Source organism: Ochotona curzoniae, unplaced genomic scaffold (assembly GCF_017591425.1).
Source record: "Ochotona curzoniae isolate NIBS_2020 unplaced genomic scaffold, NIBS_Ocur_1.0 contig_2688, whole genome shotgun sequence".
NCBI classification, from domain to species: Eukaryota; Metazoa; Chordata; class Mammalia; order Lagomorpha; family Ochotonidae; genus Ochotona; species Ochotona curzoniae.
Genome location: NW_024465553.1, coordinates 20,336,829 through 20,591,717, shown reverse-complemented (window position 1 = coordinate 20,591,717; position 254,889 = coordinate 20,336,829). Strand labels below are relative to the sequence as shown.

At 46.4% G+C, this 254,889-nt stretch overlaps 3 protein-coding genes across 8 annotated transcripts in view; 1 reads left to right on the top strand and 2 right to left on the bottom strand.

Annotated features, from left to right (window-relative positions):
- Window positions 1-3,223: 3,223 nt before the first annotated feature.
- SLC10A1 (solute carrier family 10 member 1) lies at window positions 3,224-15,300 on the bottom strand. The gene is made up of 5 exons (XM_040975373.1): window positions 14,897-15,300; window positions 8,460-8,670; window positions 6,906-7,084; window positions 5,354-5,550; window positions 3,224-3,698 (listed from the first exon to the last, which is right to left on the bottom strand). The coding sequence occupies exons 1-5, from the start codon at window positions 15,250-15,252 to the stop codon at window positions 3,595-3,597; spliced, it is 1,047 nt and encodes a 348-aa protein (XP_040831307.1). The 5' UTR covers window positions 15,253-15,300; the 3' UTR covers window positions 3,224-3,594.
- Window positions 15,301-78,244: 62,944 nt separating this feature from the next.
- On the top strand, window positions 78,245-215,065 carry SMOC1 (SPARC related modular calcium binding 1). The gene is made up of 12 exons (XM_040975623.1): window positions 78,245-78,634; window positions 139,567-139,732; window positions 140,861-140,973; window positions 160,605-160,704; window positions 162,782-162,829; window positions 177,872-177,928; window positions 180,372-180,452; window positions 197,150-197,342; window positions 197,862-197,944; window positions 201,089-201,194; window positions 209,327-209,571; window positions 214,848-215,065. The coding sequence occupies exons 1-12, from the start codon at window positions 78,536-78,538 to the stop codon at window positions 214,859-214,861; spliced, it is 1,305 nt and encodes a 434-aa protein (XP_040831557.1). The 5' UTR covers window positions 78,245-78,535; the 3' UTR covers window positions 214,862-215,065.
- Window positions 215,066-230,867: 15,802 nt separating this feature from the next.
- The window catches only part of SLC8A3 (solute carrier family 8 member A3), a 140,566-nt gene continuing 116,544 nt past the window's right edge, over window positions 230,868-254,889 (bottom strand). Inside the window, exons 2-7 of one of the 6 annotated variants that reach the window (XM_040975617.1) lie at window positions 248,016-248,122; window positions 240,288-240,305; window positions 236,339-236,463; window positions 235,750-235,849; window positions 233,510-233,785; window positions 230,868-231,288 (exon numbers count right to left, since the gene is read on the bottom strand). In XM_040975617.1, coding sequence (XP_040831551.1) covers window positions 230,912-231,288; window positions 233,510-233,785; window positions 235,750-235,849; window positions 236,339-236,463; window positions 240,288-240,305; window positions 248,016-248,122 — 1,003 coding nt within the window. In that variant the 3' untranslated portion in view covers window positions 230,868-230,911. Of the gene's footprint in view, window positions 231,289-233,509; window positions 233,786-235,749; window positions 235,850-236,338; window positions 236,464-238,998; window positions 239,023-240,287; window positions 240,306-245,288; window positions 245,395-248,010; window positions 248,123-254,889 lie in introns of all 6 variants that reach the window. The other 5 variants (XM_040975618.1, XM_040975621.1, XM_040975620.1 and 2 more) reach the window with 5 other exon arrangements.

Genomic DNA, 254,889 nt, shown 5'->3' with positions numbered 1-254,889 from the left:
CTGCCCAAGTGACTGCATTGGCTGGAATCGAGCCACTCAGAAACCAGAAGCCAGCAGCTGCTTCCGGGTATCCTACATGGGTGTAGATCCAAAGGCTTTGGGCCATGTTGTACTGCTTTCCCAGGCCAAAGCGGGGAGCTGGATGGGAAGTGGGGTTTCAGGGATATGAAACCCATATGGGATCCCAGTGCATTCAAGGTGAGGACTTTGGCTATTACTCTATCGCATTGGACCCAATACAGTTTTTTTTAAGAAGATTTATTTGTTGCAAAGTCAGAAATAGGGGGAGAGACAGGAGGATCATTGGATGTTCATTCGCCAGCCACCGTCATGTCCGGTGCTGCACCTTTCTGAAGCTAGGAGCAACCAGGAACTTCGTCCAGGTCTTCCAAATGGGTGCAGAATCTCAAAGCTTTGGGCTGTCCTTGATTGCTGTTGCAGGCCACAAGCAGGGAGATGGATGGGAAGCAGGGCTGCCAAGAGTGGAACCAGCACCCGTATGGGATCCCAGCACATTCAAGGCGAGGACTTGAGCCACTATACTACTGCGCTGGGCCCAGATTTGTTTTTTGTAAAGTCAGGTGTACAGAGAGGAGGAGACCCAGATCTTCATCTGATGATTCACTCCCCAGGTGACTACCAACGGGTGGAGTTGTGCTGATGCGAAGCCAGGAGCCAGGAACTTCTTTGAGGTGTCCCATGCAGGTGCAGGGTCTCAAGGCTTTGGGCTGTCTTTGATTGCTGTTGCAGGCTACAAGCAGGGAGGTGGGATATGAACCAGCACCTTTATGGGATTTTGGTGCATCAAGGTGAGATTTTTCTAGCCTCTAGCTTATCACTAGGCTCTCTTTCAAAAGATTGAGGCCAAGAGTTGGTGTACATATCAACCTGAGGGGAATTGGAGTTTTCTACAGCAAAGTTAGCATTTTGTTGTGAACCAGTAAGGTTCACGAGAATCTTGACAGAAGAGCCAACTTGCACAAGTGTGATACTCAATAGTATATACTTGGATTTTATAGCGGTGACTGTCTTGGAAATCATTCCCCGTTCCACACACTTGTCCCCTAGTACCAGAGGTTTTAAGAGAACAGTTCAGGGCCTACTGCTGTAGCCTTGTGGCAAGAATCCTCTCCTTTCCCCTGCCTGGTTTATATCCCAGCAGTCCCACTTCCATCCAACTCCTTGCGGCCTGGGAAAGAAGTTGAGGGCAGCTCAAGGCCTTGGGACCCTGCACCTTGGGAGACCCAGAAGAGGCTCTGGGCTCCTGGCTTTGGATTGGCTTAGTTCCAGCTGTTGCAACCACTTGGGGAGTAAATCAAAAGATGAAAGATCTTCCTCTTGTCTCTCCTCCTCTCTGTATTTCTGGCTTTCTAATTATAATAAATCTGAAAAAAAGCACTGAATTTAAAAAGATGTCTATGAGGTAACAAATTGGCCTGAATTTTTAGATTCAAGATTTGAGAAGTCTTAAAAGAATTGTATTCTAAAGTTTTAGGACCAAACCATGTTGCGTAACCTTTGTTTTCTGTGTATTTTGTCCTCAGCTTTGTTGGTAAGATTTCTTACTGGGAAGTCAGATTTTCAGAGACAGATCTTCCATCTGCTGGTTCATTCCTCAAATGGGTGTAACAGTGGGAGCTTAGCCCATCTGAAGCCAGGCGCTTGTACCCTTCAGTACAGGGTCCCAAGGACTTGGGCCATCCTCTACTGCTTTCCTAAGGTATAAGCAGGGAGCTGGATGGGAAGTGGAGCAGCTGGGGTAAGAACTGGTACCCATATAGTATGCTGGCACCTGTAGGTGGAGAAGTGGCCTGGTGAGCCACCACACTGGCTTACATCAGCTTTTTTGTATAAAGGCCACCAAACAGGTATAGTTCTACCTTTTTAAGTTTGCTTTTTTTGTTGTGGGTAACCAAGTCATTGGCCAGGTGATTGAGAAAATTCCAACAGATAAATGTGAAGGTGATGGATGAACTGTTTATAGCAGAATGTGACCCAAAGTGCTGATTTCAGTGCTGGCTGCTTATTAGACCTTGCATGGATCAACCCAATGTGCTAAAGTTAATGTTGGATTCATTTGTACTTGATAACGGAGAAAAAATCAAGTAGTTAGGGTTAACTCTTTGTAAGAGTTAATAATCATTGGTGTAGTATCCTAGTTGCTAAAGTCCTTGACCTATTTGCTAAAGTCCTCACCTTGCATGCACCGGGATCCCATATGGGTGCTGGTTCATATCCAAGAAGCTCTACTTCCCATCCAGCTCCCTGCCTGTGGCCTGGGGAAGCAGTTGAGGGTGGCCCAAAGCCTTGGGACCCTGCATGCATGTGGGAGACCCTGAAGAAACTCCTGGGTTTGGATCAGCTCAGCTCTGGTCATTGTGGCCACCTGGGGTGTGAACCAGCAGATGAAGATCTCTATTTCTCTAAGTTTGACTTTCAACAAAAATAATCTTTTGAAAATCATTAGTCACTTCTTGTTTCCTGCAAGCAATAAGTAAAGTGTTGAAATGCCCTTAGTTTGAAATGTGAGACTTGTAGCTGAGTGTTTTTAACTGGGAAAATAATCCTTTTGGCAATAGTTAACAGGGCCTCCTGTTTTTTTTTTTTTTTTTTTTTTTTTTATTGGATGTGGTTTGTTGGGAAACTACCACCGAGTATTGACCTGTTAGTGAAGTAAAACTGCTCCCTTGTTAAAGTTTTCTCCTCCTAGGATTATGGTCTCCACAATTGTTCTGTAACATGGCTGTTAGTAGCTATTTGGAGTTTTGCCTTTGTGAGATTGCTTTTGTATTGTGCCTTCTGTTGTATTCTAAGGTCTTTTTTTTTTTTAAGATTTATTTTATTTTTATTGGATAATCAGATACACAAAGAGGAGAGACAGAATGATCTTCCGTCTGATGATTCATTCCCCAAGTGAGGGCCCGGAGGGTTGGCCTAGCGGCTAAAGTCCTAGCCTTGAATGCGCTGGGATCCCATACGGGCGCAGATTCTGGTCCAGGCGGCTGCTCTTCCCATCCAGTTCCCTACTTGTGGCCTGGGGAGGCAGTTGAGGATGGCCCAGATCCTTGGGACTCTGCACCCGTGTGGGGGACCTGAAAGAGGTTCCTGGATCCTGGCTTCGGATCGGCATAGCACCGGCTGTTGCGCTCACTTAGCTAAGGTCTTAGAAGCTTAATGGCAATGTTAAAAGGGAAGGAGTGGATTCTAGGTGGAAGAACTGTGGTACTTTTGAACATTTATTTCAGTTTTAGTTCACAATTCTTGGAATGAGATTTGAGTATCTGATTAATGGGTGTTTCATTCAGACACCAAATGCCTGTGTGGGTCTAGCGATGGAGGGGAAAGAGGCAGTTTGCCCTTCGTAGAGCTGGCAGTCACAGGGCAAGACCTTAGAGTAACAAGTAAATTTTAACAGGGGGCTAGTGCGTCTACCTGGGAGATTTCTCTGTCCTCCAGGCGACGACTTGATGGTGCAGAAGGCCCAAGGGCCGGGGCAAGGCTGGCACGATGGCTGTGGCTTTGATCCTTGCCCTACAGTTCCTGCCCTGGCTTTGAGTTGCTAGCTGACCAGAGTCCAGGCCCCCAAAGAGGGTACTAGTCTGTGCAGGGGGAGCTCTCCTCGCCCTTGACGGTGCCGTTCTCCAGATTTCCTGGAAGTTCTTCAGTTGCAGCAGCTGTGTAGGTCATTTTTGTTTCATCTGTAAAGTTAGAATGGATGAAAGGTGGGGGAGAACAACATTTAATTGAAAGTTTATTCCATGTTGAAAATAAAATCCCAGCTTACTACTACTGTGTGTAATATGGACGGTTCTACCTCTCCATCCTTCCATGCTGTATTCAAACTGTTAGAACTAGCAATACAAGAATTAATGAATTAGGATATTGAGTCATTTCCACAACCAATTTTCTGATGAGACAGAAGGGAGATGGATGATGGATTTAGATGGATGACTTGCGTTCTGGGTGTAAGGAGGGCAGAAAGGAGTATCTTTAGGCAAGTCGCTATTCCCAGAGAGTTGCCAGCTACCCCCAGCATCCATTATCTACAGTGCTGTGTATGTGGAAGTGGTGAGAAGCTTTACAGGAAGGAGTCTGTCTTCCCTGTTCCGTGTCTAGGTTGCAGGATTCAAAAGCACAGGAATTTGGGACCAGTGGTTTTGTGATGATGAGCGAGCTGAGATCCTAAGCTGTAAAGACAAGTTGTTTTGGCTTAGTTTTGCTCCTAGGGACTCCTGAAGTCTATTTAAGGAGATTTTTCTTTTTAGGTGTGACAGCTAAAGATCTGTGGAGTATTGCCCCTTGAGGACATTGCTGGCCTCATTGAGAACTAAGGAACTCAACCTGTGTAATTCCTCCCTTTCCTTACCTGAATGAGAACTTTATCGGACATTGCATCTTGAGGATTTTGGGAAGTAGTGGGTTTAGATTGTTTGCCACAATGTTGTAGTTTTGAATCAAAGCTTGTAAAATGGATTTCTTTTTGTCTTCTGGCTAAGATTATATTTTAATTACTATGAAGTAGGAAAGACAGAGTAGTACATTGTACAAGCAAAAGTTATATATTTTGCCCTGGGTAAACATGTAGTATCTGGAAAAGGTCTTGAGGAGGCCCTCAAGTTCTTGAGAAGGGGCAGTTGAAAGACAGGAAGGTAACTGTTCAGAGTTCAAAATTATGGCAAAGCATTGTAGAGTTGAGTTTCCTGGTTTAAGAATTAGTGATTAGGATTGGGATTAAAGGGTACTTCGAGGGTAGAATTCTGGATTTAGTGGAGGTTTGATAATCTATTTTAAAAGATTTACTTAATTGTTTGAAAGGCAGAGTTACAGAAAGAGACATGGGGAAGAACTATTTGTTGACTCCTGAGATGACTGTAGTCACAGAGCTGTGCCAGGTTGAAGCTAAGAGCTGGGAGATTGTTCCTAGTGTCCCATGAGAGTGCGGGGGCCCAAGCATTTCAGCCTTCTTCTGCTGTTTTCCCAGGTGAATTAGCAGGAAGCTGGATCTGAAATGGAGCACCTGGGACTCTAATATCTATATGGAAGCCAGCTTTGCAGCTGGTGGCTTAATCCAACTAATGTCACTAGTACCTAAGGTGGTTCTGTTCTGCTTCCTCCCCTTGCACAGAGCAGCCCAGATCATCTGAGGTCTTATGAGGCAGACCCCATCCACTAGTTGGAAGGTTGGCTAGAAGGCAGGAATGGGGTGTACCTAATGGAGCTGGTGCTGTTTAGAATCTCTTGTGTATTGTCTTATCACTAGTGACTTCGGAATGAAAAGCCTTATCTAAAAAGTCCCTTCTAGAAGCTGGCTCTTGGCTAGTAAATATGAATTTGGAAAGGGATGGATACTTACCTTTGGGAGGCTTGAATCTTAAATAGCACCGAAAAACAGCAATGATGATAATGCCTTCTGCAAATTGGAAAATCATGTAGAGGAGAGGAAAGAAGAAAAGTGGTCCGATAACTTCAGGGGGAAAGGTCACATTGAGGATGGTGGAACAAAGCTGCAGGTTTTGGAATCCTGTCTCCATGCTGATGGTACGTCTGCACCTGTGTAAGTGAAAAGAAATGCATTTGCATGGGAACTTGGAAGAGACATAAGGAAGCATCTTTGCTGGTGTATCCTCTTCCTCACAGCTACTCCAGGCTCCAACTGAACAGTCCATCCCAAGAAAGTTAGGAGTGGAGTAGACGAGAGTTCAAGAAAAGTTGAGCTTGTCTGTTTTAACATTCGCTTGACTATGTAGGGTGGGAATCCCTGAATCTCAGATGAGGGAATTTTTGCCAGATTTTTTTCTGAGCTGTGTAGAGTTGCCGTATAGAAGTTTGTAGAAATGAATAGTTTCTGAGGAATCAAAGGATGTTGGCATCCTTGGCTCATTTTGGATAGGACAATCATGAGTTCAACATAAAAGAGAAGATGGTTTGAGGGGTTCACGGCCTTATCTTGTTCCAAGATTTTTGGCTTAGATGTCTAGCTCTGAAATGGGCCTCGTGCTCTTTACAAGCAACACATTGTCCTGGTTTTTCCATTGAAGAGTGGGTTGGTTGTACATAATACACGCAAAATCCCTAAGGTAGCGAGTATAATTATCTTTCAAATATAGAAGCAGACATAGCATGTTGGATGGGAGATTATTGTGATCATACTTGGTACTGATGGGGTTTATTGTGGTGTGTACTGTCGTGCCTTGGTATTTGGCGGCCTTTGAAGTCTATTATTTATGTATGGTAATTATCAGAGAATGGCTTTAAGAATGGATATTTAAATTTATCTTGAAGATAACTTAGGGTTTTTTTTTTTTTTTTTGTGGGGAGGCATGCTGCTAGTTAGTCTCTGGTGTAAATTTTTACTTACTGTGGCTGTAAGAGGAAAGTCATTCATCTGCCTGTTAAGGTGTAATGCCTGTTGTTCCTACACTGTGCCCTCCAACTGTTGTAAAGTGGAAATCGTGTTTATGAATTAGGTTAGTCTGTGGTATAGACCCACAGCTTAGCTCAGTGTCACCTAGAGCTCCCACCCCATTCTGTCCTTGGGACTAAAGCCGAGGCAGAAAAGGAAACAAATGAGAAACGAGGAGTATTACCAGCACCTGTCACTGTTAGTCCAGTGCCATCCCGCCAAGGGTTTGGCCAATAGGTAGAATCTAGCCTTTGCAGGGGTTGTTTAGCCATTACCTAGCTGTGTGGCTGGTCTGAGGCCTTTGTTGTCTGGATTTCACAGGATTGTAATGCATTTGGTGCCTTCCCTTCTCAGTGTTTGTGAGTCAAAAGTTCATTGCTTGTGGAGACATTGCTAAGAACCTGCTTTGCCCAGATTTCAGGTTCTGCACACCCCATCCTGTTTCTGAGCGTCTATTACTAGGATGAGGCTATGGGATGATGGGACCTAAAGAAATACTTACTGTCCATTGAGGCGGAAGAGAGCAGAGAGGAAATAGCCCAGCAGGAAGCCGATGAAAGGCATGAGGGCCGAGATGGTCAGAAAGTACGGGGTCATGACATACATGATGCTGCTGCCCACGTTGATGGCAGAAAGGACGGCGATGGCAATGCTGAATGAGAGAGTGAGGAACATCCCCACCTGGACAAGATGAGACAAGGTCATCAGGAGGGTGGGGGTGGGACACAGGAAGCAGATTCCCACACCACTGGGACGTGAAGTGGAAGGGGACGCACACGACTTGGAAGATGTAGATGCATTCCTGCACTGCTTTCAAATTCATTGAAACTTTTCACATCTAGAAGAGCCTTTATTTTAGAATGGTTTGACTTCTGGAAATTCTGACTCGTTTGAAATGAGGCTGGTAAACAGTGAATGATCCAACCAGATAATGTAATTTTAGATCCAAAATGATGGGCAAGCCTTGAAAGCCCTGGTAATTGGATAGGAAAGAAGTTCCCTAGGGGAGTTTGAGAATAACAGTGATGATAACAGCATCATAAGGTCTGGACAGGCATTTGGCACAACAGTTGAGATGTCATGTGGGGACACCAGTCATCCACAAAGGGACTGGCTTGGATCCTGGTTCTGCTACTGGTTCCATCTGCCCGCTGATGGGCACCCTGGGAGGCAGCAGGTGATGGCTCAGGTCACTTGAGATGTGGCTTAAATTCCTGGCTTGTGGCTTTGACCGGACCCAGCCCTAACTCCCGTGGGCATTTGGGGAATGAACCAAGGGATGAGAGATCTGTATTCTCTGCTGTTGAATCCCTGCCTTTCAAATGAATAAAAATATTAGTGACTAGTGTGTAGTGAAGTGTGTTTTGGAGAATGACATGTTCCAAACTGATAAACTTGTATGCTTGTTAAGGCTACCTGTGCTCGTGAGTAAAGTAATACTGGAAATGTCATATCTTACTTTTTTTAATGCTTTGATTTATTTGAAAGGAAGATAATACAATTTTCCATCACTGGTTTATTCTCCAAATTGCTACAACAGCCAGAGCTGGGCCAGGCCGGAATTAGAACCCCTGGAACTCCATTTAGGTCACCAGTGTGGGTGTCAGGGTCCGAACCAATTGGGCCATCATCTACTGCCTTGTCTCCCCTTGTCCTTGCTAATCTTGCATTCTGCCACGCTGTGCTTGTACAGTTGTTGGATCTCATTCTTTCATGGGCTGTTTGTGCAGATATCAAACTCAAGGAAGGTGCACGCTATCAATATTATGACATGAAATTTAACAGCGTAATAAGCTGGTTTTATTCTGAAAATAGTGCTTTAGCTAAACTTTATATGGTGTTTTTTAAAGTGTTTCATGTGTACATTGTAACTCCATAAAGTAACAGATGAACCGATACTTTCTTTTTTAACTTTTTTAAACTTTTTTAAACTTTCTTTTTTAAGACCTGCAAACAAAGAGATAGACACAGAGGAAGCACCTGTAACCCAACCCCACAGGGATAATGTCCTTGCTCCCTGCCCTGTTTGCTCACTAAGACGGACTCAGGTTCTTACCTTGATGACATAGGGTACATATTGTGGTCGTTTGGACTTGAGGATGATCCCTATGGTGCACGGAATGAGAACCATGACCAGGGATATCATAATGCCACGATAGGGCACCTTGTCCTTGAAGTCCCCCTCGTAGATGCCCCTGCTGTAGATATACAAGAGGAGTGGCATCATCCCCAGAGCGAGGAAGGTGGAACAGGTGGTCATCACAATGCTGGGGAAAGGGGACATGGGAGAAGGGAGAGAGAGAGCGCGAGTTACTACAGACTGTTAGGTGCTTGTTAGATGCTAGGTACTCTATATTCATTGCTTTGTTTGCATTTTCCCCCCCGTAGGTTTAGGTATTTGTTGTGATGCTTATTTGCTTTTTTTTTCCCCCCTGGCTATGAAGCTGAACACTAGAATTGTTGTTCATTGGCCCAGATCACACTAATAGTAGTTGATTGAGGCAGATTTGAACCCAGAACTCTGCAACTGCTTTAGTTCATGTGTGCCTTCTTGTGGGAAGAGCCATTCAGAGTTATTTTTGCTTGAGCCATGCTGTAGTCACAGCTTGTTTTGGAGAAAGCTGAGATTCCCAGTACCCCGACTATCTTGTTTAGAGCCTATGGAATAACTGGATGTAGCAGCTTTGTCTAACTGAGATACAAGGATTTGCTACGTGAAGCGCATTTCATGTGCCAAGGCATTTGGTGTGAGGCAGTGACACTGGTCTTTGGGAATGGATGAGTTGCCTGGCAGAGAAAAATGAGAAAAATGCAAAGGGGAATCAGCCAAGGTTAGAAGGACCCTAAACAGAAACAGCAGCATGAAGAAAGGAAGGACAGTAGCACTTAGGGAATCCGTGAAGAGCTGTGATGCTGGAACGAGGAAGGAGGCAGCAATGGTTACATCAAAGGAAGAATTCACATTAGTGTGGAAAGAAGTCACCAAGCTGCAGTGTGTTCAGATGTGGGGAAGAGCAGGCATGCCAGAGGCAGATCGGAAATTATGAAATCTGAAAAGGATACGTATAAAAATGTGGCAGCAAACTTTAAATTTCAACGGTGACTTGGGGTCTGTTTAATGACCTTTACAATACATGGACCTTGGGCCCGGCGCAGTGGCGCAAGTGGTTAAGTCCTCGCCTTGCACGCCCGGGATCCCATATGGGCGCCGGTTCTAATCCCGGCAGCCCCGCTTCCCTTCCAGCTCCCTGCCTGTGGCCTGGGAAAGCAGTCGAGGACGGCCCAAAGCTTTGGGAACCTGCACCCGCGTGGGAGACCCGGAAGAGGCTCCTGGCTTCGGATCGGCATAGTATCGGCCCGTTGCGCTCACTTGGGGAGTGAATCATCGGATGGAAGATCTTCCTCTCTGTCTCCCCTCTCTGTATATCCGCCTTTCCAATGAAAAAATAATAAAAATAAATCTTTAAAAAAAAAATACATGGACCTTCAGCGGAACAGCAAAATAGAACATAGAAAAAGAATAGGGATGGGAAGACAGGAAGCTGAACTTCTTGTTTTTTGTTTTTTTCACCAATGATAGGGTGGAGCACACACTTGGTCCTGGTGACTTTTTCATTATAACTAGAAAGAGAACCTATGAGATTCTAAAAATATTTTTAAAAATTGGGACTTGACATTCTTGGAACAAATGGTTAGCCACGTAAATTTGTTTTTGAATATACAACTTAGAAAAGTTGCAAGATATTAGAAAACATATCTAACAATTATGGAGAACTTAATAAAAAAGTAGAACACCTAAGGAAAAATATATTGTATTTATGAATGGGAATCATCTCCAAATCTATAGATAGGTGTTCATGTTGAAGGGTTCTTTTTGAGGGGGTGGTGTACTTGAAAGCTGGCCTAACAATTTCCAAGAACACAGGAGGAGGATCTACCTTTCAGATACCAAATTTCATTAGAAAGTCTTTATCATTAAGAAAACTTGATGCTGGAGTGAGGATAGATACAAAGACTAGTGGAAGAAAGCGCACAGTGACAGACTCGTGTTTACTTGATTTTTAAGTGAAATGGTTCTGCAAATTAGGCAAAATTTCAGCTGGGCATTATTACATAGGAAATAGATCACAACATACATAAAAATAAACTAGGTTGAAGCTCTCTACATGAAAACTAAACATTTAAAATGTTTAGAAGAAAATATAGGGGAATAACTGTCACTTTGTCAATGGTAAAGGATTTCTTAAAACATAATCCACGCTGCAGAAACACTGGCTGATTTGACTAACTGTGACATTCTTATCAAGGTGTCAAGGTAAGCCGCAAACCCTAAATAGACTGTTGCAACATAGGTAAACAACTTTGCAAATAATAATCCAGCGCAACAATCCCATAGACAAATAAGCAGAAAATGAAGCTGTTCCAAGAATGGATGCTCAGATGGCTAGTAAATATAGCAGAGTTTCTAGACTGGCCATGAAATAAAATTTTTAAATTATTGTTCATTCTCCAAATGGTTGCAGCCTCCTGAACTGGGCCAGGCAGGGCAAGGCTAAGTGTCCAGAACCCCATCCTGGCCTCCCACATGGCTAGCAGAGGTCCATGCAACATAGGCCATCTTCAGCTGGTTTAGGCACTGGATGGTTGGGATTCTGATATGGGATGCTTGCATTGGAAGTAGTGACTTAACCTAGCGTGCAAGTAGTGGTACCTAGTGAAGGTACCAGCCTCTTGTTTTAACCATATATGCTTTCACATGTGACCCTGGGGGATCATGAACCAAACTACAGCACTTCAGATGCATGCCATATGTTAGTCCCATTCTTATCTCACGTTGTCAAAATTTAAACAGGCAAACATGGTATCTTGTTTCTGGACATGTGGGAAATGACCAACGTGAAATTCCAAGGGTCCTCCTTTTGGGATGTAGAGGGGAATGAAATTGGGACACAGGGCTATAGTGCTAGCTATCGATCTCCTCACAGGAGAACCAGCCTGTGTATTTGCTTTGGTGTGCTAGAGCAGTCATGTCATGCTTACTTTGGCTTTTGGAGTTTGCTCTGGGACTCTATGTCGCAAAACACCCAAATGCTGCGAGCTGGTTAAGGAGCACCACTGCTAACCTGCCAGTGTCTGCAGCCATTGCACTCCATAATTGACACTGAGGGACAGGGGTGGGAGATACCTGGCATTTGGAAGCATGGTTACCCATGGGCCTGATACCTTTTGGAGCAAGTGGCACTTTGAGTTAATTTTTTCTTCCTCCTTGAGTTCTCTGAGCATTGCTCAGACTGGGCTTTTGGACATCTGGACACCTTTTTTGAGAGTCTGGTTTTGAGTCTCTGTCCATGGAGGCCTTGGAAGCAGAAGTTGAGAGGACTATGGGGAAGTCCTCAGGGTGCCTGGAGAAGTGGGCAACTTTGGAGAGTCCCAGTGGCTCCATCTCCTGGTTTGGCTTCCTGCATCATGATGGAGAGACTGGTGGGACTCCTTTGGTGGCTGTTGTCCCTGTAACTGTTGGCTCTGACTTTGCTGTGGTTTGGTAGGGTGTTGGGGGATGTGAATCTAGGGTACTTGGGAAGTCATCACAGGAGACCAAGTGCCTGTTAGCATGTCCTCAACAAGCCATGCTCACTGTGGCTTGATGGGCCACCGTGACTTGATGGGCAAGACTCATGCAGTTTTTGGAACTTGTCTAGTGAAGGAACTGCTATGCGTACTCTGGTGGCTTGGCTGTCCCAGCCTCACTACAGCTGGGAAACAAATGAATGGACAGAGGGAGCCCAGGGTTGCCTCTGGACATAACTTCCCCAGACTTAAAGTATAAAAGGAAATTGGGGGCTGCGCAATATTTCAGCTGGCAGTTACTCCACCTTCAGGTGCCAGGATCCCGTATGGGTACCAGTTTGTGTTCTGACTGCTCCACTCAGAGCAAGGCCCAAGTCCTTGGGACCCTACACCTACGTGGGAGACCTGGAACAAACTCCTGACTCCTGGCTTTGGATTAATGACAGGTCTTTCTGCCTTTCCCCTCTGTTAAGTCTGCCTTTCCATTAAAAAGAAATCTCTTAAAAAATACATAAAATTGAATCGGTGTCTCCAGACTTCCTCCTAACTTTAAAAGGGATGCTGGAGAGTGTTATGCATTAAGAAACTACACACAGAAGGACCTCTGAACTCCATCTGGCATTTTGAGAAGTGGAGTTTGGTTCTCACCATCTTTTCAAGCAAAAATATGAATAAGTTGCCAAAGTGTAGAAATTCAAGAAATTTTAGATGCAAATGAAATTTCTGCATTTGGAAAAGCAGGAAGCTGGGATAGCCATGGGCCCAGCTTCCCCAGGAATGCCTTCTGCTCAGGTGTGGGGCCTCTGCCTCTAGTCTCCGATCACTCTATTGGACATGCTGGCCTGAAGACATCCAAGAGCACAACTAGGGAGCCACTCACACATTCAGCAGAGCGTCTCAGAGCTGGTTTCCTCATCTTGTGAAAGAGCTTCTTCCAACACACCTTGATCTGGGTGTTGAGGGCAATTGCTGGCTGCTGCTCATGATCAAGGCCAAACTCATGATTATAATCCAGGTAACAAGTACTCCTCACTGAGCTCCCTTTGGGATTTAGGTTCAGCAGCAAAGGATGATAGAGGATGAGGTTCCCACCTTGCTCTTGGGGTCTCAGGTGCCAGGAGAGGGATAGTCCTTAGGTACCTGGACAAGAGGTTTCTTGAGCAGAAGGGTACGAATGCCATGTTTTTGAACTTGAAGAGGCTCAGGTTCATGGGGACCTTGGACCACGCAGATGGAGACATTGCCGGAGAGGCCTCATTAGAGCCCACTGGGACACCTGGTTACCCATCCTCAAAAAACTCCCCCTTGTCCCTGCTGATTCCCTCTGCTTTGCTGCCTTTGCAGCTACACAAAGCCCTTTGCATACCCTTTCCCCTGCTGCCTCCTATACCACAGTTAAGATAGTCTGCGTTTCTTGGGATGGAGGGATCTGTGACAAGCCTTGCCCACAGGCCTCATTTTGCAGCAAGAGGTTAGCTGAGGCATGGGAAGAACTTATGTTCCCATGGCAGACGGCATAAGCCAAGCACCCTCTTCCCACCTTTTTGTCCATCAGTGGCCTCAGGGACAGGAGTCACATGGACTGAGGGCATGACAGATCCCAGCAAGCTTCTGCTCTTTCTTGAGTTTCTCATTTAAAAGCCTGTGCTATTATTGGGGCTGGTGCTGTAGTGTAGTGGGTAAAGCCTCAACCTGTGATATCAGCATCCTATAGGGGCACTGGTCTGTGTCCTGGTTGCTCCACTTCTAGGTCCCTGCTAATGGTTTGGGAGAAGCGGCAGAAGATGGCCCAAGTGCTTAGGCTTCTGTTACACATGTGGGAGACTTGGATGTCTTAACTTTGGCCTGGCCCAGCCCTGGCTGTTGCAGCCATCTGGGGAGTAAACCAGCGAATTGAAGGGTCTCTCTCTGTCTCTCCTTTTCTATATGTAGTCTTACCTTTCAAATAAATTAAGCAAAACAAAAGCCTAAGCCAGCATCACTTTGTATTGCAAAGGCCTTCACACATGGTTAGTATTCTTAGTGGAGTTTAGCTAGGGACAGAGATAGAGAAATCCTCTGAATCCCACCATCATCCCAGGATTAGAATGACATCTCCACTGATGATTGACCCAGAGGAAACTGGCTGGAGAGGCAAACTTCAATAAAGCAAGAGCTTTTGCTGGTGAGCTTGCTTCAGCCTGCACACAGATGGTTGGAGCAGCTCTGAACTGTCCCTTGGGATTCATTCATAGCCTGAGCCCCACCTGCTTGGAAGAATTCGGGCTCCTGGGAGCAATCCATCCCTGCTCATTATGCTTGCTGCTTGCCTTCTTCCTACCTGTTTGAGCTGAGGCCCAGGGTAACCTGCACAGGTGCTTGGACACTCTAGGGTTTACCTGGCTGTACCTTTGCATGAGTACAGGGCAAGTACAAGGCAAGGCTGTTAGAGACAAGATATTCTAGATGGCTTAGCTCCCTGGAGTCACTGTGGCAACGTCTTGCCTGTGCTGCAGGAATTTGAAGTGCACAGAGGGTTCTTGACACACTGATCTTCCTGATGATGTTTGGAACTGACTGAATTCCTGTCTGGCCTCAAAGCTCACAACTTGTGCCTGCTCCCCTCACCCTCAAATCATAGGAGAGTACACTCAATGCTCCCTTAAGGCAACCCTGTGTCCCCCTGTTGAGATGCCTCTCAGATTTGGGCAGGATGCCTCTGGGTGCACCTTTGGGTTGTTTGTTAAGCAGAGATAGCTTTCCAGCCCTTGCTCAGCATAAACGCTTGCCAATGAACTTCAGCTGCTACCTCCCTTTGTGTCTACCCAACCCCTCATCCCCCTTGCCACCTGCGCCCCAGCGCATTCTCTCCTGGTGTTAGCCCAGCTCCTCCCCTCGAATGGGACACCCTGCTACAACATGTACCCTTTTAATCCCCAGTCCTACCTGAGATTCATGTCCCCCTTCAAGGCCAAACTGAAGAGATTAGACATGTTCCCTCCGGGTGAACAGCCGCAGATCAGGATGGCCAGTGCTTCAATTTTTCTCATTTGGAAAGCCTTGCCCAGCACAAAGGCGGTGAGGGGCATGATGCCATACTGGGCCACTAGGGCGATAGCCAGCCCCTTGGGCTTCAGAAAGTGAGCCTTGATCTTGCTGAACTCCATGGTGCAGCCCAACGAGAGCATGACGAGGAGCAGCGTGACTACCAAGATGATGCTAAGGGCCAGGTCGGTGGGGCGCTTGCCGAAGTTGAGTGGCAGGCTGAAGTTGAGGGCTGCAGACTGGTTGTAGGCCTCCATGCTTCCAAGGGGCACCGCAAAACTGCCGTGATTCTTCTGTCAGCTCCCTTCCTCGGCCTGTCCTTGCTGGAGGCCTTCTTGAATGGCCTCTCGGGACAGAGAGGTTTCTGGACAAAATGTAGCTCTGGACAAATAGGAGGATTATGCAATGAATGGAGCTGTCTCTCTGGTGGTGGCCTCAGAGGAGAGAGAGAGCTCAGAGGCTTATCTGCCCGGCCTTCCTTGCCTCACCCTGACTACCTGACCTCTGACTCCCTCCTGGATGCCACATATCTGGCCCTTCTCCAGGGGTAGAGGGCTTATCTCTCCCTTTAGTCCTCCGTAGAACCTGCTGTGCAGGTGACCTGGGCCTGGGAACCCAGGCAGGACTTGCGCCAGGTGGTGTCCAGCCCTGCCCCTTCCTTCCAGCTCCTACTCCTGGTTCAGCTTCTCATGCCTTAGTTTCTCCCTTGGGAGACAGTATCCTGCTCCTGTCCCATGGGCTACCATTTATTTGAAGCATTTGTTTATTTGAAAACTGGAGTGATATACACCACCCCCCCCAGCCAGATCTTCCATTTGTTGATTTAATCTCCAAATGTCTATAACAAGATGCTGATGGACCAAGCTGAAGACTCCATCTGGTTCTCCTGCATGGGTGGCAGAGGCCTAAGCACCGGGACCATCTTTTACTGCTTTCCCAGGTGAATTAACAGGGAGCTGAGTCAGAAGCAGAGCAGCCAGGACTGGAACTGGCACTCTGTCCAATATGGGATCCTCCATGATTTGCCATTTGTCCTCCAAGCCCCTGGGGACTGACAGAATCAGAGTGTTATCATTGTTTCTTGCATGTAGATGGCTAGTCTGTGGAGCTGCGGGCCAGGGTAGTGGCAGGTGACCTGCAGGGAGGATGTGTCTAGGGTCTCCTCTGGGGACATGAGGGGATGCCAGTGTCCTTCATGCTGGGGAAGCCCTGGTCTTATCCCCACACCTGTTGGGATGGCAAATGGGCTCTTATGAGTTTGGAGTCTCAGAGGGCAGCTCAAAGGGGACCTGGATGGGAATGTAAATGTATGCCCAGGGGAGCCACATTTCTGGGGACATGTGCTGGAGCAGAAAGCAAGAATGCATAGCCCTGTCTTGCTAAGCTCCTGACTCCACTTTCACATTGGGTCTGTAGATCTCGGGTCCTGGGTGTGCAGTAGCAGCAGCAAGAAGAGGCAGGCCAGACTGCCCTGGGTTTTGTTCCTTCCACCCCAGCTGCAGGGGCAGGGCAAGGGACTGGAGTTCTCCACAGACCCAGGGGCCTCTTGGCTGGCTTGGAACTCACAAGGCCTTGGGAGAGGAGAGGGATGGGGCAAAGGTTCCCTGTAGTTTCCCATTTGCAGAAAGTGATTAGATGTTATGCTGGGAGCTGCCCAGAAAAGAACAGGGAGCAGGGTGTGAACCACAATGGGCTGGAGGTGGGGCAGAATTTTGGCTTGGTGTACCTGAGAATGAGATCTCTCCATCAGTGGCTTTGGGGATATCTGCAATCCTGCAGTGATGAAAGTCAGCCTGCAGCTTGGGATTGTGCAGTACAGAGCATGTGCACCTGGCTCTGTCCCTCTCAAAGTCTCTGGTAGTGATGATTTCTTGCTGTTTGAGGGAAGCAAGAGTGCTGGGCACTAGATGTTGGTGAGGGGATGGGGTGCTGGATTGAGCATTCCCCAGGAGCTCCGGGGAAGGCTGAAGGAAGCTGCCTTCTCCTTGCAGCTAGTCAGAGGAGCCCTGCTTCTTCCAGAGTCACTAGAGACAGAGAAATCATTCATTAGCAAGGAGCCAGATTGGAAGTAGAGCAGTCAAGACTAGAATCAGTGCTCTGACCAGGCCTGCTGCATTGCAAGTGGTGCCTTAAGCTGATCTTTCACATGCTGGCCCCTGAAGGATTCTCTCTCTCTCTCTTGTTTTCTTCTTAAGATTTATTTTTTATTGGGGCCTGGCGCAATAGCGTAGTGGTTAAGGTCCTCACCTTGCACGCCTGGGATCCCATATGGGTGCCGGTTCTAATCCCGGCGGCCCCGCTTCCCATCCAGCTCCCTCCTTGTGGCCTGGGAAAGTAGTCAAGGATGGCCCAAAGCCTTGGGACCCTGCATCCGCGTGGGAGACCCGGAAGAGCTCCTGGCTCTTGGCTTTATTTTTATTGGAAAGGCAGATATACAGAGAGGAGAGACAGAGAAAAAGATCTTCCATCTGATGGTTCACTCTCCAAGCGGCTACAATGGCTGGAGCTGTGCCAATCCAAAGCCAGGAGCTTCTTCTGGGTCTCCCATGCAGGTGCAGAGTCCAAGGCTTTGGTCCATCCTCCCCTGCTTTCCCAGGCCACATGGAGGGAGTTGGATGGGAAGTGGAGCAGCTGGGACACAAACTGGTGCCCATCTGGGATCCTGGCACGTGTAAGGCGAGGACTTTATCCACTAGACTGCCACGCAGGGACCCTGAAGTATTTAACAACAAATTTTTGGAAACAATCTGTGTCTTGGATCCTGGATGAACAAACCTTGATGCATATTCCAAAAGACTTTCTATCATCCAATGGGAGTGCAAAGATCTGTTTCAGATGAATCAGAGTGATGCTACCTTTGATTAGTAAATAAGAATAAAGACTACATTTCTTAGTCCTCAGAAAAGGAGATGGATGCTTTTTACGCTTCTAGAAAGTAGCCAAACTGGGATCCAGTTATTTAGCCACCTGCTGTGTACAGCTAGTGCATGCCTGGGGTGCCAACCTGGCTTCCTGCCCCTCACTGCCATGGGGTGCTGTGTTGCCCTCTCTGTGTACTTTGCCTCACCCTATGACTTCGTTTCTCTGCTATCTGAGACCTAGTAAAATTCTTGTGACTGTGTGTTTGTCCCAAACTGGCCTTGCCTGGTTCTTTCACAGGCTCGATTCAACAGACAAAAGTCACATGAGAACGATTTGGTGGTGGTAGTTGGTGGCTGCGTAGATTTGCTTCCAGAGCGTTTGAGCATCTGCTCTGGCTAAACGGAGCTGTCTCTTGATAGGCTCTGAGTGCCATATAAACAAAACAAAGCAAAGCAAAGCAAAGCAAAGCAAAGCAAAGCAAAGCAAAGCAAAGCAAAGCAAAGCAAAGCAAAACAAAACAAAACAAAAACATTAGTCAGCCATTGCCCATGGCCCCAAAATTTTACTCGCAGAAAATGATGGCATAGAGATATTGCTTGAACACAAAAAACAGATATGTGAAGGTATTTTTACTGCAGTGTGGCTCTGAATTGAGTGCGATCTCAGTGGCTGTTAGTAGAAGATTGTTGCAAGTAAAAATATGGTAATTGGGCCCAGTGCGGTGGCGCAGTGGTTAAGGTCCTCGCCTTGCACGCCTGGGATCCCATATGGGCGCTGGTTCTAATCCCGGCAGCCCCGCTTCCCTTCCAGTTCCCTGCCTGTGGCCTGGGAAAGCAGTCGAGGACGGCCCAAGGATTTGGGACCCTGCACCCGCGTGGGAGACCCGGAAGAGGCTCCTGGCTTCGGATCGGCATAGCGTCGGCCGTTGCGCTCACTTGGGGAGTGAATCATCGGACAGAGGATCTTCCTCTCTGTCTCTCCTCTCTGTATATCTGCCTTTCCAATAAAAAAAATAATAAAAATAAATCTTTAAAAAAATATGGTAATGACCTGTGGTCCGAAAGTGATGATAGAAGCCAGCACTTCTCTTATTTTTTCTTATTTTTCCTTTTTATTTTAGTAATTAAAAAAAATTTAAGCAGAACAGATTTTCTGCAATTCATCTTCTCTATTTTTCTTTTCACTCAACGCAATTGGAAAGACAAAGGGGGAAAACCTCATACATAATAGTTCTGAAGCCAGGGGAAATGTGATTTGCAGAAGATGTAAGAAGGCTCCACAAGTGCTCACTAGCAGGCAGCAGTCACGAAGGAGCAAGTGAGAGGATGGGGAGTTGAGTGAGCCGGGCAGCTCAGAGGGCAGAGAGTTCAGGAACACGAACATCTCCTGGTGTTAAGGGATATGACCTGAGAACGGTTGTGATTGGTCCTTGTGGTGAGCCAGACTTCTCGGAAGCCACCTTACACCTCAGTTACTGGCCAGCTATAGAGACAGCTTCAGCAGGTATTCAGTTACCCACGGCTGCCCAACCAACCTTCCCCAAGCCTGGTGACTTAAAGCATCCTGTATTGTTCATTTCTGGGACGGGCTGGCTTCTGCTCATGGTCCTCGCTGGAGGAGCCTCACATGACTGCTGCCACACTGTGGCTAAGTCATCCCAAGGTTTTTCTGTGTGTGTATGTCTGAGACCTGACTTTGTCAAGCATCGCTCTGTGTGCTTCTGCACATGGCCAGCATGCATTTTCTCAGAGCCAGCAGTCTCAGCTTAGTCAGACTTCTTATGTGGTAGCTTGGGCCCAAGCTGCAAGGGATTTATTTATTTTTATTGGAAATTCAGATATACAGAGTGGAGAGAGAGAGAGAGAAAGATCTTCCATTCTCTCATTCACTCCCCAAGCAGCTGCAACGGCCAGAGGTGTGCCAATTTGAAGCCAGGAGACTTTTCTGGGTCTCCCATGCAGGTGCAGAGTCCCAACACATTGGGCTGTCCTTGACTATTTTCCCAGGCCACAAGCAGGGAGCTGGATGAGAAGCAGGGGATCTTAGGATCCTGTCGGGGAGCCCCAGGGTGTCACATTCAACAGATTATTTGCTAGGCAAGTGATTGTGAGCATCCCAGATCGAGTACGGGGAGGAGTGCACCTCACCTGGTTGGGAAGAGAGGGCAGAGTGTTTGTATTAACAATACATGAGCTACCCAAGGACTCGTGTGGGGGAGCAGTGGCTGAATGAAGTAGCGTCTTCCCAAACAATGGTGGGGAAATCCAGCTACCCTGGTCGGCTGTCCTGGTCTCTACACAGTCTCATGTGAACAACCTGTCCATTTACTGATGGCTGGTGACAACATCAAATTAGATCCACGCAAAACAGAAAAAAAATGACAGATATGAAATAAAGGCAATGAGGAACAGACATGGCAGCGTATCAGACTAATCCTCCACCTGCAGCACTGGCATCCCGTATGGGTGCAGGTTCAAGTCTCGGTTGCTCCACTTCTGATCCAGCTCTCTGCTTATGCACTGGGAGAGCAGTGGAGGATGACTTAAGTGCTTAGAATCCTGTACTCATTCAAGTGGGAGACTGGGAAGAAGCTCCTGGCTTTGGATTGGCTCAGCTTCAGCCTTTGTGGCCATTTGGGGAGTGAGAGCAGATGGAAGATCTCTATTTTTTCTTCTCTGTGTAAAATTGCCTTCCCAATAAAAACAAAATTTTCTTTAGGAATAAACAAAAATCAACACATGCATAATTGGAGTCCCATGGGGGGGAAAAAGCCCAAACAGTAGAATAGATAGAATAAAAATCTATTTTTTATGCTATGTACTGGGGACAATTAAGGTAATGAATACCTGAAAGATTTACAAGACAAAACAAGATGTTATCTACATTATCCTTCACTATAACAAAGACCACAGTAAGTCTTGGACATGGAAGAATTAATGGAGTACAAATTCTGTGAATCTCTTTTGAGGAAACTGCCAGAATTCAAGAGTTGGTTAACTAAGAAATAACTGAAGAAATTATGCAAAAAGGCTAATAACAAACTTTGAATAGATGTAATTCTAACTAAGGTAAAATAATTTTTTGGGGTGGGCTATATTGCTCCGTTGACTCACTCCCTAAATGTTTGCAACAGCAGGGGCTGGGCCAGGTCAATTAGCCCAGAGCCCAGAACTCAATCCAAATCTGCCATGTGGGTGGTAGGGACTCGGCTCCTGGAGCCATCAGCTGCTGCCTTTCAGGGGACCACAGTAACAAGAAACGGAATCACAGGTGAAATTAGGACTTGAATTCTAATGCCATCTCAAGTGGCATTTCCCCCTGCTATTCCTAATGTCTGCTCTTCGTGAATATTTGAAGTGTTGTGGTGCAGCATCTAAGCTGCTGCTTCTGCCACTGGTGCTCCATGTGAACTCTGGTTTAGGTCCTGTTACGGTGCCTAGGAAAGCAGTGGAAGACAACCCAGGTACTTGGGTGGTCCCTGCTATCCACACGGGACCCCAATGGAGTTCCAGGTTCCTGACTTCTGCTTGGCCAGTGGATAGAAGATTTCTCTGTCTCTCCCTTTCTCTTTGTAATCCCGCCATTCAAATGAAGAAACAAAACAAAACCTTTCCAACAAGTTTTAAAAAATTATTTTAAAAAGTTTTAAAAAATAGGTCTCCGCGGTGGGTGGCAGAAATCTAACACCTAGAGCTACGGTCATTCTCTCCGAACACCGGAGTCAGGAGCTGAACCTGAGTGTTGAAATGGTATAGAATTAAAATGGTGGGAGGTACAGGGCAAAAAACCAGACCAGCAAAAATTAGTAGCAGACTTTAATTCATCCTTCCCATCCCAGTGCTTAATAAATTAGAGAAAATAAATTGGGGTACAGAAGACTTAGGTCAGGCTTAGAGGAGTAAACACAGATTCACATTTTTCCCCCAAAGCCCTCCATTACCGTTCAAAAGTTGGGAAAGCTGATGCAGTGCTGATGCTGCCCCTTAGGTAACATCCCTCAGTTAGCTCCATCACCAGACACTTCAACTCATTTTCCACGAACCATCCCAGGGACCAAATTCCCCCAGGAGTAACCTCCCATCGGTTCAGAGGAGAACACGCTGGATTTCAGCATTGTGGTTTAGAAAGGTGACATTTGTGTTTGGTCCCATGTGACAGAAAACTTACAACCTGTAGCTGAAAAAGGAACCGTGGACCTTGCAAGTGGCTAGCGCTGGCACTGGGATGGGTGGGAGAGATGTCAGCTTTTCAGGGGGCTCTGTTGTCTGTGAGGAGCTGGTGGGACTCTGGGGGGGGAGGTGTGGGTTAGCAAAGGGGGTGCACAGAATATTAATATGTTGAAATGACAGTAAAAAACCCAGTGTTCTGAGATGTGGTTGGGAAATGTGTGTGTTACCAAATCACCAGATAGCAGGCAGAGGAGTTTTTATAAACTAGGGGACAGATCTGTTTTAAAGTAAGTGTAACTTGTGCCCTGTGCTGCTGGGTGGGGTTTCAAAGAACTGCCTGTTTACTCTGGAGGCCATGGAACCACATCCAGAGAGAGAGATGTTCCATCCAGTGGGGGAAGCCAAGCACTTGCAATGGCCCAGCCTTGCAAGGCAAGGCTGAAGTTGAGATGTTTGCCTTTGGGACCACAGAGTCGGGGACCGCTGTGGGTTCTGGGGATGAGAATGATCCTAGCAGTGGACAACTGGACTTTTCTCAAGCTGGGTGGGTGGGCCAGGTGGATGTTGGTGGGGGGAAGTGGTCGTGGGGAGGGCACTGGACCTCGGTGTGAGCTGGAACTAGGGTGTGTGGAAGAGGACCTCTTGGTGAGTGTGGGAGAATGCCACCCACGCGTGTCAAGGGTATTCTCCTTGGGCCTGGGTCTTCCAACCCTTGTTGGGCTGCTTTGTTCCCATTTATAGCTTCCCAGGGGTGCTCAGCCTGCTTCCTTGGAAATAGCTACTAACATTTTGTTACCTTCACTGGGCAAGTTCTCCTAGCCATCCTGCTAGAATCACCTACACTGTTGACTATTGCCACATTCTCTGTGGTTCCTACATCACTTAGCCTGTGAACTGGTGCGGTCAGCTCCGCCTCCCACTTCAACCCCCTCAGCACACGTTACTCTCTTGCAAACTTAAGCAAACATTTAGTGGCCCAGGGAGAGCAAAGTGCCCCGGGTGGGAGGGGGCAGAGGGCAGCGAGAGATCTATCAGATCAGATGTCCTTGCCAGCATTGATTTCTTTTCTGTTAAAACAACACAAGTGACACAGGTTTCGTGTTTTGGAGAGGGGAGAAAACAAACACCCCAACGAAAACACAAATCCCACCTCCTGGAATAGCACTGTCAGTGTCGGAGTTGAGAGGTCTCAGCTGGCTTCCTAGAAGCCTTGGGACTCTGTGGAGGGCCTGGGAGACTTTGTCAGCGCTCTTTTGGACCTCATTGAAGAGGCAGAAGAGATTTTGCCCATATGATGCAAATATAGGCAAGCTTTCCGTGAGCAGTAATGTGACAAAGACCATGGGCCAGTGACCATGGGCCTGTTTCTCTTGGCCAGCCTCAAACCCAGCCCCTCCTGCTGGCCTTGGATGTTTATTTGCACCCGCCAGTGTGCCTGGGTCATGCGTTTGCAGGCTGGCAGAACTGTGGGCCTCCCAGAGGCTTGAGTTCTGCCCATCTGCACACGTGTGTTGGCCTCCTAGCGAAGTCTCAGGCTGTCCAGCAACGAGTGTGTCTGTCACATGCCTCAAGGCGAGTCAGCCCTCTGAGGGGACTTCCAAAAGTTTGTGGGAAAGCAGAATTAAGAGATAAATTCATTTTGGTTCCCTGAATATTTAGGAGATTTAGAATACACACTTCCTGTTGAAATTCTGGAGAACCTTTTATATCCATGGAATTTAAAAAAATTATTATTATTATTTTTCACCGAAGTAGACTTATTTTTTCATTCCAGTTTCCCTGGTGTTTTGGAAGGAGTACCATGCGTTACTTTGGCGGCTGGCCTTTATTTCTGCTACGGAGGCATGCTAACCACTTCACTAGATACCTTTCACTAAGAGGCAGGATAACAATGTTTAGTGCTCATGTTGCCACCTCCCCAAGCCCACAGGGTCCTGCATGCTGTGGCCCCTGTGTGCTTGGCTGCTATGTTCTCTCAGGCTTGTAGAGGAGGATTCCAGAGTGGCAGGGAGACGGGGACCTGGGGACACTCAGCTCTTCAATGCAAACTCCAAAGACAGAGGCTTGCTACCTTCCAAGATGGCGGTATAAACCAGATTTTCAAAAGGTAAGAGAATTCAAGGGAAAGTCAGGGAGAAGCAAAGTTCCTCTACCTGTTCACATCATCCCAAACCCCGGCGGGGACAATTCCCTGCATGACTCGGGAGACTCCAAGGGCCGAGGGGGGCTGTGCTGGAGCCAGACACCAGGAGCCTGGAACTTCATCTGGGTGATCCCACAGATGGTGGCAGCCCAAGGACTTGAGTCATCACCTGTGGCCTTGCAGGTGCCCTCATTGGCTGCTGGACCAGAAGCAGGACAGGTGGGACTCAAACTGGCTCTCTGAAATGGGATGCAGGTATCCCAAGCATCAGCTAAATCTGCCGTGCTACAATACCCACAATACCTGCCCCCTAAGAAATTTTTTTTTCAGACAACATTAATCTATACTTTTCTAACACAAAAACTGAAATGTGATTTGAAGTTTCAATTTAGTTATACATGTATTTTAAAGATTTATTTACTTTTTATTTGAAAGACAGATTTACAGAGAGAAGGAGAGGCAGAGAGGACTTCCATCTGCTGGTTCATTTCCCAAATGGACTCAATGGCCAGAGCTGAGCTGACCCAAAGCAGGGAGCTTCCTCTGGATCTCCCACTTGGGTGCAGGGTCCCAAGGACTTAGGCCATCCTCCGCAGCTCTCCCAGGCTGTAAGCAGGGAGTTGGATTGAAAGTGGAGCAGTCAGGACTCGGACTGGTGCCCAGATGGAATGTCGGTGCTCGAAGGTGGAGGATCAGCTTGTTGAGCTAAGGTGCCAACTCCTGAAGTTTAGATTTCAACAAGGTCTCCTAGAAAACTAACCTAAACAAATTTTATCACAGAGAGCAGGTCTGGAATATGTCAAGAACTGACGAATCATTGGCCAAGATAGGACATCTTGAATATCAGTACATTTTTTTAGTTAAAAAAAAATTCTTGTTTGCTTTGGTGATTGAAAACAAACCAGTGCCCTGTCTGAAGGTTTAAGCTCCTGAGATCAGGCCTTTTGAAATCATTCCACCCTTGAATTGCTTCAGTGGGATTTGGGCTACGGGCAACTGGACCCTGACACCAATGGGTTCAGAGCTCGAAGTTCAGAAAGCAGAGAGGTGTCAAGGGCTCTTTGCTCGAGGCTGTGGGCCCCTGGCTTTCCCTGCTCTTATCCTTCATTCTCCTCTCCTCCCTCTCCCCCTAAACTCCAGTTGTTGCACCTGTGACTTGAATGGATGAGCTGACATTCATAGCTCCATACTCAGATGAGAAGGGGTCTTGGTGTCTGATTTCCTGCCTCTGCTGTGATGGGGGTGCATACCACCCAGCCTGAAAGACGTGAACTTCCAGCTCTTGCCTCATGTCACCTCTGCGGCGTCAGGACAGCTGTGAACCCCTCCTCTGCTCCCCAGTCAGACGTGACGCGGCCGGGGTTACCCTTGTCAGCCTTTGCGCCGCCATCCTCGGGGAGGCAGGGACGCTGCCTGAGCTCGGGATGCCAGCTGCCTTGGCAGGGACCAGCTCAGCCTCCTCTGAGCATTCCCATTTCAGGCGTGGGAGGCGGAGAGGAGGGGACACAAGCTCTTCATCACACTTTGGCCCTGTCATCCACGCTGGCGCCACACCTCGGACAATGTCTTATTCTGGCTCTTCTTTCCTCTTTGGTTGCTCTCTTCCCCCTTAGCTTCTGAGTCAGGATTCCCTTTGTGTGCGCCCCCTTTTACCAGTCCTAGGCACTGTTTCCTCTGACTGTACAGTCTCAGCTCTGAGGTCAGGGCCGTCCAGATACTTCTCCATGTTTTCCTCTTTTATTTATTTATTTTTATTTGAAAGGGAAAGAGAGAGAAGGAGATATTTCCCATCAACTGGTTCACCCCCCCCCCCAAATGCCACAATATCTGAATCTGGGCTAGGATAAAACAAGGAGCCTGGAGCTCCATCCAGTTTCCATGTGGGTGGCAGGAACCCGAGTAGTTGGGGGCATTCTCTGTTGCTTTTCCAGATTTATTAGCAGGGAGCTGGATTGGAAGTGGTGCAGTTGGGACTTGATGTCGTATTCAGATAGGATGCTGGTGCCTCAGGTGGTGGCTTAACCCTCTGTGCCACAACATTAGTCAGTCCTTAAACTTATCCTTTCGTTCTGCTTCCATGGACTTTTTGAGGTTCCCTTACAAGCTCTCCCCATTCTGACCTCCCCCTCCTGCAGAGGTGCAGCTTTTGTTGAAGGGTGGATTGTTGCTCTACTCTGTGCACCTGTCACATTCATGTCACGAGCTTTGGCTTGGCCCACCCTGGTCATTGCAGTCATCTGAGGAGTGGATCAGAGGTACCTGGAGACCTCTCAGGGCACTCCGCACACACCCTTTAGTTCTCTAGTTTCTCACCAGGGCTTCTCCCTCTAGAAATACACACCTGAAAGTCAAGAGCACAGTCAGGCATGGGAAGACAGGCTGGGCACCACTGCCCGTCTGCATGACCCCTGCAGTGTGGGGATTCCTGAGGGTCAGCCTGCTGCCAGGGGAGGGCCCAGGACCTGGGTGTTGCGCGTGGGTGACTCCTGGAGAAGGATGCATGGCCAAGGTGAGATGGGCTCCCGTCCTTGGGGGCAAGTGTCTGAACTTACAATGCCCGCTGATGGCAGGGCAGGTGCTCCTGCCTCTGTTAACTCTTTGCAATCATCTGAGTTGGTTTCTGGGATCCTCATCTGGGCATATGACCCATACAAGGTGCACAGATGCTTCTAGGACTGGATGATGGCGGGAGGGTGGGAGGGATACACTGAGCTTGAAAGTCGCTTTTTATCTTCTCTGAATCCGGACTGCGTAGACATTTTGCTCTCTTCAACCTCCTATCTACAAGCAATATTTCTATGTAGAAACTATTTCATAGTATGAAAAAAAAAAAAAACCCTAAAAGGTGAGACTGTGAGGGCACTCGAGTCTTCACCTTATGTGCTATAATTTTTTGGCATGTTTTAAAAATCTTGGTTAACATGCAATACTTGGACATTTTTTTACGGGCACAGGTATGTCCACATATACACATATGGCACAAACCAGTAACGTCAGGCTGTGTTCCTATGAGGCTACTTAGTGCCTCAGGAGCTCATCTAACCTACTGCCTAAGGCCCCAGCTCCAAACGCCCTTAGTGGGTGAATTTTAGGGTGTTTCCAACACCCGAGCTTTTGCGAGACACCTTCAATAGTTAGGGGACACAGGCAATTCCTTTCATTGATTGATTTTTCTGGATCAGGAATTTGAAAGTCCTTGGTACACCCGACTGGACTGATCCTTCTGTGAGTTGGAAAAGCAAGTCCTTTGGGGGAAATGCTAGGTTACTGCCCCCAAGCCCTGTTTGAAGTCAACAGAAAAAATTTTAAAAAGATTTATTTATTTTTATTAGAAAGGTGGATATACAGAGAAGAGGAGAGACAGAGAGGAAGACCTTCCATCTGATGATTCACTCCTCAAGTGACCGCAGTGGCCGGAGCTGTGCCAATCCGAAGCCAGGAGCCAGGAGCCTCTTCCAGGTCTCCCACATGGGTGCAGGGTCCCAAAGCTTTGGGTCATCCTTGACTGCTTTTCCAGGCCATAAGCAGGGAGCTGGATGGGAAGTGGAGCTACTGGGATTAGAACTGGCACCCATATGGGATCCCGAGCGAGCAAGGCGAGGACCTTAACCACTACGCTGTCGTGCTGGGCTCCCAGTAAAGATTCTGAAGCCAACTATTTGTGTATAACCTTATCAGTAAGGGATGACTAAATACCTGCATTGTAAGTCCTTGCATTTGCTCATCAAAAGATATCCAATTATAAATGAGAAAGGAAACATAAGATAGGAGAAAATTTACAGGAAAATGAAAGCTTTTGCATATTAAGTCAGAAAAAAAGACATTTCGAACCATTTTGAAAGTTGCTTTATATTCACATGTTTTTCAATGGTCTCCTTCTTGGGTAAAGCATGAATTGTTAAATATTTGTATCACCACCTGTTGGAAATTCCTTATATGAGCCTGAGGGAGTATTTAATTTTTTTTTCCTATTAAGTAGAGAATCCCTATTCCAACTAAACACGTTAAACAGATTTGAAAGGGCTCCAAGTTCACAGCTTCCCGGAAGCCCCAATATCTCCACCTCATTCTGGAATGGAGAATGAATTGTCAGCTGGCATTCCTGGAAGCTTCTAGAATGCTGTGAAATAAATGGCAGAACTGCGTATAGGGTCACGTTCCCTTCAGCCTAACAGCCAAACCATCACAAAACCTTAACTGCTCTTCTTAATTCTGCCAGCAGATGGCAGTACATCACCGTCGATGGCATTGCTCTGCACACTGGGATTGCTGTTGGAGACAGGGATGGGGGGATGTGTTGGCAAGGACACTCCTTTGTGAGAGAGTAAAGTAGCTTCACACCATCCACAACTCCTTAAAGCACTGTGTCTAAATACAACGTGGCTATTTTTTTAATGTATCTGTGTTACACTGCATCCTTATTTCCTCTTGATTTTTGAAACCTAGTAATTCTGAAATAATGTAAGCTTCTTTTGTTTACATGCCCCATATCTTTTTTTTCCCCCAAATGCGAAGGCTTCTAAAAGAGGTATCCAAGGTACTAAGTCTGCTTTCTGCCCCTTTAGGGAACATCTGCAACATTTATTGAAGATTTACTGCGTGCCAGGCATTTTTTAATTGTTATTTTATTTTGACAATCTTTAAATAGTTGATTAGGGCACAAAGAGCCAAGAACTACAGGAAAACAAGTAAGACTACTGTTTCCACATTATTATTATTATTTTTTTCTGTATCAGGAGTAAGGGGGAGATAAAAGAAGAAGTCTCAACCAGCCTCCCATCCATCCCAGGGTCCCCGATGTGGGGCATGCTCCGAGGGCATTGCTCAAGTGGTTTTGACAGTTTAACAGTTCTGAATTGCTGCCAATCTCGCCATTCCAAGCACGATGAAATCTCTCCAGAATTCACTGGCTGAAGTAGTCTACCTTAGAGTCTCCATTTGCCCAGATTTGCACTGCTAACACATGGCTGGGGTAAATGATTGATTTGTTCTGTCCTCTGTCCTCTGTTGTGGTACCAGGTGTCCTCTGCAGGTTCCAGTGGTTTACCATATCTTCTATGCTGTCCACTGTTCCATCTGAGCATCTGAGGAGGCTGAGCTTTGACACATGCACTCCACGGTCATGCACTTGGAACCTGCACTTCTCTTCAGGGCTGGCATTCTGAGATCAGTTCAGTTGGAGGGATCCCCAAAGAAACTTTAAGGTGATCCCAGACCTGAATCTTGTATGTGCTTGCCAGTACAGGGTCCAGCACAGTCTGTCGCCTCAATCAGCTTATGCACATGCTGGTGGTTGCAGTTGCTGGGCCAGTTTTGTTTCCAGCCCTGTGTTCTACATGAACCAACGGGTGTTGCAGCCCATCCCAATCCTGCCCATCATGCACTCAGCCCTCATGCAAACCAGTGGAAGCTGTAGCTTTGTCAGAGTGACCAGCAATAACCCCCACCAGGCCTGCCCCCTGCTCTGGTTCACATGCTTGGAGGTATGTACAGCAGACTGGTCCAGTCTGTCCCACTTCCCATTTAGCTCTCATACATATCAATGGACATTAAAACCTAGTTCAATCCAACCAGCCCCACTACCCAGCCCACACACATGCTGGTGGGTGCCGTTCCGTCTAGCCATATCTGCCCTGGTTTTCATGCTCTCCAGTGGGAATGGCAACCCAAGAGGGAGGTGCCCACTATTTTCCTACTGGGCCACTCCTGCTCCTGGATCATGCACTTTGCAGGTGGTTCTGTAGTTTAACTTGACCAAATTAGCACCCAGTGCCACCATCTACTGGCTGACGCTATGGCAAAGCCCAACCAACCCTCAACCACTCTGATTTATGCTTGCACAGTAGGAACAGTCAGCCCAGTCTGCCTTTTCCCTGGTCTAACTCACATGAGGCCCATAGGTGTTGTATCCCTGCCTGGTCTGGTCTGCCCCCATCTCAACTCACGCTCTCCAGTGGGAGTGGTTGTCCAGCAGGGAAGCCCTGCACATTCCCCCTACCAGCTTTGCCCCCTCCATCCCTGGTTCTCACTTGTGCTGGTTGAGTGCTGCCCAGTCTGGCATGGCCCACCTTGCCTAGGCATTTACCAGTGGGTGCTGTAGCTTGGCCCATCCTGGCCCATCCCCAAATCCAGCTCATGCTGATGGGGGTTACACCCTAGCCCAGCCCAGCCAACACTTAGTCCCAGCAGTGATGTTTACTGATTTGTATTGAAACTGAACCTGACCACACTCTATTTTGGTGCTCGGATTCACCACCGATTCAGCCTGGTACACCCCCAACCTATGCCAAATGTATGCTGGTGGGTACTTTTCCTTTGCCTGGTCTGGGCTGCTCCCTATCATGGTTCTTGTACTCACCTCCAGGGTTTGTGTCCTGACAGAGGAATTTCCCAGGCTCTTCTATCAGAATCTTGTTGATTGTCAGGTCTCACATACACTGGTGGGTCCATGGGTCAGCCCTACTTAGTCTACCTCCTGTCCTGGCATGAACAGTGGCCTTTCTTGACTGGCCTTCAACCCATTCTGGTTCTTACTGTTGGATGCTTCAGCCCAGCCAAGGATTGTCCACACCCAGACACAGTTCACACATGGCTCATTAGGGGCAAAGACCTAGCCTAGCCAGTCCTACACCTACTCTGGTGTTGCAGAGCACCAGATGGTGTTGGAATCTAGCCCAGCTCGGTGTGCCCAACCCCAGTCCACACTTGTGCCAAGGGAGATTGCAGCCATAGCCAGAACAAAATGCAGCTCTACTCTGTCCCTGCCCCACTCACCAGTGGGAACCCCAACCCAGCCAGGGTGTCCCCTTAGCTCCTCAACCAGGCCTGTTCCCAGCCATAGATTGCATGCATGCTAGTGGTTGCTCTGACCCAGTTTGACATAGCCTCTCACATATCTTGGTCTTTGCCTTAGATGCTGTAGCCTGGCATCCCTGGGTCATGCAAACCAGTCAGTGTAAGAGACTAGCTCGGCATGACCTGTGCCCCAGCCTGATTTCTGTTCTTGCTGCTAAGTTAAGGTTTGTTCGACCCTGCCTGGTTCTTCCATAACCAACCCACACATTAACCAACTGCCGGAGTCCAGCTCCAGCTGAATTCGGAACTCACGAAGGGTGCGTGGAGTAGGCATAGAGAGAAAAGAAATGGACCACTACAATTTCAGGATCATAATGGACAATGCAAGAAAGCTGTCCCCTTGATTTATACAGAAGCAATCACAAGCCTTGGCATGGACTTTTTACGTCATGGTCAAGTGGGTGTTTCCAAGGATAATTCTCCCTTTTGTTTCACCTTAAAGCTCTCAATAGAAGTTCTCAGTAGATGGTGCATATCAATCAGTAACACATTCCTACTACACTCCTCATTCTACAACTTAATCTTGAATCAGTTAAGGGAAGAAATGCATCACACACACAAAAAGATCAAGGAAAAGAATGAAAGAAACCCTGAACATAGATCCCTTGATTGGCATAAGGTCAATGGGGGCAGCAGAGACAGAGAGAACAGAAACTGTAAAAGACCCTTTTATCAGCAACATCAACTTCCAAGCTCACATTCATAGTAAAAACCAACTCTGCAGTGGCAAACAATGTCTGAATAGATTACGGAATTCTCAGCGGGATGGTCCGGGTGTCCATGCAAAGGGAGGTGGAACTGCTTTCAGGTGGCTGCAGAGACATCCGCTGGGCCCTGCCATGCAGTGGGAAACTCCTTGCGGCCCTGTCTGCAATGAAACAGTTCTCTCCACCATTGTGTCCCCCATATCCACTGCACAGACCCGAGCAACCAACAGCTGGAGCTTCTTTGCCTGACCCCCAGGCCTGGACCATGTGATTGTCAATGAGAGTTATGATCTGCTAGGGGAGTTTCCCAAGTTCCTTCACTTGACCCACTCCCAGACCCAGACCTCAGAGATGCCAGCAGGTGTAAGCTAGTGCCCAGCATATCCTGCTCTTCCATCATGACCCTGTATGAGCTGGTGAATGTTACAGTCCCGCCTGCCCTACGCCCTGTTTTAGGATGCACATGTGAGTACTGCAGTCTGTCCCTTATCGGACATTTTGTCAGGATCTAACCCTGCTAGACAGACCCCCAACCTTAGCTCTCACATGGACAGGCATGTGATGGTTAGTATTATTCAGTGGTAACAAGTCCTACACAGGACTCACATGCACACTGGTGTATCAATCTGGCCCATGCAGATCGTCCGGTCTCTCCCCTCCAAACTACCAGGTCTCAGTACTCTCACTTACCTTCAAGGAAAAGTTGCTCTGTCATTGGGAGTCCCTCAGTATTCTTCACCAACGCACAGTGGCTTCTTCCATGCATGCACCTAGGCAGCAATTCCACACCCGTAAGACTACAGAGCTCACTGCCGGGTGACCAGCAGGCCGAGCTTGGCACCAGTTGGCACACTGGCCACCTAAAAGCCCAGGACTCACTCACTTCATGGCAGTGGTGGTTGTGGCCAGGGACCCAAGCATTGAGTCCGACCTGGCTCAGGCGTTCCCAGGAGCCATCAGGCTTCTGGAAGTTCTCTCCACCCACCCCACAGTCGCACTCCCCTGGGTCCCTTGCCAGGCATTTTGTATGTGATTGTTATTTCTCACAACCACCCTACAAGATGGTTATCATTAACCTCATCTTACAGTGAGAAACCAGAGGCACAGAGCTATGACGTAGTCCCAGAACAAGCTGGTACAGGTCAGTGTTGGAATCCCAACCTGTGGGTGTCAGATAATGTGTTGACCTGTTTCTTAGCCTTGGCACTGTTGGCATGTTGGGTTGGACCATCCTTTGTTGGGGGGCATCATGGACATCCACCTTCTAGATCCTAGGAGCTCCCTCTTTCCCGTGGGGGACAAAAGGAGTTTCTCCAGGCACGGGCAGATGTTCCTTGGGTTGTGATACCATCCTTAGTGGAGAGCCACTTAAGGTGCAGAAGCTTGCAACGACTGACTTCAGACTCACTTTGTCTTGAGTGCGGCGGTCGGAGGAGGCATCAGGACCCTATGGAGGCCTCTGTGGCCCTGCTCTGGCTTTCCTCTCTCTTGCCGCTGCACCTTTGCAGATGGGGCAGTCTGTGGAGCCCAGGGCTGTACCCCTACCTTGCTGTACTGCTGCCCCACTCCCAGGGCCTGCCTGGGCTGGTTACCAGTTCTGCTGGCTGTTGGAGGGTGCCCTTCTCCCCTGAGAGGCCACCAAGGGAGTCCAGTTTATGCACAGGGAGGGACAGTGGCACTTGGCTCCACAGACAAGACGTGCACACAAGGCTCCTCCAGTGGAGGTGGGAGGAGCAGGGCATGGGGGTGGGGTCTGTGCCAGTGGCCTCCACTTGCTTCTTGACTCAAGGGGATTTCAGAATTTCATGCAATGAAGGGCATAAAGAGAGAAGTACCTTTCATTGCATATAGATGCAGGCTTACTAGCGTGATGGTGTGAGTGAGGTGAGCATCCTTGAGCACTTATTGTGTGTCAGAGGTATCAATGTATCAATGTGCAGTTTCCCTGTATGCTCTGAAGTGCATGCACCTGCTGCTTGGGTAGCTGCCAGGAGATGTGGTTGCAGCTCAGCATCCAAGTCACAGGATTGCCAGATTGGTCAACACAGAAGCGTCTTGGGAGCTCCAGGCTTTCTCTTAAGCACATTAAAAAAAAATTTATTTCCATTGGAAAGGCAGATTAACAGAAAGGATGAGAGCCAGAAAGATTTTTTGTTTTTAGTTTTAATTTTGTCACATACTTCTTCATAGTTTGGGACCCCCCCCCTCCATTCCCACCCCCAACTGATTTTTCCCATATTGTCACAACAATACATTTCTTCATAAGGAGTTTCAGTTCCATCAGTCTGCTATTTAAGTGTGTCCTGACATTGCTGGTACAGACAATGTCAGACAGTCCATCATCCTGTTGTCTAGATATGTCCAATTCTTTTGTTGGGAGTCCATCTTTTGTTTGAAAGTAGGGATGCATCTTGTATTGTGTCTTCACATCTGGATATGGTATTCTCCATTACTCCGTCACTATATATTCCAGTTTGCATGACAGATTTCTTGTATTAGAGAGAAAATACAGCATTTGTCTTTTTGTGATTGACTTATTTCAAGGAGCATAATGGTCTCTAGTTGGGACCATCTAGTTGCAAATTGTATAATTTCATTCTTTTTAATAACTGAACAACACTCCATGGGTTCATTCCCCAAATAGCTGCCATGGCTGGAATCGAGTCAATCCAAAGCTGGGAGCCAGGAGCCTCCCCAGGACCTCCCTCGTGGGTGCAGGGTTCCAATGCTCTGGGTCGCCTCTGCTGCCTTTCAAGGCACAAGCAGGGAGCTCGATCAGAAGTGGAGCCACTGGGACATGAATCAGCACCCGGATTGGTTGCTGGCATTTGCAAGGGGAGGATCAAGTGACTGAGCCATGGCATCATGCCCTGAAGCACATGCTTAAAAGGTTTCACTATATTTGCTTCTCACTTGTTAATCATTTTCTACAAGGAAACAATCTTTTTTTTCCCTCTTGTTTAGAAAGGAGCCAAATAATGAAAACACACGAGGTGGGGCTGAGCCAGGCTCACTTGTCAGCCAAGGGGCCTCAACTGTGATCACCTTGCCGAGGAAGAGTCAAAACGAAGGCTTGTAGCCATTTTTACAATGTCATTGGAATGACCTCCATGCAGACCAGCTCGCCAGTGACACTCGGATAGGCGTGGAGATGTGTGGACTTATTTGGAATCTCTCCAAGTACAGAGCCTGCCCATAATCCACAATTACCATCATTTATAATACTGCTCTCAGTTTCCTGAACATTATAAATCATAGAAAGGTACCTGACAAAGGTGACAGAAAATGGAATTAAAAGCTAAGTTCATGTTGGTGGAAGAATGTTGAAATCTATCTACACTTTGTCTTCCAAAAGTCCATGGAAAATACATGTGATGAAAAAACTGTATGAATGAATTTCAATTGTTTTGGTGCTCACCTAACATTATCTCTTATTTCCGTTGTCCATGCATCTTGTGAAGCCCTCACGTGTGAGAGTCAGAGAAAGAGTGCTTCCACATGCTGTACTCCTCCCCACCATCCACAGGCTTGGACACTCAGCCGGGATTCCTATCTCCGCAGATTATTCACAGATATTCTTTTCTTAAAAAGACCTACTCATTTATTTGGAAGAGTGATTGAGAGAAGAAGAATTAACTGCAGAGATTTTTCAACTGCTGATTCATTTCCTCAGCTGCAATAGCTGGTGTGGGGCCAGGCTGAAGCCAGGAGCCAGGTCTCCCATGCGAATGGTAGATGCCTGAGAACTTGGGCCATCTTCCGTTGCTTTCCCAGGTTCATTCACAGAGAACTAGGTTGGAAACAGAACAACTGGGACTCAAACCAGCACCAGGATATGGGATGCTGTTGTCACAAGTGGTGGCTTGTCCAACCTGCAGTCCTGGTATTATATTCTGAGCACACAGCATGTGTTGATGCCAGATTCAGCACTGGATAATGAAAATAAATGCTTTGATTTGCAGAGAACATTACTTTTAAAAATTAATTCGTGGGGCACGGTGTGATGGCCTGGTGGCTAAATCCTCACCTTGCATGAGCTGGGATCCCATGTGGGTGCCGGTTTGTATCCTGACTGCTCTACTTCCCACCCAACACCCTGCTTGTGACCTGGGAAAGCAGTCGAGGACAGGCTAAAGCCTTAGGACCCTGCACCTGCATGGGAGACCTAGAAAAAGCTCCCGGCTCCTGGCTCGGATTGGCTCAGCTTTGGTCATTGTGGTCACTAGGGGAGTGAACCAGCAGATGGAAGATCTGTCTCTCTTTCCTTCTGTATTCCTGCCATTCCAATAAAAATAAATAAATTTTAAAAAACAGCTCATGAAAATACAATCACACATGAAAGCTAGCCTAGGTACTCACACAGGCTCATTGAATTCAATCCTCATACATATGAAATAGATGTTAATATTCTTCCCATTTTACAGAAGAGATAGCTGAGGCTTATGGGGTTAAGTAAGGTGGCCAGCACCATATACACATGACCTCCAGCTGCAAAATTAGGGTCAACTCTGATTACACAGCCTTAGGTCTCCCTGCACCTTCCCAAAAATGCATGCATGGGGCTTAAAAAGCTTGTGAGCATGGGCTTCAAAGAGCAGTCCCTTTTAGGGCAAATGTTTTGAAATAATAAGTTTTTGCAGCGCCACAATGTCTGTGAGTCCCAGAAGGAGACTAGAGAAAGTGGTTGCGAGTGCTGTGGGGGATTACGGGCAAGCTACAGAGATGACACTTGGCATTTTCTAAATTGTTTCTTAATGAATTCTCTCAGGAAATCTGTCAAGTTCCAGAAGAAGTTGGAACTCTTGATAAAGGTCACATTTGATTGGTCGAGCACTGTGGGCAGAATCACCAGCTGCCGAATAGCCAGTGTTCTTCTCTACGAACATGCCTAACTAGTCGTGTTCCTTTTGCCTTCTTAATCATACAGTTGTCTAAAATAGCTGTAAGCCATGCATCTATGCATCTATTTTATGCATCTATTTTATGTTTAGTTCTAGGTATTTCATTGTTTTTGTGCTATTTTAAAATACATTCTGTTCCCATCATTTCCCTTTGCTCATTAAATATTTTTATTCAATGTCAGGGCAATTGATTCTTGAATATTAATTTTCTGCTCTAGCCTTGTGTTGAACATCATTTGTTTTATTAAGGTGAAATTCATGTAACATAAAATTAATCATTCTGCAGGGAATAATTTAGTGTGAATTCACAGTTCATAATGCGCAACCAGCACCACTTTCTGGTTCCAAACCACTTAGTCATCTTCCAGTAAAATGTGGGCTGCTAGGCTGTCGCTCTCCAAGAGCCATCTCCTTTTTTGAATGGATTTTGTCAGAACTGGGGCTAGGAAACCTACCATGGATACCACTGAGTTCCATGATGCTGCCGCAGGGTGGAGGTGGCTGTGATGGGTCAGTCTCGGGGTCACCTTGTCATCTCCCAAGTGCAGGATTTTTCCACCTGAGAGCCTGGCTCAGTCTCCAGGCTCCCTTCCTTGCAGCCAGCCCTTTCTACGTCTGGGACAAGCTAGTTGCTTCTCCTTTTAGGATTCATACCCCAGAACTTGCATGGAAGACCTTGGACAGGAGTTTTGCTACCAGTCAGGTGGGGAAAAGCAAACAGCTGTTGGATTTCTCAAGTTTCGAGCACACCTGTACTCCTATGCTTGCCTACTTGGAAAGAAATAATTTGACAAATTCACGCTGAAATGACTCACAGTCGTCCTTTGACCAGTCACAAGCCTGGGTCTTTTCGCCAAGGGTAACTGGGGCTTCCGCACGGCTGGAGCCGAGCTACGTGCTGCCAGGGCTGGCCAAGAAGCCCTGGGGGACTTGGGGGCAGGCACACGGGGGTGGAGGGAGGGTGAACGAGCCTGGGGGTGGGGCTCGCTAAGACCTGCATATATGCATTAACTGCTGTGGAGTCTCAAATCCTAAATTCTTTACAAAAATGTTTTTTAAAGACTTATTTATTTTTATTGCAGTCAGATATGCAAAGAGGAGGAGAGACAGAGAGGAAGATCTTCTGCCTAATGATTCACTCCCCAAGCGGCCGCAATGGCTGGAGCTGAGCCAATCTGAAGCCAAGAGCCTGGAGCCTCTTTCCACAGCCTGGAGCTGTGGGTTCCTAAGACTTTGGGCCATCCTTGACTGCTTTCCCAGGCCACAAGCAGGGAGTTGGATTGGAAGTAGGGCGACCAGGATTAATAACAGTGCACATATGGGATCCTGGCATGTTCAAGGCGAGAACTTTAGCTGCCAGGTCATGGCACAGGGCCCTATTTGTTTTATTTATTTATTTTTTATTGACAAGTCAAATATACAGAGAGAAGGAGAGACAGAAGAAGATCTTCCATCTGCTGATTTACTCCCCAAGTGGCTACAATGGCTGGAGCTGAGCTGATGCTGCTTCGGGGTCTCTTACATGGGTGCAGAGTCCCAAGGCCCTGGGCTGTCCTCTCCTGCTTTTCCAGAACAGAAGCAGGTAGCTGGAAGTGAAGTGGATCAGCTGGGATATGAAGCAGCACCTGTGTGGGAGTCTGGCATGTGCAAGGTGAGGACTTTAAAACCACTAGGCTACTGTGCCGGGCTTGATCCATATATCTGAAAAGAAACTAAAGTGAGGCTGCTTCATTTAAATGCCATGCCTTGCTCTCTTGGATGTTCCTCTTGGCACACAGTCATCATGCAGAAAGGAAAATGTATCAAGTCTGTGTGATTGGATTCTGTTGGGGCAGAGCCATCGCCACGCTGGGAGCAGGCACGGGCAAAATTTGGTTTCATCAAATATATTGATAAACCAGTATTGATACATTGCTGTTAACTAAAGTCTATACTTTGTTCAGCTTGCTTTGATTTTCACCTGATGCCATTTTTGAATTCCAAGATCCTTGGCTTTCAAGTTTCTTAGTCTTCCCTTGTGTTTGATGACCTTGACAGTGTCAAGGACTCCTGTCCAGGCATCTGGTAGAATTCCCTTCAGTTGGTAAATGTCTGAAGCTTTCTCATGATGAGATGGAAGTCTTGGATTTTGAGAGGAAAACCCTAAAGATGAGAAAGCGCCATTCTCATCACAAGAAACTAGGACCTATTCTGTCAACATTACTTCACTGTGGACTTGAACACTTGGACAAAAGTAATACCTGTTAGGGTTCTTCACGATAAATTCCCGTTGCACCTTCTTTTGCCCTTACTGTCACCTACTTCAGAAGGACGTCATTATGCACAGCTCACGTTTAAGCAGAAGGAAGGTGTATTCACCTTGCTGAGTCACACGTTACACAAACATTCCATATTCTTGTGCTTGGGAGATCTGTCTCTTCTCTAATGTATGTGTTATTTATTCTGTTACTTACATCAGTAAAGAGTACCTAGCACTTATTTGATACTTGGGACTAATCTGGAATCTGTTGTCACTGTTACGGGCTGGCCATTTATAGATCTATTAATTGGCTCCCATGTCCCTTTGAGAGATCCACAACATGGTGTGTGTGTGTGTGTGTGTGTGTGTGAGAGAGAGAGAGAGAGAGAGAGAGAGAGAGAGAGAGAGAGAGAGAGAGAGCATGTGCACACTGCCTTATTTTGTAGCACTATAAAGATGCTCTGGGCTCATTATTTGTATTTCGAGCCTGAGTCTTAGAATTTTTAGAAGTTTTCAAAGAATTCTGATGCTTTTACTGAAGAAGAGCATTAAGAAACCAGAGTTCAGGGCTACACGTGCACTCCTGCCCTGATGACAGTTACTTGTGGGCCTCCACGTTTTCTCAGGGTACCACTTCTTTTCTGCTTCGCTCGCTGCCTGGATCCCATGAGCCAAGCATTTCTGTTATACCTTCTTCAGTCTCTTAAACCCCACCATTCCCTGGCCATGCAATGTGCTGGACCACCAAGTCCAAACCTCGGACCACTTCATGCCCACCTTCTTTCCACTTCCCTGCCAGTCTCCATCTTCTCTCATGCCAGAGATGCCCTTCCCTGATACCAATGTCTTTGCTAGCTTAACCCTCTGGAAGGAGGTTTCTTTTCCCCTCTAATCTTCTCTAGACTCTTGCTCCATCAATTATGTAATGTGGTGCTCAAAGGTGCTCTTCCAATAAATGAATAAGCAAGTAAGTAAAGAATCAAATCCCAAACAAATGCAGCTTCCTGAGATAACCTCAGATCCATGAACTCTGAATCAGGAATCCTGCATTTTCATGTCTGCTTCCCAGCAGGTCTTGAGGCACAGTGATGCTGAACTCTGTGACCTCAGGATGAAAGCCAAGGTCTGGACCTGGCACAGAAAATTATTCTACTTCTAGATTCCATCTCTGGATGGCTTGGCCTCCATGGATCTCCACGGCCACCACATTAGTAAACCCATGTCCTATCTACTGAGGATTAAGGTCCCGTACTCCTGCTCCATTTCTTTTCTCCTGAAAATGCCTTACCCTGGGCTACCTCTGTTCTCTGGCTGATTCAAATTCTTCTTTCCAACTCAGAGAAACCAACACTCAGGGTGGTTAAAGCTGAGCAAGAGCCCAATTAAGCACAGGTTTGTCCTACCTCCTAAGCATGCTGCCAACCATGCTGCTTCTGGGGACTGATGAGTGAGTAAAAGCCCCATACAACCATCCTCCTTCTCATTCCAGCACTGGCTCTTCCCTCCAGAGCCCCTCTCATCAAGAGGTCATGCACCCCCCCTTTTATCCTCACTTTAAATGGAAAATATCTACTCTTCCTCCCTGTTCAGAGGTCAGCCCATTTCCCCCTTGCCCACCTCCTCCCATCAAGTTGCAAAGAGGCCCTGTGATGAATGGGAAGGGAAAGCGGAAGGAGAGGGAGGGGAGAGGAGGGGGAAGGAGAGAGGAGGGGGAAGGAGAGGGGAGAGGGAAGGAGAGGGGAGGCAGAAGCAAGACAGGGTGAGATGGAGTGCGAGCAGAGTGCCAGAGCCACAGACCTTAATTTAATCACAGGGCCCCTTGCTCAATTGAACAGACTCAAGCGCTCAGAATGGGGTCCCTGTGTGGCGGTGGGGCCATCAGCCCGCTGTGGTTCCTGGGAAAGCATTAATTGCAGATGACAATGTGTAAACAGCGGGGAAGAATGGCGAGTGCAGGTGTGAGCGGCTGGGGCTGGTGCGGCTGTTTTTGCACAACGCTGGGGCTGCGGCTTCTCCACTGCTGACGTGCTCCCAGATCCAGCTGAGTGGTTACAGTTGGGAAACTGTGGATGGGAGTGGAGCTCAGTGTACAGCAAGTGCCGGGGATGGTGTGGAAGAAGGCAGGTGCCAAAAGGGCAGAGACCTGGAAGATGACCTGGGGATTGTGTGTGTGTGTATCTGTGTGAATGTGATGTAGTGATTGTGCCTAGACCCCAATCTGATCACCTGCTATTTGTAAAGCAAGGCTGATATTCTGAAACAACGAAGGGTGTCAGACTTTCCATCTACCTAGGCAAAGAGAGCCAGCTGGTAGGGAAGCTGCCACGTTCTCAGCTGCCTTGCCTGCCTCCGTGTCCCAACTGAGCCCTAGTATGAGGCTGGGAAAGGCTATGGAAGACTGTGGCCCCACTCCCTGAAGCAGCACAGGCACCCCTGGCCTGATGTGAGTGGAAGCACTGTTGGGGCCGGGTGTTGCCTGAAGTGGGACAGTTGGTAAAAGACAAGCCCAGAGAAGCACGGCTGTATAAATATCTTTTATCCATGGAGTTCAAGGCTCCTTTTCAAAGTGTCCCGTGTAACAGTTGCTGAAATCCAGAGACAGAGTGAAGGAAGTGGCAGTTTTGGAAAGGGTTGCTTGGAGCAAGAACCATCAGATTCCATATAGTGATGAGTTCATATAATAGCATAATGATGACAATTATTGTTACTATGAAGAATACTTACTGAATTGTGACTAAGCACCAGGCTCAGCATGCTATTTATACCAGGGTACTTTCTACCAGTTTGCACACACACAAAAGAAATGAAATGCTAAGTTGATTTTGTTGCAAAATCTTTTGGAATCCATGCAGTTTTTCATTATATGCCCTTTTCATAAGCACACAGACTCCTGTTTGTCCTCTTAGCTTCATTACAACTCTCTAGGGACAAAAACAATGCCCCTTCCCCCTATTTATCTTTCCTTTCCCATGATCCCTAGAACGAGGGGTCCTTAGGAATTTTGTGAGTTCAGGCTTCATTCAGGAGTACCAAGGTCCAAGGACTATTTTAGGTAGGTGAGTGTCACACGGTCTTAGAAAGATAATGCTGCCCCCCATGTGACAATAATGCAGGGATGCAAGGATGACCTGCAAATAGGATTTGAAGGAGCTGTGACAGGAAAGTGAGGAGAGAGAGAAGGAATTAACTTGTGGATGGACATGGATTTGGGAAGGAGGATACATACTGGAAGGCCCAAGAGGAAACGAATTCTCAAGACCTGAGAACTGGGAAACCATGGGGAGTGAAGGAGCAGGGTTCTGGTTGGCATGGCTGGCTGACAAGGGGAGGTAGCATCTGTGATCCTGGTAGGGGTTCAGGTGGAGGAGTAGGCTCTTGGGTGGCCATGATGAGTTGGCTTTGGAGTGACTTTATGATGCTGACTGTCCAGGCAAATGGTAGGCGTGAAGGATTGAGACCCTAGGTGGGCTCATGGGGACTGCTTGGGAGAGGTTCAGAATGCCAGGTCCCCATGTCTGTTTCTCAGCCAATGAACCCTGTGCCAGGAAGAGATCTACAGGGTGAGGAGTTTTCCTGTGTGGTGATGTCCTTATTCTGAACACCTGCTAGGGCCTAACCCTGATGTGGGGGAGAAGACAGGGTAAACTGGTCATGCAACATTTTCCTCAGAAGAGGAAAAACAATTCAAGTTGGCTTGAAAATAGTCCATGAACAAGTCAAGAAAAAAATACCAATGGAACTCACTCCTGAGAATCTGCATTCTCTTTGAGTTGCCTGTTCAGTCCCTTCTCCCTGTTCCCCTGCCCCCGGCTTATTTTTATTTTCTGTTGCAAAGAGAAAGATTAATGACTTTCTAAATTAAATTGCAGAACCACCTGTAGAGTGCAAGGTCCAGGAGTGGGAGTGGGCCCATTAGGGAAACAGTGGCCACCTCCCTCTTGGGTTGCCACTTCAACTGGTGAGCATGAGAACAAGAACTGGGGCAGGCATGATTAGATAGGGAGTGGCACCTGCCAGCAGGTGTGTGGGCTGGAGAGTGGGGAGAGCTGGATGGATTGAACTAGACTTCAATGCCTATTGACATGTGTGAGAGCTGAATGGGATGTGTGACAGACTGGACCAGTCTGCTATACATACTGCCAAGCATGGGAACCAGGGCACGGGGTGGGCTTGGTGGGGGCTCGAAAAAGCTGCAGTGCCCACTGGTTTGCATGAGGCGGGACAAGTGTGCAGTGGGCAGGATCGGGCTAGACTCCAACACTCACTAATTTGCATAGAAGACAGGACTGGAGACAGAACTGACCCAGCAATGGCAATTACCAGTGTGTGCGATGGACTGTGCCAGACCCTGTATTGGCAAGCACACACAAGAATCAGGTATGAGATCACCTCAGATGAAGTTTTTGTGGGGATCCCCTCAACTGAATCACTGGACTCAGAACCCCAACCATGGAGAAAATTGCAGATTCCATGGTCTGACTGTGCAGTGCATGTGTCAGAGCTGGGCCTCTTCAGTGGTTTAGACAGAGCAGTGGACAGCATATCCAGGTGCACATGGAGGATATGGCAGTACATTGGTGCCTGCAGAGGACACCTGGTACAATAATAGGATGAAGGACAGAACAAATTGATCAACACCGCAGCCAAGTGTTGACAGTGAATATAGAGGGAAATGGAGATGCGAAGGTGAACTATGACAACCAATGGATTCTGGAGAGATTTCATCGTGCTTGGAGTGGTGAGATTGGCAGTAACTCAGAACTGTTGAACTATCAAAACCTCTTGAGCAAGATGCTTGTAGCATGCCCTACATCAGGGACCCTGCGATGCCATCAGGTGACTGTCCTCCATCCCAGGATATGGAGACAGTTGGGAGGCTGGGTGTGGCTTCTCCCCTTATCTCCCCCCTTGCCCCACTTGCAGGAAGGGAAAAAAGAGAGAGAAAGAATGTGGAAATCATGGTTCCACCCTTTTCCTGTGGCCCTTGACCTTTTGCACCCTAATCAATTATGTAAAAATCATCAAAAGTAAAAATAATTAAATATTAAAAAAAGATGAATGACTTTCTCCTGAAGTCTCAGTACTTGAGGTTTAAAACTTCAGTGACTTTCCAATCAAAGGAAGTTTAATGGTGAATCAGGAGTGAAAAACAGGCAAGAAGCCAGATAGTGGTACTGTTTGTGTTGGAGGTGCTTTGCCTATTTTAGATTCTTCTTAATTGTTGATTTATGTATGTGACAGACAGAAATACAGACTGAGAGACATACAGGTCTGGGTGGGGCTGGGGTAGAGAGAGAGACTGGTTCTCATCCACTGGTACATTCCCCAAGTACCTATAACAGCTGGGGTTGGGATGGGTCAAAACTGTCATGGGCACTGGAAGTTTTGAATTCAAGCCAGGTCTCCCTTGTGAATGGCAGAGACCCAATTAATTGAGCCATCCCTGAAACCTTCCAGGTTCTGCACTAGCAGGAAGCTGGAGTCAGGAGTTGAAGGTGGGACTGAATCCAAGCGCTCTGATATGGAACATGGGAATCCTAACTGGAGTCTTGACCTCTAGGGTAAAGTCCACTTCATAGTGTTCAATAGTGATTTCTAGTACAGTGATTCTGGAACCCAAGATTGAGACCATGTCCCAGCTGTGTCACTTGCTAGCTCCTTGATCTTTGGGAAAATCTACTCAAGCCCTCTATGCTTCTATTTCTTACCTATGAGATGGATATGATAAGACCCACAACAGGTTATGCTGGTTGGGATCAGATGAACTCACGCAAATACTTGCTTGGCAATCAGTACAAGTATATGTCAGCATGAGCACTCAGCAATTCCTGACCCTCTTTGAGTGTTAGGGTTCTTCTTGGGGGTCACTCCTGGTTTCTCACTCCTTGTGTCTCTGTCCAGGCAGTCAAGATGAGATTCTAGACAGACGTCTGGATGGTCTGCAATTCATTGTCCCTGCTCCCCACCAAGGATGCTTTAGCTCTAAGTCCAAACTTGGCAGGGCTAGTTATCAAAATTGATGAATAGATTGTAGAGTAGTAACCGTTTTGGCAAGTATGGGTATTATTATCATAAATATTTACTTGTTTACTTAGAAGGCATATAGATAGAGATAGGGACACACACACACAGAGGTGGTAGTGGGGGAGTGCAGAGAGAGACTGCCACTCCATCTGGATTTCCCATGTGGGTGAGCCAGGAGACTGGTACTCCATCTGGTAGGGGGCCAAGCACTTGGGCCATCTGCTGTTGCTTTTCCAGGTACATTAGCAGAGAGATGGACTGAAAGTGTAGCAGCTAAGATTCATACTGGTGTCCATAAGAGAAGCTGGTATTGCAGGTAACAGATTAACCCATCACAGGACAAGGCTGGTCCCAAGTAGGGACATTAAAGAAAAAAATTATCATCACCATTTTATAGAAATACTTTTTTATACCCAACACGCTGACAGGGATGAAGAACAGTGATGATTTTTGCGCACCCTTCACTGCTTCAGGTAATAGTCTCCGATTTTTCCACTGCATCCATCTGTGTCCCTCAATGAGCCCCTGATTCAGAGACCAAGCAGGTGGCATGTGGAAGTCGACGAGGGCTTCTTGGGCCAGAGGTTCCAGGAACTCAGCATATGTCACAACCACAAAGTGTGAGGCCTGGGGGACTCTCTGGGTGTGTGGGGAGAAGCCCTGTTCCTTCTGCTGAGCCCTAGCCAGAGAGGACACAGTGGTGGAGGCCTTGCTATCCTATCGCTTCCATGTGAAACCGAGACAGAGTAAAAAATGATGGCGTTATTGGAGCGCTCAGTGCCACCATCTGGAAGCCCCCGGCTTTAGATTTACAGAAAAATGGCAAAAATAAACTTCTTACCTGTCTTTCCTCTTTTTAAAAGCTTATATTAGTAGGAGGTGTTTATTATAGTGACTGCACTATTAGTACGCTATTATGAAATAAAATCCACATATAACTCGAGTTTCCTTAGTTTTCCTTAATTTTCTTTTGCTGATTCAGGGTTCCATCTAGGACCTGGCAGCACATTGAGTCATCACACTTCTTTAGGCTCCTCTTGGTTGTAACAGCTTCTCAGATTTTCCTACTTCTTCTTTTTTTTTTTTTTTCCTGGTGATTTTGACAGTTTTGAGTCCTGGTTAAGTATTTTCACCAAATGCCTACCAATAGGAATTTGCATGACATTTTCCTCAAATTGGGTAACTATGTGGGTTGCAGTGATCCCAAGTGCTTGAGTCATCACCATTTGCCTCTGAGGAAAGTTGGAATTAGGAGGGGAGCTGGGACTGGAACCCAGAGGCTCCAAAATGGGATGTGGGAGTTCCAAGGAGCCTCTTAACTAGTACACCAAATGCCCATTCCCTGTCTCCCAACCACATTTCTGTAATAGTTGAAGTGCAGACTCCTGAGTGCTTATTTTATATTTATCATCTGATACCACTTACTTTGCTGCTGGCATGGCTCCATATTTGAGCACTGGGTTGAGGGGGGTATCTTCCACTTGGCTACTGTTGTTTTGCCCTGATCCCTCCTTACGGCCATCTAGACCGTTTCAATTAACATGAGCTATTAATTCGCCTCTACTCTAGTCAGTTTGGGTTTCGGAGTTTTGTCGCTTGTAACCCAAAAATCCTGACTAAGTCTTAAAAGGAGAGTCTTTTGAATTCTGAAATTTTTACCTTGTCTACATTTTTTTTTAAAATGTCAGTGCTGCTGCTGAATAATTTCATGCCAGGAAACACAGATCTTCCCTTGGGCTGTGGTAACCACTGTTGGGCACTGAAACAATATGAGTTTGTGCATGGGGATGGAGGCTGCACGCAGTTCAAGCTCTGGCCTTGCCACCTGAGGCTCTTCACCCAATCCCTGAGCCAGAAAAGGGGTCCTGAGGTGGGAAAGGAGGAGGTGACATCATGCATTGTGATATGAGCCAGAGGCCTCTTAGTTGTTGAACTGGCTGCCAGGAAGTATAATAGAGACTCTAAATTAGGGTTGCCAGATACATACAGGATCCCCAATTTCCTTTGAATTTCAGACAAATGACAAGCACTTTTTAGTGCTTCTTCAAATATTGCATGGGGGTGGGGTATTCTACAAATGTTGTTTGTCCGAAATTCAAAATCTGAAGTTAGCTGAGTGTCTTATTTTGCTTTATCTAGCAACCCTATCTCAAATGCCCTCCCATTTTTAGGTTTCCCAGGACTTATTTCCTGGGGTTTGGGTGGGGGAGACTGCCACTCTGCAGCTTCAGACTCACTGAGAAATGTGCTGCCCAGGAAGGGCGGGTCTTCACAGTCAGCATCTCACGAGGTTATATCTCTGTTCCATTGCTTTGGCAAATTGCTTTACTAATCTTCTTTCAAGAAATGCATTTATTTCAGAGGTAAGGGTGATGCAGAGGGAGAGAAAGAGAGAAAGAGGAGGGGAAGAGGAGAAAGGAAGGGAAGAGAGAGGGGAGTGGAGGGAAGAAGCAGCAGGCAGGGGAGAAGAATGGAGAGGAGAGTCGTGGGGAGGGGTGGAACCTACATTTTTTTTTTCCCTTGAAATGTCTACAACAGATAGGGGTGGGACAATGCTGAATCTGAGAGCTGGGAACTCCATCCAGTCTTCCATGTGAATGTCAGGAACAACCAGAGCCATCGCTGCCGCCTCCCAGGGTGCACTGACAGGCAGCCGGCATTAGTAGCTGGAGCTGGGTAGTGAGCGCAGGCATTCTGATATAGACTGTGACATCTTGGCCTGTCTTAACAGCTAGGCCAAACACTTACCCCTGCTTAAGCATGTTGAGCTCCATTTTTTTTTGTGCTTTATTGTGTCATGGGTTAATAATTCCCAGATGCCATTGTTAACACTTTGCAGGGCTGGGCTTCTGGTGGGGACTCAGTCAATGGTGACTGCTATTGATGTTACTCTTATCTGGACAAAGTCCTGAGAAAGCAAAGGATGGAAGTGAAGGCCAGAGCAAGGCAGCCCCCCAATTCCTTTCCAAACCACAGAGACAGGTGGGGGTGCTCAAAAGCCTGGTTTCTTGGCTTGAAAGTATGGCATCCCATCTGGGCTCTTGTTTTCTGAGTTTATGGAATCCTTCTGGTGGAGCCCAGATGAAGGTGAAGGGAGGAACCTGCATTGACGCTGGCTTAGAAGAGGCCAGTCTTGTTAGGCTGCAAAAAACCCAAAAAAAACCCCCCAAAAAACATAAACCAAGTTCCTGGTGGAGGCTGCCCTCAGGCATGGCATGCAGAGCAGGTGGGCATTGGATAACAATAGCCAAGGGGACTGAGCAGCAAGTGGACACTCAGCTGTTTTTGTGTATGATCTCATCTAAGCGTCACAGCTTCCTGCTCTACAGGCAGGGCAACTGAGGCCCAGAAGGACTAGGAAACTTGCCCCACTGTGGCAGGGTTAGTAAATGGAACAGCCAAGACAGCTGGGTCCTAGTTACAGCTCTGCATACGACAGGGCCATCTGAGGTCGGAGTGGCCATGTATCTTCACTGTGTAGCAGAGGATGCTGAGGTTTCTATAATTTTTCCAAAGTCATAATTTACACAGGCCAGGATTCCAATGTGGATTTGCAACTTGCAGGTGCTTGGAGGTGTCAGGCAGGGGAGGAGGTGGCCCGTGATGACCTTTCCCCTTGTGCCAGCCCTAGGCAGAGGTGGGAGTGCCTGCCTTGTGCCTTTGATTTACAACGGGGCAGGGGTTTAGACCCTGCTGTCAACTTGGGAAGCCACTTGAGGATTCTATTTAAAAAGTTGCCTTGCGGTTTACCCTGGTGTAGGGGTGGGGGCAAGCTCACCACTACCACCCAAGCAAACAGGAAAACAATCTCAATGCCCGACAGTGATGGACAGTTAAATCAGTCATGGTTCAATCCTGGGATGGTAGATTTTGCAGCTGTTTAAAACTATCACATGGTCAAAGATTTTTAAGTCCCCAGAAAGAAATAAAAACAGGAGATTAAGATGAATACACCATGTGATCCCAATTGAACAACGATAATTTTGTAGATGGCTTTGTAAACATGGAAAAAGACTGGGAGAAAAGACAAAAGGCAATTTACATTTCCCATTTGCTCCATTCTGCACTTGCCACATGTTGTATCCATCAGGGTGTCCCTGACTCACAGGACACTGTGGATGAAATGCATCCATCGAGGCATTTTAAAGATGGAGAAATTAAGACCCAGGCCTGGAGTCATGGTTCAGGATGACCCAAGAGCCGGGCCCTGAGTGCCCAGTAGGCTTGGGACAGCCAGTGGGCAAAGCGCACTCCGCCAGCACGTGCAGAACGCTGGCCAGGGAGGAGCAGGGATGCGCTGCTCAAGGGGTGCCGCCCCTGAGCCAAGGGGGAAGAAGGGAGGGCCCCGGGGTGGGGTGAGGAGGTGGGGGCTGGGTGGAAGTTTGGGGAACCTTTCAAAAATGGAAACCAGATGAGCTGTTCAAAGGGGAGCAAATTCTCCACGGCGCGCTCCTTTGTGGCAAGCGTGTGAGGTGGCGGCAGCTGCGCGCCTCTGCCCCAGCCCACGGCGCGATGGGGCGGACACGGATAACTGCATTAGATGCACTCAGCTCTTTTCAATAAAATGCCCTTGTTGGAGGCACAATAGGGGGAACGGGGCAGCCACCCCAGGTCGGCCCCGGGGGCGTGCTGCCCTCCCAGGAGAGCAGCACAGAGCACACTCATTTTTCAGGGCTCCGCTAATTGACGTTTGGTCTGCGCCCCTGCAGTTCAAAAGAAAAGGCCGAGCTCCCCAAGTCCACTTCCACAGGAAATGAGGCTGCGCTGGGTGGGTCTCTGGGGGCGCAGCCAGGGACCACAAAACAGCTGGCCACAGGTTGTGAGGGCTTCCCTGGGGGTGTATTGACGCCAATGGGAGGCGTCGTGGAACCCTCTCCCAAACAGATCGGGCGCCCAACCTTCTAGTGGCTGTGCGCAAAGTCCAACCAGGGAAGGAGGCAGGTGAAAGCAGCACGCGGGATCAGTGGCCTCAGGGCTGGACGACTACTTCAGTGATGATCCAAATGCCACCTTCTTCTTGCGATTCCAATAAAGATATCCCGGAACATTCTTTTAAGTTAAAAAAAAAAAAAAAGAAGAAGAAGAAGAAGAAAGGAAAGAATGTCTACTCCTTGGACTACTCCAGGGAGGTAGCTTTCACTGCGAGTGAGGTCTTTATCTTTACTATTTTGTGGAGGCAGAATTCCCCGGCTTAGAGAGATGACTGGCTGGCTGAAATTGCACAGCGCTGGGGAGGTGGGAGGGGAGGGCTGGAGTTTGAACCCAGTTGTGTTTGTCTTTGGAAGCAGGCTTTCTCAACTTCTTCAGTCCTGTTGACATTGCAGCCCCCGGGGTTGTGGGGGATGGCCTGAGCAGTGTCGGATGTTTGACCAAATCCCTGGCCTCTACCCTCCAGATGCAGTGGCCCCCAAATGTGCCCAGACATCACCAGAAGTCCTCTGATGACAACCACTGTGCTAGGAAATCCTGGCATGCTGTGTGTGCTGGCAAGTTCCAAGTTGTAGGGCTCAGCTCGTCATCTCGCCTTTGGGGGAAGCGGATTGACTAACCACGTGGGGTGTTCTGAAATTCCAGCCCTGTGGTTTTCTGGGAGTGGGGGCAGTGTCAGGAGAAGAGTTGGCTGAATCAAGCAAAGCCAAACAGCCCGTGTCCCAGATACCAAAGGTTTGTTGAGCGCAAGAAACGTTTTAAGCTGGGTTCCTGTCCACAGTTCTCACAGTGTGTGGGGCTGGGCAAATGTTGTGCCTTCGCCTGTCCTCCTCATCCACTTTTGCATGCCCATCCCCAAGACAGTCCCAGAGAGAGGGGCCAGCTTTGCTCTGCATGGCAGCAGCAGTCCTGGCTGGTGGAGGAGTACAGACGATGCAGTCAATGTGAGGTCCTGGGAAGTCCCTGGGCAGAAGTGCAGCCTGGGCCTGATGTTGGAATAAGTTGGGTGAGGACTCTCTGCTGTGGACAGCCAGTCCTCCATTGTGATGAGAGGGAGGTTTAATCTGATTTTCATTAAAGATTTATGTATTTTCCTTGAAAAAGTTAGAGAGAGAGAGAGGGAACTTCCATCCATTGGTTTACTCTCCAGTGCAATGATTGGAGCTGGACACATTAGAAGCCAGGAGCCAGGAGCTCCTTCCAGGTCTCCCACGTGGGTGCAGGATCCCAAAACTTTGTGCCGTCCTTGACTGTTTTGCTAGGTCACAAGCAGGAGCTGGATGGGAAGTGGAGCAGCCAGGACACAAACTGGCACCCCATACAAGATACCAGTGCTACAGACAGAGGATTAGTTTGCAATGCCCCCACCGTACCAGTCCCCTCATTTTCATTTTTGGCAACAACCTGTGTATGACTCTGTAGCCACCTTCTCATAAGGCTGTGGCCTTCTGTGGCTTTAGTCTACTGGATGATTCATTCTTTGGTCCCCAAAACTATTTGTACCCCGCTCCCTCCCCAAACCAGCCACAGGATCTGGGATTGCACTGAATTGGGCTTTGTTTTTCAATTTAACTACTCCCTTCTCATCTAGACAGAGTTGATTTATAACTGGGCTCTGTCCCAAGAGGATAGTTCAAGAAGTTCATGGAAAAAGGCAGTTCTCTGCTGAGGTCATAGAAAGTGTTACTGTGAAAAAGCCATGCAGGAGTTTCCATCTTTTTCAGTGAAAAGATAAATGAATTTATCTCTGCTCAGTATTCCTTTTTTTGTTTTTGAAATCCTGGTGTGATTGTGATTGGCAATGCCGTTGACCAAGGTTGGCTCGGGAACATCTGGAAAGTCAGAGGCTTCAGGCTTTGTCACCGACACCCTCCCTCCTAGGCTGCTCTTTCTGCACATGTTCATAGGTTGGAGGCTTAGAGCCGTGGGAGTGGGGCTCCCCAGTTTTTGTGTTGGAGGCTTCTCAAGGAAGCATGGAGGATGAGGGTTCCTGGAGTTCAAAGAGAGACATAGCCATCTGGAGAGAGAGGAAATGGGAAATTGGGCTCATGTGGCCTAATCAGCCTTTCTGAGAACGGAGGGCTAAGGACTCTTAATCCTCAACTCCACAAGCAGTAAAGCATCAAAAATGCACGTGCGGGGACTTGAAAATGTTCATGGAGAGTGGAATGAAAAGATAAGGCCATTCTGGTAAAAAGTTTGAAATTCCTAAATAGTTTTTTTTTTTAGAAGACCCTTTCTATGTGCATATCGCACACAGTTATGACTTCCAAAGGGCCCGTTAGAAAAGGAAGACATGTAAACAAGTGTGTGTGTGTGTGTGTGTGTGTGTGTGTGTGTGTGTGTGTGTGTGTGTCCTCCACAGGCCTCCTTCCATTTCCTTTGAATATGCCCCCTCCCTGGGCTACGTACATGTACCCTCTTTTTGCCGCGCTCCTTTGCCCTCTGCAACTTCATTAGCTGCCGCTCCCTCTTGCCCTGGGACAAAAAGTAGGGCCCCAACTGTTCAAAGGAACACATGGAGACTCCATTAACGATGGCCCTAATTGTGCAATTCAACTCCCTCAATAACTCTAATTAAAACCTGTCTTGCACAGGGGCATGATGGCAACACAGCTGCCACTCGGAACAATCACAGAGCAGGGCTTCGAGGGCCGGGGTCTCTCTGTGCGGCCTGCCTGGTGGTGGTTATGAGAAGGGTCACCGGACGAGGATTAAGACAGGGGTACAGTCCAAGTGGGGGCATCTTGAAAGAGGCTGGGATGTCAGGTCACATTTGAAATGGGAAGACCTTTAGCTTTTTCCTTCCAGCCCTTCCCTCATTTTTCTCCCCTACAGGCAGGAACACCTGCAGACTGATTGGAAGGGGCCGTGACCACCAGACACATGGATACCACAAGTGGACTGAAACAGCTGAAAGGAAAGGAGGAAAAAAAAAAAAGCCAAAACCCACATATCGCTCCCCCTATCCCACCCTTGCAACCTTCCAAAAAACCAACTAGCAAAACCACACACTCGAAAACTGGGAAAGATTATTTTTTTCTCCTGCTTTCAACCTCGTCTTTTAGGCTCCAGCTGCACTTTGCTGGGCACCATAAATAACTCTGCAATTACATTAATTGGTTGCATATTTGTTGACACTGAGGCGAGGCCCTGAAGGGTGGGGGAAGTAGCTTTCAGCTGCAGTTTTGCATGGCTTCTCCTTGCCATTCCTCCATGTCCATTTCCAACCAGCCCATTTTCTGGAATGTGGAAAGTTGCAGGATAAAGAGACTCCTGTCACACATGTGTCTCTCTGGGCTGCCCTAGACCCCGTCGTTCCATTCTCTTAGAAATTAAGTTCCACTGTGGAAGGACTTGAGTGGTAGGTTCCAGGGAACACTTGAGGGGGTTCAGTTTTCCTCTGAAGAAAGGGGTGTGTGCGGTGGGTGTCCTGACAGGTATGTTGTTTGGAGCAAATGGTAAATGACCAAGACTTTGCCTGGATTCCTAAGTTCATCTTGGATTCTTTTAACAGTTTGACCCACCCTATGGGGTCTCTTGAATTCCATTCCCTGTAAAGTAATGGTGTCTTTGTGGCTTCCTTCGTTCTGTTTCCCTCAGTGGGCAAGGATTGGAGAGTTGAGCTTGAAAACCAACCTGTCAGCAAAGACTTTGCAGAACAGGATGTGTGTGCGGGCAGGTGTCAGAGATGGAGCCCCAGTCAGTTGCTCAAGGTTGGCCAAAGAACCAGAGAGTCAGGTGTCATTTTCCTTCTGGCACAGCTGAGATGCAAGGGATTCCTCTGGGCCCTGGCCCTGGGTGATGTGTGTTCCTGGTTTGTTTTGCTCATCGCTGAGTCCTTATGGCATTGGGCTGGCATACAGGGAAAATGTTCCCTTGGAGCAAGATCACCCCAATTTCTCCGTGCTCATATCGAATGGATGGTTAAACGCCTAAAGTTCTGCTTTCCAGGTGCTCTGAGCTCTTAAGAAGGAAGGAATTACATCAATCTGAAGTCATATGGTTTATTTTTACATGGTACAGTGGAAAGAGCTGAGGCTTTGGAGCTAGCCGACTGTAACTTTTAACACATCTACTTTTCAGAGCTGTTGCAAGGATGAATAAGCTCGTGTAAGTCAACACAACGATTTCTTTTTGCTTTACTTCTCTGTGAAACCAGCATAGAGAACTTTCTGAATCTAGTCCTGTGTGTGTGTGTGTGTGTGTGTGTGTGTGTGTGCAGAGTAGGAATGATATAGTTGTGTTGGTTAGCAAAGGTCAGCAGGCTTGAGAAATCACAAGCACGACGCTATGGTCTCTAGGCCTGCTCTCTCCCTCAGTGATGTGTATGAGGGGATCTTCAAAAATTTTGTGGGAAATGCGTAATAAGGGAGCAGGATGGTGGTGCAGTAAATTAAGCCAATTCCTGCGAGGCTGACACCCCAAATCAAGATGCTAATTCAAGTTCTGGCAGCTCAGCTTTCAAACCAGTTCCCAGCTAGTGCATTTGGGAAGGCAGGGACTCAAGTGCTTGGGTCTCTGCCGCACAAGCAGTAGACCCAGAATGAGCTCTGCTGGCCAATGTGCTCATCTGGGGAGTGAGCCAACAGAGAGAAAAATCTCCCTGTACCCTTATTCCTTGCAGCCACTGTCATCACTCTGCCTTTCAAATAGATAAAAAAATCTTTAAAGAGAATGGGAAAACTATACATCATCTACAGAATTGTTTGCACCAAAGTAAACATTTTTAAAAAATTATTTATTTGAGGGGTGGAGCTCTGATTGGCTAAAGCCAAAAGCTGGGAATTCAGTCCTGGTCTCTCGTGTGTGGAAAACCAAATTAAAGGGTGAGTTTAGGGGTGGTTATTAGTCCTGGAAATTAGCTTGTGACTTAGGATACCTGTGTCCAAGGTCAGAGTGTCAAGGTTCCAGACCCAGCTTTGCTCCTAGTTGACCCTCCAGTGTGCTTGGGGTGGTGACTGAGTGCAATGAACCTCAGTGTCCTCATCCAAGATTAAGAATAATGTTCCTTCAAGGGACTGAGGGGGCAGTGAATTAACATAACGATTGTAAAGTTCTTGGCACAGAAAACGTGTAATGAAAGGTGCATGCCATTGATATTGTTAGTTCACTGTCATTCTTATTACTCCGACATTTTGAATCTCCTTCTCACTGGGAGTGAGGCTCATCTCATGGTTTCCATGATGTTCCTGGCAACACCATCTGCTGAAGCGGTGGAGGGAAGTGTGGGCTTTGATTGTGAAATGCTGTCTTCTGACTAATCCCTCTTAAGGAGGTTGAGTCAAGTTTGCTTGGATGCTTCTATTCCTCTGCTCTGTTCTTTGAAGCTTGCACTTGGTTGCCAATCACATAGATACTGAAGGGCCACACATTCCTCGCTGAGTTTATGTCTGGGAGCTTAGACAGCCAGTGCAGAAGCTGCCCAAATAATTTTTGGGTCATTTTTTTTTAATCTTGACAACAACTCTAATTCTTCTTTACCCCAGAGCAGATGACATTCCTTCAAAAAGACCTGAGAGGTTCAGCAGGGAGGACATTCTGAGTCTCGTTTTTCAGTTTTGTTAGAGTGTGGTAAATGGTTATACTCTTTGTCAGATACCTAGGATCAATTTTTTGGGGGGGTTGGGGGGAGTGGAGGTCACCTGCCCCAAGGGCTCTCTCAATGTGACAGTCCTCGTGTGGACGTATGTCTTTGTAGAATGTGTCAACCTCACCTTATTGCAGTTGTCTATCTACTTGAGAGCTTCAGGTTCAACAATCTTGCATGATTATTTGTTGTTGGAACTGAACCCCCCTTGGTGTGTTTTCATAAGAGCTTAGCCCTAAAACAGCCATGATGCCAGATCTGATGGGCAGCAGCAAAGGAAGCTAAGTTAAGGGAGTGCCTAAGTAGAAAAATACAAAGATGTGCTGATGAACTTGTACCCTTGTCTCGACTATGGAAACACAGGGTAGTCCTTTATAAGTTCTCTGGCATGTAGTTTTTGGAATTTCTCAGAAAAGAATAAAAGGGATTTTGCTACAAACACATTGTAACCTCTCCTACCTCTCCCTTGCCCTACCTGTTTAGTGTTATCCTACCCACCTCACTGTCTCTCTCCTCTTGCCCTTCGTGTCACATTTAGGAAGCACCTTCCCAGTTACTCAACCAGTGGGGACTTCTACTTCCCATTATGGCTCTGCCATTTAGTAGTTTTGTGAGCTGGAAGTATAATTAGTAAAAAGATGGAAAGTTCAAAGTAGCTTCACCTGTGTAAACACCCTCACACACATCAAAACCATCTTCTCCTGTTTCCAAAGGGAAGTGGGCACCTTTGCAGAAGGGACGGGACTATGCAGATGAGGCTGCAGTGGAAAATGATCCCTTGGGGCAAGATCACCCCAAACTGAGCCAAACTGTGAAGGTGGGCTCTGGGGCCCAGCAATGGCCAAGGACACCAGGTGCTGTTCATCTTAGTCACTCCCCCCTCACAGCTGGTAAAGCCCTCAGTGTAAGGTATAATTTTGGCTGTGGTTCTGTCCACAGGCAGGGAGTGGAAGAAAGAGCCAGGAAGGATCTGTTTATGGATATCTTGGAGACTCAAAGAGCTTGCGGGTTCTAGACCAGTGATAACTGAACAATGGCTTTGGGACAACCCTCCGGATAACAGGGGAGGAATAGCAGCATGCTTTGTATTTCTTTTTTTTCCTTTCTTTCTTTTTAAAGATTTTTATTTTTTTTTGAAAAGTCAGATTTATGGAGAGAATGAGACAGAGAGAAAGAGCTTTGTCAGCTGGCTCACTCTTCAAGAGGCTGCAACAGCTGGAGCTGAGCTGATCCGAAGCCAGGAGCCTCTTCTGGGTCTCCCGTGTGGGTACAATGCCTTGTGTTTCTAACTGAGGTCTACCTAAAGCAAAGCAACAAACTCATGACTGAGTGCAGAATGACTCCTCTTTCCTGCTGAGCCCTTACCTTAGACAGGTGCACACCATGCAGGACTCATGGGTGGAAGCTCCTGTCCCCTAATCAGGAGTGGCTGCCATCTTCGCTCCCTGTGCATTCAGCCTGTTGTGATATGTTGCAATGCATTTGCGCCTGATGGGATGTTTAGATTTGACTAATTTCTATCCGCATATAGTATATAGGCAGCCTGAAGAGTTATTGCAGCAATTTTTTTTTTAAAAAAGATAACACTAAACTGAGGAATTAAAACAACAGCACTGCATCTCAAATTTCTCTTCTGAATTGTCCCCTTGCCACAGCGTGAGTTAAAAGCAATGATTTGGCAAGAAAGCAGTAGCTAAAACAAATTGAGAAGATCCTGCAGTCTATTTAGATTGAATGTGGATTTATAGCAGCTCTTAATAGGATAAGTCTTGCTCTAGGTAGGGGTTTTACCTTGAAATATCAGTGAGTGATGAATTGGAGACATCATGACGAACAAAGCACAAAAACACTGCATTTAGTGTGCCTTGGCTTTTTTTCTTATGCATTCTGTACACGGTGCAGCTGAAGATCTAACAGCATGGGATTTTGTTGTTTTTAAGGCTGTCATGGTCGCTAGCCTTGAAGCATTTAGTATGGATTATGGAAACAGCTTCGTGTGTTTCTTCTTCCCTCTATGTTTTTGTGTTTTATCTGAATCCGTAAAAGCTAAACACACACACACACACACACACACACACACACACACACACACAGGAAGAAAGAAAAGGAAAGAAGAAGAGGTGGCAGTCTCTGGGCCAGATTCTGTCCAGGAAATGCTGATCACTTCAAGAATGAGATTCTTTACTGGGAGTGCTTACTCACTAACAATTCATATCTGAGTTGCATTTAATTTGTTTCTATTACAGATTTTCTGTGTCTTTAACATCATGCCTTCAGAGAGGTTATCCTGCTCCTGTCTTAGTCGCTAGTGTATACTCCAGAATCTAATAAAATGGAATTTCTTTTAAAAAATTTCAGCTATTAGGCATTTGGTCATCCAATTGCTCTTCCCTCAATTAGGAAGGAAAAACAAGAAGTTTACTCAGTGCTCAGAAGGGGCTGGGAACAGACAGGAGGCTGCTAGGAGAGAGCTGGAGGGAAGGGCACGAGAGGAGAAGAGGGTGGGAACTGAGCGGCAAGAGGGAGGGCAGAGGGGAGGCCCAGCCACAGAGTCTGGCAAGAGGCAGCAAAAGGCGCAGGGAAGGCCAGGGGCGGTGGAGGTGGTGGGGAGGGGCGTCCCGCGAGGAATGACTGCTTGCTCACTCCCTGCTTCTATTAATCCAATTAAAGTGTTGAAAATCAGATCCCATGTGAGGCTTTGAACATGAATTTTTCATTATAGCATTGGGGTGGAGAGGAGGCTGGGGTGAAGGAGGGAGGGAGAGCGGGCAGGAGGCCCCAGTAGTCCCTGGGTAGGGACAGAGAAGCCTGCTTGCCTTCCTGGGAGATTGCCTGGGCCTAGGTCCCGCTCTCTGGGGGCTCATCAGGAGCTTTGGGTTCCTTCCTCATGCAATGGCTGCTCTGTTTTGATTTTTGTGAATTTCTGCCAACTTCATGCTGTTGACTGGGTGCTTGGCTGGTAGGGTCAGAAAGAGCCATTGAGGGCTCCCTGCTGGGACCTCAGGGAGGGCATCTATCCATGTCCCCAAGGCTCCCTCTAGCCTGAGGACAGTGAGTTCTCCGAGAAGAGAAGCGGGTGAGAGTCCAATGCCCACTACCATGCACATAGTATCAGTTGCATCAAAACCTGGTGTAGGGACAGCAGGAAGAACCCACTTGGGCTGCCCACATCTCCATCAGAGCACCATGGTTTGAGTTCTGGCTCCACTCCTGATTCCAGCTTCCTGCCAGTGTACATCCTGGGAGGCAGCAGGTGATAGTTCAAGGAACTGAGTCCTTGCCACTCACATGGGTAACCTGGCTGGGAAGCTGCAGACATTTGGGGAGAGAACCTACTGATGTGAGATCTCTTTGTCTCTTTGCCTTATGTAAGGCGGAACAAAACATTTAATAGAGAAAAATAACTGAGGAGCCCCAAATGCTCAAAAAAAAAAAAAAAGATCCAGGTCACCAGGAGCAGGAATTGTGTACCCAGCTGGGAGCAGCATCTCTCACTCCCTACACACCTGTCCTTTCACAGTGCACCTGCTATCCCCTGTTCCTTCTCTTGGAAACTGTTCCTAGAGAACCAAGTTGGCACCTGCCACCGAGCCAGCTCTTGGCTCCCTGGTGCTGGGTCACACAGCAGAGTCTGACCCTGTGGTGAGGTCAAGACACAGCAGGAGTAAGTAAAGAAACCAACACACTCCCTGTGGATGGTCCTCACTAGGCCACGAGGATTAACCCATGCACACGCTTTATCTGCCTTCTCTATCCTGAGTTGTGGCCTCCCAGATGGAAAAAGGAGTCAGATGACAACCAAGGCCGCGCACCACCATCCCTGCCAGCACAGCTGGCTGGAAGGGGTAGGGTGGAACCCAGATGGTGCCTCTTTGTGGACATCCTATTCCTCAGGCGCCCTCCAGATTGCATTTGCCGTGTGGTCAATACATTTGTTTAGATTACAAAAAGTCAAGGCAAAGGCATGTTTTCCCACATTCCATACCATGTGCCTCCCTTTCCGCGTGGCCTCGAGTTTGTGTTTGACCTTTTCCCGGGTCTGGGGCTGATTGCACATGGACCTGAGGCTTGGCTCTGGGCTGGTGAGGAAGCGATTGGCTGTTCCTGCAGCTCCCTCCTTGAACTCCCCTCTCGGCCTCTGCTCGTCCTGTGCACCAGGGCCTTCCATGTCTGCCTCCCTCCCCCCCTGCCTCCCTCCATTTATCCTGCCTGGGGTTTAATCTCCGCCAGGCCTCTGAACTCTGGGCTGCTGGTGTGTGGTCCTTCACACGGATGTGTCTCAGCAGCTGCAAACAGTGAGGGGTGGGGGTGATTCCAACACAAAACCCTGGTACTTCTTAAAGCAAAGCCAGTGACTCCAGCTTTTAATCAGTTTAGGGCTGCGGAAGAATTGTGTTTGGTTTTATAGAGACAAAATTCTCTTTAGGTCTCTACTTTCAGGGCCATTTGTAACAACCCGTTCCAAATGATCCAGCAGCAAGGGCTGGAGGGGCTGTGGCTGTTCTGGGGGTGGGAAGGGCTTGGGGGAGGAGGCTGAACCCCCCTTGGACAGGGTGGCAGCAGTCTGGCCTGGGTCAGGCAAGCCCCTTGGCAGTGGGCCTGTTTGGATTTGCTTGCTTCCTCTGGCTCTCGGAAGCCAGGAGAACCAGAGCCATAGTTTGTGACTGTGGCCTGTTCTGTCATTGAGTTGACAGGTGAGCTTCTTCAAAAGTTCAAGTTTTCAAAAATTAATCTCTGTGTTAACTCTATTAAAGGAACTTGCTCTTGGTGGAATTTCAACTGTGAAGAAAAAATAACTTTTTTTTTTAAAAAAAGATTATTTATTTGAAGGAAAGGGAAAGAGATATTAGATAGATAGATAGATAGATAGATAGATAGATAGATAGATAGATAGATAGATAGAAAGATAAGAGCTTCCATCTGCTGGTTCACTCTTGAATGGCTGCAGCAGGATTTGGGAACTCCTTCTGGGTCTCCCATGTGGGTGTCAGGGGCCCAAGCACTTGGACCCTCCCAGGCTGCCTTCTCAGGTGCCTTGGCAAGGATCTAGATCGGAAGCAAAGCAGCTTCTGGCAGCTTAGCTCAGTGTGCTGCAGTGCTGGACCCTGAAAGAATCCAATCTATAAGGCAAAAGTCCTATCACATCCTCTGCTCCCCAGCTAGCTGCAGCTCTCCAGCTGTTTAGAAAGCTGGCTGTTCCCAAATCTGCAGTTGTCCTAATGTGTTTTGGTATAAAGAATTGAAGGATAATAAACCAGAACTCTGGCCCAGGTCTGCCCGATGTGGTACAAATGCAAGGTGCCAGGCCTGGTGTGGAAGTTTAGTGGCTAACGTCCTCACTTTGCTTCTGCCAGGATCCCATGTGGGCACTGGTTCATGTCCTGGTGACCTTGCTTCCCATCCAGCTCCCTGCATGTGGTGTGGGAAAGTGGTCGAGGACAGCCCAAAGCCTTGGGACCCTGCATCCATGTATGAGACCCAGAAGAGGCTCTGGGCTCCTGGCTTTGGATTGGCTCAGTTCTGGCCATTGCGACCACTTGGGGAATGAATAATTAGATGGAATATCTTTCTCTCTGTCTCTCCTCCTGTCTTTATATCTGACTTTCCAATAAAAATAAATCTTAAAAAAAAATACAAAGTGGGGGCCAGGCGCCGTGGCCTAGCAGCTAAAGTCTTCGCCTTGAGCACGCCAAGATCCTATATGGTTGCTAATTCTAATCCAGGAAGCCCTGCTTCCCAGCCAGCTCCCTGCTTGTGGCCTGGGATAGCAGTCGAGGACGGCCCAAGGCCTTCGGACCCTGCACCTGCATGGGAGACCCAGAAGAGCTCCTGGTTCCTGGCTTCGGATCAGTGCAACACTGGCTGTTGCGGGGCTGCTTTGGGAGTGAATCATTGGATAGAAGATATTTCTCTCTGTCTCTCCTTTCTCTATATATCTGACTTTTTAATAAAAATAAATAAATTTTAAAAATGCAAGGTGCCCAGTTGGATTTGAGTTTCTGATGAAAGATGAATATATTTTTATTATATTAGTACAAGTCTGTCCCATGTAGTAAAATAGGGCTATGAAATGTTTGAAATGTACTTTTCTGAAGATGTTTTTGTTGTTGGTCTGCCATTTGTATTTCTCTGGGCAATCTATATTTTATCTGACAGTTCTTTGCTCTTATCATGTACTCTCTTTGCTCCTGTCTCCCTAGCTCTGCTTTTCCTGGGGTACTTTCTGGGCTTGGGTTTTTCCCCGGGACCCTGCCCTCTCTTTCTGTCCAATTATAATCCCCTCACTTTGGGGTTGGTGTCATGATATAAAAGGTTAAGCTACTTCTTGTGGTGCTGGCTTCCAACAGTGGAGTGCTGGTTTGAGTTTTGGCACAAAGGTTCCAATTTCCCTATATCTTTGCCAACATGTGCGTGTTTGTGTGTGTATAACTATCCCGGTAGGTGTGAACAAGGAGGACACTTTTAATTATTATTTCACAAATGAGAACGCTGAGGCTCAGAGGTGGAGTGACTTGTGTCTGCTTAGCCAGTAAGTCACAGAGATGGAATTTGAATCAAAGTCTAATTCCCAAACTGGAACTATTAACCATTATGTTGTGTTTCCTGCTTCTAATACAAGCATCCAAATGCAAATTTTTCTGTCTTTGGACAGATGTCTAATTGTGCAAGACATCTGGCAAAGGTACAAATGTAGGAACAAAATGTGTCCCAGGAATTTTTACATGTTATTGAAACAGCATCTCTCACATGGGAAAAGAGCAATAACAAATAATTCATCCTTAATTGCATAACATCCTAGTTCATTTAAAAATAATTTAGTCAGTTTGGCCACCCTGAAGTCCTTTGCTCTGATGTCCTTGGGCCATTCTCATGGTCCAGCGAGTGTGAGCAAGGATGTGTAGCTCATTGGTGGGTCAGGGCTGGGAGGATAATGAAGCCAAAAGATGAAAGATAAGGTCCCAAATATCTGTGTTGGTGTTCCAAGTGGCCCGAGGGCTGTGGCTGTCTGAGAGGCGTTATCCAGCAGCACAGACATGTGACCCTCAGGAGGAAATGGGCTGCTGTACAGATGGCATTCAGAAGGACTGAGGCTATGGGGCATGGAGGAGGAGTGGTTGCAGTGTACTTGCGGTGAGGCAGAAGTGTTCCTGGCCGAGGGCAAGGTTGCCTCTGTGGCTGGGTGCCAGGCCTGGCATGGCTCCACAAAGTGTTGATGGTGCCCTACTTCCCAGACTACAGTTCCTTCCTGAATGCCGCTTTGCCCCAAGGTCCTGGCCCTCAGATTGCAACATTGACTTTGAACCAAGGTCTCAGATCCAGCTTTGGGATTGACTCTTAAGAAAAGCTCTGTGTGGTGGTCCAGATCTTATAACAGGTTAGTGGCAAAAACCATGAACTTGGAGTCAGACATGTTCAAGTTCAAAAACAACTGTTATGGGGACTCTGCAGCCATAAGAAAGTGTCGGCCTCTCTGAGCTTTAGATTATTCATGTTAAACATGAGAAGAACGTAGGGAGTGATTGGATTTTCATGAAATTGGAATAGGAACTTCATAATATGCTATATATAAATGCTCAACATGTAACAGCTGTTTGAACACACACACACACAAACACACACAAGACTCACAGAATAAAAAACCACTGGATTTATTTATTTCTCCTGTTGGAAAGTTTTGTCAATATGTGAGAGAAAGAGCTGGATGCCTTATTAAACAGGGGAGAGGATGATCTAGGGAAAGGTGGAAGATGAATTCTGTAAGTCAAGTACCAAGCACAGGGCATGCATTTGCTAGTTGTTGAGTCAGGCAACATCTCTGCTGGAATGGGAGGTTCCTGATGAAGACTCATGAGAGTGAACGGTCTGGGATTTAAAAAAAATCATGTGCAACATGAAGCAGGATACTAGCTTTGATCTTTCCTTTTTACATTATAAACACACACTTTTTTGTTTATCACAAATGTAATGTACTCCTATCATAGAAAAAATACAGATAACTAGAGATCCTTGGACAGGAGAATGATACCATCAGAACAGCATGATGTAATTTTTGTTAAGAATTCCTCTAGGACTTGGGAAAACCACATGGCAGAGTGAGGGATGACAGACATGGTGACTGCGAGTATCTGAGCCAAAGGGTCAGGGTTCAGAAGAGATGGAGTGGCACAACTTTTGATCCTGGAGGGTCAGGTGATGGGAGGAAGAACAGGTAGTGGTCCAGGGATGGGGCTGGAGTAAGACTTCAGTGGGGCCATCCCTTTGCACTGTGCTTCTATTTAAGTTAATTGAAAGAAGACCAAATAGAAAGAATGGGTTTGAAGAGAAGGTGAGACACATGGACTGAAAGTGTTAGTTTGAGAATCACCAGGGCACATGTTGCTGCTGAGGTTGTAACAATAAAGAACACTCCTGAATCTTTATTGTTGAATCTAAGAAGAGATGAAAGGACCTGGAATTATGACACTGCAGAGAAAGGAAAAAGAGTGGGAAGGAGTCAGAAGGGGAAAGGAAATGTGGTGGAAGGTAGCAAGCTTAATAATGTCCGTTTACCCAATCAGGTTCACTTGCTAATCCCCTTAGATTGGCAAAGGAGATTTGGCAGATGGGATTATAGCAGTGTCTTGAGGATAGAGGCTGCTCTGGGTCATCTGAGATTGTCTACATAATCAGTGAGGATGGGGGACTTGCTAGGAGGGAGGCAGGAAGATCAGAATCATAAAGTGATTGGAAGATGGCATGATGCTGGCTTTGAAGATAGAAGGTGAGGCCCTCAGCCAAAGGATGCAACTGCAAGACCTCCAGGGAAAAGACGAGGCAACACAACCCTTCTAGGAGAGATGAAGTCTTATGGATCCCTTGGTTTTAGCCCTCTCGTGCTGGTTCTGGCTTTGAACGTAGGGCTTCCACTGCTGTAAGATAATAAGTGTGCATCATTACAACAACAACAACATGGCAAGTGAACACAGGGATGTTTTCCAAAGTCTTGTTCTAAGGCAGGTGGATCCTGGGATTCTTCTGAGAAAAGCACAGTCTCCTTTCAAGTGTTTTTCTGCTGCAGCCTACACTCTAACATCGCAGACTAATGATTTTGGTTTAAGATTGAAACACAAGCTTAACCTCTGATGAAACAGCCTGCTATAATTGATGATTTCATTATTTCCAGACACTTAGCAAAGATCCTATGATGCCTCTTGGATTGAGGCAGCAATTAACATTAGAGGCACAGATTGGAACCTAAGTTCTCCTACAAATTCAGAGGCAGAAACACCACTGCCCCCAGTCTATTTCTTAAATTAGATTAAATTGAATCAGACGGTCTATCTTTTGCCTAAGGGAGCCCACTCCAGCATTTGGTCAAGTGGATAAAATATTTCTGACAGCTTTTTATCCTAATGACTTCCAAAGGCATTATTTCTTCTAAGCTGCATTTCCACAGTCCTAGCTAGTCTCCTTGCCTATGGTCTTGTTTGTATTTCTCTACTCTGGATTGGTGGTATCTATAGAACCATCCTGCCAGATGTTTGAAACCTTGTCTGTTTTACCATGATATGGCATTTCACCACATGTCTTGGATTAGGTTTTTTGTGTCTCTTTTCTTTTCTTTTCTTTTCTTTTTTTTTAAATGATTTCTTTGAAAGGCAGAGTTAGGCCAGGATGAAACTAGGAGCAAGGAGTTTCATCTGAGTCTCCCATGGGTGACAGGGACCCAAACCCTTATGCATCTTTTGCTATTTTTCCTAGATCAATAATAGGGAGCTGGACCAAAAGTGGAGCAGCTGGGATTCAAACTGGTGCCCATTTGGGATGCCAACACTGCAGAAAGCAGCTTTATTTGTTACACCACAGTGTAGGCTCCAGTGTAGGCTCTCTTAAGTAGCAGATTCTCATACATGGCCTCCAGTAGCTTATTTGGAGATCATGTAAGAAAGCACAGTAAAAGCGTAGGAAGGGAAGTCCCACAGGGGAGGGAGAAAAACCATTTAATGGCCCACTATGTAGGGCTCAATCTTACAGGAACCTAAGGAAGTCGTAATCCTGATTCCCATTGGTTGAGGATGGCTCCCGGCTTATTAGCTTCCAGAACCTCTAAGCATCTAGCTTGCCCTATGGGTGAGTACGGCCTGTAGTCAGAGCAAACATGGGACAGAAAGAAGACAGCATGGGAGTTCAGGTGGTTGCTAGGGAGGTGATGGGCTCAGGGGACATGAGTGAGGCACGAACAGTGTCTTCCTCAGGTCATGACAGGAGGATAACATTCCTAAATACTTAGCGTTCTAATACCACGATTTTATTGTCCATTGACTGCAATTTCGGTTGATTATTTTAGGCACTTCTAACTTTTGTAAGGATCAGTATTTATCTGTTTTTTTTTTTTTCGAAGTGATAAGCTTTATTTTAAAAGACGAGGGAATCACATACAGATGTGCAGGGATAGAATGGGCCAGCGAGGGAAAGGTTGGAGAGGAATGTTTTCTACCCTGTCTACTCTGCATGCCTCTGAAGAGAGCTGGGTTAGAAGGGGAGAGATGTCTTTGTCATGGGCTCTTGTGGGATTCAAAAAGTTGGCTACATGACACTGCCCACCCTAGTTTCTGGGTAAGAGGAAGTATATTTTCCTATCCCAGGAAAGGGGTCATTTAATTGACTGGTGGGTGGATAAGGATCAGTATTTCTTGTTATAGATTCTCTCTTAGACATCTTCCTCATTACAGCTCTGAAGTTTGTTTATTTATTAAAGATAAAATGAAACTCATATGGTTAAGCATAAATAAGAGTGAAGCTACTGTATTTATGATTAGGTTTCAGACTTCATTGAACAGAGCTAAGACTCTATAATTTTAAAATTTCTACCTATTATGGCAAAGACCAAAAAACTGATAAGAAGCTTACACAATCATAAAATAAATCAAAAGATGAATTAAAAGAGATAAGATGCTGCTTGGAATGTCCATATCTCATGTCAGAGGGTTCAAGTCCTGGCTTGCTTGCTTGCTTGCTTGCTTGCTTGCTTTCTTTCTCTCTCTCTCTCTCTCTTTGCCCTTTTTTCCCTCTCTCCCTTTCTAATTGGAAGGCAGATTTACAGAAAGAAAAATCTTCCATTTGCTGATTTACTCCCTAAGTGACCTCAATGGCTGAGCTGAGCTGATCTGAAGCCAGGAGCCAAGAGCCATGTCTCCATGATGGTGCAGGGTCCCAAGGCTTTGGGCCCTCATCTGTTGCTTTCCCAGGCCACAAGCAGGGAGCTGGATGGGAAGTGGAACAGCTGGGACATGAATAAGCACCCACACGGGATCCTGATGTGTGCCAGGCAAGGATTTAGGCACTGAGCCATCACTTCTGGCCATTTCTGATTCCAGTCTCCTGTTGGGGTGCACCCTGGAAGGCAACAGTGCTGAAGGCCAAGTACTTCAGTTCCTGTCACTTAAGCTGGAGAACTGGATTGAGTCCCAGGCTTCTAGATTTGGTTCGGTTCAGAACTGACCTTGCTAGCATTTGTGGAGTGAACCAGCAAATGGGAGATGATCATTTTGCTTCCTCTCTTCCCACCTCCTTCTCTCCCGCTAGCTACCTCTCAGTTGAAAAAAACCAGCCAACCACCAACCAAAACCAAAAAATACCCTCACAAAATTCTGAAACTCCCCAAAACAAAAAGACAGCAGATCCCAGGCAAATTATGCAAGGTACATTCTAACCTGTGAATTTTTCTTTAAGGTTTATATATTTTTTATTGGAAAGGCAGTTTTATAGAGAGAAAGATTTTCCATCCCACTGGTTCATTCCCAAAATGGCCACAATGACCAGAGCTGAGCTGATTTGAAGACAGGAACTTCTTCTGGGTCTCCCACGCAGGTGCAGGATCCCAAGGCTTTGGACCACAATATACTGCTTTCCCAGACCACAATCAGAGAGATGGATGAGAAATGGAGCAGCTGGGACATGAACTGGCACCCATATGGGATCTCAGGGCTTTTAAGGTGAGGAGTTAGCCATTGAGCCATCACAGCAGGCCCTAGCCTGTGAATCTTCAAATGACAACATCCTAGATGATTTTTCTCAAACTCAAGAACTAATGAATTAAAAATATGTTTTTAAGGATAAAAAGTAGTTTTATCCAGCTTGTCACTTAACATGATGAATCCAGTTGCACAATGTTTTTTGGACAAAACCTTAGGACTTCCTATTTTGTTATACAAAGACATGAAAAAGTTGTTTAATTTGTAAAATTTTCATGTAAATTTTACTTGGAATAGTTTGCAAATGGGCAAAGACTATAGGCAAGTATTTATATAAAAAAGAAATCTATGATGTAGACAAAAAATATAAATTGAAGTAAAACATTTGTGCTTACATGGATCTATAAAAGAAGAAGTAAAAATGCTTTGCAATGATGGGACATAAAATATGTCTATCCTTTCTCGAACAAAATTATGAGCCATGAAAGCTTTAACAAATGTTGTTTTGTGATGATCCAAAAGCAAAGAGAATAACCACAATAAATGATAAGCTAGAACCAATTAGACATTTGAAATCTGGAGTATTTGCAAGATGAGCATGTTCCAGGCTTGTGGTATTTGAGTGAGTGAATGGTTTTAGTCAAAATTTGTTGTCTATTTCAAGTATGCTGTCTTCAAAACTAGAATGATTTGCAAGAACATTTGAGTTTATATATTGAAATGCTTATTAACATTTGAAACAAAATTGTCTTTCACTAGATGTGGTAGTCAGTGTCTGAGATCTCCCAATGATCCTAACTGCTAGGTCTTCCCTTACGTTGCACCAGGTGTGCTTGGTGGTTAATAGAATATGGCAGAAATCCAGTGTTATAGTTTGAGCTTGTCCTGTTCAAGACTCACATTGAGATTTAGTTGCTGTTGTAATGGTAATAAGAAGTGATTAGGCCAGGAGGGCTCTTCCCTCACTAGTGGGGTTGGTGCTCTCATAAAGCAGCATGTCCCTCTTGCTCTCCATTCTTCCACCATAGCTCACACAGCAAGAACACTCTTACAGGATTCTGACCCTCCAATGTGAACTTCCTATACGCCCAAACTGAGAACAATTCAGTTTCTTTTTCTTTCTTTCTTTCTTTCTTTCTTTCTTTCTTTCTTTCTTTCTTTCTTTCTTTCTTTCTTTCTTTCTTTCTTTCTTTCTTTCTTCCTTCTTCCTTTCTCCTTCTTCTCTTCCTTTCTTCCTTTCTTCCTTTCTTCCTTCCTTCCTTTCTTTCTTTCTTTCTTTCTTTCTTTCTTTCTTTCTTTCTTTCTTTCTTTCTTTCTTTCTTCCTTTCTTTCTTTCTTTCTCTTTCTCGCTCTCTCTTTCATTTTCTTCTATGTAAAGTCAAATTTGGAGTTTACTTAAAATCAGAACAGGCACATATTAAACAAATAAACAACAAAATATTTTTCTCATTATCACTTTTTCAGTCAAAGCATCCCCTAAACATTGGAGATCCAGCTTATACCTGAGATAAAAAGGTGTTCACTTTTTGAACTGTTCGCATTTTGTAGCAGAAAACAGAACAAAGTCCCAGCTGCATCCCCCTCTGTTCTTCCTACAATGTGCTCCTGGCAGCTCTGCTTCCCATTCAGCTCCCTGCTTGTGGCCTGGGAAAGCAGTCAAGGATGACCCAAAGGCTTGGGACCCTGCCACCCGTGTGGGAGACCTGGAAGATGCTCCTGGCTCCTGGCTTTGGATTGGCTCAGCTTGGGCTGCTGCGGCCACTTGAAGAGTGAATCATTGGATGGAAGATCTTCCTCTCTGTGTCTCTTCCTCTATGTATATCCAAGTTTCCAATAAAAATAAAATAAATCTTTAAAAATATTAAAAAAGTGAATTCCTCCAGTCACTTTGCACCTCTCTGCAGTAGTGCGTGGACACTTGTCATTGGAGAACTAGTGACTGATAACTTGGTAGCGTTGAGATAAGTTGTGTCCTCTCTTTCTTCATGTTTTATATCTATCTTGTGCTTACTGCAGCACTTCGCACACAGTAGGGCTGCAAAAATGTTTTGAAATTTTACTTGACCAATTTGTTCTTCAGGGATGCTTTAAACAAGTTTAAAGATTGACTTGTAAATGTGTGCATATTTATGTGATTTTGATACATGTATGCAATATGTAATGTTCAAATCAGGGTAAGCCAATCTATCCCCTAAAATACCATTCATTCCTTCATAGTTAAAACAATCAAATATTTTCACCTAGATTTTTTCTATAGATTTATTTATTTTTATTGGAAAGGTAAATTTACAGAGAGGAGAGACAGAGATAAAGATCTTCCATTTGCTAGTTCATCTCCTGAATGGCCACAATGGCTGGAGCTGAGCTGATCCAAAACCAGGAGCCAGGAGCTTCCTCTGTGTCTCCCACGTGGGTGCAGAGTCCCAAGATTTGGGGCCATCTTTTACTGCTTTCTCAGGCCTCAAGCAGGGAGCTGGATGGGAAGTAGAACAGCTGGCAGATGAACTGGTGCCCACATGGAAGCCTGGCACTTGGAGGGAGAAGATTAGCCAATTGAGCCCACCCACCACCCCTCATCTAGCTTTTATGAGATACTTTTATTTATGTGGTGCATTTTTGTTATCTATAGCTTCTCTCTTGTGTAATAGAATACCAGAATTTCTCTCTCTTAACAGTAAGTTAGCCCCCACAGTGCTAACTAACAGTAAGTTAATTTCTTATGTATTTGGTTCCTCATTTCCTTTTCCAGTTCTGTCCCCAGCTCTGGCAACTGCTATTCCACTCCCAATTTTATGATATCAACTCTTTTAGATTCCACATGTGAGTGGATCATGTGACATTTGCCATTCTATGCCTGGATTATTGCATGTAACATAATAACCCCTAGTTTCAGTTCCACCCAGGTTGTGACAAATAATAGGATTTCATCCTTTTTCAAGGCTGAATAAATTCCATTGTAAATATATATGTGCCACATTTCTTTATCCATTTGTACGTTGATGGATGCTGAGGTTGTTTCTGTTTATTGGCCACTGGATAACGCTACAATAAATATAAGAGTGTGGATGTCTCTTTCACATACTGATTTCATTTTCTTTGAATTTATATCCAGTAGCGGGATTGCTGGATTATAAGGTTACTCTTTATTTTTTTGAGTTATCTCCACAGTGTTTTCCAAATTAGTTGTGCTAATTTCTATCAATAGTATTTTGTCTATCCTTTTTGATATCAGTCATTCCAACTGGAATGAGGTGATAACTCATTATATCTTTTACTTGTATTTTGCTGATTAGTCATGTTGAACTTAAAATTTTTTTTCAAACATTTTATTTATTTGAAGGGTAGCATTACATAGAGAGAAGGAGACACAGAGACAGAGAAATCTTCTCTCTACCAGTTTACTCCCCAAATGGTCACAATGACTGGAGCTGAGCTAGTCTGAAACTGGGAGCCAAGAGCTTCTCCCAGATCTCCTACATGGGGTGCAGGAACCTGAAGGCACTTGGGCCAATCTCTGCTGCTTTGCCAGGCACATTAGCAGGGAGCTAGACAGGAAGTGGCGTAGCCAGGACTCAAACTGGCATCATATGGGATGCCAGTGTATCTGGCAGCAACTTAAATCCACACACCCACCCCTAAACATTTTTAAATTATGCTTCTTGGTCATTTTTGTATCTTCTTTTGACAAATGTCTATTTAGATGTTCTGCCCATTTTTCTTTTGCCATTTGATTGTTTGTGTTCCATATGTATTCTGAATATTAACTTTCTGTCTATGAACTATCACTTTATGCTATTGTTTCATTTGCTTTGTAGAAACTTCAGTTTAATGTATTGCCATCTGTTCATTTTTTCTTTTGTTTCCTGTTTATTTAAACAAGGAGATAATTAACTATTTATTTATTCAAAGGCATAGTGACAGAAAAGTAGAAAGAGGGAGGAAAGGGAAGAGAAAGGGAGAGGCAGGGGATGACAGAGAGGGAAAGAGGGATGTTCTATCGACTGACTCACTCTCTTAATCCCTGGAATGATAAGGTTGGGCCAGGGACTCCACCAGCGTCTCCCACATGGGTGGCAGGAAACCAGGTATTTGGGTCATCATCTCTTCTCCAAGCGTGTTATCAGGGAGCTGGATCATAAACAGAAGATTCCATCCCAGACACTCAGGTATAGTATGTCCTACCTGGCAGCTAATTCTGCCATGCCACAATGGCCACCCCAGCTTTGGGGTTTTATGACACAATCCTTGCCCATTTTCATGGTCTAAAGTGTTTCACTTCTTCTTCTGTTAGTTTCCTAGTCTGAGGTCTTACATTAAAATTTGTAGTATGTTTCAAGTTACATTTTGTTTATAGTGAGAGATGGGGGAAGGAGTGTAAATGCATTCTTCTGGATGAGGATATCCAATTTCCCCAGCACCATTTATTGAAGAAACCACCCTTTCCCCAAGGTGTGCTGTTCTCACCATTGTCAGTGAACTGTTGGCTGTAAATGAATATTTTTTTCCCCACCGGTATATGTGTCTGTTTTGATGAATACCATGCTGTTTTGTTTAATATAGAACTGTAGTGTTTTTGAATTCAGATAGTGTAATGCCTCCTGCTTTGTTGCTTTTACTCAACACATCTTGGCCTATTTTGTTTGTGTGTGTGATTTCATATGAATTTTAGAATACTTAGTTCTATTTCTGAGAAGACAGCTACTAAAATTTTGACAAGCACTCTCTTGAATCTGTGGCTTGCTCTAGGTAGTATGGATATTTTAATTACATTGATTTTTTTCAATCTACGAAAATAGCTTTTTGTTTCCTTGACCTCTTCCATTCCTCTCACCAATGGTTTATAGGTCTTATTGCATTTACAATTTTTGGGCTTAATTTGTTCTTATATATTTTTAGCAGCTTTTGCATGTGGGATTGCTTTTTTCACTTCTTTTTCAGATAATTTGTTATTGGCATGTAGCAGTGCTAATACTTTCTGTATGTTGACTCTGTATCCTGCAGCTGTGCTCGATTCTGAGAGTTTTTGGTGGAGCATTTGCAGGTTTCTACATGGAAGACAATGTGACACATGGAAGCAGCAGTGACGGTCTGCTAGCTCCTACTTGATTTGAGTGTCCTTTATTTCTTCCTCTTACTGTTTGCTCTGGCTGGGATTTCCAGTACTGTGTTGAGTAACTGTGAAAATGGACAGCTTTGTCTTGTTCCATCTCTTAGAAAGCTGTTAGTTTTTTTTGTATATTAATTATGCACATGTCATGAAATTTGATTCATTAGTTTGTCTCTGTACCAATGTATTAATGGCAAATGATCATGACTTGCAAGGGTGTACTAAACCCCAGGGTGAATGAAGTCTGTGTAATAATACTTTCTCTGGAGCACTGAAAGACGTTGCTTATGGGACTGACAGCATGAGAAAAGCCCCCTATCTAATGCTCTCCATTATAAATGATACAGGCCAATAAAATAAGCAAATGAAAAATAAGGTAGATTTGTGGAAAATCAAGTAGATATTAAGCTTAGTTATGTATGTTTGATAAGCCGAGCATTTCTGACTTTTAGGCGTAATTCATATAGTACGCTGATAGCATGTGTTATCCCAAATCTAAGGACAACCTTCAGTAAGGTTAAACTTCTTTCTGATTAAATTCCTCATTGGCATAATGAGAACGATGACATTGACCTCATAGTTTGATCTTGAGCACATGAGACCCTGTAGGGAAAGAGTTTAGCTCTTAGTAAGCATAAGATGCATCAGGCTGATGTTCTGATTCTTCTACTTTGACTTGCTTAACCCCATAAACCCTAGTTTCTTAATAAGATGAAGTAAATAAGGGTAAAGTAATTTCAAAATCCGTGCATTACTTTCTATCTGTTTGGCTTTTGCTAACTCCTTGTAACTACTACTGTGGTTCATTTTGAAAAGGAGTCACAGAAAAGTAAGCTGATGAGAAGAGGGATTGCTGTGTGCAGGTGGGAGAGAGATGGAGAAAAAAAAGAAGCAGGGGAACTCAGACAATTGCCAAGAATATTTTCACAAGGATGTATAGTTATTAGTTTCTAATAGTGGGGCTTGTTTCTTGCTTCGCTGGTACCACAAGGCTGCTGCCCAGCGTGATCTCAGTTCCTCCTACCGGAAAGCATCTAAAAGAGAGAGAGAGAGAGAGAGAAAGAGAGAGAGACAGTGTAAGAGTCTGGGTGTCCCTGAGGCCATTGTCTTTGCCCAGTCATATTGCTGTAACAAGGACCTGGTGGCTCAGAGACAAGAGAACTTATTTGTTCTAGTTCTGGGGTTAAGGAAATCTGAGCTCAGGATGTCAGCATGGTTGGGCTCTGATGAGGAGAGTATTTCGCTGTATCCTGCCAAGGTGGAGAGCAGAGAGTGGAGCAAACACCCTTCTGACTCTGCAGAGCGTGGTAATTCTGTTCACGAGGGCCCCGCCCTCAAGACCTCATCCACTCTCCATCACCTCCCAGTGTTATTGCAGGGGGTGGGGCAGAGTTTCTACAGGTGAATGTTGGAGGAGACTTAGTCAGCCTGTAATAACCATTCATATTTTTGAGGACAAGGAAGCTGAACCTGCCCAACTCGAGGGAAGTCACAAGTGGACTTTCAATCAAACTGAATTCCTTCCAACCAATAAGTCAAGGCATTTAGTGTAAGGACCTTGATGTCGGGAGTTTCTGTTGTTAGTTGTGTCACCAATTTTTTATTCTTTATTGGTGACGTATTCTTTATTGGTGGTCACCTCCAGTTAAGATTTCATGCTTTAAGTCCTTCTTTGCAGCTAGATATGGCCAAATGACTAAGTTTTGGTCAATGAAACAAAGTAATAATTTTATTTCTGGAAAGTGTCATTGGAACAAAGAGCATGGTCTCCTCGATCCCTTTTCCTTTCCTTTCCTTCTATCTGGAAAACAGATGTAATGACTGTCTTGAACTACCAGGCAGAGCTGTCTACGGAGGGAGAAATAATCACAGGAGCCTGGAGGAGAGGGAGTTGCCCTAGACTTTGAGTAAAGTTTGTGTACACAAGGCAGAATGAGCTTATAAATCATCTGTTACTTTAACTAGCTCTGTCATGTGTGTTTAGAATGGAAGGAGTGTCCTGGATAACATTAACTTCTGTATGGAACAGGACTATGAAGTTTAATGCTGAGATTATAGAGCCAATTAGTCATATACCCAGAAACAGAAGAAATGCCTGCCACTTAGCACACAGGATTCTCGATGTCCCAAGCATCTGAACTCCATAGTAATATGACAAGAATCCTGGACTCTGGACACAACTCTTCTCTCTCTGTTGGTGGCTACTGTCATTAGTGAAGTCAGCAGGAATCAGTATGTGTTCTAGGAACTCTTTGCTTCACATTCTCATTCAGGGTTTACCTCTTTCAGGAAGCTTTTCAAGCCCGTTTCACTAGCTGAGTTCCCAAAACACAATACAGTCTTAGCTGTTGGATGTGGGCTTCAGGTGTCTGGTCTGCATCTTTTTAAAAAGATTTATTTATTTTTATTGCATATATATATGAGAGGAGACAGAGAGGAAGATCTTCTGTGCGATGATTCACTCCCCAAGTGACTGCAACAACCAGAGCTGTGCCGATCCGAAGCCAGGAGCATCTTCTGGGTCTTCCACGTGGTGTAGGGTCCCAAGGCTTTGGGCTGTCTTCGGCTGTTTTCCCAGGCCACAAGCAGAGGGCTGGATTGGAAGCAGGGCTGCCAGGATTAGACCTGGTGCCCATATGGGATCCCGGCGAGAACTTTAGCCGCTAGGCCACTGTACTGGGCCCTGGTCTGCATCTAAGATTACATTTCTCTTAGAGGACAGAGCGTGCCTCCCAAGATTCCTGATAACAATGACCCAGAAGAGATACAGCAAAATGCTTCTGAAAGTGAACAGGAAGTGGAGCTCTTGTTAGATGCAGTGGTTAAGTCATCACCTGAAATTTCTGCTTCCTTCATCAGGCTGCCAGGTTTGAATTGTGGCCACTCTGCTTCCAATTCAGCTTCTTGCTAATGTACAGCCTGAGTGAACATAGATGATGGCTGGCATTCCTGGGTTCTTGCACCCATGTAGGAGACCTTTGGTGGAATTCTGGGCTCTTGAATTCTGGCTCTTCAGTCTCACCCAGCTGTGGCTGTTGAGGAGTGACCTAGCAGATAGAAGAGTTCGTTTGTTTCTATGCTTTCAAATAAAATCAAAACAAATTTTAAGATTTTATAAATGAATAGAAGCTGCTGTTCTGAATATGAGATGGGGCAAGACTCTTGGGATATGCAGGAACACAAATATATTTGAAACTGGCATTCCTAGCTGCTACTAAATATTTGAGGCCTCGGACCTCAATATGTGATAGAAGTACTATTTTTTATGCAAATATCTCTTTGCAAATAGAAATGCCACAGGACAAGGCAGTCACTGGGAAGAATAGATGCCAAGATAGCTGGGTTTAGTTTTGGACCATAAGCCTGGCCTCCACAGAAAGAAGGAACTTGTCAACTTCACTTTGTGCTTGGATCGGGAGATTGAGTCTGGCAGAGAGATGCTGTTGGGGACTCACGGTCCTCTGGAATTTCTAACCTCCTTTTGGAGTGGGAGGAGTTGGGAGAAGCAAATGCATCATTTGAGTGATGGCCATGGTTACGACAGGCCCTGCATGCCAACAAGAGGGAAGGAAAATACTTGCTGAGCAAAGTAACTGGAAGGCAATTGCTCATATTTTCTTCTAAGCTCCATGGTTGAAATCCAGGATAATGGGGACTTTTGGACTATTGACTGCTTGGAAATAAGCTTTCTGGCTGCAAAGCAGCTTGTGGGCTTGAGACTGGGCAGGTCTACTGCAGTGCTTTTCCCCTGAATGCTTTGTGCTGCCAGATACTGGGGTGGGGGCACCTCAAACACATGTACGGATGCCAACAGATTTCTCAACCACTCCAGCAACAGAAAGCAGCCGGCCTGCTTGATGGGTGCCTGTGGTCAGGTGGCAGCGTCAGGAAAAACATGTCGGCAGCTGAGCCTCTGGGGGTGATGGTGGTGGTGTGTGTGTGTTGGGGGGGGGGACATGGAAATTGATGGAAGTGCTGCATGAGGTGCAGGCTGTTACCAGTGCTCCAACTTCTTTTGGGCAGAGTCCTAGGATGCCAGCCACAAGGACTGTTTGTTGGTCTGGGCTGTGAAGACTCCCTTTGTCTAAAGCTTAGCAAAACTTGCATGTCTCAGGTACCCTTGCAGACCCCTGAAGAAATGCCTGTCCAGTGCATGGCATGCATCTGATCCTATGGCATCTGAGCCTGGAGCTGGAAGTCGTCATATGACACAGGCAGAATTAGATCCCCCCAAACCCTGGCCTGGACTCTTGGCTTAGACAGGGTGCCAGGGTGCTCACACAAGGTGAGCTGGGACCCGCAGTGGGAGGGGGCAGTGTAGGCCGGGAGTATCCAGTTCTTCTACACTCAGGTATTTCCCATCTCCTTAATCCTAGCAACCTCTCAACTGTGGATGCCCTTGCCATCCTCATTTTATGGAAAAGGAAACTGGACCAGAATGAAGAGACTTGTTCAAGGTTATGCCACTAGGTGGCAGACCCAGGATTTGAACCTGGCTGCTTTGCTCCAGCAGAAGGCTGACCAACTGCGCTAATTCCCAGGAGGGAGAAAAGACAGTTATCTGATCAGAACCACAAGAACTCTGACACTGTCCCAGCTCCCAGTCTGATAGCACTGGGGACAGGCGAAGCCTTTTAGCAGAGCGTGGTGCATTTGGGCTGCTTGCTGTTTGCAAGCTGGGAACAACCTCCGGAGTGGGCAAAGCTGCAGAAGTGGAAGAGGAACTTGCTGAATTAATCGGGGAGAGAAGCAGGACCAGAGCAGAGCTAACTCTTGGATGGGCCTCCGCTGCCAGAGAGGAAGGAGTGAACTGTGGGTTCTTACATTCCAGGTGGAGAATAGACTCCTTTAGTTCTGTGGGCTCTCTGAGAGCATCTGGGACCGACCCATCCTGGACAGAACCCTCCAACACTGGGTCTGGAGCCTTGCTGAGCTGCTGCTGTGACGCAGGAGGGGGGCGATCTCCGGCCCCTCCCATGAGCCTTTAAAGGCTCTCTGCACCCACAGACCATCCCTTGTCCCCATCAAATGCTTTTTGTCCACACAGAGAGGACCTGGGGCCACTCTGACAGCCTCTGCCAGAGGGGTGCCCTTGACCCTTGGTGCGAAGGCAGGGGACAGGACTAGGACCTCCGTGCCTGTCCCGGAACACAGGAGGTGGAGGCGCAGTGCACAGACTCCACCTTGGTTGCAGGAGGCTCCTTCCTGGGCAGCTTTTGCAAGGCTCAGGGTGTCATCCTCGCAGGGAGCTCCTTGGAAAGGAGTCAATACTGCTCCCTCTGCACTCCCCACCCAGTATGGGTTCCCTGGCGATGCTGATGCGGCGGGAAGTGGGTTTCTCAGCGTCTGTGTGCTTTCTCATCTTTAGGACGCGGCTAGGAGCAGTTTTCTGTTCCCTCACGGGGCTGCTCTAACAACCTCTGAACTTGAGCTAGAAGCTGTAAATGCTTGAGGCATTTATTTCTAGCCAGGTGGGACTTCTAGTGGGTCGAAGCCATCCTCATACAAACATCTTATACAGAAAGGCCAAGAGAAAGTTACTCTATCCTGGTCTCTCCTGGAGTCCTCTAGGGCGGAGCGATCGGTGTCGCGACTTGGTGGTGGTGCTGGGTGGGTGACTACGAGCCAGCACGCTAACCTCTCTCCCATTGGCTTTCACCTGCCACAGGCTCAGCTGCTACAGGCCTCTCGGCCCGTCCATCAGGCCAGCCGGGCTCCGCCCCGCTCCTCCTGGGGGTTTATAACGGGAATTCCCATGGCCCGGGCTCCGGCATCCAACCTGCTGCAGCCGCGGCCCGGCCGAGCGGAGCAAGACCCGCGCACCGAGCACACGCTCGCGCGGTACCCGACCCCTCTGGTCTCCCCCGCGGTTCATCCCCTAGTCCTTCGGCCGCAGCCCCAGCGAGCGCTCGTCGCAGAATCTCTGCCTGCTTCCCGCCGCCGCCGCCACCGCCAGGGTCCCCTGCTCACACCCAGGCAGGAAGGCAGGCGCGGTGTGCGCTCCACCGAGCCCGCGACCCCTGCCCGCTGCCGGCTGCCCGGCTCGGCCCAGCTGGCACCATGCTGCCCGCGCGCTGCGTCCGCCTGCTCACGCCCCACTTGCTGCTCTTTTTGGTGCAGCTGTCCCCGGCCTGCGGTCACCGCACCACCGGCCCCAGGGTAAGTGCGCCCCCCCAACCTCCGCCCTCGGGCCGCGCGCCCACCTGCCCAAGGGGGGGCACCAGGTCGCATTGCCTTTTGTCGTTTGAAGGAACACGGGGTGGGAGCAGGAGCTTGTCAGATCTCATCTCCCACCCCTTTCTCTTGCCCCCTCCTCCCGGCTCCCCGCCGTAAACTTCATAAAGTTGCTCAAATAGAACGTTCTCCCATTGTCTGCCCCCCAACCTAGCTCGGGACTGTCACCCGTGGGGTTCTGTTTCCCAGTGTCTGCTCCCATGGCATATTGCTCTGAGACCCTCGGAGGCGCCTCCAGCTCGCGGAAGAAGCTCGCCGCCCTCCGCACCGGGACGGTTCGCCTGGGTTCTCCCGCTGCGCCCGACCCTGCGCGCTGGCGTTCTTGGCAAGCAGCGGCGACTGCTGATGGGGCGGGGTGGGGTGGGGGGGGGTGGGCAGCTCTGCCTGGAGAGTTTTAGGTTACCCGCTAGCCACACAAGGACCTTGTGTGGTTGTTGTTTTAAAAAGCGATCGCTGCTTGTAAAACCCACAGCAGATAATTTTAATGCTCCCTCCTGCTGGGCACGCACCGCTCTGGAGGAGGGGCAGAGGTGGAGAAATGTGCGCGCGCGTACACACACACACACACACACACACACACACACACACGCACTTGTTGGGTGGGGGGAGGTGGTGAAGGGCTACATGCTCTTCAAGGGTCTCTTTCCCCAGGCTCGGCTCTGGGAGGTTGGATTACTTGTTGAACCTTGGTCTGGTTGGAGTTTCTGAACATCATGAGCCGTGCCAATTCTGTGCACAGGACAGGCTGTCCGGGGCATTGTAAAATCTGCTGGAACCGACAACATTGTGCTCATTTCTGATCTGGATCATCTCCCCCACCCACTCAATCCTGAGTCGTTGTAATAAATAATTTCGCTGCCTTAAAAATGGACTGTTAATCTACCTATTGGTGCGTTTGGAAAGCCTTAATCTTAAACGGCATCAGTGCAAGCAGTCAACGGCTTGCTTGCTGTTCTGCTGGCAGAGTGAGTCTCCAGGTGAAGTAGCCAATATCTTTGTGAATAAGGCAGCGGGGAGGCTTCTCTGCCGGCTTCATGCTTTCTGGCTTGTAAATCTTTCATCCAAGTCCCGTTACCACCTGTCCATTCTGCAGGTTCTTTATTCAGAGCTTTTTTTGGCACGGAGTCATCTTTATGGCTGTGGGCGGAACCTTAATGACTGCCCAGATGCTGGGCTGATTGAGCCCCAACCCTGCTATCACTGTGAGATCAGATTTGCAGCCACTTAGGAAAGAAAAGTGTTTGTCCCCGTGTTGGGCTGCCCTTGCTTTTATGACCAGATGTGCAACAGCAACAGTTAAAGTGCGGCAGATTAGATCCAGGGTGTGTCGTAAATCCTCGACAGCAGGCGTTCCTCAAAAGGAATGCTCTGGGAGTGACTTTTATGGATGCAGATGAGGATGCCTTTTAAACGAAGCTGCTTGGTTTGATATTAGGACTTGAAGCTCTTAAAGTCTGAGGTCAGGCAAGCCACGGTGTTCCCTCCAATAATGAGGAACAGCCAAGACAGAGATGCAGACCAGAGCACCCCAGCTGAAAGCTGGATGCCCGCCCACAGGAGGGCCGAAAGGAGAGCCATGCTGAGACAAATGGCAGGGGCTCCTTGGCTGCCAGGCTTGTCTCGCTCCTGTCTTAGGCCAGATGGCTCTTCTTCGCTGCTGCTGAAATCAGAGGAAGCAACTCCGGAAGAGAAGCTTGGGGCTTGAGGGGAAAGCGCAGGCATGGGTTAGGTTTCCTTTTAGCTTCTTCAGTTTGTGGATTTGATGGAAGTGACAGAACATACACCGCAATTTATGTATGAACCGTATCTCTTTCTGTGCGATCGCTCACTCTCATACACACCACCTTCTTCTTCTTCTTCTTTTTTTCTTTTCTCTTTCCTATCAAAAACTAAGGGCAAGTTCCTGGCTTGAGCCTGTGGCTACCTGGCTGCATTTCTGCGCAACACCAGGTGCTGCCAAGGTTGAACATTTGGCCTGGGTCTTGGCTGTGATCTCTCATGTCCAAAGTGGGGTTAGGGGTGGTGGGGGGTCAGTCTAATGCTGTGTTGCAGATGAGGAAGTGAGCTGCTCAAATCGCCCACTGAGCCAGGCCCCAGCTGGCATGAATTTGAAGATTGTATGCTTTCTACACCTCCAGGCAGCTGCTGATGTTCTTCCAATATGGGCTGTCGTTCCTGTCGAAGGGAGAGATGGCTGAATGAGAAAATGCCAAAACCAGGTGCATCAGGGGTGTCTGCAGAGAAAATGTTAGGGACAATCAGTTTTTCAAATCTACGTGGCTAAAGGGTGACCTTTGAATTTCAACCTGTCCCGATAGGCTCCAGCTCTCTTCCACGGCTTCTTGGTGGCCCCGGATTGAGAGCAGTGGCGTCATAGGGAGAACAGAAACATCTGGCTTCTGGCAGAGTTCCCTTTGGGTACCCCAGGTCTCTTCTGTTAATCTTTTGAGTGACGGAGGCTTAAGGATTGGCATCTTTTCCAGCTGGCTTTCTAGGAAACTGAGAGCATGCCCTTTCAGTTTAACTTTATCTGCCTCACTAATTGAGCTCCCTGGGGACCTAGACTTCAATCCTTGCCCTCCTTCTTTGCTTCCTGCCTTCCTTCATAAAATTCCTGACATTTGTTTGACTCTGGAAGCCAGCTATCAAGTATCAGATTGGAGGCTATTATATAGGAAGCACCTGATTTTGGGGTCTTTTGGCTCTGCACAGCCACTTGGCTTACCTGGGACACTGGGCAGAATTCTTTTAATGACTGAGAAGGCAGCCATTTCTTTAGCTGTGTACAATTTGTAAAAAAGATCTTTTGCGACGTGGGAAGTGGTAAAGGGGTAGGGACTGTCTTTCAGGCTGGTGAAATCTGGCTTGGCCAAATCAACCTCCTGGCTTTGTTCAGTTTTGGATTGGCCCTGAAGTCAGAGAGTCTGGTGAAGGCAGGAAATCAATGCCTGTGTTATCCTTCCCTGTACTCACAGGCCCTGGCACCCAGTGGTGATCCACTCTGTTAGTGTTTGGGCAAGGGAAGAAGAAATACAGATAGTGTATGTTTAATGGTGATCCACAGGCTCCACTTTCTTGGTGCCTTAGTGTAGTTGGAAGTAGGAGAGACATCTGAGAAGTTTGGGAAATGAAAGAAGATGGAATGGTTAAGAGGTCTGAGTCAGACACCATCCCCCAACCCCCTTTTTAAAGCATATTCATAGTTGGCTTGCCTCTCCAGGACTTGATTTATCTTTCAAAAACCCAGCTTCAACATCAGTCTCTAAGAACTTTCTGCCCTGTTTCAGCTTTTGGTTCACTCTTACCTTTGAACCACTTCTGGCTCTGATCACTTCATGCCCTGACTTCAACCCAGCTGTCTGTAGTGAGCATCTTGACATCAGGCTGATGTCTTCATCTTCTTAGTAGTTGGCTGCCCCTCCAGCACTTCCTATTAAAGGAGCAATCCTGCAGGCCCCTTGAAAATGGAATAAGTAGAAAGTCCACCAGGGTGCTGTCATCTTGGTGTCCTTGGATGTCTGACCTAGACACCTGCCCCCTTTAAACTTGAAGCCAGTTACCTACAAGTAGGCTGATCCATGTTTTATTCCTTGATTAAAGGTGGGCTTCTGTGGAGGTGGCAGGAAGTTTGGGAGAGGAGAGGTAGATTGGATGGGGAGATGGGCCTTAGCTCTGCTTGGGTCTCATTATGCATCTTAGATTTTCCAGAAGTGAAGTGGTGTCTGTGGTGTTTCCTTCTGTGTGAATAGTGTGCCCCAGGGTCTGGAACCCGTTGAGCCCTGTGTCTGCTCTGATGCTCTTCTTGGTGTCTCTGTGTTTCCAAACACTCTTTTCCGTTTGGGGGCACTTATTTCCTTATGTCATTCACGTGTTCAGTCAAGAAACAAAACTAAGAAGGATAGGATGAGGAGACAAGAGTCTTGGGATCAGTGAGTGAAGAGGCAGTCAAAAAGGGGGTGGGTGTTTTGCAGAATGGTTAAAGTACCACTCAGGACACCTGCATCCCATGTGGGAGAGCCTGGGTTTCGGTCACAAATCTACACTCCATTTCATCACAGATGAGAGAACCACAGTGCTACACAAAAATCCAGAGGAATCTTGGTAATGTGAAATTCAGTAAAAGAAATCTACCAAAGTATAGAGCGTGACATCTTTATACACCCACGGATAATAATAACAAGAGGAGCTTTTTAGGGAGTATAAAGAGTCTCTAGAGATTTCATGGAAAATGAGTATTATGACAAAATGATACATAGATGTGCAAAAACTTGTTGCCCCAAGGTAGACGTATCCTTTAAGTTTTCAAATTTAAAGTCTTTTCTTATGTGTAGCTGCAATAAAAGGTAGGGTAAGCTAAGCAGGGTAGCAATGGACACTGATGCAGTGTGAAGTCGGGTGAAGTCAGGGTGGGGCAGGGTGAGGAACTGGCTGGGAAACCATGTGGCTGACGTGAGGTAGTGTCAATATTCTACCTTTCTGTGTGGAAAAGGGAAGACCACAATGGAAGTGGTCTCTGCATGAAGGTTTGAGTGTGTCATGAATCCAAGTTTATGATTAATTCAACTCTTTGCACCTGAGGGCTATCAAACCAAACCTCCAGAAGTCTGGGACTCTTTTTTTTTTCCTGCCTCCTCCTACTTTCATCTTCACCTTTCCCAGATGTGCATGTGGCCCTATCTAAAATGCCCTACTGGGAAACAATCATTGTGCTTTGGTTCCTGGCTGGTTAGACACAGAGCAGCCAGAGCCTGATGTGATTGTGGAGGAAATGGGCCCAAGGGCTCATTTGCCAAGCAGAGCTGGCAGTCGCAATCTTCCCTCGGCCTGGCTCAGAGGGGCCAAGTCTGTGCTTCTGAATCATCCCTGAAGAGCAGAAACCTCCACTAGCTCGTCTCAGGGTCAGAGGCTAATGAAGGTATTTCTGGAAGATCAGTTAATTTGGGTGTCCCCCAAAATTCCAAAACCATGGATGGCTTTTTAATCACATTTTCATATACTTTTCAAGAACGTTTTAAAGTTCTTTGTATTTGTCAGTGGGAGATAGAGGTGATGGTGGAGAGGGGGGCCTTTCTAATTAAATGCTCAACTTCATTCCAACCTCTTGCCCTTGCCTGCCTGTGTAGGTGCTGGTGGCTGGGAGGGGTTGGTGCATGGCCCTGCTCAGCAGGTCCAGGACCCCCTTTCTTTCTAGACCATGTGTAGATTTGTTGTCTAGGCAGCCAAGTTCTGGCATGGCTACTGTTAGCAGGGCATGTCAGATGGGGCGTGGGAGGGGTCCCCTCCTTCTGTGTTTGTCATTCTAGAGCTGTTTGGTAGAGGGCAAGGGTTGAATGGTTGGTGAAAAATCAATCGAAGCTTCTTGTGAGGCTTGCCAAACAGGCTGAGCACTGCACACAGTGTGTGATCTGCACCAGCCAGGAGTCATGGAGGGAATGAGAGAATTGAATATCCATGGACGCTTTCAATTGCCCCTGCTGTGGGACCCCAAGGCAGCTGAAATCATCCTAGCAACTAATTGGGTTTTCCTCTGCATTAGACACTATTCTAAACTTAACTACTGGTACGCAATATAATCTTACCTTTGGCCACCATCTAAGCTTGTCAGTGATGAAGAGCTACATCCTTCTGGGCCATTGCCTTGGTTAATTTCAGCCTCCCCCCCCCCCCCCCCCTTTTTTTTGGAGCCAGAATGAGATATAAGGCAGGGAAGGTCACTCACATTCCAGTAGAGCCCTTCCCTGTACTTGGGAGGGCCAGGACAGAGTGAGGTGGCGGAGGTGCCAGGAGGTAAGGTGTCAGATGTTCAGATACTCTACACATGGGAGCAGCTTTGCTTCTCCTCCATAAAGCCCCTTACACTCCAGGGCTGATGACATTCTACCAGATAAGGGATGTTTTTTTGAAATAATGACAGTAGAGAAAGACTGAATCTTCTTGTCTGAATGGCTGCTTTTAGAACTAGATAAGTATCTCTAGAACAGTGGTGGAAGTTTTCAGTGATTTCTGGGGATGTTTATTGTGCGCTCGTTCTAGAAAAATTCTGTAAAGCTCCTGGGGAGAAAGCACAGAAGTGGACGGTCCGTGAGCGGGTAAGGCAGGAGAGCGTTGTTAAAGGACATGAAGCATTGCTTCAGGTGTGCAGCGCTGCTGACCATCTGGAAAACACTGGCACCAAGGGCCTCGGTCTCCATAGTACTCTCTAAGAGTGACTTTTGCAGAGATAAAAAATTGTCTAATATTAGCCGTATGTAGCTATTAGACACTGGAAATGTGGTTAGTGTCCCCGGGGAACTGAATAATTATCTAATTTTAACCACTTTAAGTATAAATGTTAATAGCTACATGTGCCTAGTGGCTATCCTGCCTGATTGCACTAGTCTTGCTGCTGATAGAGACATCCAGTAATATGAGATTTCAGTTGCTTTGGGCCACTTAGTATGCCCTGATTCTTCCCTCTCTTCTATTCTCTCTCTATTTTTAAAAATGGTTTTAACAGCGTTTAAAAATTAAATTACCTATGTATTTGAGAAGGACACACACACACACACATCTCCCATCTACTAGCTCATTTCCAAATATAGCAAGTGGAGTTGGACCAGGGCTGAAGCTAGGAGCTGAGAATTCAATCCAGCTCTCCTAAGTGGGTGACAGGAACCCAATAACTTGACCCATCAGTGCGGTCTCCCAGAGTCTGTATTAGTAAGAAGACAGAGCTGGGTATTGAACCCAGGCACTCTGACATGGGATGTAAGTATCTTTTTTTCTCCAGACTAAATGCCTGTCCATGAAAAGTTTGCCCAGCTCTCCAAAGGCTCCAGTGCTACTCACATAGTGCCCTAGGTAGAAGAACCAGGTGTCTGTAGACGCACTGTATTTCAGCCAGTCAGGGCAGCATCAGCCCAGGCATGGAGGCACATTGACTCAGGTCTGAGTCTGGATCTGCCACTGGGAGCCTGGGTTCATAATCTGAACTGTTGAGTTCTTGGTTCTTTGATTTGTGCAATGAAGGTCACAGCACCTGTTTTCCAGGGTGGTGGGGAAGATGCTTAATGTCTAGTGAAGTAGCTTCCTATTGCTGCTGTGACAAATGGTCATGAATTCAACAACAAGTTTCTGGAGGTCAGAAGTCTGCCATAGGTCTTGGGCTGGCGAATCAGCAGGGGCTGAGGTTCCTTTTGAAGGCTTCATGGGAGAATCTGATTTCTTTTCCAGCTTCTGGGTGAGGCCAGATTCCTTGGCTTGTGGCCTCCTTCCACCTTCCAAGCTGGCAATGGCTGATCAAGTCTTTCTCCTGCTGCTGCCTCGACCTCTGGCCTCCCTCTTCCCCAGTGAAGCTCCCTTGTGATGATATTGGGTCCACTTGGTGGGAAAATCCAGAATCCGCACTAAAGTCCTTGTTTTCACCCTAGCTGATTAGCAATTCTAACTCCACCAGCAACCCATGTTCCTCCTTGCCTTGTGACATGGCATCGGTGGGACCAGAACTGAGTGTCTTCGGGGAGGGGCTGCTTTTATTCTGCTTCCCACATTCCTTGAGGATCTAGTATAATACTTGGCTTCTAGAAAGTGCTTGATAAGGGCAGGGCATAATTATGACCTGCACCTGGTAGTTTCTTTCCTTTAGAATGGGAGTCTTTTAAATGGCAAAGTTGTTTAATTTTCTTTATGGAGTCTTGCCCAAGAGCAGGTGCTTAGTAAATGTTTATGGAATAACGGAATTTTCAACAAATGGAGATGGTTTCTTTCCTTGTAAAGCCTATTGGACAGTGAAAAGAAGCAAAATGCAAGGCAGAATCTGTGATTCCATTTGTTGACTTATTTCTTGGAAAAGTGGTTGGGTTGTATGTTTGGATTGCCTATAAAGTGGATATTCAATTCCTTTGAGATGCGTTTTAGTGACTATTTACAATATTAGAGGGAAATAATAAAGAGGTAAGCATGCATTATTAGGGGCTGGCATTATGGCCCAGTGTGTTAAGCTATCATTACAACATTGGCATCCAATATGAGTGCCAGCTTGCATTGCAGATACTCAGCTTCCAAAATAACACCTTGCTAACGCATCTGGGACTCCATTGCTTGAGTCTCTGAGACCTGGATGAACATCCTAACTCCTAGTTTTGGCCTGAACTAGAACAAACCGTTGGTATCTTGGGGTGTGAACCAGTGAACGGAAGATCTCTGTCTGTCTCTGTCTGTCTTTCTATCTCTGCCTTTGAAATAAGCAAATGTTCAATAAAATGAATAACCCTCCCACCCAAAACACACACACCTGTCTCAATCCAATCTGATTCCTGAGTAACCCCTGGATTCAGATTACATCTGACACAGTGGGCCTCTGCACATGTCAGAGTGGCTTTAGGGCTAGTAACTATTAGTACCAGGCCTCCTACTCATTTTTAGCACTCTTTGAACTCAACCAGCTTTAGAGGAGCGTTTTCAATTAACCTCAGCAGGACGTAACTGTAAAAAATGTATTTATTGCTGCTGGTGGGAATATAAATTAGTGCAATCACTTTGTAGAATTATAGTTGGAGCTGCCCAGACTCTTTGACCTTGTAATTCTGCTCCGGTGTATACCCTAGAGGAATGCACTTGAACGTATATGATGTTCCAGGGCATTCATAGCAACATTTTTTGGTAGCAGTGAAACACTGAAGACTAGTTGAATGTCCATCAACAGAACAGAACTATATCAGGATATATTAAAATAGAACACTCTATAGGACTGGAGATTACTAGCTGTATTTGTCATGGATGGACTTCATCATTGAAATGTTGAGTTAAAAAAAGGAAACGGCAGAAGAATACCTACATTCTCTTACTGTCTATATAAAAGTTTAAAATATATAAAAGCTACATTGTTTGGGGGAAGGCGTACGAATGTAAAAATACATGAGAAAAGGAAAACCAGGTTCATGGTTATGCAGAATGTGAGCTGGGAGAGGCCCATGTGGGAGGAACACAGAGAAGGTTTGGTTGAATCGGTAATTTTTAAAAATTGGGTGGTGAATATGAAATAATAACTAACAGTTTCCACAAAAGAGTGAACACGTGATCACAATGAAGTTGTTAAGGACAAATCATCCAAACTATGCTTGCGGGAAGGATTCTATGCTCCGCATGCCTTTCTGTTTCCTAGGACATGCTCAAGGGTTTTCTACAAAGTTCGCAACCCCTTTTCCCTGCGCCACACCTGCTGGCCACTGCTTCCTGTCCTTCTGACACACTGGGACCACACCTCCTCCCCTGAGCTCCCAGTCCAGCTCCCAGTGCAGCTGCTCCTCCAGTGGCCCAGCCTGGGCTGTGCAGGCAGGTGGCCCTCTCCCTGCCCCAGGCCTCTGCTTTGTCCCCATGCTTGCCCTCCCTGGATGATTATGAATGATATGCAGCATTTTCTGAGTTACTGACTGTAGGTTTAGAATTTTCTGAATAGGAAAATAGAAATTCAGGATCCCCAGTTAAATTAGAGTTTTGGATGAACAACAACAAACCTTTTTGTATGACCCAGTTGGTCACTGTTTATTTGGATTTCAAATTTAAAGAAGAATCCTCCATCATATTCAGAAAGCCTACCTTAGTTCACTTTCTTCTGTGAATTATCTACCCAGAACTTCTGCCTATGCTAAAAATAGGGGAAGTAGTATCATTCTTTTGAAGTAATCCTGAAGATATTCGTTTATTTTCCCATTAGGTCTGGCTGATATCTTTCTCAGTATGTTGTATGCAAAGACAATGGTTTTAATCTACTGAACGTATACATCTTTATGTAGCTAAGCAATCATTATGGTTTTTATCTCTACTGTCAGGCTGAGAAATGCCTTCCCCTGTGAAAATTATGGAAATTGCGGTGGCTGTTTTTGTAGCCCAATTTACAACAAACACAGATCAAGTGCAGATGTTTGCTGTGAGTTTATAGACTATCTTCTGAGAGCTAAACTTAATGTCCCTCTATGGAGAGAGTGCTTGTCCTGTGTTTCACAAATTTTCAATAATATTTGAAAAGATATATCAATTGGAACTAGTCTATGAAGAGAATTACATGGGGAAGTTTATGTTACAAATGTTACTTGGTAAGCAGGCTACGTTGGAATGACATTGGGATGTAGGAAAAGAATTACAGAATTTCTTCATCTTGGGGTTCTTACCATCCATTTTAAAACTTTTAAATTATGAAAAGTTTTAAATATATGTTAAAAAGAGTAGTCTAATAAATTCAGTGGAACTCTCCCAGTCATGGCCAGTGTTGTTTTTTATGTCATCTCCCTATTCCCCTGCTCAGAGTGTTTTGAAGAAATCTGACACTGCAATTTGTCACTTGAAAAAATTTCTCTATGCAGATGGCACCTGACATAGGATGGCTTCCACTTTGTGGTGTTATAAAAGTGAACTGTTCCACGCAGAAACCACACAATGGATTTTGTGTGTGTGTTTTTTAAACATATGCCTTTATTTATGAATTTAAGAAACAGAGACAGATGGAGCTTCCATCCACTAGTTTACTTCCCAAAAGTCTGTAGGGACCAGGATTGGGCCCAGTCGACGCTATGAGCTGGAAGTGCAATCTAAGTCTTCCACATGAAAGTTGGGATCCAGTGCCTGGAGCTATCACCTGTCCTCTCCCAGGAAGCTTGATTCCCAGCAGAAAGCAGGAATCTGGAGCAGAACAGGATTCAAACTCATGATCTCTGTTACAGGAGGTGGTTGTCTTGGCTGGTCTCCTTCTGACTTTGTCAAATGCCTGTCTTCATAGTCAAAATGTGAATTTTGACCTGTTGCAGGGCTGTGACTACGTGGATAGACATGTGGGTCTGCAGTGCCATATTGTCTTGAGGTGTTGGGCAGTGGCTGCACCTGCAGCTCCCCAGGAGCCACCCTGTCATGGCAGGGAGATGCAATCGTGTTCTAACCCACTGCATTCTAAACTGTGAGGTTCAGTAGGTAAAGTGAATAAAATGGATTTTCTACTTTATGATATTTTCAACTCATGATGTGATTATCGGGGCTCATCTTCAGTCAAGGAGCTCTGGAGGTTTAGGTAGGATTCAATTTTTTGAAACCATAATGCTAAATCATAATCAAGGAAAACTACTGCTGATTATTTAATATATCACTAGCTTCTCATCCAACATTCCGGGTTGTCTTTCTGGTTGACTCTTATACAAGCTTTTATGTTGGTTTTACTCAAGACACAAATAAGGTTTGCACATTGTACTTGGTTGATCTGACTCTTAATCCACAGCTTGTCCCTTTACCACTTTTCACTTTGAATTCTGCTTGTTGAATAAAGAGGCTGTTTTGGGGTTTTCTGTATGACATTTTGCTGCTTTCATTTCTCTGATGTCTTGTATTACATTTCTCTCTCCTTGCTATATCTTGGAAAATGAAAGTCTTACTCAGATGTAGATTTGGTGTATTTTTTGGTGATGATTTTCATAGGAGTTGGTGTGTGTGATGCTCATTGTTACACCTGATAACTCAGTGATTTTTAAGTAACAAACTGTGCTGAAAGGACTTCCAAATTTTGCTGTCATTTTTCTTCCTTGTTTCTGACATTGTCACAGAGGGGTGCAGAAGGGGGCAAAGGTTGTATGTGACAGCAGGGCTGAGAAGGGAAGCTCTGGTCATGGACCAGGAGCCACTGTGTGTGCTGGAGGAAGTAGTAAGAGCACCAGGGGTTGGGGAGAGAGGGGACTGGTTTTAACTCTCCAGTGCTGATTGAAGATCCTTTAAGTGTAGCTACAGGTTGGTTTGTGTGTGACCTTTGGCATGCTTATATCACTTGGGAATTTATAAGACAAGAAGCAGATAACACACTTTGAACTGACTTCCACACTGTCCATGACTTTTCCTTTCAAGGATGCCCTGGAACACTTGGAAAAGTGGTAGAATTCCAGCCAAGGGGAGGAAATAGCTTGAATTTTTGTAACAGATTGTATTTCGGAGTTGCCTTTGGCCAATTCAGCAATTTCCAGTGGTTGGGATGTGTGGCCAAAACCTCAGAACATGTGGAATCTTCACCACCCTTGTCACCTGACCATAAATGCATTTCATAGCATTCCTGTTTCCCTAAAAGGGGTAAGTTTCTGGTTTCTGGAAATGCTGAGGGTTTCAGTTAGGAAGCATGAAATGGAGCAGATAAAGCAAGTAGCCAGAGACCCGGTTTGAGGAAATACAGATGAGCCTCGATGTCAGACTTGCAGTGCTTACTAATAGCAGTGAGATCAGGACAGACATGCCCCAAGCAAATGTGGGGCAGAGGGGAAGTGTCTGGTGATTGGCATAATGGTTTATTTGGGAAGCTTTTCAAAATCTAGAGCCCCCTTGAAGTAGAAGTGGGAATCCTGTTTTTATTGCGTGGGGTCTGCCGCACCTAGGGCCTGCATGCTGTGGCCACACCCTCTTTGCTTTTTTGGCAGTGACTCCATTTCCATTCTTGTCTTCTCCCTGGCATTGAGGAGCAGGAGCCCTCTCCTGGTGCCCCATCGAGGCAGAGGTTTAGAAGCAGGCTGGACTCGAAGCCTCTGTCCCATCAGCTGATGATTCCCAGCTTGTGCCTTCAAGCCGGGGGAAGAAGTCCTGTCACATATGTGGTTTGGGGCCAGTAAGGTGTGCCATTAGGTCATAACATTCTGCTTTCAGGCTGTGTGTTCTCGAGCAAATGAACCAAGCTCTAAGATTCAGTTTTCTCATTTGTAAGTGCAAGATCCTACTTAGCTCCTTGTAGTGTTTCAATGAAATACTGGCAGGATGCTTTGTAAATGTTAACCATTCATAACAGATATAGCTAGACAATGTGAGAAATTCACATGGAAAACCCGAAGTTTTTGTTGCTCCCTTTTTAATATAAATTTTATTTTTGATAATTTTTACATAATTGATTAGGGTGCAAAGGGTCAAGGGCCAGATGAAAGTGGGAGAGATCGTTGTTTTGACTTTCTCTTTTTTCCTTCCTGTATCTGGGGGAGGAGTGAGATAAGGAGAAAAGCCACACCCAGTCTCCCAACCATCCCAGGGTCCCCAATGTGGGGCATGCTCTGAGGGTCCTGCTCAAGTGGTTTTGATAGTTCAGCAGTTCTGTATTGCTGCCAATCTTGCCGCTCCACTCACTGGCTGACATAGTCCACCTTAGAGTCTCCATTTGCCCAGGTATTCACTGCCAACTCTTTGCTGGCATAGTTGATCAATTTGTTCTGTCCTCTATCTCCTGTTATGGTACTAGGTGTCCTCTGCAGGATCCAAGGTACTGCCATATCCTCCATGTGCACCTGGACATGCTGTTCACTGCTCCACCTAAAGCACTGAGGAGTCCCATCTCTGGCACATGCATTCCATGGTCAGACTATGGAACCTGCAATTTCCTCCATGGTTGGGGTTCTGAGTCCAGCAGTGGAAGCTTGCGTGCTTTCTCTTATTTATGTGCAACAAATCAAGTTCCCTTCCTTCCTTTCCTAATGTGCCATGCTTGGACTATTCCCTGTGGCAGCTATACTCTATTTTTCTCTAAAGTACTTCATTTCTTCTTTTCCTGGTATGATGAATTATTTTCTGCTTTTCTGATTCTGCAGTAAGTTTGAGTTGTCCTTATCACCTTGTCATTACTGCAAGACTGTAAGAAAACAGGGCGGTGGTTGGGACATAGTGAGTTAAGCTGCCGCCTCTGATGCCAGCATCCCGTATCAGAGTATCAGTTGGAGTCTTTGATGGTCTGCTTCCAAGCCAGCTCCTTTTTAATGTTCCTGGGAAAGCAGCAGAAGATGTTCAAGTGCTTGGGCCCCTGCCACCCAATGGAGGAGAGGAGATCCAACTGGAGTTCTAAGTTTTTGGCTTTTGACCTTCGACCAGCGTTGGCTGTTGTGGCCATTCAACCACTGGGAGTGAACCAGTGGATGAAAGAGCTCTCTCTCTCCCACTCTGCCTTTCAAATAAAGAAAATAAATCTTTAGAGAAGAAGATACCGCAAGAAGCAATTTGATCACTGGGGGCAAAGTGGGAGCATCTGTCACTTCTGGGCTTAAGGGTCAGCCCCGTGATTGCCAGCATCTTTTCAGCTCTATGGAACTGGAGGAGCAGGGCCCGGCTCTTCTAGTCCTCTCTCACTCTTGCTCTCATGGTGAGTCAGCCTTCCCTTTCTTAGTGCTCAAAGTCCATAGCAGCAGGGGCTGTGGTGTGCCAGTGTCAGCATGACCTGGGACTTGTAGGACTTGTAGATTCCTCGCTGTTGGCATGACCTTCTGGAGGGATGTCTCCAGAGAAAGTGGTCCTCCCAGGTATCTGCACTTTCATTTCCTTCTGAAAACCTGATCGGTGTGTTTGGATCTTTGACATATAAGGTTACGAGTGCGGCAGTTCAGTTAGTATCTGCCATATTTGTTAGTGTTTTTCATGTATTGCGTTGGTTCTTGTTTTTGTCTTCCACTTTCCCCTGCCTTTTGTGGCTTTAAATGATCATTATATATGATTCTGTCCTCTTTCTCAGCATGTCAGTTATACTTCTGCCTTTATTCTCTTTAAAGTGGCTGTCCTAGGGAGCAGGGGCTAGCCTAGCTGTAATGGTGTCTGCTTCCCACATCCGACTGTCTGGGTTTGATATGGTTCCAGCCAGGAGCTTCCCAGGCACATCCTGGGAAGCAGTGTTGACGTTTCAGCGGCTCACCTGGAAAGCCTGGATTGAGTTCCTGTGTTTCAACTTTAGTCCTGTCTGTTGTCAACATTTGGGAACTGAGCCAGCAAATGGCAGCTCTTCTGTCTCAAAAAATTAAGAAAGTCAAATAAAAAGGTTGTCCTAGAGTTTGCATTAGGCATTTACAATTAATCCAAGTTTACTTTCAATGGACACCATCACTTTGTGTAGAATGCAAGTGCTTGACAATATAGCAAAGTATTCCTAATTTCTCCCCTGTATTATTACTGTCATTTATTTCACACCACAGCTATTGAATACCTTGTTACCATGATTGGACAAACTGTGGTCTGTTAGCCCAATCAAGAATAAGAAAGAAGAGTTTAAATTTTATATTCACTTTTACTTTTTCTGATGCTCTTCTTTCTTAATGCAGAACTGAGTTTTTGATCTGTATCAATTCTTTCTCCATGAAAGACTTTTTTTTTTTTCCAAAACACTTCTTTCAAAGGAGGTCTGCTGACAACTAATTTCCTGTTTTTGTTTGAAAAAGTTTATTTGTCCTTTATTTTTGAAGGCTAATTCTGTGGAATAAATAATTCTAGATTGGTATTTCATCTCCCCAACATTTTGAGTGTTTCACTAGATTTTTTTAAAAAAAGATTTATTTGCATTTATTTGAAAGGCAGATTGTCAGAGGGAGAGGGAGACAAAGAGAGAAAGGGAGAGAGGGAGAGAGAGAGAGAGAGAGAGAGAGAGAGAGAGAGAGAGAGCATGCTCTCTGACTACTTTTCCCATCTCCTTGCTGGAAGCACAGGGGACATTTCTCTGATGTTCACTCGGTTGGGCTCCTGGAAGTAAGAGTCATAGAATGTGCCCATCTTGTCAAGCAAGATCAGATCCTCCTGGAGTTTTTATCTCACTTGTCCACCCTGAGCATGCATCAAGTCATCTGTTACAAGTTCCAGTTTTCTTACCTAACTAGGTTCAGGTACCACTTTGTAGAGTTTCCTCCACATTGGATCTGAGAACTTTCTGCTCTGGGGCATTGTGAGTCTCTGCACCTGCCTGTCTGTCTTTCTAATACTGGGGACAGTGGTGTGCCCTGCTACTTCACTTCTCCGATAGATCTGAGAAGAACTGCTCATTTTCAGGTGATTTGTATTACTTCTTTGTTAGGATGGAGGGAGTCTTCCAAGCTTTGTAGGTGCTCACCACTCACCCTAAGTAGTTACAAAGAGAGTGCTTGGTGGTGGGTTATGGAAACTTTTCCATTCCTTGTGATAACCTTCTAAAGAAGACATTGCTATCCCCACTTACAAAGGAAAATTCCAAGGTACACAGGTATTCACTGACCTGAGACACCCTGGGTGATAAGTATATACTTGTATTGTAAGAATGGGATGGAAGGCATCAAGAAAACAAACATTCTTGCCTATCCCCAGTGCTAAAATGCATTCCTCTTGGGTTAATTATGAAAACGTCCGACAACTAGATGTTCCCCAGTGCTGAATCACTGTTTACTGTTCATCCCTGTGAAGTGTGGTTCCCCATCTTCTGTTCACCACAGCTGATTAGAGTCATGACACATACCACAGGGGCCAGCTGTGTGACCATGGAACCTGTAGTCAAACCAGCTTGAAACTGGACATCATTAGCAAAACCTTGGATTCGTTAATGAAACATTGCAATTAGGAATCTTGTAATACCCTATAGACACATATTTTTTAGTGAGTATATTTTCTAAAGGATAGTCTAACTGATCTGAGATGATAACAAGTCCCAGGAAACTATTATTTCTGAGAAGTGTTGCAGGTGATTCTGATTCATATCCTAAGACTACTTCTTTAGGCCACAACTGTAGAATGAAATAAAATCAGGCAAGAACTCAGATCCATGACCTATGCAGCTGTGACTTAAAAAAACATGAATGGCTCCAAGTTCTATTTGCTTTTGCCAGTAGCTCCTTATATATGCCAAGGCAAGCTTTCTTGGAAGAGAACCTCTTGAAATCTCTGGCTTCCACCCTCCCAGATGGTGTGCATATGGGTGAGCATTAGAGGAAGATCTTGCTTTTGCATTGGAGCTGTTCCTATCCTGCTAGAAATTGGGAATCTTAGTTGTGCAACTGCAGTTCTGAAAGAATGATGCCCAGTTCCATGGAAGACAGAGTCTCCAGGGCCACATGCAACTGCTATACAGTGGGTGAGATTTAAAAGAAGAGATTTCCCTTCTCAGCCTCTTGACCCACATTAGGAGATGTCCAGGGAAATGAAGAAGAGTGCTACAGCATGAACTGGTGGTCTGAGTGGTTCCTAAGAGATGGATAGGTTGGATTGCTAACGTACCTTCCCTCCACTAACACTTATTGATTCAGGATCTATGGATGTTTGGCTTGAAGCACTGCTGTAATTGGGAGGAACATATTAGTTCATTTCTTCACTCATTTGTTCCTGCTTTGATTGTTTCATTCATTTACTTGTTGCTGAGGGTTGACTTTTTGCATGATCTGCTATAAATATTCTTGGTGATGAAAGTTTCTAGAGTGATCCCGGAGTTACTAATTTACTAATGTTCATATCCTCACTGTTGCCCCTAGCTTTCAGGATGTGTTGGCCCAGCTGCTTCCAAGATTTTATGAGTTGGGCCTATGTAGGACTGTGGGAGGCAAGGAGGAAGTTGTGTTAACATCTGATCCAGAAAAACTACCAAGTTAATAGACAAAGCATTCTGATTTCTTTGAGGGTGGGGCATCTTAGGGAGTGATTTGACAAATGTCTGGGAAAGGATGTCTTTTTCCAGACTGAAGAATTGTGCAAGCATATGTTGCAAAAGGCTTTGTCCTGTGTCTTTGTTCTTCAGATGCACAACAAGCTATTCAGTGGTGCACACACCACCCTGCTGGGAAACCAGGACTTGTCAGTTGGTAAAGTTGCATGATATATTGGCAGATAGAAATTTAGGGCCTTCTGGGATGGCTGTTTTCACTGTCACCATCTTGAGAGGTCTATTGTAGAAAACATCTGTTGTTTTGATCTGTCTACTATATGTTCTTCCTTTTCTGGCAACAGAATTTCAACTTACTGTTGGAGACCACCATTCTCTCATTTTAGCCCTCATCATTTAAGTAAGTTGATTCCACCTCCCAATCTCAAAGAAAATATATGATCCAGGGTTGGTCAATCAATATATTCCCCCTTCTGGATAAGGGATAATTATGTGGCCTAAACTGTGACAATAGATTTAATTCTTTTAAAAAATTATTATTATTATTGTCATTTTAGCATACAGTTCCATAGTCCTTGGGATTTACCTCGCCCCCCCCTTCCCAAGTCCCATCTCTGCCACTGAGTTTCCCTATATCATTACTATAGTATAGTTCTTCATAAAGAGTCATATGTCCATCATTGTGAGCATGGGGAATGGCAGAGAGTCCAGCATCCTATTGTTAAGATACAGTTAACAGTGTCACTGACAACCTGTCTTTGATCTGAAAGTAGAGATTCATACTGCATTATATCCTCACAGCTGGATATGATAGTCTCCACTACACAGTTACTATATATCTCCTTAAATGAAAAAGCACAAAACAAAATCAACAACGAAAAGAAAAATAGAAATTCATAACGTCATGAAGTTAAATAACATGCTACTGAATGACTAATGTGTCGCTGAAGAAATGAAAAAGAAAATCAAGCACCTTCTTGAAGAAAATGATGCAATAGTATGATTTATGAATCATTGAAGAATTTAATGGGAAAAAAGTGTTTTGAAGAAATGAAACTTAAAAAAAATCAATATCCATGAAATATGGTTTCCACCATCTTTGTTGATGAGATATGTCTCCTTTAGGCAACAAATAGATGGGTTTTGTGTCTTTAATCCAATCTACTAATCCATGATGTTTCATTGATGAGTTTAAGCCATTTACGTTCAGGGTTAATATATATAGGTGGTAATTTGGTCCTGTCATTTAGCAATGGGTAGTTCATTGATTCAGTCTTCTGTTGTTATTTTAATGTGATGTACTTCACATTTGCCTCTGGTTTTGGTAGATGCTGCTCCTTTTCTCTGTCAAGAGACTATTTCTAGGTATCATTTACAGGGCAGGTTTGAAGAGGCATGTTCTTTTAACTTTTTTTTTTTTAGTGTGGAAGAATTTTATTTCATTTTCAAAAATAAAGGAAAGCTTTGCTGGGCACGTTATCCTGGGCCAACTTTTTTTTTTTTTTGCTTTCAGAATCTGGAATATGTCACTCCATTCTCTTCTGGCCTGTACACTTTCCTCTGAGAGGTCTCCTGTGAACTTAATTGGCATTCCTCTATATGTCAATTGATTTTTTTCCACAAGCACATTGAAGGATCTTTTCCTTATGTTTGTTTCAAGAGAGCTTGATTATCAGGTGTCGTGGTGAAGATTGCTTTTGGTCAACCCTGTTGTGAGTTCTGTGCCCCTCCTGGATCTTGTCTCCCAATTCTTTCTCTATATTAGGGAAATTTTCTTTTATTGTTTCATTAAATACATTTTTAAACCCAGCTTCTCTTTCTGTACCTTCTGGGACTCCCATAACTCTTACATTTGGCCTTTTAATAGTGTCTTTCAATTCTTGAATACTTTTTTTAGCTCGACCCAGCTCTGCTTCCAGCTTCTTGTTTGTTTTTCCCTGGTGACAGGAAATATGTCCTAATTTTGACATTCTTTCTTCTGCCTCCTTCATTCTGTTTTGGAGACTCTCCATTGTACTTTTAATTTACTCCACTGTATTCTTTATTTATGATACATCAGCTTTCATTTGATCCCTTTCCTGTGTGACATATTGCTTAAATTCCTTGAATGCCTGCTTTACATGCTTCTGGTTGTTGATAAGAAATTTTGTAACAAGTGTTTTGAAATCTGTATCTCCCATTTTCTCGATGTCTTCCTCAGTTAACTCTGAGCTTGGCAAAGGGTTTTGTTCCTTTGCAGGGGAGTCTTCAGTAATATCCATTGTGCCTCTGTCTCTTCTTTTGCTCTTGGTCATTGTACTTCTGGTTATCAGAGTCTTCTCCTTGGGGCAGGTTTCTAAGCTGTGTCACCCACAGGTCCACAGTTCAATTTTACTTATTGCAGTTGGTACATGGCTTTTTGTTTGCAGTCACTTGTGTCACTCCCTTCAGTGAGTTCCAGGTCTGGGCCCTTGTGTTAGATTTGCATCATGGTCTCTGTATCCCCAGCTGCTGGCTCAGCACTCTACCTCCTCCTGTGATACCACGCTGCTGTTGCATCGTTGTCTGTACAACGTTTCTCCCCCTTCCAGTTCAAATAGTTCCCAGGATTAGGGAGACACCAGGTATCCTACATAGCTAGGTCATTGGTGGTGTTCATCTTGCCAGAATCTGTTGGCCATTTGGTCTGTGGGCCACATGCACGAATTTTGACCTGTATAATGCCAACGTTGGTATTATTTTCGATGTGAGACTAGTGCAATGTACTGAGCTGAGTGAGTTCTCAGTGAGTTCAGTGCATGTGCAGCTCACTGTTGTCCCTGCAGTCTTAACACTTTTGCCATACTGTACAAAATGGTGCCTGATATGCCACTGTTAGAGTTCTTGACCTGCTCGCTGACAGATCTGGCGCTCTAACTGGACTGATATTGGATGGAACCTGTAGGATACCACGTCGTTGCAGTTCTCTGAGTCAGAGATGAACTCACTCCCAGCTCAGAACATGTGCAGTTCTGTCCCATGACCTTTACCTGCCTACACAAAATGGTGCCCAATTCAGCTCTGAGGGTAGACTGGGCTGTGAAATCCACCCTGTTCCCGCACTGTCCATCTGGGATCTGCTGCTCTGTCTCTACTCCTGGTCAAATCAAACAACCAGGCAGGACAGTTAGTTCTTTGGGTTCACCTTCTCAGCTCCCGATGAATGCCCCTTCACACCTTGTTGGTGGAGTTCTGGCTGCTGGTGCAGTTCAGTCCACCATTCACTGAATGCCGCTGGGGTATTGGTCACTGCAACACCACACCATTGTGTCTGCTGCTTTCCTGTGTCTGTCAGTCTCCAGGTGCCCCTCTGCTCTCCTTCTGTCCTCTCCTATTCATTGGAATGTGCCTCTGCTTCACTCTAGCTAATGTTTCTCCATCTATTTAAACATGTCCTTACCCTATTCTGCCATCTTGATTCTCTAATTCTTTTTTTGAGGAACCCTGGGACAGGTGCACCCTGAGGATACAGGCCATATTGCTTGCTTCAGAGTTCAACCAACACAGGCAAAATAAAATGGAGAGAGGGAAGAGCTAGGGTTTTGATAGAATACCATGAGAACTTGGATTCACTTAGGCTTAATTAAATTGTCCTTGAATCTTGCAAGTACCTGTGCCTGTAACCTCCATGGTGCATTAAATACAGCCATAGATTCCCTGTGGCTTCATGCATTAAGGGTGGTATATTGTTTCCTCTCCTCTCAAGTCTAGGCAGGGTTTGACTTGTAAAAGGTGGGGGACCACCATTGTGTGTCTTGTGGAGACTAAATATCAAAGGGCCTTTCAGCTTTGTGACTTCAGCCTCTTGGGCCTCTGCCTTGAGATCATCAAGTAAGAAAATGTTAGTTTATTCTGCTGGAGGACAAGAGGCTGTGTGGAGGAGAACCAACTAACACCAAACTGCCCAATTTGCCAGGGACTGTGCCTACCTGGACTTCCAGCCTAAGTGACCATCTAGCTGAATGCACTTGCCCTTGTGGCCTCAAGTTAAGCCATTAGGTGAACCACCCAGTCAATTGAAGAATCCAGGCTATTATTTTTTAAGTCATTAAGGTTTGGGATGGTTTTTTACGCATCCATAAATAGCGGTGTCAACCTAAATGACAGAGATTCTCTGAAAGTTCATACATTTATTTAGAGGTATTACTGAGGAGGGAAGACACGTGTTACACTAAACTGTATGTATATTTGAGAAAACTGAGGGCAGGAAAGTTTTTAAAGACAAGATGTTTGGAGTTACATAAGTTATTTTGAAACTATAATCCTTGGCTACTAGGATCAATAACTGTAACGTCCCATTCAGGATGTAGCAGGCAGTATCGTGCAGATGTCCTTGTAGAGGTATTTTCTGAGCAAGGCTGTGGTGGCCTTCATGCAAGATTGTAGTTCTGGCAGTCTTTGGGGGTTATTCTTATTATCAGGCACATGTGCATATGTGTTCATAACCTCCCAGTTTGTTTGCTTCTTTCTTTTCTTACTTTCATTTGTTACGTATTGATCCAACCGAGTCCATTTTGATTCTGACAGCTTTCTTGGATGGACCAGGACTGTTGTTGACTTGAGTCAGTTTGATTTGATTTTCTATCATTGGTAGCAGGGAATCCTGACTGTGTAATCAACACAGCCTTCCCAGAAATGCATCCTTGCAGAACTTCCCCCCATCTCTGAGTGACACCAGCTGCTTCCTATAGAGCTTCCTGGCGAAGTGTGCACACGGGTGAAGCTTCTTCTTGGAGGAACCATTTCTTGCTCACATTTGTGCATCTCATCTGAATGTATGTGTCTCTGTTTCCAAAATTGAAGATTTCTCTGGCATCTGCTCCCAGGAGAAGACCATTCAGGATTTTTTTTTTCTTTATGGAATATAACCTGTCGTGTTTTTAATAGGTTCTGTATTCTTCTTTTTTTTTTTTTCACTTTTGGTGTTCCTGGTCTGTTCTGAAGGTGCTTGGGAGAGGTGGACTAAAGAAGATAGTGGACACAGTGAAATAGCACAGACTTGGAGTTAGATGTATGTCCAAAGGTTGGCTCTGCCACCTACCAGCTGGGGGTCTTGTGCCCGTTACTTCACCTCTTGAGACTTGGTTTCCTCACAGGTAGAATGGGAGGTAGTAGCACTTCCTTCATGGGACTACAGAGACCCCCACATGAGGAAGACACATGGCAGGCCTGGAGTGCATATGGACAACACATGTTTGGCAATGATCCTCTGGAGTGAGGTGCAGTATATCATGAAACATCATCTGCTTTCCACATCTCATTCCAGACAGAGGGAATGGCATGGACCGAGGCCTGGAGATGTGAGAAAGGGTGGCATGTTCTAGAGACTGTAAGAATCCAGTGTGCACTGATGTAGGATAATCATAAGGATTAGGAGGGAGACAGGAATGGGGCATGGTGACCCATCATGAAGGACAGCACAACTATCCATTAAGGGATTTGGTGCTGCAGGTAATGGGCACCGCTGAAGAGTTTGAAGAAGCATAGTGACGTAAGAAATGATTAAGATTTTAGGAAAATTGGGCAGTGAGGAATGTGCAGGGTTACAAGTTTGGGGTTTGGGGATTGGTGGTGAGTTAAATAAAAAAAAATTATCTAGAGATGATGAAGCTCTGATTAAAGAGGTTGAGATGATAGTGGGATTGGAATAAGAAGGAACAAAAAGTCAAGCAAAGAAGCAAGCTGCAATGCTGAAGGCTGGATTGTTTAGTTCAATGTACATCCATTCACACCTCTCGAAGGGAGGAGCTCTGTATTTCCAAGCACAACACCAGAACTCACAGGGCAACAAGCTGGTTTAGGTCTCTTCCCCTAGGATTTAGCGTTATATCTAGTGCTGAATCGTTACTGGTTGGTATAGATACCAATTGAATTTCATCGTACCTATGTGAGTCTCCTGTGGCCCTGAATGCCTGTGCTGATTTATTCTGCATAATAAGCTTTTATGTCTACTTCAGTGACGGCGGTTTTGCTGTATGTACTGAACATACACCATAGCTGATAGCATCAAAGACATTTCCTCTGCTGCACTTCACTTTGATTTAACAATGCTCATCTGTCAAGTTCCCAGTCAAGGCTGTGGAGATTTGGGTGAGAGTGGGAAGCAGGTTTTAGTCCAGAGAGCAGCCTTGCAAATGCTGAATTCTGGGAAGGATTTATGTAAAACTGCTCAAAGTTGCGACTGTATCTTTAATGAATGGCCAGTTTCTTATTTTTGTGAAGAGTGATTTTTCCCATTGGAAAACAATCTTGGTTGTTAAGTTATATTGTTAGAAAAATTTCCATAAAATGTCAGGGCATTTTCCAAGGGCACCCTAGGAGGTAGGATGCAGTTGAAACACTTACTAAAAAAAAAAAAAAAACAAAAAACAACCTTGTCTTCTTATGGGCATTGGCCATTTCATTTTGTTTTTCATTGATTCTTGGCTCAAAACGAATTCCTCTGGGTGTGAGAAAGGACTGGAGGAGTGAGGGAGCAGAGGTTTGTCAGTCTGACACTCCCTAGGAAGGCTAGGTTTATTAGTCAAAAAGTTGTGATTGGAGATGAAATTCTTTTTCTTTGCTCTCATATCACTCGTCATGTTCTGAGATCCAGGGCAGCTGGCTTCCTCCTGTGGCTGCCCATCCCATCCCTCTGCTTTCTGAGTCCCCTTGTGCTTTCAGGTTAATGTGGATGACTCCAGAGAGAGGACATCACCTAGGGGAAAAGGTAATTTCATGTCATGAGCATGTTGTATGAATGGATCTCATGTCAGGCATTTCATAGAGGCTTTGTCCTTTATTTTTGCCCAATGATCTGTAAAGAGAACTGGTTATTATTCCTATGGATAAAGAGGCAAACTGAGGTACATTTCAGGGGGATGCTTAGAGCCACTAAGAAGCACCTGAATGAGAATCAAAGTCAGTCTGGTGTGAGCCCTTAGGCTGTCCAACACAGTGTAGCAAGAATCTGGTCACCTGCACAGGTGGATGAAGTAAGCAGCAGGGAGGAACATTTCTGTGCAGGGTTTCATCATAATTTCAGCATCTGGGGTGGAGTATGTAATGGCCAGGCAGGAGACATGAAGTTGGCAAAGCCACTCCCATACCTCCTGCCCACAAGACAGCCTCTGTTTATTTCATGCCAGCTAGTGTGGAGAGTGGCTTAAATGATTTATGTTTGAAGGATTTTTGTTTTTTTTTTTTTGGTTAACAAAAATGCCCCTATTGCCATAAGCCTTGGATATTCAGTTTTTTAGTAAACTAGTCTTAGCAGCTACACAGCATCCAGAAAGATAGACTGTTTATCCTGGGAGGTGTCAAGTTGAATGCTCCCCCGGTCAGAATCCCACCTGAGCAGATGGATTTTCTTTGGCCTGACTCATAGGAATTCATCCTGAACGCTCAAGACTTCAGGGTATTCTGGACTCTACGAGATCACCACCAGCAGCTATTAGGAAGCCTGGAACACGGGGACTTTGGTGGGAGGGGATTAGCTGTCTGTAATATTACCATGGAGTTTCCTGGGACTGAGTGTTATGAGTTATAGATTTAAGACCGACTCTTTGAATGGTATCCAAACTCCATGTTCCCCTGGGCAGCTCCCTGGGCAGACCCTAGGCTGCTGCAAAGGCTAGTAGCCAGGAGTCACCATGGAACGTGTTGCTAATGTTTATGCAGTGGCCTGTATGGGGCTGCATACAATATAGCTATTGTTCTGCCTTTCAGGAGTGCCAGTTCGTGGCTGGTGGATTTGGATGGAGAATCCTCTCCGCCTACCACTGTACTAAATTTTGGAGGGTGCCTAGGGGTAGAGAGTGGGGATGGAAAAGATTGGGATAAACACGGAGGCCAGACCTGGAACAGACAGATGAGGAGAGCCATTTCAGGCCTGTTTTCCTGAAGGGTCGATCACTCAAACCTGTTTAAAATTCCTTTTCAGGTTCCCATGCAGTCAATGCAACACAGTTTTTGGTGCACAGTCCCATGAGGGCAAATGCACAGAGTTGTGTAATCACCCTCATCCAGATGTCGAGTGGCTCCGTCCCCATCTCCCACCCCGATTCTCTCATGTGGCTTGGTCTAATCAACCCATCGCATCTTAACCCCTGACAATAGGGGCTCTGTTTTCTGTCTCCACAGTTGTGCACTTTCCAGGAGAATGTCATGGAAGTGGAATGATGTAGTCATTGGACTCTGGCTTCCCTCCTTTTTATTACATTGCACTGGAGACTCATCTCCATCATTGTGCACGCTGGTGTAAATGCCTTGTTCCTTTTTATTGCTGAGTAGTAGTTCGTGGTATAGAACTGTGGCTTGTTTATCTATTCAGCAGCAGCAAGACATTTGGTTTGTCTCCAGTCCTGGGGTATTAAAGCTGTTAGAAACAGTCATGGATGGGTTTTTATATGAACCTAAGATTTTGTTTCTCTTAGTCAGTATTTTTAGTGGGATTGTTAGATATCTAACTTCATGAGGAGCTGCCAAACAGTTACCCAGAGGGACTGAGCGGTTTCACGTTCCCACCCTCCATGCATGAGGGTTCTTGTTGCTCTGCATTCTCGCCAGCATTTGCTGTTGTCATTACTTTTTATTGATTTATATTCGGCATTCTAATAGGTGTGGGGTGTCTCACTACGGCTGAAGCTTGTGTTTCCATGTCTGTGTTTTGGACGTTGTTTCCAAAGCAGGTCAGGGGCGGTCACCATTTTCAGGATTGAAAGTGAATGTTGCAATTAACTGGAATTGTATTTTTGTATATGGAAAAAGGCAATCATTTGTGAAGTGTATACATTTTAAAATTTATCCTAATCTGGGTTACTGTGTTGTGGTATATCTTTAGGTTTTAATATACCCCGAGCCTGTGGCACTTAGGAATGGTGTCTGGCTGTTATTAGCAGATATTCAACCACAGTTGAGGCATAATTATACATAATTCATAGAGAGGAATTCCAGCTGGAGAGTGCTCGGGGCTAGTAACGGGGTTCCACAAAGTCACCGAGGACCCAGGGTCTTCTGTCTTTCAGGGCTGTCATCCTTAGAGTGTAGCTTGCTTTAGCAGTCACAAGCTAATTTTTGATGTTTTCGCAAGAGGAAATGGGACACAGCTTCTTTTCCATATGGTGCAAGAGCCTCCCACTTCTGCCCGCCTTGCTCCTGCTGCACTTGGTTTCTCTCCTTCCTGTAGGTGACTGCCTTCTGCCCAGGAGGAATAGCCAATTCACTTACAGGTGTGCTTCACAAAGCTCTCGGATAGAGGAATTAGAGGAAGCAGAGCAGCTGGGACAAAAATTGGTGCCCATATGGGATCCTGGCATTTGCAAGGTGAGGATTTAGCCACTGAGCCATTGTGCCAGGCCCTTGAGAACTTTTTTAGAGTATGTATCTTACATTTATGTATGCATATGAATCTAGAATTGGAACGGAAAAGTTCATGACAAGAGGCATGAATACAACTCTGATGATGAGAGCAATGTTATTCATAGACCAATGTTGACATATTTGAAACTTCCCTAAACCAGTGTTTTCTCAAAGCGTGGAAACTTGTAAGAAATACAAATCTGGGCCCCATTGACCTCTTGAATCAAAAAGTCTGGCTGTGAATCCATGCAGTGTGTCTCTAGCTACTCTGGTGGATTCTGATACATCTTCAGGTTTGGCAATCATTACTGTAAATTAGAGGCCAGCAAATTTGTTCCTTAAGAGACCAGAGAGTGAATGTTTTAGGCTTTGGGGACCATGGGGTCTCTGTGGCCAATACCCGCCTCTGTCTTCATAGTGCAAAAGCAGCCATGGAGAATATATTAAAGATGGAAGGTGGCTTTGACACAAAGTCAGTAAAGACAGCTGTGACTCTGAGAGGACCTGGGTTTGTGCCCACCCAAGGCTTGCTGCTCCCCTTTGGCACCAGGGTGTGTTTGTGCCTAATTGACTCCTTGATCATTCTGTGGATAAGAACTCCCACCCGCATCCTCTTCTGCTCTTTTTCTTCTCTCTGGCTTTATTCTTTTCTCCATAGTGTACATCACCAACTGCCAAATTATTCATGGGCTTGTTTTTTGGTCCTGATCTTCCAGTGTAACAAAGATTTGTGAAAACAGGGACCCCAGTGCCTACGCCAATGCCTGAGACACTTACCACATGGTTGAAGTATGGCGAACGAATGAGCACCCACTTCTCAGACTTAGCAAGGCTGCATTATAAGGTAACAGTTTTCACACTTAAAATAAAAATTGTTTCTTTGAGAGGCACACACACACACACAAAGAGGTGAGGGGAGAGAGACAGAAAGAGAGAGGAGAGAGAGGTCAGTCACATGTACTGGTGTACTCTGCACATGCTTCCAGCGGCTGGGACTAGGCTGGGCTGAAGCCAGAAGCTGGGAACTCAGTCCAGAGTTCTGACATGAGTGGCAGGAACTCAGTTGCTTGAGCTATCACTGCTGCCTCCCTGAATCCACATTAGCAGGAAGCTAGAGTCGGTAGCCAGAGCGGAGTATGGAAAAGGAGCATTAATGTGCAGGCATCTTCATCCATGTCTTAACTGTTAGGTCAAATACCTACCCCACAGTCATACTTTTCAAATAACACAATAGCTCTTTTCCCAGATAAATTCAAATATCTCTGATATTTGATGGGTTTGCATTTATCCAATTTTTATCTTTTTTGATATATTTTGTAAAGCATTGAGCAAGTGTCAATTTGCATTGCAAATGGTAGCAATTCATTTTGCAATAGCAGAATACTCTTCAGTAAAACTGACCCAGGCATTTAATGAAAGGATAATAAGCTACCTTTCTTTCAAAACTGAGTATTCATGGGATCTTAAACAATTGTCACACTGTTGACAATGAGTATGTGTGCCCCAGAACTGCCCGGCGTGACTGTAGTACACATAAGCTGTTGGGGAGAAGACTTGTTTCTCATGTGAACAGCCATGTGCTGCCTGGATTGGAAACAAAACAAACGGAACTATGACTTCTTAATCAATAGATCACACATTTAGAAAGCTTTGACATAAACATATAACAAGATGAACTGAGACGTTTTGTGAATGTTACACAAAAACTTTGGAAGTGGAAGGCAAAATATTATAAATCTTCAGTGTGTTAGTTGGTTCTGCAATATCACAATCACTTAAAATGGATTTAAAATAGTTCAACTGCTGCTCTGATTTATTTTCTTTTAGCACACTTTTTGACAATGACAGCCTTTGGGATGGGTATCTGTACAGCAGTTGACACACCTTGGGATGCCCGTAACCCATATCTAAGTGTCTGGATTTGAGTCCTGGCTCTCCTTAAGATTCCAAAATTCCTGCAAAGGGACATTCTGGGAGGTAGAAAATGATGGCTCAAGTCCTTGGGCCCCTGCCACCCATGTAGGAGACCCAGATTGCGTTCCCAGCTCCTGATTTTGGTCTGGCATCGCCCCAACTGTTGTGGGCATTTGGGTAGCAAACCAATACTCTTTGTTTCTGTCTATATTTCTGTCTCTTGCTCTTTCTGCTTTTCGAATAACTAATTAGATAAACGCTCTCCAGATTTCTTTATAAACAAAACCAAGTAAACCATGTGCTGTTGGCCCTAGACAGGGGCGATCGTTTCCAAAAAGCTGTTGAGTTGACCCATAAGACAGCTTCTAAGTCCCCAGTAGACCCTCCATGAATGAGTGCTGCTTGTAGAATGAACATAGCTGAAATCAGAAGGTGGGGGCAACATTCAGTGTCCTCTTTTAAAAAACAAAATGGACGTGGGATTTGACCTCATGGTAAAGTCTCTGGTTGTGATATCTGCATCCCATTTCAGAGAGCCTAAGTCTATTACCCATTTCTATTACCCATGTACTCTATTATTATCTATATTTCTATTATCCAGCTCCAGAGCCTAGCTTCTGTCTCACCGACACTGGGAGGTAGTGTTGATAATTTAAGTTGTTGGTTCCCTGCCATCCTCGGGCGAGATCTGCATTGAGTTTCCTGCTGCTGGCTTCAGTCCTGACCCCGTCCAAGTCCAGCTTTTACTGTTGTGGACATGGGGGCAGTGAACTAGCCAATGAGTGCTTGCTCCCTTTCTTTCTCTGTCTCTCAAAGAAGTAAACAACAAACTCCTGCCTCGTCCTTGCACCTGCCGGTAGTGATACAGTTCTCCCACCTCTCTGCCCTCTACTTGCAGCTTTATGATAAGCCATCACAAAGTTTGTGAAAATGTGTATTTTGGTGCAAAAAGTTTGAAGTCTGTGCTGCTTTTTAGTAACTCACATTTCACGTGAAATTTCTGAAGATCCTCCATCTGCCTGGTTGTTTAGATATGAGTTGAGAAATGCTTAAATCAAGCTAAAAAACATAATTCTCCTCACATCCTGATGTGTGTGTGTGTGTGTGTGTGGTGAGATTTAAGATCTACTCTCAGTCATCTTCAAGCATACATCTATATAACAGATCTCCTGTTTATCTTGACCAAGACTCCTGGGTCTGTCTGGCTGGATTTTATGCCCATGTCCATCACTTGTCAGCTGTTCACCATGGCCAATTAATGGAACTTCCCTGACATTCAATTTCTTCACCTTTGGAATTTGTAAAAGGTACTGACTTAAAAGCACTGTTCTGGGGCTCAAATATCTGTAAGAATAGCTAGCATTTTGCTGGTTATTACTGCTGTTATTATTCTGAGAGATGGCCCATTTCACAGCTGCTCAGTTGGCAAAGGGCATAAGATTCAGAATTGAAAATAGTTCTTCTTTATTGCTCCTGAGTTGTAGCATCTTTTGATGCTTTACCACATTAGCAGAATGTCACACAGCCCAGGACAAGGATCCAGGCGGAGGAAACACCCTCCTGTTGTCATTATAAAGCATTTGGTGATTGTGTCTTTTTCTGATCCCAGCTTTTCCGAGTTAAGCCATGTGTTTTCTTTGTTGCTGTCCCTGAGGGCACACATTCCTAAGGTAGGGTATAAAAGGCTGACTCCTGGTTAATTTTTGTAGGAGGGAATGGAATCTTCTTTTCTGTGTGGGCAGGTGCTTCCCATGGTAACACTTTGTTGCTGCCTCACCAGCAGACCCAGCTCATGCAAAAGCTTGAGTAAGCAAACATTTTGCATCCTAGGGCATCCTTTTTACATCCTGGGATTTATTTCTTGATTTATTTTGTTTGTTTGAAAGGCCAAGAAAGAGAAAGAAAAAGAGAGGTCTCCCATCTGCTGGCTCACTCCTAGAGTGACCACAACAGCTGGGACTGGCCAGGCTAAAGTTAGGAAACCAGAGCTCAGTCTGGGTCTCCCATATGTGTGGCACAGACCCAACTACTTGAGCTGTCACTGCTGCCTCCCAGGGTGTGTATTAGCCACAATGGGAAATGAAGCTAGGAGCTGGACTCCAGCCCTCTGACAGGGGATGCAGGCATACCAAATGGCAGCTTAACTGTTGTGCCCACTCCATTAAAATATTTTTTATTGATTTCTTTGTTTTTTCTTTTCTGTACTTTGCAAAATGATAATGATTACTCTTTTAACCTCAGCAGTGATTGCTATTATACTAATATTTACTAAGACTTAGAAGGTGCCAAGCACTTGTAATTTCATAACATGCCTGCGATGATTTACATTTTATGGTCATGCAGAGGAAACTGGAGTATTAAACTTGACCTAACCCATAGACACTTGGCTCATGAATGCAAAACTGAGCCTCAGCCCTGACTGATTCCAAATCTCCTGCATTTAGCTCACTGTCCTCAAAGATCCAATGCAAATGGGGCTGGGGCTGGGGCTGGGGCTGAGACCTGTAAGGAATTCTGGGCCATTTACTCTCCTAGTTTTGACAAAAATCAGTGGAAATATACCAGAGGTAGCTTTTTCACAAAGCATATTTATCAACATTAGTTTGGACAACGATTTCTTCATAAGTCCTACTTTAAATAAAATTAATGTAACTATCTCAGCCAAATCATTTTGTTAACACAAACATCACCCCAACCCCTCCTTAGAGTAGATATAATTTGAGAGGTAGAAGACATAGGGTTCTTAACTGCTGATTTACTCCTCAAAGATCAGCAACAAAGTCTGAGCTGGGGCCAAGGCTAGGAACTGGCAATTCAATGTAGGTCTTTTACATATAGGCTGTGCTTGGGCCATCTCTGCTACCTCCTGGGACACATGAGCACAAAGCTATAACCAGGAACCAGATCCGGAACTCAAACCCGGGTGCTCTGATTTAGGATGCAGGTGTCTTAAGTGGGGTCTTAGCTGCTAGGGTGAATGTCTGCAACCACACACAGTGTCTTCATGGCAATCCACTTATTTCTTGGCAGGCATAGATATGGTAGTTCTCTCACTCATGGCCGCCTCTAGGCTATCACTGTGGGTTGGATTCAATGTAAGGGCTGTCATCAGAGGCTGGCATCGAATCTCCACTGGGAACTTAATTTGCAGAGGACAACATGCACGCCTGCAGGAGGAGCAAGTGCTAGGGAGTCTTGAACACCCCCTGAGCTCTAAGAATCTGCAGTGAGAAGCTTCTTCTATAATCTCCAGGCTCTTGCTATGATTGGCCTTGCTATGATTGATCCCAGATATAGTTAATGCCAGTGCTGCCTCTGTTACTGCCATCTACCTGTTGTAGGCTTATAGATGTGCAAATCAGGTGGTGCAGATGAGGTGTAGGCTTCTCTTTGGCAGCAAGCAGCCCCCATGTTAATCTTGGTAAAGGGCTGATGCCAGAACCAAGACTTGGACTTAATTCATGTGCTCATATCCCTCAACAGCTTTCTGCTGTATTCCAATGATTCCAATGATGTGCTCTATCCCCGGAAGTCATTATTCTGTCCTTTTCAAGTCCCCACTCAGCAAAGTTAACCCAAGATTTTGATCTGGGCCACACACAGCTCCAGCTGAGGACTCAATGATGATTGCGAAACTAGACCCAGGTGCTGCCATCATGGGGTTTCTGTGGTCTAGGGCAAGAGGCAATTAGAGTCAACATGAGTAAGAGAGTGCTTCCCTGTGGTGAGAACTACAGAGATGTGCTTTGCCCCAGGTGTGGCTGCTTCTGCTGGGTCAGAGAGGGCTTGTAGGTGGGTCTGGAGGAGGAGGCTTTACTTCATAAAGAGGGAGGGAAGAGCTGTAGATGGAAGGCACAGCTCAAGAAAAGCCCCGGTGGCTGGAGGTGGACTCTTGGCATTCTACTTATCATGAAGCCAGTTCAGGGCTGGCAGTTAGCTGGAGTGCTCCACTCTGTGCCCGTGAGATACCTGGGTTCCGTTAGAGCTCAGTTCCTTTGGTGTGAAAGCTACACTTGGTCATCAGGAATGCAAGGGCCTCCTGGGTAGCTGGAGGGCTCTTCAGGGCACCTGGGCCATGAACTGCTGGTTTGTCATAGCAACATCCTGCATTAGCTGGCTAGATGCCCCTGAGCCATGCCTCCCATGTGAGTCACGGCCTGGGGAGCCCAGGTCCAGAAGGGCAGTGAACTTGACTATGCAACCCTCAGTGCTGCCTTGGACTCTGACCTTGGCCCTTGTATCATGTGTAAGATATTCAAGGCAGGAGTCATATGGTGTGTGTAGGTCTTCCCAGGGTATTTTGGGACATGAGACTCTTAGCCAGCCTGCGTCATTTCCACTTACCATAAAATTGAGAGCTATGTTCTTCTCTGTTCTGGGCCGTTTCCCTGTAGAATGGAATGGGACATCATTCAACAAACAGCTATTATCCCACCTTCCCCCCAATGATGTCACTCTGAGCTCTGCGGCCTGGGCCTTCAAAGGTAGACCAGTTCTGTGCCCTGTCTCCAGGGAGCCTCCAACCTGGGGGCAATATCAACTTCTCCCTTCTCAGGTATAGTCTGAGCAGGACTTTACTTAGTGTTTTAGGCAGACAGCAACCCTAGGAGATACTTCTGTGTGTTTCCCAGTCTATTTTCTGTTGCCATGATGGGTATTTATAACAAGCAAATTATTTGGTTCCTGGGAGCTGGGAAATCTGAGAACATGACACCAGAACTTGGTGTAGGCCTTTGGGCTGTGTCATCCTGTGGAAGAAGGTGGAAGAGCAAGAGAGACCAAAGCATGTGGAAGGGCACAGAACCCATCCTTTCCTTAGGAACCCACTCTTGTGAGAACCAGCTACAGGAACCCATTCACAGGAGCAGAGCCCTTGCTCACCACTGCTGCAGTGGGACTGAGTTCCCACACATGAGCTCTGGGGCGGGGGAAGGGGCACTTTCAAACCGCAGCAGTTTTCAACCAGGGCTTTGCTGGGGCCCTTACATGGGTGGTCTCACTGCAGGGTCCAGCTGCAGGGCACACTGCTGTTTCCTGTGTGTTTCTATTTCATTTTCTCAGTGGATCTTGAAGTTAACCAGTGCTCTGTGAGGGGAATTGGAAACAGCAGGTTAGCGATCCAGAGGAACCTGAGAAAAAGAGGCTCCCCTACTCCACCACACCCTGGGACCCCTCAAGAGCTCTGAATACATGTGTTGAGCTCTGAGAGTGGGGTGTGTCTCATGGGCATACTGTTCCTGCCTGCAACAAACCTGTTCCTTCTCCTGAGTCAGTGACCTGGGGGTCAGCAGGGCTCAGCAACACCAGGCTTCCTGTCGGGTGAGCTCATCCAAAAGGTGGCTTGACTGTTGGGATTTGGAGTTTGCACTGGAAAATAGGACTGCCTGGGTATTAGCTGTGTCATACTGGGCACCAAGTAATGTCATCCCTGGGGCTTTCACACTGGTCAGACTTAAGTGAGGGTAGATCCAAGAATATGCTTAATATCCTTATTGGCTTCCGGTCGATGAGCTCAGTAAACTGTGGGAATGCTGTTATCTGTGTGGTTTTTTTTTTTTTTTTTTTTTCCCACTCTTCCCGTCCTGTTCAGATGCAAAGGTCTTGTGCTTCAGTATGGACTAGGGTGTAGTACGTGCTGCTGCTTGCAGGGTTGGACCGAGGCCCAGGGTCAGTGGAACTTTTCCTGCCGCAGGAACTGACCTTCCTGGGGAGAGTCGTGGCTCAGGCTGACCTCCTGCTCCTGCCCTTGACTGTTGATGTTGCACGTGACGTGGTCTCTGTGCTGTGGGTGTTCCTTGTGTAGTCTTAGAACTATCATCACTGGCACTGTTTAGATGTCAGTTAAAAAGGTGGCATTCTGGGCCTTCTCTAAACTTACTGAGTGGGAGCCAGCATAGTAGGTGGGTTGTGGATATCTTCAAGTTTGAAAAGCATTGCCCAACAGGGGGGTAGATCTCTTCCTGTGTGTGTGTGGTGGGGTAGGGAGGCAGAGGGCACAAGAGGGGAAGGGAGTGAACAGAGCAAGAACCGAACTTGATTGATAACTTTGTGCAATCGCTCGGAGGTTCTGGGTTTTGTTTGCTTGGTGATTCCTCTCCAAGATGAGCCGGGGGCAGTGTCTGAATTATCATGACTTTATACCCTTCACCCCAGCTTGCTGGTTGGCCCACAAGGCCTCAATAAATGTTTGAATAAATGCAGAAAAGTGATTTCCATGTCCATGTGAATTCCTTCTCATGCGCTTTGAGGTCCAGGTGGATACAGTTGGCCCATTGTACCTGCGGAATCAACCAACCACAGACCAAAAAGATTAAAAATGATGTTTGCACTGAACCATTACTGCCTTGTTTTCCTTGTTATTCCCTAAGCAATACACCATAACAGCTATTTACATGCCATTTACTTTGTAATGGGTATTGTAGACAATCTAGAAGTGGTTTAAAATCTGAGTTTGGCTGTACACAAGTTCATTGGGAATACTACACCTTTCTCCATAAGGAACTTGTGACCTTGGCATCCCCTGTGGCTTCTAGAACCAAAGCCCTTCAGAGTCCTGAGGGATGAGGGTGGTGGAGGCACTTGGGGCTACTTGGTGTGGGGTAGATGGAGGAGGAGATTTATATGACCGTACCTGTGTCCCACTGGATTTTCCTTCCTGCTCTCCTTTGTTGCCTTCTGTTCTATCCTTGTCTCAATCTGGGATGGTCTCATTCTTTAGTCTTCTGATGCCAGTGTGAACCCTTCCCCCTGATGGTTTTCCTCTTTCTTTGCATTCATGCCCTAGTAGCTCTCACATTTCTTCTCTAGCTCTTTCCTCTAGAGTCCAGTTGCCTGGCTAGCATTTGCATGTGGATGTTGCGTTAGCTGAGTTTCCTAGCTGCAGGTGGAATCTGAGATGGACACTTGGGATTTACTGAGGATGTTCTCCCAGGGGGAAGGGCAGGGGAGAGGTTTACCAACGATGTGGTGCCAGATCATCGCTGGCCTGGGCCTGATCTACTGGGATGGGTGGACAAGCTGGGAAGTATAACCTCCCACATGGCTCCTGGGAGAAGGTGGCTGTCACCAAGGCATGCAGCACTTTCAGCAACCTGGGAGGCTCCAGCAGCCAGAAAAGAGGCCTGGGTGGGGCCAACACTCTCATTATTTGTTAGCCAAATGACTGAACCCCTGGAGAAGAGAATAAAGAAATGCAAGGGCTGCTGGAACCCTGGAATCTGGAAGGGCTCCACTTTTGAAGGTCCAGCACTCTATCCAGAAAGGTCATCACAGGCTAGAGATTGTTCTTTTTTCAGCTTTTCTCTTATCAAAACCAGCAGGCTAGGAAGCAAAGCTCAGCTTCCTGCTTATGCCTCAGCCTGCCAGGAAAGAAAAATTGGGACAGAATGGAGTGTGCACCAAAGTGGTGCCCCAGCTCTTCCCATGTTGTCAGCTGCTCCTGGGAACCCTGTGGCATGGAGGCCATGAAAGCTGGTCAGTTTTGTCAGATTTTCTCCCCTTATCTCTTCAGTTGGTCCCTGACTTTGCCTGCCCAAACCCACTAACACCTGGGAGCTGCTGGGAAGCAATCACCAAGTGATTGTGTTCTCCTGGGTGTTGACTGTGTTTGAAGCCGAGAAGCAGGACTCTCCTATTGGGCAGTTCCGAATATGGCCATGGACTTCAGTCTTTCCAATGCTGAATTGTGCTTTGTGTGCAAGTGCTGCCAGGACAGGGCTCAGCACCAGCCCCCACGGCACCCTGTGCACAGCGTGGTTGGTCCCTGCATCTGACTTTGTGTGGGGGACAGGGAAGATTGAGCTGTGCTCTCTGCTTTGAGCTGTGGGTCAAACCCCAGAGCAGGCTGGTCTTGGACTAAAGAAGTTGCAGAAATGAGGTTCCAGAGGCCGGGATATGTTTGGATCCTTCCCTCATTGCATTGTTATCTGTCTGGTGGGCTGGCCTGCTAGAGGCTCTGCCAGGTCAGTGACCTTTCCCTGGGGAGGCTGCTGAGCCCTGCTCTGTTCTGTGACCATCCCCGTCCCATTGCTTGGAAGCCACGTTCCTCTCCTCACTCTGTCTGCTTCTTCTTAGTGCCATTAAGGAACCATGCTAAATGCTTGCTGATAGAACCCTGGGAGAAGACAGACACCTGGGCCCCCAATAATCAACATTGGGGGGTGGGATGTGAAAGTGTACTGGGGTTGAATAACATCCCTGAGGGCTGTGTTTTATACTTTTGTCCATGGCAATAGCACCTGCAAGACCACACACCACAGCTGGGGCTTGAATTCATACATTTATTTCACCCGATCCATCGAGCTAAGAGACGTAGAACATGCTCTAGGTGCAGTGTGAGACAGACTGTGCTGCTTTAAGCTTGGCTTCAAAGATCGTTGACTTGGAGACAATCGTTGCACATCTGTTCTGTAGCCCACAGGGAGGACTTTGCAGTGGTTGGGAAAGGTTAGGGTGGCTGGCGGTATAGCAAGTCGGCTTAATATGCCAGTGGGAAGAAAGCTGTGGCCCACACTGGAAACCTCAGAGGAGGTGGAGGACTGCATGGGATGTGGGCCAGTCCTTGCTCTGGTTTGCTGAAGGGAGGCATAGCCTTTCTGGGCTGTGTACATCTAAACTGAGCCCTTGGCAAGACTGCAGATCTGTCAAGGACTTCCAGGTCGCTTCAGCCAGGGGCAATGGAGCAGAGTTCCGTCGTGTCCTGCACTGTGAGGCAGATATGGAACCCTGGAGGACCGAGAAGGGAGACACATTGAAAGGAACACAGTGCAGGAACCTTGACAAGCAGAGGAATGAGGGATGCTGGGCTCCAGGCAGTGGGTGTCCTGTCAAAAAGAAGGTGCATCTGGAATGAGATTCAGGCAGCTTCAGTCTGGGAGACCTAGCAAGGAGAAGGGGCTTGCCCAAGGCCAGGCCTGGAGTATTGATCATCCATGAGTACTTTAGGCTGGCACTTGACCGCTGTTGCAGGCTGTTGGCTTGCTGGGCTGGGCAGCAGCAAGTTGAGCTGACCTTGAATCAGTCCTCCTGCTTCAGGAAGCAGGAGGGCTTGCTCAGCCATGCCGGGCCTGTGTGGCACTCTGATTTATTTCGAGATTTTTCTTGTCTGAATCAGAGATGGTTTTTCTTGGCAAACTGCAGATTTTTCAGAAAGCAAAAATGCAGTCTCCTCATAGTCTGGGTCAGTGTAATCCCCTGTTTGTTTATGCAGGCCTACAGTGTTTGAGGCCAGAGCCAGAGCCAGAGCCAGCCAGGGGTGAGGGTCCAGCCCAGGCCAGACAGCTTAGAGCTGGGTTTGCCCACCCCAGCAAGGCTCCAGTGCTGAGCTCTTCTGACCCCTGGTGCCTTGGGCTTCCTGCATGGACTCCTTTGGAGGGGAGCTTTGGTGCTCCCCTTGAGCGTGCTTTTAGCCTCCTGGGATCTTTACTTGGGCAGGCAAGTGGAACAAGAGCCCGCCACATATGGCAGCTTATGAGAAAATTTGGATGAATCCAGGATTCGTCCTATCTTATTTTGTCCAGTGAACGTGTCCATTCAAATGGAGTTATTCCTGTTTTACAGCTCTTCAAAGCCCGAGGAATTGAATCAAGCATAGAGGAGGGTACTGCAAAAAGTTCATGGCAAATCAAATTAGAACAAAAGATTATTTGCATGGAAATCCATATATTGCTTTTCCATCTTGGCTTTTTCCGCTAACTTTCTAAAGTCTGTTCATGTGTGCTTGCCTATGTTTTGCCCTCTTGATCTTAAATTTCCCAAAGATAAGTTGAGAACACACGCCTCCCAACTCTCGGGTGTTTGTTGGTGTGGTTGCTGGGAACATTGGGCAAGGGCAGAGACCTTTCTGGAAAGGGAATGATGGCTGTCTATACAATGGGGCAGTGACTCTTGGGTGGGCATGGATCTAGAAGGGCTTTCCTGGGAACTGAGAGCCTGCCTGGGGAAGCAAGCTTGCAAACTGCACAGAGAGAAGCCTTGCCGAGGGGCTCTGCCATAGGAGAGGCCCTGGAATCCAGGGTGACCTAGTGCAGGAGGCAGAGGAAGGGTTCAGCTTGAGTCATCCTTTGTGCTGAAGTCTTTGTCTTCCACTCCACCCTTTACTTCCACCTCCCGATTCAATTTTCATTTGAGGACTGTAGCACAGTCCTGATAAGCATGGTGCTGGCTTATTACGTGATTACAGTGTGCCAAACTTTGTGCTAATTAGTCATCTTACCAGTCTTCTGGGCCAATCCATGCAATGGGAATGAATCTTAGTTTACAGAAGTTGATGCTCAGACAATGTAAGTGACTTGCCCAAGGTCTCCCAGCAAGTCAGTCATGCAGCAGGAATTTGAAATGGCTGATCTGATTCTGAAGACCATAGTCTTAAGTCATGGGCAATGGTAGCCACAGAGAGAGCTGAGAGAGAAATTGAGTGCTTTTTGAAGCCAGCAAGGTAAGCCTGAGGGTAAGGGAAGGCAGAGTGTTGTAGGAGTCTCTGTCTCCAGAAATGGAGGGGAAGAAAAGAGAAAGGCACGGATATGGAAAAGCACCAATAGTGAGCCTAGTGGGTGTGGACTAAGTAAGGTGGAGTTGCTTCATTGTGGCAACCAAGAGTTCAGCCATCGCAGAGGGCCTTGTTTCTAAGGGTGGAGAAGGAGGCAACGTAAGGGGCACTGGGCTGGAAAAAGAGAAGTCTTCCCAGAAGGATATTTCTTCCTGGGGTCTGGGCTAAGCCTCATCAGTCAGTCCCTTTCCTGGAACTTCAAGTAGGGTTTGGTACAGACCGTGACCAGTTAGGTGCACACCTGTTGAGGTATTTGTGTTGAGGAGGTGGGGATGGGGCTGGGGGAGTCTGCATAACCTGTGTGTGCTCTGTTGCCTTGCTTCTGCATCATTCCTGGTTCTGTGCCAACCTCTACCTTCGCTGCCACTTGTCCTCAGAGATGGCACTCTCTTGCCAGCCTATGTACATCTCCAGCTCGACTGCTGCTACCAGTGAGTGCCTTAGGGGATCCAGCCCCTGGAAGAGTCTGCTGGTCATGTGCCTGGTGCCCAAACTATTTGTGAGGATAGAGGGATATGCCTTTCAGGAGAAGGTTAGGGGTCCTGGATTTCGAATTCAAAGACCTGGACCAACTGTGGTTCTGGGGAGGGGGCTTTTTCACCCTAGTACCTGCCTGGGTGCCAAGTGAAAATATTTGGTCTGATTCAGATGCTTATCCTGGATGTGCAGCAGCAGCCAGACCCCTGAGCTGCAGAAGGTTGAGGATGGGACTCCAGGGTGGGAGATCTGGGGCCTCTGTGCTTGAGTCTCTGGAAAGCTTGCTTTTTTGGTGAGGACCCAGATAGACCAGGAGCCTGCCCGGCCAGAAGGCAGCTTCTAAAGGTTCCAAGCAAGACCCCAATCATCTCCTGCACCCTAGCAGGCCTGAAGCTGCTTTTGGCAGGGCACATCGAAGGTGACCTAAATGTATTGCATTTACCGAAGCGGGCTGTACTCAAGGATGGTGACAGCCCTTCCCAGAACCTTCCTCTAAGCCTTCTTCTACTACATTGACTGTTTCTTTCCAACCCCACTGCCATGGGGTAGCTTGGGTCCCTGTCAGCACCTCCTGTTGAATTTGGTGCCAGCGTCTCTTCACTGTCCATTTCGCATGTGTTCCCCTTTGCTCTGTTCTGTGTGCTGTGGCCAGAATAAGCAGCTGGGAAACAGCAGCTGGGTTAGGCAGCGACTTTCCACTCAGGCCCACAGGATGGAGGCCAGTGGTCCGAGGGATCATCGTCTGTGTTCTGTATGTGCCCAGTGCCCTCTTCCTCCTCTATTGCCAGCACCAGGGTGCTGTGTCCCTGAAGGTTGGCCCAAGCCCCACTTTCTCAGCAGTCTCCTCAGTGGCCCCTTCTTCAAGTGCCTGGGCTCTCCGTGCTTGGGATCTGTGGCTGCGGAGGTGGGAGGTGTGCGGCTCTTCCTTGTTTGCATCTCCTAACCAGAGCCTTGGTTTCTGGAAAAAGGGAGCTAGATCGAGTCCTTTGGCTGCTGGTGCAGGCCTCCCAGGGGTGCTCAAAAGAAATTGCTGAGTGATTGACAGGAAATAAGCTTCAACTGCAGCCGAATGACTCAGATAGGATCCAGGGAGTGGGAAGAGGCTTGAAAAGGATGTGGGGATGAGGGGGAGAAGACATAACAGATCTCAGAAAACTGATGGAAAATCAGAAAATTCTGCTGTGAAAGGCCATCTAAACTGCAGTGGTGGTAGTGGTGGTGGCAGCAGGGGATCCAAGTTTCTGTGGAGAAAGGTGGGTTGGGAGGAGAATGTTCAGATGTCATCATCCATGTTAAAGACTCCAGACTTTTGGCTGGGATCTACCTTCCTACTTATTATTTTTAAGATTTATGTATTTATCTCAAAGACAGAATTACTGAGAGAGAGGATGTGGTGGGGTATGAGGAGAACATGACTTTCCATCTGCTCACTCACTTTCTTGATGATGCCTACAACCCCTGGGTCTGAATCCAGCTGAAGCCAGGAGCCTGGAACTCCATCTTAGTCTCCTGCATGGGTGGCAGGAACGCAAGCACTCGGGTCATCTTCTACTGTTTTCCCAGGTGCTTTAGCGTGGACTGGCATGCACACAGGATGCCATGGTCACAGGTGGCAGCTTAATTTGTTGTGCCTCAGTGCTAACCCCTGCCTTTCTACTGCTTTCTTGTTGGCTTGGGGCATTTCTCTCCCATGATGCAACTTCAAGCAGGCTCTGATGCCAGGAGTGAGAAGAGCAGGACAGCAGGCACTGGGCAAGGGAGGGGACACCAACCTCCCTAGGGCCACCAACCATGGAGCTTTTCCCCTCTTCTGGAAGACCCTGGCTGGGATGGCTTTGCTGTCCTGTTGCCTGAACCCTGGGCTGTCCATCAAACCTCAAGCAGGTGTGCAGCCAGAGCTGCAAAGGGTGGACATGCTCAAAGGCTGGGCATACCTTACTCCGCTGTGCTTCTTGGGATTCACCAGCCCTGGGTGCTTTGGCTTGCCTGGAGCTGTTGGGGGGTAGTACACAGATGCAGCGCCTGAAGAACACCCTGGAGGGGGAGGGGAATGGTGCTTTGTGGGGAACCTGGCTGTATTTGGTAGTGGGGTGTCCTCTGCAGCAGTGATGCTGGAATGCCGGTTCCTTGTGTCCCACACTGGGCAGGCTTTGCAGCTGTGCTGCCCACAGCCTTGTGGCCTCTGTTTGGGTCCCCAGGGGTGGGGGCGGTGGGGGGGGGCAGACTACACTGAGGGAGAGGAGCAGCGGAAGGCAGGAACAAAGAGCCACAAATGAGTCAGGAGGAAAGGGGGCAGTGGAAGCCCGAGAGGGACCTTTCGGTGCCCCTGTGGACTTCAGATAGGGCATTGTTCCTACAGGTGCAGCTCCCTGCCTGGCTCTCAATGGCCGGATTAGGCACATTCAGCCTTTGTTCCCACCGCAGCCGGCCCTCTATTCATTCAAAGGCAGCTTTGTGGGCCTGGGGACCCAGCTTGGGCCGGAAGATGGAGATAGGCTGGCAGCTCTTCCTGGGGACCCTGCACAGGAGCTAGGGTGGGTAGGAGTAGGGAAATAGAGCAGGAACTGCTTTGTCGGAGCTAAGAGTTCCGGGGCCTGTACTGTGCTTGTAGGAAATAGAACTTTATTTCATGGTGAAAAATGTTAAAATCCAGGTATACTTTTAATCTCATAATGCATGTTCACTGTGTACTTTTTTGAAGACCCTACATAGGCATGCTGTTCAACATTTTTTTTTTGCATCAAAATGAGCTTGTCTTTCAATCCCATTGTCCATAAACTTAGAAATTGTTCGTTTAGTTAATTTATTTTGAAACACCAAGAGGCAGACAGGGAGAAAAGAGACAAAGAAAGCTTCATCTACTAATTTATTTCCCAATTGTCGGTCATAGCTATGGCTGGGCCAGGCAGAAGCCAGGAGTTGGTAACTCAATCTGGATCTCTCCTGTTGGTGGCAGGAGCCCAAACACCTGCTGCTTCTCAGGATACGTGTTCACAGGAACCCTGAGTGTGTGTGTGTTGGGGGAGTATTGAGACTTGAACCCAGGCACTGTGATATGGCATGCTAACATTCCAAGCAGTGTCTTAACCACTGTGATTCTTCCACAAACGTCTTGAAACACCTGCATATTGAAGCTGGGGGCAGTGACACTGGTCCTGCCATCTCTCCTCACCCTGCAGAGGACATCTGGGTCGTTGGGATGTCCAAGACAAATCAGCTTAAGACAGCCGTTTTCAACCTTTCTGAAGACATGAGCTCTTCCCCCTTCGAATCAAATGGCTGGAATTTTAAATAGGATCATTTCAAGACCATCTGGTACAGCCTAACATGTACACTGTGGCTCGCCAGAAACTTTATGTTGAAATCTTTCTCTGAGTTTTTACCCACAGCAGAACCGAGGGGGGAAAAAAGAAAGGAAAAAGAAAAGGGGGAAGCAATAAGTTTTTTGGGGTTTATTTTTCAACATGCACCTTTCAGATAAAGTTGTTTTCAAGTGTTACTCTTTTATGAACTTCAAGCCATTGAAGTAAATGCATTCTGACTGCAGGCCAATGACCCCTTATTGGAAAGGTCTAACACACACACACACACACACACACACACACACACACACACACACACACAAATCATTGGTTCAGGGGAGTAGTGTTTATCCATTGTCAGATGCTGGATGGCAACTGTGGCCTTGGAATAATGTTGGTCTCCCACTTAAAATATTCATTATTGCCGTCTCTGCAAAAGAAATAAGACATTAAAAAAAAAAAAACTACGGTTAGCAACCATCATGCTGTTTTTTAATTTAAAAATTTTTTGGAACTTGAAATATTTTCCACTTCTGTTTGCCATGGTTTTTCTACCGCTGTGGGTTGAAAATCACTGTAATATGAAATTAGAAAGAAATGCACTCACACAAATGCAACATACAAAGAAAATTGGCCATTTCACAAAAGACCCAAAGTTGAGCTTTGCTTGCAAACCAATCCTGGGAATTGTCACTACCCTCGGTGAAAATATGCTGAGCGGTGGGAAACAGCTTGAAGAACTCTCAATTTAGTTGATAATAGAAGTAATAATATAGTGCCATCTCAGATTTATCAGACACATTTGGTAAGGCAATCTCCTCTTTTATCCTCGGAACAGCCTTTGATATTAGAACTGCTGCATTCCCTCCTCATCACAGAAGAGGGAACCAAGGTTCCCACAGGGAAGCATCCTGACCAAGGTCCCCAGTCCGAGGTCAGGCTCTGGTTGTTTCACCGAAAGGCCATGCTTTTAACATTTCCCTACTCAAGGCAGGGGGCGCTCCTGAGCAGCACACCTTCTCTGCCAGGTCCTGCACAGGCTCTTTTCTGTTACAGTTTCACAGTGGATTGACTACTGGGGCACTGGTATCCATCTTTCTTCCAACTCCTAGATGAGGACAGCTCCGTTCTCTTGCATCAGAATAGAATCGGCAGTTAGTTTAGTGGTTAAGGCGCCTGCGCCCTGCATCTGGGTGTTTGGGTTTGATTCCCGGCTCTGGCTCCCAACGCGAGCTTCCTGCTAATGTAGACTCTGGGAGTCAGTGATGATAGCTCAAGTAGTTGGGTCGCTGCCATCCATCGACACGGGAGAGCTGGATTGGATTTCTGGCCTGCTGGCTGTCCTGCACAATTGGGGTTCCTCACAAAGTCAGCCCATTCTTGCTTTGCAGATGGGGTCTGCTAAGTGCAAAGCCAGCTTCCCCTGTCAGCTTGCCCCACACCATGGTGGAGGGAAATCTGATCTTTAGTATACTTTTCAATGTCTGGTCTAACAGCAGATGAGCCTCAAAAGTAAAAATGCAGATTTTTATCCCCCAAAGAAAGGCATCCTCTCTTGCCTGGGAACCAGAAGGATTCGAAATGGACGAATCATTCTTTCTGTTCCCCAAGAGTGGGTTTGCTTCAGTTTTTCACTGGTCTCCCATTGCTGCCTGCAGAATTTGACACGGTTTTATTTACTTTGCCTTGGCCCAGTGTGAGTCAGCAGGAATTTTCTCCTGCTCAGAACAGCCTCACATTTGTGTGGACTAAGATGTGAGCTTGGGCCCTGGACAGCAGTCATCAATCCTTGTCCTGGCAACTTGGTGGGGATTTTTGGCTTGAGATGGTCTGGCAGCACCAGATTTTATGTGTCACACAGCAGTTCCACATGGGCCATCTCATTTCTCTTGTCCGTGATTTTGTAGGCATTTTGTGTATGCATGTGCAAGCTCACACGTGTCCGTGTATGTATTCATGCGCTTGGTGATCTAACGCAGCTTCCCCAAAGACAGTGGAAATAGCAATAAAAAGCAACGTGCAATTTGAGCATACACTGTGTTTGAGGCTTCAGCAAGACCAGGATTTCCTCTTGTGTTTGTTTTGGTCTGCACTTGCTCAGCCTCATCCCCAGAGCTTAGGGCTTTGAGGGAGTGGATTTCCTCAAGTACTACGGATAAAGCATTTCTTCCTCTGTTATCACCCTTGTTGGTATAAATCACTCCACGGGATAAATGGGTTCAAAGGAAGAGTCTACATGTATGCCATAGGATCTGGCCCAAATGAGACAGACACTGAAATGGGAAATTTCCTTTATTATTATCCCACGACCTTGGACTTATACCGTTTTTGTTTCTCTTCTTGCTTTTATGCAATCATGAAATTGTTCTCCATGTCGAGGCGGATGTATAATTCCGGTCTCTTCGTCTTTCTCTGCATTTTGCTTGGAAGTCTTTTATCATGGGTGGGTTCTGGTGGGGCTGTATTGGTCCCCTTTGTGTTAATAAGGAGGATGGTAAATGGCAAGCGTAGGAGGACTTGCTGCACAAGATGCAGGCACTTCAGAAAATCCATGGGAAAAAAAACAAGTTAAATTTCTTCTGATGCAAAAATACTCCTGAGATCCGCGTGTAGTTTTTTCATAATGCATATTTTCTATGGGCTTTTTCAAGACCCCTGTTTGTGAGCAGACAGAAATTTCTCTAATATCAGAACAATAACAGCAGTCATGCCAAGAATCACAAATGGTGGGCTTGTGAGGGCGAAGGACAGTCCTGTAGCAGAAAGGGGAAGCAGACAGTGTTGAGATGAGAGTCTGTTTACCAGGATAAGTGGAACAGGCTTGGGAGTGGCTTACTTACGAGGATGGTAGGCTTTGCTGCGTTAGCAGTTGGGGACAGGAACTCAGTTGATGGGACTCACCTGGTACAACTGGTCCAATGAAGGAAGGTCTAGAAGTGCCCAAGACTTTTGCAGGCTCTGTGAGGATTCACCATCTAGGGAATCCATTTATCTCCTTTGGGAGACCAATGAGGATATCCGATGGCTTACATCTGAGGCTGCTGGGTGTGCCCGCAGGGAGAGGAAGGCACAGACTTCCCACACTGTTATTTTTGCGAGTGACTTAGCTGGCAGCCTCTCCTTGAGGGACAACCTGCTCTTGAATTAGAGCTATGGTTGGCTATGCCCCACCAGAGATGACTGCCTAAGGGCACTTCTGTACCAACTCTTTTGGGTGTGTGTGCATACACAGGTTCATGTGCCCACGGATAGAAATACATCTGTTGCAGATTAGGGACAGGTTTAGCTGATGATCCCATTCATTGGGAACCTGTTCAGCTCCCAACCTCTCTGTGATATTCTTACCATCATTTTAGCTATGTTATGAGTTTCTGGGGGACACTTGGTGATCATCCTAGGACCCTAATAATCATTTCTGGTGTAGTCTATGAAAAGCTGATCTCTGGATCCACTGTCAGCCTTGACAAGTTTGAGGCTGAAATCTCACTGCCGTCAACCTGTACTCTCATTACTATCTGTTCTTATAACTGGAGTCTCCAGGCCTGTCCTATGAGTGCTGCATTTATGCACAAATTACAATAGCTCAGACCCTTATCTACTTCAATAGTAGCCCCTTTTAGTCCTTCTTTTGGGGTTCCTTCAATACTTGTATGGATTCATCATCATTTTCTGCAGTTGCTCAAAACACATTTATTGCTGGTGGAACCCTTCCTGAGGACAGCCAGATCTGGGTCAAGGCAATGATTTCCCAGCTGTTATCCAGGATGTGGATTCATGTGCCAGAGTAGGGCTGAGTCTTATGCAAAAGTGAGAAGGCCCTGCCTCATTCTATGTCTCTTTGTCACCTTGGCCTGTAACAGCTGTGAATGTCCCGGATCTCTGCCAAGGATCTTTGAATCTCTTGAACACCCTTTTGTGTTTCTGCACCTCCTACTTGGCCAAGAATCTCATGGAGTCTCCCATGCGATCAATTCTGGTTTTTGAGAAACCAGCACACAGGTGGTTCCCTCAACCCCTTCCAAAGTCACTAACTCCTCTTCCAACCAAACTTCTACCCCAGTCTCCCAGTTGTAAAACACACCTCACAGATCTCTACCTATAAAACGCTGCTGCTGATGGTGGGACAGAGTATGGGGGTGAGGGGCAGGAGTATTTGGGGCTTTTTGCCCATCCAGACTGCTCTGTGACATGTGAGATATTTCTGTTCTTGGCAGGCACAGTGCAAATTTGGAGGACATTGCTGGGCAGAGCTCATAGGAGTGTAAAAGATGACCTTGGAAGGAGCCACAAGCCATAGATCGCCTCTGCCAGCTGGATAGATTGTGTGAACCTGACAGTCTCTCCCTACCAGATGTGTGTGTCATGGGGATGCAGGGAGAATGTGCACCTCCTCCTTGTCATCTACACACCTCTGCAAGTCTGAGCCCCCTCTTACACTGCACAATCTTATGAGCTCACCACAAGGACAAGACCACTTTGTGGCTCCTTGTGAATCACACAAGTTTCATCTTTGTTTCCCCCTGTGCTCGAGGGGCTAAAAGGATTGGAAAACTCTAGGGTCTGGGACCAGAAGAACCCCATGTTTGATTTGCAGGAGAGAGGTTTTTATTTACATTGGTGGAAGCAGGAGCGGGGGGGAAGAGAGCTCGACTTTCTCCCAGTCTTTGCTCTGGGAGTTGTGTTGGCTGATATGTAGTAGTGGTGATATGGGGGTGTGGACGCCAGAAACACAAATACATGCTTTTTGTCTCTCATCAAAAGATGCAGGATGGTGTTTGGCACCTCTTGAGCTGCCTGTGTGTCAGGTCTGTGTGTCTAGGGTCAAATACCAGGTCTGCTCATGATTTCAACTTCTCACTCATGTACACCATGGGAGGCAGCAGGGAGTGGCTCCGGACCTGGGTCCCTGCCGCCTGCGTGAGAGACCTTGCTCAAGTTCTGGGCTCCTGGCTTCAGCCTGGCTGTTGAGAGCAACGGGGGGGGGGGGCGGTGGTTGGGAGTGAATCATTGGATAGATCTTTGTGTCTCTTCTGCGTCTCTCTGCCTTTAAAGCAAATAAATTTAAAAAAAAAAAAGAAAAAAAGATAAAGTTGTGAGGTCCTGTTATTGCTAAAGGAGGTTTAAACCAAAGGATCTCTAAGTCACAGCTTTGACTCATTCGGAGAAATGTTTGTATCTTAAATCATCCTCATTTCTTCTTCCTCACAGAGATGCTTGCTTGTGGCAACTCACCTGTCCCTTGCCAGTGCTGTGGGCCATGGTGGAACACACCTGTCACCCCCTGTGTGGCTGCAGCCCCGTTCTGTGCAGACAACGATTTGGTCATTGCTGCTCTGACTTCACTCTGTGGCTTCCGACTCCACCTGGCACATTGAGCTTGGGTTTGCTGAGTGTGAGCTCATTGCCTACAGCATGCTGGGCTGTTTTGCCACTCCCTTGGCCCGAACATGCCCTTCTTTTCACCTTACTCTTGTCATGCTCATATGTAAGGCCTCCCTGTTTGGCCTTTGTGTGTATCCTCTGTGTGAGGTTTCTAAAACTTGGGTTTCATCTTGTCTTTTACTTCTTCCCCTAGATTCTGATCCTTAAAAAATTAAAAAAGAAAAGAAGCACACACACACACACACACACACACACACACACACACACACACACACACACCAAAAACAGCTGGGAATTTTCAGCTTTTCAACCTGTGACCAGAGTCATAACCTTATGGTTTTCCTCCATGGTCATTTCTGGATATTATGAAGTGAGTTTGCTCATCTAGTTGTACCTACTGCTATGGCCTGGTGTGTCAGAGGATGTCTCTTTGTCCTTGTGGAGATCATTCATGATGCCCCTTGTCTTTGAAATCCTCTCTGGCCCTTCTGGTCTGCACTGGGGTCCCACTGTGACCCCAGGTGACAGTGGAGTGGTGACTGCACAGCCTGGGGGCACATGAGGCTCTAAGCAACTCTTTGCTAGGGGTGCCTTTCTTCTCCCTTTTCCTCTGTTTCGCTTTTGTGGCCCTGTTACCAACAGCATTCCATTTCCAAAGATTTTGCCCTTTTGTCTGTTTGTGACTTCAGCTTTACTTCCAGGTTCTCGGTTTCCAAGATGCAGTCCCAGTGGAGATAGCCATGTGCATGTCTGTCTTGCAAAGAGATTAGCTCTGGGGGATTGTGTTTGTGTTTATTTTCATAACCCCAGTGCACCTCAAATGATGCCTTGTAATTGAAAGAGGGGAGGAGAGAAATCTCTAAAACCTCTGGGTGTTTGAGTGGGGCGGGGGAGCTTTGAGGGATCTGCTGTGTCTTTCAGAGCACTTATTACTTGGATTTTTTTGTTTGTTTTGTGTTTTATGTGTTTTGTTTATTGTTGGTTTATTGTGATATAATTCACATGCAGTGTAATTTACTCTTAGGTGCACACTTTCATGATTTTTAGCAAAGGTATACAGATGTGTAATGACAATCAAGGTATGGAGTATTATCATTGCCCCCCAAACATCCCTGTATAGTACCCTCATCCCTGGCTCTGGTTGCTGCCCATCTGATTTCTATCTCTTTAGCTTGGTCTTTTCTAGAAGGTCATAGAAAGGGAGTTGTATCCTGTGTTCTGTGTTGGATCTGGCTTCTTTCACTTAGCATAATGCTTTGTTTTCTGGAAACTAGATGATCCGAGTCCTGACCCCTGCTCTCTGTGCACCTGCTTTGCTAAAAGGCTGGTTGGGACGTGGGCTTGAAGGCGCAGATAGGGCTTGTGTGAGTTGAAAGCATTGAGGAAGTGCTCCTCCTTCTACATCCCACCTCTGTAGAGTGGGATCCCAGCTGCTTTGTCCAAAGCATGGAACACCCCTCCCCCATGACTGTCTGCCCTTCCCCACAGAGACATCCCTGGGTCTTGATTGCTCCACTGCCTAGCCAGGGTGGGGGCGGGGATGGGACACAATGAAGAGGGAACTGGGCAATTGGGTGAAGTGACCACTAAATTCTTCCCTTGGGGCAGGGGGTGGCAGGCGAGGTGATGGAGGTCAGGCAGGGCCTGGCTACAACAACAGAAGTGATTCCAGCTGCCCAACAGCTGGAGGGGGTGTCTGCTTTCTCTCTGCAGTGGTGTGAAAAGCCCCTTCATCAGGGCATGCATGTGGTTGTCAGGCCCCTGGGTGAGGTGTGTGGAGGAAGAACAGACACAGCCTTGCAGCCAGGCCTCCCCTTCCCTCTGACCTCCCTTATCTCCCCTCCTCCCTCTTGGCAAAGTCCACACTGAGCTGCCTTTGCACCTGTGTAAATGCAGTGGTCGCGGGGTCAGGCAAGGGTGAGAGCTGGCTGGCAAAAAAAAGAGGACCGTGGCTTTTCAGTGCAGATGATGGATTCCACAGTAGTTGGAAACTGCTCCTCAGGAGAAAGGCCCATGTTGGGTATTTGTAGATGGGGAGGCAGATGGTCACAGGGTTGGAGCATTACAAGCTGGGCCACAGCGAGATGTCTGGAATGTGGTTCTTCACTTTTCAGTCCAGGCATTGGCTCCAGGAGTGCCATTTCCACCTCGTTGTAGCAGATTTACCTGCAGAAATGGTTTTCAGGAGCTTGAGCTGGACTTGGACTTATAAACAAGACCGAAAAATCATCCATTCAGTCTTTCAGGAAAGTGGTTTTGGTTTCCAGCGATCTTCTCTGCTGCCTGAGGGGCCGCTGTCAGAGAAGACCTCAACCACTGTGGTGTTGCTAGAGATACCAAGAGAGCCCCCTCTGCCTCTTGAGCCGCCTCTGGGCTCAGTGCTAGATATCCTTGCATTCGAGGGAACTTTGTTTATGGTGGACAGAGTCTGGGTTGTTAAAATCAGAGTGAAAAGAGGGCGGTGGTTAGAAGCTTGATCTTGCAGAGTGCCGGTTTCTCCGCATTTGGTGGAAACATAAACACTGTAGGAGACCAACTTTGGGCAAGACCTCTTTTGGATTCTAGACATCCAGAGATGTGGCTTCCAGATCTAGGGTCTTTCCTGCAAGGAGCTTAAAGCCTGGGGAGGGAGGGTGAACAAGTCATGTAGAATTTAATGAATCATTTCATCACAGTTGTGGCACATGTCCCAACCTCTTCTGCAAGTCAGGTGTCCCAAGGAGGCATCATCTGCATTGAGACTGGAATGTCGAATAGGACTTTGAGGGGTAGAAGAGGTAGAAGTACATTTCAGGGAGAGGCGCCAGCATGTGTAGTGTCGTGAGGTGGGGAGTAGTAGCAGAATGGGATTACAATCTGCTGGCAGGAGTACAGCAGTGACCATTTTCCTTTGCTTTCCCACCAAAGGGGCTTCTGTAGCTTGGGCATTTGCAGGTGGAGAAAACTTAACTGTTATTTATAAAAGTGAAGCTGGGGAAAAATGAAAGCAGGATGTCAAAAAACTGCATGTGAATCCATGTAATCATCTAGTCACCGTTCTTACTCATGTGCATGCATTTGCTAGCTGCTAGGGAGATCAGGGTGCTAATTGCATTGACTGCTTAACTGTTAGAGTTTCCTACCTTCATGCACACTCATTTCAGACTCAGCACCTGTATTGTCTCAAATTACTGCCTGACTTGTGGGTGGGATGCCTGAGCTTCAGGGTGGTGGATAGGTTTCCTGGAGGGCTGTGTGAAGAGTCTAAGGTCAGACTCAAAGTCTCCCACCTGGGTGGCAGAGAATCAATCACTTGAGCCAATACCTGCTACCTTCCAGAGTCTTAATTAACAGGAAGCTGGAGTCAGGAGACAGAGCTACGTATCAAGCCCAGGTAATCTGCAAATCCACATGCCTGTCTATAAAAGGAGACATTTAAAAGGAAAGAAATGGACAGATCATTTCCCTCACTCTGTACCTTTGAAAGAGCTTTGGTGGTGTTGGACAGAGATGTTTCTTTTTCACGTTGATTAAAAGAAGGAGCATTCACGATTTGCTTTAGCGTGTATTGAACCACTACTTTGGGTGGGACACTGTGTTAATCCTTACTAAGACATAGTCTTTTGTTAACATGGAAGCAGATAAGTGATCTTGCAGAGAACCGAGGTGCAGTAGTGGCACCTAGGAAGCTGGTAGTGGTGTGTAAATCATGGAAGCGGTTGCTCTGCAGAGTGTGGATGCCACTGTCCTTAGGTGGTAGCATGGATTGAATTTGAATGGTGGAGGGTTAAGGGGTGGTGGCAAAGAGTCAAACATTTAGGCAAAAGAGACAAAAGGATAAAGTCATCATGGATCAGAGAGGAAAGCCTGTGTTATCTAGAAGCGCAGCCAGCTTTCAGGCATCACAGGGCTGCCAACTGAAGCATCCAGGGAGTGAAGCTGTCATACATGTTACAGCCCCATACAAGATCCCAACTGAACACAGTCAAATGTCTTACCTTAGCTGCTACCAGGTAGAGCAGAAGAACCATCCAGCTGAACAAAGCTGCCCCACAGAATTATGAGAAATCGTGACCACTAAGAGATGCTAAGAATAACTTATTTGCTAAGGGAAGTAAACGTGTTAAACATGAGTACTCGAAGCAATGTTACACATGAATTAAAGGATTTTTTGGGGGGAGGTGATTTATTTTTATCGAAAGGACAGATTTTCAGGGAGAGGGAGACACAGAAAGGTCTCCACTGAGTCATTCCCCAAACGGGTGAAATGGCTGGAGCTACTCCTAGGTCTCTTATGTGAGTGCAAAGTCTAGAGGCCTTGGGGCATCCTCCACTGCTTTCTCAAGCCATATTCAGGGAGCTGGATCAAAAGTGGAGCAGCCAGGACATGAACTGACCCCATAAGAGATGTTGGATCTTGCAGACAGAAGATTATCCAGTTGAGCCATTGTGCTGGCCTTAAAGTTTTATTTATTTTTAAAATTTTACTTGAAAGGCAGAGAGATAGAAATCCTTCCTCCACCGTTTCACTCCCTCTATGTCCACAATAGCGGAGGCTTGGCCAAATTGAAGTTCTTAGGAACTAGGAATTCTAGATCTCCTACATGGATGACCGGAACCCAAATAGGTGAGGCATCATACTGCTGGCACAGACCAGCTGAAATAGGGAATAGGAACTCATACCTAAGCACTCTGATATGGGGTGTGAGTGCACAAGTGGTAAATTAGCTGTTGCACCAAATTCTCATATCACATATGAATTTATTAAAGATAAACTTTAAATCTGCTTGACTTTAGCCTGTGGTTTTGAATATATTGTCATAACGAGAGATGCTAGTTGCTGCTCCAATTATGACCACTATTCTCCCAAAGCCTGTGGCTGGGCCAGTGCTTTAGTTCTTTCATACGGATCCTGTTCCGCTTCCGTAACTGGGTAGAGTGCAAAGGGTTCTTAGAAAAAATGCCTGGTTAGAATTTTATGTCCTGGTTATATATTAGGGTAGCACTAGCAAGAAGAATTTGACTATGAGAACAGCTGTACTTAATAAAGAACTGAACACCTCTTCCCCGATGGGGCCCTAGGCTGGGCTCTGTTGGTCCCTTCATTGCCTTGGAAACTTGGCAGTTGGTCAAACCTGACCCAGCTTGTGGCCTTGGGGTAATCTCCCTCAGCAAAAACTGTGGCAAGGTTTTTGCATTGTGCTCTGCTTGAGACTGAGGGGCAGGGACCAGTGAATGCACAGTGCACACAGGAGGCATTCTGTGTACCCTCATCTCTATGGCGTAAGCTGCCTCCAGTCAGTGACTTCCTTTTCCAATAGAAATGTTGTCTCATTTCTATGTCTGTCAAATTTCTGTCTTCCTTTATAAATGTGAGCAAGACACTATATGCTTAGAGCCTACTTCCCAGGGGGAAAGACAACCACATATACTCAATTGTTTCAGATTTTTTCTGTTTGGTTTCCGTATTTTGCAATCGTATTTAACATCATTATTTTCTTGTTATTGTCTCTTTGCTAGCAAGAAGGAAGAGAATCCATGTGAGGATTTTTATGAAAATACTATTTCCTCCCTAGAGGGAAATGCCTGTGTTTTTCTTATTGGGAAGATAGTTTGCCCCTGTGCAATGTAAAAAGATTCCCAGCACCCATGATTGCTCTGGGGTCAACCCAAAGTTCTGTGATTCAGGCTTCAAGTCCCAGCAGGGAGACTCCAATTCTTTGCGTTTTGCTGGAGTACTGAACAAACTGACAGGGCCACAGCCTGAGACAGGACAATAACCTGGACCTCCTGTCCCCTGCCAAAAGGAAGGAAAAGGCCACTTGTGTGACTGTAGTGGACTGTGACAAACTTCTGGGGCTATACTGGTTGTTGACCTATCAGTCATGCATGGATTGACTATCTAGTGTTGAAAGTGCAGAAAGTGTTCTCTAAAAAATTTGTTTCTTCCCCCCTTAGTCCAGTTTTAACCTCACAAAAACTAAGGACAACCCCTCTCCCCCTGCTGTCCCCACCTTAACTTGTTTATTTTATAGCCGGCGTGGTGCAAAATGTCCGCTATTAGTCATATATGGTCATATAAATTTAAGTACACTAAAGGAAAACACAGTTACATATTTGTGAAGTGATAGTGTTTAATAACCATGATGGTTTGGACAAGACAAGTCTGGGACGTTTCTATGGTGGGAGTTCTAGCAATTGACTTGATGGTATTTTGGGGTCCCTAGGATGGCAATCTGGTTCTTTACGCATGCAAGAGGCAGGCTAGTGGATGGCAGGGACTATAGCAGTTGTGTGTTGTTGCCTGCACTAGATATGTGGCTTATAGGCAGGACTGCTGTCCTTAGCACAGGGTAGATGAAGAGTTGGTGCATGTGAGCTTGTGAGCTCCTGGGGTTTGGCTAATCCTTGTAGGGCATCGCTTCTATCAGAGAGTTCATTGCCTTTTTCAAAGAGTAATCAAAAGTATGCACAAGCCTGAAGATGGGAATGAGTCAGGGGGATCCTGAAGATGGTTAGTAGTGACAGGAGCAACCTCAAGGTGCCGTCGTTTCTACTTTGGGATCTTCAGGGAGCTCCTCCCAGGCGGGGAAGGTGGGTGGAGCTTCTGAAGCTCTTCAACCTGCCTGTTTGTTGAGTGCCATCTGGTTACTCAGCTGGCTCTGTTGCTGCTGCTGCTGTGGGCTCTCTATTGGCACATAACAAAACATTTTCCAGGCAAATTCATGGCCTGAAGCTCACTGCCATGGTGAGGCACGCAGCTCTCCTCCCTTGTGGCCTGTGGCGTAGACAACAAGGCAACCTCCTTGAGTGTGAAAAACTGAACTTTGTCTTTTTCTCCCCCTATCCTTTCCCCTCCCCCCCGATTTTGGCAAGTTTTCTTAAGAAAAAATAAAAAAGGCACTTCTCCTTTTAGATTCTAGAAGAAGATGAGTAAGAAGTTAATAACTGGCAATATGTTAATTAATTTCACGATTATAATAACCTTCTGAGGCAGAGTATATCACTATCCTTTCTACAGATGAGCCCGAGTCCAGAGAGGTCAAACAATTTCCCCAAGAATAAGCAGCATGCAACTCTTAGGGTTAGGGTTGGGACTGGGATTGAGTTAGGGTTGGGGTTGGGGTTAGTGTTAGGGTTGGTGTTTGGTAAGGATTAGAGCTAGAGTTAAGGTTGGGCTTGGAGTTGGGTTTGGCTTAGGGTTAAGATTAGGGACGTTTATAAACTTAGGGTTAGGATTAGGATTAGATGCTTAGTTTGATACCTCTGGCATTGTCTTTCCTTGTGACAGAGTTACTCAGAAAGGATAAAGAGTGTGCACACAACATCAAGAGTTATTTTAATGTCCTGTGTTGGCTGGACACCATGGACCATACATTCTGGGCAAATAGCCCTGACCTCTGGGCACTCTGAGTCCCTGTGGGTGACTCCTGCTAAGTGTTCCTATCCTGAGCTGGAGTGGGCACAGGAAGCTCTGGCTACCTTTGCCCACGTAATGCAGAAGAGAGGATGTAGCTCAAGAAAGGTGAAGCTCAGTCTCCATGAAACTCCTTCATGCACAAACCCCCTCTTGTCACACCCCATCTATGGCAGTGATAGAAGCCAGGGAGGTCAGGTCTGGCACATGGCACTAGCTGGTTGGCAGGCAAGGTGAAGTCGGAAGTGTCTTGTGTTGGATGGATGCTAGGGTTGCATTCCCAGGTATAGTGGCCATCAGGTTCTTCTTCATGAAGCTCAGGGTCAGGGCTGTGCCATCTCACAGGTTCCACACACAGGCTTTCATCTTTACAACCCTTGTTAGGAGGCAGCTAGGAAAAGAAAGGTGTGGGATGTTATTCCTGGAACCTGCCTCACTTGCATAAGGCAGAGAAAGCCTCTGAGAAAATATGTGATGTCAAGTAGGGCATGAACAGGGTTCCTGGAGGTTAGGAGAGAGGGGCAAAAGCAAGTCCCAGGAAAAGTGGCCACAGAGCCGGTGCTGAGCTGGGCAAAAGGACACTATGAACTGATGCCAGAGAGGAGGCCAGGGGCAGGCTCTGTTGGACTTGGGATGCCATGTGAAGGTCTCCAGAGCAGGGGACCATCACTCAAAGACTCTGAGAAGTTGAGGCCAAGGATCTGGTGCAGAGATTGCCGGGTGGTCAACATGGCCCTGTCCTGCTCACAGCAACTTGAGAGGTGAGGAGTTCCTGTGGGGAAAGGGCTTTATATGTTCGTTGACTCACTCCAGAATTCCAGCACCTAACACAAGCTGTGAACCTTTGGCAATTTTTATCTTTTTAAGAGATTTATTCATTTGTTTGAAAGACCAGTTGACAGAGAGCTAGAGAGCTATACATAGAGAGCTGGAGATCTTCCATTTGCTGGTTCATTTCCTAAATCGCCATGTTTGGGCGAGGCTGAAGCCAGGTGCCAGGACCTTCATCTGGGTCTCCACATAGGTGGCAGTAATAGAACCATCTTCTGCTACTTTCTTGGTTGCATCAGAGAGAGTTGGATCAGAAGTCAAGCAGTGGGCCTGGCACAATGGCCTAGCAGCAATAGCCCTTGCTTTGAATGTGCCTGGATCCCATATGGGCACCAGTTCTAATCCCAGTGGCCCTGCTTCCCATCTAGCTCCCTGCTTTCGGCCTGGGAAAGCAGCAGAGGATGGCCCAAAGCCTGCACCTAAGTGGGAGATCTGGAAGAGGCTCTGGGCTCCTGGCTTTGGATTGGCTCAGCTCTGGCCATTGTGGCTGCTTGGGAGTGAATTAACGGATGGTAGATCTGCCTTTCTGTCTCTCCTCTCTGTATATCTAACTTTCCAATAAAAATAAATAAATCTTAAAAAAAAAGTCAAGCAGCAAGAACTCAAACTTGTGCTCCAATTTGGGACACCAGTGTCGCAGGCACCACAGCACCAGCCCCGATGCTGTGCTCCTAAGGCACTGTCAGGGTATTTCCCTCGGGCTTTGCACAGGACTCAGGTTTAACTATTAGCATGGCAAGCTCAGGACAGCAGAGGAGAGGGCCAGGTGGCACTGTCCCTCCTGGCAAGGATTGTGTATTATGTGGGGGCTTTAACCCTCAGCTGCCCCCTCCTTGCACCGAGCACAGTACCCCAGCAGAAGTTCAGGTAGCAGGAGGAGATGGCTGTGTGCTGAGATATTGCCTGTGCACTTGTGGGTAGGGTTGGATTCCCCTGGGATTTGGCTAATGTGAGGTATGTGTTTTTAGCTTTCCATGAAGGGTGTGATTTTGTCGCCAGACAACAAGGTCTCATCTTTTTGTTTCACCTAAAGGGCCTACAAATGCATTTAAAACAGAGCCTATATTCAGACCTTCCCCAAACCTCTTTGAGTTTGGTGTAAATATATGTGGTCAACTATAGCAGCTCCAATGGCTACGTGTGGGCTCATGACTTTGCCATGAATTGTAGTGGGAGTGCCATATCCTCCAGGCATCTGATAGTCTCTGGTGTGCCTAGGCCTCTGACATGCAGGGAGCCAGTTAGGATTGGATTCAGCTCTCATAGTTCTTGTGGTCTATTTTTAAATTATTGAACAGAAGCTCATGGAGTCCAGCAGCCCATTTCCACAGTTGTGTTGCATAGTTGTTAAAGGGATTTTCATGGATATTGGGTTCATGGTCAAAGAAGTTTTCAAAAAATTTATTTGAGCCAGAAGGAGAGGGGGAACAGGGAGAAAAGAAGAGAGAGAGAGAGAAATTTTCCACTGGTACTCCCCAAACATCCACAATGGTAGATCCATGAATTCAAGCCAAGTCTCCCATATGGATGGCAGGAACCCTAATACATGTTTTGCCTCCTGTTACCTCCCAGGTAGAATTTCTGAATTGGTAGAAAGCTAGAAGCAAGAGTAGAGCTGAAAATCAAATCTGAGCACTCTGATGGGAGATAAAGGTGTCTGCTAGTATCTTAACTGCTGGGCCAAACACCTGCCATTCATTTAAATTTGGAAAACGCTTCATTATTTGTACTCTTTCATCTGGTTACTGATTTCTGTGTAACGAACTGCTGCAAAACAGCTAAACCAACAACATATCATTATCTATTATAGCTTCATGAGCTGACTGAGCTCAGCCCATGGTTTTCATTTGGGCTCTCTTAAAACATTAGTGACTTTCATCTCTGTTAACAAAAGTCAGACGATAGCTAGGGCTAGGCGCATGGCAAGGCTTCTATGCTGACATGTCTCTGTGTCTGGGTTGGGCATGTCTCTCTCCACATGGTTTTGCTTCATGTTAACTTGGGCTTCCTCAGTATAGCAGCTTCATGGTTGTTAAGCTTCTTACCTGGTGGCTGATTTACTCCAGGATGAGTATAGCAAGAGGCCTGGGTGGAAACTGCAACACTCCATATACCCTGTTTTGCAAGTCCCTAGTCATCACTTTCACATCACTTGGTTGATCCAGCAAGTTTCTGGGGCCAATCCATCAGGTGGGACAGGAACCGACACTCCCACAACCTCGATGGGATGAGTTAATTAATCTGTGGCTGTCTCTAATTCAATGTACCTCCCGGAGATACACAAAGCATAAGAATGTGTCAAAAGGTGTTTGAGAAATGCTGTACTAAAGAGATCTGTTTAACTTGGCACACTTCCCAAGCTGATTGCTATGACTATTTTTAAGATCAGAATACCCTTTCTTGGGCCTGGCGTGGTAGCCTAGTGACTAAAGTCCTTGCCTTGAACTCTCTAGGATCCCATGTGGGCGCCGGATCATGTCCCAGCTGCGCTGCTTCCCATCCAGCTTCCTGCTTGTGGCATGGGAAAGCAGTTGAGGATGACCTTTGCAAAGCCTTGGGACCCTGCACCCATGTGAGAGATCCATGGGTGAGAGCATTTGTCTCTCCTCCTGTCTCTTCTCTCTGTATATCTGACTTTCCAATAGAAATAAATACATCTTTTAAAAAACAAAATAGGAGAATCAAGATGGCAGAATAGTGTGGGGACACATTTATACAGATGGAGAATCATTAGTCAAGGTGAAGCAGAGCAGACACATTCCAGGAAATAGGAGAGGACAGACTGACAGTAGAGGGGCATCTGGAGACTGATGGACACAGGAAAGCAGTAGACACAACAGGGTGGTATGATCAGACATTCCAGCAGCTTTCAGCCAGTGGCAATCTGAACTGCACCAGCGGCTGGAACTCCACCAGCAACCAGGTCCTAACGGCCAACAGATTCTGGCAAGATGAACACCACCAATGACCTAGCTATGTAGGATACCTGGTGTCTCCCTAATCCTGGGAAAGATGGTTTTGCTTTTAGTTTCATTTCTGCAAAACACCTTTTTCTCATTAAATTCTTCAGTGACTCATAGATCATATAATAGCATCATTTTCTTCAAGAAGGTTCTTGATTTTCTCTTTATTTCTTCAGTAACACATTAGTCATTCAGGAGCATGTTATTTAACTTCATGGCATTGTAAATTTCTTTTTTTTCCTTTTTGTTGTTGATTTTGTTTTGTGTTTTTTCATTTAAGGGATATATAGTAACTGTGAAATGGAGACTATCATATCCAGTGGCATGTTGCTTAACTTCATGGTATTGTAAAGTTCTGTTTTTCTTCCTGTGGTTGATTTTGTTGTGGCTTTTCACTTGGGGGATGTATAATGGCTATTTAGTGGAGACTGACATGTCCAGATGTGAGGATACAATGCAGTGTGCATCTGTACTTCTGGATCGAGGATTGACTCCCAGTGAAACTGTTGGATGTGTCTTGACGATGGGATGCTGGTCTCTGCTGTTGCCCATGCCTGCAGTGATGGACCTGTGATTGTTTATGATTGTTTATGATGGACTATACTGTTGTAATGATAAGGGAGAACTCAGCAATTAGGGAGGGGGTTGGGCAAATCCCAGGGCTGTATCATAAAATGATAATAATAATTTTTAAAATGAAAAATATATATAAAAAGGAAATCAGAATACCCTTTTCATATAGAAAATCACTTAACTCATAGTCTTCCAGAGAGCCAGTGGGCAGATGTGAAAGTGTGATAGAATTGGGGCTCAATGCAAGTATCCGATAATACAACACTTTTCAAAGTAAAAACTTGGTTTCTGGACACACATCCAGATGATGTGACCATCTGCAAGGATGGAAACACCTGATGTCCTAGAGGTTAATGATGTGCTAGAAGTTCACTGTCTTTTGGAGAGGCCTGGGTTCAAATTCAGCCTCCTTCACTTCCAGGTGTGTGACATTGGGCGGTTTGCCACTCCTGGGACTTGGGTTTCCTTGGGTACATGCTAGGTTATTGAACCTAGGACCCCTCTGAGGGTTAATGAGATCCTGCCTATGGATTTCTGGGTGCCACACCTACCAGTGATTCATGGGCCACTGTTGTGTTGATGGTGAATGGAAGACTTCGTCCTTGAGGCTCTGCATCGGCTCAGTCAGCTCCATCTAGAATTTTGTAACTTTGGGTTACTTGGGACTTGTTTCCCCAAGCACCAACAAGTACCACAAGTCATGGACTTTCCTCCACTTTTCCTGCAAAAGTAACCTCTTTATCCTTTCTTTTTTTTCCCATCCTAGTTTCTAATAAGTGATCGTGATCCTCAGTGCAACCTGCACTGCTCCAGGACTCAGCCCAAGCCCGTCTGTGCCTCTGATGGCAGGTCTTACGAGTCCATGTGTGAGTACCAGCGAGCCAAGTGCCGAGACCCAACCCTGGGCATGGTACATCGTGGGAGATGCAAAGGTGAGTGTGCACCTGCAGGGGGCTCCTGGCATCACTGCTCTCTGCAGGCTCTCCATCGGAGAGCTCCAGATGAGTTGGTTCATTTGATTGACTCACTTAGCCTGTCTCTCTGCCCCATCTTCCGGAACGTAAGGGAAGAAGGACCGGCCCTCCTAAGCATGCATGGGGAATATCTGGGCCATGAACCGTGTAAGGTCCATGAAATCATTGGTCCTGGTCCTAAAAGCAACCGCAGGCAGGATTCCAAATTTACTAAATCTATAGCAGGCTTATTTTTAAGTTGATCATTTTGTATGGTCCATAAATGGTGTTATCAGGATCCAAATGGTAGGAAAAAGCTACTCTACCACCTCCAAAAGAATCAGTGCTTTTCTATCTTTCAGACGCTGCCACTGGGCGAGGGCTGGGAGACATGTGCTGCCATCTGTCTTGTGCTCCACTTGCTTGTCTGTTTTCTCAGTGGGGCTGTAAGCATTGCCGCTGGCTTTAGAACAGGGATTTCAAGTTGTTGGACAACAGATGTATTTTGCTGGATCTGTCCACATGTCTGCAAACATGAAAATCATTAAAAAAAATATTTAGAAACTGAGAGATTCAACATGAAAACCTGGCTTGTTCACTTCTCTGCCGAAATCGGAAGTCCTCATGGTATTAGAGGCTGTGTTTCTGCAAAGCTCAACACGGTGGGAGCAGAGGAGTGGCTTCCCTCAGGGGAGCCTGTCTTTCAGTTTGCCCTGGTCTCAACTCTCCCTGAAGTCTCACAGTTGCCTCGCTGGTTTACATCAGCTTCCTGAGTCCTGCGCAGACTCAGAGAGGCTAGAGTTATCCCAGGAAATGTAGGGGGCTTCGCAAGCAGCCCAAGAAGCCTTAATTTTATGGAAAAAGAACTTGCGAGTCTTGTTTGACAAATTGTGTTTCAAATCACCCTGGACTCACTTGTTTTAGATTGAACTCAGTAGAAATCAATGGAAGTAAAACATTTTTATTCTTACACATTCAGGGGGAGGGGAGGCAGAGGTGGGAGTGACTTGGGGGCTTCCCCTCATTCTCTCTCTCTGCAGGGCAAACATTTTGTCTCCAATTGGAGGGCACTGAGAACAGACTCCTCTCTCCGCTTTCATCTTGCAGATGCCGGCCAGAGCAAGTGTCGCCTGGAGCGGGCTCAAGCCCTAGAGCAAGCCAAGAAGCCTCAGGAGGCTGTGTTTGTCCCAGAGTGTGGTGAGGATGGCTCCTTCACCCAGGTGAGGCCTTGGGAGGTTCTCCACTGAGATGGGAGTGGGGAGAGGGTCAGTTGGGGTGTCCTCAGATAGATGGATGGGGAGCAAGAGGCCTATTTGGCACCTTCACTTTCTGGTACAGAGCTGAGTGAGTGACTCCTCAGCTCACTCATGCTCCCCTCCCCCTCCCTGAGCCCTCCACACCACCTCCTGCCAGCTGGCCGGGGCCCTGAGAAGACATGTCCAGGTCCGAGCCAGGAAACTGGCATTGCTTGGTTCCCATCCTCCCAGTTGGCGGTCTCCACCGAGGACCAGACCCGCGTTTTTCTCCACTGTCCAATGTGGGCTGATTGCTTTTTCTTAGCCTTGCCAGTTTCCATGGGCAACCCCAGTATTCCCGTCTCTGTTTATTGCTGGGCCCCTGCATTCCCTGGCTTGGTACCCCCACTCCTTGAATGTGGTGGAGCCCTCTTGGAGCATTGAGTAGACTGGGTTCTTGTGTGTGTGTGGCTGTGTGCATGTATGTGCACTCAGATCTTAAGAGTCTTTTCATGTAGTCTTGCCCTCCTCCAGTGTGGTCTCCTGCTTAGTGCTTTGTGCAAAAGTATTGCATACTATGCTGATATTGGCATGAATTATTTCTGAAACAGGACAGCATTAGGACAACAAAGTGCTCCTTATGGAAATTTCTAGACTGTTCCCCTTTCTATACAAGGGCTTGTGCTTAGGGGGTGAGGCTGTAGCCTAGGGGATTGGATACTTGCGCCAGCTGGATGAAGGTGCTGTCTTGATGGAAGTGGGCAGGGTCATTGAACAAGGTGCGCTTAGCCAGGTGGTTGGTAATGGTCCTTGTTTCAGAACTGTGTGTTGCCCAGTAAAGTGCCACTTGGGAGCTCCCATTATCAGGAGACATTAGTGTCATGAGTTTATATGCTTTTCTGTTGCTTCTGAATGAAGGGGCACAGAGTATAAGCAGCCTTTAGTCCAAGGGCTTCAGGCGCCATTTCTGGGCTGGCCATGGAGTTACTGTTCAGACTGTTGGGGTAAGGGGGGTTGGACAGATAGCAGCAGCATTTTCCACGTCTGCTGGTTTATTCAAATATTCATTTAGGCTGGAGAGACTTGGCTGCCGACTCTGGAAGAGGTGTTTTTGTTTTTGTTTTTTTGTTTTGTTGTTTAAGACTGCCCGTAAGTCAGGACGAGGGAGATGTCATTATCTCCCGAAAAAGCAGCAGCAGAGAGGCATGGAACAGGAGAGCTGGGGTTCCAACCGTGGTCCCTCCCAAGTTCTCCCTACTCTGTTGTTGTTCAAACTAGGAGCCCTGAGGTATGCGCTGCGAGGAGGTGTTGTGGTGCTGTGGTCAGCTTGTGGCTGATGGAGCCCCTCCAGAATCAGTCCCTAGCACCTTTGGCCAGTCTCCGAACTTGTCTGATGTCATGATTTCTTCATCCAGGAAATGGAGATGATTATCCCTATTAGTATTACTTATGTAATACCAATCAGGGTAAGACCTAGTGATTGTGTTATGTGCATTATTACATATTGCTATTAGTGACTTATTGTTACCGTCTGCCTCATAAGGTTGTGATGAGGATTTACTGAGTTACCACATACAAAACGCTTGGGACTCACAGCTACTCCATAGACATTTGTCATTAGCGTTGTCGTTATTCCCAGCTCTGTTGCAGTCCCAGTACTCGCATCTTCCTAGGATTTTATGGATGATGCCACTTAAAGTAAAACAAAAGCCTTTTGTTGAAACTTGGTAGGTTTGCAAGCTAGTGCACTCTCGTTTGTCCTTTATTCGTGATTTATTTCAGCAGAAAGAACATGACTATCTTTGTGTGCATTTAAGATTCCACTGTTGAGCATTTGCATTTGGGGAGGGGGAAGCAAACCTGGCCCAGATTGATTTGACAGCGTAAAGGCGTTGTTGCAGAGCAAGACAAAGTCAACTGGAAGCATTTTTTCCCCTTCTCTGGGCTTGTGTAATCCTGGGTGTGTTGCTTATGAGAACGGTTGACCCTTGCCCCCTGCCCCCCTTCCCCAATTTTAAAGTGTTTGCTGCCTGGTGACAGACAGCTTGCACTGGCCAGCTTTTGTTTGGGTGAGGTCACGCTGGACCAGGTGGTGTTTGCTGCAGGAAAGGAACTTCCAGATTAGTCCATGCTGAATTGCTAAATGAGAGGGCCCCTGAAGTTCAGCAAAGGTTGTATAGACAATCAAGCGCCTCCTTGTTAGTTTGACATGCTAAGCGCTGCCATGTGTCTGCAGGCTCAGAGTCGGCTCACCCTGGTGGGCAGCCAGACAGCCAGACAGCAGGCTCATCGCAGCTACACTGATCGAAATGGATGTGTCTTTCCCCTGATCAAAGGCACAGCCGTAACTTCACAAGATGGGGCTGCCTTTTCGAGTGTGCTTCAGTCACATGGACAGGCTGCCAAATGCCTTCCCCTCCTCCCAGTCCCCACCATCACTTAGCTGAACTTTTTTTTGTTTTCGAGACCCAAACTCAGAGACAAGCTCCATTGCTTTGACATACTTTAGAAGATTGACATGCACACATCCTGTATGTTAATAACATAAAGTATGTTAATAACATACTTTAGCCCTGGGAATTATTATATGGTAACACCCTCTTGAGGTTTATGGAGGTGGTGATGGGATGCTAATGGGATTGGAATTGTCTGGCATGGGGCACAGCTTAAGACCACATGACTGAGTTGGGTTTAATGGGGTTCATGTGGAACTCAACGGCTTCTGTTCTGTTCCTTTGTCTCCACTTGGCCTCATCCCTCCCCACTCCCACACAACAAGGGTGGCTCATCTTCCTTCTACATCATGACACCAAGGGTACACGATAGGTCCTGGGAGATTTTCAGAAGTCTCCATACCTGAGCCATATCCCAGCCCATTCACATATTTTGGGAGTGGGATCTAAGAGGTTGTGTTTTTTTAGAGATCCCCAGGTGACACCAGTGTTTGGCCGAAACTGTGATTCTCTTGGAAGGATGTTGCCATGCTTGTTTCTTAGGTTGCATCATTGGAATGTGGAGTGAAGGCTCTTTGGCGACCTTTTCAGTAAAGCCAGGAGTTACGCCTTTGTCCTTTGGTGTTGTCTTAGATTCTCTTCTAAGTATCAGGTTTATAACTTCTGGCATCTGTTCTACTAAATATTCTGCCAGGCAGTTGTCTGGTGCCCAAACTGATGAACTGAAATCTCAGCTTTGGGGAAAGGTGTTGGATTGCCACAATCAGGAAATGTTGGCTGTTAGCTAGCTTGTCAAATGCATGCATCATTGAATGGTAGTGACGTGACTCTTGATCATCACTACGTGCAAGGCAGAGTTTCACAGTAATTAATCCTCACTGGAACTTTTTGAGGTCGGTATTAGCACCTTCTTTCTGAAGAACTGAGTTTCAGAGGAGCTGAAAATAGCTGATTTGAGGTCACTAAGCTAGAAAGGATTTTTGCCCAAGCCTTTCTAACTTGCAGGCCGGTGCTCTTAACTTCTTTTGTGTGCTACAAAAGCGGTCTTGATGCATATGTATTTCATTTTCATCACCATTGTTATTCCAGAAGTTCCCTCTGATGCTGTTACCCAATCAATCAAACCCACATTAAAAAATTCTTTTGATTATAGAAAATTTTAAAAATACAAAAAGTAGAAATAATAGCATAATGAACTCCATGTACTCATCACTGGGCTTCAACAATGATTGACACGTGACCAATTCTGTTTCATCTTTACCCCATTTTCATCTCCCAGCCCAAATTGGAGTGCTTCAAAGAAAATCCCCAAAGTAATTTTTTCATTCCAAACAGACTTTTTTTTTAGTTCTACTATGTTTGGGTTTTGTGCTGGTTGCTTTTGGCGGATTAAGAAAATGTAGTGACCTCTGCCTTTAAGGTATTCACATGCAGAAGATAGTGAGGCGTATTATAGAATGGCTATATCAAGGACCACATGTGTAAAACGTATTCAAAATTTCATGTGTTGGTTGGTTATTTGGATTCTGATGTTGAGAAAATGGACCTACATTAAAAATTTCAGAAAGGAAACACCTTAAAAGCGAAACCAAAAACAAATGACACACCTTGCCTAAACAAAAAGCTGATCTCATATTAAAAAACTCTTCCAATTCAGAAAGCTGGCAGCAGGCATCACTAGACAATCGTCACAATTATAATGACTAATCAGTGAGAACAAATGTTAAAAAATCCAAACAAAAATGATGATGGATTATTTTCTTATAAATTGGTTAAAACCTTTGGGAAATACAGTGACATGCAAGGTTGGCTGATAGTAAAGGGCTACTCCTTTGTTGTTCTTTGGAAGTATATTGGCACCAGCTTTTTGTAGGATAATTTTACCATCTAAATCAAAGGTTTTTAATTGTGCCTATGGTTTAGGCTTGCAATTCCACATCTAGGAATATATTCTAAGAAAATAATTAAAAACATGTGAAAATACTTAGCTATAAAGATGTCCATATAAGTTCTGTTTGTGGTAGCAAAAATCTAGAAGCAACCTAAATGCTCGGTAATAAAGAGTTGTTTAGAGAAGTTATGACAGAGCTACACTGTGCAAATGTCAAATGCTGTGTAAGACTCCATGTATGTAGTGTGTATGTATATTAGCAACTTAATCAAATAGTTAAAAAGAAAAAATATTTTTCATTTTTTCTAGATAAATAATAGACAAATTATGCATGCTCCATAAAATTTTATGACAATGCAGATGTATGTCAGGCAGAAGGAGAAAACCAATGATTTTCTCTTCTTGAGATAGCAACAGCTTAGTCTGTCATCCTCTGTTTTTTTCTTGTGTATAACTATTAGCATTATTTAGGATAAAAGGGTATTAGATCACAAAGTGTTTTATTACATTTTGTCTAATTTTATTGTGAACTCATTTCCAGATAGATTGTGCATGGTTCTACTTCATTATTGTTGTGTTTAAGACTTACTTATTTTTATTGGAAAGGCAGATTTACAGGGAAAGGAGAGACAAAGATCTTCCATCCTCTGATTTACTCTCAAAATGGCTGCAGAGGCTGGAGCTGAGCTGATCCAAAGCCAGGAGCCAGGAGCTTCTTCCGGGTCTCCCCACAGGTGCAGGGTCCCAAGGCTTTGGGCCATCCTCCCCTGCTTTCCCAGGCCATAACCAGGGGGTTGGATGGGAAGTGGTGCATCTGGGACACAAATGGGCACCCATATGGGACCCCAGTGCTTGAAGGTTGAGGACTGAGCCATTGTGACAGGTCCTCTACTTCATTTTTAGAAGAATAACTACATTGTGTCCCATTGTATGAATGTACCGTGAATCACAGAAATTGGGGATTAAATTTCCATAGCTCTATGTTAGGTCACAAGGACATGCACTTAAAAACCTCATTTATTTATATGTCTACAGGACTGCAGAAGGGGTAAGTCAATATGTATCTTCACATTTGCTACACTGTAAACTGGAACATTTACTTCCTGAAGGTCTGTTTTGAGCTACAGAGTAAGTCTCATCCTTTCTATCTTACTCTAGAAACACCTTAGTTACTCTTTTCAGGTTTGCTTCTAAGATACACACCATGGTCCTGGGCCAGGCTAGGAAATCAAAGCTGGGAGGTGAGAACCACTGCAGATTTCCCCTGTAGGCAGTAATTGAACAACTTGAGCCATCACTTCTGTCTCCACAGTGCAGCATCAGCAGGAAGCTGGGTCAGGAGTTGGAGCTTGGAATGGAATCTAAAGCACTCTGATGTGGGATACAGGCATTTTCAACTGATGCTTAATTGCCAGGCCAGATACTTTCTCTCACATGTACTTTTTAAGGTGCTTGGTACATAAATAACTACCAAAATCGCTGTTGAGCAACATTGTGGTTGATCAATGGTTGTCAGACACTTTCTCAAGCCATTTAAGATTTTTATATGGATGAATTGAAGCTCTAATAATATCATAGATTGTGAAACGCTGCTCATTATGGTACTTCTATGTTTAAAAAAAACATTTCCTGTCTTTTAGCTCATGTTCCAGAAACAATCTTTTGATATAACTTTGGAGACACCAATACTTTTCCTGTTTTTACTCATTCTAATCACTGCTCCCCACAGCAATGCACATACAGAGGTATTTCAAAAAGTTCATGGAAAATGGAATAAAAACTATAAATTGATCTTGATACCCTCCAAAAGATTTAAATATATACCTAAAATAATTCTTCAAAACAGTTATGAAAGGTGCATAATATGAGGAAAACCTTCTATGTATTATGGATTTCAACTTTTATTGCACCAAAATAAATATAGCTTTTTTTCCCATTTCCCCCAAAGCTCTCTGGTGTACGCTCATATTTTCTAAAACCTGGGATATGGAACACTCCTTTCCTACAGGTGAGGGGTTGGAGCAGGTTTCATTTCTTCTGCGCTCACCTTGGTTTACCTCGCTCAGGTTTCCTACTGTAGCATCTCTGCTTGACAACAGTGGTGAGCCCTTGCTGATCTGGGTAGATGGTGGGAGTACATCCTCATGGGGTAGGTAGGATTTATCCTTTCTTTGATGAGCCTACAGTCCAGGGTACTGGTCGTTTGGACCTTAATGTGGAAAATGTTGTCCAGGGTAGCAATAAGGAGTCTCTTTGGAGAGTGTAAAGACATTTGTGATAAAGGACTGAGGCATGGGGTACACCTGTAGGCAGGAGAGTCTCTGAGCTTCACCAGGCACAGATAGTCTCTTTGGATGCCCAAACAAAGTCTTTTCTCTGTTTGGAATGGATGGTGTCCTGATTTAGTCCTCCTCTGTGATGGGCACAATGCCAACTCTTTTTTTTTTAAACAGTCGTATTGTTAAAAATACATACCCATCCTTTATGGCTGACACACATGGTGAATGACTTTATTGTTTGGCGAATTGTCTTTCTTCCTCCTCTTTTGTTAAGTGCTCAGTAAACTTAGTATTAATACAGTTTAAACAGCTGCTTTGTGTAGGATATCTTAGTACTTGTTTTACATGTATTTGTCATTGAATTGCTTTTGTTCCAAACAACTAAATATTGCATACAATAGTGGCTGCAGACATGCCTTCTATTTGGCACATACTTGCTGCTCAGCAAATATTAGCTTTCTTATCAGTAGTTCTCCATTTTCCCAACTGTAATATGGGAGAATGGAGCTAGTCCACAGGTTGCAATACTGTGATTTGTAGTCTAGCCATCTGATTTTGTTCTTTAAAATAATTATTTGAGTTATAATTTGCACACTATAAATTTTGCCTTTTCTAAGTGTTCAACTGAATGAGTTCAGTGTTCTCACAGAGTTGTGCAACCATTGCTACTCGCCAATGCCAGAACATTGTCAACACCCAAGAAGAAATCTTGTACCTATTAGGGGTCGCTCCCCATTACCTCTCTCTTCAGCCCCTGGCAACTGCTGACCTACTTTCTATTTCTACTATTTGCTTATTCTGGACAGTTCATGTAGATGGAATCATAACGTGCTTTTTTTGTGTTTGGCTTCTTTCAGTCAGCATGATGTTTTTAAAGTCTATGCTGTAAGACTGAATCAAGATTGAAATCCTTTTTGTTGTCAAATAATACTCCCTTGTGAATATAGATCCCATTCGCTTTACCTGCGGATCAGTTGATAGATACTGGATTCTTTTCATATTTTGGCTATACCTTTTTTTAAAAAAAATTTTATTTTATGACACCGTTTAATAGGCATTGTTCTCCTATTGTTCTCCTCTCCAGTCTTTCACTAGGTGTCTTCTGAGCACCCTCAGAAGTCCATCATACTGCCATTGAGGTGTCTCCCAATGATGTAGGGACTTGTCTGTTGTTTCACTGTGAGTCCATCCTTGTATTGCCGCTACAGGGGGATATTCTGAATAACGCTATTGTGACCGTTTATGTATGCTTTATTTTCAATTCTCTTAGTGTGTACCTAGAAGGTAGAATTGCTACGTCATAGAGTAACTTGATGTTTAAGCTTTTTAGAAACATTTTACAAAGTGGCTGGGCCATTTCACATCCCCATCAGCAATACCTGAAGGTTCCAACTTCTGTATGTTTTTGCCAATTAATACTTGTTGTTATCTATGTTGTAGCCATCCTGTGGGTATGGAGTAAGTGGCTCCTCTGGTTTTACCTTGTACTTCCATAATGATCAATGGGATTCAGCATCTTTTAATGTGTGTTTTGGCAATTTTTATATCTCTGGAGAGATGTTTATTCAAATCCTTCACTCATTTTTTAAAAGTCAGTTGTTTGCCTTTTTATTATCAAGTTGTAAGAGTTCATTGTGTATTCTAGGTACTAGTTAACAGAGAGGCAAGTCACAAATGTTGTCTCCAATCCCCTGATTTTTCTTTTCCCTTTCTTGATCATGTTCTTTGAGATGCAGAGATTTAAATGTTGATGTCTAGTTTGTCTATTTATTTTTTTTTTTTTATCATTTTTGTTGTCAGATCTAGCAAATGAATTCCTAATCCAAGGTAACAAAGATTTACTTCTGTGTTTTTGTTTGAGAGTTTTATGATTCTTTGGCCATTTGGAATGAGTTTTTGTGCATGGTAAGGTAGGGGTCCAACTTCATTCTTTTGCATGTGCATGTTCAATTTTCTCAGCACTCCTTTCTCCTTGAATCCCTGGCATCTTTGTTGAGCATCACTTGACGCTTAATGTGATGGCTTGTTTTGGACTCTCGGTTCTATTCTACCAGTCTACATGTCCAGCTTAATGCTAGTGCCACACTGTCTTGACAATCAAAAGTCAAGGTAGGTTTCAGAATCTTCCTTTTCTAATGAGCAGGGAGATGAATGTTGCTCTGCACCCTGTGTGAATCGATGGTGGCTCCCCTCACCAGAGCGGTGACTCCAGGAAGGAAAATGCCCAGGAACCAGTCACCTGGCCTGTGATTGTATGACTGTGTCAGTGCCCATGGTTGGATACTTTCAAAGGAAGAGGAAGAAAAGTACGAGCTGCGAAGGAGAAACTCTCTAGAATTACCCAGAGGAGACTTGTTTATATTTCTTTTTCTTAAGAGAAACCATGGATTACGGTGAGCCTGTTCCTCTCGCGGACACATATTGCTGTCTGCCCGTGTAGAGCCCTGAGCTTCAGCTTGTTCTTTGCCTGATACTGACAACTCCGTGGTTATAAAGGTTCTCAGTACACGGAGGACTGGGAAGACACAGATGTTGGCAAGTAGCAGCCGGACGCAGCTTCTTCCAGGGACTCTGCCCTTTTCCCTTTACTGGGAGGTACAGGTGCCATGTAATTTGCCAGGAGTAGGCAGTTTAAGTTATGCAGCTGTGAAAGTAAAATTTTAATTATGATAATAATGGCAACAGCAGGGCCTGAGCTATTCCTGTGTGGGAAGGTTTCATCTGCTCTTACACATGGTGGGAGATATTATGCTTATCTTTTCAATGAGGGAACTGGTAGACCCTGGGTTGCTCATCAGGTGCAGGCATGCTCAGTAAGTTGAGGGTGGATGGAGCATCTTTGTGCTCAGGACAACGTGTCCCTTGTGTTCTGTGGGGGAATGCCTACCCCAACCTCTGCTCTGTCATACTCATCAATGGCTACTGTTGTGCTGAATGGTCATTGAGCATCTCCCAGATTGGCTGGAGTCATCTGCTTGGGGGCAAGTGTGCAGGGTCTGGGTGCATCCAGCTGGGCCTCTGAGCTCCCCATAGCCCATGGTGATTCTGTCCTCCCAGCGTGCCTATTAGGAAAATGAAAGGAGCAAACCCGAGGCAGGATCTGCAGCTGTCCTGCTGCAAGGGGGTACGAGGTGAGGGAGGGCAAGGCGGATGCTGTTCTTCCGGTCTTCCTGCTGCCTGTGGAGGGGGAGTGGCTTTGCTGGGGCTTCTCTTTTGCAGAGAGTCATCTTTCTTACTAACATAGCACTTCCAAGGTTTCTGACAGACACACATCAGGTCATATGATCCTCACTACATCTGCAAAGGTAGGCCCTGTTACAGCCCATTGTATGGATGAGGAAACTGAGTCACAAAAAAACCCGAGTAGCCTGCCTGTGATAGAGTCAGGGTTCAAATCCAACAGCCTGGTTCCAGAATTCCTGCCCTAACCACCACTTCCACTGTCCCTGATGAGGCTGTCATCTTTTCAAGTGATAGCGTCATTCTAGGGCATAGCTGGGAGGGTAAAGTCAGGAAGGTGTGTCACAGAAGGCATTTGCAGTGGAGCCGCAGCTGTCAGGACGCAAAGGATGGAAAGAAAAGGGATGAACCAAGGATTCCATGAGAGTCACCTTCAACCTCGTGTCTGTGAATGGCTAGAGGCTTTCGTGTGGGGGTCACGGTAGAGGCATAGGCTGGCTGTGAGGTACATCCAGATGAGGATCAGAGCAAGGAAGAATTTTTCACAAGTTGAGTAGTTCACAGATGGAGTGGTTGACTGAAAGGGAATTTTCCTTGCTTTTAGTTTTTAAAATATTTGAGAGGAGAGAAGAGAAAGTGAGAGCAAGAGTCACACACACACACACACACACACACACACACACACACAAATGGCTGCAACACCCGGGCTGGTCCAGGCTGAAGCCAGGAGTTGGGGACTCAGTTCCTTGTCACTTGTGTGGGCAGCAGGAACCCAGTTAAGCTGCTGCATGCTGCCTTCCGAAGTCTGCCTTAGCAGGGAGCTGGATTTAGGAGCTAGAACCAGCACTGGAACCAGGTTCTCTGGTACAGGAGGTGAGCATCCTAATTGCTAAGCTAAACACATGCTACTGGAACTGAACTTTCTGCCTACAAGGCAGCCATGGGGTGTGAAGAGGCATACTGCTACATTGGGAAAGGTGTTAAACTGATGGCCTCTGAGGGAGAAAACTCCATCTATTTCTTAGGATTTTATGACATAGTAGCTAATATTCAGTCAGGTGGTCTGGCACCCAGTAGGTCCACGGTAAACCCTTCTTGAGGAAAAGCACAGGCAGAGCCCTGGTGCACGCAGCTTTAGGACCATTTCTATTGTTTTGGGAGTGCATGTAGCAAGCCAGGAGGGTGACTTGCAGGACAGTCAGCAGAACTTTCCTGAGAAATGGAAGGAATCGGAGATTTTTTTTTAAATATCAGAATAGGGAAAGGAACAGGCACAAAGGAGGGGGAAGGAAAGTGGAACTGAAGCCAAACATTTGAAGCACTCCCCTGGGCCACCTCTGTCTCACTGCCAGCTAGCTCATGGTTCTGACCTGAACAGAGCTCTGGTATGTCAGGAACTTTCATAGTGGGTGTTTTTAAGACATGAAAGTATACTTTCTACCCTCCTGCCAAAGTGGAAATAAAAAAGTAAACCCTGCCATGCTTGCTCCTGCATAGCCTAGGCTAAGGTCAGTTTAAAAGCAGGTGCCTGGAACTCTGCAGAATCTCCTTCCTGGATCAGAAATGAAGTAACTGGGGCTTGAGCCAGCATCACCCATTATGCCACAATGCCCACCCTGACAAGGCCCTTCTTGTAAAGTAAAAATCTCTCCAGTCTTCTGGATGTAAGATTTCTGATATGGTTATGAGTAGCCTGATCAGTACTTCCCCTGGTTCTAATCCTACCACTTGCAACTAATGTCATGCTGGCAGCCATGCCACACCCTCAAATCATAAAATATGTAGCCAACAAAGACTCTTGTATTCAGGAGAATTTGAAATTGAACCATCATCTTTTTTCCTGATACCCCTCTTAAATTCTAGAATGGGAAAGTATTTTAGAAGACTCCAACAGCCTTTCTTCCCTCGATCTGGTACAGAGTGGGAAACAGTTCTGACAAGTTGTCCAAGAATAGCAGGTACATCGAAGTGACAGCCTCTCTCCTCCCTGCAAAGTGTGAGGACTGACGGATGGAATCACCATGTGCTGGGGCAAACTTTACATTCAATGCTATTTTGAGTTGTTTTAATTACGTTGCCACATTTCATTTTTCTCAATAACATTCTTGGAGGGGTCCTAGCTCTGTTTCATAGATAGGCTCAAAAGGTTAAGAGTACAAGCAGACTAAAAAGACAAAGCATTTTGATACAACCACTGCCAAAAAGACTTGGAAGAACACCCTCAAGCCTTCTTCTTTTAGTTAACTTTTCCCACTAGGAAATGTTCAGTTATGGAGTAACCATCACATCTTGGCAAGTGGTTGCTACTAAAAATACCAAATTTTATTTTTACAATTTGTCATTGCTACTAAAAATACAGAATCCAGCCTACCCCTTTGCCCATGGTTCACATTTTCTGTTTTATAAAACAGGCATAGAGAAATAGATGGGAGTGGGAGTGCACCATGGGGTAGCAATGCACTGTGCCGTAGAGGGGATCTGGCTATCCTTGAAATCCTGAGGCAGATCAAAGTGAATGTCATAATAGAATCACAATTTAAGAAAATGCTACAGAAAAGAAAGGAGGAGCTATTGTTGGAGGAAAATGATGAGAGCTTTCTGTGTCGTCTGTATAAAGGAGGACATGACAAAGCAAAGAAATACCAGTACAGCAAGGCCTGCCTTTTGCTCTCTTGTGTCCCACCCCCAAGCACAGGGAGTATAGGGACCATCAATTAGAGGCGAGTCCCCTAAATGAGTAAGTTTAGGGATTGCTGAAAATGACATCGTTCTTTTAAGGCTTACTCAATCATTGACTTAAAGCTGGAAGAAATCTTGCAGTAAAGGAATCTTTTGGGATTGTTCCTATGGGGCAGAGTGGAAAGCTGCCAGCTGCAATGCCAGCATCCCAGATGGGCAGTGGTTTGATTCTCAGATGCCTCACTTGCAATCTAGCTCCCTGATAATGTGTCTGGGAAAGCAGAGGTGTATGGCCACTGTATGGCCCCTCTATGGGCCTCTGTACCCATATGGGTGACTCAGGCAACTTTGGACTGGCACATTGTGGCCATTTAGAGAGTGAAACAGTGGAACAAAGACATTCTCTCTCTCTCTTTCTCTCTCTCTAGCTCTTGCCTTTCAAAGAAACAAATCTTTGAGGAAAAAAAAGAGAAATCTTATGAGTTTGTTTAACCCAGTATTTGCAAGGTTATTTGGCCAGAGAATGCCTTTGTGCCCAAAAGTTATTCATGCCCTATTAAACTGTATTTACCAGTGCATCAACACTGCTTAATTAATTAGATGACAAGGATAATAGTTCCACATCCCTGGGAGACAGAGAAGAACGTGGACCCCTGCAGGAAACCTAACTTTTGTTATGGAAGCTATATGGAGGTGGATTGTCTGAGAGGAAGAAAAGAAAACCAACAAAGAGGCTGCTGTGGGAGGGCTAGTCTGACCACTGACCAAGAAGCCCCAAAGAGCCAAGGGAAGATGAGTGGGTTTCTGGTGTAGTAGTTAAGACATGACTTGGGACACCCACATGCCGTATTGGAGTGTCTGGTTTTGAACCCAACCTTTATTTTTGATCCAGCCTCCTGCTAAGGGCACCCTGGGAGACAGCAGGAGGCTGGATCAAGTGTTTGGGTTCCTACCACTCATGTGGGAGGTCCAAAGTGAGTTCCTGGTTCCTAACTTAAGACCTTTGAAGTAGTGAACCAGCAGATAGAAGATCTGTCTCTGTTTGCCTATCAAATGAAAAGAAAATAATTAAAAAGTAAATAAAAATTTAAACAATTAAGTAGCTAATTGAGTAAACTGAACCAAGAGGCTTTCTTCCTTCTGTCTCTTTGAGGAGAGTTTTAAAAAATGCGTTTGCTTTTCTCCCAAAGCAGTTGTATTTGCCAGACAATCTCGAGGCACAAAAAGATCTTCCATCAATTCCCTGGGATGGAGTCTACTTCTTTCCCCTTCTGCCTGCCAGGACTGGGCATCCCACTACTCCTCAGTGCCATCACCAGTAGAGTGTTCGAGTTAGACTGGTGATCATTAAAGCCTCTTCCAGATCTGCCAGTTCCAAAATGACGCACGCACTCAGCTGTGACCTTTGAACAAAGGGCATCCCCGCGGTGGGATGGGAGCGGGAGATACCTTTGAGGACCAATGCAGTAATGCACAGATCCTCCGTGGAGAATGACAATCTGATGCTAAAGTAGTAAGCAGGCATTTCCATTGGGGGTGCAGCCCCTGTGGGTGACAGTTGTATGCATGATCCGTTTGTCTGCTTTTCCCCCTTGTTGGCCTGTCCTCACTCCCCCAGCTGCCTTCTCCCATGAGCTCGTCTTCTGTCCACTCCTCTCTGTTCATCCATCCTGCAGCTGCCTTCATCAGGAGCGTTGGCCTCCCAGGTTTTTCCAGGTGTTCGACTGTTGGGTTAATCTTGAGGATAAGCAGGCTTAAAATAATTTCACATTTGTCTTCATTTGGACAGGGGGTTGGCCCGAGTTATACCACTGGCCTATTTGTGTAAAGGGCTTCTTGCCAAAAATATTAAACTATGTGAGTCAGGGATGAAACTTATCTAAGAACACACTGTTGTAAAATATGAGGGCACGTCAAAAACATCATGGAAACATGGAATGAAAGGAGAAGCTCGGCGAGTGAGCCTTTAGCCTGGTGGTAAAGACATCTGCTTCCCACACAGGATGAAATTCTTGGGTTGATTCTTGGTTCTGGCTCCTGAGTCTAACTTCCTGCTAGTTCAGGTTCTGGAAAGCTCTGGGTATGACTCAGGGACTGCACTTCTGCCACCCATGGAAGAGACCCGAATTGTATTTCCAGATCTAGCACAGATCCTGGCCCAGCTCCGGCCATTGCTGACATTTGGTTGTTTCATTAGGAGGCAGAAACTCTCTCTCACTGTGTCTTTGCTTCTCAGATAGATATGTGCAAAAAAAAAAAAAGAATCTATGCATAATTTTTCATGTTTATTGTTATGAACTTTTTGAAGATCCCTCTATGGATTTCATTTTTTGCATCAAAATTAACATGTCTTTTGATCCCATTTCTCATGAATTTCAAAAATTTATTTAGTTAGTTAACAGATAGAAAGAGAGGGAGAGATGGAAGACCTATTCTCTGGTTCATTGACCAAATGCCCACAACATCTGAGAAAGGGTTAGATGTTCAGTCTGGATCTTCCAAATGGGTGACAGGAATCCAAATACTTGAGCCATCACTTGCTACAGCCCCACTTCCCCTGCCCTGCAAATGTGCATGAACAAGAAGCTGGAACAAGACTGGAGACGGTACTCAAACCGAGGCACCCCAATATGGGACATGGGCATCCAAACTAGAAGACAAAAACCTATCCCTCCACAAACTGAAGTACCTAGCATCCTTAGAAATCCGAGTTAGATTTAACACAATGGTTAGAATAGAAGCTAAGAACAGAAACCCTCTTAGATACTTTATGTTTCTTAAGAAAGATATATCAGTGGATCGTTCAGCCTTTTGGGGATGCTCCAGAATGAGATAAGAGCAAATTCAGGATTTGTGTCCATGGATTTGGGGCTGGAACAAGGCTGAGTTTTAAGAACTGCGGGAAAGATACTAGCAATGGCTAACTGCCTTCTCTTCCCAGACTTTTCCCATGAATCAATTGATCAATTTGAGGGAAAAACAAAAGGGTATCACTTGTTTATTTAAATGAATAAGTCTACAAGGGAGGAAGATAAACCAGGTAGAATTTATATTTTGATTGTGTATACAAGAATACTTCCAAACATTCCCCCCCCAAAAATAGAACTGAATGATAAGTTCATTTTAGTGTAAAATACTTTTGAAATCCATGTGTAGTTTTTCTACAATGCACATTTTCCATGAACTTGTTGCAGATCATTCTATGCATAAATTTAAAAATTGTTTTGCATCATAATTATCTTACAATTTCATTTCTCGAGAACTTTTTGAATTACCCTATAATATCAACCATAAGTTCTATAACATTTACACCCTCATTGCTTTTCTGCAAGAAACCTTACTTCTATGAGAACAGTAGAACGACTTCTATGTGAAAACAAACTTCCCCTTCCTTCACCCCAACTTTAAAAATGTGTTGCTGATTGCAGACTGCTCTGTGTCTTCGGCTGGTCAAAGTGAAATGTTCTTTGCTTCTCATCAGATAACATGGCTCTGGCCTATTTCATGTGTGGCTGGCTTGTAAAACAGTACCACACTGGTACAAATAAATAGCTAGGGTTAACTGGGCACTTACCCTGTGCACTAAGTGCTTAAGTTATGTAATCTAATTTAATTCTCTCAATCTATGAGATAAGCACTGTTATCTTTATTAGTTATAGCATCTGTCCTTTTACAAAAACATGTTTAGATGTCTTTCTTGTTTATTTGAAGGTCAGAGATAGAGATATCTTCCATCTGTTGGTTCACTTCCCAAATGACCACAGTTGCCCAGGTTGGGATGAGGCTAAAGCCATGGACCTGGAACTCAGGGCAGGAATTCTGCGTGGGTGGCAGAGATCCAACTACTTGAACCATCACTTACTGCCTGCATTAGCAGGAAGCTGGAATCCCAAGTGAAGCTTGTTCTCAAACCCAATTAGTGTCTCCGTTGCCATGCTAATACCCACCCTCTTGCATCTTGAAGAGATACAGAGGATTTGAGGCTTGGCTGGATAAAGAAGCTTTCCCAGGCTGTGGAAGGAGTTAAGTGGTGGAGCTGGAAAGTGAAAGAAGGCAGGCTGAAATCTGTTTTCATGTAACTTTTTTTTTACAAGACATCTTAAATAGTCCCCAAGAGAACTTGAAAACAACTCGCTGTTGAAGATCATGGCCTGATTCACTCTAGATTCCTTTAGCAAAGGGTTTTGTTCAGCCACTTCCTGCAGTTCAAGATCTGCTGGCATCTCCTGTGCTTCCTTTTGTTCCTTCTTTGCAGCTCACCTGGGTCAGGTGTGTCCATCACTCTGTGCTCCAACCTCAGGGCAATCTGGCTACGATCTCTCATTCTATTGTGGTTTTGTAGGACTTGGATAGAGCTCCTAGCCTGAGCATTTTGGAAACTGGGGACATTCCTTGGAGCCTGGAGAAAAAGAAGCTATGTTTAGGCTCAGGGGCTTGGCTGGGGGCCAGGAGGCATTGCCCATGTGCCTGCAAGGACACAATGGGCACACTCAGTGTGAATGTGGCCCCTGGGACCTCTTAGTCCAGGGGTTAGATTATATCCTCTGAAACAAAGCTCTGGGCTTGGGCTCTTATTCATATACGTGTTTTGTCCTCACTAGCTTGAGTTGGACTTTGGCAGGCTCAGCTCCCATCTACAGCCTGCGTGACTGCAGGCATGACTCCAGCAGTGCAGCACCAGGCACAGTATTTAGCATTACATTGTGGGATACAGTCTTTTCAAGAGAGAGGCCTAACTTAACTGGAAGCCAAGGGGCCTGGGAGTGAATCAGAATGGCTGTCTGCTCCCTGGGACAAATTTCCCATGAGGTGATCTGTTATTGGCTATGGAGGAGAAAGGCATCAGACTAGAACCTACAGAAATGCCACCGCTGGGGAGGCACCATTCCTAGGAACTGTTGTCTGCAGGGCTGACAACCCCTGCAGGGATTGACTCCAAGTTTTCAGCAGCAGTTCCAAGCAGCCACGCCTCTGGAGGTTCCTACAGGAGCTCTGGTGCAAGAGGTTACCACTGGCCAGTTTTTCTAATAGTCACTGCTTCAGCCACTGGGGGATTGAGCTGCCTCACCACAGCCCTCCAGGTTGGGCATCAGTATCCCCATTTAGTAGGTAGAGCTCAAAGAGCTAAGTAATGTACCTAGTGTGCAATAGGCTGGCTTGGGATTCAAACCCATGTCTATCTGAATTTGATTTCATTTCCCCATTGAGCTTTCTGAGAAGGCAGCATTGACCCAGCCCAAGACATTAATTCTGGGGAGCATCTGGGTCAGCGAGCTAGGAACAAGGGATCTATAAAAGTGGAATGTGGAACTAGGTGCAGGCAGTAAGCATGGTCTCCATGCAGAGGCAGTAGAGGTGAGCACCTCCTTCTCAAGGTAACAATTTTGCTGGTGGGAAGAAGGCACCCTTAGTCTTGCTCTGATTTCTGTTTCTAGGTCTGTGAAGAAACTACTTGTCTCTGGGGAAATTGAGGTGTCTTTTACCCATCTCAGATACCTTCTTGTTGCTTTTCTGCCTCAGTGATAACCTCTGGATTTCTTCCAGGCTGTCAGATCTCTTTTTCATTCTGTCCCCTCTATACCGCACCTCTTCAGTTTCTATGTAATTGCTGTCTAGCCTCCATTCCAATAGGTTCTGGATTCCAAGAGGCACATTTCTCCACACTTTAATATCTTTGCAATTGGCATGCATCTTGTCACTGAGATCTGCATTTAATGTGATGGGGATGTTTAAATCCATGCTGTATTTTTTGATTTGATAGAGATCGAGAATGGAGGAAATATGATAGTTTTTCATGCCTTTATTCAATTCCTTAGTCACCTGTTATAAATTTTAGGCATCAAGATGGATGCTGGGAATGCAGAAATAACTAGTGTGTAGTTTTTGAGGTCATGGTCTGGAGTAGGGGACACGGGCAACAGAAATCAACAGCCTGGATTCCTTGTGATAATATTTCTGAAGCTGAGGGATACAGGGTATGGGGAAGAGCAGAGGGAGGAGTGAGGAAGAGGAAAGAGAATGTTGGGACTTCGTTGAGGAAATGGAGGGAGGCTGGTAACTTGAAGGGGCTAGCTAGGAGTGGATTGGGAAACGATATGGTAGATAAACAAGTTGTTGGAGCAAGTCAAGGTTCCTAATCATGAGAAAGTAGGGTGTGCTTAAGGCCTCAAAAGGTTCACTGTGGCCGGAGTGGCTACTGTGTGTGTGTGTAGACATTACAGAAGAATGACATTCAGGATAGACGGAGTCAGTCGGGGGATCTTGGGCACCATGTCAGCAAGTTGAATGCCTAGCATGAGTCCAAAAGTGACAAGTAAGGGGTTGTCAGAAGGGAAGTGTCCTTCCTCACACTTTTAGGAACTCCTTGGTGAAAGCAGACAAAAAGAAGGGAGTTGGGTAGGGTTGGAAGAGATGACTATGCTGACAGCTATTAAAAGGGAAAGAGCATTATACTGAAGAATGCAGAATGTCTTGTTTTCATTCACTGTTTCAAGATAGGTACGTCAGACTTGAGGAAGAGCACGCAGTGGTGCAGTGGATCATCTAGAAATAGCATCTGTGCCTGAAAAGGACTCTGTTTTCACCTGAACCCCTTAATGTGTGCCCCGTCTAAGATATCCATGTGGTCAGTAGTGGACAGGCTGACCAGGGAGCAGATGAATGGAAAAGTCAAGCAAAGTTTACTGTTTGCCCTCATTTGTTTAAATGTCTTATCAGCCTATGAAGGTGCAAATCTTACTTGTACTTGCCAAATGAAGCTCAATGGTCAGGATCTTTGGACAATTGGATGAGAGTGTCTGCTGGTACTTAGGAAAAAAATACAAGTATTGCTGAGCACTGTCAAAGGAAAAATACAATGAATGTATCTCAGGATGGTGTCACATGTTCAGTGTTAAGAAAAAGGGTGAAAAACCACTGAGGGTGCACATGAGAGCCCACAGCAAGCACATCCAAGATTGCTGGCTGATGTGTCCTCCTGAGAGGCATTCTGAGGACAAATGCGGGGGGTGAGATGTGGACAGAGTTCTTCCTGCATTGTAAGGGTGGCATACTTGTGCTTGGATCGGATGGGTCATGCCTCCTAATATTGGTACAACACTTATGGTGCTCTTCTCTTTTCAATTCCTGGAACAGGTGCAATGCCACACGTACACAGGCTACTGCTGGTGTGTCACCCCAGATGGGAAGCCCATCAGTGGCTCTTCTGTGCAGAACAAAACTCCTGTATGTTCAGGTACTGTAGAGAGAGGTGGGAAGAATGAAAAAAGTTGGAGAGAGAGACCCCCTGCTTGGTCTCCTGCTTTTTTGGGTGGGCACCTCCAAAAAGTTGTTTGATGGTATAAGCCCTTTCTCAGGTGAGGGTGGACACTGACACATCTGCTCAATAGTCAGCTGGGTGATGAGAGTATATGTACATATATATTTATTACTTCTGAGTTGAGATTTCTGGTTTGCTGCTTTTTACCTAAGCATTGGTTATAACCAGTAGAGCTGGAATGATACGGGTTTTCAGTGTGTGGGCTGACTTATCGGTAGTAATCCTTGCAGCACCTCACTGAAACAGATTTTGAAACTACATGGAAGTTCAACATCAAAAGTTGTCACGACCTATTACTGTTGTCAGTCCTGGGAGCAAGGAAAGAGGGTGGTGGCCTCAGTGCCACACTTGAACAATGTCATGTCAAATCATGGACAACTTTTGCCTTTAAATTTGCATGAGTGCCAGTGATGCCTGGAGAAGTGTGAAGCACCTGAAGTTATCTTCCCCCATTTGATCACTAGATATGGAGCGAGACCTGAATTCTTTATTTAATGATGCTTCACAGGTAGTTCTGATGATTAAGCAAGCTAAGCAATCACTGTTCTAGGGACCCTCGGGGTTAGTGCATACCAAAAACCAAGCCTTTTCTATTTTCAGTTTCCTAAGCATAGAGAAAATTTGGCCTTAGGCCAATTTCTTTGGTTTGTGAATTATGACTTTACACAAACGCCATGCTTTTCACTTCCATTCAGTTGGTTAGGGAACTCACAAGCTGCTGTCTTCAACCAGTATGTGGCTTGGGCCCCATTCAAAAGTACCTGTCCTGCTCCATATGTCTGTGTTCATAGGATTTTGTTAACTTATTTAGTTTTAAATATATGCATAAATCTAAGCATAAAACATTATGCTAATATGGAGAATTCTAAAGTCTAGCAGTCTTACTATAGCAACTTTCACCTTTCTTAATGAAATCAGTTCATGTTTCTGCTAACCCTGCTAGGTAAAGGGAAAAGTAAGTGGAAAGGGCAGTAAGAATCTACATCAGGAAACCAAATTTGCAGGTCAAAAAGGGAAGTTTACTTTATTTGTCGTTTACATGGAAACTGGAAACCTTAATTGGGGTTGGAGTGAGGAGGGACAGGAATTAGCTGTCCCTGCAAATGACCTGGAAAGTTTCATATAAAGCAAACAAAAGCACTCGAAACAAGCCATGCAGGGTAATATAATTGAATTCTCACAGAACCAGTAGGATATGGAGAATGGGTATGGCATGGATTAAGAGAATATAGATTTTTCCTTTTATTTTGTTGGAGGGTCATCTCTGGTGCCCTTCTGTGAGTGAACTGACTTTGCCATGCTTGTGTGAGGTTGAAGATTCATGAAGAAGACAGGTGCCACAAGGTCATGATCAGAGGATGGGGTACACATACAGTCCCAGTATTTGAAGGGCAAATGTTTGGCCAGGCACACATGCTGCTCACCCCTTGAGGAACAGGCTGTATCTAGAAAATTGTTTCCATGCCTTGGACTATTTTAGCCCATTCAGTACAATTGGGCCAACAATTTTCTACTTAATGTAGATGGAAAATCGCCGATTTCCTGCCCTAACCAAGGGATGTCAATCATTACATTTGCAGTAAGAGGGGGTTTCTTTTCAGTTGGTCCTGATGATTGGTCATAGCTCACAATGTAGACTTGGTGAGAAGAGGGGAAAGTGAGAGGATGGAGGCAAAGGAAAGATGATGGAATGTTCAGCAAGGGAGTTACAGAGATGTGGAGCTTTGAAAAAAATCTGGTCCAGACCATTGCCAAGGAACTTGGAAATCACTGTTAGTCTCAACAGTGCTGGGTTATCAGTGACATTGATGTTAAACAAACCCCATTCGGCATGTATGTATGTGCTAACTTTGTATATAATATCCCTCAATGTGTATACAATACATATATACAGGACCATATGCTCGTAACATCAGGCTCTGCCAACTCTTTGAAAGAAACCAACCACGATTCATTCTGAATGGCTGTGTTTTTGTTTCCCCTCTCACCCAAGGTTCAGTCACTGACAAGCCCTTGAACCAGGGTAACTCAGGAAGGAAAGGTGAGTGGAGTTTTATGCTTTATCTAAATGTTTGCTTCTAAAGCCAGTCCAAGCAGGAGTTCTTGGAAAAGACGGAAGGAGCCTGGAGTGCAAGCTCACAGTGCTCTGCAGAAGGTCTTCTCCATTCTTATTCTTTGTTTCCCCCTTGGAAGGAACGTCAGAGGTAAGTAAGGCTCCACAGTGATGGGGACTGAGCTCCCAGAATTCTGGAGGAGGTAGGGGGAGCGGAGACTGCAGAATTGACAGAGCTCTTGTCAGAGTTCTGAGAATCTTGGTTCCTTGGAGATTAGCCAATCAGCTACAAGTGCAGCCGACATTTAACCGAGAGGATGAGGAAGTTAGGAGTCAGCCCTCGGCTCTCATGCTCCATAAAGTCACACCCCAACCTGATTCTCTTTAATAATTGCTCCAACAGCCCCAGGTTGTCTTAATGATTAGATTGGCTTCACGGGCAAGCAGCCTGGACAGCTGTTTTTCTGTTTTTGGCTCTGAGTCAGATAGGAGAGGGAAGCATGTGCCTGTACAGAGGAGATCCCTGAGAGACAAGGAGCTGCCAACCAGCCTCTTCTCCCCATTAACGTGCAGCTTTGATGATGTGTGCCTGTGACTCCCATAGCCTGCTTACAATCTTTTTTAACCTCAACCAATGTTAAATAGTTATTTTATTTTTAAGTTATGACAAGTTAGGGGCAAAGAACTGTGGATGAAAGGATAAAGCTTTAGATTTTCATGCTGAACTGTAAGTTATTCCTGCTTTTTAAACAAAGAGCTCTATGTGTTTGTCTTACATTGTCTTCAAAATTCTGGAGCTGGGATATGTCTGAGTACTATGTAATGGACAAATCAGCATAAGTCATAGGTCTCTGGAATATGAGGACCACAATTTCCAGAGTGGAAGAGAGACTGAGGCCTGCTGATTCCCCTTGGGATAGCACACACAGAGAGAGCTGGTAGCTGAGTAGGGATTTCCATTCCATTGCATGTGCTAGCATTCCTCACTCCCATTCCAGGCTGAGTCCCACAGCTCTAGGATTGGAACTATGTGCTCCTTTTGGAACTAAGTTTGCAGACTTATTGGGAGATCAAGATCAAATCCAGGCTCTGGTTCTGGTTTAGGCTATGGGGATGGGAAGAAGAGGAAGAGTCTCCTGCTCCAAGTATAGGAGCTAAGAATCCTGAGAGCCTCCTACTCCAAGATGCAGGTGCTCCAAGGTGTGGGAGTGGATCATGGTAATACTATCACCCAACTAGAAAACATGGACCAATGGACCAGACAGGCTGTCCCGCTTCCCTTGGGCAGGAATGAGTAAGTGTTTCGAAAGAAGGGAGCAAATGTCTTTCCAGATCCTTCTGGAGCAGTGAAAAGAGAGCCATGGATGCTGGTGGTTGACTTCCCGGTACAAAAGTGGAGAGAGGCACAGAAAGACCTCTTTTTGCAAAGACCTGAATTCCTCAAATCTGTGATTGCTGTTTTCCACTTGGCTGGAGTAAAAGAGTCACCTTCATGTTTGCTTCTGGCCATAGAAATCTCTAGAACCACTACCCTTTTTCTTGGACATAGGAAAAACACACTGGAACCCACGAGCACTTGACCACCCAGATTTTCCCTGAGGGAACAGAATGTAGGCTGCTGAGTGAAAATGCACACTCACAAGGACCTTGCTTGGGACTGTGGTTCTTAAGCTGGACAGGGACACGCTTTTCAGGTTGATGTAATAGTGTGCCCTATGGATAACCAAGCCAGTCAGACCTGCAGTCATCTGGGCTCAACAGATGGAGCTGGAAGAGGGCAGGTGGGCTAAGGCTATTACCCCACAAGAAACAGGACTGTGCATCCCGTGTTTCTCTATGGTTCTGGGGTCAGTTGGCTGAGCAGGGAAGGGCAGGAGAGCCTGCTTCCTGCAGGTGGTAGGAGTGAAAGCTGTTCTCTGAAGCATGAGGGATGAGTTGCTGTTGATTCCCAGCTGTGTGCTCTCCAGCATGAAGTATGTCCCTGCATCCCACAGAGTCCTTCAAAAGCTTGCTCTTGGATGCTCAAGTCAAGCGAAGGACTCGGGTGGGGCTGGGTGCTGCACTAGAGCTCACTGTCTTCCCACAATGAAGACTTGAGTTCCATCTCTTGGTTTCTCTTTCCTTCTACTTTGAAGGATCAAATTAGGTGCTAGATACTCTTCTCTTTGTCTGCCATGGGCAGTACAATGAAGAGCAGGTTGGGGCCACCTTTAGGAAGGGCTATCTGAAGCCACACCTGCTCAGGAAGCCGGGGTTTGAACGGGAACAGGGTGCGAGAGAGGGCATTCCTAATATCCTGTGTCAACCTGCCACCAGGTTCCTCTTTCAGCTGCCACTTAGGAAAGGAATGTGCTCTGGAGGGCAGCAGGTGGCAAGACACAAAGGCCCCTTGTCTCAACTCAGCCCACACTTGGGCTCTCCTGGAAGACATCTGCCTAGGGCTGCAGCTCACAGCCCTGAGGCCTGCCATGAAGTGCTGCTAGGCCTGGGCCCTTGAGCAGGGTCAGGCTGGAGGTTGGGGTGGGGGTGGATGTGATGCTGGGGGCAGCCAGGTGGGCGAGGAACAGCTTTTCTCTCTCCCTCTCCTCTTGCCTTTTTGAATATGCCCTGTGACAGGGCCGGGCAGCTGGGGAGGGGGTGGGGGCGAACCTCTGTGCCTGGAAGGAATGAAAAGATGTATTGTGTGAGCGTAGAGTCTGGGTGCTGGCCAGGAGCTGGTCTTCTGAAGCAGAAGAGAAAGTCAGAATGTGTTGGGGGTTGGGGAGGAGGCCCAGAGAGATAGCAGGAGGAAGAGAGGTGGGAGGGAGGTCGAGCCGATGGGGTGGGGGGACGAATGGGGGGGACAAGACATAGCCATTTGCCCTCCCCGCCACCCTGGGGAGCTCAGACAGGAGGCCTGGGTGGCTGTGGTGCTTGGAGTGTGCAGGTGTGAGGCCCGAGGGAAAAAGGGGAGGGAGGCACTGTCATCTTACCCACACACGTGCTCTCACAGGGGAAGGGGGAGGAGGTCCACAACTTCAGACTATTTACCAAATCTCCTGGGATGTTCTTTCCACACTCCGCTCTTAGGGCTCCTGTGTTTAACGGACTCCTTTATGGGCACATGTGTGGTCATTAACATGTGCAGTGTAGGTCCTGGGCCATGTGTTTGAGTTTCAAATATCCCTTGATTTGGAACAGTCGCATCCTGGCTGTCCCCCACCTCCCGTTTCCCCTTTTTGGCCGTTGCCCTTGGAGAGAGATGGAAGTGGGGGCATGCCTTGAGGTGGCACACATATCCACTTGGGGGTGCTTTATTGGATGTCATGGAGGAGCATCGGCAGGGAAGGCGAGGGCTCCCAGCAGTCCTTTGGAAGCAGGAAATCTGCTGCTGCTGGAGTGGCCGAAGCCTGCAGAGGTTGAGTGAGATGTGTGTTTGGGTTGTCACTGAGATAGCCTGAAGGAAAGTGAAAAGAGATTATGAGCTTACCCCGTGCAGGGTTACCTGGCTGTATTTGGACCTATGGGTTTTTTTGTGGCTCTTGTGTGTGTGTGTGTGTATGTGTGTGGGTGGGTGGGTGGTGATGGCGGTGGAGGTGTTGATCTTAATGCTAACTCTCGAGTGTGATTGGAGTGGGTTTCAGGATTACCAAGTTTAGGGGTGGCCCTCACTGGCTGTGAGGTGAAAGGAGAGGAGTTCTCAAGCTTGACTGAATGAGGGAATATGGACAGCAAGTGGAAGCCGATCTCTGGCTGTTCTTTGAGAGCTTTGCGTTCTGAGTGCCCAGAGGCTCTGAAGCTCTGGGATGTTGTTGTGATAAATGACGGGTGCACATTTAGGGTCAGCAGAGTTTGCTGTTTTTCTCTAAGAGGTCTGGGAGTTAGTTTTTTCAGGAAAGTGAGACAAAACTAAAACACAACTGCATTCTGCTTTCGTTTTCTGCACAGACGTCTGGATTTGTCAAGCCCACCTCTAATCGCAAGCTCTAACTCCCCAGTGGCCCCATAGATATGTGCTCCAAGCAGAAAGTGACTCATGTTTTTTTTTTCTCCAGGGTCCCTTCCCCTACATCCCTATTTTCAGGCTCTCTCGTGGAGAGCTTCAGGTTGGTGCCAACTTGTAGACTTTGCCACCCAAGTGATGGGTCAGGCAACACTGAACACAGAGCAGCGTTTGTGCAGGGTGGTTGTTCCAGATGAAAGGGACATTGAGACCTCTAGGCTCAGGCCTTCTGGAGGTGGGGGTGTTGTGCACCTGAAGAGGGTGCAGTGGCTGAGGAGTGCCAGGCTGCCTGTGTTGCATATAGAATGTATCTCCCTCTCATGAGACTTTAACTTCTTCCCAGTTCTCCCCAATTCCTCCTTCCCCATCATGGAGAGGGAGGCTGGGGTGGTAGTTGATCTTTCAGCATTGTTGAAAGATGGCAAAGGTCTGATGACGCCCCAGCTCAGGTGGTAGGATGGAGACAGGTTTGGCTTCTGCTTGCATGGCTTTTCCATGGTGGAGAAGCATTCACCCTGAGGCCAGGCTGCAACAGGGGTTGTGCCTTGGCAGCTGCCAGTCCACAGGAGGCAGCTCTTGGATTGTCTACATGCTTTTTGTTGCTGCTGTCTCATGCATGGAGCCACCTTGACCATGACTGGCATGTCAGTACACTGGCACTGCAGCGGTCAATTTCGGTAGCCCAGGCACACACAACACATCCCTTCTCCCACTCCTGCAGCATGGCTCCCCACTTGCCACCCACCATATCACACCTCCCACCCCGCAATTCTAGGTCTATGAACTGAAGTTTATGCATGAAGAGGACATAACTAAGATTTGAATCCCTGGGTCTAGTGACTAAAAGCTCATTTTGTATCCACCGGGACCCCGTAAGAGCACCAGTTCACATCCCAACTGCTCCACTTCCCATCCAGCTCTCTGCTTACAGCCTGGGAAAGCAGTTGAGGATGGCACAAAGCCTTGGGACCCAGCAACCATGTGAGAGACCCAGAAGAAGCTCCTGGCTCCTGGCTTCGGATTGGCTCAGCTCCAGCCGTTGAGTGGCCATTTGGGGAATAAACCAGTGAATGGAAGATCTTTCTCTCTGTCTCTTCTCTCTATACATTGCCTTTCCAATAAGAATAAAAATAAATCTTAAGAAAAAAAAAGATTTAAATCCTATCTTTACCCTCATCTTCAAGGCCTGGAAAGAATGTGTGATTTAAGGATACAAAAAGACCTCTCAGTCATTGATTAACTTGGATCTCTGATGGTTTTTGTAACCATTGATATTTCATAGTTGATGCTTTTATTCATATATATAAGGGGGATTCGAAAATTCCTGGAAAATTGAATTAAAGTTTATTTTGGTGTAAAAAATGTGAATTAAAAAAAAAAGAGTTACTTATTTTTTTTTTAAAGATTTATTTTTATTATTTTTTCATTGGAAAGGCGGATATACAGAGAGGAGAGACAGAGAGGAAGATCTTCCATCCGATGATTCACTCCCCAAGTGAGCGCAACGGGCCGATACTATGCCGATCCGAAGCCAGGAGCCTCTTCCGGGTCTCCCACGCGGGTGCAGGTTCCCAAAGCTTTTTTTTGGGCCGTCCTCGACTGCTTTCCCAGGCCACAAGCAGGGAGCTGGAAGGGAAGCGGGGCTGCCGGGACTAGAACTGGCGCCCATATGGGATCCCGGGCGTGCAAGGCGAGGACTTAACCACTTGCGCCACCGCGCCGGGCCCAGAGTTACTTATTTTTAAGGCAGAGTTGCAGAGGGATACGTGCACAGAGAATCTTCTGTCCACTGATTTACCCTCCAAATGACCACAAAGGCTGGAGCTGAGCCAAGCTGAAGTCAGGAGCCAGGAGCTTCATCTGGGTCTCCTATGTGGGTACAGGGGCCCAAGCACTTGGGCTGTCTTCCCTTGATTTCCCCAGATGCATCAGGAGAGAGTTGGAACAGAGGCAGAAGAGCCAGGATATAAGCTGTGGATTAACACCTAATTTTTGAGGTAAAATATTTTAAATTTAATTTATAGTCAAGAAAGAAGGAAAAAGAGAGAGAGAAAAGGAAGAGGGATGGAGGCAGACAGGGAGAGCCACAAGGAGGGAGGAAGAGCAAGTATCATTATGTTAGTAGAATTGTATCTGTGAACTGCATTCAATCTGTTCTCTTCCTACTAATAGACAAAGCAAAATAAGTACAATGAAAAAAACATCGAGGCCTTCCAAAAGTTCACAAAAAGGTGTACTATGAAAAAAAAATTGTTCATGGATTTCAAAAACATCATTTTGATGAAAGGCAGAGACAGAGAAGGGAGAGAAAGAAAGCTCTCCTGTTCACTGATTCATTCCCCACATGCCTACAGTTAGCCAGGGTCAGGGCCAGGAACAGGGATGCCATCCAGGTGTACCCAGGAGTGAGAGGAGCACGTTTGCTCGAGTCACTGCTGTTGTGTTTCAAGGTCTGCATTGGCAAGAAGCTGAAGTCAAGAGCCGGAGCCAGGTCTCTGACCCAAGTGCTTCCATGTGGAACTCAGGAATTGGTGTCCTAACCCCTAGGCCAAATACTGACCTCTCAAGGGTTTTTTTTTTTTCCTTTGCACAAACATTTTGTTAAATTTATAGTATGTTTGTATTGGTGAATTAAAATCTATTTTTGGGAAGTTTTAAAGTTTTGAAAACAAAAATTGTAGGGTAGAGATCCCCTACGTATCCCTTATTCCACTCCTCCTATTATTAAAATCTCATATTTGTGTATTTATCACAATTAGTGAACCACACCCAGCTTCCCTTAATTTTTAAAATCTAAAGTCCTTTATTCTCCCAACTTCTAGCTATCAACATTCTGCTTTTTTTTTTTTTTTAATTTTACCTTCCATATATACAAGAGAACACATGGGATTTGTTTTGATGCATCTGGCTTACTTCACTCAGTATGACACTCTGGTTCCATCCATTTGTTGCAAGTGACAGGGTTGGAAGTGGTGGTGGTGGTAATCCATCCATGTTATTAGGAATGTTGAAGAGAGAAGCCTCCCTGAGGATCAGTGGGATCCTAGACAGCCTCTGCAAATGCAGGTGGAGAAGGGATGTGGCCCTGGCTAGTAGCTCCTGTAGCCAGAGCATCTAAGAAAAGCCCCTTGGAGCTTCTGCGCTCTGGTCACTCTCCAACTGCCTACAACTATCAGGGCAGAGACAGACCAAAATAAGGAGCACACAGGCGTTCCCATGGGGTGTCAGGGACCCAGGTTCGTGGACTATCATCTACTCTCTGCCAAGGTGTGCATTTCCAGGAAGCTGGGTGACAAGTGGTTAGGTAGCTGATTCACTCCTCCAACTGCCAAGAGTCACAGCGAGTAAGACAGTATGGTAGTTAGCAATCAGACAGATAAATAAATCAGTGGGACAGAACAGAAAACCTAGAAACAGAGCCCCAGTCTGGTCAGCTGATTTCAGACAGTGTTGCGTAAGCCATTCAATGGAGGAAAGACAGTCATTTTGCTAAATTATATTGTGGCAAATGGACATCTGTGAGCCCAGACAGACAAACAAAACCTATAAATGAACCCAAAGCCCTCAACCTCAACCTCGCCCCTTATACAAAAATCCATTCAAATGTATCATAGATTTAAATGTAAAATGTATAGCTATTAGAAATTCTGTAACTATAAAACCATATCATGGAAAACAGTATAAAGAAAATTAAAAATATTTAGATAAAAACAAAACACATCTTTACCATCAAAAGTGTAATGCAAAAATTCATGTATAAATTAGATTTCAAATTTTTAAAAAGTGGTTCTACAAAAGATTTTGTAAAGAGAATGAAAATGCAGAAGACTGGGAGAACACATTTACAAACCACACATCTGATGTAGAACTTTCCAAGAATAGAGGAAGAACATTGAACCTTCTGCAGGATAACAGTTCAGTTAAAAATGAGACATACACCAGTACACATCCCACCAAAGGCACATGAGAAAAGTTTCAACAGCAGTTAAGACACAGGAAATTCAAATACCATGATAAGATACCACTCCATCCCTATCGGAAGAATTAAATAAGAAATAGTGATAATATCAAATGCTGGTGAGGCATCAGGTTAAGTGGATTTCTTGAGTATTGCTGATAATGTAAAATGGTAATTAAGCACTCTGAGAAATACTATGCAAGCTTATTAAAAACAAACCTAGGAGCCAACTTTGTGGCCTAGCAGGTAAAGCCTCAGCCTGTGACATTGGGATGTCCTATAAGTGCCAGTTCCTGTTCTAGCTGCTTCACTTGCGATCCAGCTCCCTGTTGCTGGCCTGGAAAAAGCAGCAGAAGATGGCCCAAGTTTGGGCTCCTGCCACCCAGGTGGGGAGAGACAGATGAAGTTCCTGGTTCCTGGTTTCAGCCTGACCCTAGTCCTAGGAGTGAACCAACAGGTGGAAAGTCTCTCTCTGCCTCCTCTCTTCCCCTCTCTGTAATTGTGACTTTAAATAAATAAATCCTAAGAAAAATACAAAAATACTAAGCTAACTATCTACTTAATGTATGCATAATTTAGCAGTTGTAATTGTTTATTTTAGAGAAATTTTTTTAAAAATTATGTCTACACAAAAACCTGGAACTAGGAGCTTTATCTGTCATGGTGAAAATAATGGAAGCAATCCGAAGTCATCTAGTGGATAAAGTAAATGACAGCCCATCCGTAGCATCTAGATCACTGAGCAAGAAATTACCTGCAGGATCTCACAGACACCAAGCAAAGGAAAAGATACTCCATCTTAAACGGTGCTGTGTCACGTGATCCATTCACATGTCAGCCTAGGAATCATGAAATTGTGGAGGTGGAGAAGAGCTTTGTGGTTGGCAGGCATGATGGACAGAGTGAAGGAGGAGACATGTTGAGCAGAAGGGGTAGCACCAGGCAGATCTTTCCGATGCTGGAACCACTCCGTCTTGATTGGGGTGGTAGTTCCATGACATTGCATAGAGTTCCACATATATACAGGTGACTGCATGCAAAATGGGTGGCATCTGGAGTACAAGTTTGGCTTAGTGCTTCGGACACCTGTGTCCCACAAAGGAGCGCCTAGATTGAATCCCTGGGTCCTGCTCCTGATGCCAGCTTTTTGCCATACAGATCTTGAGAGATGGCAGTGATGACTCAAGGAAGATTGAATTTCTGGCTGAAAACTCCCGGCCCAGCCTATGCTGTGGAGGCCATCTGGGGAGTGAACCACTGGATTCAAGTTCTCTGTGTGTCTCTCCACATGCCAAATTAATTAAAAAATAACTGGTGGAACCTGAATGAGACCCATGAATGATACTAATACCCATCTCCCAGCATTGATATTATACTGTAGTTATGTTACCTACATAATTAACTATAAAAATGCTCCCATTGGGAAAAACTGAATCAAAGGTACACAGGGCCTCTATTATTTTTGCAACTTCTTATGAATCTATCATCATTTTAAAATAGTTAAAACCAGGAGCACAATCTTTGGTGTGATTCACGCTTTTGCAGTGCCTCCACCTCCTCTGCTTCAGCTGGTCACATTCTTAGCAGCCTCCATGTTTTGCTCTTCTCGGGGGAGTGCAGAGCTTGAGGGCATGGGGCACTGTTTGCAAATAGGCAGCACAAAGCCGCACACTTAGGAGGAAGCAGGCAGAAGTGTCAACACAAAGTTGATCATTGGCCTCGCATTTTGGATAGAATCTGAAGTGCCCAGATCACTTCTGCTCTCACAGGCCAGGTGGGTCACATTCCAGACCCAAACCTCCCTGGTCACACATCGTGTGTACCAGGCAATGTTGAGTTTGATGTGCATCCCATCCTGTTCCTGGTGTGAGGCAAGGATTTTTTCAGAGCTCTTCTCCCAGGTTGAAGAGCATCTCCTTGTCATTAGAAAAAGGGTAGACAGGAGCGACCTAGTATGAAGGAGGCTCTTCGGTGACGGCTTTGGGTTGGGAAGCATCTGAGAACTGAAAGCAGATTTGAAATTATCAGAGCCTCTCCAAGTCTCAGGATGGAAGCAAGGGGTGGTTTCTTTCTTCCCTCATTCTCCAAGGCTCCTCCGTCTCCGAGACCCCAAGAGATGCCATTAATACAGATTCCTCCTCTGGCCCCTTTGACACACTTGCTTTTGAAGGACCTGGAAGAGAAAGCTCTTTGTATGTGGTCAGAATAAAGTCATTGTACACCCAAACAATTAACTCCTCAATGGACTCGCCAGTCCCTTGAAAGGGCCGGCCCTGCTTCCCTGGATCTCTTGGGCTCCATTCAGTCCTTAAAGAACATCAATGTTTTTGGGGTTTTGTTTTGTTTTGTTTTGTGATTCTGAAAAGTCTTTCCCTAAGAATAGTCAGAGCGGGATGAACATTGTCCTCAGCCTGGCATTTATCTCCCCTCGCCAGTGAATGTCAATCAGGAATCAAAAAGCCAAACACAGGAAGCTTTGAACAGTGTCATTGGGGGTCGAAGTGACTTCCAGCTGTCTGTGCATGGGCCAGGCCTCCTCGCAGGGCAAGGAATTGTGCTGTCACACAAACCCGCTGTCTGTATAGGCTCCTTGAACCCATGCAGAGGCTGCAACTTTCTGGGCCTGCACCTGCAAAGACAAGGCCTGGGTTGGGGGTGGGGAGCCTCAGAAGGCTGAGCGCTGTGGTGGTGGATCTTGGCAGTTTCCAAGGCTGCCTTGCTGATGCTGAGGTCTTGAGTAAATCACTGCTTTCACTGAGACTCAAATCTCTCTCTCTCTCTGCCTGGTGTCATCCTGCAGCCTGACTGGTGGTGAGAAAAGATGAGGAGAGCCACCTGCCAGGAGCTGAGCACTGCAAAAATGTAGACCTCAGTCTGGAAACGTTCTCTCAAGTTTACCTCATGTATTTATTTCAGTGTTTCCAAATTTACTTCTCACCCTTCTCTGTTAAAGAGAAATGAGGTTTTGAAAAAAATTTTTTTCTGGATGCTCTGTTTCCCTTAGTCTGGGAAAGCATTATGGTATTAAAGAGGAATAAAACTTTCCTGTTTTAGGTCCAACAGAATCAACAAAAGTAAGCATCAGGCACCAGATTATCCTATGTATCTGTGTAAACTGAGATTGAGATATTTTTCTTTCCAGTCTGTGGGGGAGTCTCCACCCATGTTAGAACCGAGCTCGTGTTGCCTAATAGCTTATTTAGGATCATTTTTGTATGCTCTCCCTTTCGGTTTAGCAATTCTGTTAAAAGACAATTTACTCACCACGAACGTGGCCTGTTATGTAGTCATCTACAGAGCCATGCAGTCACCTTCAGAGAGCCTTTCCTTCCCCCCCAAAAGCAACCTAGAGCCCAGTTGCAGTTACACCCCACTCCCGCCCCAGCCCCCAGAAATCCAGCACGGATCTGCTCTTGGTCCCTGGATGTTTAAAGTGAACCCAGTTGTATGCTATGAGGCATTCGACCCTGGCTTGTGAGCTTCGCTTGGCAGAGTGTTTTTGAGATTCTTATCTATCCTTTCATTCCTTTTAAGCTCTGAGTTGTTTCCCATCAGGTGAGTCCTTTCTAATGCAGCCATCCATAGCTGACAGAAATTCAGATTACTTTCTGTTTGAGGCGGTATGCGATGCCGCCGTGAACATGTGTGTCCCATCTTCCTGTGGATGTCTTTTTATAGCCCTTGGATAGACTTTGAGTGTCTGTAAACTTACCATAGGTTTATGTTTAAAGAAACTTTTAAAAAAAAAAGATACTGCTATTATCTTCCAAAGTGTTTGCCCATTTGTGTGTTCCCACCAGTAATGGAGGAAGGGTCCAGCGTCTGTACATCCTTGCCAACACCTGAAGTGGTCTATCTGTGTGTGTGTGTGTGTGTGTGTGTGTGTGAGCATTCTACTGGGTATTTAGTTGTACCTCATTCTGGTTTCTAATTTGGTACCTCCCTAAGAACTAATGTTGTTGAGCATCTTTTTATGTACTTGTTACCCATCCATGTATCTAATTTGGTGGAATGTATATAAAAATAATTTTCTCACTTAAGTTTCTCAATTTATTAAGTTTATAATTTAATTTTAAAACTTTGATAAGATTTTCAACTTCTAAGCCCCAGTTTGAACACAAGTGATTGAATACGATGGCTAGCACTCCTAGAATTACATACTCTCTTTACTAGATCCTTAAGGTTTTTACATCTACACAATGTCCTGAAGCTTGAAGGCAGGCATTTTCCATCTTTTATGAAGAGGATGTTGCCATACAGAGAAGTAAACTCAAGGGTTAGGTTACCCAACTTGCGGGATGTAAAGCAGGAATCAATGTGATCCCATTTGAGGCTGTGAGGCCAGAAGTACATAGAGAACTTTACTCTCTTTCTCCAGGCCTAGTGTGGGGCCTGGTACTACTCCAGGGCTTGCCTGGAAGCAGAACTAATGTGGACCTTGGAGCCAAGCCTTAGACCTCTGCTGGAAGAAAAGGTGTGCTTGTTTGCTAGGTCAGAAGCCAGGTGTCCAGGGGCCCCGGAGATGATGGTTTGAGGGCCCTGTTGGCTTTGGCCTGGCTTCCTGGCCTTCGGGTCTGCTGGATTTCACAGGTGGTTCCTGGCAGCAGGGCACCTTGTCTTTTCTCACTTCATAAAGATTTCCACCTAGGGCCTCCCTTGTGGCAGAGCAGCTGTATCTCCTGACCCTCGGTGACCCTGCACTGCAGGAAGACTCCCACTCTGTAGGTGGCTGCAGCCAGGCATGCTCTGGAAGGCCCCATCTGGAAGCCTCTGGAAGGCTCTGCAGCCCCCTCGCAACCCCCCAGCAAGGAAACCACTGTTCTCCTTGAGCACCGACCTTCACTACTGATGGCTCAGCCAGACTGGCATCTGCATACTGAGAGAAAAAATGAAGTGTTTTCAGTGACTTGCTCCAGAGAGAGCTACAGCTTTTGTAATAAAGGAGGATTTTAATGTCTACATGGAGTATTAAAATATAGCATAAGCCATGTTTTCACATAGGTCCATGCCTTGAGTCCCTCTTAAGATGTTTGATTTCTTACTTTGCCTTTGTTAGTCTGTAAAACCTCTAGGATGAAGCCCTTCAGGGTGGAGGGCTGAGCACACTGCACTGAGCTATTGAGACTGTGAACTCTGCATCTAGCAGAAGCAATCAAGTGTGCCTTGCAGGTGCCAAAAGACTTCATTCAGTGGCTCATGGAATTCAATGGAAAGAGGTGTTAATAGAGTCAGGGGGAAGTGATGCTATTTTAAAAATGACATTGTGTGTTTCTGCTCAGTGTTTATTCTCCCTCAGTGGCTTCCAGATCAAACTCTCACAGTTTGGCACCTAGGGATGCCTGCTTTGGACTCCAGTTTGAGGCAGTTAAGAGATCCAACTTAGTTACTCCACTGTTAATGCTACACCTCACTCTTTGGGAATGGTTTATTTCAGGATCACCACGTCTCCTTTGAGAGTTGGATCTTGGTGTCAGCCCATGATAACACCAGCAGATCCAAGTTTCTGCTTGTTGAGTTACTGGTTTCTAGCTTCAGCCAAGGTTTGGAGTTCTCAAATCTTAAGATCCCAAGGGTGAGTTGCTGATCTAAGAAGATCAGGACTCCATGTTCACTCTCTGTCCTAGATAAGATGCAAGAAAGTCAGCCAGAGACACTGGGAGAGAGATTATTGGCTATCCGACTGGCATCATAATGTCTATCTGAGAACTTTCATTCTCCAGAAATGGTTAATACTCAGAGAAGACAGTGTTCCATGCACCAAGACCTCAGCGAGAGGACTAGGTCCTTGGACGAGAAGGGTAATTAAACCATCAAACCATCTGAGACAATAGTGTTCTCCGTCCCTCCACCGGATCCCAAGGGAGAGAACAGAGAAACATCTTTAAACTGTGTGCTCCCAAGGTGGATAAAGGTCCCTCCCTGCTCCCAGACCGCATCGAAGGAATAAAATTGTTTCTTTATTGGTGAGAGAAAATTTACTATTTATATACAAAACATGCATCCATGGATATATACATGCATGCATACACACATTGCATGAAATATGCTGCTTGTCATGAAAATGTTCTTGGGAAGGTGACTAGGAAAAAGCTGCCTAGAAAATGTTATTATGAGGACAATAAGGGGAAGAAAAAAAAAAAGAAGAAGATAGGGAACACTGTTCTAAGATCTCTGTGTCCTCAGTGGTAGTAATGCAGAGTCCGAGGTGTACAAACAAAGCCATTCTAATCCTGACCCGCAGAGGTACCTGCTCTGCAAAGAGAGAAAGCTGCCAAGGTATTAGGAGAATAAGCGTTAAAACCCTGTGGCCGAGAACTCTTTGTTCCCACTGTCCGTGTCAAAAATTTCAACGCCAGAAAGGGTAGTTGCTGCCGTTGTCCATTGCCATTTTGTTGGCCTTCCTCTTCCTCTTGTACAGGAGTTGGGGTATATACTGATTGATTCCCGAAAATGTTCCAAAGATTTCCTATTCTCTTCGGTTCATTGTGCTGGACAGAGATTCCCACCTCCTCATCCTTTTTAGATAGAAATGGAGAAATAGCTGGAGTTCAGAAGGGAACAGTACTCAGGTTCCCTGTTTTTCTGAAGTTTCTTTCGAAACATCTAGTCCACTAAAAAAGCATTCTGGGTTGGTCTCTTTCACAAGAGGCAGGAGTGGAATCAGAGACATTAGAATCTGATACCCTAACATTAAGTATCAACTATATCCTAGCAACCTTGGCGAGAACTCAGGGCTGCTGGTGGAGACACCCCTTCCCAGCTTTCCTGTGGACAGCAACAAGGACTGACAGAGTTGTACTGGTGCTCTCAGTCCACAGGACAGGGGCACCCAGAGCGGTGAAACTGGTTTGTTTTGTCTGTCCCCTAAGATGGTTAATGCACATCTGTATTTATTCTACCATTGGTGTTTCTCTGTGGTTTTTCCTTTGCTCTTCTTCTTGCCTCCTTTCTTCTTTCTTTTCTTTGATTTCTTCATTGGAACTTGGCCGGGCCATGTACAAACCCCAACCATTCAACAGTGCTGGAGAGTAGATAGTATTTACCTCAATAATGGTAGTCTCTTTTCGATTCTTTTTAACCCTCAATTCAGATGACGGATCGAAGCCCACACCCACAATGGAGACTCAGCCAGTGTTTGATGGAGATGGTAAGTTCCTGTTTTACCCTCCTTTTTTGTTCTTTCACTGATTTTCAGGTTTGGGAAAGGCCTTGACTTTGAATATTTGTTTAAACTTTATTATTATTGTTATTGTTATTATTAATTTCAAATGTTTCCAGTGTAAGTTGGGTTGTTTTAACCTTTTTAAAAAACGTAAATTCTCCAAGGAACTGAGAGTCTCTTTACTTCTGGGGAGGTCCTCTGTTCCCTCTGGCTTCCTGACTTTACCCTGATGTCCAACAATAACACAGCCCGGACAGATCCAGTGAACTGCCAAGATCAGGGCCAGGAATGTCCCTTCAGTAAATGAATCAACACCTGTATGCGCCTGTTCTGTGTCTAGCAATGTGTCTAAGGCCCCTGGAGATGAATGTCAGCCTTTGCCTTCATCACCTTGGCAACTATGAAAGAGCTTAATGTGCTCAACTACTTTAGAGATTTGTTTGTTTGCAAGTCACAGTTACAGAGAGGGAAGGGGAAACAGTAAAAGATGGAGAGGGAGATTGTCCATCCATTGGTTCACTCCCCAGATGGATGCAATAGCCCGGGCTGGACCAGGCTGGAACCAGGAACCAGGAACTTCCTTCAGGTCTCCCATGTACGTAGCAGGGGCCCAAGCACTTGGGTCGTCTTCTGCTGCTTTTCACAGGTCATTTAGAGACAGCTGTATTGGAAGAAGCTGGGGCACAAACTGTCTCCACTATGGGGTGCTGGTGTCACAGTAACAATTTTACCTGCCATACCACAATGCTGACCGCTGTGATCTTGATTTTTGTTTTGGTAGTAGACATTTGTGGAAGAAGAGATCCCACTAATCTGGAAAAAGCTTTGGTGAGAAGATAATGCTTGGAGCTAGATTTTGAAAGGGGAAGAGAGGATTCCAGGCAGGAGGGTGGCTCTGTGTGCTTCAGTGATTTAAACTGCCACCTGTGATATCAACATCCTATGCTGATATTAGTTTGAGTCCTGGCTGCTCTGCTTCTGATCCTGCTCCCTGCTAATGTACTGGGGAAAGCAAAAGAAGATAACCCGAGTGGTCAGACCCCTGTCACCGTGTGAAAGATCCAGAGGAGGCTTTTAGCTTTGGCTTGGCCCAGCCTGGCTGTTGTGGAAATTTGGGGAAGTGAACCAGTATATGGAAAATATCTCTCTCTCTCCCTCTCTCTAATTCTTCCTTTTACATAATAATAATAATAGTAATAATTTTGGTAGAGGAGAAATCCTACGTCAAGGGAAATAGTGTGACTAAAGGCATGTTAAAGGCTGGAAGCCCCTGGAGGTCTGGGAGATGGACAAAAGGCCCATGGGGTGGCAGCTTGACTGACATTCGAGTGGAGCTGCTCAGTGCGTGTGACTAAGAACCTTAGCTCTCCTTGGGGACCAGCAGCAAGCTGACATAGCGAGAGCTTTCCAGAAAATCTTAGCATGGGACTTGGAACTCGGTGCAAGATACAGCAAAGTTCAAAGAGCTGTTAGCTGAGTGCATCTAGATCTGCACCATGAGACAGGACAGGGAAGCAGGGGAAAAAGAGGTTATGCTATGATTGCCACTGTGGCCAGGGATGTCCCTAGCCCAAGCTCAGCTCTGAGGAGAAGGATTGAAATGTGAGTCACCTTTGTGGCTGGCTTATTTGGTGGAAGAGAGGTATGTTTGTACTTGTAAGTTCAAATGTTGATGTGATCCACAAAGGTCACTGGTAAGTATGGGACTCCAGGGGACGAAGTATAGAATAGAGACCATGGCACCGGGGATCTCCCATCTGGCTCCCTGAGGGTCTTGTCCCTCCACAGTCTGTCCAGTAACATCCAGGATCCTACATTCCCTGCCCACTGGGCAACCTGAGTCCAGAGAGGGCTTAGGCACACAAGAGTGCCCTCAATGGGGGACTCAACCCTGTTTGGTGACAGATTGTCAGAAAGGGTTGACCCCCACGTCAGAGCTGTATGTCTCTATCCTGTGTGGGACAGAGTCCCAACATGCTGAATTTGCTGTGGCTCAGCTGTTTCCTCTAGAATGGTCTCTGTGGTTTGTTTGGCGTTCATTTGTTGATTTATCCCCTTTTAAATCTTCTCCCAGGGAAGCAGCTGAGAGGGCCTTGGCTTGGCCCGTGTCCCTCCCCTCCTGGGATAATATTTTTATTCCTGGATGGAGTGGCTTGGTGCCTCTGGACTCTGACCACTCTGCCTCCCCACACAGGATGCTCTGGTTGACTCTTATGACCTGGAGAGGAGGAGGGGGACGGTTGGGGAAGAGGAGCTTCCGTCATGAGGAAGGGAGAGGACCTTGGCACAGGGTGGATATGGGACAAGGGAGATAGCTAAAGCTTCCTTGTTCAAAGTTTTTATAAAAGATAAAGAAATAAGTCTTTGATTACACTTCATGTCAATACTTCTGTTTGATTGCACCTTTTCTCTTCCTTTTTTTCTCCAGAAATCACTGCTCCCACATTATGGATCAAGCACTTGGTAATCAAGGACTCCAAAATGAACAATACCAATGTAAGAAATTCAGGTAATAACCTCTCTTGGATTGGTTATGTACCCGCTATGTGCCCGATTGTCCCATGGTGACCTATCATGTGGGTTTGGGCCAGTTGTTTGATCAGTCTGGTCTTGAATTTATACTGTATAAAATAAGGAGACTGGATGAACTAACCCTTTCTATTTTTAATTGTCTGGGTGTAAGGTTTCTGCTACCTACCAATTTTTGATAAACTATAGAATTATATTAGTGTGCTTCGCTGCTTTGAGATGGGATGCAGGAGAAGCATCAGCAGCATCATTATTTGTAAGATTAGAAGAGCACTGTCGCAGTGTCTAGTCTGTGTTGGGTCCTGCGGATCTTCACAGTGGCTGTCTCATTTGAAATCAGTTCATCCCAGCCCTATGAGCTAACTCTGACAATCATCTCTGTTTTGCAGAGGAAGCTTCAATGATTGAGAGAGAGAAAGTAACTTATCTTGGGTCATAGGTAGAAAGCAGTTGGGCTGGGGAAACTTAATTATCTTTGAGAACAGAGTGCCTAACTTCTTGTGCTGTGTTCTCTGAGTGTTATAACATGGTGATGTCCTCTCAAGTTCTGCCTTCCATCTCTGTTCTGTGATGTACAAATGGAATAGGACCTTGGTAAGAAATGGTTTTTAGGATGGCACACTCACCTTCTTTTTGTTGGGATGACCCAGTCACCTTGACTTCTCCCCAGATGACTCAAGTGGTGTCTGGGTGTTTGGTGTGTAAGACAGAACTAACAATTGCCTGGGAGAAATTGAAACTCAGGTTAATTACTAAGTCTTGATAACTCTCCTAATGAATTGGGACATCCTCCATCATGGTCATACTGCTTAGTGCCTGTAGACCTTTTCTAGATAAATGTATATGCAAGGCATGGTACCACAAAGGCATTTTTTTTTGAAGATAGAGTTTTATTGGAACACAACCACTTACTTACATATTGTCAATAGTTTTTTTTTTCATCCACAGGTAATTGTGATAAAAACTGGATGGTCGCCAAAGCCTAAAATATAAGAGTACTTGAATAGTTTATGGAAAGTGAAATTAAAAAATACATTGTTTGGGGCCCCAAAAAGTTTTTAGAATTCATGCATTGCGTATAATGCAATGGAAGCTTTTGGAGGGGAACATTATTAGGGTATTGTCTTACTCAATTCTTTGTCACCTTGTAGACCAAACAGACGTAGGACTGTGGCTCCTGATACGTTTACTGAGATGACCAGGGACACCTGCATTAGCCGTCTTGAAACACCTCATAGAACTCTTCATCACTTCACATGTACCTTTTCAAGCTGTAACATCCTGTTCTGGTGCAGGCTCTGCAGATGGGCTGCCAAGGAAGCAGCCCAGTGTCTGGCTTTCATAGTCTGGGAAGTAGGAAATCTCTGCACGGAGTAGTGCTAAGCTGTAATGGCAAATGCACGGGCTTGGCCTTTCATTTTTGAGCTCTTTGGCTGTTCTTTTAAAAATATTTTTTCTTTTTGATGGAATTACACACACACACACACACACACACACACACACACACACACACAGAGTCTCTTTCCGCTAATTCACTTCCCAAATGGCTGCATCAGGGAGGGCTAGACCAGTGGGAGCCAGAAGCCCGGAACTCCATCCAGATCTCCCCACATGGTGGCAGGGATTCAACAACTTGGGTCATTTTCTCCTGTGTTCTCAGGCGAATTCGCAAGAAGCTGAATTAGAAACAGAGCAGCTAGGACTCAAACTGGTGCTCGTATAAAATGCTGGCATCACATATAGCAGTTTAACCTGATGTACCACAATACGAACCCCAAGAATGGCTACTCTTGAGTTAGCACATTCTTTATGTAATGTGCTAGCCGTTTTTTGCATGATTGTATTTGATTCAGTGAGAAGTGTGCTAGACTTTAATGCTAACTCATGTCTGGGCACCTGGTTCTACTGGTCTATAGTCAAACACCTGAGACTTTTCTATTAGAGTTTGATGGAAACGTCTGCGTTCAGGTGTCTTTCAGATACCTGGGAAGGAAGGATGGCATGGGCCCTGCAGAGCCCATCTGAGAGAAACTCCTCTTCTCAACAGATTCCCAGAGGAAAAATAAGATCCCAGTTTCTTTTACACCCCAAACATCCTTTTTCACACTCAGACCCTGTGACGCCAGGTTTGTTTTCTGGCCTAGGGACTGTTGATGTTGGAAAGGATCCACTGGGCAGCTGCAGTTTTGCAATAACATGACACACACGCCTGTAGACGTATCCAGGCCCCTTCCCTCCTGCTGAAAGCTCTGGGCCTTGTTTGTAAGGCTTTGTCACGGGTTCGCTGTGGTCAGTGCTGCCTCTTCAGACCTTGGCAGGTTCCGTAGCGGCAGACTGGCCTCTCTGCTCCTGTCCTTTCTTGCTCTCATCTCCCTCACACCTTTCCTCTCTCGCTTTGTCATTGCCCCAGGGATTCTTTTTGAATGCACGGAGACAGCATATCTGAGCAGCTGACTTTGAACTTGAGAGAAGCATCCTCTCACAGATGAGTATCAGCTAGACCTCTGTGCTGCTTTTACAAGAGAAATGGAATTCCTGCTGACTTTTTGTAAGCGGGAAGGCATTTCTTAATATATCAAAAGTGTAAGATATTTTCTTTAAACCCCAACATTTTACACAAGAGGGAAAAGGGATAAAATAAATGACAAGAATTAGGCTTCATATAATTCTTCATTGCATACCCCATGGCTTCCCAGCTGACCACGTGCAGACACTTTCTGACAGCTGTGATATATGTGTCTTTTTATTTCTGCACAACAAAACTCTCTTCTGGAAAAATGAGATCTCTCAGGAAACAGGGTCATACAATCCTTAGCTGTATTCTTTGTACAACATATAATGCTACCAAGGCCCACAGCCCATTTCCCTCTGCCCTAGGGAGTCGGGAGTTAAAGTTAGGTCTTGTAGCTTCTGATGGAGAGCTTTAACTTCCCTGCCTGCATCTCTGTCTCTTTCTTGCTTCTCTTTCCTTGTTAACTTCCCTTATGATATGACCAGGGACTTCAAGAAGTCTTAGAACCTGGGCCTACGAATTCCACACAGAAGGATCATACCTTTTTTCTCTTGATTCTTTGGCCAGTAGAACTTCCTCCGGTGTCTCAAAAAATGGAGTGACTGGGTCCCATGTTGTGATGTAGCTGGTTAAGCCACCACCTGCAAGGCCAGCATCTTACATGGGTGCTGGTTTGAGCCCCAGCCATTCTACTTCCAGTCTAGCTCCCTGGTTATGTGCATGAGAAGGTAACAGAAGATGACCCAAATGTTTGGTCCACCCACATTGGAAACCCAGATGAAGCTCTTGGCTCTTGGCATCAACATGGTGTAGTCCTGGCTGTTGTAACTGTTTGGGGAATGAATCAACAGATGGAAGATCTTGTCTGGCTGTCTTTCCCTTCTTTAATTCTGTCTTTCAAATAATTAAATGAATATTTTAAAAAATGAAATTGAGCCCGGTGTGATACCCTAGCGGCTAAATCCTCACCTTGCAAGCACCAGAATCCTGCATGGGCACCAGATTGTATCCTGGCCGATCCACTTCCGACTCAACTCGTTGCTTGTGGCCAGGGAAAGCAGGGGAGGATGACCCAAATCCTTTGGAATCTGCACTTACATGGGAGACCCAGAAGAGGCTTCTGGCTTTGGATCAGCTCAGCTCTGGCCATTGCTGCCACTTGGAGAGTGAATCAACAGACAGATCTTTCTCTCTGTATATCCTTCTCTCTCCTGTATATCTACCTTTCCAATAAAAACAATAATTTTTTAATGGAGCAATTGTGCTTCCTGTAGACAAAGCCATCAACAGGGGATATGATATGAAAATGCAGTTCTTAAAATTCTGTCTCAAAAATTACACCCCTTTCTTCTTGCCCTTGAGAGTCTCTGGTGCTTGCCCAAGCTACCATACCTGCCCCTGACCGTGCCTGCCTCCATCAGACTGTGATCTTCTAGCCCTCAGCCCCCTGTTCACAGTTTAGGTGTTCCTGTCTTACTCAGCATGCTCCCGCCAGGGAAGCTGCTATGGTTGAGACTGGGTGGGTGTGTGTGGGGGGGTGGTCATTGGGGCAATGGCATCTCCTGGCTGGTTCCCCCACCCCAGACCAGCAGTCAAGATCCGCCTAGAAACCATGGGCTGATGTAATGACCTGAGGCCTGGAAAAATAAACAGCTTGCAAGGAAACCAGTGGTAGCCGTTGTAAGCAAATATCCCACAGCCACCTGGACTCCTGTACATGACGTGATTGGGAGAATGAGTAATCCAGCAATGTTCACAGCTGAGGACGGGCCTGGGCTTGTGTGTGTTTAAAATGTCTATATGAAAACAAACCCTGGATGTTTATTTCTATAACTGGCCCTCTGAGTGTCTTGCTCATCTGTCTTATGCAGGTGCCTTGGTCAACAGTGGCCAGTAGAGTTGAACTGGGAACAAGTGACCATCTTTATGACTTTCTTCTTGGCAATGAAAGCCTTGTTCTTTCTCAAGCTTCCTCTTCCCTGAGGAGACCAATATGTACCTGCAGAGGCCCCAGAGGACCTAGCCCCACAGTCCATTTTCACTTGATTCTAAAATCAGCTTTCCTAATTGCATGGCTCCTTTGTTGCACACTGTTTGCCTACAAAGAGAGTGAGGGAGGTTACTGCATGATCCTCCCTCTGGGACTTCTTGACCAGCTGTTCTCAAAGTGAACTTGCATACCTTTTGGTATTTGACAGCAAAAACCACACCTCCTAATATTTCCCTTAGTATCTCTGGTATTAACAGTCTGAACATCAGGGCCAGGGTTGTGGAGCAGCAGGTTAAGTACTGCTGTCTGCAATGCCAGCATCCTATATCAGAGTGTCGGTTGGAATCTTGGCTGCTCTATCTCCCATCCAGCTCCCTGCTAGTGCACTTGGGAAGACCACAGATGGTGCCCTAAGCATTTGAAGCACTGGCATCAATGGGTGGAGTTGCTGGCTCCCAGCTTCAGCCTGGCTCAGCTCTGGGCATCACAGTGATTTAGGGAGTGACCTAGTTCTGATGGTCATCTGAGGAATCAACCATCAGCTGAAAGATCTCTCTTTCTTCTCCCTCTCTCCTTCTCTCTCTCTCTCTCACTGTGTGTATGTGTGTGTCTTTCCCCCTGTCTGTCATTCTGGCTTTCAAATAAAATCTTAACAGAAGGAAAAAACCCCTCTGAAGCCCCACCCAGCCATTGCAATGAGCTTGTCTCATTCGAGTCTACTATAAACCAAAAGTGGGCTCTGCTTTGATGAGAGTTTTTGTTCTGTGTTTCCTTTCAAAATGAGTTTGCAAGAGAGCCATCCGCCTTACCAACACACTTAGACCTTCAACGTTGGTATAAAGAATGCATTTACGATACTTTGACAAACTGAGAAATGCAAAGGTACTTGAAAAAGCTCATGTAAAATGGGATTTTAAAAGATAAGTTTATTTTAAAAACAAAGGGTTTTGAAACCCATGCACAATTTTTCATGAAACATTTGCCACATATGTTCCAAAGACTGTGTATCTTCTTGCTGTATGCCTGTGTCTCCCTTTTCATTTGAGGTTATGTTTATCAGTTCTTACTCCCTAAAGCACAGAGCCATTTGTGCCAAGGCTGATGGAGTTACTGGGAAAAGCTAGAAAAGGACAGCTTACTGTTTCTCAGCACTGGTCGTGGCAAAACTATTGTGAACCATTTCCTATTCTTTTGAGTTTGTATCTACTCCATAGTGTGAGTCAACAGAGATGGGAACCCAGAGTGGGTATGAGTCAGCAATGCTCTAGAGGGAATTGTTAAAAAGAAAAAAAGGCCTCTATACTCTCTGGGACCAGTCTGTCCTGGAGGAAAAAAAAGACCTCTGAAAGTTTGTATCTTGTTCTCCCTCACCCCCTTAGACTGTGGTGAGCCATGAGTGACCATTTTAGGTTCTGCACAGAGTAAGCACTGAGATAGGCTAGCTGGTGTGTGAGTTGCCCACACACCATCTCCCCCATGATGCTTCAGTCTGACAACTTACCCTAAGACCCTATGTAAGGTGCCAACTGCAAACCCTCCTGGGAGGAGCTGCACAGTCAGTGCCTGGGACTCATTTCTGCTTGAAGATGGGACCTCTGAGACACACAGTATGGGTGGGGCTCACAGGTCACATAGCAAATGTCTGGAAAGAGGCCTGAGGTATGAAGGAAGCAACAGACAGTCTTGCTCTCAACTCAGCTCTTTCCTGCTGCTTGGGTTGCACTGGAACTTGGGGAGCTCAGTGCCAAGTGAGTGCCTGAGCCATGGAGAAGTGCACCTGGTCTTGTCTAGTTGTCAAGCAGTGGGCATTACAGTGAGACAGGCTTGGGAACCATGTAGGATTACCACCTGAGTTCCAGTGAGAACCAAATTGTTGAGGCTTTGGTCCATGGTCGTGGGGTGCATCAACAACCACTAGGTATCAAGGCCTCTATATGGGACTAAGAGGGTCCAAAGAAGCAGTTAGGTGTATTTGAGAAAGGAGTTACCCATTCAGGCAGTGGGATACCAAAGGAAAAGACAGTGGTACAGGCCATAGTTGTTAGAATAGAAATATTTTATCATTGCTTTGGTTTGCTGGCATAATAATTGTGAAGAGAAGACTGGCTCTGAGTTTATCTCTGTCCCCCTCTCCATCTCAGTCTCCAGCTCGTCTCCACTTTTTCTCGTCTCCATCTATTTCTGTTTCTCAATCCCCATCATCTCCATCTTCACCATCTCCATTATCTCTATCATCTCATTCTCCATCACCATCATCTCCACATCTAATTCTTTATCCTCACCCCATCTTCCTCTCCATCTCCAGATATGTCAGTCACTGCAGCCCAGGAGAGGAAAGGTCATTTGTAGAAGAGACTGGGAGCACTGTATTGACTCCAGATTTTTTTAAGACTCTGCTCTTGAGGACCAGTTAAATCATCATAGAAATTATTTATCTTTAAGTGAATAAGAATACCCCAAAAAGCTTGTTGATGATGGAATTAAAGTTTATTTTGTGCAAAATAAAATTAAAACATTTGCATATTTTTCATAATATTCATCTCTATGAACTTTTGGAAGCCCCTCCTATACATATGGTTTTAATTTTTTGCACCCAATTAGACTTATCATTTTTAAATGATTTATTCCTTTATTTTTAAAAATTTATTCATTTATGTATTTCAAAGGCAGAGTGACAGAGATCTTTCATCTACTGGTTTATTCCCCAAATGATTGCAACAGCTGGGATTGAGCCAGGTTGAAGCCAGGAACCTGAACCATCTGGGTCTCCCAAATGGATGGCAGGGATCCAACTACTTGGGCCGTGTTCAAATTCCTCCCAGATGCATTAGCAGGGAGCTGGACTGAAAGTGCAGAGTGACCAGGACTCGTACCAGCACTCTGATATGGCAAGAAACATGCCAATTGGCATCGTAACCCACTACATTGAAGTACTTGCCCCTAAATTTATCTTTCACTTTCATTTTCCATGAACTTTGAAAAATATCCCTTGTGTTGTTTCATTGAATTTCCACAATGACTCCTTAAAGCATGTGCTAGGATTATTCTAGTCTTGTAAGAAAGGAATCTAGGATTTCAACAACTTTAAAAATTGTCCAAAATTCATGGAGCTAACAGGGGATCAGTAATTCCAAAGCCTGGAGCAATGACTCCAAACTAATCTTTTTTTTTTTTTTTAAGATTTATTTATTTGAAAGACAGAGTTACAGATAGAGAAGGAGAGACAACAGAGATGCAGAGAGAAAGAGAGGGAGAGAGAGAACGAAATCTTCCATCCACTGTGGCTGGGCAAGGCTGAAGCCAGGAACCGAAAGCTTCATTCTGGTCTCCATATGCGTGCAAAGAGCCAAGGACTTGGGCCATCTTCCTCTATTTTCCTAGGCACATTAGGTCACTGGATTGAAACTGGAGCATCTGAGACTTGAACTGGTGCATATGACATGTCTCTTGCAGGCAACAGCTTAATCTGATATAGCACAATGGCAGACTCAGCTTGTGCTCTTGCTTGCTGTGTTACACTGCCTCTGTTCTAAGGTTGTTGACCTCTGTGAAATGGTGGCCGAAGCATCCAATGTGGCTGATCTGTGGAGTGTGATAAGCGCTTTCTGTCTCTTCAGCTTAGCCAAGCAAGCCTGGTTAGCCCCATATCTGTCCCACTTCCAGGAACATCTCTCTGACTGCCCTCTATGGCAGTTGGCACTAAGAAGCAGCCATCCTGCTCAGCTTTTATGCTAGCCTTTTTCTTTCCTTCCTTTCTTTCTTTCTTTCTTTCTTTCTTTCTTTCCTTCCTTCCTTCTTTCTTTCTTTCTTTCTTTCTTTCTTTCTTTCTTCTTCCTTCTTCTTTCCTTCTTCTTTCTTTCTTTCTTTCTTTCTTTCTTTCTTTCTTTCTTTCTTTCTTTCTTTCTTTCTTTCTTTCTTTCTTTCTTCCTTTTATCTGGGTTGCAGCCAACTGTTTTCTTGGCCACTTGCTCAATCAGAAGGAGTGCCTCCCCAGGAAGTCTGCAAGGTCCCCTTGTAGATGACGAGTGGGTGCTGAGGTTGTTCTTTAATGCTTCCTTTTCTGATGGAGAAGGAGCATTTTAGCTTAAAGAAGATGAAGAAACTCATTCTGACAGGAAAAAATGATTTTAGAATTTGCACAAAATCTGCTTCTGTTCTACCCGCCCCACTACAACTTAACACACACCTGAGCTGATTTGTTTGCCAGGGACTTTGGCTTTGCCAACTCTTGCAGGATCTCTGTTCTGGACCTTTACTTGTTGGATTTGTTGAGCGACCCTGTTCCCAAGACAGGCTCCAGCCAAGGTTCTGTGTATGGACTCTCCTCTTTCAGAGGGGTTTTTGGATGACTTTGAATCATGTGGGCATCGAGCCTCAGGAGCTGACTGTGGCCAAGTGGGGCTCAGCAATGTGCATGATGGAACTCCCCGTGCAAATGGGGCTTGGAAAAATGATCCTCGGGGGCCACTTAGCCCCTCCTGTGCAAAAGCGCCAAGTCCACAAAGTAAGAAAAATAACCGATTCACATAGTTGGCTTGGAACTCTAGGTGCTAAAAACCCCATGTGGCTAAACACACAGAAAGGGCCTGCTCAGTGAGTTCCTATAAATCACTCGAAGACGACTTGCTCCAGATCCAAGCGCCACATCTCCAGTCCCGGTGCTTGCCCTTTCCCCTGCAGCAAGCTCTGTTATCTGAAATCTGGCCCTGCTGTCCATCCCTTGGTTTCTGCAGCTCTTTTCTTCCACTAATTTCACAGCCACCCAGCAATTCTGAAAGGCTCAGAAAGCACCCCTTTGGCAGGTGCATATGTGAGCCAGCAGAATTCTGAGCAGAAGTTGCACAATGTCTTGTGCCCCTGGAGTTTCATGTTGGGATGTAGAAGGCCTTTTTGACATGCAGTGTGTTCTTTGGGGTCGTCTTTGAGCATTTCATTCATTTTTGATGAGATGCTCCATTGGTAGGAAGTATTTGAAGAGGTTTCAGGGTTACTGTAGTAAACAGGACCCTAGGGATTCCCTTAAAGTTCTTGGCCCAGAAGAATGGTTCCTTTGGCCATGAAACATAATCCAGTACCTCTCACTTTTCAGGATGGATAACCTTTTAATTGATTTTGTTTCCCTGAGAATATTGAAGGCTTGATGAGCTGAGGGTTCAGTGGAGCATTTCCCAGGATATGTCAAGGGGAGAGATATTCTTTTCTCAGCCCCTATGGGTTCATCCTCACTGTGTGAGACCTATTTTGCAGTGGGCAACCCTATCTCCAAAGCATCAGATTAAAAGAGAATTCTGGGCATGGTACTGCATAATGGAGTACTTGGGCTAAACACTCTTAATGGATCCTGGATCCCTAAGATTCCTTGGTTCTCTCATGAGTTGGCAGCTGGGTGCCAGGGTGGGTGTGGCAAAGGGTTGGGAGATATGGACAGATTCCTGGCTATGGAACATACATCCTGCTGAACTCAAGGCTAAGGGAAAGGGTTTCACGGCAGATTGGGGCATCAACACTCAGCAGGGGCTGCAGTGCTCCTTGGCCTCACTCTAGGGTGGGGGTTGTTAAGGAAACCCTTGGAGAAGGAGGAATACTTTGCATGAAGGTTGATTGCCGGCTCATGGCTAATTCTTTCTACCTGTGGTGTTTGCATGGAATGTTTTTGATGTCTCTGTTGTCTGATGTGGCCCCAGTGCAGAGAACACACACAGAAACAGCCAAGCTGAGAAGCCAAGTCCACTGAAGCCCTGGATCTTACTTTCCTCCTGCTGAGTCCCAGTCACCTTTGTGACTCTCATTCCAGCTTTGGGCCTTACTCCCTCAGGACACTGCCTTGTCAGTTTCCCACTCTGTTTTCTGTACTGTGAGGAGCTTTCTTGCCTGGGGTAGCCAAGCCACTGTTAATGCCCACAGAACCCCCTTGAGGAGGACAGCCTCTTTTGCTGGGGCGATTGCATCATTCATCCGGGCGTCCACCCAGCCCGTTTTATGGCCCATGACTCTCCTCAGTTTTTCTGTGTATGGTGCTCTGAGACATTGGCCTTTTGTCTTGCATTCATTTGTCTTGTGAGCCATTTTATGTCTGAACTTGGCTTGGCTACTGTGTCCATTTTTATGGTCAAACACAAATCTAGATATTGTTGTGAGGTTGGTTGTGGAAATGCTAAACATTTATGATTTGTTGACTTAAAAGTTTTTGAAGAAGTGTTTTAATTAAAATTTTTGATTAACATGTGATACTTGCATGTTTTTATGGAGCACAGTGCAAGATTTCAACACGTACATACAGTGTAAGCTGAGCAAACTTGATATAAATTGTGTTCTGTAATATGGATGGGCCTCCTCTAAACAGTTGAAGGGATTCAGAGTAAAGACAGGGATTTTTCAAAGAAGAAGGAATTCTAACTCTAAATTCTACATGCAATTCCTGCCTGAGTTTCCAGCCTGCTGCCCTCCCCTGTTGATTTTGGACACGAGGCTGTTCCATCACTTTCACTCAAATTTTCAGCCTCCTCACTTGTCCTATATATTTCAGGCTTGATAGTGTCCACAATGACATCAGCTCATTCCGTAAGATGTCTCTGTCTTTCTCTGTGTGGATGTGTTCATGCCTGAAACTGTGGTTAGAGCCACACTCTGTGTACATCATACTTTCTCCTACACATCCACCTGCATGAATAGTTCAGTTTATGAATTGGGTGCTATAGGAGAATGACCACTGTAATTACCACTAAAATAGAACAATTGTAGCAGTATAAGGTAATAAAAGCTATGTGAATGCAGTCTCTATTGCCATGGAATTTGGGATGAGGCAGGGTGGACATATGGACATATGGGATAAAGAACTATGGTTCATGTCCCAAGGGAGATGGCATGAGACTTTATCACCCTACTCAGAACAACTATTTAAAATTCTTAAAGTGTTCATTTCTAGGATTTTTCATTTAATATTTTCAAGCCATAGTTGACCATGGATAATGGATATTGCTGAAAATAAAACTGGCTAAGTGGGAGTCTCTTGTATAAGCATACACACATACACACACACAGAGTGAGGTTTTCAAAAAGCTTGTGGCAGGAACAGGCATTTAGCTTAGCATTTAAGATGCCTGGGTATGACTCCCAGCTCTAACTCCTGACTTCAGCTTCCTGCAAATGCAGACCATGAAACCAGCAGGTAATGGTTCCAGGAATTGGATTCTGACACTCCTGTAGGAGACCTGGATGGTTTTGTTGGCTCCTGACTTTGGAGTCACTCTAGCCCTGGCACAGAACTGACTGTTGGGGGCATCTTGGAGGATGTGAGCCACCAGGTGGGAGTTTTCTTTCTGTTTCTTTGCCTTCATCTGTCTCCTTTTGTGTCAAATATGTAAATGGGCAAATTCATGAAAGATGCACCTTATCTTTTAGTTGTCTTTCTCTGTGAATGCTTCAAAGTAGCCTTGAATGTGTTTTCTATTGGTTCTCTTTGGGTGATACAGACCTTCTCCAACCATTGTTTTTTCTCTCCACTGCTCTCAACTCCTGCCTCCAACATTGTGAAGTTCCCATCTTCTTCCTCCAAAAATTTCACACCTTGGCTGGCCCAGTATAAGCACTGACAGCATTTTTGAGGTGTTTGCATGTTAGGCTACCAGGACCTCAGCTTTCCTCTGTTTTTGTTATTTATTTTCATGGTTTTAAGAGAGAAAGAGAGAGGGAAACAGAGAGAGATAGAGATCTTCCATCTGCTGGTTCAGTCCCAAAATGCCCACCGCAGCAGGAACAAAGCTTGGGCTCACACGAGTGACGTTGTGGGAGGCAGGAACCCAAGCACTTGAGCCTTTCAATGTGTGCATTAGTAGTAAACTGGATTGAGAAATTAAGCCTGGACTTGAACTCAGGCACTCTGATATGGTATGTGGGAATGCAAAGGGGTGTCTGAAATCCTGTGCTCAGTGCCTGAGCCAGACTGCAGCTTTTCTGTTCTTTCCCTCAACAGTTCCTTGACCAGACACCAGAAAGAAAGAGCAGCACAAGGAGTTGAAACTCAAATCTTATCATGTTTATGTTTGTTGGCTGTTTTTGCTTAAGGAAAAAAAAAATGGTAGAGGAAGAAAAAGATGATGAAGGAGGAAAGATTCCCAGGACAGAAGGATAAACTCTGGGCTAAAGCCACAATTGGGGATTAGCTGGGGATTAGTTTTTCCGCATCCTCTTTGCTCTTAATTACCAAGCAGAATGGAGAGACCCAGGCCAGTCACATAGATGGCCATTCATGCTAGCCTGTCTCAGTGTACTGTGTAAGGACCTAGGCCCTGGGGTTCATGTCCATGTGGCTCACCCTTATGCTTCCTCTGCCTTCTGCCACTGCTGTTCCACCCCAGGTCTGCTTTGCCTGGTGTCAGGTGTGGTTGGAAGATCTGGAGACTCTATGTTGTCTAGTGGCGTTTTCTTGCATTTCTTACTGGGGATGCTTTTCTATTGTGTTTTTTTTCTCTGAGACTCCCAGAGCTTTGTGGGTGAAGCTTCAACCACTCATTGCTGCATGGGGATGACCTGGTTCTCTTGGTCTTTCTCAGCACCATCCCAGGGGTAGGTGTGTAAGTGTGTGTGTGGCTCCACATGCTCAAGCCCCAGCCCTGGCAACCCTGGATGTTCCTCTTTCCTGCTGTTGATTGTGACTTTTGAGCGTGTGCAGATGGCATTGGCCCATTCTCCTCTTGGCTTATGTCCTTGGACTTTCCTAGGGTGAGAGTGAGCGCATTGGAATAGTGGGTGTCCACATCTGGAGAGACCCTTGAAATACAGCTGTGCTCTTGTCTCCCGGAAGATGACTTCTTGGCACCTGGGAAAACTGATACATATGACTTTGAAGATTCATCTAGGAAGTGATTGAGCAAGGCAGAAGGTGACGGCAGTTCCAAGGACAAACCTACTTCTGAGTCAGATGAGCTTTTGTCCCTTGAGGTTCACTGATGAGTTTTGCATGAATAATTGATTTAGGAGAGGCACTGCAGGAATCATTGGCTGGTTGATTGATTGAAGGGCTTTGCAAAGGCTATGGGGAGACTGACGGAGAGCTGAGCAGGTCTAGACGTTGCAATTATCTGTTGCTGTGTGGCAATGCACCTCACAGCTTCCTTGCTCCCCTTCCTTTTTAACATGGCTGTGGGGTTGCTGGGAGACTTGGACTTGCTTTACTTGAATTCGTTCCTGAATGCTTCCAGGGAGAGTATCTGTGATTCTGGAATGTTTAAGATGATCTGTACACACACACCTACAGCTGGTGTGGATGTGGGCAGAGCTGCTGCCCTCATACTGTCAGGGGCTCTGCTTCTCAAGGTTACACTCGTTTGTGTTCATGGCTCCCTAGAAAGTGCCACGTGGATGCTCCAGGACTCTGTGGACCCTGGTCTAGTCCCATTGTTACTCATCCATTCCATCGCCAGCCAAAATAAATCAGAATTGACAGTGCAGACCCAGGCTCATGATCTACCATAGTAGTAAAGGGAAATGAAGGCTAGAAGATATTCAGATTTGCAGAGGGGAAGAACAGAGCTGGGCTCCAGTCCTAACTCTGCCCCTTCATAACTGTCTGACACAGGTGGAGTTAGCCGATCTTTCTCTGTGTTCTCTGTTCAGTGAAGATCACAGCAACATTTCTCTTAAAGGCTTCTGATGAGCTTGAAGTCAGTTCATGCAGGTGTTTGTTTCCATGGTAAACGCTCAAAGAGGTGTCATTCACTGTTACTCGCTTCACAGTTCTCTTGTGCTGGGGGAGTTATACATTGGATTTGGGTTTTCTAGTTCTGAAGCAAGAAAGGGAGGCACAGAAGTGACAGGGTGCTGCCACAGGATGTCATCTGCCCAGAGGCAGCTGGGCTGTGCCAAACACCCTAAGTTCTGAACCCAGCAAATTCAGGTAGTCTGTAAAACACAGGACCCAGAAAGAGCTCACTGTGTAAGTAGATGCATTTCTCCTCCATGGATAGTTGATGGTGATGCTGTTTAGGGCTTAGCAAGCTGGCCTTGGCCATCGGGAACCTTGACTAAAATCCTTAGCCTCCTTCTCTCCCAGCTGCATGTACTTGGGGGAAATTTTATGTCTCTTCTAAGTTAAGCTTCCTTGTTTACCTTGGATGGGCAAAGGGACAAGGCCAAGCATAGACTTTAGGTCTCCACTGAGCACATTTGACATATCTGCTTGTGTTGTTGCTAGCGTAAACATAATTTCAAGGGAGACGTTGTTGGAAAACCAACAGTTTGCTTCACAAAGGTTGTGATGAACCATCTCTCATTCTTATGGAGCTTCATAAAAGACAAAGAGAATAAATACTGAATTCTTATGCTTGCATTCAGCCTTCTCTCTTAACTGTGCTAACCTATATTTGTTCACTTAGGGAACTTCATCATTTTTATGGTTTCCATGCTCTCTAGAACTTTCCAGAAGCTAACTGTAAACATTTCAGAACAATCTTCAAGGCCTTCCAGAAACGTATCGCCAAAGCCAAGACCACAGGCGTGTACCTCCTGGACAACCCCAGTCCACATTTCTCTGGGCTTCAGGAGCCCCTGGGGTGTGGAAAGTTGGGTCTACCATGGGTTGTGTGCTGGGGAGGCATCCTCCCAACCCTGTCTCTCTGTGTCTGGCTCGCAGTCTGATTTACGACTTGTAGAGGTCGGCCTGGAGAGATTTAATTTAAAGCCTCTGTCAGAGGTTGTTAGCCGAACGTGGCACCAGTGAGAAGTTTTCCTTTGCTTTGCTCTCCTGTCACCTCTTTCATGGAGTGAAATACGAGGTAGGTTCCCAAATTGGGGGCCGTAGGAGCTATTGAGACACTCTTGTCTAATCCAGTTGATGTTGCCATGGCACCATGCTGGCCAAGGGCTGAAGTGGAAATTCAACATCTTTCAGACAGGTTCCTTCAGGTCCCACTTGCCACTCCATCTCACTCTGTTTTTCCTAAGCATGCTGCTCGGTGCTGATCTGTTGGTGGGTACCGAGAGTGCAGTAGTGGGCAGAATCCCCAACTCTGATGCTTGCTGTTCTTCATAAACTCCTTTTCCTGTAGTTGATGGGAATCTTCCCAGCTGCTTCTGTTTGCACTGTGAAAGCAATAGGTTCCCATTTTCTGAATGGCAACTGTGTTTTAATAGTGCATGTGCTGCACATACTGTCCCCTGGCCCTGAGGTATTTTTGTTTCCACAAAGAAGCATTCCCCTTGCTGCACGACAAGGATTGCTGGCAATGTTTGTCAAGGAGAGGAAGAACAGCTTTTCCATCATCTAACTTCTCCCGGGGACAGGGCGGCATCACTCCGCATCTCTGGGCACACCTACAGATTAAGCATTTACTCTTTTCTTCTGTGAGGGTGTTCCAAAGTGTTTGGGAAAAAATGGAATTGAAAGACAATTTTACGAAGTAACATTGATGGAGTCACATTTTCAGAGACAGAGCAGAACAGGCATGAGGTCCCTTGGGGCTGGACATGCCTGGCACGGAGCACCGTACACTGCCTTAGCATGGCCTTGGTTCAAGGAAATCAGGTGTGGCAGCTCAGCCATGCTCATGTAGTCCCAGGGTCCTGAGTGTGGTCACCTTCCCAGTGGGTCTATTCTCATTCCCACTAGATGGATGTAGCAGGTGGCTATTGGGTCCAGCTGTGGCAGAGCTGGAGCTGGTCCTTCCCTCTGAAGTATCCACAGGAGGCCAGCAGACGTGGTTCTGTCCTGACACATCCAGGCCTCAAGCTGTCTCCAGGGAGGGACCTTCCTGCTCAGCTCGCAGGGCAGCCAGGTCCCTGGCACTGCCTCTCTTGGAGCTGGTAGAGCATGCATCAGTGGGATTCAAGCTGGCAACAGGGAGGAAACTCTGCTCCCAAGGTGGGGTTGGGTGGGACAGGTTGGGGGAACTGCTACCCCAGGGAAGCCCTGGCTGGTTCATAGCTGCAGCATGGCCTGTTGGACAGGGGGGCTGAAAGTCTGGCGGTGGATGAGGGTGGGCACAGGCAGGGCCCTCTCCCCTGTCAGCTGTGGGAGACACAGCTCTCTCTCCCTTTCCCCATCCCTCTCCCTGGTGATTTGTCAGCCAAGCCATCAGTCATGTGGGGTGAAGCCTGCACATAAGGTGCTAGAAAGAGAAGACGGGAGAGGAAACTTACAGGAGTGGGAGTCACTGCCAGGCTGTGTGCTCTTTTGCAGAGAAAGTCCATTCTTGTGACCAGGAAAGGCAGAGCGCCCTGGAAGAGGCCCGGCAGAACCCCCGTGAGGGCATTGTCATCCCCGAGTGTGCCCCTGGGGGCCTCTATAAGCCCGTGCAGTGTCACCAGTCCACTGGCTACTGCTGGTGTGTGCTAGTGGACACGGGGCGCCCACTGCCTGGGACATCAACACGGTAAGCACATGCAGAGCCTGTCCTACAGCCCGGGCCCCAAGCAAGCGGATCAGCGCTTGTCCTGGCACCTGCCTGCTTTGTTGCCTTTGTTGGATGGCAGGGAGGTCAGAAGTGGTGCTGATGAGGGACTGATAGAAAAAACCTGGGCTTAGGATTCTGGTCATGGATTCATTCCTTCCTGGTTAGGAGCCTTGGAAAAGAATTTGAGCTCCCTGAATGCCCGTTTTCTGGTAAGAAATGTCTGCTCTGCCAGCTGATGTTCTCTGCTTCAAAAGAGACCCCAGGTGCAGATCTAAGGTGACACAATTGCTGTGTTTGAGTGATTAAAGTGACATGCCGAACATGTCTCAAGGGGAACATCTCTGCTGAAGTTGTCCGGGGCTGCTGGCCAGTGAGGGGAGGTTTTGCTGCCAGCCCTGGGCACTGCAGGCCCAGTAACTACACAGATCATTGCCAGGCAGCAGCGGCTGAATAGGTCTCAGTTGCCAACCCCTCTCAGTACCATCTCTCTCTTCCCAGATACGTGATGCCCAGTTGTGAGAGCGACGCCAGAGCCAAGAGCGCGGAGGTAGACGACCCCTTCAAGGACAGGGAGCTACCAGGTGGGAGATGTGCTGCCCCTGCACCCCCCTCTGCATGGGAAAGCTGCTCTCCCAGCAGTCTTCCTGGTCTGTGAGATGAAGTGGGGGCTGCTGGGCAGGCAGCACAGGTGTGGGGGACCAGCAGCCATTTCAGGCTGAGATTTGTCCCTGATTTCTCCTATACTCTTGAGCAAATTGATTCTCCTTCTTGGTCTCGCCTCTATCGTTGAAACATAGTCACTGAAGCTAGCACTTTGGCGCAGCCAGGTGACGCTGCTGCTTACAACATCAGCATCTCCCATCAGAACACAGGTTCAAGTGCTGCTACTCCACTTCTGATGCAGCTCCTTGCTAATGAGCGTCAGAAAGCAGTGGAAGATGGCCCAAGTGCTTGGGCTCCTGTACGCCAAATGGGAGACATGAATGGAGCTCCTGGCTTCTGATTTCAGTCTGATCCAATTTGAACCATTGTGGCATCTGGGGAGTGAAACAGTGGATGAGAGATCTCTCTCTGTCTCCACTGAATTAAAATCCTGCCTCTGCAGTTCTCCAGTCCTTTCCCGCCCCTGGCATAATGTTTAGGGGTCTGTGAATCATTTTTTTTCCAGGACTGTGAAGAGAAAACAGCCTGCAGGGAGGAGCTGTCACTATGGATGGGGCTGGGTCTGTTACCTGTCCCTCAGAGGTGCCTGGTTGCACAGGATGGCCGTGGAGGGTGACAGAAGACACACAGAAAGGAGCTCAGGACCTCCAAACGACCACCGTGCTGGGCTGTTACTGGAGACTAGGGATCTGGAATCTCAGAGTTGTTGCTTTTTTTTAAGATTTATTTATTTTTATTTGAGAGACTCTTAAAGAGCGAGGGAGAGAGAGAGAGAGAGAGAGAGAGATTTTTCTATCCACTGATTCACTCCCCAAATGACTGTGATGACCAGAGCTGAGCTGATCTGACTCCAGGAGCTTCTTCCCGTCTCCCACTGGATGCAGGGGCCCAGGGACCTGAGCCATTCTCTGCCACATTTCCAGGTGCATCAGCAGGGAGCTGGATGGGAAATGAAGCAGTTGGGGTTTGAACCATAGCCCATGTGGCATGCTGGCACTGCAGGCCGGGGATTAGCCTGATAAGCCACTGCCAGTCATGGAATCTCAGTGTTTTCACTTCAGCGCTGGTGGGAACTAGAGCCCCCTTCTGTAACACAGCCTGGCTCCAGAGTGAGGGCTGGGAGCAATGAGTCCTGGAAGTCAGAGGGTTGCCACACAGCGTGTGGTAGTCACCCTGTCAGAAGGGAGAAGTCATGGGGCCGCGTACCTCCCTCTAGCCTCCTCCTCCTCCCCTAGTGGGGGTTAAAATTCTACTAGGTGCCTGGTGCTTGGTTTAACTTAGTGGGCAACATCTGCATGAGCCTTACAAAATGGAGGAACAGACTATACACAAATAGAGGAATCCATCCGTATACTGGGATAGTTTAAAGTGTTTGTGGAAGGATGAAATTAAAAGAGAAGTTATTTTGGTACCACACATTTGAATTTTTAAAATATTTTCTTTTGTTTATTTGAAAGGCAGAGTTACAGAGTGGGGAGAGAGACAATAGGGAAAAAGAGATCCTCCATTACACGGTTTATTCCCTGGTGAGGTTGAAGCCATGAGCCAGGAACTCATCTGGATCTCCCACATGGGCACTTGACCATCTTCTGCTGCCTTCCAGCAGCATTAGCAGGGAGCTGGACCAGAATAGCCAGGACTCAAACTGGTGCTTATATGGTTTACTGACATCACAGGCAGAGGTTAAACATGCTGTGTCCTGACACCAGTCCCTGAAGATTTAAAATTCATGAACAGTTTTTCATAACATGTATTTTCCATGAACTCTCCAGTATGGAGTACAATTTTTGTCTTTGCAACAAAATCTGTATTTTAATCCCATTTCCCCATGAACTTTTTGAAGTGCTCTGGCATAAATAGTTCCAACAGAACCTCTCATGGAACACAGCCAGGTGATGTGAGGATGCGAGGGGGAGTTCACCAGGCATTTCACGCCTTCTTGACCACGTGTGTTGAACCTGACACCTGGGGGGTTTCGGTAGAGAGGAGGATCATGAGCCCTGTTGAGAGCCCATTGGCAGTTGTGAGCTTTTGGGGACACCCATCTATCCCATTGTGTACTGGGTGTCATCTCGGGCAATGCCCAGCCCTGTGGGTGTACATACAGAACAGGCCTGTGACTGAGGAGGGCACTGTGCTTTCTAGGATAGTGCAGTGAGGAAAAGGAGAGCAAAGTTTTGGGGGTATTTACCAGGCACATTTTGTAATTGTAATCCAGGTTGTGTGGGAGAGTAGTGAACAAAGAGGAGGTTCTTGAACAAGTCATCTTTTACTGTTGGGGTTTCTTTTTTTTTTTTTTTTTAAGATTTATTTATTCATTGAAAGGCAGCACAAAGTGATACATGGATGATAGATTAGATAATAGATAGATAAACAGATTGATAGATAGCTTCCACCTGCTGGTTCCCAAATGACTGCAGCAGCCAGATCTTGAGCCAAAAGCCTGAAACGCCTGGCCACATGAATGCCAGGGGTTCAAGCAATCAGGCATTGTCCACTGCCTTTCCAGGTGCAGTGTGAGAGAGTTGGGTCAGGAACAGAGCAGCCAGGGCTGAAACCAGCACTCTGTTGGGAGGTGCTGGCGTTGCAAACACTGGCTTAACTTGCTGTGCTGCAGTGCCCGCTCCAGCCACTGAGAGTTCTGCCGCCTCGTGTGCCCCCATGGCTGGTCCTCACCTGTTGAGCAATGTTCTTCACGCTCCAGGGTGACGTCGTGCCCGTCTGCTCAAGTCTCCAATGTCTGGGCTTCCCAAGGAGAAGGGCCCTGTGTGTTGTTCACTGTTGTGTCTGCAGTGTTGAACAAAGTGTTCAAGTTGGTTCTCAGCCAAAATGTGTGGAGTGGAAGAAAATGTTAAGCATTTTTATCCACTTGGTCTTATCGTCTCGCGGGGCTAGAAGAATTAGGGGGCTTATAAGAATCATCTGAGCAGTAAACAATCCTGAAAGTGGATTTGGCTGGACAAGGAAGACTTCAAGAGGTTTGGGAATGCATGATAGTTGAGAAAGGCTGTTTCTTTGATTATTTGTCTGGCATCTGTCTTCAGACTCATTTTATCGTTTAGGCTGTCCAGAAGAGAAGAAACTGGAATTTATCACCAGCCTCCTGGACGCACTCACCACCGACATGGTTCAGGCCATTAACTCAGCAGCGCCCACTGGAGGTGGGAGGTGAGAATGTGAGCAGGACTGAGCCTGGTAGCGGGAGGTGGGGCTCCCTGTGTCTTATGCTATTAGGAGCGTGGGCAGGATCTGCAGGGGACAAGAGCAGGAAGTCTGCCCTTTTCCTGAAACTGTCCCTGTGGCTTTGTTTCTTCTGCTGACACACTTCCAGCCCCTCTCCTGTCCTGACCTTTGGGAACTATGACTCGCAGGGCTGTCTAGAAAGCTCCAGCTGTGCAGTCGCAGAGGGAATGTGTTGGCTTGAGAGCCCTGAGTGGGAGGAAGGATGAAGGGTGTCCACCGGGGGCAGAGACGATGGGGGTAGTACATTGCCCTTGGCAGCTTTCTCCTCTTCCAAGAACCGGGAACTTTCTGCCTCTGTGATCTCTGGAGACACCAGCAGACTCTGGGCTGAGGAACTGGAGTCACACTTAGTTTAGGAGTAGATGTGGCATGAAGCTAACCCGATTAGAGGCTGACACACACACACACTCTCCCCCTGGGACCAGCATTGCTGGACATCGCTAGCTAGGGCCATCTGGTCAGCTGGTTGCAGGCAGGCATCCACTTAGCACTTTGGGTGATGATTCAGGCACTGGGATTAGGACTCAGTACACAGGAATATGAGAAATGCCCCCTTCCTTTGAATGAAAGCATCCTATACCAGGGTATATACTTAGCAAGCTATGTGTGGAGTGCTGGGACTAGAGGTGGACGAATGGCAAAAGGATGCTTAACTCAGCCTGAGGGATCAGAGAAGGCTTCCTGGAGGAGGTGCCAGTGGAGGTGAGTTTTGAAGGATAGATGGGTAGGACTCAGCCAATCTGACATTGAGAGGGTCATTCCTGGAAGAAAGAAGAAGCATCGTGATCCCAAGAAAGCACCCCTCTGTGGCTCAGTATAGCAGGAGGTGGGTGGCAGAGGACAGAGAGTGGGGAGGGAGGGAGGAGGGTGGTGGTGACAGGCTGGATGACCACTGGGAACTTCATCCCGTCAGATGCAGAGTCCACCTGCTAGTGATGAAGTCGGAGTGGGCCAGCTGATGGCCAGGGCGTGGATGGTGGGCAGTGGAGGGTGAAGGGTTTGGGCTCCTTGCTGCAGTACAGCAGGTACTTCTGAGTGTCCTGTGGCTTGCCCAGGCAGGGAGGGGAGCCAGTCCCCCAGCATTTGCCTGGAGCCAGAGCTGGTGTCAGTAAGGGGAAGGCATACCACCAGGACAGACCCTGGCCCCAGGCCCAAGCCTGACACCTCTGCGGCAGTGTGCAGCACCCCTTGGGTATGGACTTATGGCAGGCTCCGGGACTTTGTGCACAGCTGTCGTGTTCCTCCCTCTTCCCCATGGATCTCATAAAGGCCACCTTCCTGAAAGCCCAGCCTGGGTTAGAGCGGCACAAACGCTCCTAGGATCAAGATGTGCAGCCAAAAGGCAAGTGGAATATTGCTTGGTCCTAAAAAGGCAGGAAGTCTCCTTATGTGAAAGACATGATGCTGAGCATCACTGTGTGCTCACACTTCCCTGAGCCCCTGAAATCATCGGGTGTAGCAGTGGTTCCAGGAGCTGACACTTTGGCACTGCCTGTGGTCTCAGGCATCGCCTGAGGGTCTTGGGCCACATCTCCTGTAGCTCAGGGGAGGGGTACTGTGTTCCTGTGCCTTAGAAGAGAAGGAAAGCATACAAGAGAAGGGCATGGAGGTGAAAATGCCAGGCCTGGGCATCCTGCTGGGCCACTCTACCTCAGCCTTAAAGTGTGAGCTGTCAGATGCCAGCCTGCTGGCTCCCAGGCAAGCACTTGGGTGTGGCGTGGTTCTGGCACAGATAATGGCAACATGGACAAGCTCTGTTGCTGCCCCAGGCCAGGAAGTCCAACCATAGGCTGAGGGGGCTTCTTTTTAAAATAGAAAATGGAATTTATAAAGTTGGTAATGGCCTTTTCAAAGATTCACTTATTTTAATTTGAAATGCAGATTTACAGAGAGAGGGAGAAACAGAGAGATCTTCCATCCATTGGTTCACTCTCCAAATGGTTGCAATGGCTGAAGCTGGGAGCCAGGAGCTTCCTCCTAGTCTCCTGCGTGGATGGCTGGGACCAAAGAACTTGAGCTATCCTCTGTTGTCCTCCCAGGCCACAAGCAAGGAACTGGATGAGAAGTGGAGCAGCCAGGACTTGAACCTGCGCCCATATGGGATACCAGGGTGCAGGTGAATCACTTGCATGCCGTGCCATTGCACCAGCCCCTATAATAGTTGTGTGTCCTGGGAAAGGAATATCTTCCAACCTTCTCTTTTGGTGTAATTTAGAGTTGGGAAAAATTTTTTTTCAATATTCCTTCCAAAATGTGTTTTTCATTTTAGGCTCATCGTAGCTTGACCATGCTTGGAATGAAAGGTTGGAACTGCTATGGGTAGTTGTGTTACCTAAAGGCTGGGCTTTTAATCAAAGACAAGATGGGCCAAGCAACAATTTAGAAATCAAGGAAGGAGAGAGAGAGGGGGAAAGAGCGAGAGAGAAAGAGAGAGGGAAAAAGAGAGAAAGCAGTTGTATGGGGTTACTGGTTGGGGTTGCTGGCTTTCCTGGTTTAAAGTTCCCCGAAGTTTTCCATCACATTTAGCAGAATCCATGCCCTCAAGGTCAGGGTCAGAGGCTGGATTGCAGGCACCAAGTAAGGACACCCCTCTGATGCCTGCTGCATCTTGCTGGTCTCTGGCAATAGAGACTGTCCTTGAGCTGAGGCCTGTGGCAGACGGTGACAAGAAGGGACAGGGAGGGTGTTTGAACCGTGCAGAGAAGTGTTTTCCTCCTGGCCCCTACTCCCTGACCTGTGTCCTCTTAGCGTAGAAGTGCTGCCTTTGCACCAGCTCAGGCATCAGGGGGCTGACTTGGCGTTTCCCAGCCTCTCCTGGTCTGGCTCCTTGCTTAGGTTCTGGGGATGTGTGAAGATGAAGGGGAAACATGTGCACCTCAGGCACTACCACAAAGTCAGTGTGGTGACAATGGGACTGAGGGCACGCTTGACTAGGAGGTGATATCTGACCTGCCCTGTCACTTACAGAGGGGACAGCGCCCCCACTTGAATGGCTGGGGGTAAACCTGTCCCAATGGAGGGACCATACAATACAGAATATGGAGCAGGTGAGGCGTGTGGGAGGCCCTGTCAGAAGCAATGTGGCCTAAGTTTAAATGCGGGTTATGGACCAGCCAGAGATGAAGCTGCAGAGCCAGGCAGAACCCAGATCATGCCACGTCTCCCGAGTCACGCCAGGGGGCAGCAGGGAGCCACCAGGTGCGAGGGGTGTTTTTGGAAAATCATCCTGCTGGGGCTGTGCAAGTGGGATTGGGTGGGAGCAAGGCGGGCAGGGTGCAGGGAGAGCCTAGATTGTGAGGGGGAGGGGTGGCTCGCTGGTCTTCTGCGGTGCAACCGATAGCATTTCCAGATGTGTCAGATGTAGGCGGCGGAAGAGCAGGAGGTGTCTGCTCCCTCTTTCTGCCTTCTAGTCTGATTTAGCGCTGAAAAGCCACTCTGACCAAGTCTATAAAAATAGGCAAAGTGGATTGGGGGTGTCGGTGGAAACTTCTGGGGCTGGGGCATGGGAAAGAACACCCTGCAAACAGCACCCTTGGGTGTTGAGTTCTCCCTGATCCGCCCCTCCCTCCCAGCAGGACCTGGCTTGCTCCCTGGATCTCTCTTGCATGTGTTAGTGCCAAGGACGATTTCTGAGATCCCAGCCAGTTGAACATTCTAGAGAAGCGGAGCTCTCTCCTTGCTCCGGTGGCCAACTTCAAGGAGAGTGGGATGGCCCCCTGTGGTCCCAGCCTCGCTGTTCTCTGGTCTTGCCCATCGGTGGCACTACAAAGAAGAGGCCAGCAGGAGCTGACTTGGCATTTCCTAGTCCTAGCTGCACAGCTGGTGTGCCCCAGACCCAAGTGCACATGGGGCTCTGTGGGTCTGCTTGGCTTGGCTGCTGCCCGCAGCCCATCCTGCCTTACCTTGTCTGAAACTGCTGAGCACAGCAGAACTGGGCCCCAGTTCTTGGCGGAAACGGGTTCCCTTGTGGTGAATGGGGCTTGGCTCTCCAGCTGCGCATTGCAGCCAAGGCTGGCAAGCCTGACGGTGCAGAAACAAAACTGAAAGTGCCGCAGAAGGGTGGTCCCTGCCCTTCTCTGGGATGGGGAGAGGGTCAGTGCAGGGACGAACCTGGCTCGCAAGGGTCTTCCCATTCCTGCAGCTGCGAGTCAACCAGGTAGCCACTGAAAGTGCCCAGAGTTCACGGCACACACCAGCACAGAGCTGAACCGTCAGCTTCCAATCTCTGGGATTTGGATCCTTTTGGGTGTGTCTGTCTGTACCATTTCTGAAGGAACTTGGATATTTCTTTGGGTAGAAGTTGAACTTCACCTGTGGAGAGATCCACAGCAGAGAAGCTCAAGGCCTGTAGTTGCCATGGAAGGCCGTGGCAACTCAGTATCAGGGCCGCCAGCCCTTGCTTCAGTGGTCTGCAGGAGCTGACTGTGTGAGAGTGAGGGGTGCCAGGACGGAGGCTAGTGGAAATGCAAATTACAGAGGTTTTAAAAGATAGCAGCAGAAAGTTGCTAGTAGTCAAGATGGAGACTGGGATTGAAGGCCAGCGATTGGAAATCCCAGGTGCGGTGAGAGTGGGGCAAGCAGGGAGATGGATCAGGAAGGGAGAGCTGGAGGAGAGGGAGGGAAGGGAGGTGAGTGGTGTGAATGATGATAGCTGTCTGGCTTGGGGGGAAAAAAAACCAAACTCTGAGCACTTGCATCCCAGGGAGGAGCTGCTTCTTGCTGCAAAATAGCCCTCAGGGAGGTGTGGGGGAGCACGACAGGGGCTCCATCAATGGCGCTGCTGAGAACTGGACAGACAGAAGCCCCGGGAGCACATGTCGGAGGCAGCGAGCCTTCCCTGGCAGGGCCTCCAGGCTGGTGACCTCATCCCTTCCTGTCTCAGCAACTGAAGCCTTATTATTCCTGTGCCTAGGTAGACATGACGCGATGCCGAGCCTAAAGGTTAGAGGAAGCGCCACCTTCGCCTTGGGCTCTCCTGGTGGCCTCCCAGTGGGAGGGAAGCCAGAGGAAAGGTCCCTGACTGTCCAGATGGGGACACTGCCTGTGTCATCCCTCAGGTCCCCAGGGAAAGCAGAGGCTGTTGGGGTGAGGAGTGGAGAGCTCTGTGTCCTGCATCGTTGCATCCTGCAGGGGACTCCATGCCTGTCCCCCAGGTGTGCATGTGCCTGGCAGAGAGGTCCCCAGGTCATTGTTGCTGGGAAACGGAGGAAGATCAGGAGAAAGCACTCATAAGCTATGTGCCCTGGAGAGGACCAGGTGTGAGCCACGCAGGGAATAACCTGACACCCAATGCAAAGACCCCCTGCGCTTGGTTTCAGAGTCCCACAGAGCCAGAGGTAGCTGGGGGCTCCACCTAGCTGCAGCCCCACCCCCCGCCTCTGGATGCCCAGGTTCTCCCTGGGTCTGCCCTGCCAGGGAGAAATTCCTTTCACAGAGCCATTCATTGTGCCCTCTTGGCATCAGTCCAGGATGCCTAGGGCACCTGTTGAAAATTGAAAGGCACTGCTTTAAGGCTGGGCATCAACAGGGACGTCTGGCTTTATATCTTTATTTATTTTTTTCAACAGATTTGGAATGCAGTGTGATAGAAAGGAAGGAAGAGGCAGAGAGAGAGAGAGAGAGGTAGGGAGACCAAGAGAGAAGAAGAGAGTTAGTGAGAGTTTCTGTTTACTGGTTCAGTCCCCAAATTTTCACACCAGCCAGAGCCAGTCCAAGAGCCAAACAACCCATCTTGGGTCTCCCAAATGGAAGAAGACAGGTTGTTCCCAAGTACTTTGACCATCATCTGCTACCTCCTGGGCACATTAGACAAAAGCTGGGTCAGAGGTCTGAAGTAGGGCCTGGTGGGATAGCCTAGTGACTAAAGGCCTCACCTTACACACACCTGGATCCCATTTGAGCATTAGTTCATGCCCTAATGGCCCTGCTTCCCATCCAGCTCCCTGTGCTTGTGGCCTGGGAAGGCAGTTGAGGAGGCCTGGGACCCTGCACCCATGTGGGAGACCCAAAAGAGGCTCCTGGCTCCTGGCTTTGTATCAGCTCAGCTCCTGCCGTTGTGGCCTCTTGGGGAATGAATCAGTGGACAGAAGGTCTTCCTCTTGGTCTCTCCTCCTCTTTCCTCTTCTCTGTATATCTTACTTTCCAATGAAAATAAAATAAATCTTTAAAAAGAGAGAGAGAAAGAGAGATGAAGTAACCCAGATTCAAACCAGGCATTGCATTGTGGGTATCCTAAGCCGTAGCTTAACTTGCTGTGCCACAAAGCCCTCCCTCTTTATTTTTTTTGTGCTAAAACTCTTTTTCTTTGACTTTTGAAGTTTGATGGATTTTTCACAGGGAAGAAGTCAGAGATGGTCCCCTCCTTTCTGGAAAACTCTGCAAACCTCAAAGAAAATAGGGTGACTTTGGCAAGTGCCTTGAATATTTTCTTACTATGAACAGCTTCAGCATGTGCAAGCAGGCCCTGAATCTCTGCTCTCAGGCCCCTCCCTGTGTAACTGCAGTCCCTCCACCCCGTCGTCTGACCCCGGTGGGCACGTGTTCTGTCCCAGTGCCTAGCACCTGGAAGTATGCGACTCGCCACTTTAACTTGTTCCCCTTCCCCAAGAGAAGCTGCTAGGGCCTGAATGATATTGACTCAGTGCCCAGCCCTAGAACTAAGAACCATGGTTCTTGTGGGATTCCATCCAGTCATGCCTTCTGAAAAAGACGCAGCGTCTAAAAATTGCAAATATTAGCTACCACCCTAATGCTTTGGGTGGGGGAGGTAGAGCACAAAAAAATTTAAAAATTTAAAATTGATCTTGTAACTTGACAATCAGTCAGACACCTCGTCTTGCCAGACGTGGCTGTTGCTGTGCCATCTGGACAGTAGGAAGTGTTCTGGATAACTCTAGCTCCATATTCCTCAGCAGGACCCCCTGGGGGTGCTGCTTAACACATGATTTCCTGGTTCCATCCCAGACCTCTTAATGGAAAAACTGCAGGCTGGAGAGACTCTAAGAGGACCCAGGCTGGCTGGCTTTGAAAGGCTTTTTCATCCATCTCAGCTGTCACTTTCTCTCAATTCCTGTTCACTTGGTACCAGGCAGTGAGGGGCCATGAACATCCACATTTCCTTTCAACTTATCACTGCCTGTTTGCGTACTGCTAGCTCTGTCTCCGGGAGAGGTGCACCTGCCTGCTTGGATGTCTTAGGACCAGGCCTGGCACTGAGTATGTGGTGGCCACACGGAACACCCTTTACCACAGTCGCATCCAACCACATATTCATGTGTCTGCAGTGAATGTGGAGCCGGGAGAAGGGCAGCCCAGAATCCAGCTGTGGCTTGCTTTGGGGAGTTAGCCAAGTTGTTCTAAGCACCCATCATGCACAAGGACATACCTGGCTGTGGCCGAGGATGAGAAAGGCCCATGACATAAGGTGCGCATACAGGGGGTGGGGCCCGTGTAAAGAATGGACCAATCATGAGACTCAAGTGGGACTGGACAGCCTGATACTACCCCAACGTGAGAGCATCTGGAGGTCTTGCGCTTGGAGAAGTTATTTCTTCCTGACTTTGGAGTCCGGTGTGAGTGCCATCTCCGTCTATTCTCTATCACTCTAGCAGAATATGTGAAACTAAGTTACAAATTAAAGAGGTTTACTGGGAGGTTCTGGGAGTCTGAGAGCATGGGACAGCAACTTCTTCGCTTCTGGTGAGCGGAGGGCTTCATCCAGCTTCAATTCATGGGAGCAAGTAGGAGGAAAAATGGGTGCGCACCAAGGAAAAAGGACACCGAGGAGACCAGACGCTCCTGGCTCATTCAGTCTCATGAGAGCTAACCTAGTGTCGCAAGAAAGGTGTTAAACTGTCTTACAGGCTCTGTGTGTTCCAACACCGTTTCCTCAGCAACCACACTTCAGCACACGTTTTGATGGGGACTACATTGGAACTATAGTAGGAGTCCTGGCCTCTGACCACCCAGGAGAGAGTCACGGCGGGCTGGAGCGGGCAGAGAGGGTGGGATGGCTGAGCGGCCCTTGCAGGAGCCTAAGCCGTGTTCTCTGGGCCCAGGTTCTCAGAGCCAGATCCCAGCCACACCCTGGAGGAGCGCGTGGTGCACTGGTACTTCAGCCAGCTGGACAGCAACAGCAGCAGTGACATCAACAAGCGAGAGATGAAACCCTTCAAGCGCTACGTGAAGAAGAAAGCCAAGCCCAAGAAATGTGCCCGGCGTTTCACCGACTACTGCGACCTCAACAAGGACAAGGTCATCTCCCTGCCTGAGCTGAAGGGCTGCCTGGGTGTGAGCAAGGAAGGTGAGTGGTCCCCTGGCTGTGCTGTGCAGGGTCTCGGGGCTCTGACATCACTAGCAGTGATTCAGTGAGCACCAGCAGCCTTCGTATTCCACAACTATTCCCTGGGATTGTGCCATGCCTGATACAGTGGCGGGGCACACTGTTGGGGCCCTCTCTTCCCTCCGTCTACTCAGGAGAAACATTTGTTTTTTAAATAAATATTCTCCTGCATTGGGATAAGTGCCTTGGGAGGAGTGTATTAGTGAGGACAGGCTACAGTAACAAGTAGAGCCATACATGTCATGGCTCAACAGAGCACAGATGTTTTCTCTTGCTCATAGAATAGATCAGCATGGGGTGTGTGTGTGTGTGTGTGTGTGTGTGTGTGTGTGTGTGTGTGTGTGTAAAAACCACTTGGCAAGGGGATTCCTCCCTGAAGTCACCTTGAGAACCAGGCTGCGAGTGACTCTGTCTTTTTGTCGTCACCGTGTGCCTTCAAGGGTCACCCCTGGGAACCGGGGGGAATCAGCCTGCAACAGTGGAGGGAGAGAGCTTCGTGGGCTAGCTCTGGATATGGCACACATGATGCCTCATATTGCACTGGCTAGAAGTCAGTCACTAGACCATACTCAGCAGCAGGAAGGAGACCAGGAAGTCAGGAAGAGGAACAAAGCATGGGAATTTGCTAAGCACCAATGTGGCAGAACAGGTGGAGGAAGTTGTGGGACCCCTGCATCACTCAGTGGGTGGATAACTTTGGGTCTCCTTGGAAATGAAGACTTCCTAAAACCATGGCTCACCAAGCCACACACCTGATCAAATCCATGGCCTGTGGGCAAAGTGATAGAATTTGTATTTTAAGTATTGGTGCATTTATTCTATTTATTCTAGAGACAGATACACCCAGAGAGAGATAGTAAGGGACCTAGCATCTACTGGTTTGCTCCCCAATGCTCACAACAGCCTGGCTGGACCAGGCTGAAGCCAGGAGCCTAGAACTCAGTTCAGGTTTCCCACGTGGGTGTCAGGGACCAAGTTCCTGAGTCGTCTTCTACTGCCTCCAGTGTGTGCATTAGCAGGAAGAAGGAGTAAGGAGCAGAGCTGGGTCTGGAACACAGATGTTCCCTCTGCTACAGGGCACAGGTTCCCTAACCTGCAAAACTGCTAGGCCAGAGGCGCACTCCAGCTTTTACACTTTTAGAGGACTGTCATTTGGGGCCAACATCGTCATGTAGTGGGTTAAGCTGAGGCCTATGACACCAGCATCCCATGTGAGAGCCAGTTTAAATCCCAGCTGCTGGTTTCCTATCCAGCTCCCTGTTAATGTGCCCTGGGGAAAACAGTGGAAGAAATCTTAAGTGCTTGGGCCTCTGATAGGGCATGGTAGCTTCCGATGGAATTCCAAGCTCCTGGCTTTAATCTGGTCCAGACCCAGCCATTATGGCCATTTGGGGAGTGAAGCAATGGACAGAAGCTCTGTATCTGTCTCTCCCTTTCTCTTTCTAACTCTGCCTCTCAAATGAATAAATCTTTTTTTTTTTAAGTTGTTATTTTAAATAAAGAAGATGAGTATCAGCCAAAGACTGTCCAGGGCCCAGATGACCTTTTACATATTTATGATTCAGTTTTGTACAAACATATTTTTGAACCTCTGTTCTAAACCAACACCTGATGTGCCAGTGGGAGCTGGTCAAAGAGAGAGTTATGAGAGATGCTAATGGGGAGTGGAGACGGGAACCAGCTTTAGAGACACTGAAAGCTGTTAGTCCAGGTGGCAGGCACGGGAGTGGGGTGCCAAGGGTCAGGGTGAGATTGGAGAGCCTCTGGATGCAGGGGGAGAGCTATGGCTTCAGAAGGATAGAAGGAAACTGGTGTAGGGTTCAGTCAGAGAAAGGATGTTGTGCCTTAGAACGTGATTGCATGATTTGCATGACAGCCTGGGAGGCTCTTGCCACAAAGCCATACACGCTACAAGGACAGGACTTCTCATTTACTCAGTACCTAGGAAACAGTCTGACGCTAGAAGGAATTGATTAGTATATATACAAGTTTTTAAAAGCATACTAGGTGGCTGGTACTGTCACATAGTAGATTAAGCTGCCACTTGTGATGTTGGTATTCCATGTCAGAGGGTGAAGGTCAAGTCCCAGGTATTCTCCTGGTGAGTGAGTGAATGGATGAGGGACTTGTTCTCATGACAGATGGGCTTTCAAACTGAGATGCACATCTCATAGTGCACAGGCAGGAGGCCATCCAGTGTCTGCGTGGACGTCAGACCTGGCCAGGAGCATGTCAGGGCTGTGCAGGGAAAAAGTCACAATTCTGCTGTAGTCCCATCTTTGGCCCCTTCTGATGCTGGTAATTCCAATGGTCACTGCACATAGAAGCCAAAGAAAGGCTGAGCGTGGGGACTGCAGGTCATTCCCACTCTTCCCCTGAAACCTTCTCAGAGCCCAGGTGTCTTCCAGTCCAGCTGATGTGCAACCCCAGAGGAAGCACACAGGGACGGGGGGGGGGGGGTGCGGGTGTGCTGCTTGGGGAGCAGTCCTCATCCGGGTCTTCCTTCCCAACCTACACCCTGCTGGGGCAGGGCTGAGTTTCAGGTTACTTTTCCAAACTCTGCCTGTGGAGGTGCTTGGCAGTGCCACTGTCATCCTCCTTGGCCTGATCTACTGCCCAGTCTCCCAGCTTGCAAAGGTGGGACTGGGGACGCTAGAGAGCTTTGGGACTGCTGCTGATCCCTGAACACCAGCCAGGGATGCCCAGGGATGAGTGTCTGCACCTTTTTGTGTGTCCCTGTGAGTACGACTGTGCATGGCCTGTGCAGTGCTTGTACAGGTGCATGTTTGTGGCTACAAGTGTCTGCATGTGTGATCAGGGAGTGCAGAGGATGGAGCCGTGAGATAAGCAGAGGGGATGTAGGGTTGGTTGGTCGAATGGGATGGGCAGGTGGCTGTGGAGATGCCAAGCCGACAGGGAATGGATCAGGATTCGTCTGTCCACACTGTGATTCTGTGCACACCACAGTATATGTGGTTGCAGGTGCACACAGTGCCAGAGAGACACACACCTGGCGGGAAGTAGCAGCTTCCTCCAGGCTACACAGCATCCCTGCTGGCTCTTGGCCCAGCCTCAGGAATCCCAGGCCAGGCGCTCCTCCTGCAGGAGAACGGACCTGCCCGGCACAGTGAGAGATAGGGCCTGGTGTGAGCAGGCTTGGCTTGCTCACATGAGGAAGCCAGGGCAGCAGACCTGGCCTTGGGATGCTGTTAGCAAAGAGTAGGCAGAGCAGGAGATGGGCTCCCAACAGCTCCTGAGGAAATGAGAAGGAGCCTGGGGATTCCTCACTCAGGCATAGGCAGCAGAGAAAAGAGTAAAAAGATCTTAGAGTCAGGCAGGTCTGGCTTGTCGTCCCCACGCTGACACTTGATGCTGTGTAACGTTTGCCAAGTTACCTGAACTCTCAGATTTGGTGTGAGGCTGTCATGAGAGGAGGCAGCACAGTACCTGGTACACAGAAAACGCATGAAAGAAATGAGTAGTGGAAGGTGCCACCCCTGGGCAGACGACAGGCCGGTGGTTCCCCTCTGTCCTTCTCCTCAGTGTAAGTACACCTGTCTGTGTGGTGGCTCCAGGCAATGAGCCCTACACGCTGGCCATTTGGTGTCTTGTGGCGCCCTCTGGTGGCTAGCAAGAGGCTAAGTAGGGGTAAAAGTGAGGTATGTGGACCACAGGCTGTGGAGTTTAATAAGTATAGTCTGGGATGTGTGAGGTTAAACTTTAGGATATGCCATGGAAATTTGGCTTCTTGTACTAACCAAAACCCGGCACTGGGTTGTTGGCCAGATATTCTGAGATCCTGGCCTGTATCTGAAGTGGCTGGTGCTTGTGTCAGAGTTGTTGGTACCACCTTGCAGGCAAGAGGGGTGAGAACCTCTATATTTCAGGAATGCCATCCCTCCCTTTGACCTGCCTGAGGATACTGGCCACCCTGGCTCATCCTCTCCTCTGCCCTCCCTGGCCACATGTTGGGTCTGAGTTTGCTTCTCCATGTGAAGCCTGTGCCCAGCCTGGTGAGGCTCCTGGGTATTCCAAGCCTCAGTCCCACCATCACAACCTGGGGGTAACTTAATCACTGTTGTGTAAAGTCACTATGAGGGTTCAGGGATGGGTGTACATGAAGCAGCACTGTGGTACAAACTGGCTTTATATCTGATGACCCATTTTGCTTCCCATGTCTCAGTCCCGCTGCCACAGGTTTTCTTTCTGTAGGAGGGGGCTTGGAAATAGGATTGAAAAGACAAGTTTGTGCTGATGCAAAGAAGGTTCTGAAAGCTATGAGGAATCTTCAAAAAGTTCATGAAAAAAATGTGCATTAGGAAAAGCTACTCGTGGGCTTCAAAATTCATTTGCACCAAAATTATTTTAATTCTGTTCTCCTCGGATATATCGCAATCCTTTCTGTTCATACTGGGACGAGCAGTCAGCTGAGGGGGCAGAGAAGGGATATGGGGTAGCCAGCTTGGTTCTACCGTGACTCACCTAGGGCCTGTCGCTTAAGCCTTCTGCGTCTGTAACCTCACCTGCAAGATTATGGCTTGTCCCTCTTTCTTCTGGCTTAAGCCAGGTTGACAGAACAAACAGGACAGAAAGCCCAGCCCCACGCTTCCTGGCTTCTTCCCGAGCCTTTTGTCCAGTCCAGGCTGGGACCCAGGTGCGTGCAAAGCTTTAGCACTTCCCTGGGTGAAGGTCCCCAGAGTGTCATGTGTTCTATGCGTTGCAGGTGCTAGCCTTGGCAGCCTCCCCCAGGGAAAGCAAGCAGACACAAACCCTCTCAGTAAGTTGCCTTCTTCTGGGGCTCCTTCTTCACACCACACACCGCCACCATCCCCACCACCCCAAGGAAGCTTGGTGAGAAGGAAGGCTGGCTCTTAGACTCTTGTTTCCCATTGCTCTTTTTGTGGAGGGCCCAAGATGGGAGGACTTTGCCCTCCCACCTGTCATGTCAACACAGCCCAGGGGGTAGGGGGTTTTGCACAGGGTACCCACAGCCCCAAGCTGTGCCAGCATACCCCCATTCTCTGGAACCTTCAATTGCCATCGTGGTACCTGAGAGTGACAATGGATGTGCTGGGCGAATGTGCTGATCTGCACATCTAGAAGTGTGCCTCACCCAGCCTGTATCTGACAGCAGGTGCAGAAGGCCATTCTAGTGGAGATTTCTCATACACCCAACGTTAACTTCTCTTTGCTTCCCTCCCTGCCTTCTTTTTGCACCCTTCTCCTTCTCCCCATAGGACGCCTCGTCTAAGGAGCCAGACAGCAGAGCGCAGGTGCAGAGTCAAGGGGACAGGATGCGCCAAGGAACCCCTAGCCTCCAGTGCTGCCTGCGGCCCCGCCACTCCCCTGTAACATAAATGACGCCCACCGTGTTTGCACTTTCAGTAACTCTTCCTTGCGTGTCTTGCGTTTGGTTTCATTTTTAAACACCAGTATCTAACACCACAGGGGGAAAGGAGAGGGAAGACGGACTGCTGGTTCTCTCTCATAAGTTTTTGGATCTGCTACTGACAACTCCTAGGGTTTTTTTTTTGTGGGGCGGGAGGGGGGTGGGAAAGGGTGTTGTTGGAACTGAGAAGAAAGAGATTTATATACTGTACATAAATATATATGTAAATTGTATAGTTCTGTTGTACAGGCGATAGCGTTGCTCTTCGTTTACCCCCCTCCCTCTCCCTGCTGTGGAAGGGATGCTTCTAGAACACAAGCCTCCGTCCTCAGCCTGCCCAGATTCCGTTTGGAGACTGACTGCCGTGCAGATAGAGCTGGGAGCCTGCGATGGTATTGTCGACTCCAGCCACTCTCCGCTGGCGTTCATTGCTCTGTGCTGTTAACTGGTGAAGTTGCTGACACACTTGGCCCCGGGCCCTGCTCAAGGGACACTGGATTGCCAATAGATGGGTATTGGTCCTAGGTGGGGAGAGGGGAGAGGGGAAGGCCACATCTGGTGAGCAGCCAGCACAGGCCCCACCTCTCGCTGGATCCATCGCCTCCTGCTCTCCTTGGACCTGGTTTGTCTTCCATCCTGCGAATTCTGACTGAATATGTGTTAGGAAAGTTTCAACATCTACCCTGAGAGGAAGGGAGAAAGAAGATACCCAGTAGGGCCTTTTAGTGGCTAACCCAGGGATGGGGAGCATCTGGGCCACAAGCTGTGCTAGCCTTGTGAGGTCGTGTGGTCTGGTCTTGCCATTGGCAACCATAGACAGGGCTCAAAGTACAGTAAGTCTATAGCAGACTCAGTGGTAAGCTGATGATTTTGTACAGCTTGTGAATGATGTAAAAACTACATGGGCCTTGGCAGAAGGGAAGGAGGACAGAAGGCCCGTCCTGGCCAGTGATGGAGCCAATGGGGAGGAAATCTGACTTTCTGCAAACCTCCATGGGAGGTCCCGAGACTTGACTCGGAGCTTTTGCCTGTCCCCCATCGTGGCCTTGTCCTCTGCAGCAGTCGCAGCCTGAGGGAGGAGTTGGGTCAGTTACACACAGTTTGTTTCATCCAAACTGAGGTTCCTCCTGTTCCTTTAAATTTTCTTATGAACTTCTAGGCTTCTGGCCAATTCTAGAAGAAGCACTGGGCTTGGGTCTCCTGTTTCTGTCTGCACTAGAGGCACAGGGTAAGAATCCGGCTAGAGGAAGTGCAGGCCCAGCTTTGCAAGGCATTTGGCTACACAGGAATTCAGCAGGTGGTGCCTCGCCTTCGGGGGGTGTGCAGCCGCCGGAGCCCAGGCGACCTTCCTAGTCAGATGACCTTCAGACACGGTGGCCAGTGGCAGCATCCTTACCCTCGGAGCAGCCCTTATGGCCTTGAGAGTGTTTGGGGAGCCCAGGCCTGCTGCTCTCCTCAGATGGGCGACTGGCCTCATCTCCTGGCATCCCTGTATGAGTGCCCACCTTGGCAGCTGGTGGGTATTTTGCCACGCAGACAGGTCTGCAAGGCACTGGCCCATAGGGGGAGGGACCTGGCCTTGTCAGAATGTGAGTGGATGGGGCTCTCAGGCCGCCCTGAACGTTAGCTCGGGGTGGCCATCTTGACACAGTAAGGTGGGAAGGAGGCCCCGGCTTGTTGGCCTTGAAAGCGCAGTGTGCTGGAGCTGGGTGAACATGACAGCCCCATCTCCTGGCCGGAGGAAGCGAGGAAGTGTTTGCGCACAGAGAAGGGGCCTCCCTATGGTGTAGTTCATGGTCCCCTCAGGCGTTTTCTTCACGTGACATGTGTAGGCTATGTGGTATGGTTTTCCTTTGTGGGGGAGGGAAGCGTGGTGGGTGAAGGGATCTATGTGTAGCTTGTTTTATACAAAATAAAAATGGGTAAACCTTGGCAGTGGTCGCCTCGTTCTTTGAGTGGCGCCCTCTAGTGGGTAACACTTTGGTTACTTTTACAAAGTGTGGTCCCCTTTCCCTGGCCTATGCTGTTCTCTCATCTGCTCTTGCAAAGCCTGAGTTGCTGTTAAAGGTAGTCCCAGGGTCTGGCCTTGTGGTATAGTGAGTTGAACCAGCAGTTGCCGCTCACGCCAGCATTCCCTTTGGGCACCAGTTCGAGTCCCAGCTGCTATACTTCCAATCCAGCTCCCTGCTAAGACACCTGGGAAAGCATCAGAAGATGGCCCAAGTATTTGAATTCCTGCCACCCACATGGAGGAACGAAGCTCACAGTTTTAAGGACTGAACCAGCAGGGAATCTGCAAATGGCTGGAGGTGGTGTCTGTTTGTAGGGGGCGCCCGGCTGGTCAGGCTGCTCACTTTGGGACTTGCCCAATGTGTGTGTATTCTCTCCAGCTCTCCCTCTTCACCATTACAGCTGCCCCATGGGATTCTCCTCCTTCTGCCCCAGCTGTCGCTGTTGCTGGTAGAGCTTGGGGGCCAGGCCAAGGGGAAGCCCCTTCTATTCCCATAAAGCGGAAGACTTCAGGCTGACTCCAGCAGCTTCATGCAGCTCTGGGTTGGGAGCTGACTCCTGGTGGGGCTCAGGCAGGCTGAGTCCAGGTTTGCAGGGAACGCCCAGAGGCAGCACTTGCTGGTTTGGTTGGCAGAGCTGCAGGGCTGCGGGCTCTACAGCATCCCCTGTGCCCCTGGGGTCTTCTTGTGCCCTCTCCGCACACACAGCTATTCCTGGCCACACCCTCCCCCAACCCCGGAGAGCCTTCTCCAGATTCCTTTTGCCTCATTTTGTGTGCCCCCGCTTATCCTCCACGAGAGAACACTCTTTCACAATTCCCCCATTAAGTGCTTTTGAGCCCTGCAGTGTGCGACCCCCTCACCCGTACCCAGTACCCCTGCCCTCCATCCTGTCTGGCCTTGCTCACCTGCAAGATCTCTACAGCAGCAGGAGAGAGGCTGGCCAGTCTATTGCCCATCCACCAGCTGCTGCGTTGCAAACCCCACCACAACTCACTAACACATGTATCATTGTGCACAGATCCTGAGAGTACACACAGACCCAGGAGCTCAGCGGCTTGCTTGATGCCACACAGCTGGGAAGAGCAGAGCAGGACTTGCCCTCAGGTGTTCTGACTGGGGGGCCTGGCGCTCTGCCTGTCCCCGGGTGCTTTCCTGGAAGGTCTAAGACTGCAGATTTCAAGGGTCTGGGAAAGGGAAAGGAAGGCACTGACTCCCGCAGAGCTTCACAGGCAGCTTTGGGTTGACGCACCCCGCACAGGTCTGAAGTTGCACTTGACTGCACAGTAAGCTGCAGCCTCCCTGCTCTGCTTTCTCCCAATATGGCAGCCTCAGGACCCTTCCCATTCTGCTCCTAGCGAAAGCACTGACTCTAGCTGATGACCCTGTATGTGGCACCTGGAAGTGCCCATCTACAAGTCCAGAGCCAGCCTGACAATCCACAGGCTTGACAGCGTGGGGAGCACGGGCTGCTTGGGTGGGACCACTCTGATAATCAGCCTGAAAAGATGAGGAGCAGCCATAGTGACTTGAGGCCCTGCCATCCTTGGGGCTTAAACACAAGGTGTTCTCCTCACCACAGACAGTGGGTGGCAGTGGGGTGCCACTCTACATTGTCCTCACTTGGGGACCTGGGTTGAGGAAGTCTTTCCTCATGGGAGCAGGGAGAAGGAAGGCTAGTGTATTATTACACCCGGATTCTTAGAACTTCCGTCTGGAAATGACATTTGTGATTCTGCTCACAGTCCAATGCTGAACGCTAATTGCAGAGTCCCACTGATCACAAAGGCATGGTCTAAGGACCCTGAAATAAAATCAGAATATCTCTGAACAACTTTGGTAACCACCACCATGCTGATTATGTTTTACTAAGTTGAAAACGTGCAATATTAGGTTACGTTGCTGCTTGGGATGCTTGTATTACATTTCAGAGTACTTGGTTTGAGTCCTATGGACTCCACTTCCTGTCTAGCTTCCTGCTCACACGCGCTCTGGAAAGCAGCAATAGCGGGACAACTACTTGGGGCCCTGCCAGCCATGTGGGAGACCCACATGGAGTTCTGGGCTCCTGCTTTCCACCTGACCCAGCTCTGGCTGTCGTAGGCATTTGGAAAGCAAACACACAGATGGAAGAACCTCTCTGCCTTCAAAATAAAACAAATAAATAAAAAGGATCTGAAAAATTGAAACTCTCACATTGTCTCAAAGAGACCTGCTCATCCCAGTTTGCACGATGCGTTTTACGTAAATTCCTTCCAACAGGGCTATCACATGGACTGTCATCACCTCCTCAGGGAAAAGCTCACCTTTACCTTCCCACCCAATGCTGGAAGCTGCTTCTCAGGTCACTGAAGCCCCATGGGAGCTCCGAGAGGGAAGCAGACGCAGAGGCAACCCCCTGGTGTAGAAGCAAAATTCTCCTGGCTTGGCAGTCTTTGCCTTCATCAGCACTCCACTGACTCACCCCTGCAAGGTGCAGGAAACTCATGAATGACAAGTTGGCTAGTTCCCGTCATGTCCTGACCCCTTCAGCATTGTTACAAGCTCCATACCATCCAGGATCAAACGCCCATCTCTAGCTTGATTTACATGCTTCTCCCTTCACTGCTTTGGTGCAATCTCATGCTTGTGGAGCTCTGATGGGCTCTGACGATGTTTCTTCCTCCACTGCATTGTGCCTCAGCTCTTGCAGGGTAATGGTGTAAGGAGGAGGTAAAGAGAAGTTAGGAGGGTCAAAAAGCAGACCACAGTTGTAACCCTCCCAATTGTTTGTGGCAGCTTCTCAGGTCAAGACTGTCTGTTGCACGGTGTGGCAGGTGCCCAGCTGCCTTGGGGTGAGCTGTCCAGCTCTGGCTTCACCTCTTCTGTGCTACCCATGCCAGTTTAACCTCCTCCCACTTTGTTCCAAAGATGTTGCCTTTGGCATCGCGCCTATGCATCAGCTATGTCTGCCTGGGGTGTTCACTCGCAGGAAACACGCTTGCTGGCCATGCCAGCTGGAGGGGATACAAGTTGATTCTCAAAGGCCTTCATGGCTGGCCTCTGTTTCTCTCTATCTCTACTTCTTGTCCCCCTTGCTTTGTTGAGTGGCAAGAGTGTTGCATCATAGGCATCCATGAGAGAAAGAAGCTGCCAGGCTTGCAGCTGATTCCTCCACCCCTGCAAACCTTCTTCATCATGAATACACAGGGGAACGGTCATATGAGGACACAGCAAGAACACGCCTCATCAGAACCCAACCTGACAGCATCTTGCACTTCTAGCCCCACGAGCTATAAAAAAAAGTAAATTTCTGTTGTGTAAGTCGCCCAGTCTTGTCATTTTGTTAGGGCAGCCTGAGCTGACTCATACAATAGCTTTGGGGATTACAGTTGCCTATGTTTACCCCGTAGGGCTAAATAAACATCGTGATGCCTGCTGACCTTAAACCACCGCTTCCGTGCCCACATCCCAGGAAAAGACACACATGTTATTGTGATATTGACTAGTGTTTGTGTTTAGCCATTGAAACTTGCAGTTTTCACATTCAAGCTCCTCTTCCAGCCACACATGCCATACTGCCCTGAACCACATGTTGTTCAAAGTGTAGCATTTCTTGCTTCTGTGTGAAACAACATCATTTATAATGTAGTCACAAATCTCTTAGGCAGCTTGATACATAAATATGGTCGTTACATGTTTAATCCCCCCAAACTCAACACAGAGGATATTGTCTTGATTATGTAATTGAATGAAAAATGCCAGCTGTCAGGACCTTTGGTAGCATGATCAAGGTCATTTTATGGGTGATCTGCAAGCTAGGACTCTACAAGTAAGCCACTCAGCTTGGAACTACTTCGTGCAGCATCACTGAGCGGCGTTGAATATGTGTGGTTCATCTGCCTTGCCTGATACTTCAAAAATGCATCTCAAAGCTCATTCTTCTGATCATAGCAAAGGGACATGCATCTTCCTAAAAGCCCCACACTCTTCTTCCTACCCTACCTGAGCATTTTTAGAAGGAACGTGGTGCCAATTAGAGGCTGTATTTGAGGAATTATTACTGGGGTAGGGGGAGAGTCATCTACAGTCTTTGAGTTGGTGGAAAGCTGATAGTTGTTTTTGACTTTGGCTAAAGAAATTAAGATCAAAACAAAGCACAATAACAATTCTTTTGAATTGTGATTCAGAAGCAAGCTGTATATTTTCACCCCAGATTATTGGGGGCGGAGAGGGGGAGTCAGTGCTGTGTCTTGTAGGTTGCTCAGCTATGGAGATGAGCAGTCAGTGTGACTGAGTCGGCCCATTCTGTTTAGAAATATATTTTAAACGTTTAGTTAAAAGAAAAAAATTCTTTTGGTTCAAACTCCACCCAAGTATCTTTTTTTTTTTTTCAATAAAGAATCCTCAGCTGCTGTGTTATCCACTGTGTCAGATCTAATGCTGCAGTCCTAGGCTCTTAACAGTTGATGCACATTCCTCCTCCACTTCTAATTGGCTGGCTTGGAGTGACCACACTGTAAGCTTTATCCTGTAATCTGTGTGAGGACAGTGAAAATAAACATAAATAAGCCTAAAAACAGGCAAATAGCTTATTCTAACATTCATACAGAAACTCAATCAGCAAAGTAGTCTCCTCCTGGTCAAACTTTGAGTTTGTTGCAGAGTCAGAGTTCTGGAAGCCATTTCTTCCAATGTCTAATTTGGTAGGCCTAATCAAAAGAGGGATATGACCTTTTCTAAAGAGGGATATGACCTTTGAAAATGGGAGAGTCCAATAATGTGGCAGCAGGAGTGTGCCTACTGGCATCTTGAGTAGTGCACTGGGTCAGCGGTTAACAATGAGACATTTAGAAAAAAATTTCATGAGATGCATGCACCATTGTAGAGTAGTTCATACCCCAAATGGACACATTTGAACAGCATGTTTAAGGCAAAACCTTTAGCCACTAGGTTATCATGCTGGGCCCAAAAATTTCAGTTTTAAGACCTTAACAGCTATTCCCATTTTTGACAAAGGACTCCCTTGTGATGGAACACATTGAGTTCTGTTGGCCATCAGGTTTTAACTTCTGCACCACAGTCATGAAACAGAAATTAATTGAAATAGGGCTCAGCCAGAAGTGTCTATTGCAGACAAAAGAATTATCAGTCATCACATTATAGAGGCAATCTCACTGATGGGAGCTATAGTCGCAATAAAGGCAACCGTGATAAAAAGCTGATACTGTGTTTCCACTGCAATAAATGTTAAGAAATACTTGAAGCACGCCAGAGAGGATGGTATTTATATCATAATCTGAAGATTTGAAGGCACTCGAATAGTTTTACTTGGAGTAAATTGCTTTTTCAGATATTTAAGAAGGAATGATGCAATCCTACTTATATATATATATATATGTATATATATATATATATATATATATAAATTAAGTCAGTGTTTCAAAGGCCTAGCACCCACGTTAATCGCAGGAATGATCATTCACAGTTGTTAAGATGCGGTGTTTGTTGATGGATGAATGCATAAGGAAATTATGGCATATGTACACTGTGGAATATTGCTCAGTCTAAAACTCTGCCATCAGTATAACATGGCTAGTCCTCAAAGACATTGTGTGGAATGACACGTGCCAGGCTTAGAAAGACAAATGCCGCACAATCTCTGTTTTATGTGGAATCTGTGTAAACCAAGTTCATGGGACAGAGTGGAAGGGCTGTTTCCCAGGGCTGTATGGGGAAAGCAAGGACATGCTTGTCAAAGGGTAAAGTCTTACAGCTACATGAGCACGTTTTTGGGAATCTACTGCAGGGTGTGGTGTCCACAGTTAACAGCAATGCTTGAATATTATATATTTAAAATTTGCTCACAGAATGGATGTTTTAAGCATTTTCACCTTAAAAAAGGCAAACATATGAGATGACACATATATTACTTGACTTGATTGTGGCAATCATTTCGCAGTGTATACCAAAGCATTATGCTATCTACCTTAAATACAATTTTGTCTATTTTACTTCAATGACGTATAATAGAAAATAAGAAGAGCTAGTGTCTGGCTTGGTAGTTAAGATGCCTGTGTCCCATGTTGGGGTGCCTGAATTAGATTTCCAGCTCCACCCTTGACTTCAGTTTCTTGTTAATGAAGATCATGGGATGTTGTAGTGATGGGTCAAGTAGTTAAGTTCCAGCACTGACTTAGGAGACCTGGACAGCAATTTTGGCCTTTGGCTTCTGCACTAGTTCACTCCCAGCCAATGCAAGCATTTGCAGAGTGAATCAATGGACAGTCTCTCTCTCAACTAGAAATAATTTTAAAAAGAAAAAAAAAGGAATAATGACCTAAGTTTTACAAAGTCAGTCTGACACTCCCTATACCACCTTGTACTCCCTTCTGAAAATGCCACAAATATCACATCATGTGCCTACCAGAAAGTTCTCAATCTTTTTTGTATATTCTACCCCAAGAGGGGTATCTTTGGGATCCCCTCACTCTGGCGCTAGATGAGTCCCCATCATTAGTGATCAATAATTATACTCTTGTAATGAAATCTGTTTATCAGGGTGAAATTTTCCCTTGTTTGCCTGTTACCAGTATTATGGTCCATTCAGATGCCCCTACAGGAAGTTTTCCCTCAGTTAGGATAGAGACAAGAGAGAGGAAAATCAGAAATAAAATTATAGGGATATGAGAGAAACAGCTGCTGGTGATCTCTGTACAGGACATTGGGTTGTCTTGGGCTGGCTGGGCTTGCCTGCTCATGGCTCCCACCACAGGGAGCCTTGATGTCCTGCAAAGAATTTTTACTTGTAATCAGAAGATCTCTGTTGCTCCTGTTTTATTATTCTTGTGCTCCGGGACAGAGATCTAACCTTGTAGGCCTTTGTTGAAAAAATAATACCTACTTCTTGTGGATATTATTAAACATGAATACATACACGGGCAAGGTTTTTCTGTAAACCAAGGAGATCCACAGATATAGGTCAGATTGCTCCTGGCCATTGATGTTAAAAATACGCACTTTTTTTCCCTCACAAAGGGATTGTGGCAAAGGCAAATATTTCTAAAACCCCCTCCTTTCACTGCATAGACAGGTCACTGGACAGTGGCTGTTTAGTCAAGGACATTTGCCAGTCTTCTCTGAGTTGAGGCGTGTTAAAATGACAATCATTCATTAACAGAAGACAAGCAGAGGTGGTAAGTGTTAATACAGAACCAAGGAAGTTGGATGTGTCAATGCCTTCTCGTATTTTCTTTCCATTGGGATGAAGAGGACTGCCTGGGTATGGAGGCTGGCAGAGCCACAGAATGGGAAGAAGCCAAGTATCCAAATTGTCACATGGAAGAAAGCTACCTGATGGCCAAGAACATCTTCATTGTATGATGATAAGTGTAATACTTTAATTCTATAAAGCCACTTTATATTGGTGCTTACTTGTCGTAGCAGCTAACACTAATTATAACCGAGCCAAGGGGTGGGATGTGGCTCAATTATTACAAAGCACTGAGAATAAACAGGTGTACAATGGCTGGCAAGATTGTCTTCCTCCTAACACACAGGCTGCAGAGCCAGTGATTGCATATGGACATCTGAAGTGTCTGCCTCAAGTAAGCTTCCCAGGCAGTTTGTCACCACTTTTATCTTTTAGAATCTCAGCATGAGAGCTATAAGTAATGGGCTTCAGAGGCCATCTATTAAAACCTCGCCTTTTGCCAGGTGTGGCTGGGCTGTAACACCCAACAGTAAGAACTGGATTGGGTGTGGGCCAGTTGGGCAAGGCCACTCTTCCTGCCAAGATATGAGGTGGACTAAGTCAGGATGGGCCAAGGACCCACCAGTGTGCGTGAGATCTGCTACTGAACAGAGACCTAATAGAGGAGCTTCAGGAACTCCTTTGTCAAAGCGCAGTCCCTGCAGGTGAGTGCAAGAACCAAGGCAAGGAGTAGCCGCCCAGGCCAGGTGGCAGTACCTGCAGGCAAACATGTGGGTCAGATTTGGGGGTGGACCATGCTGGGCCAGTTCATAACACCTACTGGCAAATCTGAGAAACAGGATGGGCTACAGGACAGATGGGGTTGGGTCGCAGCACCAGCCAGTTCACATTAGGGCCAGGACTGGGGGTTGACTGTGCCAGGTTGGGTGGCAACATCTGCCAGTGCAAGCTGGAACAGAGACACACCAGGCTGGGCCAGGCTACAGCACCTGCTGGCAAATGCCAACATGAGATGGACCATGCCAGACTGTATTGTAGCACCCACCAGCATACATGAGACTAGGTAGGAGTGCAGACCTGGTCGGGGAGCTGCCAGGACTCCCTTGCTCTGGGCCACTGCTGCTGGTGAGTGTGAGAGCTGGGACTGGAGGCAGATCAGTCTGGGTAGGACTCTAATACCTGTTGGCCTACATGTGAACTAGGTTAGGGGAGAGCCAGGCTGGGCTAACTGTATCCACTGGTATAGGCATGAACCAGAGTAAGGGCAAGCTGGTTAGGCTTTGCCATAGCAGCAGCTGGCAAGTGCTGGGACTGGGGAGCAAGTCCTGTCAAGCTAGACTGAAGAACCACTTGGAGAGTAAAAGAGCTGGGGCAGGGAGTTGATCCAGTGGGGAGGCTGTGGACACCTCTCTAATGGGCTGCAGCTCCCACTGGTGAGCATGAGAATTAGGACTAGGGGTGGACCTGGCTGGATAGATGGTGGCAGCTGCTGGCACGAGTGTGGGCTGGAGGGTGGAGTCAGTTGGGTTGAATTAGGCTTAATGCCAAGTGATGTAAATGAGATCTCACTGGGATGTGAGCAAGATCAGACTAGTGCATTGCAAGTGCTGGCAGGCACAGGAACCAAAGCTGGGGGTCAGTTCAGTGAGGGTTATTGGGGAGTCGTTCTGACCAGGCTGCAGCTCATCCTGGTGTACATGAGGGCTGAGAGCGTGGTAGGCAGGGCAGGGCTGGGCTAAGCCACCTATTGGCTTGCAGAGCAAAGAGGGCAGAACAAATTGATCAACTACCCCAACGAAACTTGATAGCACATTTCTGGGCGAATGGAGACTCACAGGTGGACTATTATCAACCAATGGACCTTGAAACAATTTCCTCATCCTTGGAGCGGCAATATCAGCAACATCTTAGAACTATCAAAACCACATGACCAGAATAAAAGAAAATACTTCACACCAGAGACCCTGGGATGACATTGGGTGGCAGTTCCCCAATCCCAGGTACTGAGGCATTTGGGAGACTGGGCGTGCTTTCTCTCCTTTAACCTCCCCTTCCCTAGATACATGAAGAAAAAAGGAGATATGTAAACAATGGCCTCACCTACTTTCTCCTGATCCTCAACCTGTTCCACCCTCATCAATTATGTAAACATCATCAAAAAAAAAAAAAGCCTTGACCTCACAGGTGGGAGTTTGGTTGCTATGGTGAAGATGCCTCTTGGGATACCTACATCCTGTACCAAGATGCCTGGGTTCAAGTCTCAACTGCACTCCCAATTCCAGCTTGTTGCTCACATGACCTTGGGAAGCAGCAGTGACAACTCAAGTCACTGAATATCTGTCACTAAAGTGGCAGACTTGCGTTGAGTGTCCTGCTCCTTGTTTTGGCTTGCCTAGACCCACCCCCACCTGTTGCAGTTTAGCAGTGAACCAGTGGGTGGAAGCAGTGTGTGTGTGTACTGCCTTTCACATAAATAAAACAGATAAAAATATAAACCACTCCCACGCAAGTTCAGGAAGCCAATGGAAAGGGGAGATGGCTCAGGTCCTGTGCACAGAGTAATGGGGGCGTCTGGACCAGTGCCCAGGATCCCAATTCTTGGGCTGCTGCCCTCAGCCCTCCTCCCCACTCTCCATGATTCATCCCAGTGTCTCTCTGGATAAAGCCAGACAGTTGAATAATCCAGCAAGGACTTAAAAGACAGGGAGGGGACCATACACAAAAAATGGATTTCATAGTTTTGTATTTCTCATTTAAGCACCGAAAAAGCATTTTTCATTTTCGACTTAGTGTCTAGCAATAAAACTAAATGGACCTTTAAGCCAAACACTTCTATCTTTTTCTGTGTTTTTTTGCTTGTTTTGTTTTACTCGCAGGTCTCATAACTGTTTCATCCTGCCTAGTTAGCTCATTCATGGCAAGACTTGTATTAATTCCTGATACTGCCTTCTCAACCCTATTAAAGAGCCTGCAGCATGCTCTAGTACCCACCGCTGGCCTCAGACGCCCTCAGGAACCCACCCCAGGCAGTTGCAGATTCCCAGCTGTGAACACAAAGGACTCACACACAGGATCCACCTTCCTTAGTTCTTCCTCCTGAACCATGAAACTCTGGCTGCGATCACATCACGTCTGTTGTCACTCCAGTGCCTTTGGTCCTTGTGTGTATTCCACACCAAGGTCCTCAACGATGTGATTTTCTATTCACACTTTAAACTCCTACTTATGTGCTGTGTTCTTTGTGAAGTGTCTTCTGACTCTTCTAGGGAGTATTTTTTTTTCCCAAGGTTTATTTGAAAGGCAGAAAGATAGAAACACACAGAGCATGTTTGCATACTTGCACAACAGAAAAAGAGAGAAAGAGAGAGAGGGAAATCTTCCATCCACTGGTTCACTCTCCATATCACCATACCAGCTGCAGCTGGGTGAGGCTAAAGCCAGGAGCCTGGAACTCCACCTGTCTCCCACATGGGTATCAGGTCCTTGGGACATCTTCTGTTGCTTTCCCAGGTACATTCACAGGAAGCTAGATTGGAAAACAGAATAGCTGGGACTTGAACCGTTGCTCGGTTCCCGTAAAGTGTGTCACAGGGCTGGTCTTAATGGTTCTTTCCGTGGTGTCCCATGGTACTGTTTATGTCACTGTAGAGTGCTTGTGACTTGGAGCTGCTGTTGATTTGTTCCTTGCTCTTAAGCTGCTTCTCGGGCTCCTCCCACCACTCAGGCTGCGCAGGGACATTCCTACAATCACAACCCTCCTCTCCTTACCTGAGCTGTCAGAGCCAAGAGACCGACACTCTACCCTCAGCCACCGAGGCCTGGCTGCCCCAGCCAACGTAAGGTCCTTCAACCAAGGAGTCGGCCTCTGGGGATGAGCACTTACTTGGTCATCATCTCTCAATGGAGCAGTTGCACTCACAGGAGAGGACAGGGGTTCCACTTGGCCCTGGGAAGTGGAACTCTGAGGTCCTTCCATTGCGTGAGGGCTGGTGAAAGCTTCTGGGCCTGATGCAAGCCAGAAAGAGGCAGCGTCCTGGGAGACAGAGGAAGATGAGCACCTCAATAGGAAGGGCAGGTGAATCTGGGAGAGCCTGGGTGGTATTGTGGAGAACTGCCCTGAGTCCTGGGGGGCTTTGAGACTCTGTTTCCTGTGTTTTTCACCTTGGACCTCACAAGATTCCTCTCTTGGGCCTTCACAGTACTGTTGGCCTCCATTTCTCTGAAGTACTTGAGTGGGTTTCTTGACTAAAACAAATTTTACTTTGCCTCTCTGGATAATGAATTCCTTGACATCAGGAAAAATCTCTTACCTTTGGTTGTTAGAATGCGGTTGAATGCATGTAGGCATCCAAAATATGTGAAGTGAATGAAAAATAAGTAATAAAGATTATGTTCAAAGATTATTTTCTGGCTGGATTCATGCCCTGTCCCCCCTCCCCCTTTTTTTTCTTAAGATTTACTTAACTGAAAGGCAGAGTTACAGATGGAGACATAAATACCTTTCACACATGGGGAGGGAGGGAGAGAGAGAGAGAGAGAGAGAGAGAGAGAGAGAGGCAGAGAGGTCTTGCATCTGTTGATTCACTCCTCAATGTGCCACAAAGTACTTCAAATGGCGACAACAGCCGGGAGTGGAACAGGCCAAAACCAAGAGCCAGGAGCTCCATCTGGATGTCCCAAGGAATAGCAAGGGCCCAAGTATTTGGGCCATCTTCCATAGCTTTTCCAGGCACATTAGTAGGGTGCTGGATCAGAAACAGAGCAGCTGGGACTCAAACCTGCACTCATATGGGATAAGCAGGTGGTGGATTAATTGGCTGTGCCACAACTCAGGTCCATATGCCCCATTTTTCTAACACTAAAACATTCTTTCCATTAAAACATCTTGTTCTTTTGGTCCCTCTGCTTCTTGTAAGCCCGTGTTATGACAGGTGACAATTCCGTGAAGGGTTTTGCTTAGGATCTGGCATACTGGCACCTGAACGTGATGCAAGCAGACACCTTCACCTCAGCTGCACCTGCTTCAGGAAAAACCCAAGGTGACCCCCAGACCTTCTGCTGAAGAAACAGAGAGCTGCAAGCTGTGGATAGGAGATATAAGTAGAGCTTTTATTTTTTTTTTTAAACCAACCCAACATTTCCACTGGCAACTGTCAACATAGCTTATGACACAAGCACTGTTTCTTTTTTAGTTACTTTTTTCTTAAAAAAGTGTTTAAAATTAAACAGATGTTTTCTTAATTTATTCCCCCCCCCTTATAAAATGTATGTATGTCAATGCAGAAAAGCTGAAGATCTGTGGGTAGTGTAGTGTCGTATGTGTGTAAATGTGTGTGTGCATATATGAGGGTGAGTTGTGTGTGTTTTAAAGCCAAGTCCTGTCAAGACCTCTTGGGCAAAGCTCTGTAGGGCATGGTAACCTCTCTTTTTTATAAACCCAGGACCCCTGGGATTATGGCATGAGATTCCTCTTGTGGGGGCGAGGAAACACCCCGCAGGCTGGATAGAGGCTCATGAAGTTTAAAATCAAGCAGGAAGATGGAAGAGATAAGGAATTTTGGTTCCCATCTTGGGAAGATGCTTGCAGACACAACCCTGGGAGAGGTCATGTGGGTGTTTGTATCCCTTTGAGAAACACCCAGCTTTCTTAGAAAACGGCACATAGGGAGTGAGGGAGCAGGCAGCCTGTCAAGCTTAGAAACATGGGTGTTCCACATGGAACATCACCCCTTTTGGAAGATCTCCCTGGCTGAACAAGTCTTCTCTCTTACCTTGGAGACACTAGAAGGCCTGTGTCCTTTCTTTTCTCAGCTGCCCTCTCTCTGTTATCATGTGCCGTCCCTATTTTTGTCCTATCTCTCCCACGGGGCGGGTCTTCCTGCAGAAGAATACACATACAGACATGGACCCAAAGAGACGGAATTAGCAAGGCTTGGGCAGGGAGAAGAATCAGTGCTGTTAGCTTTTGGCTTGATTTCCACGCAAGCATATAGGGCTCCTTCTTCTGTCCCCCTCTAGGGGGGTGCACCAGCTGACATCCAGCCAGTCATCACAGTTCCCAAGGAACTCAGAGAAAGAGAGGCGGGGGACGGGGCAGGACCTCACCTGAGCCAGGGGACAGCTTGGGAAAGTCGGAAGGCGTGTATTTGCAAATCCGTGCCTCTCGGCTAGCTCAGAGCAGCAACCCCTCCACGATGCCTTGGACACTAACTTGAGAAAGACAACATGGAAGGAAATGACAAGCCACACTGGATATAGACAAAAGCAACCATGAGAGTGATTCCAATGACGAGAGAACTGTCAACCAGCTGCACGGCCCTGACTTGTGCCCATGTCTGGCCAGCTCAGTGGCAGAATCATGATGAATGGAATGGGCTCGGTGCCCTCAAACGAATGACAGGCCAAGGAATAACCAGGTGGAAGAGGAGGAGGTGAAAGGGCATGAGTGGGAGGGTGAGGTGCAGGTGGCTCTGTTGCTGCTGTCGTTGGTATTTAATTAACTGCTTTGGAGAGTGGATGCTGCCTTCATTGGCGGATTAAGACTTGGCCCTCTTGGTGCACTGCCAGGGCTTAGGTCGGGTGGATTCCTGGGGCTCAGGGCCTGACGCTGCCTCCCCAGGGCTGCTCATCCTGGAGAGGGCAAGGGTCGGGCCATGCCCTTCCCTTTGGAGAAGTTCTAGGCCTGCCCTGCGGGAGGCCTTGCAATGTGGCTCAGAACCCTTTGATGTAGCAATAGGCTTCCAGCGTGGCGAAGAGTACGTAGAGCAGCCACAGGCTCACAAAGAGCCACGTCGTGGCCAGCTTGCAGCTGCGGGGGCCCCCGAGCTCCCCGCCCAGGTGGGGCCGCCGGCGGTACAGGAGCACGCTGATGCAGACGAACGCAAAGATGGTGAAGAGGGTGACGGAGAAGGCCAGCGTGCCAGCCGACACGTGGAACTCCTGTCCCTGCATGGCCCAGTAGATGGCGGCCACGGACCAGGCCAGGCCAATGCCCAGGAAGACGTTGACGGCGTTGCTGCCCGTGACGTTGCCGATGGAAGCGTCTGCGTACACGTCCTGGAGGGCGGCAGCTTTGCTGGCAAAGGTGTCTGCAAAAGCACACACAGAGATGAGGAGCGCTGAGAGGCGGAGGAAGAGCCGCCGGTGTGCACCCCCAAACTCCCTGCCAGGCAGGGCGAAGCTCCGCCCAGGGTCGAGAAGGAAGGGCTTGGGGAAGGAAGCTACTTCCAGCTGTGCCCGGGCATGTGCCATCAGTGCTCTGGGCTTCACCTGTCGTTCTTACTGACAGGAAGAGGGCTTGGCCATCCCATGCTATCTCCCTAGACGGCCTGGGCATCCCCAGGAAGTTGCCTAGAGGAGGGACCTGATTGTGACCGTCACCAGGGGTCAGTGCTGAGCAACACCGATGCATTGGAGTAGGCGCTGGATGTCTGAGAACAGAGGTCACGCTGTGGACCTCGATGCCTACGTGGGGAGTGAACCGGGGACTCAGGGAAGTGGGCTTGAGGCTTTGTAGCTTGAACGGACCTCATAGGCCATTGCAGAATGTTTGTCCTCAGACCTTGGCACAGGACACAGGCCCAGGGAGGACCCGTGAGCACATCCAGCTCAATCTTTTGCTGTTGTTATTGTTGTAACAGGAAAGGGAAGATGAGGCCCCAGGAATCTACCCCAAGTCGTGGTGGAAATTATTAAGAGGTTGGCCCTAAAGCTCTCAGGCCTTTAGCCTACATCAGAGGTCAGTCCATCATAGAAGGAGAGTAGATTGGCGCCCAGCACACTTCTGAAATGCTGGCAGCTGTGCCAACACGTGGAAGAGCCTCTGGATCTCTCCCGGCTTAGCTTGTCCTCATTTGCTACTCTGTTGCTAATTTCTCTGATCTCCTAGAGAAAACCTCAGCACCTTTTAGTCTACAACCTTGCTATTTGATCTCTAACCTGCCCATTGCTCCATCTTCCCACATTTATTTTTTTCACATATTTGTTCCCTTCCCTTTGATAACTCGGGTCCCTCAAGACTTGGAGGACAGTCACTGCAGGATGTTGTGTGTACAAAGACTTCCCTGAGTGCTCCGGTGCCTTCCCTACTATGTATGCAGTGAGCTTCCAGGATGGCTGATCTTGCATTATTAATGTCCAAACCACACCACTGGTCTGTGCTAGTATTTGCAGAAAAGGTTTTCTTGGAGTATGATGAAGTTACACTCCAGAAGAATATGTTTCTTGGTATAGGAAGGGTTCCTGCCAGTTCAACCAGCAGAATCCTGTTGAGTAAGAGCCAGCCTAACCTTCTTGGAGGAAGACGTGGTTTCTGTTTTTTGTAGGACAACTGGGATAGCAGGAGTTTGGGGTTCATGTTATGGAGAACTCAGTCAAATTAAGTAATGACCCAGGGCAAAGGCAGGCTCTCCTCTGCACCTACCAATCACTCCTAGCCCTTCAGGTCCAGCTCCTTTGCACAACTTCTCTTGGAAACCACCGAGACTCTAGGCCCCAGATGAGCTGAGGTCCCCTGTTTTGTTTTTCACACAGCATCTTTCCTTCATAGAACTCACCAAAGTGGTTTTCATTTTAGTACTGGGCACTCATGCCTTCAGCAGATTATATGCTCACAGTAGGCAAGGAAGCACGTTTGTCTCACCTCATGATAAGCCCAAGAACCAGCACCCATACTGTGTCAGGCATCATAGGTGCTCAGTAAGCACTTACCTACTGAATGCATCAACAAATGCCTATTCTAGTTTGACTCTTCGTATTGCCAAAGGAAAACAGACTGTGAGAGGACAGAATCTCGTGAAACTCCCTGAGTTTGTCTGGGATATGTCTCACACTTTCACATGCTCTTTCCAGCAGAGGAGGGGGAGAATGCTTGTGGGAAAGTCTGCTGTGACATCTCAAGCCCCTCTGAGACCACCAAAGTAGACAGGAGGAGACAGACACCTGTTTTCCTTGTGGCCCATTTCTGTAACATGGAGGTTAAGAAATTGGCCACTTAGGCAGGTAGCTTCACTATGTGGTTCTCAGGTTCCTCATCTGTCATGGTGAGCAATAACTTCCCTGCTTACTGGAGTTCTGGTGCACACTGCCAGGATGCTTAGCACATGTAGCACCTGCTGCATTAGAAGTGCTTAAGAAACACCAACTATCATTACTTCTGCTATTTGTCCAGTTGGAGTGGAGAGCATGCATCAAAGGGCAGAAGCACACCTAGAGACTCCATTAAGGCCGATCTAAGCTGGTGAGGGAGGCAAGGCAGAGAAGTCACTGAAACCAGGCAAAAACCCTTTTGCAAGCCCTTCTCATGCTCACCTGGCACGGAGGTGCCAAATGCCACAAACACAACAGCTGTGACTGAGTCCTTGAGACCAATGGTGCAGCCAAAGTGGGAGGCCAGGTCCCCAATGATGGCGGTCAGCATGCCGATGATGAGGATGGAGACGACAAAGCAAGCCCATCCATTGCAGTACTCCGTGGGGGGCACGCAGGCAAACAGCACCTTCCAGAAGACTGTCAGGAAGTGCATGACGTAGTCAAAGCAGGAGGGTAGTCTCTCCTCTCCAGTTTCATCATCATCATCATCTCCTGCTACAGACAAAACAGACATGCCCAGAAGGGCAGAGAGGTCAGTCAGGAAAAAGTCAAATCCAACCTTCACAGCAGGCATCCCTTTGTGTTCTGTATAGCCCATCAGTGCCATGATGCCTGCACCAGCAAAGAGCTAAAACAAGGAAACACCATGGCCACTGTGATTATAGACAGCCCAGTCACTGGTCAGTGTGGATTCAGAGTGCTAAAGGAGAATGGACCAGAGGAGGCAGGAAGAGGACAAGGAGAAGGAGAAGGAGAGAGAGAGAGAGACAGAGAGAGACTGACTGAGACTAGAATGCAGAGCAGGAAGACAGGAGGATATGACATTTTGGAGAGAAGAGAATGGAGTCAGCTGCATATGCAAAAAAAAAAAATCAACTGTGTGTGCCCCTCTTTTCACTGGGCCTTTTCCTCAATTTTCTGGTCTGATTGCTGAGACAACTGTCATAATTCTGGCTGTGAGCCATTCCCAGGGGGACAGCTGTCACTCTCAATCAAGAAGGTATACCAGAGGGCTGGTGCCAGCCTGCAGACATCCCACAGGACAGAGCAAGGAGTGATGCTCATTGTCCTTGCCACACCAGGTGGACAGGGTTGCCCCTTGAGCCGTCGGGTGGAAGAGGATGCACTGACACAGGGCAGCCTCTGTCATGTTTGTGCAGAACTGGAAGGAGCTGGGCTTTGAAAGAGTCAGGTCACTTGGATTCTAACTCCAGCTTTGTTGTGAAGAAACTCTGCACCCTGGGGTACACCACCTCTTGTTTCTGAAGCACAGGTCCTCCCCTCTGTGGCCTACCTTCTGCTTAGTGTCTCTTCAGGGGTGCAGCCAGGTCATCAGAGTGGAATGAGAAAGATCGATCTAAGAAGTGGGGCAGCAGCGGTGCCAACAACAAACCTCCCTCGCTGGCTCTGGGGCCTTGGGGATGTGACCCTGTGGGTTGCTATGACAACGAAGCCTCATTGAAAAAAAAAAAAAAGACAAGGCCAGTAGCGCTTGGCAGTGCAGAGAGCTCCTTGGTACTGACGGGCAACAGAGCTGGTGCTTGGAGAACTTTCCCACTCTCACTCCACACCCATCTTTAGATCTCAGGGACTCCCAGATGTGCCATGGGGACCCCCTTAAGGGACCTGTCAGCAAATTCCAAAAGGGAAATCCAGAATTATCCAGGGTGGAGGTTTGTCTGACAGTCAATGTAAAGCACTTTATAAATGTCTGGCCATCTTGTCCTTAAATCAGAGTGGTTCCCCACTTGACAGTAAAAGGAGGGCCAGGGTAATAACAGGAAGAAACGAGGGAAACTAGAATTCATAGAGCTGCTTCTTATAACCAATCCCACACCTTTCCGCATTCCCTAGAAATAGCATCCTTTTGGGATGAGGAGCCTGAGGTCAGAGAAGGCACTTGTCCCCATTCACCCAGCAGAAGCAGGATTTTAAGCCAGAGACAGCCATAGTCATCTTGTTATTCTATGGTTCTTCTCAAAGTGACCCAACAAAGCAGGCATACACCTGGGACTTGAGCCAGGAAGATTGGATGCACAGACTTTCAGGAATGGGCAGGTTCTTCCTTCTTAAGGGCTATCTGCTTCTCCCAGTCAGGTCACATTGAGGCCTCCAGCCTCTTTGAAGAAAGGTTATTTGCTTGTTTATTTATTTGAAAGGTAGAGTGGCAGAAAGGAAAAGAAACATAGAACTTACATCTACTGGTTCACCCTCCCTGTCCGTACCCTCCCCACCACCGCCAAATGCCTACAACAACCAAGGCTTGACCAGGAAAGGCCAAGAGCCAGGAATCCCATCTGGCAGTAACCCAAGCACCGAGACCATCATCTGCTACCTCCCAAGTGCATTACCAGGAAGCTGAATTGAAAATGCAGAGTAGCAGGTTTTGGGATGCAGGTTTTACCAGTAGTGGCTTAACCCACTGTTCCACAAGGCCCACTCGTTGAGGCCATTCTTACCTGCACTGACGGTGATAGCCTCCATGAACTGATCCCGCCAGGAATGGGTCCCCACAACCAAGGCCAAGTTTGTCTTCCTGATCAATTTATCCACTGTAGCCTGTCAAGGAGAGGAAAACTGGAAACCATGAGTTTAGAATGCTTGGAGCCACTCAGGAGATGCCATGTATTTGAGGGAGTTCTAGAATCATGCATGGAATAGTCTTAGGTGGTATCTTCAGGGACAACCTTGTTCCCGTTTTCTTTGGTATGACTTTACTTTGGATGTTTAGACTAATACAATAGAGAGTAATGATAAGATGTCAGTAAACTTTGTTCTGTAGAAGCAAGGTTTAGTAATACAACTAAGCCATATTGATTACTCTTTTTATTTCCAGCCCATTTATCCAACATTCTGTTGTATTTCCTTGCAATATGCCTAGCAAACAAATAGCTAACATAGTTATAAATTGGGAAACTGAGTTTTGGGGTAGGTAAGTAATTTGTTTAGTTTTAGTTTTACATATTCCTTCGTGAAACTGGAACACCACTCCAGATCTTCTGCCTCCCACCCTAATTAATCTAGTATTAACATCACTGATGGCCTGACCTTGAACTCATAGGATTCTTCAATGATGACCTCTAGTTTAGGGTGTTCACCCAACACTGGCTTTCCCATCTCTGCTATCCTCTTGGCTTCCTCTTCTTCCATAGTCAGCTTCCTGTCTGTCACCTCTGGGGGGGAAAAAAAACAGATGCATTTTAACACCTTTTCTACTCCCCTGGGAGTTCTATACCTCAGGACATTAGGCATGGGCAGTGTGTATTAAACAAATAACCTTTGAGAATGAAGATTTTATGTATTTTTAGTGCCTTCTCCTATGAAGTGTCAGGCTAATTGATGACCAGACCATTCCATGAGGATTTCCTGCTGGCCTGGGGGTAAGCTTTATTCCTGTTTTATACCTAAGTGGCTAACCTACTCTAAAGACATTCCATGAAGTAGTACCAAGTGAAGATCCCCAGTCATTCAGTGGGATGCTAGGGAACTGGGGCTAAAAACCAAACCAAACCAAAACAAAATAAAACACTACTGACTTTAACTATTGTGAACTTTTGGTCCTATTTGTTCAACTCTTTTAATGCAAGTGTTCTGGGAGGTATCGAAGCACATCCAAAGGGAATGTCCACTGGTTCACATTAACATCTATTTCTAACACTGTTGGCACCATCTTCTTTCCAAGCAGAGACGGGGGGAAGTTTCAAGGAATAATGACATTTCATACAAGTGAATATGAGCCTCACAATAAGAAACCTGGAAGAGTTCTCAAAAATATTTCATGTGCTCCAATGAAAAATTCCCAAATTTTCTATATGAGCCAGGCACATTTCTTCTGGAACATAAATATGTATCCAAAAAATTTTTTTTAAAGGTTTCTTCCTTTATTTGAGACCTTCTTTGTGTCCCTTGGCATCTTGACTCATTTACCAAGGGTTGGTTTTCATGTTGAGCAGTTGGAAATTTTTTCTGCTTCAGCTGGTGAGTCCATTTTAACACCACTTCACCACGAAGACATGTTTTCTGGATTAGAGTGAAATAGAGATTGAATCTTTTTATTCCCCTTTGATTAGAAAATTGCTCTTGGCAGCCTGTTTCTTTCAGAGCTCATTTAAACATCTTCCCATCCAAGTCCACATCCTCACATGCAATTAATTCTTTTATTCGGCTCCTTAATTACTTTCATTCCATACAGTAAGCCTCCAAGGGGAATCCTCTAGTCCTCAGATAATCTCAAGGACAAAATGGGTCAGAGGCCAAGAAGTTCTTTTCTCTCCAGCTTGAGAACTGGTGAAGTGAGAGAAGGCATAAGACTCAAGCTTTTGACGTTGCAAGGAAAGCAATTCAATGAAAAACTAGAAGATAATGGTGTATGTTACCAAGCAGAGAGGCTTATTCTTCATAGAAGGATCACCAAGTTGACCTCAACACAGATGTTATGTGAATGTGTGAAGTATTCCTGAGCTGGTTGTTTAACTCAATGCCTTGGCACCAAATACAGAAGCAATCTTAGCGTGCTTGGGAGCTGTCCATGGTGCTGTCTTCTTTCCTCGGCTGGTTGCCAGTCTTGGAAACTATTTCTCAAGGATTTTTGCCCTTCTGTGCATTTCCAAATAGTAACCTTTAGTAGCCTGTATACATGATAAACAAAATCTGAAAGCAAACATGGATGTATCCAGGGTTCTGCGTCCAACTAGAAACCAGACTGCAAGCCATCCTGGGAAAGTCCCACAGAAAAAGCACATGGCTCTCTTAAAAGAATCACACTCTCTCATTTTACCTGTCTTGGAAGTGTCAATATTATTTCACTCCCCTCTTAATTCCCTCATGTCATAGTTTACATGTGCCACAAGCACTTTACCAATTTAATGAGCTCTCCTGTGACATAAAAATGTACCTGTCTAACCCCTTATCCAGCTATCAATATAGCACTATATCCATCTGGCAGGATATTGATCTGCCTAGTGACCTGTTCACCTCTGTGGTGACAGTTGGTTTTTCAGTCTGATTTTCTACAAAAACCTCTTTGACAAACAACCAATCCTCTTATCTTTGGGGTCTCCCATGACCTCACAGAGGCACTCTTCACGTTTCTGCTAACTGATTGACTCATGTCCCTTAAAATCAACTCTGATTTATTGTCTTGGTTTGCAAACCATTTCTGTCTTTGTCTCTTTTTGTCACAATCATGGCTTTAAAATAAAATCAAGCTAATTTTTGAAGAGGATAATACATCTTGAACTTAAAATTAACCACAGTGATTCTGAACACTTGTTTATGCAACTCCTCAGAATTTCAAGTAAAGAGAGTAAATAACAGGCAATCTTGATGTTAAGATGGAAGAAACATGTTCTCAGCTCTAGGAATAGGAAGTAGGGGAGAAGACAGAGTATGAATGGGGTAGAAGGCTGAATAAATGTTGGAAGAACAAAGAGCATGCCAGGCCAGACAAGAATAGTTTCCCGTGAATGTTTTTGCAAAAATCATCAGAAAGAAATGGATAATGCTTACTCCCAGGGCCCTAACTTGGTGGGGTATCTCAGAATGAACATATTTACTCTTCTCTTGTCCCCAGTAGGCATTGTTAATTATATTTGTCTGCTCATCCAGGAAAACTAGAGGAATGATTTGAGGTTTCCAGTGGATTTAAAAGCCTAATCAAAGACTCTTAAGTGAAAGGCTTACAGATTGAAAGATCTAGGAACAAGTACTGTTCCTCCACATTCATTTAGTTTCTATCGGGATTTGCAAATATATTAAAAAGCCTAAAGAAGAATAAATTTAATCACAATCTTCATTGGGTCTAGGTATGTGTGTGAGATGGAGGTAGGAGTTGGAACAAAAATTACTAAGTAACAGCCTAGGAAAGAGGATAAGTAAAGCGAAGAAGAAGGGCTATGTAATGAAATAAAGACCCTGGGAAAAGAATGAAGCATAAAGGGCTGGAGGTAGCTTGATCCTGATGATATAAAAAGGAAGATGAAATAAATGAACAGTAACAGTTGTCTACATTTCTTTTTAAGGCTTCCAGGAAGCAAATGTGCCCCTCATTAACCCTTCTGAGTTTACAGTGGAGACAACAGAAGAGTCTGAATACAATGTTTTGCTTCTTAAGCGATCTTAACTTTTTTCTACATTTCAAGAGTTGATGAAATGCAATTTTTATAAAGTATGTTGAAATTGTCTTGTGTAGCCCACTCCACCAACGTCAAGAGTTATAGTTTTACCATATGTGCTGGGCATGCTTTCCTAACTGCTCACACAGCTAGATACCATGTGCAACTAGTTTCCACCCATGGAAGTATGCTCTCAAAGTAAGTGTATATTCTACACTGGACCTAGATATCCATGAGGCTGTCTCTAGAATGAATCCTCTGCAATATTTAGTTCCAGCCAGAACATTGCCTCCAACTCCTGTAGCATTCTAATTCTTCTTCTTGGCCATGGAACATATGGCTTTAAAGGCCAATGAAAAATAATTTAAAATTATAACTATTTCAGTCTTAGCTGTGAGATGGGATAGATTTCCCAAATCTATCCAGATTCTTAAAACAATGCTTTTTGTGTTTTCATAGTTCTCAAATTATTTTCTCCTAGATCACTCAGGGTTAAAGCATTTTCTTTCAATTTCTATCACAATATTGTTAGGAGATTACAGTTCTGACTCTGACCATCTTGGCTCCCACAACAGGTGATGGCAGGTGAGCTACAATGTAGGGGAAGTCTATAATCCACCATCTCCTTGGAAAATTTCACTTCTCTTTCTGATCTCAGAAAGGATCAGCTATGCCTTTGTAACCACATTCACCAACAGAAATTATGTTCAAGGAATTGCCCAATTCCGCATCATTACTTCATGTGGAGAAATAAACTCCCACTTGTTGGAAGAGCATGCTAAGTTAGCTTGAGCCTGAAATTCCTAACAAATAAAGAACAGCGGCCTTAAGCCAATCAATGGGATTGGCAAGAACTGAAAAAAGAGGAGGAAGGCACCTCTTACCTGAAGATAACAGGAGCGCTGCTTGCAAATGGATACCAGAAAAAAAGGAGAAGAGAGAAAAGAGAGCATTAAGGTCCAATCTCGGCACATCCTCAGGCTCTGTGGCTGCTGGTAGCGAGAGGAAACCAGTGAGCTTGGCAGGTGAAGCTCAGCAGCCACATGCAAAAGAGCATCGTTGGGAGCGTGCATAGCAGCAGCAGCAAGAGGCATGACAGCTGAAGAGGCCGGCAGGCACCAAGGCCTGCGGTTATGAGTTTACCCCATGTCTTCTCTGTAACCTGAGGGTTAAGGGTGGAGGAACAAGGATTGGGGGACTCAAGTGGGTGAGGTCAAAACCAAGTTGTTTACTTGTGATCTGTAGTTGGCAACTCTGCTAGAGTAGCTGGTTTATCATGGCAAATATCACCATGGAGCTTCAATGGGAACTTAGGGCATGGGTTACAATGTGCAAGACTGGGACAGTGCTCAGTTCTGTGCTTTCTATCATTGACCTCATAGTCAGATCTTGCTCATGGGCAACAGTGCCTACAAGGCTTTCATGGCCACCAATGGCTTCCTGGCTACCATGCTGGCTAGAACTTGAATTCTCTGTAAAAGAAAAGTTTAGTGACATATAATTCCTGCAGAATATTTTATCTGAATTGTTGACATCTTCTGGAGTTTAGGGCCAAGAAGTTTTACCATTTTTGTGTCACCTGAGTCTAACATAGTCCCCATGTTTACTAGCACATAATAAATATTCGTTCTTTAATGTTTATTTTGGAAACTGCCTTTCTAAAGATCCTATGGTGCTGCATTTCTGAATGATGGTCTTATTGTTCCAGAAAAGATAAGCTAAATTAGAAACCAGATATTACAGAACAAAAAAGTTGTCATATTAAGGTCTGTACGTAGGACGAAGATGAAAAATGTAAGACTCCTAAATGGACTTGGAAATTGAGCCAGACACACTCAACACAGGTTGTCCTGAGTGTGTACTTCAGTTAGACTCTCTTAGAATTCCAGGTCTAAATATAAAAGCAAAAATTATTACGACACACTACATTTTCATCTCAAGGATATCTTGTTACAGTCCCTCATTTCTTGGCTTTTGTCAGATTGAGATCTATAAACGCCCTTCTATGCACTCCAAGTGCAGCTGGTGACTGAGATTGATGAGGAAGATGTGTGTGCGTGTGTAAAGGGTGTGTGAGTTGTTTCTTCTAAGATTCTCTAGGAATGCAACTCAGGCCTGTGATTCATCATTCCATATCCACAGCCACTGAAGTCACATGTAGACCTGGAATCCATGTGAAAGAGTAGACACACAACAGCTGACTTTTTCTGATGTTTCTCCTCAAAAGATTCCAAGAAAGAAAATAAATCAATGAATTTCCTCACTAACACTGAAACAGATAGAGAGATGACAGACAGGAAAACAGAAAGCTTGTTTCTTCTGCTCCTTTTATGGAATGCATGAAAGAGCACAGAGTTTTGGCCCTCAAGTTCTGGTGGGGATCAGACGCCCCTAGGCAGACAAGATGAGGGCTGTATCAGGGTATGTAGGCAGATCAGATAAGGGTGTCTTTTACCAAAAGGTGCCTGATATTCTGATTTTTGCTCAGAGGTTCCTCGTGATGCCTGGATCATCCCTGAAGCAGTGAGAGAACCTGAAAGTAGCTGGCGTAGTATCATTCTCTGGTCATTGCATCCACGAATCCAAATCTTCCCCCTCAGCCACTGAAGATGGATCAGCAACTTCCAGGCAGCCCAACTCTAAGTGATGTGATAGCTTGAGGGGTTTCTTCTGCTGCTTCTTTGACTATTTGAAGCTGTACCTTCTGCTGTATTGGTCCCCAGGGACAGGTGATAATCCGTTATCCCTTCCCAGACACTCCAGAGATGAGTACAAATGAACGTAGCTCTTGTTAGTCGGCAAACATCTGGGCAGCATGTCCAGGTAAGCACATGGAGGTAGAAAGAAGAGAAACAACCAGGCCCCAATTTGGGGATGAGACTTTCCTGTCCCATTTGAGAGACTTTCAGTGTTCAGCTCCAGCTCCAGAAGCCTTGGATAAACTGCTCAATGTTGTTCTCAGAAGTTTGTGTCTCAACTTCAGGCCAACTGGATTGCCCTTTCATCCCTCCAATATTCCCTTCCCTGGCTTGTGTGAGTTCTTAAGCTCACCTTTGAAGTCTGCACTGTTTGCCAAGAATATAGTCTCCTATTTCAAGTCTTTTTTTCCCCTTCTTCCAATGCAATGGTCATTTCACTATGCAGAGTTTATGTCACTCTGACTTCCCAAGACTCTCCCAGGCAGCAGAGATAACAAAAGGTAATTTCCGCTGTACCATCTCTTACTCAGAGAACAGCGGGGCATTCTAGAAATCTGGAAAAGCTATTCATTTGATTTTGAGTCGAGACAATCTGGTTTGATACCCAAATCTGGAAAGAACTGAAGAAGGTGAAAATTAACCTCCCGGAAAGAGAACAGGAGGCTGTGATATTGAGAAATTTATTGGTACCTTCCATCCTAGTATCTTGGTCACTGGGAATTGCTGGGTGCGTACCAGAGAGCTTACTGAAATCTTTGTCTTCTCTCATCTACTTACCTTGCCCTCTCAAAATAAGGCTTCACCAGGGCATGTCGATACTTCCTTGGACAAAGAATAAAATCAATAAAGCAGTATATCCTCAGATGGGGAGTGACTGTAGACATTTCAACTCATTAGACCTCTTCCAAAGCAGCGGTCTTCATCTTTGTCCCTCAGCTGCTGGTAGAAGATATTATAGAAGGCATAAGAGCCTCCTTACTGGTGGAACAAAGGTATGGATGAGGATGGCTGCTTGGCACAGCAGTTAGATGTCACTTGGGATGACCAAATCCTACTTCAGAGTGCCTGGGCTTGAGTTCAGTCTTTATTTCCAACTCCAACTTCCTGCAACTTATGTCGAAGAGCTGAATTGAGTTCTTGTCTCCTGGCTTTGGTCTGTCCTTTTCACACCAGTTGCAGGCATTTGGGTCATAAACCAGTGAATGAGAGATCTGTGTCTGTCTCCCTGTGTCTCTATGACTTTAAAATAAATGTTTGAAATAAAGGCATGGGTCCTTCCAGCTGCCCTGAAACATCTTTTGCGCTACTTGCATTAGCACCTGAGTAGCTGGAACTGTGAGATCTGATGAAGCTGCTCTACAATGGCCTTGGAGATTGTCTGCTTCTTAGCAATCATGGAGTTAATCCACAATGAATGTGGAAATGAAGTAGAGCAGGTGCTGAGACACCTTCTGAGAATATTCTTGGCCACAAGAACTGGAAGATTGGCAGGGAGACAATGGAGGAAATGGAGACTTTCTTTGGCAGGCAGACTGATGGCAGGAGAGAGAGCACTGGAGAAAGGAGAGGACTTCTGCCTCCAGGTATGTCCAAGCCACTACGGGCAGAGAACAGGCCAGCTCTGCAGAGTGGCCCCAGCAGACGGAGAGAGCCAAGTGGTCAGATGGGTCTGTGTAGAAGCCCCATAAAAGAGCCCTTTGGAGTATCGTTGCTGAATTCCTTCCATGTGGCTTTGAGTGACAGGCTTTTTGCTGCCCTTTGTCACGTGACCAGGAAAGTAGTTATAGAGTGACCATTGTTTTGGGACCATTAGGTGAATTTCACCACCCCAGTCTAAGACTCTCATCACGTTCTGTGAGTGTCCTTCTCTTGGGATTTCTCAGGAGCATTCTTTCTCCACCCCACATCTATACACCGCAGTGCCCCCCGCAACATTTCCAATGTAAGTGTTTCTGATCATTTTCTTCAAGGAAAGAAATCCTTCCTTACATGTGCTCTGTCTGCAGCATGGTCAGCCCCTCAGGGACAACCAACGGCAGGTAATCTGAGGTGTGTGTCTCAGTGAAAGGAGGTGAAGCTGATCTCTAGTGTGGGATAAGGGTGGTTGTGGGGTCTGGGTGACATGCTCACTTGTAGATGTCAAGCAAAAGCAGGTGTCCTTGAACCGTCCAGCGCCTGTCTCTCGGGTGTCAGCACCAACTACACCATTTAAAGTTCTTTCTCCTGTTGGAAAACCCACAAGTCAACGTGTCAGCATGTACACTGTTTTTCCTTCTCCAGGGCTCACTGGCTAGGGGAATTACCATGCCTATGGTTACTTTCTCCCATTTGCAGACTCAGTTTTCTGCTTTAGAGGTTGCATGATCCTAAGGTACTCTACTCTGGGCTAGGGACAGAGGAAGAATGGGAGTATTTAGGGTAAGGGAGATGTAAGGGAAGGGTAATTCAGGATTCCAGACTGCACAGCTACCCCAGAATCCAGCTGCCACATTGTCTCTGACAACTGCTATATCTTTGCATGTCAGTCTACCCAATTGTGAAATACTCATGTAATGCACTTACCTCCACAAAGGGCAGAAGGACCTGCAGGTTCCCCTGCAGGAAAATAACCTGCCAAGCATTCAGTGGAGGATAGGGAATACAGCAGATGACTGGCAAAGCATCATCCAGTCCCCAACCCCAACACCCTCAGCTTCAATCCAGGCCACAGTGCACAGGGTGGCAGGGCAGTAAGGCAAGACAGGGCACAGACATGCACAACATCTCATTCCTTTTGTTTTCTTATCCTCTCCATCCACCAAGGAGTTTTCACATTCATAGGTGACAGTATAAGGGTGGGGTGCTGGGGGGAGAGGGGGTGCAGAAGACAGTAATGGTGAGGACATGGGATAACTATAGCAAAACATGAAAGTGACTCATGAGGGCGATAAGGAATTGAGGCTGCAGTGCTGCCTGGAAGGCGGGAAAGGAGGAATTTGGAAATAAACTGAAGTTCAAAAGGCAGAGATGATACCGAAACAGAGTGAGAGCAAGAATATAGGAAGGAAAAGAACCAAAATGTTGGTCAGAAGGAGAAAGCAGAAGGGAAGAAAACGGGGAAGAGCGAGAGGTAGTGGCTTTTTTTTCCCCTTCCAGTTTGTTTAAATTGCTTGCTTTTCTTTTTGTTTGGTTTTTAAAGAATCTCACACCTGATATTCCACGTTCCATCCATTTCGGTTCACCAAGGGCAATGAAGAAATTCTCTTGCCTTTCGTATTCCTCCTCATCTACTATTTTAACCCTTATGGTTTTCCTGTAGGGACAACAAAAGAGAGAGTATGTCGAGTGGGTCGGTAGATTGCTCATTCACCTGGAGCACAGCCTTTTAAATCATTCCCCATCGCTCTTGGCACATGCAGCCCGGTCCTGCCATGGAGGCTGTTGATAGGATAATGGTGGATTATGCTGTTCTGGTGTAAAAAAATGGGCTTAGCTTTTCTTGTCTCCTTTGGTCATAGTTGTTCTTATGGCAATAGGGGTAGAAATCCAAGAGGCAGGGAAATGTGGGCAAAGAATGGGCGTTGGAATGGCCAGGAAGAAAATGGGAGGACTGGAGGGAAGGGGGAAGGTGATGGTGGGGAGGAGGAGTTGGTTTAGATCCTGCTGAAGGTTAGGAGGAAGTGAGTTGGGAAGCACATTCCATCAGGTGTCACATGGTAGCAATGGCATTTTTTGGGGCAATAGACCAGCTCTCTATTGGGAATCACCCAGGTTCCTTCCATAACAGGAAGCTGAGCAGCAAAACCCAGGGCTTGTGTCCCTTATTTTTTACGTGAGTGCCATAACTAAAAATGTCAAAATGTTTATGAAGAAAAGATACCAGAGATACAGAGTGAGAGAGGGGGGAAAAGGAAAAGAGACAGTATCATCTTTCTCATTGTTTATTTCATAGGGAGTGTCAGTAGTGGGAACTAACATAAAATACAAGTATGTGTGAGAGTGTTTGAAAAAGTTCATGGAACAGGGAGTTTAAAGATATGTTTACTTTGGTGCAAAAGTTATTATGAAAATTCATACATAACATTTTTCCCTGCAATATGCGTTTTTGATGAACTTCTGGGCAATCCCTTGTATGCATGGATTTCAAAATCTGGGGTAAACTTATTTTTACTGCATTTTCCACCAATTTTTTGAAACATACTACTAAACACACCATGATATAGGATAGGACTATCCTTTACCATTTACAAATAAGGTACTCTTGGGAAAAAATGTAGAGAAAATGATGCAGATCATCAAATTCTGAATCACCTTTGGATTTATATCATGTGGTGTGTCTGTGGGGGGGGGGGGGTTGGTATTCCAGAGCTGGTTTCCTAAATGCTGAGAACCATTAGTGTAGAGCACAGCTGATGAAGGTTTCTGCTCAGTTCTGGATGTCTCAAAGCACAGGTGTTTTACAGCTAAGCCACCTTGCCAATCAAAAGACTACCTGGGGAGCATGACTTGTCTTCAAAGACTGGCTCACGGCTGGCCCAGGCCCACTGCCATGTGGATAGGCTGCGGGGTAGGCCTGGCTTGCCTGGCTCTTCCTGGAACCACAGTGGTATCCATGGTCCTAGGAACAGTCTGGGATTATTTTCTGTTTCCTATTTTCCTATTTGGCCTAAAATGTTAATGGTTTCAAAAATAACAAGGAGGTGCTGATGACCAGCAGCCTGAATGTGCCCTCAGACCCTCAAAGTTTTTATGTTTTGTAGATGCACTTGGATTTTCTACCCATAGAACAACAGATTGATTAGAGGTAGTTTGCTGGGCTCAGGACTCTGTGTATTTTGCAAGTCCATTTTGGGGTTATCTTTCAGATACTTTATTGGCATCTTTCACACCTTGCTCAGTGGATCAAAGGCCATTGCTCTAGGGGAAATGTGGGGACTTTCTCTCTGGGCCCTATATGGAGGATCCTGAGGGTGATGACAAATGATGAACCTGTTTTTTGCTGATAAGGACCCACTGTGGGTGGACTGAGCGTTCATGTGTCCAGCCTGGAGGGGGTAGGATAGGGAAGGGACACTGTCCCAGAGGATTTCCTGATATGCCAACTAGATGCTACTGGGTATTTGGGGTCATGTAAGGTGAAAGTTAAAACATTGTTCCTTCCAGTCTGAGAAGTCCCACAGACTCTTGGTGGAACTTCCACTCATATCAGAATCCCCTCTACCACTATTTTAACTCCCTGCCTCTACACCTACATGCTGTTAATAAGGATGGCAGAGTTAAGACCTAGAACTGAAACCTGTGCTTTGAGCATTGTCAAGGTCACAGCAAGAAACCAGCTTTGACAGTCAGGGTGTGACAGATAAGAAGGCACCTCAACAGACTTGCTTTGGAGCATGGGACAAACCATCATGCAATTACACTTCCTGGACTGCAAACTCAGTGTTGAATATAACTGCCATGTGGACACGAATGGGAATCCATGCCGAGGGTGTGTTTCCCACTGCTGTCCTCCTGCTTGGTACTGTGTTAACTGGTTATCTTCTTGCTGTGCACTAAGCCATTCAGGAGAAATGACAGCTTCATACACAACAGTCCTAGGAATTTAGGTTTATCTCTGTTTCTGTGTGTGTGTGTGTGTGTGTGTGTGTGTCCCCCTCCCAGCACCACCCTCACTCCTCATACTCATTTTCTCATCCCAGAAGAAAATAACCATTAGTCTCCAACATCCTTATTGTGCATACCATGTGACAGGCTGGTAGGTGTTAGGATTGAGCTGGGAGCATAGACGAGAGGAAGAAGTAAAAAGATAGCAAGAGAGAAAAAAGGGATTGTGAATCAGAGAGGTAAAAGACAAGAGGAGAAGGAGACACACAGATTGGAGAGAGGAAGAAAGAGAAGAATGTTAATGTTAGTGTGGAGGACAGGGTACTACACCTTTCTGAAAACTCATATCCACCATGCGGGGGACCAGCATCTCAATGAAGTAATTCTTGTTTTTCTCATACGCCTCACCATCAATTACCTTGATGTGAATTGTTTTGCTGTGGATGGAAAAATAAGTATCATAAGCAATGAACAGAGAGGGGGATGAGCCAGCAGAAGAAACAGGAAGAACAGGAAATAGCAAAGAGATCCAGAAGGTTCAAGTTATCCCAATAACACCTAGGGCCTGGAGGTGAGGGGCTGTCCTGGGCGCTCTCACCTCGCTAGGCTCCTCCGGGCTTCATGTGGCTTCGTGGTGTGTTCACTTGAAGACTGAAAAGAAAACTCAGATTTCATGGTCCAAGGCTCCATGACTTCTAACCATGGATTACTGTGTGACCTTGGACAAATACTTTAGCTGATGAGACAAATGAGACAAATAATGCTTCTATCATCTCAGGACAATTATAAGAACAATGGCAAGATAATAACACGATCATTTCCCCTTGTCTGCTGGGGCTATGTTCTAAGAGTCCCAATGGATGCTTAAAACCCCTGATAATACTGAATCCTATTACTACACTTAACATTTTTTATTTTTTCACGTGTACATCCAAGAGTACTTGAAAAATTCATGAGAATGGAGTTAAAGTGTAGGTTTATTTTGGCGCAACAATTTTACAAATCTATGCATAGTTTTTATTGAAAGATTTATCTTTTTATTTGAAAGGCAGATTGATAAACAGGAGAGACAGAAAGATCTTCCATCTGCTAGTTCACTCCCCAGATGGCCACGACAGTCAGAGTTGAGTCAATTTGAAGCCAGGAGCCAGAACTTCTTCTTCCAGATCTCCCACGTGGGGGTAAGAGGCCAAGAACTTGAACCAGCATCTGCTGCTTTCCCATGCCATAAACAGGAAGCTGGATGGGAAATAGATCAGCCGGAACACAAACTGGCACCCATATGGAATGTCGGTGCTGCAAGGTGGAGGACTAGCTTGTTGAGCCACCATGCTGCCCCTCCCCCAACCCCAACTTTAGAAATCTAGGCATAGTTTTTTTCATGAACTTTTGGAAGACTCTTCCCATGGTCTGGATTTTGAAACTCTTTTGCACCAAAATAAACTGGTTTGTAAATTCCACTTCTCGTGATCTTTCGGAAATACCCTCGTATATATCTATGTTAAAAATTTCTAAATTAGGCATAGTAAGAGATTGATAGCAGTAACTATTAATAATATAGACTAGTTATCACAATATTCTGTAATGAAAATTCTGAAGACTTAGGAAATGCATTTCCGTAATTTTCCGTGCCATGCCTTTGGATTGCAGCTGGCTGTAGGTAGCAAAAACCACAGAAAACGAAATCAAGAACAAAGACTACTGTTTGCTTGTACAGGCTCGGGCATTTAATCCTCTCAACATGCGTAGCTTTCTTATCCCTCCTGCTTTAGGGACAAGGCAGAGGCGTTTGTCTTTTTGAAATCAGTGGACATTGATCCACAAGCTTTATTTTACAGCAAGGAAGGGGCACACTGGCCTTACCAGTGTGAATCTTACCAACATGTCTCTTTTTCTGTATAGCAGCGATTTGGCCAGGGAGCCAGGAGGGCTGTTTGATCCATGTTGCACATGCTGGTAATTTGCAACAGGCCTCAAAATCCACCACCACAGTTTCCAAAGAAGCTTGTGCAGCCAGCCACCCAGTTGCTAGACTCACTAGTGCTAGGCACTCAGTTACAATTCGTTTCTACGCCTTAACAAGGACCTCAGGACTAGCAATACACGCTGAGTTATATGGTTACTATAAACATTAAAACACTTTTAGTGTTTCTTTCTTTTAAAAATGTTACTAGGGGTCTGGTGCAATAGCCTAGAGGCTAAAGTCATCACTTTGAACATGCCAGGATCCCATAGGGGCATCAGTTCTAATCCTGGCAGCCCTGCTTCCCATCCAGCTCCCTGCTTGTGGCCTGGGAAAGCAGTTGAGGATGGCCCAAAGCCTTGGGACCCTGCACCTTAATGGAAGACCTGGAAGAGTTCTTGGCTCCTGGCTTCTTATCAGTGAAGCTCCAGCTGTTGTGGTCACTTGGGGCGTGAACCATCAGATGGAAGATTTTCCTATCTCTCCTCCTCTCTCTATATATCTGACTTTGCAGTAAAAATAAATAAATCTTAAAAAAAAAACCAGACTAAGGGGTCTAGAGGCTGGGCTAATTAGGTTAATTCTAACACTACATTTGAGGGGGGCACTGAAGTAAATATACACTGAAAAGGATGATTAGCATGGTAAGGTGTTTAGAAATCAGATTTCAAATTAATTTACTGACACGTACAATGTGTCCTTGGTGCTAGGCACGGGCCTTAGAATTTGACTCGCATTAAGTAACTGAATCCTTACAAGAAAACTGTGATGTAGATACCTAAGTGACTAGGAGGTCAAGTAGAGACCTTCCAAAGGGTTACATCCAGTGCTAAGCTGGTCAACCAGTTGCCTGGGAAAAAAAAAAGAACCCTTGATTTTGAAATTGGCTTTCAGTGGTTGGAAATATTCCCACTAATATCAATTTTAAGCTGCTAATAATGTTAACAATCAACTTGAAAAATTATTAAACATTCAACAACCAGCTCTTGGGAATAGGAAGGCAACTGTTTCAGTACCCCACTGACACTGCCAGACTCTACCAAAGTGTCTGAATGAGGTTATGATGGGAAAAGGTAGCTCTGATGAACTTGGGGTGGGTGAGGGTTGCAACCATTTTCTCATACGTTAGAGGGAGACTCAACTCCAGTAGGGTGTCTTGCCTACTTATTCTCAAAGGAGAATTCAATCTCCAATCTCCATCACACCGGGCCTACACAGCTTTCAGCTGGGTATGGGACTTGGTTATTTGCAGCCCTATTTGGGCCTCAAATTTGTTCTGACTCACCCCAGGAGAATGGAGTGTGGGAAGAGAGGAAGATCCATAACTGCAAGCAACACTCTCCTTCTTCTAAGTCAAGAAAGTTAAAAAAAAAGTCTGAGAACAAATGGTAGCTGTGCTCTGAGGTTGATAAATGCCCCTCTTGAAAAGGCACTGAGGGCAATCTATAAAACCATTTTATTTACCCTTGTGTCTACATGCCTAGTTCCAAAGAGAACAAGTAGACGCTTCTCTGATTCATAGCTTTGGAGACATTGGGTCTCTCTGTCTTGCTTTCTCTCTCTGCTGGGGATCTCATTTTTTAAAGAAAGATTTGATCCAGGAGGAATGAAGACAAGTTTTTATTGTATAGACAAGTAACCTCAAGGTCCAAGGGGGCAAAAATGTTCTAATAATTAGGAAGAGACAGTAGCTGGCTCTGCAGGACCTGAGCCTAATACAGTCAAAGCTCCTAGCCTTCCATCTTCATTCCCTGTCTGCTTGAACATTTCCAGAGCCTGTATTTCTGGTGGATAATTGCTAGAGATCCCGCTGAATAGCAAATCCAGGAAAGATTGCTATCTCTAGGTTGGACGGACAAAATCCTTCAATTAGAGACTTAACTACATGGAAGATTAGCTGATTCTATAGACATTATCTTGAGTGACTGACTAAATCGGGGACTGACTATAGCAGAGCTCACATTGCACAGCTGCCCTGGGCTGCACGCACACAGAGGGACTTCAAAAACATGGAAAAGCAGCATTATAAGGACAGTTGATTTGGGTGCAAGTTTGAAAACCATACATAGCTTTTTCTTAGCAAGCATTTTGAAGATCCCTTCTATATATGGATTTCAAGGGGTTTTTTTTTGCACCCAAATAAATTGATGCTGCAATTCCATTTTCCGTAATTTTTTTTTTCTGAAGTGTCCTTGCAGAAATCCATGGGTATCGTGCTCCTTGAGCAGTGTGAAGCAGTGGCTGTCAATGAGAGAGCAGCATGCAGATTACATGCCAACCACTGGGATCAATTCGGGAATACAGAATTGGGAAGAAGTGTCCTCGACTTCAAAATGACCTGCTTTCTGACTCAAGGTTCTTCCGTTCTTTTGCCAAAGAGTAGGTTCTTGTTTTCGCAATGCTTAACAGAAAAAAACAGAGAGGAGGTTGTCAAAGAGTTGGAACTCGGAGGCTGAAATCCTGGTTCTAGCTCAGCTGCGGCAGCACCTGCTCTTGGCTCTCACGTGAGCGTCTAGCCTTCTGCTGATTCCAAGAATCTCAGCGCTAGAGGCTGATAGAGAAGAACAGATCAAGGACTGGAATTAAGAGGAGACCAGTGAATCTCAGAGGCAGATTTCAGGGTGCACTAACAATCCTTACATCAAGATAAAAGCCATAATGCGAGGTTTTTCACAAGCTAGAAATAATGCATTAAGAAGCCGCAATGAACAAAAATCAAAATTTTAACTAAAGACAGGTTCCCACCCTGAACTTGCTTAATTTACCTCAATCACCTCACCCTAATCCTACTCTGGTTAGGTCATTCTGGTGGTCATTTGATGCCACAGTGGAGAGCAAGTGAGACTAGGAAAAGGCTAGGGCTGTTGCCTGCTGCAGGTTTTCCTAAGCCGTTTTCCCTTGCTGAGCCTGTGCAAACAGGGCAAGAAGTCCTGTATTTCCAATGGGATATTTAGGAGTAATCATAGGAGCAAAAAACCAAAATCCTCATGTTTTGAAACTGTAGGTCTCATGCAACTGTGTATGTGTTTTTTGTGTGAAATATATATATCTATGTCCATATACAGATAAAGAGAGAGACAAAGTCTGCGTGTGAGGCTATAATGTAAACAGGCTGCTGATTCACCCTCCCCCCAGAACTAACCTTTCAGCCCGTCAGGAAGCCAGGTGACTTTCTCATCCCTCTAGTCTATCTGTTCATCCCTCTTCAGCCCTCCTGTTCTTCCTCTACCTCACCAGAGGAAGGACCCACCCTCAAAAGCTCCACTCCCACATGTCTGTTCAAAGGTGACCAGATCTTCATGCTGCTCCCCATTCTCAGGCAATAGGGAGAGTGTGGGAAGCGGGTAGAGTGTCTTCTTTGGGGAGACCTCCTTTGAACTGTGCTCTGGACAGGTGACAGTGGCCCTAGCTTCTGCCTCCCTGCCTTTGTCAGGCTTCTGAGGGCTTCGTGTGCTCTGTCTGCCACCACAAACCCCCTCCGCAGGGATGGCCCCTCTGGCCATTCCATCCTACCCAAACACAGCCATCTTTCACCTGGACTGCCGCAACAGACCCCTGACCGTTCTCTCTGTTTCCAGTCCTTGTACCCATCTACTTTCCATTCTCCTCTCAGCCACCAGAGAACGTTGCCACTTTTTGAAGAAGGTCATACAGTATATTTCTCTCACTTAAATCCTCAACAGATTCTCACTGCTCTTAAGATGAAATGGAAACTATAATTTGGCTAAGGAACTCTGAATGTTTCCACTACTCAGAGTCATTTGGAGAACCTGATCAAGGTAGAAGGCTAGGTCCCCACCCCAGCAATTCTGATTCCACAGGTTTGGGGTGGGCCTGAGAATCTGCATTTCTAACAAGTTCTTGGTTTGTGGCAATGCTGCTGACTCCAGAATCTCACTGGTGAGCACTGCTAACCAAGCCCTGGAAACTCAGCCTAGTTTGCCTGCCGACTGCTTTTCCATTCGTGTTCCCCTGACTACCCATATCCTACCATCAGTGACTTCATTGTGTTTTCTCAAATGCAATGACCATGTTCCTGCACCAGCTGCTTCCTCTGGCCTGGAAATTTTCTTCCATAATTCAGTTCATTTTAACTATCTCAGATCAAAGACCACTCCCTTTTCTATCCAATCTGATCTCCAGAAACTATCCATGATATCATGCTACTTTACTTTTATCTTGTATATTTTTTTCTGTGCAGTCCGCCAGAATAAAAGCTCATGAGAGAAGAAGCTTGCTTCTTGACCAGCAATGGGAAGTCTTTCACACACAGATCACATATGTATTTGTTGAGTGAATGAATATCATTAAGTGGTGGATCCAGAAACTGGGCCCAATGCTGTGTAACTTTACAGCTTGAGCTCAGCACTTAACGTGAAACCGCTGATGGGGAAACTGAGGCACTCTTGCTGGTCTCCTCGACCCCACTCCTACACACACAAGAGCAGTTCAAAAAGTTAGTGGGAAATGGAAATAGAAGTTTATTTCAGGGTAAAACAAGCAAAGTCCATGCTCATACATCCTGCTCCCATTGGAGTATTGCTTGGAGTTTCTGTTTTGAAAATATCATTTTTTTAAATAAAAAGAGCATTTTACTAGTTCCCCTTTTCATGCCCCAGAAAGTCTAAACTGCTTTTCTTAGCCTTCAAGACATGCATGAAGGAGTCACCTTGGCTGGAATCCTGCCTCTGCTGTCACTTCAATTATTCAGTTATAGCTTTTGCCAAACACATTCTTCATTGTTCCTTCCTGTAGCTGATGCCATGAAAATGATTATCCACCCCATCATTTAGTTGTCATGAGCATGGGCCTTATAATCAGGAATATCTGGCTAAAGTACTTACAAGTTTTAGGACTTGTGGTAAGTTACTCTGTTAGCCTTGGTCTCTGGATCTGAAGATGAGTACCATAATAAAACCTACCTTGTAAGGGCTCTGAGAAGATTAAATGAGATATCGTAGTTTGATAACTGGCATAGATGAAGTAGTCATAAATGTCACTTGATTTGATGATGGCCTGTTTAAGTGACAACTGTAACAACCAATAAAGAGATTTTCCTCTCGCTTTAGGACTGAGTCAGAAGAGTGAGATAATTTGCAAGTTTGGAAACAGACAGGGTATCTTCTCAACTTGGTGGTCTGGCCTGAGGAAGAGCTGCAGACCAAGGGGTATGCCTGGAGAGATACGGGATTTTCCTCAACATCTGTCCTCATTTTCATAGCACTGCGTGCTGGCCTTACC

Bases quoted from the DNA above. Each gene is read 5' to 3' on its own strand.
- SLC10A1 (XM_040975373.1), bottom strand. From the start codon at position 15,252: ATGGAGGCCTACAACCAGTCTGCAGCCCTCAACTTCAGCCTGCCACTC. The intron at 8,671-14,896 runs GTAGGACTGGGG...CCCTTTCCCCAG, and splicing joins AAGGGGGACATGAATCTCAG to CATTGTGATGACCACCTGTT. The intron at 3,699-5,353 runs GTAAGTATCCAT...CTAACTTTACAG, and splicing joins AAGATTCAAGCCTCCCAAAG to ATGAAACAAAAATGACCTAC.
- SMOC1 (XM_040975623.1), top strand. From the start codon at position 78,536: ATGCTGCCCGCGCGCTGCGTCCGCCTGCTCACGCCCCACTTGCTGCTC. The intron at 162,830-177,871 runs GTGAGTGGAGTT...CCCTCAATTCAG, and splicing joins GGGTAACTCAGGAAGGAAAG to ATGACGGATCGAAGCCCACA. The intron at 197,343-197,861 runs GTAAGCACATGC...CTCTCTTCCCAG, and splicing joins CTGCCTGGGACATCAACACG to ATACGTGATGCCCAGTTGTG.